This window comes from Tachypleus tridentatus, chromosome 13 (genome assembly GCF_004210375.1).
Source record: "Tachypleus tridentatus isolate NWPU-2018 chromosome 13, ASM421037v1, whole genome shotgun sequence".
NCBI lineage: Eukaryota > Metazoa > Arthropoda > Merostomata > Xiphosura > Limulidae > Tachypleus > Tachypleus tridentatus.
Genome location: NC_134837.1, coordinates 128320132 through 128581322, shown reverse-complemented (window position 1 = coordinate 128581322; position 261191 = coordinate 128320132). Strand labels below are relative to the sequence as shown.

Genomic DNA, 261191 nt, shown 5'->3' with positions numbered 1-261191 from the left:
ACTTAATACGAAAAATAATTGATATTGAGTAATTTCAGTCTCTTAATGTTAATTGGTATTGTTTATAATTCAACAAGGATGCTTGAATTTCTGGCAATATAGTGATTTAGTCAAAATCATTAATTAAAGGTAAACAGTTCACAGAACTCCAAATATCTGGTGAGTTGAACAAAACAAAAACGAACACAAGCATTATTATTTGACTTCTGTATTAAATAACGAATGTCAGTTAATCTTCACAGTTTCTAAGATTTTGGAATTTCATTTCATTTGAAAGTGCACAGTTTATTCTATCAAAGTATGAGTAATCTTTGTTTTATGCATCAGTTTTTATCTATTTCAAAGAAAAGTTACAATTTTGTTTTCTCTTCATTACAGAGTTCCCTATCGCTACAACAGCTCTGACGATCATAGGAAAATGTGGATATATTGGTGTCTATCTTGCCATGTATCAGCAGGCAGCAGAACTATATCCAACCCCTCTCAGAGCTCTTGGAATGGGAACTAGTGCCACCATTGCCTGTGTAACAACGATTTGTGCTCCTTACATCGTCTATCTGGTAATATTTTCTGGTTCAGTCTTTGTATTGTAAAATACAAGACTATAAACATAACTGAAAATTGAACACTGTTGAGAGATATTTCATAAAATCATATTTATGTCTAGTTCAAACGAGACTTAAGGCTATACATATTACATTACTCAATTGAGACTCATTTGTATTTCTTTTTTTCTCCTATAAATTTAGAATTTATTTTTTCAATAGATAGATCCTTTGTATCAAGGAAAGCATTGATAATTATGATTTATCAGATTATACTTTAAATAAAATAATTTAATTTAGACAGAAAATATTTTATAATGTTAAATACATGGAAGCTCAAAAGAATATTTCCTTTTTTTAATGCAGTAATTCATTAACTAAGGATACAACCATGTAATTTTCAACATCTTCTATCCCAGCGTAAACAGTTTTTAGTAATATCTCAGTAGACTTCAAATTATGTGCACCATTAGGGTTCTCACCACGATTTATCAATATTCTATTTCAGTCCACGTTCACTGCAAGAGTACAGTATTAATTGCATTCGTTTTCCTTGTCTTTATTCTCGTGATGTTTGCTATAGATGTGCGATATACGATATCCTTGATATAACCCCATACTTATTTCATGTACAGACGTTTTAATTACACTGCACAATATTCATTTACTTAGTCTCTGCAAGACAAACACCACTTTTTATGAATGGTTGTCATATTATTGATCAACAATGTAACAAACAAAGAGAAATAAATATGGTTGGTTTACAAGACATAGAAAAATCTATGGCTGGATTTCCTTGGTTATTAAATTTTAAAATAGGAAAGATAATTTTGTACCATCTCTCATTTTATCCATTACTAACTATCAATTACCGTAGATTTTACATCAATAATAATCACTGCATGAGAATTATCTGAATTATTCTTTTCATTGTTAGTGGTAAAACAACACTAAAACAAAAAACTGACATTTTATTCTTCCTTATACGTCACAAATTTTTGGCATTATTGAAGAACATTTGTGAACGAAATTACAATCGAGGCTTCACAGTGGTTGTTTAGAAGAATTTGTAAATATTCGAGTCATTAAATAGCTCATAATATTTTCACTAGGGAACGTATAAACGATATATTCCGTATCTTGTTCTTGGAGGAATTTGTTTGGTGGCATCATCCTTCCTTCCTGAGACACTACATTCTAAACTACCACAAACTATAGACGGAGAAGAACTTGGCAAACAACAAAAGTATTTTTCCTGCCTTGGGTATGTCTTTAAAATAATGTGTTTTCAGTTTCCATGATGTTAACAATATTCATAACTTTGTTCCACGATCGTTTCCACACCTCTTTGCTTGGATTATGACTCTTCTTTTCTCCTCTTTCTTCCCTCTACTTTACTTACTTATTCCTGATAAGAATTGACTCATACTAATGTACATGACAAGACACTGTTTATATATAATGAATAGCACGTATATTTAGAGATAGGTTTTGATTCCTAATTGGATCTTGAAGTCTCTGTACCGTTTGAACAAGAAAGATAGCCACTTCTCCAAATCATTTTCTAATAATTTAGAGTCCTGACCAAAACACGGTCTCTTTCTCATCTTTATCAACTCAAATCGATGCTTCTTAGACTTAGCCTTAGATATTTGGTTTTGTATAACAATATTCTTATGTATAATTTTAATTTTTCTTACAAATAATAAACTTTTTATCTCTTATCATTATTTTCTAAATTGAACTCTTCAAAATGAAATCACAGAAATTCTAGTTAGTTTTGTTTACTCTTATCTAATAGAATAAACATAGCTACATTATTACATTAGTGTTCTTTTATATATTAACAACTTTATTGAGAAAGTCTTTAATAAGTGTATTTTCATTAATATTGCTCAAGTAGTCACGGGTAGACTTCTCCTGAACCTCTGTATTAACGTGAAAACAACCCTATGATTAAAGCAATAAAGGTACACAAAATTAAATAAATAAACATCATATGAACAATTAAGTAAACAAGTTAAGATGTAATTAAGAGATAGAACTTTAAATATGTTTAATGATAGCTCTTAATTTGTTAGTTATTATTTCATTATTTATTTCTTTTAAAATTATCTATTTAAATGTTTAAGACTGAAACATTTATCAAAATGTGATATTCTGTAAATATTTACAATATTTTTTCATAATTGGTGGATGGTTGTATTTCACTATTACAGTTTTTAAATTTTGATGAAGTCATTAAATTTGCATTTACTAAGTTATGTTTCTCACAAGTAAAATACAAAAACTTTTGTTCATTCTAATGGTTGTCCTAAATACAAAAACATAAATTAGAGAAATTTGTAAAAAAAAGTATAATATATTAATAAATTGGAAACAGCTAACATGCAGATTAAGTTAGATTTCGTAGAATAATAACGTTCATTCTTTCTCAGGTCTTTTATAAAAGTGACTCAGTTGTTTAACACATCTATGTCAGAAAGTCTTCAGTGTAACTTTGTAAACAAATACAAAAGTCCCTGTGTTGTTCGTTTATCAGGATATTTTATACTTCGGATACGTTCTTACGATTTATTTTTATACAGACTACACAGATCTAGAAAGGAAGTTAAAAGAATTGACAAGAAGAAAGTCGGTTCTACTGTGAAAGAACAGGATCTGGAACCTTTACCAACTGTATAATCTCGACGTTGTATTTACTCAAGAGTTGATGAATGAATTTTCTCTTTAATATTAGTTTTAAGTAAACTTTTAGCTTAATTATTTTTACTTACGTAAAATAAGATATTTGAACATTTTTTCTTGGTGTGGTTATAATGATTCTCTGTAAGTGTGTTTACTAAACGTTTATTTCTAAATATTTATTCAAACGAATCTTTACTTCCGGAGCCTGAAACTCGTACCAAAAACACCTTAGTTAGTCTAATAGTGGTTGTAATGTTGATTTTGCTAAATAAATATAATTATAGAGCAACTAGCGTGTGAACAATGAAATATAATAAGGGTGACTTATTTTACATAAAATATTTTCGTAGCTCTAACACAAGGATAAAATAAGAAAATCGATATTCTGATCAAAGTGGAAGAATGAGTACCTTTGTGTGTGACTACAAAACTGATATAACTCTTGGGGAATTAAAGAAACTATGTTTTATCTTCTCTCTTCACATTCAGCGGTTGTTGTGATTATGTGTATTTTTATAGGAATTAGAGAACATTGTACAATGAAATATTATACTATAATTATATGTGTAGAAAAAACAATAAAATCTTTTATCACATTATTTTAAAATTTAAACCAGATATATAACTTCTCATCTCTCTACTTTACAAGTCCCTGTAAAGATACTGTTTGTTCACGTAATGAATAACACGTATATTAACGGCAATGTTGAAATCTCTAAATTTACATGATATAGGGGTTAGGAGAAGCTGGATTTACCAAAAATTAACAAACAATTAAACAGTAACAAGTGATTCTTAAAAGGAAACTAATAAAAATATATCGTATTTTCTTGGTCGTTTTTGTGACATCACACGACAATGAGATTTGTAATGATTTATTTTCAAATCTTTTTTCATTGGAACTATACAATGTGTTTCCAATAAAAAGAAAACAATATCATCTTGACCTCTTCACAACTGCTGTTGCGCACGTAAGGGCAGATAATATCGTTTGTATGATATCAGAATTCATCAGGTCGAATGAAAATACATTCGATAAAATAGTATGAGAGCAGTATAAAACTATTTGTGATAAGATAAAGATTCTTTGTCTGACGTAATGACACACAAATACAGCAGATCCCACTTCGACAGCATGAAACATTATTTACTATCATAGATAATAGCCTGTCTAGTGTCACCAGCTGACACCACTTGTGTCCAATTTACTCACTGTGCCTTTTGTCTTTGTAGTGCTATGTAAAACATAAATTATATCAAACAGCTAACTTATTTCTAATAATATGTTTATAGTGGATTAGAAGTAGAACATCTTTGACATTTTTATTTGATTTTTTTTGCTTTGATTCATGTGGAAATGTGGACATTCAATATGATTTTTGTAAACGTATCGTGGGTTCTTGGATAGTTTCCCTTCATCTTCTCTCTTGATTTCACTAAATTTACACTTTCAAACTATTGCATGGGTTGCACCCCTTTAAATCCGGTACTGTCTGTGGTGTGGTTTGTACAGTATTCAAGCTGAGAGGTGACTTAGAGTGTTGTATGAGTTACCATGACTTCCTTTTTTGTTCGAGTTTTTCATTCTTTTTCGTGTCTTAACTATCCTTGCAAAACGTCCCTACTGGCACGGCGGACTTACACTGCTTGAAACCGGATTTTGATACCAGAGGTGTGCAGAGCACAGATAGCCCATTGTGTAGTTTTGTGCTTAATTCCAACTAATCATTCAATCAATTAGTCCTTGCAAAATTTATCCTAAGTCTGCTATATATTGAGGATCCTTAAACTTTAATCTTCAGAGCATAAATTTGCCTTTTTTATGTGACTTACATGTAATACTGTGTCATTAATTAATATTTTAATATAATACTGTTTGTTATTAATTAATATCTTAATTTAATAATTTATGTTATTAATTAATATTTTGATTTAAAACTGTGTGTTATTAATTAATGTTTAATTTCATACTGTTTGTTATTAATTAATATTTTTATTTAATACTGTTTATTATTAATTTATGATTGAATTTAATATTGTTTGTTATTAATTATTATATAGATTTAATACTGTATGTCATTAATTAATATTTTAATTTAATACTTTATGTTATTAATTATTATTTTGATTTAATACTGTATGTTATTAATTAATGTTTTAATTTCTTACTGTTTGCTCTTAATTAATATTTTAATTTATTATGAAATAATGTTTTGTTTTAATACTGTTTGTTATTAATTAATGTTTTAATTTAATACTATTTGTTATTAATTAATATTTTAATTTGATAGTGTTTCTTATTATTTAATGTTTTAATTTAATATTATTTGTTATAAATTAACACTTTATTTAATAATATTAGTTATTATTTTATGTTTTAACTTAATATTGTTTAGATTCAGTCGTGTTTTATGTTTTTAGGCCCATGTTTCTTACTGTTACAATTCCATACTGTTATAGATATTTCTTGCCCCAATGCCAAAGTGTTAGGCAGGTGGATACAATTTTAACATAACACATTATGATGACATTCAATCTAATGATAGTTGTCTTAGAATGGAAGCATTCTATTCTATAGTTGGTGTATTTAATTTTCTTGAACATATTAAGCATTCCGTCGCTTAGGAGGCAGACATATGTAGTGAAACATGCAACGAAGTAAGGTAGATTTTAAAATTTAAAAGAAATTGTTTTGTGTTTAAATTTTTCCTTTATATTAGTCAATAATATTATTTATTTATCTCAGCTTAATTTTTGCGACAATTATCTTCAACTTATTATAACGATTAATTGGCCATTTTCAAAAATCAGTATCGGAGCGGGTCTCAAGATTTCAGGTTTATAGTGACGGCTGAGTTGTTTTGATTAGGGAACATAGTTTACGACCACATTTTAAAGAAACAAAAATGTCAAAATGTTCTAATTCTAATTCAGTTTAGCCACATATCTCTGGACAATGTTCAGATGCACAGTCTTTTCCTCAGGAAAGAACAGTTACAAGCTTTTTATATCCATTGTGAAAATCTGACTACTTAGGCATATGTTGACAAAATTTAAAGTACCTTCCTAAATGGTGTCACGTCCTTACAGGTAGAGTGTGCTAACATTGTTTGTGGAGGAATGCAAGAAACAAATGTCGTCGCTATTGCATTAACACATAAATTCAGATGAAGTTTTTATTCCAACAGCCACTTCTGTGCCTAATTAGTGCCAATTAATTAACAGTGTGAAACACAGTGGAAGGACATCAAGAACAGAATGATGAAAACAGGAAACAAACCTCCATCCTTATTTGTTATATCCTTACTCAGATCGTGGACTTACAATTATAAAATCTGAAGTTCTATTACTGATGACTTACACAGTGTTAAGAAAATGAAAATAGCCAAAGACAGAGTAACCTGAAGATGTAGACACATTTGGCATGTGTTAGCTTGTTTCTTTTGTTTTTTTGAATTTCGCACAAAGCTACTCGAGGGCTATCTGCGCTAACCATTTCTAATTTAGTAGTGTAAGACTAGAGGGAAGGCAGCTAGTCATCACCACCCACCGCCAACTCTTGGACTACTCTTTTACCAACGACTAGTGGGATTGACCGTCACATAATAACGCCCTCACGGTTGAAAGGGCGAGCATGTTTGGTGCGACTAGGATTCGAACCCGCGACTCTCGCATTACGAGTCGCATGCCTTAACCCACCTGGCCATGCCGGTCCTACAAAAAATAGTAATACACTGTTAGGTGAATTATATCTTCATCACGCTCAAGGGGAACCCTCGATAAGATATCAAGGAAGTTTCAGACGAGATAAGAGACTCAATATTCTTTGTAAGTAACTTTTGTACATGTATCATTATTTGTAATAAACGTTATTGTTTATATATTTAAATATATTTGTACTAACAAAAATGTTTGTGTCATCCTTGTTGGCAAGTATCATAAATTGTAGCACATTGTAATTTGTGCTGGTTCATTCTTCTATATCATAAATAGAAGAAATGGTTCGTTTACTTTTCTACTAGAATATTATTCAAATTATAAAAGAAACGTTTATATGAATAACTCCACATCAATACTCGAGAAAGATTATCTTATTCTTTACCTATCTTTTTGTTGATTAGATTATTATGCAAAATTCAAAATGTTAACATGCAAGCAACTGTCTGTATTACACTTTCTATTAAATTTTATTTTTTGTGGATGTCTATAATTTGAATACTCTTCTATTAATAGTTTACAAAATACTTCAAATTCTTTTCAACTATTTGATAAATCATTTGGTTTTCTTCATGGAAAACATTTTTATAAAGAATAAAAATAATTTAACAGGTTTTAGAATAGTATCATTTTGGTAATTATGATGTCTGTAGGTTTTAAAATATTAGTATCTTGATGATAAATAAATCGTTTTAAGGTTTTTAATTCTTCTGGAAAAGGGAAATTTCTGAAAACAAGGAAAGAAGGAACGACAGCTTTTCCCATATCCCTCCTCACACAGAAATATCGCCCTGAACATGTAGTGTTCACTTGCTGAACTACCTAAATATAAAGTAAGATTTATTCAATTTAAGAAGTGTTTATGCAGGATATTTTTATAGTCTGATAATCAGAAAACTAACAATAGGACTTTATTCAAGGAGCCAAATATACAGTTGCATTAGTTTTTTATCAGAAAAAATGGCTGTAAAACTGGCATCTGGTACAACTGTAATATCTACATATCCATGCCATCTATTTCCTATGTTCAGTGTTTACTGGATCGGGAAAAGAAAGAAACATGTTTTGACATGGGTTTGCGAATGGACCGTAAAACACAGGAGCTCAATAATAATTTAAAAAAAAAACGATGAAGACTAAAAGATGTGTGAGACAGAATGAATAAACCGAAAGAGGCGAAGGAAGAAAGTCACATGTTGCCATTAAGATACAAAACTAATTTTTAGATCTATCTATTGATGATTAGAGTGAAGAGAATGTAATCTAATTTTGTGGTCTTAATGAAGATTATCATGGAAAACATTTTCAGAATCAGAGTTAAAAGACAAGCATAAACAGACAGAATATGAGTTAATGAAGAGATTGTGAGGGAGAGTTATGATGTTGATAGGGTTGATATAATGAAAACAGCACTCATTTGCAATTGGTTAAATTTTGCAAAAGCGATATGGATGTATTTGTCTATTCTTTTCAAAAAGTAGTGTCAGCGGAGGAATGTCAGCTACCAGATATGATAAGAGAATCACTTATTTTGTTATCTGGAGAGGAATTAGCATCATACAGTAAGATTGGGGGCAGAGAAAAATTGAAAACATTACGAGCTACGTTTAAGAGACGGAATTAATTCTGCAGATTTATTGCAGGAAGAAAATTAGAAAAGAAAACAGTATATGAGACACATGAAGTAAAATGTATCGAGGGATAAAACTGTACTCTAGACATTGACAAGACTGTTCATTTCATGTTAAAATAGGAAAACGTGATAAAATGACCAATACAATTAGTAATACAGTTAAAATATAGCAAGTCATGAAATTCACGTAATATAGTGACGTCAACAGGTTAATAAGTATTGACGAGGAAACCAAGTGTTGAAAGTAGGTGAGAATCAAGATAACAGACATACTTACCACAAATAAATATAACTAGATCAGTTCTGTCTAAGTAAATAAAGTGATAAATTGCAAACCCTCATCACATTGTTTCATGTGCTATCTAGTTGAACATGTATTGTTCAAACAAAATACGAAAACTGTGGAGAGAAGGAAAACTATAGCGTGTTATATTGAAGACAGAGGAACAAATTTCGAATAATGGTTTAGAAAAAATTATGATAAATGGAAAAGCAAGAGCTATTGGTAGTTGACAGGTGAAAGTGTTATTAAAATACTCACAGCAACAACTGATTGCTTTGATAATGACGAAGAAGTTATCACGTCGTAAACTGCAGTATCAGTAGTGGTAAAACATAGCCAGTGTAAAAAATCAATTAGATAGAATACTGAAACATGGGCAGTAGTTAAATAATAAATACTTCATGAAGTAAATAATGACGAAATGTAAACTGTTGATAAAATATGGAGAAGAAATAGTAAAGGGTTATTATAATATGATACAATAAATACCAAGGAAGGAACGTTACTCCAAAGGAATGTAGACAGCCAGCATTAGAATTAGAACATGTTCGTTGGACATTCAGATATAAATAGAATGAAAGATGGAAACACTGAAAACTATTATATATAAAGCTGTCAAAATATACCATTTAGTTGGTAAGATACATGATAGTAGACATGTATAACAAGCAGAATGAGATTCTATACAATGATATTAGACATGTAGAACAGCTGAATAATATTCTACAGAAGCAGAAAAATAGCGTTAAAACTGACAGTGATAATCTCGTAGGTTGGAATTCCTCAAGAGCTGTTATTAGATTTACTTAGTAATGTTTACTAAATAATAATGCAAAATTTAAGGCAGGCAATAGGAGTATAAATGAATCACTTTAGTGTTTTTCCCATTTGAGCAGTCAACTCCTGAGATACGTCAGCAGGAAGCAAAGAGTAATATGAATGATGCACATTGTGGGTTTCAGTACCCACAACTTTTTCATTTATGTTTTCAATTTTCTTATTTTATTATCTAATACGTTTTCTTTGCATGTGACCGTTTGAGAACGAAAGTTAATACTGATAGATGGTGTATCCCACTGCTATGTGGGTCCCACATTTGCAACCACTTCAAAAAAACATTAATGTGTGTCGAGTAATTACAGTGTTACCTTAGTTTGAAGATGATGTATTTATAAGGTTTAATCTGTCTCCAGACATTTAAATTTAACTGTAGGGACGTTATAAAGTTACGATTTATTCCACTATTCGCTGGTAAAAGAGTAGCCCAAGAATTGGTGATGACTAGCTGCCTTCCCTTTGGTCTTACACTGCCGTATTAGAGAGGGCTAGCGCAGATAGCCCTTGTGTTACTTTGCGCAAAATTCAAACCAAACAAACTTAATAAAACTAAACTATGTCAGACATCAGCAATAAGTGAGAAGTTAATGCAGGGTCAGTCTACAGATATTATGAAAATATAACTTATTTTATGTTGGTAATTCACTAACAAACAATAATTGGTTTGTACTCTGTTAAGATTAGAGATCAAATATAAAGTAAATGTGTATATTCGATAGTTTTTCATGATAAAGTACGTTGCATGAATATAAGTTTCTTACCCGTATGTTGGAATATCTAATACAAGTTTCCATTGACATTTCTTATACAAAATTTATAACTCAATATTTATAAAGCAGTTATTACTATACATAAGTAAAGTCGTAGATTTAACACATTCTGAAACATTTGTTAACAAAAAATTCAATTAAAAATACAACTTCATTACAACTTCATTTGTTATTTGCACGTGCTAATATTTTTTTATTTACAATCATAGATAATGTCTCTCAGATCGCAGTGAAAATAACACCTTCATATAGTGGTGTGTTTAATGTTCAAATTGAAAATATCTACAGAGAGATAAAAATAATAATTGTCTATTATAATTTTGGTTAAATCCAACTATTTACAAACGGGTCATTTCAAACTAAACTTTAGGGAATCAAACCAACTAATTAAACAAAACATGAAATTATTCAACATTATTTAAAGATTTTAATAAGCATATTTTCAATAAAAATAAGAGTTATACACCATATTAAGTATATAAACGAATTAGGAATAATTGTTTTTTAAACAAAACATAAAAAAATACAAAGTTGAGTGATAGACTGTCACATGATAACGCTACCCTAGTGCAACGGCGATTTGAACGTGCGACCTTCAGTTTACACATCGAGGGCCTTAATCACCTTCCATTGCCGGTCTCACAAAGATTCATGGAATATTTTATGAAAGTGTAGTTGTATTTCAGTGCTATATTAGAAATGATAGAAGTGATGGATGAACTTGCCATAATAGACATGAGTCATATTGTGTATATACATATTGATAACTAACGGTTAATACCAAAATACCTAATTTACTGTTTTTTGAAAGTTAGATAATTTTCTGTTATTTGTTTCTTGTGTGTTTCTCTCGAAAAGAATGATAATAATTGTAATTTTATCAAAATAATCAACAAATTATAAAATCTGAGTTATGTCATAACTGACATCTCATACAGGAAATAATAATGATATAAAGTTATTTCATGTATCAGAACAATCATTATTTCATAGTTCAAACAACTGTTCTGCAGGATTATCTGTTCATTGACAAGAGGTTGTTCATTTCTTTGCCTAAAACTAAAGAAGGTTTTAATGTAAATCTGGGGTCGCTTGAAACTGTGGATCAGGTGGTCTTCCTAGGAAAGCATCTTTCTTCATAGCTTCCCTTACAGCGGGAAAATCACCAAGAATGACAACGTTTTAACTTCCCAACCTGAGGCTAAAGTAGGTAAAAACAAAAGCCTGTGATTTCATTTTGATCGAGCTAACAACACAGACTACCTTTGAAACTTGTGTTATAACTGCACAATAATCATACATCCAATACTTCACACTTATAACATTGTTTAGATTAAAGTTTAGTTCAAATACCTCAAACTGAATAACAGAATAGCGATGTTTTAATAATTAAATATCTATCCATTAGAATAAAATTGTTGATTATTAGTGACATCGCCAGAACTATTCTTGATGGTTTGTGAGTTCAAGTTAGTATTGGCCCGTTATGGCCAGGTGGGTCAAGGCGTTCGACTTGCAATCTGAAGGTCGTAAGTTCAATTCCCTATCGCACCAAACATGCTAGCCATTTCGGCAGTGGGGACGTTATAAAATTCTGGTCAATCCCACTATTCATTGGTAAACAGTAGCCCAAGAGTTGGCGGGTAGGATGATGACTAGTTGCCTTACCCTGCTAACTTACGGACGGCTAGTGCAGATAACCCTCGTGCAGCTCCACGCGAATTTCCAAAACAAACAAGTTAATAGATTTATTGTCCCTTACATTCACACCGGCCTGGCATGGCCGAGCGCGTAAAGCGTGCGACTCGTAATCCGAGGGTCGCGGGTTCGCGCCCGCATCGCGCTGAACATGCTCACCATCCAAAAGCCGTGGGGGCGTTATAATTTGACGGTTAATCCCATTATTCGTTAATTAAAGAGTAGCCCAAGAGTTGGCGGTGGGTGGTGATGACTAGCTGCCTTCCCTCTAGTCTTACACTGCTAAATTACGGACGGCTAGCACAGATAGCTCTCGAGTAGCTTTGTGCGAAATTCCAAAACAAACAAATGCTGTAAGAACATTAATATTCTTAATTAATGCATCATTATAATTATGATGTAACAATTTGCAAATTTATAAAACCTGTCGTTTTTCCATTTTCTATGTCACACAATTTCGTAATACACTTTGTTCATTTCTTAAAAAGAGAAATGTTTGTTTCCTGGAGAAATGACAGCTGTTGTGGAATTACTTATCTACTTCACATCCACAATCCAGTAATTCACTGTGGCTTCCTCTGTTGGTGATAAATCAAACTTCGACGGCGTGTTTGAAATATCTTGGGATGCCAAACATCACAATTTTCGACTTATTCAACGAAATTAATAAAACGATAGCATTCTGTTTAAAGTTTCGGTGAAGAATAAAATTACCAGAGATCCCTGTTTTTCAAATACAAATATTCTCTTCTCTGGTTAATAAATTCGCTATTATATACTCACTTTACTCAGTATCTCTGTGATCCAGTAAACACTGAACATAGAAAATACGAGGGCTCTTAAAAAAATACGTGGACTGACGTCATACAACAAAATGTACTTTATTTAGAAGTTACAGGTAGGGGACCCCTTCAAGGTACTTTCCTCCCCAACGCACACACTTATCCCAACGGTATTTCTACTTGTTGAAACAGTCCTGGTACGCTTCTTTCGTAATGTCCTCCAGCTCCTTCGTCGCATTTGCCTTAATCTCTGGAATCGTATCAAATCTTCTTCCTTTCAAGGGTCTTTTGAGTTTGGGGAACAAGAAAACATCGCAAGGAATAAGTTACAGGTAGGGGACTCCTTCAAGGTACTTTCCTCCCCAACGCACACACTTATCCCAACGGTATTTCCACTTGTTGAAACAGTCCTGGTACGCTTCTTTTGTAATGTCCTTCAGCTCCTTCGTCGTATTTGCCTTAATCTCTGGAATCGTATCAAATCTTCTTCCTTTCAAGGGTCTTTTGAGTTTGGGGAACAAGAAAACATCGCAAGGAATAAGTTACAGGTAGGGGACTCCTTCCAGGTACTTTCCTCCCCAACGCACACATTTATCCCAACGGTATTTCCACTTGTTGAAACAGTCCTGGTACGCTTCTTTTGTAATGTCCTTCAGCTCGTTCGTCGCATTTGCCTTAATCTCGGGAATCGTAACAAATCTTCTTCCTTTCAAGGGTCTTTTGAGTTTGGGGAACAAGAAAACATCGCAAGGAACAAGGTCAGGTGAGTAGGGGGGTGGGGAAGAACAGTGATCGAGTGTTTGGCCAAAAACGCACGAGTTCTAAGGCACAAATTTCGCAGCAACGCGGTGCATCTTCAATTTTTCGGTCAAAATCTCGTAACAAGATCCAACTGATATCCCAAACTCTTCAGCAAGCTCTCTGACAGTCAGACGTCGATTTGCCCGCACCAGGGTGTTGATTTTGTCGACGTGTGGGTCGTCAGTTGACGTGGAAGGACGTCCAGGACGCTCATCATCTTCAATGGACTGTCGACCATCCTTAAAACGTTCATGCCACTTGAAACATGCCGTACGCTTCATAGCAACATCACCGTAAGCCGTGTTAAGCATAGCAAAAGTTTCAGTCGCAGATTTTCCAAGTTTAACACAAAATTTCACAACAAGTCGTTGCTCCTTCAGGTCATTCGTTCTGAAATCCGCCAAACGAAAAAATCGCACTTCACTTAAAACCGCGTAGCTAATACACAAATGAAGATATCTAGAATCGGGAAATGGCGTCGTAATCAGCTGATCTGTGCAAACCTATCGACATCAAGCTGATTCCACTGGAACCAACTGGAGCTGCGCAATTCAAACAGTCCGCGTATTTTTTGAACAGACCTCGTAGATGGTATGGATATGTAGACATTACAGTTCTACCAGATGCCAGTTTTACAGCCATTTTTTCTGATAAAAAAACTAATGCAACTGTATATTTGGCTCCTTGAATAAAGTCCTATTGTTAGTTTTCTGATTATCAAGCTATAAAAATAGTCCTGCATAAACACTTCTTAAATTGAATAAATCTTACTTTATATTTAGGTAGTTCAGCAAGTGAACACTACATGTTCAGGGCGATATTTCTGTGTGAGGAGGGATATGGGAAAAGCTGTCGTTCCTTCTTTCCTTGTTTTCAAAAATTTCCCTTTTCTAGAAGAATTAAAAACATTAAAACGATTTATTCATAACCAAGATACTAGTATTTTAAAACCTACATACATCATTATTACCAAAATGATACTATTCTAAAACCTGTTAAATTATTTTCCTTCTTTATAAAAATGTTTTCCATGAATAAAACCAAATGATTTATCAAACAGTTAAAAAGAATTTGAAGTGTTTTGTAAACTATTAATAGAAGAGTATTCAAATTATAGACATATACAAAAAATAAAATGATTTTCTAATAGAAAGTGTAATACAGACAGTTGCTAGCATGTTAACATTTTGCATTTTGCATAATAATCTAATCACAATAAGAATAGGTAAAGAATAAGATAATCTTTCTCGAGTATTGATGTGGAGTTATTCATATAAACGTTTCTTTTATAATTCGAATTATATTCTAGTGGAAAAGTAAACGAACCATTTCTTCTACTTATGATATAGAAGAATGAATCAGCACAAATTACAATGTGCTACAATTTATGATACTTGCCAACAAGAATGACACAAACATTTTTGTTAGTACAAATATATTTAAATATATAAACAATAACGTTTATTACAAATAATGATATATGTACAAAAGTTACTTACAAAGAATATTGAGTCTCTTATCTCGTCTGAAACTTCCTTGATATCTTATCGAGGGTTCCCCTTGAGCGTGATGAAGATATAATTCACCTAACAGTGTATTACTATTTTTTGTAGGACCGGCATGGCCAGGTGGGTTAAGGCATGCGACTCGTAATGCGAGAGTCGCGGGTTCGAATCCTAGTCGCACCAAACATGCTCGCCCTTTCAACCGTGAGGGCGTTATTATGTGACGGTCAATCCCACTAGTCGTTGGTAAAAAGAGTAGTCCAAGAGTTGGCGGTGGGTGGTGATGACTAGCTGCCTTCCCTCTAGTCTTACACTACTAAATTAGAAATGGTTAGCGCAGATAGCCCTCGAGAAGCTTTGTGCGAAATTCAAAAAAACAAAAGAAACAAACTAACACATGCCAAATGTGTCTACATCTTCAGGTTACTCTGTCTTTGGCTATTTTCATTTTCTTAACACTGTGTAAGTCATCAGTAATAGAACTTCAGATTTTATAATTGTTAGTCCACGATCTGAGTTAGGATATAACAAATAAGGATGGAGGTTTGTTTCCTGTTTTCATCATTCTGTTGTTGATGTCCTTCCACTGTGTTTCACACTGTTAATTAATTGGCACTAATTAGGCACAGAAGTGGCTGTTGGAATAAAAACTTCATCTGAATTTATGTGTTAATGCAATAGCGGCGACATTTGTTTCTTGCATTCCTCCACAAACAATGTTAGCACACTCTACCTGTAAGGACGTGACACCATTTAGGAAGGTACTTTAAATTTTGTCAACATATGCCAAAGTAGTCAGATTTTCACAATGGATATAAAAAGCTTGTAACTGTTCTTTCCTGAGGAAAAGACTGTGCATCTGAACATTGTCCAGAGATTTGTGGCTAAACTGAATTAGAAGTAGAACATTTTGACAATTTTGTTTCTTTAAAATGTGGTCGTAAACTATGTTCCCTAATCAAAACAACTCAGCCGTCACTATAAACCTGAAATCTTGAGATCCGCTCCTATACTGATTTTTGAAAATGGCCAATTAATCGTTGTAATAAGTTGAAGATAATTGTTGCAAAAATTACACTGAGATAAATAAATAATATTATTGACTAATAGAAAGGAAAAATTTAAACACAAAACAATTTCTTTTAAATTTTAAAATCTACCTTACTTCGTTGCATGTTTCACTACATATGTCTGCCTCCTTAGCAACGGAATGCTTAATATGTTCAAGATAGATACACCAACTATAGAATAGAATGCTTCCATTCTAAGACGACTATCATTAGATTAAATGTCATCATAATGTGTTATGTTAAAATTATATTCGCTTGCCTAACACTTTGGCATTGGGCAAGAAATATCCACAACAGTATAGTATTGTAACAGTAAGAAACGTGTGCCTAAAAACATAAAACACGACTGAATCTATTATTTTTATTGTCAGTTACAGAGAGTTTGAAAACTATATTTATTTTTGATATCAATTTTGGAGAACATTGACTAAGTGCTGATTCAACATTTTAATATGTCACTTACCACCGAAATGTTACTGTGACCACAAGCTTGCTAATATAGTAACCATTATAAACCATCATGTTATTAAAACACGTAGGGTCAATAAGTCTTGACAGAGACGACTAAAAACATTTTAATCAGAGCACTTTCGAAAGGTGGATTTTTCTTCTTTAAGTCGTGCTCGGGTTATGGGTGTGCTTATTGGAACTATTTAAATTCCACTTTAATGAGAAACTAATTTTCAATTAAATGGCAGTATGCTATATTTGTAAGTCTTAAATCGTGTGAGGATCAGTGTGATAAAAATAATATCTTAATAGGATACAATATCACAAAAAGTAATCAGTGAGATGCGCTTCGTATCAAACATGAATACTCGAACGAGACAGGAATCTGTTAAAGTTATCTTTTTATTCAGGACTACGTCATTAAGAATGGAATAAAAACAACTCTGATTTCGAACTGTATTTTGTTTAGTAAACTAATATGCACGAAAGTTTCCTTCAAACATTGAAACGAATATAAACTGAATAAAACACAGTTTGTCATCACGTTGTGTAAAATTTGATGTTAAGAGAATAACTGTATTTATCACAAAACCTCGTCTATCCTTATTTGTACACCTGACAGATGACGTATTTGTATTTATTACAAAAGCAACAACTGTCATTATTTGAACTTATAGGCATATAGTTGCACACAAATGGCAGCTTGCATACATACAAGTGTTTATCTAGTATGTGTGTAGAAAAGCTATACAGACTTAGGTTTTATTTAGTTATTGTTAACTGAGTGAGTGAAATCATAAGAGTTTAATCTACTGTAAATATACGTTTAAATATACATTAAAGAGAATTATTATACTTTAAATACCAAAATACAGAGAAAACACGTTTGTTAAAGAATTCTCAGCTTTGTTTTCAATGTGACTTGTTATTACACTAGTAGATGATTCATTCCCAAGTAAATACCAAGAAACACAAAATGTGAAACAATATTACTCATTAAACGATACACAAGGACAAGAAAATACGTATATAAACCACTCTATTTTACAAAGTGTATCATTATTATAAACCGTCACAGCCAACTTGAAGTAACAATAACGACTAGCACCTATCTACTGACATGAAACAAGTCCTCGTCCTACTTTTGGTACTAGCTTTAATCTCCACTGTCACCATGCATGCTGGTCGTGGTAGAGGAAGAGGTAGAAACATGAAGGGAGGGCCATTTAGAGGCAGAGGAGGTGGTGGTGGAACAAACGGTCAAGGAACGGGAACTGGAACAGGAGGAACAATGACTACACAGACCCCTTAGGTGAGCATGGTTTAATACCCATAGCCCGAGTGTAACCTAAAGAAGAAATGTCCACCTATCGAAAACGCACGAGTAAAAGGGTTTTATCCATTTCTCTATCATTATTGTGTTGTGTTTTTTGCTACATTATCAGATATTACTGAAATGTATAATTTACTATTCCTTAACGTTTGAACAGTATTTACCTGTCGTTAAAATGTTGTAAATGTTTATTTATCAGTAAATATTACTAGAAGATATAATTTATTGCTTTTAATATTTGACAGGTATTTCAGTATCATTACAATGTTGTTTTTCTTTTCTGCAGCATCGGATATTACTAGAACACAAATACGTGGAAATACATCAGATTCCTGAACACTACAGAACTATTTATCTAAGAAATGAACAGATTGTATCTTCCATGATACTTATCAATAAAATTCCTATTTTAGTAAAGCTGTTTCAAAATAATTTGTATCTTTTGTTAATTATTCTCTAATTTATGTTTATAACCAAAAAATGATTATTGAAATTATTTTTATGATAAACACTGTTCAGTATTTTAGATTTGTTTATCGAAATTACTGTTTGATTAAAATAATAATCACTGTTTTATATTACACATACTGAAATATAAACAGAAGATTCAATAGAGTTACATGTTTCATGTGATATCTCAGCAACAAAAGGTTTTTATTATATCTACAAGGACAGTGATAAACCTATTATTATCCTTTCATAAATCATATTTTAGCTGAAGTAAACGTTGTTTAACGAAAACCCCAATCTAATTGTCCTTTACGAACAATATATATATATATCTGTGATCTTTATATATTTATTTTATAGTAAAAATGTTCTTTTTTTAACAAAGTTATAGTTAATGCGAACAATTATTTTTTATTAGAGTTCATTATTCCACAGTTAAAGATTCAATAACAAATATTTTTTTCTTACCGATGTACAGCAAACTGTTGTCTATGAGTCATTGTTAGTAAACCAGCACAATAGGAAAACAGCGAACTCTTGCCCATGGGTAGGAAATTCACTGTAGTACATTCATTGAATGGCTTAAGACACTGAACAACTATAGCTCCAAGATTCTTTTCTTTTATTGGTTCTCCCATTAGAATCATTATATCAAATTATGATATCCAAAATGGCTTACATCATCAAAAACTGTAATATTATCATTAAATTTAAGTAATCTATTGACAATTCCTTCATCTACGTCATTGATGTAAATCAAAAGAGATCAAAGTCCCTGCCTCCCAGTAACACAGCGGCATGTCTCCGGACTTACAACGCTAGAAACCCGGTTTGGTTACCCATAGTGGGCAGAGCACAAACAGCTCTTTGTGTAGCTTTTTTGTTTAACTACAAACAAATAAAGAGCATAGTGGTAAGTTTTGATATACTACTTTACTCGTAATATTAATCCAGTTTGACAGATCTTTATATGTATCAACCATCTGCTATTTATCATGTAGACATTTTATCTCTCGGACTTGTCCCTCACTGATAGAGCGGTAAGTCTACGGATTTACAATGCTAAAATCAAGGATTAGATTTCCCTTGATGGACTCAGCAGATAGCCTGATGTAGCTTAGCTATAAGAAAATACACCCATTCACCGGATTTGCAGGGATAACTTTTTAATACGCCTTTTGTTGATACCTTGTAAAATGGTTTCTAAAAATCTAGATACATGAAATCCACACCCATAATATCAGCTACATAATCAATAATCTTTTAGAAACATGTCAAAATTTATATAGAAAGACAAGATTTTGACTATCGAAGAAAATTTTAAACTTTATTAAACCAAAGCTTCCCTTTAGAGACTTTCAGAATCTTTTTTCACCATCAATATAATAACTAGAACAGCCTTTATTAACTCCCTTAAAAAAGTGACAGTAGCCAAGTTCCGATCTTTTGGCACCTGTCTACAGTTCAAAAATATACAAAATATGATATAAAATGGTTTACATATCCAGTTCTTACCTACTTTCAAAATCCTTGTATAAATGCAGAAACTTTACCTCTCATTAAACTTCTAAATTTGTTCATAACAAGACAATAATTAATGTAATCATCTTATTTGGTTCTTGTTTTCAGGAAAAATATTGATTAAATATTTATCTGTAAAAACTAAAGCAAAAGTAGTATTCAATAGTCTAGTCACTGTATTATCAAAATAAAATGCCCTGCAGTGTGACAGCGGTATGTATGTCTATGGATCTAGAGTGCTAACATTCTGGATTAAATACACCGCGGTAGACAAAGTATATAGCCAACTGTGCCTTTGTTCTTTAAGTCAAACAAACAAATCTAATGAGACATTAGCCTTCTTGTATTACCATCAAAGACCATAATAAATGAATAAGTAGTAAATAAATAATAAATACTTAACAAAATATTAATTAATATCATAAAGTATTAAATTAAAATATTATTTAATAACATACAGCATTAAATTAGAACAATAATCAATAACATAAAGTATTAAATTAACACATTAATTTATAACATGCAGTATTAAATCGAAATATTACTTAATAACATACAATATTAAGTTAAAACATAAAATAATAACTAATATTATTAAACAAAGTGTTAATTAATAACAAATAATATTAAATTAAAACATTAATTAATAACAAACAGTATTAAAACAAAACATTATTTCATAACAACAGTAATAAGTTAAAATATTAATTAATAGCAAACAGTAAGAAATTAAAACTTTAATTAATAACATACAGTAGTAAATTAAAACATTAATTAATAACATACAGTATTATATCAAAATAATAATTAATAACATAAAGTATTAAATTCAAATATTAATTAATAATAAACAGTATTAAATCAAACTATTAATTAATAACAAACAATATTAAATTAAACATTAATTAATAACAAACAATATTAAATTAAACATTAATTAATAAAATACAGTTTTAAATCAAAATATTAATTAATAACATAAATTATTAAATTAAGATATTAATTAATAACAAACAGTATTAAATTAAAATATTAATTAATGACACAGTTTTTGTGAATTTCTTTCTTCCAACTCGTAAAATTATGCCATACGTTGAACGCTCATTACTGTTTTTGCTTTGTGAAGCCAGCTGATGACAAACTCGTAGTTCACTTTAAAGGCGAGATAAATATTCCACAAATGTCTTAACTACAAACTTGGCCATCCAGTTGTAAGACAATAAACGAATTGAAGGAATACTTCGCATTGAACTTTCTAATCCTGTCCCAAAACCTCGGTTGAAACAATTGATTTGTTGGCTGTATAATTTGAGTCCATTGAAAGGCTACGCGTTTGGGGAAGATTGGATATCTGCAAGAGATGTATCTGATCTATATATGATCTTTCCACGCCCATTAACAGTCCACCGTAAAGGAGGACACCATGAAAAGTGTCTGAGTTTTGGAATGATTAGTTCATCGACATATTTCACTGACAGAAAGATCAATTTCCAACAGAACTTACATACGTACTAGCCTCGAAGGAAGTGTACGTTATTGGTACTGGACTTCAGTTTTACTGTACTCTTCAATGTTTTTATATTCTTATAAATACTTATATTCCGTACCTTTAACTACTTATTATTTCAAGACATGTAATAACAGCTGTGACTACAGTTTCTTAAACATCGTTCAAATGCTGTTAAATGCAGTCTCTCATTTCTAAATATTCTGGTTAATAAAATAAACACAGACTTCTAAATATTCTAGTTAATAAAATAAACACAGACTTCTAAACATTCTGGTTAATAAGATAAACACAGACTTCTAAATATTCTGGTTAATAAAATAAACACAGACTTCTAAATATTCTCGTTAATAAGATAAACACAGACTTCTAAATATTCTGGTTAATGAAATAAACACAGACTTCTAAATATTCTGGTTAATAAGATAAACAAAGACTTTTAAATATTCTGGTTAATAAGATAAACACAGACTTCTAAATATTCTGGTTAATAAAATAAACACAGACTTCTAAATATTCTCGTTAATAAGATAAACACAGACTTCTAAATATTCTGGTTAATGAAATAAACACAGACTTCTAAATATTCTGGTTAATAAGATAAACAAAGACTTTTAAATATTCTGGTTAATAAGATAAACACAGACTTCTAAATATTCTGGTTAATAAAATAAACACAAACTTCTAAATATTCTGGTTAATAAGATAAACACAGACTTCTAAATATTCTGGTTAATAAAATAAACACAGACTTCTAAATATTCTGGTTAATAAAATAAACACAGACTTCTAAATATTCTCGTTAATAAGATAAACACAGACTTCTAAATATTCTGGTTAATGAAATAAACACAGACTTCTAAATATTCTGGTTAATAAGATAAACAAAGACTTTTAAATATTCTGGTTAATAAGATAAACACAGACTTCTAAATATTCTGGTTAATAAAATAAACACAAACTTCTAAATATTCTGGTTAATAAGATAAACACAGACTTCTAAATATTCTGGTTAATAAAATAAACACAGACTTCTAAATATTCTGGTTAATAAGATAAACACAGACTTCTAAATATTCTGGTTAATAAAATAAACACAGACTTCTAAATATTCTCGTTAATAAGATAAACACAGACTTCTAAATATTCTGGTTAATAAAATAAACACATACTTCTAAATATTCTGGTTAATAAGATAAACACAGACTTCAAATATTCTGGTTAATAAGATAAACACAGACTTCTAAATATTCTGGTTAATAAGATAAACACAGACTTCTAAATATTCTGGTTAATAAAATAAACACAGACTTCTAAATATTCTGTTTAATAAGATAAACACAGACTTCTAAATATTCTGGTTAATAAGATAACACACACTTCTAAATATTCTGGTTAATGAGATAAACACAGACTTCTAAATATTCTGGTTAATAAGATAAACACAGACTTCTAAATATTCTGGTTAATAAGATAAACACCGACTTCTAAATATTCTGGTTAATAAAACAAACACAGACTTCTAAATATTCTGGTTAATAAGATAAACACAGACTTCTAAATATTCTGGTTAATAAAATAAACACAGACTTCTAAATATTCTGGTTAATAAGATAAACACAGACTTCTAAATATTCTGGTTAATAAAATAAACACAGACTTCTAAATATTCTGATTAATAAGATAAACACAGACTTCTAAATATTCTGGTTAATAAAATAAACACAGACTTCTAAATATTCTGGTTAATAAGATAAACACAGACTTCTAAATATTCTGGTTAATAAGATAAACACAGACTTCTAAATATTCTCGTTAATAAGATAAACACAGACTTCTAAATATTCTGGTTAATAAAATAAACACAGACTTCTAAATATTCTGGTTAATAAGATAAACACAGATCTAAATATTCTGGTTAATAAAATAAACACAGACTTCTAAATATCCTGGTTAATAAGATAAACACCGACTTCTAAATATTCTGGTTAATAAAATAAACACAGACTTCTAAATATTCTGGTTAATAAAATAAACACAGACTTCTAAAATTCTGGTTAATAAAAGAAACACAGACTTCTAAATATTCTGGTTAATAAGATAAAGACTGACTTCTAAATATTCTGGTTAATAAAATAAACACACACTTCTAAATATTCTGGTTAATAAAATAAACACAGACTTCTAAATATTCTGGTTAATAAGATAAACACCGACTTCTAAATATTCTGGTTAATAAAATAAACACAGACTTCTAAATATTCTGGTTAATAAAATAAACACAGACTTCTAAATATTCTGATTAATAAAATAAATACAGACTTCTAAATTTCTGGTTAATAAAAGAAACACAGACTTCTAAATATTCTGGTTAATAAGATAAACACAGACCTCTAAATATTCTGGTTAATAAAATAAACACAGACTTCTAAATATTCTGGTTAATAAGATAAACACAGACTTCTAAATATTCTCGTTGATAAGATAAACACAGACTTCTAAATATTCTGGTTAATAAAATAAATACAGACTTCTAAATATTCTGGTTAATAAGATAAACACCGACTTCTAAATATTCTGGTTAATAAAATAAACACAGACTTCTAAATATTCTGGTTAATAAAATAAACACAGACTTCTAAATATTCTGGTTAATAAAATGAACTTAGACTTCTAAAATTCTGGTTAATAAAAGAAACACAGACTTCCAAATATTCTGGTTAATAAGATAACACACACTTCTAAATATTCTGGTTAATGAGATAAGCACAGACTTCTAAATATTCTGGTTAATAAAATAAACACAGACTTCTAAATATTCTGGTTAATAAAATAAACACACACTTCTAAATATTCTGGTTAATAAGATAACACACACTTCTAAATATTCTGGTTAATGAGATAAGCACAGACTTCTAAATATTCTGGTTAATAAGATAAAGACAGACTTCTAAATATTCTGGTTAATAAGATAAAGACTGACTTCTAAATATTCTGGTTAATAAAATAAACACAGACTTCTAAATATTCTGGTTAATAAGATAAACACCGACTACTAAATATTCTGGTTAATAAAATAAACACAGACTTCTAAATATTCTGGTTAATAAGATAAACACAGACTTCTAAATATTCTGGTTAATAAAATAAACACAGACTTCCAAACCGACATGTTGGTCACACATGACTTTATGGTCCCTAGAATTCCATTCATGACGAATGTAAAAATTTTTACATTAAAACGGTCTGCTCGTACAAAGGAAACTATAACTTCTATCATAGATTGTTACAATAAAGCAAATGACAACTATAAGTTTCCATAAATTACCACAGAAAATAATTCTCTTGTTTTACTAATCATCCCAAACTTACGTTACACAATCAAAAGTTCTGGTCATAAAGAACTAATCAGCTACAAATTGACAAACGTAATAATTCTTCTGACTATTTCCCTTTTTACTTCTTATCTTCCTGTCAATACAAACATATCATGCCCTATCAGTAGGTCTGGATATAAACAGTCAGAGAGTATAAAACTGACATTAATCTATAAATTACATTTTTACCTGAAAAGGTAGGTCAACTACGATCAAAAACGTATATGGATAATGATAATTTGGGAAATGTGACAACTGGTCTCTGTGAACATATAAAATTTCCAACTCATGTTTTTGAAAACATGTCTATTATCAATCATTCTTTGACATTTTTAAGATAAAAATCGTAGGATGAGAAGACAACATTAATAAACGAAAATAAACGATCAATAAATGAAGCCGTGTTAATAAAAAGAACATAACCCTATTTTTCACAAATTTGTTAATTATATCAGCTTAATCTCTCCTTTCTCTATTTTGTATAAAACAATTTAGACTCAGTCATCAACGTCAAAGATTTCTGAAAAAAAATTAAATTCATGATTCATCTCACGTCTTGAAGATAAGAGTTACTTATGTTGAATAACTACAGTTTCTAGAAATGTTTAAGTACCTTTAACCGTTGCTTTAAGTCATTCAACTGTTACCCAGTTTACTAACTATGTTCCACAGTTAGTCGTCTGTGGTCCTTCGTACTCAGATTCTGTGGACATCTTTATCCTTATTTATCGTCTCTTCAAGCTGCTTACATTATCTGTCACATTTTAACTTCAGTTTAAATATTTAACAAAATGTTAGGTCACAGAGGCATCTCTGTGTAGAAGATGTAACAAAAGATTAATAGAAGTAGAGTACACAATCTGATTTACTTCGTTAATGGTCAGGATTAATGGGAAGTATCAACACAGTTACTTAACAAACGAACAAATAATGTCAAAAACACATTATAACAGAACAAGAAGTACAAATCATCTGTTCATATTGTTCTGATTATTATCTGAAATTTGTGAACAATTAATTGCATAAGATAAACAAGAAAGAGTAACACAAACAAACATATTACCAAAGTGTTGCACATTTAATTAATTTTCACCGTTTTTATCATTTACTAAGCTCAATTAAAACTCATTTTCCTTATTAGAGACTACTAATTCAACAACTATAATGTCTGATTGTTTGTAGTAAGCACAAATAAAATATTCATAAAGAAGCTGCAAACAAAATTATTACTTGTGTTTAATCTCACAGTACTGCTTTCAGATATTGCATTATTTAATTGGCTAGGTTAGTGATATAAACTGATGCATTGCTTTTCAAACTGTTATATGTAAGGTTTTTTGTTATGCAACTGTCATCACACAACCGCAAAAACCCCATACTATGCAATTTGTCTTTAAAATGGATATCTTTGAAAATTCATTTGAAAACTCGAGTTCCTTTCAGAGCAACAGAAATTAACTGTGGAATGACAAATGGATACAAAAATGACATTGAACTAATCAAGGGATTATGATGTTTTATAGATCAAAGTTGAAAATCGTTTTCAAATAAATAGCAAAATTTCATGACAGACGTTACTTCTCCTTCTCAGCACTTCTGAAGTGTCAGCGATGCACTTACTCCAGTAATTTAACGTAGCTGTGCATCTAAATATATGTGGATATGTAAGTAACGTATCTGCAGACGGCTATAATAAAACGTCGTTATCACACTTAAACATTTGTTAGTACGGAGAGAAATGAGTTAGCTCTCTAGCACAGTAGGAAAATGAATTTTCTCTCATATTTATAAATCTTATATATAGAGAAAATTACACATAGTAAACAAATAAATCTGAGGTACAAAGTACAACATGGTAATTGTTTTATTTTGTTTTGTTAAATTTCTCGCAAAGTTTCTTAATGTTTTGAAGTGATATATTAGGGTGAAAGCAGATAGTCAGCATCCTCTAACGCCAACAGTTGGGAAAATCTTTACCAACAAATACTGAAATTGGCTGTTAACCATAACTCCTACCATGTTAAAGTGACGAATACGTTCATGGAAGAAGTTAGACCTAATGACCTACAGATTGCGAGATAAGCGTTATAACCCAGACTTATGGGAAATGTACAATGTACACTAGATGTACGGATCAAATGGCATTACTAGTATGTCCACACTGGAGTATTATGGTATAGTCCAGCAAGATAATTACATAAAATTAATCACGTTATGGAATACATCTGTTAGTTAAAACAAAAATAAACACGTGGAAAAAATCCGTTTCCAATAGTACTTCTCAATATATTATGTTTAACAAGGAACTCGTGTAATACTTTGAAACTGTTGATTTTCAAAACGATGTAATAGAGAAAAACATGTGTATCATATCAATAAAATACACGTGTAATTTCTTTCCAGAACAAATCCTTAAAATTTAGTTTCTGCTACTAAACATAGGGTCTTCTAAACATACCTCAAACTTGGGATACATTACTTATTGGTAGTGAAAATATATTTCGAATGTTTAGGATGATGAATAGAGAAAGACATTTGTATTAGTTAACTCATATTTTGATTTAAATAAGTAGTTCTACTGGCTTGATTTTCAGCTACTTTTAGACCACTACGCTTCCCCTTCACTATATATATTCAACCACTAACGTCAATGCGTCACCTGCGTGTGCTGACTTCTTAACAATTAACAATACCAAAGGAGACAAAAGGAAATTAAAGTTGTGGAAAACATTTAAAAGTGCATGAAGAGAAAATCTTTAAAGTGACCCTTAAAAAGATGGACTATTACAAAATATTTATAAAAGCAATCACAGATGTGCTAAATAGTTAGAAGTTTCTGGTGATTGAAATAGGAGCATTACAGTTATATCTTTCAAACAATATCTAAATGATTGAACAGAATCAACATTACAGAAGAACATTTTACACTGTTGAAAGTAGAATAAGTATCAGTAGAATAACAAACAAGAAATATAGAGACCGAGGGAGTGTCATATGAAGAGTGAAACAAAACACCAACTCCTGTATCATTCCCTAAGAGGTGGGGATGTAATATTATGTTTCACTTTTCCTTCAGGTTGGTTAAAAATCATTGGCGTAAAACATTACACATATTAAGAAAGTGGACATATTGGATTTACATGGATAAGGGGGGTCAGAACTAACTCCTAAGTCAATCCTTTAAGGTCCTAAAAGTAAATGCATTCTTATTGATTAAGAGATGTAAGCAATAGGTGGAGACCCACAGAAGATATGAATTTTCCTTTTATTTAAGTATAATACAACATTTACGTTTAATATATCATAAAATACTGTTACTCAGTTGTATTCCTTAATTTCGAATCTATATCTTTTAATTCCTGATATTCAAGTTAGACAGTATTGTTAGTGTGAATGTTTTGTTTTTTTTTGGAATTTCGCACAAAGCTACACTAGGGCTATCTGTGCTAGCCGACCCTAATTTAGCAGTGTAAGACTAGAGGGAAGGCAGCTAGTCATCACCACCCACCGCTAACTCTTGGGCTACTCTTTTACCAACGAATAGTGGGATTGAACGTCACATTATAACGCCCCCACGGCTTGGAGGGTGAGCATGTTTAGCGCGATGCGGGCGCGAACTCGCGACCCTCGGATTACGAGTCGCACGCCTTACGCCCTCGGCCATGCCAGGCCGGTGTGAATGTAAGGGACAATAAATCTATTAACTTGTTTGTTTTGGAAATTCGCGTGGAGCTGCACGAGGTTTATCTGCACTAGCCGTCCGTAAGTTAGCAGGATAAGGCAACTAGTCATCATCCTACCCGCCAACTGTTGGGCTACTGTTTACCAACGAATAGTGGGATTGACCAGAATTTTATAACGTCCCCACTGCCGAAATGGCTAGCATGTTTGGTGCGATAGGGAATTGAACTTACGATCTTCAGATTGCAAGTCGAATGCCTTTACCCACCTGGCCATACCGGGCCAATACTAACTTGAACTCACAAACCATTAAGAATAGTTCTGGCGATGTCACTAATAATCAACAACTTTATTCTAATGGTTAGATATTTAATTATTAAAACATTGCTATTCTGTTATTCAGTTTGAGGTATTTGAACTAAACTTTAATCTAAACAATGTTATAAGTGTGAAGTATTGGATGTATGATTATTGTGCAGTTATAACACAAGTTTTAAAGGTAGTCTGTGTTGTTAGCTAGATCAAAATGAAATCATAGGCTTTTGTTTTTACCTACTTTAGCCTCAGGTTGGGAAGTTAAAACGTTGTCATTCTTGGTGATTTTCCCGCTATAAAGGAAGCTATGAAGAAAGATGCTTTCCTAGGAAGACCACCTGATCCACAGTTTCAAGCGACCCCAGATTTACATTAAAAGCTTCTTTAGTTTTAGGCAAAGAAATGAACAACCTCTTGTTAATGAACAGATAATCCTGCAGAACAGTTGTTTGAACTATGAAATAATGATTGTTCTGATACATGAAATAACTTTATATCATTATTATTTCCTGTATGAGATGTCAGTTATGACATAACTCAGATTTTATAATTTGTTGATTATTTTGATAAAATTACAATTATTATCATTCTTTTCGAGAGAAACACACAAGAAACAAATAACAGAAAATTATCTAACTTTCAAAAAACAGTAAATTAGGTATTTTGGTATTAACAGTTAGTTGTCAATATGTATATACACAATATGACTCATGTCTATTATGGCAAGTTCATCCATCACTTCTATAATTTCTAATATAGCACTGAAATACAACTACACTTTCATAAAATATTCCATGAATCTTTGTGAGACCGGCAATGGAAGGTGATTAAGGCTCTCGATGTGTAAACTGAAGGTCGCACGTTCGAATCGCCGTTGCACTAGGGTAGCGTTATAATGTGACGGTCTATCACTCAACTTTGTATTTTTTATGTTTTATTTAGAAAACAATTATTCCTAATTCATTTATATACTTAATATGGTGTATAACTCTTATTTTTATTGAAAATATGCTTATTAAAATCTTTAAATAATGTTGAATCATTTCATGTTTTGTTTCATTAGTTGGTTTGATTCCCTAAAGTTTAGTTTGAAATGACCCGTTTGTAAATAGTTGGATTTAACCACAATTATAATAGACAATTATTATTTTTATCTCTCTGTAGATATTTTCAATTTGAACATTAAACACACCACTACATGAAGGTGTTATTTTCACTGCGATCTGAGAGACATTATCTATGATTGTAAATAAAAAAATATTAACACGTGCAAATAACAAACGAAGTTGTATTTTTAATTGAATTTTTTGTTAACAAATATTTCAGAATGTGTTAAATCTACGACTTTACTGATGTATAGTAATAACTGCTTTATAAATATTGAGTTATAAATTTTATATAAGAAATGTCAATGGAAACTTGTATTGGATCTTCCAACATACGGGTAAGAAATTTATATTCATGCAACGTACTTTATCATGAAAAATTATCGAATATACACATTTACTTGATATACGTGATCTCTAATCTAAACAGAGTACAAACAAATTATTGTTTGTTAGTGAATTACCAACATAAAATAAGTTATATTTTCATAATATCTGTAGACTGACCTTGCATTAACTTCTCACTTATTGCTGATGTCGGACATAGTTTAGTTTTATTAAGTTTGTTTGGTTTGAATTTTGCGCAAAGTAACACAAGGGCTATCTGCGCTAGCCGTCTCTAATACAGCAGTGTAAGACCAAAGGGAAGGCAGCTAGTCATCACCAATTCTTGGGCTACTCTTTTACCAACGAATAGTGGAATAAATCGTAACTTTATAACGTCCCTACAGTTAAATTTAAATGTCTGGAGACAGATTAAACCTTATAAATACATCATCTTCAAACTAAGGTAACAGTGTAATTACTCAACACACATTAATGTTTTTTTGAAGTAGTTGCAAATGTAGGACCCACATAGCAGTGGGACACACCATCTATCAATATTAACTTTCGTTCTCAAACGGTCACATGCAAAGAAAACGTATTAGATAATAAAATAAGAAAATTAAAAACATAAATGAAAAAGTTGTGGGTACTGAAACCCACAATGTGCATCATTCATATTACTCTTTGCTTCCTGCTAACGTATCTCAGGAGTTGACTGCTCCAATGGGAAAAACACTAAAGTGATTCATTTATACTCCTATTGCCTGCCTTAAATTTTGTATTATTATTTAGTAAACATTACTACGTAAATCTAATAACAGCTCTTGAGGAATTCCAACCTACGAGATTATCACTGTCAGTTTTAACGCTATTTTTCTGCTTCTGTAGAATATTATTCAGCTGTTCTACATGTCTAATATCATTGTATAGAATCTCATTCTGCTTGTTATACATGTCTACTATCATGTATCTTACCAACTAAATGGTATATTTTGACAGCTTTATATATAATAGTTTTCAGTGTTTCCATTTTTCGTTCTATTTATATCTGAATGTCCAACGAAGATGTTCTAATTCTAATGCTGGCTGTCTACATTCCTTTGGAGTAACGTTCCTTCCTTGGTATTTATTGTATCATATTATACAATAGCCCTTTACTATTTCTTCTCCCTATTTTATCAACAGTTTACATTTCGTTATTATTTACTTCATGAAGTATTTATTATTTAACTACTGCCCATGTTTCAGTATTCTATCTAACTGATTTCTTACACTGGTTAGTTTTACTGCTACTACTACTGTAGTTTACGACGTGATAATTTCTAAGTCCTTATCAAAGCAATCAGTTATTGCTGTGTGTATTCTGATAACACTTTCACCTGCCAACTAACAATAGCTCTTACTTTTCCATTTATCATAATTTCTTCCAAACCACTATTCGAAATTTGTTCCTCTGTCTTCAATATAACACGCTATAGTTTTCCTTCTCTCCACAGTTTTCGTATTTTGTTTGAACAATACATGTTTAACAAGATAGCACATGAAACAATGTGATGAGGGTTTGCAATTTATCACTTTATTTACTTAGACAGAACTGATCTAGTTATATTTATTTGTGGTAAGTATGTCTGTTGGCTTGATTCTCACCTACTTTCAACACTTGGTTTCCTCGTCACTACGTATTAGTCTCTTGACGTTATTATATTACGTGAATTTGATGACTTGCAATATTTTAACTGTATTACTAATTGTGTTTGTCATTTGATCACGTTTTATTATTTTAACATGAAATGTACAGTCTTGTCAATGTCTAGAGTACAGTTTTATCCCTCGATACATTTTACTTCATATGTCTCATATACTGTTTTCTTTTCCTAACTTTCTTCCTGCAATAAATCTGCAGAATTAATTCCGTCTCTTAAACGTAGCTCGTAATATTTTCAATTTTTCTCTGCCCCCAGTCTTACTGTATGATGCTAATGCCTCCCCAGATAACAAAATAAGTGATTCTCTTATCATATCTGGTAGCTGACATTCCTCCGCTGACACTACTTTTTGAAAAGAATAGACAAATACATCCATATCGCTTTTGCAAAATTTAACCAATTGCAAATGAGTGCTTTTTTCATTATATCAACACTATCAACATCATAACTCTCCCTTATAATCTCTTCATTAACTCATATTCTGTCTGTTTATGCTTGTCTTTTAACTCTGATTCTGAAAACGTTTTCCATGATAATCTTCATCAACACCACAAAATTAGATTACATTTTCTTTACTCTAATCAATAACAGATAGATCTAAAAATTAGTTTTGTATCTTAATGGCAACATGTGACTTTCTTCCTTCGCCTCTTTCGGTTTATTCATTCTGTCTCACACATCTTCTAGTCTTCATTGTTTTTTTTTAAATTATCTTTGAGCTCCTGTGTTTTACGGTCAATTCGCAAGCCCATGTCAAAACAGGTTTCTTCCTTTTCCCGATCTTGCACATCTGCAGGTTCTGAGAAAATTATATAGTGTTAACTAATTTTGTTTTTCTTCCTTCTCGTGTAACTTAATTCTAAGAAATCATATGCTTGTAATATTTCAAGTTTTGCTGTAAGAACATTAATATCCTTAATAAATGTATCATTATAATGATGATGTAACAATTTGCAAATTTATAAAACCTGTCGTTTTTCCAATTTCTATGTCACACAATTTCGTAATACACTTTGTTCATTTCTTAAAAGAGAAATGTTTGTTTCCTGGAGAAATGACAGCTGTTGTGGAATTACTTATCTACTTCACATCCACACTCCAGTAATTCACTGTGGCTTCCTCTGTTGGTGATAAATCAAACTTCGACGGCGTGTTTGAAATATCTTGGGATACCAAACATCACAATTTTCGACTTATTCAACGAAATTAATAAAACGATAGCATTCTGTTTAAAGTTTCGGTGAAGAATAAAATTACCAGAGATTCCTGTTTTCAAATACAAATATTCTCTTCTCTGGTTAATAAATTCGCTATTATATACTCACTTTACTCAGTATCTTTGTGATCCAGTAAACACTGAACATAGGAAATACGAGGGCTGTTAAAAAATACGCGGACTGACGTCATAAAACAAAATGTACTTTATTTAGAAGTTACAGGCCTGGGACCCCTTCAAGGTACCTTTCTCCCCAACCCACACACTTATCCCAACGGTATTTCCACTTGTTGAAACAGTCCTGGTACGCTTCTTTTGTAATGTCCTCCAGCTCCTTCGTCGCATTTGCCTTAATCTCGGGAATCGTCTCAAATCTTCTTCCTTTCAAGGGTCTTTTGAGTTTGGGGAACAAGAAAACATCGCAAGGAACAAGGTCAGGTGAGTAGGGAGGTGGGGAAGAACAGTGATCGAGTGTTTGGCCAAAAACGCACGAGTTCTGAGGCACAAATTTCGCAGCAACGCGGTGCATCTTCAATTTTTCGGTCAAAATCTCGTAACAAGATCCAACTGATATCCCAAACTCTTCAGCAAGCTCCCTGACAGTCAGAGGTCGATTTGCTCGCACCAGGGTGTTGATTTTGTCGACGTGTGGGTCGTCAGTTGACGTGGAAGGACGTCCAGGACGCTCATCATCTTCAATGGACTGTCGACCATCCTTAAAACGTTCATGCCACTTGAAGCATGCCCTACGCTTCATAGCAACATCACCGTAAGCCGTGTTAAGCATAGCAAAAGTTTCAGTCGCAGATTTTTCACAAGATTTCACAGCAAGTCGTTGCTCCTTCAGGTCATTCGTTCTGGAATCCGCCAAACGAAAAAATCGCACTTCACTTAAAACCGCGTAGCTAATACACAAATGAAGATATCTGCAATCGGGAAATGGCGTCGTAATCAGCTGATCTGTGCGAACCTATCGACACCAAGCTGATTCCACTGGAACCAACTGGAGCTGCGCAATTCAAACAGTCCGCGTATTTTTTGAACAGACCTCGTAGATGGCAAGGATATGTAAATATTACAGTTGTACCAGATCCCAGTTTTACAGCCATTTTTTCTGATAAAAAAACTAATGGAACTGTATATTTGGCTCCTTGAATAAAGTCCTATTGTTAGTTTTCTGATTATCAAGCTATAAAAATAGTCCTGCATAAACACTTCTTAAATTGAATAAATCTTACTTTATATTTAGGAAGGTTCAGCAAGTGAATAAATCTTACTTTATATTTAGGAAGGTTCAGCAAGTGAACACTACATGTTTAGGGTGATATTTCTGTGTGAGGAGGAAAACGGGAAAAGCTGTCGTTCCTTCTTTCCTTGTTTTCAAAATTTTCCCTTTTCTAGAAGAATTAAAAACATTAAAACGATTTATTCATAACCAAGATACTAGTATTTTAAAACCTACATACATCATCATTACCAAAATGATACTATTCTAAAACCTGTTAAATTATTTTCCTTCTTTATAAAAATGTTTTCCATGAAGAAAACCAAATGATTTATCAAACAGTTGAAAAGAATTTGAAGTATTTTGTAAACTATTAATAGAAGAATATTCAAATTATAGACATCCACAAAAAATAAAATGATTTTCTAATAGAAAGTGTAATACAGACAGTTGCTTGCATGTTAACATTTTGCATTTTGCATAATAATCTAATCACAATAAGAATAGGTAAAGAATAAGATAATCTTTCTCGAGTATTGATGTGGAGTTATTCATATAAATGTTTCTTTTATAATTCGAATAATATTCTAGTAGAAAAGTAAACGAACCATTTCTTCTGTTTATGATATAGAAGAATGAATCAGCACAAATTACAATGTGCTACAATTTATGATACTTGCCAACAAGGATGACACAAACATTTTTGTTAGTACAAATATATTTAAATATATAAACAATAACGTTTATTACAAATAATGATACATGTACAAAAGCTACTTACAAAGAATATTGAGTCTCTTATCTCGTCTGAAACTTCCTTGATATCTTATCGAGGATTCCCCTTGAGCGTGATGAAGATATAATTCACCTAACAGTGTATTACTATTTTTTGTAGGACCGGCATGGCCAGGTGGGTTAAGGCATGCGACTCGTAATGCGAGAGTCGCGGGTTTGAATCCTAGTCGCACCAAACATGCTCGCCCTTTCAACCGTGAGGGCGTTATTATGTGACGGTCAATCCCACTAGTCGTTGGTAAAAGAGTAGTCTAAGAGTTGGCGGTGGGTGGTGATGACTAGCTGCCTTCCCTCTAGTCTTACACTACTAAATTAGAAATGGTTAGCGCAATAGCCCTCGAGTAGCTTTGTGCGAAATTCAAAAAAACAAAACGAACAAGCTAACACATGCCAAATGTGTCTACATCTTCAGGTTACTCTGTCTTTGGCTATTTTCATTTTCTTAACACTGTGTAAGTCATCAGTAATAGAACTTCAGATTTTATAATTGTAAGTCCACGATCTGAGTAAGGATATAACAAATAAGGATGTAGGTTTGTTTCCTGTTTTCATCATTCTGTTCTTGATGTCTTTCCACTGTGTTACACACTGTTAATTAATTGGCACTAATTAGGCACAGAAGTGGCTGTTGGAATAAAAACTTCATCTGAATTTATGTGTTAATGCAATAGCGGCGACATTTGTTTCTTGCATTCCTCCACAAACAATGTTAGCACACTCTACCTGTAAGAACGTGACACCATTTAGGAAGGTACTTTAAATTTTGTCAACATATGCCTAAGTAGTCAGATTTTCACAATGGATATAAAAAGCTTGTAACTGTTCTTTCCTAAGGAAAAGGCTGTGCATCTGAACATTGTACAGAGATTTGTAGCTAAACTGGATTAGAAATAGAACATTTTGACATTTTTGTTTCTTTAACATGTGATCGTAAACTATGTTCCCTAATCAAAACAACTCAGCCGTCACTATAAACCTGAAATCTTGAGATCCGCTCCTATACTGATTTTTGAAAATGGCCAATTAATCGTTGTAATAAGTTGAAGATAATTGTTGCAAAAATTACACTGAAATAAATAAATAATATTATTGACTAATAGAAAGGAAAAATTTAAACACAAAACAATTTCTTTTAAATTTTAAAATCTACTTTACTTCATTGCATGTTTCACTACATATGTCTGCCTCCTTAGCAACGGAATGCTTAATATGATCAAGAAAATTAGATACACCAACTATAGAATAGAATGCTTCCATTCTAAGACGACTATCATTAGATTAAATGTCATCATAATGTGTTATGTTAAAATTATATCCGCTTGCCTAACACTTTGGCATTGGGCAAGAAATATCCACAACAGTATAGTATTGTAACAGTAAGAAACGTGTGCCTAAAAAACATAAAACACGACTGAATCTATTATTTTCATTGTCAGTTACTGAGGGTTTGAAAACTATATTTATTTTTGATATCAATTTTGGAGAACATTGACTAAGTGCTGATTCGACATTTTAATATGTCACTTACCACCGAAATGTTACTGTGACCACAAGCTTGCTAATATAGTAACCATTATAAACCATCATGTTATTAAAACACGTAGGGTCAATAAGTCTTGACAGAAACGACTAAAAACACTTTAATCAGAGCACTTTCGAAAGGTGGACCTTTCTTCTTTAAGTTGTGCTCGGGTTATAGGCGTGTTTATTGGAACTATTTATATTCCACATTAATGAGAAACTAATTTTCAATTAAATGGCAGTATGCTATATTTGTAAGTCTTAAATCGTGTGAGGATCAGTGTGATAAAAATAATATCTTAATAGGATACAATATCACAAAAAAGTAATCAGTGAGATGCGCTTCGTATCAAACATGAATACTCGAACGAGACAGGAATCTGTTAAAGTTATCTTTTTATTCAGGACTACGTCATTAAGAATGGAATAAAAACAACTCTGATTTCGAACTGTATTTTGTTTAGTAAACTAATATGCACGAAAGTTTCATTCAAACATTGAAACGAATATAAACTGAATAAAACACAGTTTGTCATCACGTTGTGTAAAATTTGATGTTAAGAGAATAACTGTATTTATCACAAAACCTCGTCTATCCTTATTTGTACACCTGACAGATGACGTATTTGTATTTATTACAAAAGCAACAACTGTCATTATTTGAACTTATAGGCATATAGTTGCACACAAATGGCAGCTTGCATACATACAAGTGTTTATCTAGTATGTGTGTAGAAAAGCTATACAGACTTAGGTTTTATTTAGTTATTGTTAACTGAGTGAGTGAAATCATAAGAGTTTAATCTACTGTAAATATACGTTTAAATATACATTAAAGAGAATTATTATACTTTAAATACCAAAATACAGAGAAAACACGTTTGTTAAAGAATTCTCAGCTTTGTTTTCAATGTGACTTGTTATTACACTAGTAGATGATTCATTCCCAAGTAAATACCAAGAAACACAAAATGTGAAACAATATTACTCATTAAACGATACACAAGGACAAGAAAATACGTATATAAACCACTCTATTTTACAAAGTGTATCATTATTATAAACCGTCACAGCCAACTTGAAGTAACAATAACGACTAGCACCCACCTACTGACATGAAACAAGTCCTCGTCCTACTTTTGGTACTAGCTTTAATCTCCACTGTCACCATGCATGCTGGTCGTGGTAGAGGAAGAGGTAGAAACATGAAGGGAGGGCCATTTAGAGGCAGAGGAGGTGGTGGTGGAACAAACGGTCAAGGAACGGGAACTGGAACAGGAGGAACAATGACTACACAGACCCCTTAGGTGAGCATGGTTTAATACCCATAGCCCGAGTGTAACCTAAAGAAGAAATGTCCACCTATCGAAAACGCACGAGTAAAAGGGTTTTATCCATTTCTCTATCATTATTGTGTTGTGTTTTTTGCTACATTATCAGATATTACTGAAATGTATAATTTACTATTCCTTAACGTTTGAACAGTATTTACCTGTCGTTAAAATGTTGTAAATGTTTATTTATCAGTAAATATTACTAGAAGATATAATTTATTGCTTTTAATATTTGACAGGTATTTCAGTATCATTACAATGTTGTTTTTCTTTTCTGCAGCATCGGATATTACTAGAACACAAATACGTGGAAATACATCAGATTCCTGAACTATTTATCTAAGAAATGAACAGATTGTATCTTCCATGATACTTATCAATAAAATTCCTATTTTAGTAAAGCTGTTTCAAAATAATTTGTATCTTTTGTTAATTATTCTCTAATTTATGTTTATAACCAAAAAATGATTATTGAAATTATTTTTATGATAAACACTGTTCAGTATTTTAGATTTGTTTATCGAAATTACTGTTTGATTAAAATAATAATCACTGTTTTATATTACACATACTGAAATATAAACAGAAGATTCAATAGAGTTACATGTTTCATGTGATATCTCAGCAACAAAAGGTTTTTATTATATCTACAAGGACAGTGATAAACCTATTATTATCCTTTCATAAATCATATTTTAGCTGAAGTAAACGTTGTTTAACGAAAAACCCCAATCTAATTGTCCTTTACGAACAATATATATATATATCTGTGATCTTTATATATTTATTTTATGGTAGAAATATCCTTTTTTAACAAAGTTATAGTTAATGCGAACAATTATTTTTTATTAGAGTTCATTATTCCACAGTTAAAGATTCAATAACAAATATTTTTTTCTTACCGATGTACAGCAAACTGTTGTCTATGAGTCATTGTTAGTAAACCAGCACAATAGGAAAACAGCGAACTCTTGCCCATGGGTAGGAAATTCACTGTAGTACATTCATTGAATGGCTTAAGACACTGAACAACTATAGCTCCAAGATTCTTTTCTTTCATTGGTTCTCCCATTAGAATCATTATATCAAATTATGATATCCAAAATGGCTTACATCATCAAAAACTGTAATATTATCATTAAATTTAAGTAATCTATTGACAATTCCTTCATCTACGTCATTGATGTAAATCAAAAGAGATCAAAGTCCCTGCCTCCCAGTAACACAGCGGCATGTCTCCGGACTTACAACGCTAGAAACCCGGTTTGGTTACCCATAGTGGGCAGAGCACAAACAGCTCTTTGTGTAGCTTTTTTGTTTAACTACAAACAAATAAAGAGCATAGTGGTAAGTTTTGATATACTACTTTACTCGTAATATTAATCCAGTTTGACAGATCTTTATATGTATCAACCATCTGCTATTTATCATATAGACATTTTATCTCTCGGACTTGTCCCTCGCTGATAGAGCGGTAAGTCTACGGATTTACAATGCTAAAATCAAGGATTAGATTTCCCTTGATGGACTCAGCAGATAGCCTGATGTAGCTTAGCTATAAGAAAATACACCCATTCACCGGATTTGCAGGGATAACTTTTTAATACGCCTTTTGTTGATACCTTGTAAAATGGTTTCTAAAAATCTAGATACATGAAGTCCACACCCACAATATCAACTACATAATCAATAATCTTTTAGAAACATGTCAAAATTTATATAGAAAGACAAGATTTTGACTATCGAAGAAAATTTTAAACTTTATTAAACCAAAGCTTCCCTTAAGAGACTTTCAGAATCTTTTTTCACCATCAATATAATAACTAGAACAGCCTTTATTAACTCCCTTAAAAAAGTGACAGTAGCCAAGTTCCGATCTTTTGGCACCTGTCTACAGTTCAAAAACATACAAAATATGATATAAAATGGTTTACATATCCAGTTCTTACCTACTTTCAAAACCCTTGTATAAATGCAGAAATTTTACCTCTCATTAAACTTCTAAATTTGTTCATAACAAGATAATAATTAATGTAATCATCTTATTTGGTTCTTGTTTTCAGGAAAAATATTGATTAACTATTTATCTGTAAAAACTAAAGCAAAAGTAGTATTCAATAGTCTAGTCACTGTATTATCAAAATAAAATGCCCTGCAGTGTGACAGCAGTATGTCTATGGATCTAGAGTGCTAAAATTCTGGATTCAATACCCCGCGGTAGACAAAGTATATAGCCAACTGTGCCTTTGTTCTTTAAGTCAAACAAACAAATCTAATGAGACATTAGCCTTCCTGTATTACCATCAAAGACCATAATAAATGAATAAGTAGTAAATAAATAATAAATACTTAACAAAATATTAATTAATATCATAAAGTATTAAATTAAAATATTATTTAATAACATACAGCATTAAATTAGAACAATAATCAATAACATAAAGTATTAAATTAACACATTAATTTATAACATGCAGTATTAAATCAAAATATTACTTAATATCATACAATATTAAGTTAAAACATAAAATAATAACTAATATTATTAAACAAAATGTTAATTAATAACAAATAATATTAAGTTAAAACATAAAATAATAACTAATATTATTAAACAAAGTGTTAATTAATAACAAATAATATTAAATTAAAACATTAATTAATAACAAACAGTATTAAAACAAAACATTATTTCATAACAACAATAATAAGTTAAAATATTAATTAACAACAAACAGTAAGAAATTAAAACTTTAATTAATAACATACAGTAGTAAATTAAAACATTAATTAATAAAATACAGTTTTAAATCAAAATATTAATTAATAACATAAATTATTAAATTAAGATATTAATTAATAACAAACAGTATTAAATTAAAATATTAATTAATGACACAGTTTTTGTGAATTTCTTTCTTCCAACTCGTAAAATTATGTCATACGTTGAACGCTCATTACTGTTTTTGCTTTGTGAAGCCAGCTGATGACAAACTCGTAGTTCACTTTAAAGGCGAGATAAATATTCCACAAATGTCTTAACTACAAACTTGGCCATCCAGTTGTAAGACAATAAATGAATTGAAGGAATACTTCGCATTGAACTTTCTAATCCTGTCCCAAAACCTCGGTTGAAACAATTGATTTGTTGGCTGTATAATTTGAGTCCATTGAAAGGCTACGCGTTTGGGGAAGATTGGATATCTGCAAGAGATGTATCAGATCTATGTATTATCTTTCCACGCCCATTAACAGTCCACCGTGAAGGAGGACACCATGAAAAGTGTCTAAGTTTTGGAATGATTAGTTCATCGACATATTTCACTGACAGAAAGATCAATTTCCAACAGAACTTACATACGTACTAGCCTCGAAGGAAGTTTACGTTATTGGTACTGGACTTCAGTTTTACTGTACTCTTCAATGTTTTTATATTATTATAAATACTTATATTCCGTACCTTTAACTACTTATTATGTCAAGACATGTAATAACAGCTGTGACTACAGGTTCTTAAACATCGTTCAAATGCTGTTAATAAGAAAATGTTAAAATCTGGTTGAAGAAATGCTGGCAAATTGCAAAGTCTATTATCAAAAGAATTCCTTTAAAATTAAACAATGTTTTAATTATCAGATGTAGAATACTAAAAGCCATCTTCACGTGCGTACTTGACATGTGACTGATAAGTTTGAATGTCAGGTAATCTTTCATTGTGTAAATTACTCGGGTTAGACTTCTGTTCTTTCTCTAAATGTATGGAGAAGAAAGAAAAACATCTGAACAATATTTCTTTCTCGAAGTATAGAAGATGATGGTCCACCTACACTGTCTTCCAAGTCTAATGTGGGCATACAAACAGATTTGCCAATGTCACCCACAGACTACACACCTAACTGCATTTGGGTGTTTCATCCTTTCATGGTTTTACAGACACAGAGAGAAAAATCAACATACAATTCATCCTTATCACCACCACTACCAACAGAAAACATTCAGATCCAATTCGTTCAGCATCTGGATGTAAGACTGTTGTTAGTTAAAAACAAAGTAATTCATATCTTATTAATCTGATATTTACACTCACTTTCATTATAAACATTAGCTTAACTCATATTATTATTAGAAATATAAACACATTGAAGTAATTGTGAATTAAAACAACTCCATAGATAGCTTCTCTAGACAAGTGTTAATTGTTGTCTATCTATTTAGTGTGGATAGGAAGTAGAGAGAGGAAGTTGTCTTGACAAAGCTCTGGATTGACACCATTTTCCTAAGCAATAATTTTCTTTTACAAGTGTCCAAACTGTCTTTGTTTGAGTATTGTGACACTCATGTCACGTTTGCCCATGTTCTACACTTTTGCCATTTCTACGACTATCAGTTATTCATTATGTTACCCTTCATGATATAACATTAGCAATATATAATGTAATTGCGACAACGACACTTTCCAAATTTATTATATGCCTTTACAAGTATAGAGCCGTTTCAGTTCTATTTAATGTTTTAATTCGTTTCAGCAAAAATAAATGAACACATTCCCTATTCATTATATACTTGTGTAATTACTTTACCTTACTTTCTTTTATCTGTCTTTAATAAGTACAAAAGAACATTGTTTTACATAGATAGTTTTATTGCATTGTACTATAAGGAATAAAGTTTTTTTTTCAGTAAAAATACGTTTTTTGTTTATAATTAAAAACAAAGTTTCAGAACAAGCCATTTGTGTTTTACCCACCATAGGTATTGAAACGCTGATTCCAGAGTTGTAAGTCTTCAGACAAACTGAGAACCTATAGAGTAAACAAACCAACAAAAAGAAGAGCCGTTCTGTGAACATTATCATAGTTAGTTCACAATTATACATATTCCTGAGCATGAGTATCGTTTTAGTTTTTTTCATTTCATGTTACACTTTTTCTTTAGAAAATGTCATTTTTAACAATAAAATTGTTTTTATTGATCGCTATTTTACTTTGTTATTGGTTATTGATCTTTCTAACTGTACTTACAATTTTATCAGTCATTACAGAATATCACGTAACGTTTCATTGTTAATATTTTTCTCTGTATTTTACTGACTTTTACTGGTTGAGTTTCCCCAAAGCCAGCAAACATATCTAAGTAAATAAATCAACAATTCTTTGGCCCAACTTGTTTTGGTTCTATAAACTCTAATCAGTCAAACCAGCAACTCTTCCAGAGACTTGACTTAATCTAATCTTCTGTAAATAACTGAGCGAAGGCAATAATTGTATTGTACAGACAGCTGTCGTAACTATACTTAAAACCATGACATTGTCTCTATATCCTCACGTTACAGTAAACAGATGGCTGTCACGCGGCTCGGAAACAGATCTGTTATATCTGTGTGCGTGTGTTTTCTTATAGCAAAGCCCCACATCGGGCTATCTGCTGTGTCCACCGATAGGAATCGAACTCCTAATTTTAGTTTGTAAATCCGAAGAATTACAGGTGAAACCTGTTGTATCTATCACAGGTTTTCCACTCTTGTGAGACACAAATGTTTTCAGAACGTTTGTGATCGTATTTAGAACGCCAGACATTTAAGCCAGAACTAATATTAGATTTAATTTATATTTAGTATTAATTCCATCTCGAGTCCTAAGGTTATTTATAAAAATTATAAATGCGAATAGGAAATGTATTTCCCATCCTCTTCAATCTCGTGATCCGATGGCTAGAAGTTTGCTATTTATAGTGTATGACTAACGCCTTCAGGGCTTACGTTTCTCATCTTTCCAACACATTAACTTTTTCACCTGCCTTCTAAGTCATCGAGACACTGGCTGAAAACAAGCTTTATTGTGTTTTAGTTTTATCGTTTGTTTTGCTATATTGATCTTTCATTTTGATGAAAATTAAAATTACATCATTTGGTATTCCGTCTTCCTCCTACCTTTAACAAATCTTACAGAAGTAGAGAATTATATTTAGTGATGACGAGAAAACCCACTTGTAGAGAAAAATATATATGGAAAAACGGCTGGTTTCGATTGAGAACATTTTTTATGCAGAGGAGCGAACAACGTTTCGACCTTCTTCGGTCACCGTCAGGTTCATAAAGAAAGAAAGAGGTAACTGACCGATAGCTGACCACATGTTTGAAGGGGGCTGTGTAACTGAGTGTAGGTATGTAGAGGGCGTGCTTAGATGTTTGTTTATATTTATTAATATAGGTATAAAGGTGTTCCTTTGTATTGGTTTATTTTGGGCTTGAACTGCATAAATAAGGCTTCTTTAATTTTGCGTTTGTTTGTTTTCTTTCTTTATTTAGTATTTGGGTGTTTTCTATGGTTATGTTGTGGTTATATGATTTGCAGTGTTTGAAAACGTGTGAAGGTGAGTTTTTGTGTTCTTTGAATCTGGTTTCCATTTTTCTACTTGTTTCTCCAGTATAGAAGTCGTGGCAGTTATCACATTGTTTTTTATAAATAATGTTGGTGTTTGCCAATGTAGTTTTTACATAGTATAGACCTCACTTTTGTGCCTGGTTTTTGAATAAATTTGGTGTTAACTGGAATGTTATATTTTGTTAATAGTTTTTGTTGGTTCTGTATTATATATTAAAATACACAACTAATTGTGGAAGCAAATACATTTGTATGTATCATTCTAACTTGAAATGAAACTGCGGAATATTTTTGGAACATTCTGAAGTTCCAGTTTCTGGTAGGATGTATTCATAGTACATCCCTTGTTCTTGTACAGTTTCTTTGGTTTCGGTTCTTTGTTATTTATTCATTTCTCCCACTCATCTGTTTTGTAACACTTCATTTTCTATCTTTATTTTCACTTTATTATGAGTTTTTGTTATGTTCATTAACGTGTTATATCAACATGTCTCACTAATAAGCCCAGATTACAATGACATAATAATATTAATTATCTAGGTAACAAGACTACGAAACTAGAATACAAGAAAAACTTACTTGAGGTATTATTTAAAGGGATTTTCTTAGATGAATCTTTTTTAAAGTAAAACTTGAAGACACTTAATGAGATCGTATGTGTCACAGCTTCAGAGTTAGATATAAAGTAATCTGAAAGAGAACTTCCTCTTACAAATTATTCATAAGCTTTTCGAAGAAAAGTTTTATCCGGGTATTTAATAAACAGAGCAGACTTGAGTAAGTTACCTGTATTTCCATAAGCTAATTCAATTCTTTGAATTAATTGTTTATACATTCATTAAATATCTGTTACCCTACTTAGAGTTCAGTGATTCTACAAATATATCTCTACTGCTATTTCAGGGTGTTAATTCTCCAGAGCTTTACATATTTAGCCGCGTTTTTTTTGATATATTATAAACACGTCCTTTTTATGTACGTATACAAAACTGAACCTAATTTTTACGGCAGTGTTATACAATCTTGTGTCTGTTTGATATATAGAAATATGTATATTTTGAATTCAAAATCCATTATGCACAAACGAAGGTCTTTGTAACAATGCGATATTTGTAGAGTTCCATGGCAAAATTTGTAAGAAACATTCCACTGTAGCTAAATGAGTGACGTATATATATATCTTTATAAAATTTATATCATACTCATGTTATATTTACCCTGTCTTTAGTCTTTAGTGATAGTTAAACACCAGAATAAAGTTACAGCTTAAGACTAAACTCACAATTAGTCTAATACATAAGGTAGATTTGTTCGTCGTAAACACTTCTCTAAAATATTTAATAAAATTTTATATGGCATTAAATTTCTTCATGGTTTATCTTTTTTTCTTCATGTTGTTTCTGTTGGTCCGTGGGACAGCGATAAGTCTAAGAATAGACAATGCTAAAATTTGTGGTTCGATTCGTATGGATAAGAGCAAATGTCTGACTTAGAATATTCTAAAGTGTATCTTTAATCTTTTATTCACTCAAAACGAGTTTATAATGTAAAAATATTAAAACCAAACATCTCTCTACATATTCTTCACAGTTTTATTTTATATAAAATCAAATTACAGTTATTGAACTTAAAGTTACCAGTTATTGCTACACTTAAATAATGATATATATTCCTAAAGGTTTATTATCAGTCTCTAGGTTAAGCTGCCTAACATTGTAACTAACAGAGATTTATAGAAATGTTACGTAACTAAACCTAGAGACTGGTAATAAACCATTAGAAATATATATCATTATTTAATTGTAGCGATAACTGGTAACTTTTAGTTCAATTACTGTAATTTGATTTTATATAAAATGAAACTAGTAAATACCACTCAGTGTTAGTTCTTGGGGCGCCCTTTAATGAACAAATAATGCGATTCACCATCACATTATATTGACCAAATGAACTGACATTGAGTGGTATTTACTTGGTGTTTTTCCGCTCTTTTGTAACTGATACATGCAGACAGAGATCGAGTAGCTTCGCGAAAAATTCAAAACAGACCAAACTAAATTAAACTCATGTGAGGCAGCAGCACGTTTAGAGACTTATAAGGCGAAAGTCATGGGTTCTACTCACGTCGATGGTTACAAAAATAGACAAATTTGGTTTATTATAAAATACAAACGAACTTAATGAAATCTTAGTGAGGGAATAAAAACTGACGTCTGATAATGAACGTAAGATAATATTGTTTGTCACAACATATTGTAATGGTTAATAAAAAATAATATTTTAAGTGCCAGTTTTTGTTGTTTTTTATTAGATATTTGGCTAATCAGTATTTCAGCTGCAAATTGTAACTCTAATAGTAAAATGTATTAGATAGCGAATGAATTGTTAAACAAAAATAAATGCTAAAAAATAAACATGTTTATTGTAGCAATTCTTGTAACACCTTATATTAAAATGGAAACTTAAAAAATCTTAAAGAATAAAAGAAAATTAACACTTTGGCTTGCATTGTGATTAACGTCATCCATTGTATTCGTAGGAAAAGTTGAACCTAACAGACAGGTACTTAGTATTGTAGCAAAGTGTAGATTAAAAGATATTTGTGAGACACGTTTGTTTTGTTTTTTTGCTACACAATGAGGAATCTGGGCTCTCTTCACAGTCGAAAATTAAACACCGGATTTGAGCATTACAAGTCCGAAAAGTTAACCACAGATCCAGTATGGATCATTTCTCAGAGAAAAAGTATTTTATTGGTTGGTTACTAAGTACAAAGCAACACAAAGGGCTATCTGCGCTCTGCCTACCATAGGTATTGAAACCCGGTTTCTAGTAGAGTAAATACGCAGAAATTCTGTTGTGAAACAAGGTGGGGTGACCTGGGAGAATAAAAAGAACACAGTCTGCAAAGAAAGAATCAAATGCTTGTTTACCACAAATAAATATAACGCACAAGTCAAGATATTTGACCCATCATAGAGTCCATAATCAATATTAAAATCACTTCAGGGTTATTTGTGCAACTCAAAAATCTCTTTTTTACATCATTGTTTATTTTCAAAGTAAATTTAGAAATTAATAAGAAATAGAAAAATACTTAAATTTAACAAAATGTAACATTTATTATTATTATTACTATAATTCTAGGGCCCGGCATGGTCAGGTGGGTTAAGGCGTTCCACTCCTCGTTGCACCAGACATGCTCGCCCTTTCATCAGTGGGGACGTTATAATGTGACGGTCAACCTCACTATTCGTTGGTAAAAGAGTAGTCCAAGAGTTGGCGGTGGGCTGTGATGCCTAGCTGCCTTCCCTCTAGTCTTACACTGCTAAATTAAGGACGGCTATTGCAGATAGCCCTCATGTAGCTTTGTGCGAAATTCACAAAACAATTATTATAGCTCTCTCACGAGAAAGCACGTGTTAGAACCAGAATTGTCTTAATGTATGAAAGCGATAATAATACATTTTTATTGGTGTACTCAGCTTACATTTTTCAACTGTGTATTATTTTCAGTTATATCTCTCTTTTGACTTATAGATTGGAAATATATGTGTATTTATTCAAATGTTGTCTTCAGTCGCTTCAGTACTTGTAACACAAATTCAAGGCTTATTCTTTGAACATTGTGAAACACGTGTTTAAATAGACAAAGTTTAAAAATTGTTTCCATACTTTTATTAAGTGAGCTAGCATCTAAACTTTAAAATAGTCTAAAGCTAATATTAAACACATTTTAAAGTATAAATATTTTTTATTTTAAAATAAATACCAATAGTACAAAACATACATTATTTGTATTGACATTTATAACGTAAAATGGTTATAGTTTATTTATTCTCTTCCTTTTATAATTTTCCGGTTCCTTAGATATTCCTTTCATAGGAACTATGGAATAGTTTTATTTATATATCTTAATATTTAAGAATTCCACTTAACTGTTATCTACTCCTCCCAGCACATACTGCGGACTTATAACGCTAGAAACCGTGTTCCGATTTCCGTTGTGGGCAGAGCACAGATAGCCCATTATGTAGCTTTGTGTTGAATTAAACAGACAGAACTTATTATAATCAGATTTATCTCTGAGCAAAACCCACTTAAGAAAGTCCAGTAGATTCATATAAATTACCCTTAGAAATTATTACATGTATGTTTCTTAAAATGTATCATTTCTCAACAAACAAACTAAATATCAAATTCAACATTAACAACAAGATACATTAATAGCTATTAAAACGTGACGCTATCGTTATCAACAGTCGTATACTCTGAATACCACATTGATTTTGTACTTATGTACGAGAAAAAAACTACTGTTCAATGTTACAACGTTCCTAAACAAACAATTGTCATAAACAGCACATGCATTGTTCACTGTGACTTCAGATACATTTACCGAACATTTCCTCAGTCATGACGGCAGTACTTTAATAAAACCTGATAATTTCAATCCATTTTGTGTCGGAATGTTAGCCGAATAATTTGCTGCTTTCTCATGATTTATTCATTACACCATTGTATTTTTCTTTTAAGAAAGTTGATAGAATAAATGTTTTTACAGATTTCTGTGATATTAATGTTCGATATTATTTCTCACACTTTTCTTGAATATAACTAACAGTTGCGTCTGCACTGATACTTAAGTTTTCACAACATCCTCTACAGTTGTCTCGTGTAAGAACTCATGTGTTTATACAGATATCTTAAGTGAACAACACTATGATGGAATACTTGATTCATAGCATATATTAAATTGTAAATATCAATTACGTAAATGTTAATAATAACAGTAGTTTAACAAATATTTCAAAACTTATGTCCATATGTATTTTCTCTATTTCTCAACCCCTTATTTAGAGCAGGTTATTGTTAACATATTGTCATCAGAATATTATTTCGTATTCATGGTGTATTTATTTATTTATTTTTTGATTAATTGTAAGTTGTTTACTGTTATTAGTGTTATTAATCTGAAAACTTAAAAAAGAAACAACAAACGCAAAACCTTACCGAACCCCGCTGGCTTCAAATGGCAGTATATAATATGACACGGACAGAGTTACTTTAGTATTTTATAGATAAGAACTCGTCAGTATATTGTACTAACAACCTGTACAGACTCTTTCTTTGGACAATAATTATACAATAATCATGTTTTCCATCATTTATCATTTTAAGATCATTAAACACTTGTGGTATTCACGTTTCAACCAGTAAACTAAAGTTTCTTCTCAGATATGTTACACATGAGACATTCATGTTTCAACCAAAGAGACTAAAGGTACTTCTCAGACATGCTACACTTGTGGTATTCATGTTTCAACAAGATAGACTAAAGGTACTTCTCAGACATGTTACACTTGTGGTATTCATGTTTCAACAAGACAGACTAAAGGTACTTCTCAGACATGCTACACTTGTGGTATTCATGTTTCAACAAGACAGACTAAAGATACTTCTCAGACATGCTACACTTGTGGTATTCATGTTTCAACAAGATAGACTAAAGGTTCTTCTCAGATATGTTGTACTTGCGATATTTATATTTCCAACAAATAAACTAAAGGCATTTCTCAATAAACAGTAGATCCAGAAAGTTTCTTTCAAAGAATAAATCGAACACGATTTACAAAGAAAGAGAATCAAACGCACGTTAACAGAGAAAAGATAACCTGACCAATAGTAATGTCTTTTTTATAAAATCTGACCAGTTGTCTTGTGTGTGATTCAAGACATATTTGTTTATCTAATGATTTCTCTACATAGCTACACAACATGTAGAAATGAAAAGAAACGATGGTGATGATTCGAAGTGTTAAGTGAGTATTTGTTTATGTTAGAGAAAAGTCACACTTGGATATCTGCTGTGACTGTTGTTAATCTCTAGTCTTACCACTGTCCCACCGGAGTACGAGTTGAGTGAAACAGAAGTACAAGTGTAGTATTACCCAATCCTTACTTTATATCGAAGCGAGACAAATCTATAGCTCATGCAAAGTGTTTAATACTTTGGTTCTCTCCCGAAACATTAGTACGACTTTCACTCCTACGAAATAATGACACAGAAACCAGGTAAAGTAAGTATAAATATTTAAATACTGATAAAGTGTATAAAATGAAAGTAAAAATGAATTAATGTATTGTTTCTTTCTAGTTAAGCTCAAGCCATATTTGCTTTTTATATCAAGAATATCAAACACTGAATTTCAGCGTTATAAATTCTCAGATTTTCAGCTGAGCCACTGAGGCGAAGATATATAAACTTTAAAAAAATTATGTAATATATTTATATAAACATAAAATTATTTGTTTATTTGTGTTCAAAATCTCTAATTTTAAACTGACAACGTTAGAGATATAGTAGCTAGTCAATACCACCAACTGTCAACATTGGGGATACTACAAGTCAAATAGTAGGTTTTGTCTTTCAATTCAGTAATGTGCTCCCGTCCCTGTAATGGAATGTGTAATTCTGTACAACTGAATGAAAACCACAGATACTTAGATTCAGAGTCAAACAAGTGTAACAGTATGATCAAGCCCATAACAACAGACACTGAAAAAATGTGCAATTCCTGATACAATTGGACATAATACAAGGTAAACATACTTATCTGTATCTGTACATCAACATTTGACCCGGCAAGCGTGTTAAGGCGTGCGACTCGTAATCTGAGGGTCGCGGGTTTGCATCCCCTTCGCGCCAAACATGCTCGCCCTTTCAGCCGTGAGGACGTTATAATGTGACGATCAATCCCACTATTTGTTGGTAAAAGAGTAGCCCAAGAGTAGGCGGTGGGTGGTGATGACTAGCTGCCTTCCCTCTAGTCTTACACTGCTAAATTAGGGACGGCTAGCACAGATAGCCCTCGAGTAGCTTTCTGCGAAATTCAAAAACAAACAAACAAACTTCAACATTTTAGCGTGGCTCTCCTTGCCGGTGAAAAACCAAACTATAAGTGACTTAGGACGCCAAGTTTCTTTGTCTTATGTTTTTTTTCTCGTTCACTTTAAAAATAAACAAGAGTCTCTGGGAACATGATTTATAATTATCGTTAAGTGTTACTCGTAGTAGTTAGTAGTTTAAAACTAAAATATAAACTGATTTAGTATTATTATTTACGTAGGGTTAATAATTTGTACTTTTATACCATACCAGGGTGGGCAACTTATTTTTCATAATGGCCACAACTAAGGCTAATGGAAACAACGTTTGTCACCCTATTGAAAGAAAAAAAAATATGTGAGTTTAATCAAAATAAATTGCATTTCAACTAAACTTCAATGCGAAAATTGATGGGGTTTTCATCAATAAGGTTCGTGAAATTTGGCTTCATTTCTGTGTTCATTGAGCATCTTGGCTCTGCCTCTAAATTTATGCCAGTAAGCTGAGATCTGTATCTAGACGTGAGAAAATCTACCGTAGCAAATGTTGACTCACACACCCATGAGGATCTAAACATGAAAAATAATTTTGAAATTGCTATGTTTAAAGTTGGAAGACTCATTTATCAGAATAGTGAGCCACATCTCTCTGACAGAACATTTTGTTTACCTTTTATGTGTTCTACACAGTGCAGAGTAAGCATCTCATCTTTAAATCCACAGTTATCCAAAGAGAAAAAAAGATGTAACTTCCTTACTGAAACTTCCAAAGTGAAATTGAAATGGATCATGCAATAAATTCAAATATCAATTTCAATTTTTTCAATTCAGAGAAACGTGATTCAAATTTTTAAAATAGATTTTTGATCCAGTTGACATAGAGATCATCTTTAGCATCAGAGAAATCATAGTCTTTATTATTTTCTTGAAAAACTATTTAACTTTGCAAAATATGTCATTATTTTGTAACTGTTCTGCAAGAAGGTTTAGCTTCAAATAAAATTCATGAATAGATTATGATTGCTCGCTTATTATTTCATCTCTTCCCTGAAGCTTTGTATTCAAATTATTCAAGTGAACCAAAATGTCGCACATGACAAAGCTTAAATTTCAGGGAAATTTTCAATCTTACCAATTTCAATTGCAAAATCAAAAAGATCATCAAAATTACAATCAATTCTTTTCTTCAAAGACTCAACAAACTGTAGATGAATTGGAGAGCTTCCACTTCAAATATAATTCAAAATTTTTACAACAATGTCCATCAAATTCTTCAAGTTATCGCCTTTAGACATCTGAGTGCATAAATTTTCCTGATGCAAAATGCAATAGAAAGATGGCAGCATAGACTTCACATTATTTTCAATTTAATACTGCTTCAAAAGAGAAACAAATCCTAATTTGCCTCAGTCATGGCGGGAGCACCGTCCGCTGCGACAGAAACCAGTTTTTTAAAATCCAGAATGAATTTTTTGACATTTCAAGGAAACTTTCAAAGACGTTTTTCCCACATGTTCGATCTCGTAATCTACGAAGCCCAAGCATTTTTTCCCTCACTTGAAGTTCTGAAATTACATATCGAAGCCAAAATATCAACTGTGTGGTGTCTCTAACATCTGTTGACTCATCTAGTGCTAAACAAAAATATAAATACTCTTTTAGTTGTTCAAGCAACTGGTTTTCTACGTTTATCGCTAACTTTATCATTCTGCAGATAATTGTTCTTCGACTTAATTACAAATTATTAACCTTTTGAAGAATATCATATTTTATTATTGAATCATAATTCTCCAACAGAGTTTCAATGACCACAATCAATATTTCTTCACTTGTTCAGCATCAGAAAATGATTCTTTTTAGATACAATCCAAGCTACTTTATAACAAGCTAACGTTACTTGTTCTATCGATATTAAAAATCATTTTAGGCCTCTCTTTGGTTCATGAAACTACACTTTCGGACGGTTAATTTTAATAATACGATTTTTGCTATCACTGGAAATTTTATATTAAATTCGTTGTGAAGATTGTTAAAGTGTTGCTTAAGGTTGTATACTTTATCACACCTAAAACCTTTGTAACACAAAAGACACACTGGTATATTAATATCTTCAATCACTGCAAATTTCAACTCCCAACTTTCATTAAATTCTCGTTTCACGTTTCTTCAGTCGCTCGACATTATCTCTTCGACAGTAGTCACCGCCACAAACTCCGCCCATTTTATGATGTCAGTCTAGTTTAGATGTTTGTCATGGTGATGAAGCACGCGACATTAGCGATGGCGTAAGATAGTGCAGTTGCTGATTACCATATATACGATAAAAATTAAATGATGGGAAAGTTGATTCACAAACTGCAAATTTCAACTCCCAACTTTCATTAAATACTCGTTTCACGTTTTTTCAGTCACTCGACATTATCTCTTCGACAGTAATACCAGAATGAATTAAATTGTCTTTATTTTTTGAGTGTTCACCGTCTTCTCGATTCTTTTGTTTTGGAATTATCCACTTATCCATATTATAAGATGAAAAACAAATATATTTAAACACTTGGAAGTTTCACAATAAATATATGTTTGCAGGCGCATGCAAAACAACGCACACTTGATAACAAACATCTAAACTAGACTGACATCACAAAATGGGCGGAGTCTGTGGCGGTGATGAAGCGCGCGACATTAGTGATCGGTTAAAAATTACAAGTTTCAGTATAACCTTTATGACAAAAGGTTTTTTTTTGTCATAAACTTGCCACATATGGCCAGTAGCCATGGAGTTGCCCACCCCTATACTATTCATATCAAACAAATGTATACCCATTCTCTAATTTTGAATGTTTCACAATGGTATACCGCATAGTTTTCAATCGTGCTCATAATTTTTCTGTCAATAAATTAATATGTTGTGTTTCTAACCAACACTGAGCTTCAAACATTTTTATGACCAAACCAAACACCACTATATACATATGTTGTCAATTTCAATCGGTTAATTAGCAGCACATAGTGATTGTTACAATAACGAATGGAATTTTACCTCTTAGTTACTGGTGTAGTAACAGAACTTTGTGATTACATGGACTGTAGTAGTACATATTTTATGGCATAAAGCATCAGGACTACCTATGTCAAACATACTGTAAGGGTAGTAATTACAAACAACTCAGAAAGTTAAAATGTTCCAAAAATATAGAAAAAAATGAAAACGTTGCATTTAAACAATATTTGCTTGGAACTCAAGGTAAAACAAATTGATTGAATTAATATAATTCAAATAATAAGAATTCTGAAGAATGACACTTTCTAACACCAAAGATGATCATGTTGTCACTTGGAAACGTAGGTTAAATGTGGCAGAGAAACGAAAATATTCAGTTATGAAGAAATCGATGAATAAAGTAACTACAGCCGTTGACACGATTAATCAGTAAAACACACTGTTTCTGATTCCTATGGAAATCAGATTGTCCAAACAACAACTGAAAGCTTTATTTGGAGAAATCAGTGTTTCTTGTTCCACCCAACTCAACTGCCAACTAGTGTGAAGCCAGTGAAATAAAATGAAGAATAAAAAAAGATTTGTTCATGTCATATGTGAATATTCAGATTATTGGATGGGAATTCGTATTTATTAACTTTTAATTCGTAGAGCCAATTAGCAAATCATCAGAAATTTTCTTAAAATAATTTATAGTTATTTTTTAAACAAATAAACTTCCATTGGTGGTTGGTGGTTTTGACCAGTTATTTTCCTTCAAGTATATATATGTTAAACTAAAGACAACTAGCGAGTTGCTCTCTGGTTGTTTTGGAAGAAATTCAAAGAAAACCAGCCAACCAACCAAATAAACTATAAAGTGTTCAGTATTTCAACATGTTACAAGTTCTTAATATTAGAACTGTCGCTTTTGAGCGATACACTTGACTATATCAAAAATATGTTTTAAACTATAAATATTCTTTACTACAAAAATATTTCGCCCCTTATATCTTAATATAATCTTTACTTTCTGAAGTTGAAGTATTCTAGTTTCATCCATTCTCTTTTTCACTCTTTGGACGATATTAAAACAATACACTTTAAAGTTATTTGATGAATGATCCAACTTTATTCGTAATCCTCTTTTAGGCCCTGTACAACACCAAGTAGGGGCAACTCACAGAATTAGTAAATGTGATGTTATGTACAAATTCTTTCTTTTGAATGATAAATGTTATCTTTATAGTTATGTGTGTAAGTGCTTGATATTTATTTTGTAGAAATAACAAGCACATGTAAAAATACAGAAATTTCGCATTTATTACTTTGAAAAAATTCTACGATGAAAAATTTTCTCTTTTAGCACAATTGAAGACACGAATTTTCAAGGGAACAACATTTCTAAAGTAAAAATTGTCCTGCCCAACATCTGGGTTGTCCACAACAACCCTAGATAATGGAAGAACCCCAGTGAAGTATTTTCAGAACGTTTTTTAATCAAGAGGTCACTAAGTTGGAAAAACCCGAGAATTTCATTCCATATCGGTAATATTAGTCCCGAGTTTTATTTGCAATATTACGTTTTAGTACAACAATAATTAGCAATACATCTCAGATCACTCAAATGAGATATCTCACAAATAAAACGTAAATTTTCTAGATGATCTTTCTCCAACGAAAAGTTCGATCGTGATGTTTAACTTATACTGCTTGTTGAACCTCTCTCCTTATGCAGGTTGGATTGATGATTACATTTGAATCGTGAAGATTGCTGCAGAAAATAATAATTCTTGGAGACAGAACCTCTTAATCTTCTCTTATCAGAGAGCTTCATTGGTTTTATCGTTTTACCCACCAGCATGCTCTAAAATAAAGACTCGGCCTGGCTAACTATTGAATGAAAATTTGTTATAAAACACAACATCAGCTGCAAACTCTCTCTTTGTTAACCTCAAGATGACCTAGGAAGGTCGAAACGTTGTTCTCTGCTTGTCAATAAAAGTGTTAATACTCATTAAGAATGAAAATAATTTAACAGGTTTTAGAATAGTACCATTTAGGTAATGATGATGTATGTCTGTAGACTTTTCCCTGTACCACTAGAGGGCAGATCAAACCAATACAACTCAAATCAGTAAGTTAGAAGTAACATGAAGTAATAACATATTTAATAGTGCAGTCATTATTTCGAAACAAATATAAATTAACATATTTACTTTAGCATTAACAAAATATTTCATTTAATCAAATAATATAATATTCTATAATTTGATTTCTCTTCTATTAATAATTTATAAAATACTTCAAATTATTCTTAATTCTTTGATAAGCCATATTTTTTTCATGGAAAACATTTTTATTAAGAATGAAAATAATTTAACAGGTTTTAGAATAGTAGCATTTAGGTTATGATGATGTATGTCTGTAGACTTTTCCCTGTACCACTAGAGGGCAGATCAAACCAATACAACTCAAATCAGTAAGTTAGAAGTAACATGAAGTAATAACATATTTAATAGTGCAGTCATTATTTCGAAACAAATATAAATTAACATATTTACTTTAGCATTAACAAAATATTTCATTTAATCAAATAATATAATATTCGAATTTAATGAATTGACTCTTAAACATTTTGAAGAAATTATTTTATAATTCTGAAATGAAAGAAATTTTATGTACCGAAGAATTATAGTATAATTGTAAGGAGAAGTAATCATGAGTTTAGTTCCAATAAAATAACGCCTCGTTTCGAAATATCTCCTCCATGACCTTTTGAATAACTTATCATATGCTAATAACAAGCAAAACCTGTAATTTTCACAACGTACATATACCCCTGCACCACAACAAAAAATGTTTTACTAACAACTGTATTATAGAGAATATTTTGCTATAAATCATGCTTAATTTTATCAAATAAATCTTTATTAATATGAGATGTGAGAAGATGGTTAAAAAACAGGGTTCTTTGGACATTTTATTGTTCACCTAAACTTTAAAAACTACGGCTATTTTTTAATTAATTTCTTGGAATAAGTCGAAAATAATGATGTTTGACCTCCCAAGATATTTCACACACGCCATCAAAATTTGGTTTATCACCGTCAGGGAGAGCCACAGTGAAGCGCTGGAGTATGGATGTGAAGTAAAGAAATAATTCTACTACAGCTAGCGTTTCTCCAGGACAGGAACGTTTTCCTTTTAAGAAGTGAAAACAATGTATTAGTAACTTGTGTAACATAGAAAATGAGAAAAACGACATATATTTTATAAATTTGCAAGTTGCTACATAATAATTATAATGATGCATTAATTAGGGATATTAATCCTCTCACAACAAAACTTGAAATATTACAAGCATGTGATTGGTAACAATTAAACCACATGAGTAGAGAAAAACAAAATTAGTTAACACTGTATAGTTTTCCAAGAATCTGCAGAACTTTATATCCGTTACCTTCAAGGTTTGTTATAAACTGAATTGTAAGAAACACTGATTGAAGTTGAGAAAGTGGTAGCCTTTTCTCAGTCACTAAACGGTTATGGGATTACGTCACTTTACGTTTACATCACTTTAAGTGACTATAAGAAACAGCTTCTTATCTCGTTCAGTCAGTATTACCAGGTGAAAACAGATAAGCAAGATAAGAAAAAGAAAAGAACTTGGTAGACATGAGTTTGTGAAAAGACTGCAAAACACAGGAGCTCAATTATAATAAAAAACAACGCAGAAGACTAGGAGATGAGTGAGAGAGAAAGAATATACTAAGAGAGGTGATTGAAGAAAGTAACATGCTTCAATTACGGTACAAAACTAATTTGTAAATTTACATGTTAGAGATTAGAGTAAAAAGTAAGCCATTTATCATGTTCATATTAACAGAGCCGCGTAAACAAAAGTGGTGACTGAAGTGATATTTGTTAGGAATCAAAACACAACAACGAAATTGAAATCATGTCAACAAAACAAAAAACGTAAAATCAACTGATAAAGCATTGAAGTTATGAGAAGAAATAAGTTTATTTATTTTTGTTCTAGCCTTGACTGCTTTTGTTTTACAGTGGTTCGTTGTTTAACAGTGTAGAGTTAAAGAATCTGTTTTATTAAAGCGCGAAAGTACTATTCTAGACTTGGATTCAAACTGAAATACTAATGTTAGTATGTTTTAATTTCATGCTCGCTACCTAATAAATTTAAAATGCCCGACAAATACCAATAAGTGAGAAATTAATGTATGGTTAGCTCACAAATATTAAGAAAATAAAACTTATTTTATGTTGGTAATTTACTAACTAACAATAAGTTGACTGTACTGTGTTCAGCTTAGAGATCAAATATCAGGTAACTGTATGTCTTGGATAGTCTTTGATGATATAGTACACTACATGAATCAAAGTTTTACCAGTATCTTGGAATATCTGATACAGGTCTCCATTGACACTTCTTATATAAAACTCAAAACCCAGTATATTTCAAGTCGTTGATAATGTATGTAAGTAAAACTACAGACTTAACACATGCTGAAACATTTATTAGCAAAAAATTCAAGTTAGAAAAAGATATCGACTATTGTTAATTGCAGTTTCTTAATCATTTTTACATTCATACGTAATGTCTCTCAGATAGAAATGAAAAGAAAATCTACATATAATAGTTTGTCCAACATTTAAATTGGAAATTTCTATAGAAAGGTAAAAATAACAGTTCTCTACAATAATTGTATACACAGGTTGTTCCTAACCAATCTTTAGGAAATAAAATCAACTTATAAAATTAACACAAATTATTCTACAATTATCTAAACATTTAAATAAGCATATTTTCATGATAAATAAATGTTATCTAATATTAATTTTTAATATAAATGAATTATAAATAATTGTTTTTAAACAAAACATCAGAAAGTACAGAAATCATCCTGTTGAACTATCAGTTTACAGAAACATCATCTGTCCTAGCAGGACTAAACCTAGAAACATAATTTGTTAAGTAATAACATCCGTCAATAGAATCTTAGTGGTACAGTTCATCTAGTGGCACCATCAGAACAAATACACAAACAAGTATATGAGCGAAAATAATAAACATATGTTGAGACAAGTTGAAATACGTATGTATTACTATCTGCTTTTGTAAAGAGTATGTAATTCAAGTTTAATTAAAACAATTCATCACTGATTGCTGTAAAAACAATGTTATGCAAATTGTATAAAATATCACTTTTAAGATTTTATTCTACCAATCTTTTAACAACATGTCCCCTGGTGACACTTCGTTGTACAATGATGTATTTGTCTCTTTCCATCTCCTCCTCTGAAGGTGGCCAATTAGAGCGAGTGTCAAAAGTCACGTGATACAAGTTGTCTGATAGAAAAAAAATTATTTCCAATATTCACGCATTGCCATGTAAGGACTATCTGTTTTCAATTATTCATACCTTGAACACATAAACTACAAAGAATGTACCACCAACTCCTGTATTACTCTTATCTGACCAAAGAGAGAGGTTTGAATTTCACGTTTATAGCACAAATAACAACTGCGAGAAATTGAATACAAACCATCGAAACATTCTGATTCATATTTCAGTCGCATTAGCCATTAAGTCACGTAAATCACAACTTGTTAATGTAGAAAACCTAACAAAATTTGTTTTCTAAAGTATTTGATTTGACTGAACTGAAAAGTGTTGTTAATAATTTTTAAATTAAAATCTTATAAACTGTAAATAAGATTTAGGACTAATCTCACCGATAGAGAAAGGAATGAAATATTCAGGTTTCTCAAACTTAGTTCCCTCCTGGGTTAGAAAATGTTCTGGAAAGAATTCACTGGGATTCTTCCAGTATTTCGGATCGTTGTGAACAGCCCAGATGTTGTTCATTACAACTGTTCCTTTAGGAATATCGTAACCTTGAACATTTGTGTCTTCCGTTGTGCTGTGAACGAAAATCATTGAATTTCAGTAATAAACGTATTACGTATTTACATATAAACAAAATAAAGTTGATATACACACACGTAAATATAAAGAGAACACAGCTTTAACAAATTTTAAATAAATGTTTTATAACTAAATAATGATAAAATGTATCTATAGAAATTTATTATTCTTCCAGTTGTTTTCCACGACACGACTTATTTTCTGATGGTTTTTAATACTTGATAAACGAAAGTATTTTCCACCCTGACAATATAGCGGTCTTGGCTTGATAATGTTTTTTAAAATCCTCTTTGAAATTACGTTATCTAATTCCATAATATTAGATCAAAAACATATATACATTAAAGTAAGACAACTAAAAACCAGGGCACAGTTTACTTATATATTGTTTGCATTAGATGTTGTTTTTAGCCGCGGCACTTTGGCTTTTCGAATGACTCCGAGTTTGGTTGTTTTTTTTTTATGTACTAACTTTCAGCTCGTAGCTCAATTATCTCTTAGTCAATTTTTGATATAATTACAGTTTTGGAATCAGAGGATCAAACCCTTTTTACTAATGAATTTCACCACGCCCAAGGTCTCACACACTAATTTACTCTAATTCTGCTTAGAATAATTTCAACTGTCGCAGAGATTGAGAATTCCCTCTTGTTCCCATGTACGGATGTTTTACTGGCTGACTTTTATGTTATTGTTTATTGTTTTTATTTTCACCTACGTGTCTGCAGTACATGTAGATATATAATATACTAAGAATATTGGCCAGCAAATACATTGTTACATATCCTCACTGACTTCGATTTTTAGAGTATGTTAAACTACGAGAATGTCTCTGACGTTTAGTTTATTTTTTCGCAGCTGAATTATAAAATATTTTCTTAACATCTAATAAAACTTCTCACATTTTACCAGGAAAAGTTATCATCAAGTCCGGTAGCTAATTACATCATGTGAAATGTAAACCAACAGAATGCTAGTTCGATAAAGTAATTCAGATATAATTTTTGTTACAATTTATCTTAGTGTTAAAACTATATGTTCTACGCTTCACTGTGACTTGCATTCAATTTTATCTCTATCACAAACAACATTATCTGGTATCACAAGAATCGGGCAAAGTTCAAAAACGTGCTTTCAGTCTATATCACGTGTTCCTGCTGAAGTTGATTCACATGGACTTATGCTTATTTCTGCTTATCACATTCAAGGTTACACGTACTAAATATTATCCAGATAGGGAGGTGTTTTTTTAGAAATAGAAGGTTAAATAGTCGTAAAGTTTAAAACTTATAGCTTTCAAATTAAAATGAATTAAATGGTTCTGAGCAATAACTATTTTTATTCTTTTCTGTGATAAGTGAGACGGATGGAATTTAATCTAGTTTGATTTTTTTCAAAAACTCAAAATGTTTCCATATTATGTCGTTCTGTCAGTAACCATGCAGCAGTTTGATTGGGTTAATAATGATGAAAAGGTGCATTTTAACAGTATCTTATTATGTTAATTGAACCAGTAATTATCAACATGAATATTTGTTTAGTCAAGGGTAAAGTACCGAATATGAAGATAACAGTGGTATTCAATAGGAAGAGTACAAAACTGAAAGATAATTTTAATTTAAGAGAAATATTAACTTGTGCACCAGAAAACCGAAACTTTATAGTTAAATGACCTTTGTAGCTGACAATATAATATCAATTATTATTATTACTTATTTAATATAACTGGGTTAAGTTTACTTCCTATTCAGGTCTAAAATACATAAAATATCTGTCGTAGATAAAACCAATCAATGTTTTATTTTTATATTGTAAAGATAATTAATAATCGATAGCATTAATTTTATTTCTGTCACAAATCAAATGACTGAAAAGGAGTTAAAACATTAAGTGTAACTAATTAAAGTGTTCCTTTTCATTAACTGCAAGTGTTAAGAAGATGAATGGATTATTATACTAATTAATAATTCTGCTTGCTGTGTTTATTGATTTTATAGTTTTTTTCCATGATTTTTAATACCATATGTCACTGTCTATATCGACATTTTTAAAGGCTGTCATATTCAGGGACGTAGCCAATGGGGAGGGGGTTGAGGGTTAAACCCCTTCCCATGACCCAAACATTTTAGACAAGTTCAGTTGCCACCTGTGAAGTTTCATAAAATTCAGTGATTGCATAGCAGATAATTTCACACATAACAAATGGTCAAATGCAAATTTCTAATTGAACACTCTTTTAATACAGCAAGTTTTGTCAGAACTAGAGAAATACAATTGAATATCTATGAAAGGCTCAAACGCCTGTTCGTTCCTGCCAGGACATCTAAAACACAGCTTGGTTTAACTTCAATATCACGGTGAATGTATAATGAGGCCAGGCCATTGAATCGATCTTCAGTGGTGGTATTTCTCAAATAAGTTTTGAGTCTTCTGAGAGTTGAAAACGAACGCTCCACTGAGCTCGTTGACACAGGCAGCGTGGCAAATACTTTCAACAGTTTAGAAATAACTGAGAACATTTCTGCAATGCACATTGGACATGCATCTATGACATGTTTTGGTCTGTTGTTCGCAAGCGATTTTTACCAAACCCTAAGTTTACCTACTGCAGCTAGTAAGTGCTGTCAATGTCAGCCTTGTATATATTGACCAACTCTTTAATTTGGTCACATTGTTGTGCTGTAGGTTTTGACCATTCTGTGGTAGATCCTGATGGGAGTAGACATATGAAGTTTGTAAGGATAGTTTTGTGACTGGACAGACGGTCACATATTTATGAAAGAAAGTGATCAACAAGTGGTACAAATACAACAATACGAAAGTACTCCTCAGGGATAGTTCTTTGTGGGTTAGCACGATACATCTGTCTTTTACTCTGTCTTGGCATTATGATGTCAATTTAAAGCTCACTACACAGAGTTTGAGCCTCACAGAAAATGTTAAATATATTCACAGTATTATTTCTGAATGAACGGATTAAATCTTCCACTATTTCTGCGTGATGCATCGCAGCACCTGAATCAATGTTCTGTTGCTGCAGTAAGTTGCACAGAGGTAAACTAAATGAAAACAATTTAGTAATGACAAGTAGAGTGATGTTGAATTCTGGCTGTGTTATAAAACACAACAATTGATTGGCTTGTGTAGCAGAATCTCTGTCTTGCCACCCTGATATGGTCTCAAGGGCATCTGCAACTGCATGGATTAATTCTAGAAAGACAATGACTGAGTCATGCCTCTCAACCAACCAGGTGGTGCAGAAACCTTTCAAACTTTTTTTTCGATTCAGGTGCTTTATTCTCCACCGAAAGAGCCAAAACGTACTTTCATTTGGGTGTATTGAGAAAGTTTTCAATGCTAGAAATTACTCCCATGCAATTTCACACAGGAACTTCTTTACAAGCATCAGAAATTGCAAAGTTTAGGGAATGGTCACTGCAGTGTACCTAGGGTGCAAGTGGAAATTTGTCAGCTATGTGTGTCTGGACACCATTGAATTTCCTACTCAAAGAGGCAGCATTGTCGTACCCTTCTCCTGGCAGGTAAGCTATGTCAATACCATATTTTGTCAGATTGGTTATGATAACATCAGCCAACTTTTTGCCTGTCACATCATAAGCAGGTACAAAAAAATCTTCTCTCATTGCAACAGAACTGTCATTGGCATGCAAATATCTAACACACAGCAAATACTGTTCAATGTCTTGCATATCTGTTGTTTCATCAACAAACATTGAGAAACACTTTGCAGCATTAACCCTGTTAACCAGGGCATCAAGAACATGAGTATTACAGGCATTGGTGATTTCATTTTAAATTTGAGGACTCAGATACGTAGCATTTCTCTTTGTACTCCTAAGATTTGCTAAAAGCTTGACATCACCCTTTGTCCTGTAGCGCAAAATTGCCCGAAAATTCCCATCATTATTGATAGGCTCCTCATCAGTTTCACCAACAAACATTAGACCAGAATCATATTTTCCCCTCAAAGCTAAACCATGTCTCCCACACAGCAATACAGTATCAGTAATAGGCATTCCGGTTCTCTTCAGTTTCTTGCTTGTATGTTGCATCAAGCTGCAAGTGCGCAGATGAACTTGTGTTTATGACCTGTAGAAAATTGTTAGCTTTTCTTTGCTGTCTTGGTGGTACTGTTTCAATTCATGTGCCTTGATGTCTTCAACAGCCTTCTTCCAGTTTGTGTATTGAAATTTCACTAGTTGTCCCAATTTCTGGCTTCTAACACCAGCACCATCAGGAGCCAAAAGAAAGCAGTACTTGCAGAAAGCACCCTTTACATGTTGACTGTAGAGTAGCCATCTCCACTGTGAAAGCCAACAATGCTGAAAACGCAGCTTTCTTGGACCACACTGGAGGAAAACATAATCACTCCCTGGCTTTCAGGCAATTTTTTGGTTTCAGCGTCTATCTAAAAGAGACAGAAAGACATAGTTCTAATTAAGTTATTTTGCACATAGAAGAGTACAATAACCTCGAAGAAAGGCCTAGAGCTGTACTTCACAGAGCAGGCCTAACATCCTGTGGCTGTAAGCCTACAATCACAAGCAGCAATGAATATTCAGTCTAAAATTCAGAGTGTTTGCATGATTTTTAACACAAAATTAATATAATGAGGAGTCGACTTACCTGTTTACCAATGCTGACATCATCAGAAATGTAATTTCCAATGTCCCAGACTGGACCACAGGTGGTAGTGGCAGCACTGGTAGAAGACCACGGTGATGACACTGACAATTCAGTTAATAATTCTGATTCAACCTGATTGGCTGCAGCAAATTGATCAGGTTCAGCCTCATGAATGGGTGTAAAGAACCAATGCAGTGTTTTTTGCTTTCTCAGGCTTGACGTAGTGAACTTCTGTTTGTCAACGTCACATTCACAGTCCCATTGGCGCCATCTATAGTGAATCATTCACTATAGATGGCGCCAATGCTACTAGGTTAATGCCATGGTGCTGCTAGCCTGCCACGGTGCCACCCACTGTTTATTTGTGATGTTATATATATAGGCCTACATATTTATTTATAATTTAAAAAAATAAGACAAACACCTCAGTGTGCCATTCTGAAATTTGCGAAAAAGGTGGTCTCAGAATGCATAATTTAGACTTTTCTTTTATGTTTTTATTTAAAAATTTCCCGGTGGTTTATGCTCCCCTAGCATGGTTCGTGCCTGCGGCGCTTGCATGAAACACTCAAACTAACCCCCCCCCCCCAATGGCCATTTCTGGCGACGCCCCTGGTCATATGTAAACCACAACACAAACCCCTCTCTTCTTTTGCATAAAGCATTCCATTTACGGGTATTACTGTCCTTAGTTCCCGTTTCAACTGCACAAAAGTAAAGAAATCTGACAACTTGACTGTTAGATTATTATACGTTGAGTTAATTTTTGATTTTCAACTTAGGATATATCCTGGTCTTGTAGGAAGTTATAATCAATATGGAAATTTTTGAATACCCGTTTTACTCTTCATTTGCTTAGAATAAGCGATGGATTTTACATAAATGCAAACGATCACTTTGATCTAACTCATTTTATCAGTTCAGTCTAGTATATATCAGTATTGTGTATTTTACAGTGAAGTACCCGAAATACTATTCTGAAGAAACGAAAAAACTTACTATCTTAAGAGACCGAGAGGTGCTATAGTCTGCCATCTTTGGACCTCATGAAGAACAGCCTGAGTGTAAGGTAGGTGTATATGGTCGCTCTAGGATGGTAACCTTTCTCTACCAATAACACTGTCCATCTCGTTTTGCACCCGTTTCTGAACATCCGGGTATGCAGCCATAGTTAAGAGACACCATTCCATTGTTGCCTGTAGGGTGCCACTCCCAGCGATAAAAAAAGCCTGAACATTTCCGTTCAGCATATTATCTGGAAAACAGTGGCAAATATGTATTGTAGGTGTGATGGATAAACACCGTTAAACCAGCTTATAAATTGTGACATTAATTACTATAAGAAATTCTTACATTTAAGTTAAAACTGATGAAACATTTGTTAAATCACTAGATCTTGTTCATTAAAATGTTATTAAATAATTCTACAGATTAATGGTCCTCTCTTACATAGTTTTAATCAACCTAATATGTAGGACGTGTCCACATTTTTCAATAGGTTTATAGCCACGAATGAATATTTTCAAGTCTGTATTTTAAAATTTAATTTTTGATTATCTATAGCTATATTCTTTTAATCGATTAAGTTTAAGAACGACTGTATTACAATTAAGTATAGTAGATTATAATGTCATTGAGTGTTTTATGGTCTGTATCTGCCAACACTTCACAGGTAGACTCTGATGATGATCTAATCGTTAGTATCAGACATAATTATCATCCATTCTCAGTCTTCAAGCAGATATACACGAAAATAATATAATCAATAAGTTTGGTAACATTTTAATGAGATTTTTCTTTAAGAAGGATTGTTATTCAAATTGTTTATTTCAGTATAACACGCATCTAATTTGACATGTTTATTTCTTTCATGTAGAATACAACTTATTAATGTCAAATGCGAAGTTTTTGCTTATATTCTTTCAGAGGGAATATTTTGTTACAGATGTAATCATTGGATTCTATTTTCAGAACATAAAATTCCAAACATTATTTTAAATTAAATGTCCTCTTTTTAGGTACAAGTGAATCTCATACTAAGAATGTATATACTACACGTTAATCACGTGTTATTTTTCATTTGATACAAAACAATCAGATTTGTACGTCAAATATATTCTTTATATGAAACAGAACATGATTACTAAATCTTGTTTTTGTTTAACATATATTTACACTTACAGTTAAAAGATGATCTATTAGTTTTCATTTCTCGGTCCTTCATTTCCATCAAGAACGAATCAATGTAATCACGGACTGAGTTTTGGTCTAGGCTCGTCTCGTGTTCGTCAATCTTATCACTGAAAAGAGTTTCAGTGAAAAGAGGTTGATACACATACAGAAATAGATAATTTTTATTCCTATTTTGTTGCTCGCGTTATTTAAATCACATTGTATAAATGTGTCCTCAGGAGACGTTTTTCACTATTTTTTTTTCCCAAAATATAAAATTGTACCATATGTTTCGTCTGTATAGTGATGTTTTCATGATGTGTATAAAACTTGGATTAGCTCGTTACTTCATACAACCCTATAACATAACACTCCACATAGTGCTGACTGGATTTGTACTTTCTTGCTGATTTATTTGAATGTGTAGCTTCATAGTTTCTGCTACTTTTTCTGTCGTTACCAAAAAGACAGAAATATTTCGAAAATGTGACACAGTTCGATTTTTGATAGTTTTTGTCTAATAACAACTATCACCGTACGTAAACAAACAAGTAATGTACAGTGAGTCAGTTTTGATGTGTGGTTTAGCTTACAAAGCAGATCTCGTTCAGGAAATCAGAATTTGGAATAACTGCATTTTTCTAAAGATCTGCTCAATTTTTAAGTTTCAAAATATCTTAACATCGCAGAGATCTTTAATTTGATGTTTCTAAAGTGTACTTCAGCACTTGTCAGGTAAGATATCATAAATCTGTTTGCAAAATTCTACCTAAATACGTCAAACTGATGATCAGAACATTTGATAGTAATGTACTTTCTAGAAGAATCATAAACATCTCTTAACCAACGTGTCCTTATTGTGTTTAGAGTTCTTGGTTAATTAAAGTGATTTACTTCCAAAATAATGGTAACCAAGTAAAAAATAAATCTAGAGGTCGCTATCATTCATATTTTTCTATTAAATGTCGTTATCATTCAAAGATTGCGATTATTAATTTTAATATTAATATATCTCAGAACGGCTGGTATGGGTATGAACACTTTCACTAATAAGGAGAGAACAACGTTTCAACCTTCCTAGGTCGTCTTCAAGATTAATGCTATCGATTATTAATTTTATTACTGTCACAATATACAAATAATAATGTTGGTTTTGTCATGATTTGACTTTAATACTATCACTGCTTACCGTACAAACATTGTTAGTTTCTCCATTGTATCTTGGAATTTTCTAAATGTATCCGGTTTGATAAAGGTAAGAAATGGTTTCATCCAAGGAAAGAAGGTTTGCAGACTAAATTGTTGTAAAAATTTCGTAAATTCATCAAGTCGTTTGTCTAGGAATATTCTCTTCGGATCGTTGTAATCAAACCTCTGACCAAACACAAGAGCAGAGATGTTATTGGATATGCTTGAACTTAGGATTTTTCGAACTTCACAAACGGCACCATTCAACGAACTTAGATATTCCAAGACAATTCCAATTTCATCCTGCAATTTTATTAAATAATATCAATACCATATTATACAATGTATTCTTGGAAGATATTTTTAAAGACCGTTAATGGTAGATTCCAAAATTCTATATTAAAGAAGATTCGTGGTTTCTTTACCTAAGATTACCAGAGATCTTATCCTATTCAAATGGCACATGGTTTCCGAAATCAGTTTGTTTATTTTAATATTAGCTGTTATGTGAGTTGAATGTTGCAGTTTATAAGAGTAAAACTGATATTTTAGTATTAACATTTAAACACAATGTTTATCGTTCAATGTTATTATCCAAAAATGGATTATAAAATTATAATACAATAAGATTATTATATCTATTAAACAATATTTTATGTTCTTTAATGAGCAAGAAATAGTTTGGTCTATTTCTGTTATGTTAAATTGTAATATTTATAGTTGTTGTTATAAATAAATTCTCCCACCATTATATTTATCACGAACTCAGATAACATATTTGGTTATTCTCCAAAGAGAGAAACTAAACTAGAATAATAATTTTCATTCTAGCAACCTGAAGGATCAACATTACAATACATTCATAGTTTAATGTATTTTAAAAATAAATTATATTTGGTATAATGTAATATATACTATTGTAATTATGTTATTATATGTGGTATTATCATTTTTCTATTATATTTGCCATTGTTTACACACTTTCATATTTGTATTCTCATAACACCATTATAAATCGTCTTGTTATTATAACATTATATTTCTTATTGTTATTATACTATTATATTTCGTATTGTTATTGTACTATTATATTTGATATTGTTAATACACTATTATATTTCTTACTATTATTATAATACTATATTACCTGTCATTATGATACTATTATATTTCGTATTGTTATTATATTGGTGTATTTATTATTGTTATTATATTATGTTATTTTGCACTGTTAGTATGTTATTTTGGTATTGTTATTATACTATTAAAAGAAGATTTTCACTAACTTCAGTTTGAAACATCTGTCTTTTTTTTTACATAGATCAGATAACACTATGTAATAAAATTTTTACTTTTTCTTGTTCCTTGGCAAAAAGCGTTATTTCCCAGCTGCTTATGCCTAAAGTAAATGGAAAAGACCTATTTTTCTCTTCAAATTTTGCTTTTTTGACCTGGGAGTGTATAACGAAAACATGATGGGAGACTATATTTGAGGACTGATACGTGAAAGTTATTCACATTGCAGTCGCAAATCTCGAAAAACTACTTACTTCTGAACATTTGTATTCATTTTTTATAACTTTTGTATAAATACATGTAAATCTTGATTCATATGTTGTTTTATTCAGACGTTATGTAAATAAAAGTGTGCAAATTTGCCCATTTTTACATAGAAAATAGGTTAATTTCTAAATTTCATTATCCAGGTAACAAAAGCAAAATTTGAAGGGAATAATGACCATTTTGTGTAGTTTTACAACATAAGGAATTAAAAAATAACACATACTATCCAGGAACAAAATTTTTGTTACATTGTGTAATTGTATGACGTATGGTGTAAATTTGTTTTTCAGGTTATCCTCTTTCCCATGATGCTTCCAATATACTGTTATGAAAATCATTGAACCATGTTCAGCTTACCAGTTAGCGTATCAAGTATTTGATCGATTTGCTTAATGTTTACGCCCGTGTCATGTTGCTGAGCAAACTTTCCACTGTAAACTTTGAGTCCATTATAAAAAGAAAATAATGGAGCTATTTCATCACTGACATCTCATGCAGGAAATTCTTTCTTGTGTGAACAATTATTGTTTCTACAGTTCGAACGAGTGTTATCTATTAAAATTTGTTTCTTGACGAGAGGTTGTTAATTAGCTCGCTTAGAAACTATAGAACGTTTTAATAATAGAATATTGGACAGAGACTTGTGTTTCACACAGGTAAAAATAGGACGTGGCTTGAAATCAAACTAAAAACAAAAATCAACTTCCCAAGTCCATGTGTTTGTAAATAATAGCAAACATTTTTTTCAGAACAGAATGTCACATTACTGAAACATGAACGTGACATTAACAGAAGAAAAATCATAGAAACTTTATCAACAAAGCAAATCTCACGACTACCAAGTAGCCATAGCCATAAATAAATAAATACATTGTTAGATTGTTGAATGTTGTTTCAACTACTAAAACGTTGTTTACCTTGATCTAAACGTCGTAGCTCTTCTAAAAATAAACTTTACTTACAGTAAAAGCTGTAAATTGTAATAATAACAGTTATTTTGTTTTATCACTTTAATTCATCAACATTTCTCTCGTATCGCAAAATATCTTTAACACCCTTCAGGTAACATTTTTAATGTTAGTCCACATTTAATAAGGACATCAGGTTGACAATATCATGTTCGTCGGATACGTTAAAGTAACGTGTAAGAAAACTTGTCTCATAAACAGTTCGTCACATGAAGAAATAACGTTATTGAGATGGGTGACAGTTACCATATCATGTCTTTATGTGGAATAGATTTTTGTAAAATAAAACACCATTAAAATGGATATAAATTTATATGAAAATCATTATATTTTAAACATTTGATATTTCATAGAAAGAATAAGTAACAAACCTTCATGTGATCTTCCATCTTTGTCTTTCCAAAGCCAAGATTTCTTAAGACATGAAGTGAAAATCGTCGTTGTTCTTTCCACCATCTTCCGTTCACTATCCCTATACCTAAAAGGAAAAACAAATAATATAAACAATTATTTTAAACATATTCTTGTTCGTTATTTGTAACTGAGTGTTTTACTTGGAGAGGAAAACACTTGTCGAAGACCAAAACCTGAGGCACTTGTTCACACCTATTGGTTAGATCTGTATCTGGTTTTAAAACTACATTAACATATTAACATTGATTTTACAAGAATAAAAACATAACAGATCAATAACAGTTCAGAAGGAATGCTATAGTGTCTATAGTTAATGTAGTTTTAAATTTCACTTTAAATATATTCCAAAATAATTTTTACTAAAATAACTAGTAGTAAGAGAGAAAGAAAATGCCTGGCATGGACAGATGGTTAAGACACTCGACTCATAATCTGAGGGTAGCAGATTCAAATCTCCGTTAAACCAGACATTCTCGCCCTTTCAGTCGTGGGGGCGTTATTATGTTACCGTCAATCCCACAATACGTTGGTAAAAGAGTAACACAAGAGTTGGCGGTGGGTGATGATGAATAGCTGTCTTCCCTCTAGTATTACACTGCTGAATTAGGGATGGCTAGCGCATACAGCCCTCATGTAGCTTTGCGCCAAATTCAAAACAAACCAGAGAAGGAAAAAGTGTTACTGTTATTATTAAAGGAAAGAAAGAAAATTCCGTGGCAATTATTTAGTTTTAAAGGAAGGTGAATTTTCCTCCTGGAGCGTTCAGGGATATTTATATTCACCTTCGTTCCGCTCGTGATAGATTTTTATGCTGTGAGAGTTTGTATTTAATTTATCTTTGTATTGTAGCATATCGGATGTTTATGAAGTTGACATAGTAAAGGTAACTTCAGAGTAAAGCAACAAAAAAGGCTGGTCGATTGAAGGCAGCAGAGCGAAAGCAATCCAGGCTTGACTTGTAGAAGGACGAACCGAAGCAACAAATCAACAATACAATAAACGTTTCTTGTTCAGGGTCACGAGGTGGCTGGTATCTATAAATTCTAATGCCTCGGAGTTTGCTGTGGGGGAAAACGGGAGTACCCCGAGAAAACCCACTTTCACAAGACAGGCGCCGAATAATGTACCTGTCTTGTGCCCAGTGTTGGAACAAACAAAAAAACATCGAATTATGAGTAGTCAATCAATTTACATATTGTGATCAGTTTTACTTTTTTGAGGTCGTAGAAGCTAGGTATGCATTGCATGGAGATATTTTGTGTGAGGCGTTTGTCATGACATGTAATTTGGCAGTTAAGGAGTTACGTGTCTCTGCGATTTTATAGTATTTATTTGCTCGTGTCGTAAGACGATCTGTGAGAAGAGGTATATTGCAATTATCGTGCAGGTATTTGATAGGAGTGCATTTGGGTAGTCTAAGTGCCATTCCTAATACTCTCCTGTTGAAGTTGAAGTATTATTTCCTGATTTTAGATTTATTTTTTCAAGTTTTTATGATGTTTATTCAGGCTGTGCCTAAATGCAATACCAGTGGTTTTGTGTGGATTTAGCAGAACTCTCCAATCGTTACACCAGTTGATTATGGCATTAAGAGTGTCTTGTATTCTGTAACTAGCAATTATTAGGTTTCGCGATACACTCCAAATGGCTCTGTAGTCAGCGTATTGTCAGAAGTATGTGTAAGTCAGGTCTGGGAAAGATATGTTGTTCACAAAGATAATGTATATTATAAGGGAGATAGAACGGAGCCTTGTGGTACACCGGCAGTGATATTAAATGTCTTAGATATGGTATTGTTTATCTTAATCACTGCAGTGCGGTTAGTTAATAAGTTTGAGATCAATCTGGTTATTTTTTGATTAATGTTTAAAGAATGAAGTCGATATCTAATGACGTTGTGCCATACTGACTCAAAAGCTTTTTTGACATCAAGGAAAACAGCGATTGTTGTTTGGTTATTGTCAAAGGACTTGTATATTGATTCTGTGATTCTCGTTGAGTGATCGGTGGTCTGTCTACCTTTACGTGAGGAGTTTTGGATTAGTTAGGTTATTTTTCTCGAAAAACAAAAGCAGTTATTTTCTTTCTAAAGTTAGCTTTTTAAACTTATGGGCAGACGTATTAGGGAATATCCAGTTATTGGAGATAAGTTCATTATGTTAAGAAGATGATGTAGAAGGTTAGTAGATGTCTTTTGTAAGATGATGTTTCTGATACCATCGTCCCCAGGAGAGGAGTTTTTAAGTTTTGAGTTGTTAGTTTTTAGTTCTCCTATTGGGCCCGGCATGGCCTAGCGCGTAAGGCGTGCGACTCGTAATACGAGGGTCGCGGGTTCGCGCCCGCGTCGCGCTATACATGCTCGCCCTCCCAGCCGTGGGGGTGTATAATGTGACGGTCAATCCCACTATTCGTTGGTTAAAGAGTAGCCCAAGAGTTGGCGGTGGGTGGTGATGACTAGCTGCCTTCCCTCTAGTCTTACACTGCTAAATTAGGGACGGCTAGCACAGATAGCCCTCGAGTAGCTTTGTGCGAAATTTCCAAACAAACAAACAAAAGTTCTCCTATTGTTATTAGTCTGCCGCACTCTACGTGGGTAGATTCGTGTTCTTATTAGTGATATTGTCCGGAAACAGTGGAGTGTTTGTGTTTGTTTACTTGACACATGGTTATCTATACCGAGTTTCAGTGATTGGTTGAATGTTGGTGAAATGAAATCTGCAAATGAAGTTCTGAAGCAGTCGGCATGTAAGTCCGTTTTGTCGACGTCATTTTTTGTGGTTACCTTATTGTACTTGATGTGTTGGAATAGTTTATTATTATTATTTTCTCCAATTTTTTACTTTTTTTTTCAAAATTCTTTTGGGTTATTACTGCTATTGTTTAATATGTTACAGTATTGGTACAATTTTCTTTTTCCAAAATACTTATGTGGTGTTTAATTAAGGCATGAGTTTTATTTATTTTTGGTATGAGTGTTTGGTCTCTGCCCTTCATGTAAAGTCGCCTAAGTTTATGTATTTCTGGCGTTAATGTCCAATGTTGCATGGAAGTATTCTTTTGTGAAGAGGAAACGACTGTATCCGTGGCTTTTTAAATAGCATACGTGACGTCATTAACGTACTTGTCAAGTTCATGTTTATTTGTAACACTTGTAACTTCGTCTGGTAAGAGAGTGTGGCTCGGGTGTCATTGAAGGTTACCTAGACAGCTTTTGTGTTGTTATAGGCCCGTGGGAGGTCTGTTGGTACATCCTGTTTGTTGTGCTAGAATTTGAATAAAACTGAAAAGTGGTCGCTAGTTACGTCAAGATAAACCTTGAAGTTCTTTGTGTAAGGTAGAATATAGTCGGGGACGAGTACAAGGTCAAGTATATCATACGTGTCTGTGGTTAGTTGATAGTGAGTGGGAATGCTGTCGTTTATGACGTGCAAGTTATTGTTCTCCAGTAGTTCGTAAAGGTCAATGCCTCCGGCGTTTGTCCTGTAGCTGTGAAAGTCTTCAACTACTATAGGGGAGGATTTCCGGTTTAAGCAGTTTCGTAAGAAGCGAAGGTTGAGTGGTTTGATAGGAGAACAATACATGGCTAGTGTGGAAATTGTTCTGTTCTTGTTAATCTTGAATTTACATAAAATGCTTTCATTTGTATTTGAGAAAGTGTCTGTTTCAATTTCTTTATGTGGGCTGATGTAGTGCTTAAAATAAATTACAATTCCTCTGGTTTCACTCAGTCTCGAGAATCGAGGCAAGCATTACACGCTGACTTCAAGTGGACGACGGAGGAGGGAACCACGGCGGACCACCCAACGCTGGAGGTGCAAACATGGTTAGCGAGTGTGTTTGTGTACTTTACATGTGTAGGTGCAAGGACAAATGGCTCATGGACCGTAAAGATAGTGACTTTGACTACACATGTGAAGTTGTATATTGTGTTCCCCCAAAATTCTAAACAAGTAATAAACATACGACAGAAAACCAAAAAAAAAAAAAAAAAAAAAAGTAAGGTAAGTATTTTCTATAACTTACTTTGTGTTGAGTGGGGTTGCGGGATAGGCTGGAGATATGCCCTATCATCTTCCCACAATAAGGGTTTATTTAGAATAATTAGTGTGTTTTCTAAGCTGAAGGAACGGAGGCGTGGTCCAGGAGATGGAGTTGGGAGGCCTACCCCTAGAGTACGGATCACATCCAAGGGCCTGACGGGTGGCAGACTGTCCTCGGCGGCAGACAGCGCAGGGAATCCTGCGTGGTTAGCTGTAGAGTTGATGGTTGGTCATACTGGCGGGTTTTGGGTACAAGGAGGTGAACCCGGAATTCTCAGGTCAGTGAAGGGAGTCGACTCTTTGAGAAAGGAAAGACCTACAGGGTCAAGTAATGACGTGGAGTATGGCGACCACACAAACTTGATGACCCGGGGTAACAATCTGAAGTCGCTTAGCATAGGTAAGAGTTTAAATTCCCAGCAGAAATCGAATGTACACTACAGCCGAGTTCCAACGGCAAGGCCAACACGTAAAGTTAAAACGTTGATGTCATTGGCAAATGTAGTACACAAAATAAAAATACGTAATAGTTCCCCTAGCACAGGGTTCTGGGTGTCAAAGAGCTATCTTATGCACCCAAACCTCTGTAGTGCTTAGAGCAAACATCTGTGGGAAGATGACGTTAAAGAAATAGGAAACGATAGGTAAATTTTAGGTAGGGTCAAGTAAGCGTGTTGCCCACAGAAACATCGACAATCAGTTGAACCCAGGTAAGTTTACGTTATTCTTATCTTTTGCCAATGTTTCTATTTTGTTGTTTAAGTCAATTATTTCGTGTTTTTGGAGTGCAGGCCCCCATGATAATTAATGTATATAGTATGGATTTGTTTGTTTATTGTGTTGTATTACGCTTCCTGGTTTTCATGCATTTGTATTATGGTGTGGACGTAGTGTTGGAAATTTTAAATAGTGACTGGCTATCTGGCAAATGTGTGATATTAACCTGCTAGAGTATGTTGATGTTAATGTAATTTGGGAGATAAATAGGCAAGTTTCGGTGATAAATGTCAGTAAGTTAAGAGTGGAATCATTCGAATCCATTAACTTACTTGGGCTGAGTTGGGTTTTGTTTGTTTCTTGCGATACTTTTGATGCATACGTAGTACTGTTTGTTTTTGTGGTGAAAGTTGGCTTTGCAATGAAATTAAAACGGTTTTGTTGCATACGTGTGAGTTGTTCTGTGTTTCGGTTAGAAAGGAAATTTGTGAGTGGAGGAAAGGTTGGTGTTGTAATCTGTGTGGTGCTTGGTGGTATGTGTGTTGGCATTGAGGAAAGGTTGGTGTTGTAATCTGTGTGGTGCTTGGTGGTATGTGTGTTGGCATTGAGGAAAGGTTGGTGTTGTAATCTGTGTGGTGCTTGGTGGTATGTGTGTTGGCATTGAGGAAAGGTTGGTGTTGTAATCTGTGTGGTGCTTGGTGGTATGTGTGTTGGCATTGAGGAAAGGTTGGTGTTGTAATCTGTGTGGTGCTTGGTGGTATGTGTGTTGGCATTTGAGAAGTGATGGTTTGTGACTTATCAGGTATGTTGTGCAAACGGTTTCTAATCCGTTGACACTTAGGGCATACCTTGTAACTGGCAGCATGCTGACTCTGGCAGTTCACACATCTATCTTCCTCACGGGGTTTGGGACAATTTTCTACTTCGTGGGGTCCGGCTCATCTAACGCAGCGAGCATTACCAGTGCAGTTAGGTTTTGAGTGCCCGAATTTCTGGCACTTGAAACACTGCAGAACCTTCTTGGGGGGAGGGTTTGCAGGTTCAGTCCTGTATTTTGAAAAAAACAGAACACAACCATTTAAAGTAGAGAGTCATATTCCTGCTTTTTGTCCAGTGTAATTTTTACCATAGGTGTGACGTGTTTAGATTTGAATGATGTAATCCTCTCTACTTTATTAGGATGAAAGCCTGTAGCTTCTAGCTCTTCGTGGATTTCTTTATCTTGTATGTCTAATTGTATATTTTTATAATTATTGGGTAGAAGTGGAGAATGTTGTTGGGGGTATGAATGGAGGTATTACCTCCAAAAGCGCTTTTGAGCCAGTCGGCTAAGAGATGGCCATAGTCTTTGTATTGGTCACATTTTACAACCAAATCCCCTTTGGGAAGTCGTCTGATTTCTGTAAAATGTCTGCCAAGGAAAAGTTTTTTTGAATTCGGCAGAGATTTGAGGTTGTCTTAAAGTGGCGGGTACACCTTCGATGATCAAAGCGGGAATACGAGGTTTGTTACGAGTGATAGTGTTTGTTGGTCGTTTTGTGCTTTGTGGTGACTTAGTATTAGTCATATTTGAGTTATTGTCATTAATGTTTATTGTCGGTAAAACTTAGTTGTTTTTCTTGCCTCTGGTCTTCTTTTTTTCTCACTTTCGTAAATCCTTCTTCATTTTCACTGTTGTTTTCAGCGTTGGAGTTGGATATTTGCGGAGATCATGGAAATTTTCGAGGATTCGTTGTCAGAAGCAGCGTTGTTTGGAGCTTCTCCAAGAAGAACTTGAAGTTCGGCGGTACTGAGATCCGGTCAAACGGAACGGGTTGTAACGAATTACTCGGCATTTTAGTATTTTCTAGCCCTGAAAAGGACTGTATTACCACTAATACTAAGAATATTAAAAAAATTTCTCTTCTGTTAACTAACTTTTCGAGCGTATAAAATCACTCGACGTCAATACAATTATTATTGAAGGCGTGTCTGGCACATATAACCAACCATAATTAGCAGCGGAAATGAGCAGATGTAAACCAGGTGTTGAAATAGCTAGCGTTAAACGTTTACTTATGGGCGGTGTCCTTGCCGACGTCAAGGAGCTGCTCACCTAAATAAACTACTTAAAGAATGGCCCAAGGACGCATTCACACCTGGGAACATAAATATACTTACCAGGAACTAAACCACAGCCTAAGGCAACAGTAATCCGTGAGGTGCACCACTCCATAACAAAACAAGATATTGAGTAATCATTACACAACCTATATATACCATACACTAAAGTCGAAAGAATAATCTCCAAGGTCACTAACAAACCAAAAAATTTAGTAAGAGTTGACATGGAACAACAATACAATATCTTGGAACTAATAAACAATGGTATCATTTTATGGTACCAAAAATTCCAAGTTGAACAGCTAAAAACACCAGCGGTTGTAATTACACAGTGTTACAATTGCCAACGATATCGATACGTTTCAGCGGCATGTCTGGCAACACCGATGTGTTGCGGATGTGGCGGTGAACACCACATATCTGCAAGTAAAAAATAACAAGCTACTCCCAAATGTTGTAACTGTGAAGAAACACATACAGCAAATTATAAAGGATGCGACAAATGTAAAAAGATAAAACAACGCATTTACGAAATAAAAGCAATGATACCAATACAAGATAATACACCTAACACAATAATACAACAAACACATAGAACTACAGGACCAATTACATATGCACAAAAGCTGAAAGAAAACATCACATAACCAAAACCACTAACAAAGGAACAACAAAATCCAACCAAAACAGTAAGCAATTTACAAGAACTTAACAAAATCACAGATAGAACAAACATCCAATAAAACAAAATTGTTACAGTAAAAGAAAACACAAACGATGAAACAAGTCTAATAGTAAACTTAATTAAAAACATTCTTACAGAGTTCATTACAGAATTTACAAAACTGACACAATCTAAAAATAGCATAGACCTTTTCATGAACATAGCTGAAAACACATAACACCACACATACCGCAACTGATCACAACAATCACAGGATACATGTTGAAATATTAATTTCACAGTTCTAAGCATCAACATCCTAAGTGCACTTGGTTCCAAGAAACACAAGATCGAAGGCTTGATAAAAGATATTAACCCTGATATTCTTATTATAAGTGAAACACTAATTTATCCCAAGAATAGATTCAAAATATGTAACTGTACGTCAATAAGAAAAGATAGAACTAATAATCAAGACACCAACAGATGAATTACGTTACTACATAAAAACCACCTTTCCGTTACTGAAATAAAAATGAACAGTAATAATGAAAATATAATGGTTGATATCTTCTTAGAAAACCACTCAATAATAACAGTAGCAGCTATATATTGTTCACCAACTAAATACGTAGACATAAATCTCATCCACAACATCTTTTCCCACAACCAAAATACAATTGTAATAGGTGATCTTAATTCCAAACATAAGAACTTTGGATGTAACTGTACAAACTCTAATGGCAGACACTTATTACAATTCATAGATAATAATAACATATCCCTTATTAACGATAATACATCTACGCATATTACCTATGCAACAAACTCAAATTATATCTTAAACGCCTGTCTCACCTCTTTTAATGTTAGACAAAAGCTAATAAATGTTAATGTGGGAAAAGATGTTGACAGCGACCATCTTCCAATATGGTGTGTCTTCGATCTCACCCCCCATAAAGATTAAATCAGTAGACAGGACAAATTTCATTACAAAAAAAGCAAAATTGGCAAGAATTTCAAAAAGTATTAGACAACAAACTACCAGACAAAATTAAACATACAGCGAACATCGAATCTGAAGTTGATTCGTACAGTCAAATAATCATGGAGTGTCTTCTAAAAGCAGCTACGGACGCTGTACCAAAACAACAATATATAACCACAAACAATATACGGAAACCAACCAAACAACAATTAACATTGATAAAACAACGAAGGAAATTAAGAAGACTATTCATGGCAACAAGAGAAATAAAAACACAAATTAACAACATCAGAAATAAAATTATTGCAGAAATTAAACAGCTAAAACAAGAAAAATGGAACAAATTCTGCTCCCAACTAAACAAACAAACCTGCCCTAGTAAGTTCTGGCTACACTTAAAAAGATTCACAAATGAATCCACTACAAAAAAATCCCCAACACTGGAATATAACAACATCTTAGCACAAACCAACAAAGAAAAAGCAGAAGCCTTCAGACATCAGTTACAAAACACATTTAAAACACATAATGACTATTATGCCAATGACATGAACAATTATTACAACAACAAAGTAAATAATCATTTAACAAATAACATAGAACTATACAAACCACATTTTCCAGTTAACACAGTTAACAGCAATACTAATAACACATATGACTGCAATATTCCACTACTCACCAAAAAAATCACACTAACTGAACTCAAACACAAGTTTCAAAAAACAAAGCACCGGGAAATGATGGAATATAAATAATTCTTCTCAAGAAAGACACTCCAAAATTATTTGGCCATCTATTAGCTATATTTAATTTATCTCTGTACTCTGGATACATCCCAGTTTTTTGGAAGCGAGCTGATATACTAATGTTCCACAAAGGAAAACCAGCTATTAAACCAAGTTGTTATCGACCGATCAAACTGACCAGCTGTGTAGGTAAAATTCTTGAAAGAATAATAAGTAATAGACTCTCCCCATTTTTGGAGATTACTTCAAAATTACCAGAAGAAGAAAATGGATTTAGAAAATTTAGACAAACGACAGATCATTTCATTAGATTAACTGAAACAATAATAAATAGCTTTAATAAAAAGAATGCACTGTTGCCTGCTTCCTCGATATCGAGAAAGCATTCGACACTGTTTGGCACAATGGTCTAAGGTTCCTTATGTATGAAATGGGACTACCGTGTGGAATTATTCGCTGGTAATTTTACTTTTTGGAAAGTAGAAAATGTAGAATAAACGTAGAGGGAACTTTCTCGGAGTTCCTCACTCCAGAAGATGGGGTACCTCAAGAAGGAATGGTTAGTCCTATCCTCTTCATCATGTATGTGAAAAATATGTCACTTAAAGACCAAAATCATGGATATACGTCAGAGCTCATTAATGATGTAGCAATTTGGAAAAGTGCCCCTACACCAGAAATAGCAGTCATTAACTTACAACCTCAACTAAACAGATTAAGTGAATACTGCCAAAAACATAGAATTAAAATAAACACAGCGAACACACAATTAGTGATATTTTCAAACTCAACAAAACATCAAAAAGTATAACCCCAGATTTACATGAACGGAGAGCTTCTCCAGACTGCCACACCTTCAAAAGTTTTGGGGCTAACATATGATTCTAAACTTACCTGGATAAAACATGTAAATAACATAAAAACTAAAATTTGGCGAAGAATGAACTATGTTAGGAGTCTAACTGGTAAAAATTATGGAACAACACCTGAAAACATCATTAAAATATACAAAACTTACATTAGACCAGTAATAGACTATGCAGCTCCTGCATGTGTTAACGTAAGTGAAAAACAATTACAAACCAGACACCAGACATTACAGAATACATTAATTACAACAGCATATAGAGTACCTAAAACCACTTCTTCAAAATTCATGCACAGATACTCAAATACACAAACAATATCAGATATATTTCTACAAAGCACAATAAAATGTTTTGATAAAAGTTGGCGAAAAAACGAGTTGTTATGCGAACTAGACAGGTATTGCATATATGATGAAGAGAGACCTAAACACCTCTCCCCGTTATATTTATACATGAGATCATTAAGCTAAAATAAAGTTAAAAAATAATAAGTAAAATAAATAAATAATATATATATATATGTAATAAAACTGGTGTTAAAATAAAACAGGCCACCTACGTTCTAGACTTATTTACAAAAAGTAAATGCCCTCTGTATTTACTTTAAATATATTAATAAGTCCACTCAAACAATGTAAAGGAAGAAGGAAGAGTCTAGTGTACCTGATCCTCCTGGGAATACAGATTTATATACCCAAACACCTCGAGAGAGATAGAGTGTGCTAATGTTACTTGAGTCTTATAATACATTTTATTTAAGTAAACCTACAAGGTCATTGCTCTCTATGCAAAAAAAAAAAAAAAAAAATCAACAAAAAAGAACTAGAGAAAGCGATTTTCCATATTACTAATGTATTAGTTATATTAATAATATTTGCTGGACGTTTTCTTGCATTAGCTACACGAACAGTACTTCGAAGGATATCTACGAAAGAGACATCATGCTGTTTAGTTTGTACGGCGCTTTATTTTATAACATGATCGCTGTTACTGTTGTTCTGTTGAGGTTTGTTTGTTTGTTTTGGAATTTCGCACAAAGCTACTCGAGGGCTATCTGTGCTAGCCGTCCCTAATTTAGCCGTGTAAGACTAGAGGGAAGGCAGCTAGTCATCACCACCCACCACCAACTCTTACGGAACTGTATTAGCAACGTGTAGTGGGATAGACGTAACACTATAACGCACCCTCGGCTGAAAGGTCGACCATGTTTCGTGTGACAGGGATTCGAACCAGTGTCCCTCAGCTTACGAGTTAAGTGCCTTAACCACCTGCTCATGCCGGTCTCCCAAAGTTCTATAGAACATTTTCTTAAAGTGTAGTTGTATTTTAGTCATATATTAGAAATTATAGAATTGATGCATGAATTGCTGAAATCGACATAAGTCGCATACCTAATTTACTGTTTCTTAAAAGTTATATGTTTTTTTGTGTTTTATATCTTGTGCATTTCTCTCGTAAATAATAATAATGATAATTGTAATGAATAATAAATAATTGTAAATTTATCAAAATAATTAATAAACTATGAAACTCTGAGTTATGTCATTACTGACATCTCATACAGGAAATAATAATGATATAAACTTATTTCATGTATCAGAACAATCATTGTTTCCTAGTTCAAACAACTGTTCTCCAGGATTATCTGTTTATTGAAGAGATATTGTTCATTAGTTCGTCTAAAACTAAAGAACGTTTTAATGTAAGAATAATGCATATGTTTTACTTATAAAATCTGGAGTCGCTTGAAACTGTGGATCAGGTGGTCTTCCAAGGAAAGCATCTTTCTTCATAGCTTCCTTTATAGCGGGAAAATCACCGAGAATGACAACGTTTTGACTTCCCAACCTCAGACTAGAGTAGATAAAAAACAAAAGCCTGTGATTTCATTTTGATCGAGCTAACAACACAGTCTTCCTTTAAATTTGTGTTATAACTGCACAATAATCATACATCCAATACTTCACACTTATAACATTGTTTACATTGAAGTTTAGTTCAAATACCTCAAACTGAATAACAGAATAGCATTGTTTTAATAATTATCTTCAAATTAATAGTTTTATTGTAGTTAATATACACACTAACAACACTGTCTATCATGAAGTGTAGTTTCAAACTTTTTATATTAATGAAACAATGGTGATATTTTATGATTAAGTGTCGATTAAGTAAAAGTTAATTTATTATTGATCAAACTATTGAATCTATTGTATATGGTCTTCTGATTTGAGGGATTGTTCACTTGGTATGTCATTTTAATCAGAATTGTTATCTTTGTTTGGGTTTTTGTTTTTCGTTTTGGTCACTGGATATGGCGTACAGTTACATCTATTGTCTATGCTACACCTGAATAACAAATAATGTAATTCGACTTCATTGATTTTATATATGAAAAAGGAATGATATATCAGGATTTTATTTTCTGAAAATTCTTTATTTTTCACAAATAAATACAACTAACTGTGACATTAGTAAATCAATTAAACTTAGCTTGTATAACATAAATACCTGAATACGTTGCCATATTTCTTACTCAGTTCTATAAAATCCAGATGAATTTTTTTGCTAAGGAAAGGAAGATATCCAACAATGGGTAGACCCACAGGACCTGGTGGATAGTTTCGTGGTCGTCCTAATAGCCAGCGGAGGAAGAAGAAAACACAAGTAGCAAATAGGACGGTTGTACCAAAAGTTGGCTTTAACCAGGCCGAAAGTGTTCCTGTCGAAAGGTTTTTCTCCATCTCAGCTGTTTTACGTTACTACGAACAGACAACGTGACTTGAGCACTGAGCAAGATCTGTTACAACACTCATATATATGTAAGTTAGTTCATGAGTTGTCAAGGTCAGAATAGGGGCTCATCATGTTTCCTTTTTTTCTGTTTTTTTGTTTGAAGATATAGAGATAGAATATTGTGTTTGCTGGAAGAGAAGTATTATCAATTCCTGTAGCTTTATTGGTGACATTATTATTAAACCTAATCTCTTTATTGGTGACTTTATTATTAAACCTAATCTCTTTTCTTCTTTTTTCTTGTATTGACAAAGTCCAAACTTGATAACCTAAGATATATCACTAAACACACAAACTCAAAATATCGAACAATAACAGAACAACAGAGGTAAATTTAACGAACAAAATAAAAAGATTATAAATAGAAGTTTTTTTTTTTTTTTAAATCTATATGAGTAAACTAATTAGAAATAAGAAAACCAGAAATAATTACTTAGAAAATGTCACTGTATTGGCTGAGAATAGGAAGAATGTGCTTTATGACGGATGAAATGGCATTACTAGTATGTCCACACTGGAGTTTTATGGTATAAGTCCAGCAAGATAATTACATAAAAATTAATCACGTTATGAAATACATCTGTTTGTTAAAACAAAAATAAACACGCGAACAAAATTCCTGTTTCCAATAGTACTTCTCAATATACGATGTTTAACAAGGAACTCGTGTAAACTTTTAAACTGTTGATTTTCAAAACGATGTAATAGAGAAAAACATGTGTATCATATCAATAAAATACACGTGTAATTTCTTTCCAAAACAAATCCTTAAAATTTAGTTTCTGCTACTAAACATAGGGTCTTCTAAACATACCTCAAACTTGGGATACATTACTTATTGGTAGTGAAAATATATTTCGAATGTTCTGGATGATGAATAGAGAAAGACATTTATATCATTTAACTCATATTTTGATTTAAATAAGTAGTTATACTGGCTTGATTTTTAGCTACTTTTAGACCACTACGCTTCCCCTTCACTATATATATTCAACCACTAACGTCAATGTGTCACCTGCGTGTGCTGATTTCTTAACAATTAACAATACCAAAGGAGACAAAAAGAAATTAAAGTTGTGGGGGGAAATCTAAATAGTACAAGAAGAAAAAAACCCTTTAAAGTAACCCTTAAAATGATGGACTATTACAAAATATTTATAAACACTGTCACAGATGGTACTAAATAGTAAGGAGTTTATGAGTGATAATTGGAATAGGAACATCACAGTTATATCTTTTAAGTAATATCTAAATGATTGAACAGAATTAACACAAGAAAACAACATTTTACACTGTTGAAAGATCCATAAGTATCAGTAGAATAACAAACAAGAAATATAGGAAAAGAGGAAGTGTCATATGAGGAGTGAAACAAAACGCCAACTCCTGTTTCATTTCCTGGGAGTTTGGGAGGAGGATAAAATTATGTTACATGTTTCGTTCAGGTTGGTTAAAAATCATAGGCGTGAAAGATGACACACATAAAAAAAAGTGGACATAGATTATTTATATGGATAAGGGGTGTGAGAACGAACTTCTAAGTCAATCCTTTAGGGTCCTGAGGATAAATTCTTGTATGCACTTATATTGATTCAGAGATATAAGCATTAGGTGGAGACCAACAGAAGAAACTGCAGTTCAATAAATATGAATATTCTCTTTGTTTAGATATAACACAACAGTTATGTTAAGTTTAATATACGCAAATACTCCCTTTGGTGAAATGTAATACAGTTATGTTTAATACATCATATAATACTGTTACTCAGTAGCATTCCTTACTTTGGAAACTTTATATTTTATTTTCTGACAACTCGAGTACATTGTACCTTTCCCATAAACCTGAGTTACAACTCCTGCCTTGCAATCTGCAGATCATTTGGTGTCACTCCTTCTCTGAACGTATTCGTCACTTTAACATGGTGGGCGTTATAGTGTGGCAATCAATTTCACGATTTGTTTGTAAACATTTTCCAACTATTGCCGATAGAGGGTGCTGACTATCTGCCTTCCCCGTAGTCTGTCACTTCAAAACGAAGGACAAGTAACGTCTGTTATGAAATTTTGCTGTTTATTTGAAAACGATTTTCAACTTTGATTTATAAAAACGTCATAATTCCTTCATAAGATATAATTCCAATACCATTTTTAATCCGTTTGTCACTGTGCACTGAACCTCTGTCTTTTTAAAGGATCTCAAGCTTTCAAGTGTATATTCAAGGATATCCATTCTAAAGACGAACTGCATAATATAGGTTGTTTGCTGTCCTGTGATGACAGTTACGTGAGAAAAAACCTTACATATAAGAGTTTCAAAAGCATTGTATCAGTTTATTTCACCCTTGTGTCTTGGTAACAGGAGTACATGAATAAAGTACACAAACAAGTTGTTTGTGCCTTGACTGGTCGGTATCGTCTCGCTTAAAAGTTGAATAAGGCGAGCTACAAGTTACTTTAGTTGTCTGATCTTTTCAGACGTTTGTTCATTTATTAAGTAACTGTGTTGATACTTCCCATTAACCCTAACCATAGACGAAGTAATTCAGATGAAATTCTCTACTTCTTTTTATATTTTCTTACATCTTCTACACATAAGATGGTTCTGTGACCTAACTTTATGTTAAATATCTGAACTGAAGTAAAATGTCACAGATAATGTTAACAGCTTGAAGAAATGATCGATAAGGATAAAGCTGTTAAAATATTTAGGTTTCCAAAGTTAAAAAAAAAACTTTCCAGTTTGGTTAACATCGTCCGTAGTATCTGAGAGTGAAGGACCACAGACTGTGGAAAATATTTAGTAAACTGGATAACGGCTGACAGCTTAAAGCAACTGCTAAAGGAACTTAAACATTTTTATAAACTGTAGACATTCAACAGAAGTAACTCTTATCTTGAAGACGTGAGATTAAACATAGATTTAGCCTGTGATAACGAGAAAACCCACTTGTAGAAAAAAAATATATATGTAAAAACTGCTCGTTTGGGTTGATCAACGTTGATGATTGAGTCTGAATTGTTCGCCGTCCTTTACTGGCTGGATTCACATCAAAGCACCTGCTGAAATACTTGAGTTTTATTGAAGCTATCACCTAACCTTTATCAGATTATGTTCTCCTGATAAGGTATCACTAAACATAGATATGTATATATTTGGTTTTACAACTATACCTTAAGTAAGATATGAAACGAAAACTTACAATTTAGTCAAGATAACTTTATATATATTGTTAAATAATAAGAGTGACAATATTCAGTCCTCCCTCACCTAGCTACACAACGGTACATCTGGTGATATAGAAAGCTAGAAACAGGGTTTCAATATTTGCAATGTAGTACAGATATCCCATTGTATAAATATGTGCTTAACTACAAACAATTAAACACTTTCAATGGAAAACTCTTAGATAACCTAACTAGAACTGGTTATCCAGGATGGAAACTCACACGTAAAGACACTACTGAACCTTCAAGACGCATAGAACACTAGGTCAACTTTCACAGTTTAACCAATAAAATATATGCAATATCTGAGAACAGTACTGTTGGAGTAAACACCAATAATAATTTTGTTTGCAGCTTCGTTATCAATGTTTTATGTAAATATAATTGACGTTTTCATTCAAAATATAGAAAACAATTATTGTATAACATGTAGAAATGCTGACTCATCTATCAATAATGTATTATCACAGGCTTATGCTAAGCACGGCCCAAGGTGAAAGAAGTAGATAAGATGGTAGTGCAAGACCTGAAAACAGTTGTTGTTCTAAAGTATAGTTAACCTTCACTGTTGTGATTGTCCACATTCTGTAATACTTGATATCAGTACAGAAGTCCTTTACGTTTTAGAGGATAAGGCTTTGGACTTTTTATCATTATAGCTTCAAGCTTGAAGTTAAAAATAACTTACAAATCAATAAGTGATTGGCTATTCCTAGAATATTAAATCTGATCTGTACTCACAAAAATTGGTGCAGCCATGCTTCAGTAACATCAATGATATATTTTCTAATATTTAACAACAGAAGAGTTGTAGGATGCTTACAAATTTCTAAACATTTATTTTTGATAACAAATCCAATCTGTTAATTTGTAGCAAGAAAGCGACGTTATTAAATATATATATATATGTATTGTTTGTGAAATGTAGTTAACAGTAAACTTAATAAACAGAATAAAGTAAGTGATGTCACTTATTTGACACTAATAAACAGACAAGTTAACAAGCTTAACCCTTTCAGACAATGAATCGTATTGATCTAAACCTTTGGATAAGATTTTGTCGATCACTGTAGAGGTTGTTATTCTAATTTCTTGCTTTTATACTGAGAATATAATTAAATTTTTTTTAATTTGTGGATCATGGACGGTTTGTGATTACAATCATTAACTGTTATGACACCTCTTGCTAGGCTATCTTAACGTATTTAGATGTTCCTTAATTAAACCTTCTGCGTATAGTTATGCACGTATATTTCTTTTTAAAACAATCTTTGTCTGATGTTAGCCATAATGTTCTCGAATTTACAGAAAAAAATGGTTTAATAGTGTTAATTATTTGGCATTTGATGTATTAGCACTGAATAAATACACTAAAATTATATCAATAATGCAGACATAGGATATTATTTTTTATCTTCCTTTTAGTCTATACAGACTCTACACCTCAGGTATATAAATGCAAATATTACCTGATACATCTTCAAATTGAACTCACAGTCAATCTGTCAAATACCTTGGTTTTATTTAACACAATATCAGAATACAAACTCTTCCCGAAATACTTGATCAGAATTTGAATACTGACTTTTTTCAGTCCAAATGGACTTATAATTTGATTACAAACACTGTGAAAATATAATACAAAATTTCATGGAATTTATATTTTGATTATCTAACACATCCTTCATTAGCATTATTAACCTAATCGGATTTGAATATCACAGTACTTTTCTGTGATAATGAAGCCCTAGTAGTGCAATCCCTAGATTCACTTGCGTAATATTTATTTACCGATATATTCTATAATAGTTACTATATTTTAGGCAAGTATTGAAGTGAAAGACCAAGTCCTTATTAATGGTGATAATACCTGTTGTATGGCAGTAAACATTAAAATAATTACACATTAAAATCAAGTAACAAGTACATTTTTAGTGAATAGTTTCTGATACATCGTGATAAACATAAATGCCTCAGTTTTAAATATATTCAAATGAAGACCTAAGTATTAAAACTCATGTACCTCTAGTACATACCAATATCATTATAGTAGTGTATATATATATATATATACATATATATATATGTATGTATGTGTGTGTGTTTTCTTATAGCAATGTCACATCGGCGTATCTGCTGAGTTCACCGAGGGAAATCGAACCACTGATTATCGCGCTCAAAATCCGTATACTTACCGCTGTACCAGCGTTTTCGTTATGTTAATGACAAACTGTCATTTCTAAGTATTCTGGTTAGTAAAATAAACACAGACTTCCAGATATTCTGGTTAATAAGATAAACACAGACTTCTACGCCTCCGTAATACATAAGAACTCACACGGGACTTTATATCCCCTAGAATTCCATTTATGACGAAAAATTAATGAAGCCGTGTTAATTAAAAATAAGATAACCCTATTTTTAACAAAGTTGCTAAGTTATATCAGTTTAATCACTTCTTACTCTCTTGTGCCGGCCGGGCATGGCTAGGTGGTTAAGGCAATCAACTCGTAATCCGATGGTCGCGTATTCGAATCCCCGTCACACCAAACATGCTCGGCCTTTCAGCCGTGGAGGCGCTATAATATGACAGTCAATCCCACTATTCGTTGGTGTAAGAGTAGCCCAAGAGCTGGTGGTGATGACTAGCTGCCTTCCCTATTGTCTTACCCTGCTAAATTAGGGACGGCTAGCGCAGATAGTGATCTTGTAGCTTTGCACGAAATTGGAAATAAACCAATCTCTCTCGTTCATGCAACGAACTTTAGTTTTGAGACTTAGGCTAAAAAGCTTTATTTTATTAACTGAGTAATTGTTTAATCACGTGCTTGTAGAATAGTATTGTTATAGATTCTCACGGGATTTAATTTTTAAATTAATTTCTGTTAAACTGAACTCTTGTATCTAAATGCTGTCGAGTAAACCTGGAGGAACGTTATGAATAAAATATAAAAAAATGTTTGCTATTTACAACCGAAGAAAAAATATTTGTAATACAAAATAATTCCCTTTTTTTGCTTTTTGTATTTTAGACTTCGTTGTGTTGATCAGAATCAACAGCACTGTTCACTTTTGTCTTTTGCTATTAGACATAATTTTAATGTTTATAAAGGACGTTAAAATGACACTTTGAATTAACGTAAACTTAATGATAATATACAGTGGAGCGCCATTAAGCCGCGGACCAGTAAACCGCAAAATCGCTTAAGCCGCTGTAGCAAGTCTTGTGAGCGATGTGAGCGAGGATTATCGCGGCTCACCGCTAACTTAAGAACGTGTAAAAACGTGGCTTACGAATTTAATCCTGGCTTTATAACTTGAAGGGGATATTTAAAAAGGATTTGCTTTAATTTGGGAAATAAATAAAATATATTACAATAGAAATCGACCGTTAATCTATCTTATCCTCTCTCTATGTCAGCTTTATGGAGGCCGCCATTGTTACCGAATTACACCTCTCCACACATGAAAGTTAATCCACGGTAAATCCGTGAAAAAAGTGATCAATAATTAAAGTATTATTTTTAATTCGATAATCCGATATAATGATCACTCAATGGCCCGGATAAGGCTCCTCGGCGGTATTTGGGGGGTCAACCTGCTTAACCGCGGCTTAACGGCGCTCCACTGTATATTTGAAATATTTAATTTTTAACTTTAAAGAAATACTTCTTACTTTACGTTGTATGCATATGAAGTGGCCACTTTATCGGAAGTACATATAATGATGCAACAGGTTTCTGTTGATTTAGGTTGCTGATTATTATTGCAAATTCAACGGAATCAACAACATATATATATATATATATATATATATATATATATATATACATACATACATTGCTGACCAAAATCTTAAGGCCAATGAACATAAAGAAAAAATATACATTTTGCGTTATTAGACTCAACCATTCATTTGGGTAGAGCTTCGAAAGACGAAAATAAGAAAAGGAAAAATAAACATAAAAAACTTTTTTTAGGATTTAATAGGGAAAATGTGAACACTACGAAATTAGCCTAAATACTAGCTGGGCAAAAGTTTAAAACCCTGCCAGAAATAAGTCCTAAAAAGGTTAGGAAATGCCCAACAAGAAGTCTTATTGCGAATAACTTCAAACATTCGCTTTGGCATGGTCGATATAAGCGTTTGAAAAATATCGGCTGGAATGTTATTCCAAGTGTTGAAGATGACTTCACGAAGATCATGCACTGTTTGGAATTGACGTCCATTACATCCCTTGCCAATCACCCCCAAACATTTTCAATGGGGTTCAGTTCGGGCGAACAAGTTGGATGGTCCAAAAGAATCACGTTATTCGCCATGAAAAAGTCCTTTATCTTGCAGGCATTGTGGATTACAGCGTTGTCCTGCTGAAAGATCCAATCATTTCCGCACAAGCGAGGGCCTTCAGTCAATAAAAATGCTCTCTCTAACATGCCAATGTAGCCAGCTGTTGTTTGACGCCTCTGTATAATCTGAAGCTTCATTGTTACATGGAACTAGAAAGCACCCCAGATCATGATGGAACCTCCTCCACTGTGTCGTATAGAAAATGTCTTCGGTGGGATATTTATATCGTGCCAGTAACGTTGGAAACCATCTTGACCATCCAAGTTAATTTTTTTCTTATCAGAGAAGAAAACCTTTTTCCACTTTTTTACGTCCCGTGTTTGGTGCTTCTCAGCAAAGTTCAACCAAGCTGTTTCGTTGTGTGAAAGGAAGCGTGGCCTTTGAAGACGTTTACAATTTTTAAAGCCTTTCTTTCGTAGATGCCGTCTTATTGTTCTTGAGCTGCATCCTGCGTCCGTAAGGGCTTTAATCTGGTTTACGATCGGCTGGTGTCTTGCCGGACAACCCGTCGAATCCTTCTGCTCAATGACGGCGAAATGTTCTTGGGCCGACCACTTGAAATTCTCGTTCCGTATCCCTCAGAATCTTTTAATAAATTTGCAACAGCAGTTTTACTACGCCCAATCTCACCAGCGATGGCACGTTGAAAGAGACCTTGCTTTTGCAGCTAGACAATTCTGCCACGTTCAAACTCTATCAACGTTTTAGCCTTTGCCATGTTTTTATCCAATGTAACACAGAAGATAACAGTGGGAGATGTTGAAAAAGCTAATGCTTAAACAGAAGTGACTGAATTTCGTCACGTGTTTACCAATTAACGCTTCGTTTCAGTATGGTCTTAAACTTTTGATCAGCTAGTATTCAGGCTAATTTCATAGTGTTCATGTTTTCCCTATTAAATGTTTAAAAAGTTTTTTTTATTTTTATTATCTCTTTTCTTATTGTCATCTTTCGAAGCTCTACTCAAATAAGTGATTGAGTCTAACAGCGCAAAATGCATATTTTTTCCGTTTGTTCATTGGCCTTAAGATTTTGACCAGCAGTGTATATATTGTGGTGTTTCAAAAGTTAATGTGGGTGAAAACAACAATAACTACTCCATTTGAAGTTCTGAATAGAATTTGAGCATCACCAGTAATCTAACAATACTTGAAGCTACTATTAGACGTATTTGCATGTTTGATATTAAGCACAATGACTTAGCTTAGATGTCTCCACGTTGAGTCACTCAGAGATAAACATATTTAGGGTTGTATTCAATCAATTCCCAATCGATTTGTTTTTGCACTGTAGTTATTAACTGTAATTATATGGTTTCAATATTTCAAATGTTAAGCATGACAGTTTTCACTTCAGTGTCAATCATAATTAATTATCTAATTGACTTTTAAATTTTCATGTGTTTTTGAAAATAAATTTTTGAGGTATATACTTTCTTCTCCAAATCGTTAAGGATTTTACATGTTTAAAGAAAATTACTAACCTAGAGGTGTTACATAAAATATGATTCGTCATTCCAGCAGCTTGCATTGTTACATATTATATTTAATCCCAAACGAATGTCTACTTTATTATATTTCTCGTAATGGACCATCAACATGTTTCTTTTTAATCTATATTTCATTCTTGCTTGTTGACAACTCTGCTTTTCTCTACACCTGTGTTCATATATGTTGTGAAATATTTGTTCTAACGGTATGAGACGCCTTCCAACAAACTTCTTTAAATTTTTCAGGATATTTTAAAAGGGAAAAGTTGAAAATTAATCTAAATTATATAGGAAAAATAGTGTCATCCAAAATCAATCAATCCAGAAACATGATATCCCAACACAGAACTCCCACAAACTCATGCTGTTCAAAAGGCACTAAAACATTACATGCTTAACAAAAACTTGTTAAGCACAACTTAAGACTTGCTGAGATATATGTGCCAGAAAACAGTAGTAGGACATTTCTTTAAACAGCTTCATCAAGAATGTTTTATAAAATCACAGGGCCAGTATAATGTAAAATCTGACGAAATTGCTAAGAGTTAGATTTCTTAGCAGACTCCAAAGAAATACGCTATTTAAGACTAAACAGTTTTTCTAATAAATATGAAATACTATAAGAAAGCAACTGACAGTTTAGAGAATCTTTCATTCAGAAATATAACAAATGTCTTAAGACTCATAAACACACCAAATGTATATAATCTAGTGGAAACTGTGAAACCATTCCAACAGATAACTGGAATGTTTGCAGCCATAGATTGTTTTTTTTGTTTGTTTGTTTTTGAATTTCGCACAAAGCTACTCGAGGGCTATCTGTGCTAGCCGTCCCTAATTTAGCAGTGTAAGACTAGAGGGAAAACAGCTAGTCATCACCACCCACCGCCAACTCTTGGGCTACTCTTTTACCAACGAATAGTGGGATTGACCGTCACATTATAACGCCCCCACGGCTGGGAGGGCGAGCATGTTTGGCGCGACGGAGATGCGAACCTGCGACCCTCAGATTACAAGTCGCACGCCTTAACGCGCTTGGCCATGCCGGGCCGCAGCCATAGATAATGATCTCATCCACCATTTCATTACAAGTAACATCTCTTTGTATTTCTAAATACAATTTCAAACACACTTTCTGGATAGCCTGCATTTGTCATCACCATTTTACGATTTAGTATTCTTAACGAACAACAGTCTCATCATATCACATACTATTGAGGATATTTTCATGGTCAGTCTATAACATTGGATCTCAAATCCTGCCTCCATATGTTTAAAATCCTACACAAACATTGCCAGGAACTACTCAGATGAACTTGATTTTATTATTACTACAGAAGAGCTTTATCAAAGGTTAATAACTAACAATAAAACTAATGTTTTTTTTTCATCACGCTGACATCTAATACTACTGAATATCATGCATAAGCTTCCTGTACATAATGTTCTGTTGAATCAACATCTTCATTCATGTGTCTCATTCACACTAACTACTTACATGATTTAGTTATACTTTTTCACTTGGACACAATCATAGGAAAAGTTCTTTGAATGAAATTACATTAAAACACCAGTTCAGTAAGTTGATCCAGCAGTACATGAAAAGGGTAAACCATTCTGTAAAGAATTCTTATGCAAAAGACAGCAAATACAAAGGCAGGTAAAACTTTCATAAGATTAAAAATAAAATTGACGCATTTACTATTTATTTACATAAAGTAAATTCTTATATTTGATCATATACACAAAAATGTACTGTACGTTTATATTTAGTATGGAATTTCCTTCCTGTACATTAATCTACGGCTGATTAACTCTGAAAATACGTTCTTAATTTTAATATCTCGAGTAAGTTATACATCGGCAGTTTCATATAGCCGTCCTTCATGTGCTTCATGATATATTGTGAAAATGAGAAATTTTATGAAATGATAAATAATATTTTTTTATAATTTGTCAATATTAAGTTTTACCATAACCTGGTATTCAAATTATTACGGGTATGATATTTATGAGAAAACTGATTTCATAGTTATCTCATTCTCAGTGAAGTCATACTTACATTGTTTTATGTAGAGTTAATAGAATCATTTTGAAACATTTATTGTTCATTATTTGTTTTGGCTCTGTGTATATTTGGTTTCATTATCAACAAGCTAAATTTCCGGTCATACGTTTTATTTTGTTTACAGACTTAAATTGGTGTAGCATATGCTAGGCCTAAGTAGTAGAATTCAGAAAGAATTTTATTTTTAATACGTACGAAATTCGAAATATCAACCAATATTTTTGTGACCATTATATATTTCCTAAATCAGTGCAAAAGGTTGCATGTACAAATTAAGCAACATTAGGCCTACTGACAACAGTAAAAAAATAAAATATTTTTGAAATATCTATATTTTCGAGTTAATACAACTTATAATTGTGGCTGTAAAAGTGTAAAACACTTGAGCCTTGCACAATTTTAACTAACAACGCACTCTCGATAAAACCAGTCGAGTATATATCATATGATACATATTGCACTGATGCGCATGTTCAGTAGGTATCCAGTGAGAATAATTAAATGAACTAAATACGATCTACGCTTTCATATATTCACATAATATTGGTATAACTGTATAACTTAAAGTTTTGATATAAAAATATGTAAAATAACGACTTGTTTCTAACAAAATATATTCATAAATCAATTGTATAACTTAAAGTTTTAATATTAAGAATATTTTTGTACACACACACACACACATGCACATACATATATATATATATATATATAATAAACATGGTAAGTCCCAGAAACACGGAACCAGCATTGGCCCGAGTGTTGATTGTCAGCACTCTTTATTGTAGTTTATACGATATAGAGCCGACATAGGCCCTCTAGTATTGACACAAGGCCAACAACTACAGCACGCTTTTGTAATCGTACTGATAGACACATGCTATCTAAGGTCGCTCTCATGAGACGGTAAATTTCACTCTTCGATTAGAACAGCCGAACAGTAATTGGTGTAGAGCGTTTACAAACTGCTTGCCCTCAAGGCGATCACTAGTAAATTATAGTAAACAAATAGCCTTCAAATGGCCCTTGCGAAATTGAACAAACGAACATTGAGCCTCGCAGTTCGACCTCGATAAATCTGTACTCTAACACAATGTAGTTTATAAGTAACCTGCATTCAAATATCAGTTTGTCTTTCAACAAATATAGTACAAGTACTGTTATTTACATGTCCAACAAACTCCTTGACCTTGATGTGTGTACATCATGTTATTACGAATATTAGATTAACGTTAAAGACGATAAAATTCAGCTCCCACAACAAAAATCTTCGTGTCATTTCATCGACTATACTGCACTGAAGTATAGAAAGCAGATGATAAACAGTTTGTTTGGGCACTTTCTGTTTCAGACCAGAAGACTTAACAGGAACGTTGGTGAACCCTACTTTTGAACAACATTTACTTCAGCTGTTTTTGTTTTTGTGATCCTTCGTTGGTTCTATAGACGACCATGCAACTTTCCACCTGGTCCTTTCGATCTTCCCATCGTTGAATATATTCCTTTCCTCAGCAATAAACCTTTCCTGGATTTATCAAAACTCAGTAAAAAAGTATCGAAACGTGTTCAGGTATTCGAATTTTATAAACTGTGAATCTTAGAAACTGGTATTGGTATGGGCATGTAAATAATAGCGCTAGTGTTTTGATTATTAATGTTTCCTTTAGTAGCAATGTATTTATTAATCACTATAAAATTCTTTATTAGCTCAAAATGTGTTGGAATAACGGGAAATGCGATGGGAATTTTTGAAATCGAAATAGTTTCTGTAGTAAACATTTTATATTGTACACTTTTATTTATTTATTTCATGTGAATAAATATTTTATCCGTCTTTAGATTATTTGATGAAATTGTTGGGCCTACTTTTGATAAATTAGTTTTTGGCATATGTACAATGAATAAAATAAGTGTAAATTAAATAATTACTCATAATGTTATCCATAATAAATTTACATAAATATTATTGCAAATGCACAAAAATCACATCTCTTTATTTACTGTAAATGCACGTATATTTAAGGTAAAACAACATTTTATCTTTTAAATACTGAATGTAAATATACGAGAAAAAAAGATTTTATAAAAAGTAGTAAGTAATATCTCTAGCTTCATGATTTATACAAAATATATAGAAAAAATATTTTATAAAACGTAGTAAGTAATATCTCTAGCTTCATGGTTTATACAAAATATATAGAAAAAAGATTTTATAAAACGTAGTAAGTAATATCTCTAGCTTCATGGTTTATACAAAATATATAGAAAAAATATTTTATAAAACGTAGTAAGTAATATCTCTAGCTTCATGGTTTATACAAAATATATAGAAAAAAGATTTTATAAAACGTAGTAAGTAATATCTCTAGCTTCATGGTTTATACAAAATATATAGAAAAAGATTTTATAAAACGTAGTAAGTAATATCTCTAGCTTCATGGTTTATACAAAATATATAGAAAAAAGATTTTATAAAACGTAGTAAGTAATATCTCTAGCTTCATGGTTTATACAAAATATATAGAAAAAAGATTTTATAAAACGTAGTAAGTAATATCTCTAGCTCCATGGTTTATACAAAATATATAGAAAAAAGATTTTATAAAACGTAGTAAGTAATATCTCTAGCTTCATGGTTTATACAAATATATAGAAAAAAGATTTTATAAAACGTAGTAAGTAATATCTCTAGCTTCATGGTTTATACAATATTTTGAATTTTAATCTGATGATAATCTAATTGAAAACTTCAAAACATAAACGGAACGATATAAACTTCGTATCTCATAAATCTTTACGTGTGTACTCGAAACTTATTCTTCGAGGATTATTAGTGCCATTGAGGTTACAAGTTTTATTTCATAACAGTGACTGTTTGTTTTTCTTTGTTCCTGGTCAGTTTATTTTTGCCACAGAAAGACTATAGTTAATACCTTGGTAGGAATAAAAATATATCTTTTATGTTTAGTAGCGGGATTATTTGTATCAATAGGATAAAATATTGCTTAAGATATATATGTTTTATACTTAATGGTTTTGCACGTTTGGTACAAAAAGTGTCACCATGGTATCGTTAATCGTTAATAAAGAACACCTTATCTTTCTATGGAAGCATTCAGAGAATCTATCGATCGCGTGGCAGATTTTCAATAGTGAATTCATTTACATTTAGTATTTTCGTTGTTAGCTTCCGAATGGGAAATAAAAATGGCGTCGCCTTGGGCGGTTTCCTTGCCGTCAAGGAAGCTATGAAGAGTTATAGTTTTTAATCTGTCCACCAGATATTCAGTTACAAAGACCGTCAGAAAACATAAGTAAGGGATAATTGTGAAATGGTTTTCTGTACGTTCTATGGTTCTTACTTTAGAAATCTTTAGCTAAAGAGCTTAATGTGTTTTGCTTAAGACCATCTATTCCTTTCTCTTTTTTTGTAATTGAATTTGTGTGTTATTTAATAATTTTATACCCCAACAAATACAAGTGTACTTATCAAGATATATTCAATGTTTGATGTGATAGATCACTCGTAAATAAAAGAAAATCACCCGTATATCTGAAAGCAAATTTATCTAATGTGTGTGTTTTTCTTATAGCAAAGCCACATCGGGCTATCTGCTCAGCCCACCGAGGGGAATCAAACCCCTGATTTTAGCGTTGTAAATCCGGAGACATACCGCTGTACTAGCGGGGGGGCAAATTTATCTAATAAATGTTAAATAATTTATAACATTCAATTCATGATAATATTGAAAATTTAGCTTTATATTGTTTGCAAATTTATGAAATTATTGTAATTAAGAATTGTAAAATGTTAATATTATAATATTATCTATTGTTCGATGTAGTATAATGTTAATTAGCACACAGTTTTAAAAATTAGATGAGGCATTTATAGGTAATGTTGTGTAAATAAATATTAATTAAATTAAATTAATTAAATGTTGAGATTTTATATAAGTATAAACATATTGTTTTAGGTATGCTAATGAAGGATTATTTTTATGAATATTTAAAATTAATGTTATTTAGTTTTACATGTCGTTGTTAAACAAAACACATAAACTTAATATTAAATCTGTGTCGATTCGTAGCAGGGATCGACAAAATAGTGGTTTCCGCTTGAAAATGTTATTAATTTAATATAACTTTTAGTAGCTAACAGAATAATGCATACAACTATATGTTTTTAGAACGCATTCGATGAGATATGTTTAAATATTATCTCAAATCCTAATTTTAACACTGGCTTTCGTAAATACTTGAATTCTTCATGATTTTAGTTACATATTTTCATTAAAAGTCTTGTACATCTGCTGTAGTTTCTTAGATTTTCTTATTTCAATTAGTCTACAAAATGATCAGACAAGTAAGTTTCTCTGCAATAATCGAATGTAAAAATGAAACTCAAAATAACACAAACTAGTTTCACAAGTTAATGTCTAGTCGTCATTCCTTTGGATTTCAGTACTTCTCACATCAATGTGGAATGCTTTCAATGAGTTTACGCAGATATTCCTGAGTGACTGACTGCCATCCTTTATTTTTAGTATTTCAAAAAGTTTATCTTCCGTGTTTTGCTTGTGGTCTTTCGATAATCGGTTTAACTCAGCCCATAATTTTTTTATCGAACTGATATCAGGTGATTGACCTAGCCATTCCATGACATTAATTATCTTATTTCTATGATATATTTTAATGATTCTGATCTGAGAGTCGCGGGTTCGAATCCCGGTCACAACAAACATTCTTGCATTTTCAGCTGTGAGGGCGTTATAATGTTACGGTCAATTCCACTATTCGATGGTAAAAAAGTAGCCCAAGAGTTCGGTAGGTGGTGATGTCTAGATGCCTTCCCTTTACTCTTACACTGCTAAAGTAGGAACGGCTAGCGCAGATAGCCCTCGTGTAGCTTTGCGCGAAATTTAAAACAAACAAACAAACAAACAATTCTGAAAGTAAAACTGCTGATTACGTTAGGTCTTGCATTGTTTCGTCCTAACGTTGCATGATCGAGAAACTACCGTATTTGGACCTGACGCTGCTTATTGACAGAAGATCAGCTAATACCACAATAAATAATTTTGGTATAAAGATCTGGCCGTGTATGTCTTCAGTATCGCCTGATATTTTTTATATTGAATTTATATTCACATGAAAGCACTTAAACAACCACTATTTTATATTTCAATTTATTGACAGAATATTCATATATTCTATCTATATATTCCTAAATAAGCTTAAATTTAAAGTAGTTCATATGGTAGTAGACTACGTGATTTGTGGTTAAGTAAGTGGTTAAGTGTACCGAGTATGAATATTTATGATAATATAAAAACAATGAAGAGTACAGTACAACTGAAATTCAAAACCAATAACGTTAACTTTGTGCTAGGCAAGTACGTGTACAAGCTCTCTTGGAACTTAAATCTTTCGGTCAGTGAAATGTTTGGAGGAACTGATAATTCTAATGTCAAGACACTTTTCTTCAATGTCTAAAGCTTAGACAGTTTTCATGGTATCCTCCTTTATGGTGAACTGTCAAGGGGCGTGAATAGATCATACATAGTTCTGATACATCTTTTGCAGATATTCAGTTTTCCCCAAATGCGTAGCCTTTCAATAGACTCGATCCCATAGCCAACAAGTCAATTGTCTCAACCGAGGTTTTGGGACAGGATGAGAAAGTTCAATGGGAAGTATTCCTTCAATTCACGTATTGTCTTACAACTGGATGGCCAAGTTTGTAGTTAAGACATTTGTGGAATATTTATTTCACCTTTAAAACACGTCCATTTCTTTTCACTTGGTTAGTAAGAAACAGATTGAAAAACCTTGGTCATCCATTTGATTAAAAATTCACAAAACTGTTCTAGTAATATCTGTCAGTCAAACTAGATAGTATTCATTACAAGCTATCATTCTGGTGCGTTTTAATCATATCTGAAAGTAAGAACATCTTCCAGATTTAAAATATTTGATTATTATTACCTGATGTTCTAAGCTAGAGATCGGTTCCAAGATCCTTTTGTTCCTTTCGGTTTTCATTACCATTTTGTTTTTGTTTTTCCTGGATTCTTCGCCGTTGTGAAATTTTAGGAAAAGAGTTTGCTAACACTCTAAGGAGTTCAGTCTTCTCTAGTCATGACGACGTGTCTTTTCATCTCTTACGTGAACTACGAACTTGTCATCAGTTGGCTTCACAAAGCGTTCGGTGTAGAACAATTTTACGATCTGGAAGAAAGAGACTCATATTAAAGAAAAACATAGCTAAAGTGTATTTATAGTAGTCTATAAGACAAATAAATAGAATAAATAAAATAAATTTCTCGAATATAAGATTTCCAACGTATTATAATTAATAAGAAAGTAGTGTCTGGGTGAGTTCTGTCTGCCTGAGAAGGAAGTGATTACTAGTCATGTTTGTTGTTAAAGGATGTGATATTCTCGGTAAAGTTAACATCTATAGGAAAGGTAATAATATACATTTTTATAGAAATAAATAAATGAGAAAATAATACTGTCAAAATAGTGACTCATTTATTTATTTTCCACGTTCTATATATAATTTACTAGATAAAAAATAATTATTGCTTTACAGCTTAGGTGCTCCCCAATAGTACAGTGATAGGTCTCCAGATTTACAACGCTAAAATCAGAGGTTCAATTCCCCTCGGTGGGCTCAACAAATAGCACGATATGGGTTTGCTATAAGAAACACACAGAGCTTATGAACAATATTTCCTGCCTTTTGTTGATTCTCTGCTACAGAATAAAAAACACAGGATGTTGTTAGAGTAAAACTATGACGAAACTAGTAATATATATATATATATATACACACACATGCATAAGGTGTCTGAAAAGTATAGAACCATAGATGTTTCAAAGGATGTTCTACGTGTTGTCATTGTAATTCAAAACACATTTGGAGTAAAAGTAGAATTAACTCAACCTTCAGGTGTATTGACATCCCCATAACCAGTCACATAACAGAAGTTAAGAAAACCTCTAAACCATTTATGGTTTCAGAAGTTTGTTTATTATTTTTAATTGATTTTTGTTTCGGCTTGTTTTTAGGTTATAACAAATTAATATAATTAGTCAGAGGTTTGAATTTGCTATTTTTAACGCAGTCTTTCATTTTGATTTTGTTTACTTAACTTTATTAGTATTAATTTTATCTAATATACATATATATAAAGAGATAAACACTCAAAATACATATATTGTGAACACCATGAACATCTTAATATTCCTTGAGTATTTTACTAACAAAACAACTTGTGTGAAACAGTGCATTAAGATTATCAGAACTGATCATACTGTTACAGATTCACAGATGAAAGTAGCAGCAAATCAACACACGAATATTTCATAAACAATTATCACATTGTAACCTTGAATTATATTTTTAAGAATGGTTTTTTGAAATAATTTTAAAAAGCCACATGTCTGTTATTCGGGAATATGTTGAAAGTCCTTTAAAGTAGGGGTAAGAGAACATTTGAAACGCTTGTGAATAAAGTCTGTTTTACTGATTGTTTAAAATATGTCTTGGAAAATTTCAAATTGTTTGTTGACTTTCATTATTCAAATATGAAACAGGGGTCTCATGAAAGTGGTGGTTTACCAACTTGAACTAAAGCACATAATTACATTTGTCAAAGTGTACAGTTGTTTTTATGTAAAGTTTAAATTGTCCACGAAATTGTACATGTTCTAATTACAAGTGTTTATCTTTATGGATACAAGCAACTGTTTGATATTAGAGTTAGGTTTAAAGATGCATTTGTTCCAACACATTTGTCGAGTTCTTAAAATTCGCCATTACCACGTTGCCGCATATTTAGATTTTCATTCTCTTTAAATCGAGTTTAAAAGTTTTTTTAAGTCTTTGTATCAATCACTTACCACAGGATTTTGTGTGATGAAAAGTCTTTCGTTTTATGATAAAAGAAAAAAAATCGACGTTCTCTAATAAACAAAATAAATCCGAAATTGATATAAAGAATTATTAACACCAAAGAAATAACGAAAGAAAGGGTGCGAAGAATGCCGGAAGAAAATATAGAATTGAAAGATATTCTTGTGGAAATAGGAAATCAGGTAGTTTTGTGAAACAAACTGCTGTATTATTTTTCTGTTATCTATTTATATTCCTTAAAGAGAGGTCGTTTATAATAAGATTTTTATTACGTCAGTTCCAGACTACTGGTGTTACGTTTCTGAAAATCGACATGAATTACAAAAGTCTAGCCAATGTCAAATATATGCCCTAAATTACAGCTCTGATATAGAATTTAAATTAAACTAAGACTATTGAAACTTTTACTTTATCATTATATTTCTCTAGTCTAGCGTATCGGAAATGTTGGGATTATGACCGAATGTTTTATTATACAACTTCTAAAACCGTGACTAACATTGTAACTTGTGTTCAAAGTTAGATGTTTTATTCACGATACAGATTAGATAGTTTTTCATAAAATGTATAGAAATTGAATAATCAGTGTTGAATTTTAAGATTATAGATTATTAAACAGCTCTGTGTCGTTGGTTGAGCGTAAAACTACAAAATGGACTATTTGCGCTGTGCTCAGGGATCTTCATTGATTAAAATAATAAAATATTTGTTGTTCTGTAATAAATAGAATTGATATTGTGATGAAATCTAAAAAAATAAGTGGATATAAAAATATTTTCAGAAGTGGCTCTATAACTAAAAACACGAGATTATGAAAAATATTAATTCTACAGTTATTTGGTTCTTTATTTTAATTAACAAGATCATTTTAACAAGGGTGTCATTATTAGTTAATAAATGGTTTATTACACAGGTGTGTTACATCCTATGTTGAGATTGTATATTATATTTAGGTTCAAGTGAGCTTTGAAACAAACATATTTTTATTCTTTATTCAGAGCAACCTTACCCTAATCAGTCCTTCAAATAACACGCTATATAATTTTGTCACGTTCATATTAATCTGTGCTTTCAGTTTTACACTATTTAGTTTATCCGTCTTTACACTATCCGTCATCTTGCTTGTTGTTCTAAGTATTCGAGAAACTTACACCAGTATTCTTACCATGATTATGACAAACGTAACTCATGATTTTAATTCTTGTGTTCCTTTCCAGTACAGATCAGTGAGGTCACTCATTAACTTTACTTCGTAAAGCTTCGTCATCTGAACTATAATATATGTCATCGAACCAGCTGTTGAAGCAATCGATTATCTTAGTATATGTTTAGCTAAATAGAAAATGGTTTTTAAATAAGTATGTGTAAACGATGTACAGTAAACAGATTGTTAATTCACTTGTGTGATATATTATCATTATAACTACCATATGTTTCACCATTTCTGGTGATTTTAATTTTCTCAACTGGTCGACTAGTGTTGATGTTCTAATTTATTTTGTAAGAAAAATCTGACAATTTTATTTAAGTGCATGAACGTTTTTGTTTTACAGTAAATGTTATGTTTTACAAAAGTACAAACGTTACTATGTTTAGTTGTACCGAAAATGAACATATAGAATCTTTTGGATAAAAATAAACACACGACTGAAAACATGGCTATATTACTACATATGTAGATTGATAATATTAGAACATGTCTAATCTGTAAAGTTATGCATCATAATTAGTGAAACGTTATATATGTAGTTTGAATGTTTTACGTATAAAACAATTCGAAATAATCCTTTCAGGGCTAATTGATAAAGTAGTATAATTATAAGAATTACCTCATTCAAATCAAATATAATATTAATATAATTTTTTTGTTATTTATTCAGAAACAATTAAAGGCAAGGAATAGCTAAGGATAGGAAATGAGTATAGAAGTAGTTATCAGGATAAACTTAACTGTTACTGTTGTTATGCTAGAAGTACAAGAAATAAAATAGGTGATTTTTAGAATATTAGTAGGAATGGGGGTTTTGATATAATTGGACTAACTAAAACATGATCGAGAAGGTAGAAATTGGGAAACATTTGGGTGCAAGTAATCATTGCTCTATTAGGTTCGATGTTTTGATGCATATAAAGAAATGAATAATTATATTTTGGTTACAAGTATTTTTAAGAAGTAAATTTTGAAGGGATGTGACAAGAATTATTTGTTGTGAACTAGGTATTTGAATTATTTGTAGACATTGATCATGCGTAGACATTTTTCAAATATAAATGTTTAAATATTTAGAAAGAAAAGGATAGCTGCAAGTGAAAAACAAAGAGGTTTTCTCACAAAGAGTTTAAGTAAAAACTTAAAGAAAAGCATAAGAAATTTAAATTGAATCAAAAGAATTAGAAGATAATAGAAGATCAAAAAAGTTTATGAAACAGAAAATCAAGAAGAATGTATGAGAAAATATTTGCTGAAGATGTAAAACCTTAATAGTAAGAATTTCTTTAAATACATTGAGAGTAAACAAAATATAAGGATGGGGTAGGACTCTTCAGGGATAAAGAATATATCTGATGATTATGAGATAGCTTCGTTATTAAATTTTGCTTTCTCGTTGATTTTTCTAAATGATATTTAGGCGTGATTCCACAACTTGAACAATTGATAAATGGATGCGAGATCAAACAAGATTACTGCATTAATTCTGAGATGGTGATGAAGCAAAATTGTGAGATTAGAAAAAACGGTAAGTCTCCTGGACCATTAAATATTTCCCCAAGAGTTTTGAAGGAGAATAAAGATTGGACATGTAAGCCACCTGCCACTACACGTTGTCAGTCTTTGAATAGTGAGCAGATACCAAAGTATTGGAAGATAGCTAATGGAACTCTTCTTTTTAACAATTATTGACCAATTAGTCTAACATCAATTGTTAAAACTTTTATACAAGTTTGTTAAAAGATGTTTCGCAAAGTCATTAAACAGAATTTAGAATTATATTAGGTAGACAACGTGGTTTCACTAAAGAAGTACCTTTCCTTACAAATCTTTTAACGTTCTTTGTAAAATTTACTGTTCATGTAGATGAGAGTAAGGATGTAAATTAGGTGTATCTGGATCTTCAGAATGCATTTGGCAAGATGCGAAAAAAGTATTGTGAAAATATCTATAGATGTGAGGGATACGTTAGCAAATTGGATAGAAGAAAGCAGGGTGTTGTTACTAATGTAGTTCAATCAAACTGGATTAATGTCACGAGTGGGGTACCTCAGGGCTCAGTCTTAGGACCGTTGCTCTTTTTGATTTGAATCAGTTACATAGACGAAGGAGTAGCCAGTACGTTATTTAAATTTGCAGTTGATATTAAGGTCTTTGGTCTTACGAGATGTGAAGAGGGTGCTGCTTATTTACAAAAGAATTTGGATCACTTAATGAGTTGAGCAAATAAATTGCAAATGGGTTTTAATTATAAAAGATGCATGTGTGTTATCATAATTTGAATTATAATTTAAATGGGAATAACCTTAATCGTGGTATGAAGGAACAGAATCTTAATGTAATAGTTGATCAGTCTTTAAAGTCATTCAAGCAGTGTGCTGTTGCTAGTGTAGGGCAAATATGATTTTAGTTTGTATCTACAGAAATATTGAAAACAAGTGTAAAGATATTATAATTTCGTTGCACAGGTCATTGGTTAAGTCAAATTTGGTATGTTATCTTTAGTCTTGTGCTCTTTACATTAAGAAAGACGCTGGATTGTTGGAAAAGGTTTCAGTGAAGGGTTACTATACTTTTGTCTTGGATAGAGATGTTGTCACACGAGTAGAGACTGAAATCTCTCGTATTGTTTACTGTTGAAAAAAGGAGAGTTAGGGGAACTGACTGAGGTGTTTAAAATTTTAAATAGTATTAACAGAGTTGATGTGTCATCTTTTTTTCGTGTTTAACAGTGAGAATAGTAGAACTAAGGGATACAAATATAAATTTAGGTAAGGTTAGGGCTATCTTTAGCTAATACATTTTATCTCTAACAGAGTGGTTGTCCTTCGGTGTGGGTTACATTCGGATGTTTCAGAGGCAGTAAATTTGAGTGAATTTAAGAAAACATTTGATAAATGTGTCAGTGATAAGGAAAGGCTTTCAGATGTAAAATATACATATATATATTATATTTTAATTTAGTCTAAAAGCTAGAAAAGATGAGATGAACCAATAACTCCTATGTTACCCCAACAAAAAATCGCATGTTCAGATACATTAATATTGGTTGATCTATCACACCCTCTAGCGGTAAGCTCGCAAACAATCTGGACATTCATTATAAATTACCTTGTCGTATTCTTTAGTCTTCCACCTTCTGCTCCTTGTAACTCGCCCTCTATAGACTCAGATTGGAACTATAAAATTTTGCACCGTCACATAAGACAGCCAATCAGTGTGAGGAGACATCCTTTGGAATCTCAACAGATCTCGTAATCACTACCAACTTTATATTAGTTGACTATTCTGGTAATTTAGTTCATTTGCACCAATATTACATAACGCCGTTCTTCTGATATGACCAAACTTGTTCATTCTAGTTGGTTGCAACGACTTTATATTTGGATTACTTTACAGTCTTAACAGTTTTCTTCTATTATTTAAACTGTATTCTACTTGTCGGTTCTGGCATCGTGTCTTCTCGATGTATGTCATGCACTTTTATTAATACAGTGTATACTTCCAACATTGTTTACAAACAATCTTATTTACTTGGTCTGTACGGCAGTTTTAACCATTAAAAAAATAACAATACGCAGTTTTGAACATAATTCCTCAAAGTATCTGATCTTACACAATATGAACACAAACAGATTAATAATTAACTAAACAGTTGCCTCATGTTCTCAAGTATAGTTTTGTATTCAATCTTACGTTTGCTGATACTTCGGTAGGAGTTGTATTCGTCCTATTTTAGCCCTGGCTGTTGTAGGGGTAACTGTAGTAATTCCAGTTCATGGAGCAACGTAGGATAAAAACGACAGCTATTTAAACTATCCTTTTAACGCATGTTTACCCCTTAATAAAGCCCTGAAGTCAGCAAGTGGCGAGACGACATCTATTTGGTGCAATACCACACAATATTATCTGCAGTTTAAGGTGAGTATGCGATATAAGAGAAACAGTCATCGGTACGTGGTAAGATGCTCATAACTGACTGTCATCTGTATGCAAGAACAGTAATTCAAAGTAATAGACCACAGTTGATAGTTATTGCAGCTTTGCATTAATAAGAAAGCATAAAACAAACACAACCAACAGTGCTAGTGTTTATAACCATAAAATATTACAAGTACAACAATTTTTTAAACTATTTCCAAATTAACTATCACCTTCAAAAAGCATGGTTAAAATTACCGTTTCACTTAGGAACAAAATTGAGCGTTTGGTAATTTATCGGTTCTCTCGTTTTGAAATATTGAAGTCCGGAGTAAATGTTTTGTTGATATACAGTTTGGATTTATAGCAAAGTCACATCGAGCTATCTGCTGAGTCCATCCAGGGGAATTAATCCGCTGATTTTAACGTTGTAAATAGGTAAACTTACCGCTGTACCAGTGGGAGAGTATATATAAAGTCCAGGACTCGTATTTCTCATGCAGGAGCACTGTAAGTGATTATAATATCTCACAAACTTACGAAGGAAGTCATCCTGTTCACTATATCTCCAAGTAAGCTTACCTGTTTAACTTAGCGAAAAATATTAGTTATTGTTGCAGCATAGATAAGTTAAGTAACAAGGTTTAAAATCACAGACTAGACTATTTTTTACAGGATAAGAAGAAAGCTGTAGCTCCTGGTCTGGGGTGATATCTGTGGTTGTATCCAGTTTTACAGTGTATGTTTTATTTTTTATTGGTTCATAGTAAACCCAGTTAAACATAAAGCTGCACAGTGGAATATTTGTGCCCTACCAACCACTAGTAGATAGGCCACGTTTTCAGAGTTATAACTAAACATTCAGATAAACGTTATTTCTCATAAATACGACAATATAACGATTGTTTTAAACACAGGTTTTGTTCTTTTGAGTCATTCATACACTTCTTTTATTTATGACTTTCATTCATTACTTTGATTTCAACTTTTCACGTATCTGATATGCTCTTAGATCTTGGAAGGTTCACATTCAGGAAAAATTAAATTGTTCTAATCTTTTTATGGCTCGTGGAAACTGAAACAACAAAGGAATTGTCATAACTTCATAACATCTATAATCGTGAAGGGGGCTAAGATATGAACTTAAACTGATACCACTAGATGGCACTACAAACTTAAATTACAAAATTTCTAATCTTGACAAAATAATGTAACGGCTGTTTATATGAAAACTGGTATTATTATAACATCGTTAAATAATAACTGAAGCGATACAATAAAATGTATTAGTAAAACTTAGGATTGTGTATAAAATAACTGTTGTGACCATTCACTGCGATATATCAATCATTTAGACACACAAATAAATGTTAGGTAAACGAACGAATGCTGTCTGAAATAGTACTCAATACATCTCATATTTAATGACTGACAGAAGATATTAAAGTAACTGACAAAAATGCTGCTTAGAACTGAAATTAAAGAACTGTTCTTTGATGGCATTAATCGTAATGCTGAAAGGTATGACTCTTCATGAGTGTAACCCCCCACGATACCAAACCCCTACGTGGCGCTATAAATATTATTAGGATAACAATAATAATAATAAAAGAGAGAGACAAGATGCTGTCTCTTGGAATACGCTTCTAAGATTGATGTTTGGTCCATTGTGAGTTTCTGTATTTTGAAACCAAATTTCGTGAGTGGAAGTGGACTTTTGACGCATAAAACAAACACAACGACAAGCAACTATATTCTCCCAAATTTTATAAAGATAACAATTCATAACAATGAGTCTGTAACTTTAAAGAACGAGGGAACTATTCTTGGCTTGAGTAATGGATGATAATATCCTTAAGTCATGTATCTGGAATACTCTCCTTCTGTCTAATCACGTTGAAAAATCCAGAAGGAGATCAATAGAGGTAGGAGAGAGGTGACTAGTGTCTCGTAATGAATGTTATCTAGTTGAGGTACTGCAAAACCAACTAAAACCAGTCGATTTTCGTCACAGAGACTAACAACTCGAAAAGAAGGTGGTGGTCCTTTGAATCTTCTCTTCATGGTGAAGAAGGCAGAAAAACACGCAGAAATGGTGGATCGTGAAAAAACGTATTATCCAATGGTGTTTGCAATACCTCGTAATTCAGATACTTTTTAGTCATTGGATTGCAAGAACCAATATACTTTGGAGATAAATTTCACACTAACTTGAATTTAGTGGTGGAGAAGTACTGAAAGTTATGTTAATCCAAGTTTTCTCCTGATTTAGATGTATGAGTTGCCAAACATAGCCACAAGTCTGTTGATAGGCTGTGTGGTTTATAAGAGGGTGACAACTGGGAAAGAACCTTTCACGCTCCTTCTCAGTCAGATATCTACCATGGAAAGAGAAGTGTAAGAAAACATGTCAAGATTTTAGCGTTTGCTAGAATAGGTAAATACAATCAGTGACAGTCAAACCAACCAGTCTCCTGGATAGTAGTGAAGGAAGATTAGTTTGTCTCCTTTAGCTTCCACCATGTCACACGAGTGAAATAGAATTGTCAACGACCCATCTCTCTCTCACTATGATGGAAAAATTATCACTGCCTTGGAAATCATTGTCCGCTTTCGAAAGAACACCAGAAAGAAGATAAAATGATAGATCAATGTTGATACTGAAGCCTGATTGTGAACATATTCTTTAGTACTGAAAAAAGAAATGTTTTGATATGAGAACATACATTTCACAGATCAATATCAGCATCAATAGCTTCACCATCTTAGAGTCCAATAAATTCTACCAGAAGTTAGAACCAAGATGGATATTGTTCATTAAAATCGCCAATCATAATCGAAATATTCTCCTGGTGAAAACGTGAAGAGAGCAAGGTGTTATGGTGCAGGAAACATGAACATTAATAGCTTTCAGAGATGTATAGTAATAGATGATATAATCCTGATAGAAATTATCCCCTGGCGATAAGTAAAAAAAGAAAAACATAGTGTTATAGAGCCATCGATGAAAATGCGGATGGCAAAAGCCTACAGTAATGTATTGAGTTATAGAGTCATGTAGGATACATTCTAGTCATCCAGCAGTGTTTACACACAACCTGTTCTCACTGTAGAATGGAAGCTCGTTTTGGAATAGAAAATATTCCTTATTCAGGTATAACATAATGATCATATGTTTAAAAGAACATGACCCAAATAGTGAAATAACATTGTAGTTCTGAGCGAGATGTTAATAAATGATAGAAAACGAATAGAAACAGTAATTTTGAAAAGAAAAAGGTTCACAAAAATATGTGTTTGTGTAAAAGTAATGTCCTGATCAATTAGGAGACTTATAAAAATAATTATTCTGCAACTGAAAATACTAAATATTAATAAAAACTGATAGAAATTAAATCGCATTATGAAAACTATATAAATGAGAAAATAAAGATAATACGTATAGAACAATGTTATTAAAGGAATGTTCAGGAGGGTTAAAGAGTTAAACAGCAGGAAGTTTGTGCAACGTACTGATGATTGTATTTTACGTTTTGTATGAGATATAAGTAGTTTTCACCTTGATAAACGATTGATTTTGTTACGTTGTAGTGTTTTTCTTATGTTGGTCAGAATAATTTCTGGTTTTTATAAACTTACTATCGCAGAATCATACTTTATCATAATATGACTTTGGGAAGGAAACAATAGGAACTTAGATGAATTATCCGCTTTAGAAATTCACTGGACTGTAGAAGATGAAAATGCATTTTAATGATTCGTGAAATATTTTTGAGCTACGAGTAACTGGAGTTTGATCAGTTATTAGATATGGGTCGGATGACAGGTTTGGTCGTGGAGATGTCTCAGAATATCTTTTGTCTCTACTAAAATTCAGTTTAGGATGTTATCCAATAAATATTTTATTTATCTCCAATGGACGTATAAAGATACACATACTCTCGTTTTAGAACTGGAGCAACTTCATCAGTGTGGCCAATTTACTGATCTAGAAAAGGTTTGGTTATTTGGATCTTTCAAAAAGGAGGGTGTCACCAATGTTTAGAAAGTAAGGATGTATTTTGTTGTCTCTAATGATAAGAATCCTTATCTAGAGTCACTTACAATTTTAGTAAACATTGAGGAAAAGTTAAATTTTAAGGTTATGTCAGTATACAAGTTAGAGATAGATTAATAAGTAAACGTTTACAGATACGAAATACCAGTATTGAAATAAGACTTGAGTTTATATATCTTAATTAAATTTGTGTACTTTGCTCCAAACGTTTATACCTTTTCTAGTATAGATATTAATATGTTAAAAGTTATTAGACTTGAGATAGAAAAAGACGTTACTTGATCAGTAAAACACGTTATTCAACGTAGTTCTAACTAACAGTTCTTATGGTTGTATCTTATTGATCCGTGGTTTGATCGTTCAACAGATATGTCGAATAGGTCATCCTTCAAATCACAAATATGAATGTTTGGTTTGTTTTAAATTTTGTGCAAAGCTACATAAGAGCTATCTGCGCTAGCCGTCCCTAATTTAGCAATGGAAGTCATCACCACCCACCGCCAACTCTTGGGCTACTCTTTTAACCAATGAATAGTGGGATTGACTGTAACATTATAATGCCCCCACGTCTGAGAAAGCGAGCATGTTTGGTGCGACGGAAATTCAAACCCAAGTCTTTCAGATCACGAGTCGAGCGCCTTAACCACCTTGCCATATAGTACCATTATATAGTACCTTTATATAATAGGTGACAACCTGCTTGAATAAAAAGTATGGCAAAATATACTTCATTGTAGACACAATGCATACATATAAATTTAGGCATATATATAGCGAGGGAGAGCACAATACATACATGTTAATCTTCACCAACTATTATGTACTCTTCTTTAAACACCTAACAACGTTTCATATTCATACAAAAAATTGGCTCCAGCTGTATCATACAGGTACTGAAAAAGACAGATTTTTGTCGGTGAAGAATGTTTCAGTTGTTTGTGTGTCTTTTAATTTCCAGAAGAAGTATTGTTTTCTGCAACTGTTTACGTTCCTCCTAAGGAAAAGTCACTTTACGACCAAGGAACAACAAATAAAATGCAGCTAGAAACTGATATAAAAGAGATCAAAAACGGAAGAAATGACACGAAGAAAGAGAATGAAAAAATACCGGAAGAAAATATGGAATTCGAAGACATTTTCGTGAAAGTCGGAAGCTATGAAATCTTCCAGAAACGTTTAATGTTTTATTTTTTGTTACCTCTCTCCATTCCTATAAGCTGGGCTACTTATAATAAGGTTTTTATTATGTCAGTTCCAGACCACTGGTGTTACGTTCCTGAAATAGTGAAAGCTAAAGATGATGTTAATTCGGTTAAATCGACATGACTTACAAATGCCAAGTTACTGTCAAACGTACGCCCTAAATTACAGCACCGATTTGCCATGTCTGATAGAAAACTCAAATTCAAAAGAGGTTTACAAACATCATACTTTATCTTCAAACGTTTCTGCTCAAGTATATCGGAACGGTTGGGATTACGACTGAACACTGTATGACTTTACAGCTTCCACTCATGTAAGTAATGTTGTTATTCATTATTATTTATCCTTAACATAACGTATAACAACATATTAAATACTAAAGTCATATCTTGAAGTGACTTAATTGGAATAAGACATCTATATGGTCATTATCTATAGACCACCTTTGTTAAATACTTGAAGTCATCTAATAATGTTTTGGTGAAACAAATGGAGAGTTCTGTCGATACAGTAAAACCACAAGTGATCGTCTAACAAGTGGAGAGTTGTATTGAACCAATAAAACCACAGGCTATAGTCTTCTACCGAAATATTGGGGAAAAGTTACCAAAATTCCTTCTGTTTAACTCAGATTTCACAATACCCCCATAAAATGTACAAATACAATTAGATTTTAGGCTTAATTCTAAAAGAACAATAAAAATCAAACTCTCGTGGACAAATCATTTCCATAAGGTCCTCACGAGCAGCAATAATCTTGAGACTGTTTGTCTCAAGCTCATTGGAGGCATGAATAAAGAATGCCACAGCAAAACAAGCTTCAGAGTGCCTAAAGTGTATATCAGACCTCAATCTTGGGTTGTGCCGTATTCAAACTATAGAATCAACAAGACAATACAAGTAACATTCCCCTCACAATAAAGGACTATCTTGAACGACTAAATAATTTACCACCTCTGAAAAATACAATATTCAAACTAACTACTAAATAATATCTGAAATCCTTTACCAGAAGCAAACATAGCTTGGAATTTTCCAATATTGTTACCAAATCCTCCTTATGGATAAATCACCCATTGATCTACCTGTATTATAATCACGTCTATCTGTATTATAATCAAGTCTACCTGTATCATGATCAAATCTATTTGCTCCTTCAGTAGTTTTTATTATAATTACAGCAATACTCAGTTTACTTGTACAATTAACATTCCATTCTACATCTCAAGGTAGAATATTCGGCGTTTGACCGTAAAAGTGGCGTATTTCCTGGTTCTCGCCTCCCCCCCTACACCAACATTTTGTCAAGCTTTATACCGTTGCATTCGCTCCCCTTTAAAGGGCCGTTTTTTTATTTTTACCAGCTTTGACTCTTTTTATCACTTTATAGCTCTACCTGACCAATTTCTTTTGATTATTTGATTAATTAAACTACTCCAAGTTTTTCCTAAGTCCAGAACTTCATTCAAATTGATTCAAAACTTAAAACTTCTCACTTCTGCACTTGGTTCCCACTATCATCCTATGATCTCCACAGTAGCAACATTGTGGTGTAAACATACACACGTCTTCACTCGGTTTTTATCCGATCGTCACTCGACGCACGACAACGTTTTTCTCTCTGACGTGTCCTATTCTATTGTCAATATCTGTTGGTTTTTACAGTTTGTAGATTAGAGCGTCATGAAATATCTGTAACAGACATTTTAAATTGGTGAATTAGTAGAATAATGGAGAGAATTATGAATATTGGTCTTATAATTATAAGAGAAGAATAAGACGTTAAATGTAAGCTATAAACTTAAACAAACATTAAATTAAATACATTGACACACAAGTTACTATTTAATTATTTCTCTGAATAGGAAATGCAAAAAACAATAAAGAAATAAAAGTGCTATAGCACTTTTAGGAAATACTTTCGTGATAGGGAAATAATCTTAGATATTGTTAAATAAAATAACAAATACTAATTATTGTTAAAATGAAAACACTTATTAATCTCATTAGTGCTAAACAAAGTTAACGACACTTCTTTAAACTAATAACATTAGTTTAATCATATTTAATGCTAAATTCAGTAAAATAAAAAATTAATAATAATAACACGGGTGGCTCAGCGGTATGTCTTCGGACTTCCAACATTTCGGTACTTGTGGTGGGCAGAGCACAAATAGCCCATGGTGTAGTTTTGTGCTTAACTCAAAACAACAAAATTAAAATACTTTTCATATATTTATATTTTTGAAAATATTTTACTTTATGACTGAGATGTCAACTGTTTATAAGTTTAGTAACAGTTAAAGTGTTCTGCCCACGTGCTAATATAAAACTTAACTTAACATAGAGGTCGCTTTGTTACGTAATAATTACTTTTTATCCACTGTGGCTAGTAGAACCGACTGTGGTTCACTGGATAACGTGTGGAATTGTTGATCTACTTGTTCATAGTTCAGGTTTTGTAACAGAATAAATGAAAACATCAGATATAACTTATCTCAGTACTTTGTAGCCATGGATATTTTATAAGAATGAGGAACAAGTCCTATTATAGAATCAGCAAGAGACAATGATGGGTGATAATGACTAGACAGACTAGCATAAAAAATCTTTCTAAAATCTGGGCGATACCGGGTAACACTTCTAGTTTAACATAGTTTTATGAATTTGTTATCATATTTATATTGTGGCATTAATGTATGAAATATTTTACAAACAAGATGCAATTTCGTACTTCATAATCATCAAGAGAAAAAAATCCACTTTCATGTATTGAATCATCTAGAGAAAAAAGTGGAATAAGATAAAGTTGCTGGCTTGACTTTAATTTCATTTTACATGTTCAACCCTTCTTCTACCACGTGAAAGTGCTCTACCAGTTATTGTGACCGGATTCAAAGTCATTGTAATTTCATGTCAACTTAATCCTTTCTCTTTCCACATAGTTGATTTTGTGGCAGATAGCATAATTATATTTTATAATCTGGGCCAACTGTTAACTTTTTCATAAACGACATTTTAATTCTTCATACAATCCTTTAGCGTGTGAGGTTAAATAAATGATATATTAGTACATGTATAGTTAATAATCTGTATCTAAACTGTCCCAGAATACTGTATTCTAAATTAAATTTGCACTAAAAATGTATATGTTAAAGATAGAATTATCTGTTTGGCTAGCAGACGATAGACTCGTATGTCAACAAAGATTCGTCGTTTTTCACACCTTCGCGTGACCTTAACATTGAACGCGGCAGACGAATAAGCCAACAATAAACAAATAGATTTTGAGTTTTATACATATAAGTAAATTTTCACTTTCCTACACTGATAAGCTTTCGGGAGAATGAATAAAATGTATTAACTAAAGTTTAACTTTTGCTGAACTATATAAACCCAAACATAAGGCCAAAACCTAATAAGAAAAATAATTGCTACTGAGAAGCTTCAGTCTTTTATTGTTAATCGGTGTTGCTTATAACCAAAGGAGGATGCTTTAATTTTTGGCATTGTAGTAGTTTAGTCAAAATAATTAATTAATGGTAAACATTTCACAGAACTCCAAATATCTGGTGAGTTAAACAAAATAATACAAATACCAACATTATGATCTACATTTTTTCTTATAAAAAAGAAAGTTTAATTAATCTTTATTGTTTCTAAGATTTGGGAATTTTATATTATTTGAAAGTATTTACTTTATTCTATCAATATGTGAGTAATCTTTATGCATCCGGTTTGTTATTTTTCAAATAAAAGTTACAATTCTGTTTTCTCTTCATTATAGAGTTGCCTATCGCTACAACAGCTCTGGCCATCATAGGTAAATTTGTTTGTGTAGGTGCCATTGTTGCTATATTTTAGCAGGCAGCAGAACTCATGTCAGGAATCTTGGAATGGGAACTAGTGCCACCATTGCCTGTGTAATGATGGTTTGTGCTCCTTATATCGTCTATCTGGTAATCTCTTCTGGTTCTTCTGTACATATAAACACTGTTGAGAGACATATTATAGAACCATATTTAAATCTAGTTCAAATGAAACTTAAAGCTACACATGTTACATTACTCAAATTACTGAGTCTCATTTGTATTTTTTTTTCTCATATAATTTTTATAATTTATTTTTTAAAAGATAGATCCTTGATGTCAAAGAAAACATTAGTAAGTACAATATACCAAATTATGCTTTAAATAAAACAATTTAATTTTGACGGAAAATATCGTTTTATAATATAAAATACAGGGTAGCCCATAATTATCTTTTCTATATTTTTAAATGCGGTAATTAATTAACAAAGGAAATACAACCATGTCATTTCCAACATCTTGTATCACAACAGTTTTTATAAATATCGCAGTAGAGTTCAAATTATGTGCACCTTTAGTGGTTCTCATCACGATTTAGCAATATTCCATATCATTCCACGTTCACTTCAACAGTACAGTGTTGATGGCGTCCGTTTTTCTGTTCTTTATCCCCGTGATGTTTGCTAAAGGTATACGATACATGATATCCTTAACATACCCCCATACTTATTTCATGCACAATTGGAAACAATTAACAGATAGATTGAGCGTGGATTTTGTAGAATATTAAGATTAATTTTTTCTCTGGTGTTTTATAAAATTGACACAATGTTTTAGCATATTTGTCACAGAAAGTCTCGACGTAGCTTTGTAAACAAATACAAGAGACACCGAGGTACTTGTTTATTAGGATATTTTATACTTCAGATACGTTCTATTAATTTAATTTCTTACAGACTACACACATCTAGAGATGGATTTAGAAGAATTGACAAGAAGATAGTTGGTTCTACTGTGGAAGAGCAGGATCTGGAACCTTTACAACTGTATAATTTTGATGCTGTATTTACTCTAACTGTTATCTTAAATAAACTTTTAGCTTAATTCTTTTTACTTACTTAAGATTTTTGAGCATTTTATTCTTTTGGCATGGCTATAATAATTCTCTATAAGTGTGTTTACTAAACGTTTACTTCTAAATATTTTTCAGACGAATCTTTACTTCCAGAGACAAAAGTTCACACTATTTCATGATTTTAGAGTATAATCTGTTATCATATCGTTTAAATATGTGTAATTTAAAGCAGAAATATAACTTCTCATCTCTCTACTATATTTACTTATTCCTGTTAGAAATAGACTCATACTAATGCACCTGACAAGATACTGTTTATTGCTATAATGAATAACAGGTATATTTACAGTTTATTAACTGAAATGTTGAAATATAATTAGTCTAACTTATATGAGATAAGGGTTAGGTGAAGCTGTACTAACTGAAAATTTGCAAGCAATTAAATATAATTTATTTTTATTTTTTTCACCGGAAATATATAATGGATTTTAAAGAGAACAATATCATCTCGACTCCCCCCCCCCTTGCAACTCGTGCGGCGCATACGACTGCCAATGATATCGTCCGTTCGATACCAGGATTCATCAATTCGTACGGAAATACACTAGATAATGTTTTAACGGGCCAATATAGAAACATTTGTAACAAGTTCAACATCATTTTTCTGACCTAATGACACACAAATACCACCTCGCCAGCATAAACCATTATTTACTATCAGAAGAATAACTTTTATTTATATATTTAAAAATGGCTGGTATAGATGGAGGAAGCACTAGTAGAGGATCGAACAACGTTTCGGCCTTCTTCGGTCATCGTAAGGTTCACAAAATATGTTTGTTAACAAATGGTTTCATAATAAAAATGTAATACGTGATTACAATGGTTAATGAATATTTAGTTTTTTTATATTTTTAAATAAAAATTAACACCTTGTTATCTTACCTGAAAGAATACCTAATAAAATAGCAAAAACAAAGTATATATACATTGTCCCATTTAAACGTAGAAACAATACGTAGGCCTAACGCCACATTCCTAAGAAATGAGACACAAATAACACAAAGTTCACCCATGTAGATGTGAATTTTTCATATCTGTCGTAACATATCATCAGTACGAAACCTGTCACAGAATAGATCTGGAAGACATTCTTCATCTATATTAATCCAAAACTAAAGAAAAAAAAATCTGTGTAAAATTTACAGAAATAATCACAGCAAACGACTGCTCACTAAACAGTAATAATAGCCTTAGCTACGTCAGCTTCATTTGTTAATGTTTGTGTGTTTTTGGAAATTCGCACAAAGCTACTCGAGGGCTATCTGTGCTCTCCGTCCCTAATTTAGCAGTGTAAGACTAGAGGGAAGGCAGCTAGTCATCAACACTCACCGCCAACTCTTGGGCTACTCTTTTACTAACGTCACATTATAACGCCCCCACAGCTGGGAGGGCGAGCATGTTTGGCGCGACCGGGATGCGAACCCGCGACCCTCAGATTACGAGTCGCACGCCTTAACACGCTTGGCCATGCCGGGCCCCTTAATTTGTTAAAATCTATCCAGTGTTGACATATATACGAGACTTGATCTTTACCTGTATTATGTCACCAGCTGACACTTGTATCACATTTATTATCTGTGCCTTTTGTCTTTGTAACGATATGTAAACTTAAATTATTTCAAACAATAACTAATTTCTCTTGATATAGCGAAACTGGATTAAAAGTAGAACATAGAACATCTATGACATTTATATTTCTTTAAAATGTGGTCATAAATTGTATTCCGTAATCAAAAGAACTGAACCATCTCTTTGTATTTTGAATTTGGCGCAAAGCTACACGAAGGCGATTTGCGTTAACCATCCCTAATTTAAGACCAGAGGGAAGGCAGTTAGTCATCATCACCCACCGCCAACTGTTGGGCTACTCTTTTACCAACGAATAGTTGGATTGACCGTCATATTATATCGCCCCCATGGGTGAAAGTGCGAGCATGTTTGGTGTGACTTGGATTCGAACCTGCGATTCTCAAATTACCACCTGGTCATCCCGGGCCTCATCCATATCTTTAAACCTATATACTTAAATCTAGCCTTTACATTTCTTTTCGAACGTGACCAATTATTCATTATGGTAAGCTTAAAAAATTGTTACAAAAATTAAACTGAGAAAAATTCAAAACACAAAACAAATTTATTTTGAATTTTAAAACCTAATTTACTTCGTAATAAGTTTCATTACATTATGTCCGTTTTCTTGTAGATAGAATATTGGCCTAGTACGTTTTATAAAATTAGATTCAACAACAGGGGAATAGAATATTAACATTCTAACCGACTACCAATAGATTGAACGTCATCACAAGGTGATATCTATGTGACAAATCCGTTAAAATTGAATCCACCTTCTTAATGGTTTGACATTGGCGCAAGAAATATCCATGATTGGACAAAATTTTTCGTTTTGTTTTATATTACCATTTTTGTTCGAATTTTCCGTTGTTATTTCTGTCTGATCTATTCCTTGCAAAATGCCCGTCAGTGGAACAGATGTATGTCTTCGGAGTCACACTGTTAGACCCGGGTTTTGATACTCCAGATGGAATGAGTACAGCCATTCTATTGTGTAGTTTTCTGCTAAATTCCAAACAAGCAAACCTTCTGAAAACTTAAAATTATCTGTGCTACAAGCGAAGCTGTTATATCTTCATTGGTTGTTAATTAATTGGCTGTAACGTAATATGTAGACAATTGTCGAGATGCTATTTAAATTATCTAAGCGCTTGGCAACAACTGTTACTGTGTCGGCTTGATTAAGACGAAGAAGTGAAATTGTTCATCAAATCTACTAATGTAATGACACGTTAGAGTTAGAGAAGGCATTTGTAACAAAATTATTTAATTTATTTTAAAACTGCATTTTATTAATTAATATTTTAATTTAATACTGTTTGTTATCACTTAATATTTTAATTTAATAGTATATGTTGTTAATTAATATTTTAATTTGATAATGGTTGTTATTACTTAATATGTTAATTTAACACTGTATGTTATTAATTAATAGTTCAACTTAATGCTGTATGTTATTAATTAATATTTTAATACTGTTTGTTATTACTTAATATTTTAATTTAATACTGTATGTTTTTAATTAATATTTTAATTCAATACTCTTTGTTTTTAATTAATATTTTAATTAATACTGTATGTCATTAATTAATATTTAAATTAAATACCGTAGGTTATTAATTAATATTTTGTTAATTTTTATCATTTGTTTATTGTTTATTCATTTATTATGGTCTGTTTGTTTGTTTGTTTGATTGATTTTAAGAACAAAGCCTCAATAGGCTATCTGCTTTGTCCATTGAAAGGAATCGAATCCTGAGTTCTAGCATTCTAAATCCACCGACATACCACTACCACACTGGAGGACATTTCAGTTTGATAGTACATTTTAGTAAATATTTATGAGTGAAAACTGAATAAAAAGTCGAATTTAACAGCCTAGTCATTGTATTATCAAAATGAAATGTCCTCCTGGCGAGCTCCGAGTGACTCAGCGGTATGTCTGCGGAGTTACAACGCTAAAATCCGGGTTTCGATACCCGTGGTGGGCAGAGCACAGATAGCCCATTGAGTAGCTTTCTGCTTAATACAAAACAACAACAACCTCCCGCTGAACAGTTGCTAGATGGAAACAAGACAGAGTAAGACGATTACATTAATTAATATCTTGTTAAGAATAAATTGAGAAGTTTAAAGAAAGATAAAGTTTCTGTATTTGCACAAGAGTTTTGAAGGTAGTTAAGATCGTAAACTATTTTATATCATATTTTGTACATTCTTGAACTGTAGACAGTTATCTTGGAAGATACAATCTGTTCATTTCTCAGATAAATAGTTCTGTAGTGTTCAGGAATCTGATGTATTTCCACGTATTCATCTTCTAATAATATCCGATGCTATAGAAAAGAAAAACAATATCTTAATGAAACTTAAATACCTGTCAAACATTAAAAACAATGAATTATATTTTCCAGTAATATCTAACGATGAATAAAACTTTTACAACATTTTAACGACAGGTAAATACTGTTCAAACATTAAGGAAAAATAAGTTATACATTTCAGTAATATCTGATGATGTAGGCAAAAAAAATACAACACACTAATGACAGATAAATGACCCGTGCGTTTTCGATAAGTGGACATTTCTTCTTTAGGTTACACTCGGGCTATGGGTATTAAACCGTGCTCACCTAAGGGGTCTGTGTTGTCATTGTTCCTCCTGTTCCAGTTCCCGTTCCTTGACCGTTTGTTCCACCACCACCTCCTCTGCCTCTAAATGGCCCTCCCTTCATGTTTCTACCTCTTCCTCTACCACGACCAGCATGCATGGTAACAGTGGAGATCAAAGCTAGTACCAAAAGTAGGACAAGGACTTGTTTCATGTCAGTAGGTGGATGCTAGTCGTTATTGTTACTTCAAGTTGGTTGTGACGGTTTATAATAATGATACACTTTGTAAAATAGAGTGGTTTATATACGTATTTTCTTGTCCTTGTGTGTCGTTTAATGAGTAATATTGTTTCACATTTTGTGTTTCTTGGTATTTACTTGGGAATGAATCATCTACTAGTGTAATAACAAGTCACATTGAAAACAAAGCTGAGAATTCTTTAACAAACGTGTTTTCTCTGTATTTTGGTATTTAAAGTATAATAATTCTCTTTAATGTATATTTAAACGTATATTTACAGTAGATTAAACTCTTATGATTTCACTCACTCAGTTAACAATAACTAAATAAAACCTAAGTCTGTATAGCTTTTCTACACACATACTGAATAAACACTTGTATGTATGCAAGCTGCCATTTGTATACAACTATACGGCGATAAATACAAATAATGACAGTTGTTGCTTTTGTAATAAATACAAATACGTCATCTGTCAGGTGTACAAATAAGGATAGACGAGGTTTTGTGATAAATATAGTTATTCTTTTAACATCAAATTTTACACGTGATGACAAACTGTGTTTTATTCAGTTTATATTCGTTTCAATCTTTGAATGAAACTTTCGTTCATATTAGTACTAAACAAAATACTGTTCGAAATCAGAATTGCTTTATTCCATTCTTAATGACGTAGTCCTGAATGAAAAGATAACTTTAACAGATTCCTGTCTCGTTCGAGTATTCACGTTTGATACGAAGTGCATCTCACTGATTACTATTTGTGATATTGTATCCTATTAAGATATTATTTTTATCACACTGATCCTCACACGAATTACGATTTACAAATATAGCATACTGCCATTTAATTCAAAATTAGTTGCTCATTAAAAGGGAATATAAATAGTTCCAATAAGCACACCCATAACCCGAACACAACTTAAAGAAGAAGGGTCCACCTTTTGAATGTGCTCTGATTAAAGTGTTTTTAGTCATTTCTATCAAGACTTCTTGTAACTATGTGTTTTTCTAACATGATGGTTTATAAGGGTTACTATATTAGCAAATTTGTGGTCAGAGTAACATTTCGGTGGTAAGTGACATATTAAAATGTTGAATCAGCACTTAGTCAATGTTCTCCAAAATTGATATCAAGAATAAATAGAATTTTCACACCCTCAGTAACTGACAATGATAATAAAAGATTCAGTCGTGTTTTATATTTTTAGGCACACGTTTCCCTCTGATACAATACCATACTGTTATGGATATTTCTTGCCATGATGCCAAAGTGTTAGGCAGGTGGATACAATTTTAACATTTATTTCACAGATAGCATACTGTGATGACGTTCAATCTAATGGTAGTCAACTTAGAATGTCAATATTCTATTCTCCAATTAATATATCTAATTTTCTAGAACATATTAGATAAACATCCTGTCGTCAAAGTGGCAGATATATGTAATGAAAGTAGATTTTAAAATTTAAAACAAATTTATTTTATGTTTTGATTTTTCTCTCTATTACTCAATAATATTATTTATTTATCTCAGTTTAATTTTTGCAACAATTATCTTCAACTTATTATAACGAAGAATTGACTATGTTCAAAAACCAATATATGAGAGGACATTAAGTTTCTAGACTCAAAGTGATGGCTCAATTATTTTGATTATAGAACACAATTTACGACCACATTTTAAAGAAACAAAAATACCAGAGATGTTCTACTTCTAATTCAGTGCAGACGTATTATGGGAAATTAGATAGCTGTTAGATATAATTTAAGTTTAACGTATCGTTACAAAGACAAAGAGAATAAATGTGACACAAGTGGTGTCAGCTGGTGACACGATACAGGTAAAGATCAAGTCCGGTTGGATATGTAAACAGTGGACAGATTTTAACAAATAAAACTTATGTAGTTAAAGGCCATTATTACTGTTTAGTGAGCAGTCGTTTGTTTTGATTATTTCTGTAGTTTTTACACAGACTCTTTCTTCTTTAGTTTTGTGTTGGTATAGAAGAAGAATTTCTTCCCAAACTATTCTGTGACAGGTTTCATATTGATGATATGTTACGGCAGATATCAGGAATTCACCTCTACACGTGTGACCTTGGAGATTGTAAGGTGTTAATCTTTATTTAAAAAATATAAAAACTAAAAAAGTCATTAACCGTTGTAACCACGTATTACACTTTTATCATGAAACAATTTGTGAAAAAAAATTAAACTTTGATATTAAAATTAAGTTGCTGAAAGTAGTATAGTAGAAAAATATTGTAATTATATATTTCTTTTATAACAGTTTATAATTTGATTATTATAATAGATAACCGTTCTTCCTGTTCTTCTACAGTGGAACTGACGTTCTTGTTGTCAATCCTTTTAACTCCACCTCTAGATCTGTGTAGTCTGTACGAAATTAAATCGTTAGAACGTATCTGAAGAATAAAATATCAATACCGAGTCACTTTAATAAAACAACTGAAACAGAATGAACTTTATTATTCTAGACAATCCAAGATAATTTTGTCTGTTAACTGTTTTAGTAATAGTTTATTTAATAATCTTTCTTCACTTTAATTCTGAAATTTATCACATTTTGATAAATCTTTCAAACTTAAACATTTAAATAGAAACTTTTCTAAGAAATAAATAATGAAATAATAACTAACAAATTAAGAGCTATCATTAAACATATTAAAAGTTCTATCTCTTAATAACATCTTTATTTGTTTACTTAGCTGTTCATATGACGTTTATTTATTTAATCTTGTATACCTTCATTGCATTAGTCATAGGGTTGTTTTCATGTCAATTTAGAGGTTCAGGAGAAGTCTACTCTTGACAACTTGAGCGTTATTCATGAAAATACACTTATTAAAGACTTTTTCAACAAAGTTATTAATTTATAAGAGAACATTAATATAATAATATAGCTGTGTTTATTCTATTTAATAAGAGTAAATAAGACTAACTAGGTTGTGTATTTTATTTTGAATATTTAAATTTACAAAATAATAATAAGAGAAAGAAAGTTTATTATTTGTAAGAGAAATTAAAATTATACATGAGAATGTTATTATACAAAATTGAATCTCTGAAGCTAAGTCTTAGAAGCATCGATTTGAGTTGTGAAAGGTGAGAAAGAGACCGTGCTTTGGTCAGGACTCTAAATTATTAGAAAATGATTTAGAAAAGTGGCTTTTCATGTTCAAACGGTATAGAGACTTCAAAAGCCAATTAGGAAACAAAAATTCTCTAAATATACTCATTATAAATAAACAGTCTTGTCATGTACATTAGTATAATTCAAGTCCTATCAGAAATAAGTAAGTAAAGTAGAGAGATGAAAAAGGAGAAAAGAAGAGTCATAATCCAAGCAAAGAGGTGTGAAAACGATCGTGGAACAAAGTTATGAATATTGCTAACATCATGGAAACTGAAACACACATTATTTTAAAGATATACCCAAGGCAGGATAAATACTTTTGTTGTTTGCCAAGTTCTTCTCTGTCCTCTGTAGTTTGTGGTAGTTTAGATTGTAGTGTCTCAGGAAGGAAGGACGACGTATATGATGCCACCAAACAAATTTCTCCAACAATAAAATACGATATGTATCGTTTATATGTTCCCTGGTGAAAGTAATATATAATAGTTATTTAGTTACATAAATTCACTTTAACTACCACTGTATAACCTGCACTGAAATTTCGTTCACAAGTGTTCTTAAATAATACTAGAACTTAGTGACGTATTAGAAAAAATAAAATATATTTTTTTTTGTTTGAGCGCCATTTGCTCAGTAACAATGAAAAGAAGTTTCCAGATAATTCTCATTCATGCATTAATCATTATTGATGCAAAGTCTACAGTAATCGATAGTTAGTTATGGAAGAAGTGAGGGATGGTCCAAAAAGATGTTTCATAGTTTAAAATTTAATTGTTTAATTTGAAATACGCGCAAAACTACACGAGGGTTATCTGCGCTAGCCGTCCCTAATTTAGTAGTGTGAAACTAGAAGGAAGGCTGCTAGTCATCACCACCCACCGCCAACTTTTGGGCTACTCTTTTACCAACGAATAGTGGGATTAACCGTCACATTATAACGTTCCCACGGCTGAAAGGGCAAGCATGTTTGGTGCGACGGGGATTCGAATCCGCGACCCTCGGATTACGAGTCGAATGCCTTAACCCACCTGGCCATGTTGGAACCTAAATTTTAATAACTACGAAAATATAACTCCACAGTTTTCTGCAACTTATACACCAACTCAAATAGTTTTACTTCTATGTTTACTTGTTTTTGTTTTTTTCTCTGCAGTGAGTAGTGTTGCCCTGTAATATGGCGACCTTTGAAGAACAGTCTCGTTTGTCTTACAGAAGCCAAGAAGGTGACTATGATGCAATTAATTACAGACAATTGTACAGGAAATAAGTATCGGGGTATGTTAAGGATATCATGTATCGCATACCCATAGCAAACATCACGGGAATAAATACCTGGAGAACGGACGCCATGAACACTGTACTATTGTAGTGAACGTGGCTGAAATAGAATATTGGTAAGTCGGAGTGGTGCACTAATGGTGTACTAAAGGTGCACCTAATTTGAAGTCTACTGAGATGTCAATAAAAACTGTTTAACTAGGGATATAAGATGTTGAAAGAGCATGGTCGTATATCTTTAATTAGTTAATTACTGCATTCAAATAAAATGAAACATAACTGTGCTGCACTTATTTTACATTGTAAAATTATATTGTTCGTCAAAACTGAATTGTTTTATTTAAAGTATAATGTGATGAGTTATAATTATCAATATCTTTCTTGACGCCAAGTGTCTAACTGTTAAAAAATAAAATATAAAAAATAAAGGATCAAAAAGAAATACAAATGAGTAATGTAACATGTATAACTTTAAGTTTCATTTGAACTAGATTTAAATGTGGTTCTATAATATGTCTCTCAACAGTATTCATTTTTGAGTTATGGTAATAGTCTTACACTTCACAATAAAAGACTGAACCAGGAGAGATTACCAGATAGACGATATAAGGAGCACAAATCATTGTTACACAGGCAATGGTAGCACTAGTTCCCATTTCTTTTTTAAAGGTGAGTTTCTTAATGTTTTAGCCAAAACTGATAACTTGCAAGGAATGATAAATTATTTGTTATATCATCACAAGACATTATTATTACGTCTTCAATAACAGGAAAAATAATATCCAAAGTTACTACTGGTGAATTACTGCACGTAAATCTATCATTTTCTGGTCTTCGTAGGTAAATATACAATGATGCACATATCTCTGGCCAATGCCCTCGTGCACAGAAAATCCTAAAGAAAGAACAGCGACTAGCTTTTTATATCCATTGTGTAAATTTCATTACTTCGGCATCTTGTACAACCTCTCCTATGATTCTGTATTCTATTAAGTGGGTTCAGGAGTTGGGATGCTCACTTGGAAAATTGAAAGAACTAAAATAATGTTGAGCGAAATTGCAAAATCTGAAAATGGACTATATATTACTTTGAAAGTGCTCTGTCTCAAAAGATGGACTGCTTACCCCTAACCAGTTGATAAGTGTTCAGATACTACGAGCTACCGTTGACTTACTCAAATGTATCAGATAAAGCAAGTGAAGCAAATATACTTCTAGAAATATTTCGTAAAGGTTTTAGGACTAATCCTAGCGACCAAAGTGATGGAGGAATTGTATTTCCTGAACATATCTTTGCGCCCACAGTTGCACAGCAGTACGTATGCGGACTCACACCGCAAGAGTCCGGGCTTAGATATCCGTGGTGGGTAAAGCATGGAATACCCATTGTGTAGTTTTGTCCTTGATTCCATAAAAAACGAACAAACATCTCTTTGCAAGTGGTTATACAAAAAATGCTGGAATTCTTGTTACAATGATAAAACCTATCTTCAATAAAATAAAACAAATATGAGCTTTTGTGGTATAAAATAACAGGATTAATGCAGATTCTTCCAACACTGAAAGTTTTTTAAACACTGATAATGTTGTGTATCAACATCCAGAGTTGACCAGGAAGCCATTACATGTGTAGCTAGCTATGTTAATCTCAAAATACACCTTCGGTTTTGACACTAAATTGCAAAAATCATAAGCGACATGTTACTTTAACCTGTGACCTTTCTTTATCAGGTTGAGAACCTTGTAAAGTTACTGTTAGTTGTCCCTCCTTCCTCCACTGAAGCTGAGATGAGGTTTAGTGATATCAGGAGGCTGAAAGCCTGGTCTGATAGTTCTATGAAATAAAGGCGTCTTTAAAGATATCCATTTGTCACATTCCTAAAAACAACTCGATCGCTTATAAAGGAAGAACGTTCTGCCAGTATTCTATTACAATAAATGATGATCAAAGGAATATTTTAAATATGTTGTTTTGGAAAAGTAAGATAATTTTTATTTACTGGTTGGCAAAGATAATTTCAAAGTTAAGTATATAGTGAGTTAAACTGGCTAAGCTACAGCGAAAAAGAAACAGAAACCTCGTTAGAATTGTAGTGTAATGTGTTTTCTTCTAAAGTCAATTATGATTATAGTTTCAAATGTAATTTAATATTATGGTTACAGTTATTTTATTTTTATATCAAAACAGGAATTATAATAACAAGGGAAAAGTCTTGAAATTGCCATGTCACCCGTTTCAACAACCTAGATATTTATTAAAAGCGTCGTCGACAATAGATATCGTGGCCAAAGTGTGATTTAAGTGCCATTTTAACTCTTAAAAATACAGTAAATCTAATGCTATTGTCTGATGTCAAGAAATCATACATTTTGAAGAAACTACACTTTATCAAAACGTTTGTGCAGTAACGTTAGTTATATCATTTTTATTGGTGTTCTTTAGTCCGGTTTGTATATCCAATCAAGTTTTGATCATTAATATGTAACAGATTTACTAATATATATTTATTTTAATATCGATATTTGTTTTAATTAAATATCTATGTTTAGAAATTAATGTTACTCATACAGTTAAATTTTTATTGTGAAATTCCCACCTATTCACTACATTTGTAGAAGATTCTCGAGTTAAGAATCAACAATATGTAATACACAAAACTATTAATGTATTGTCAAGTATTGTTGGGCCATTCAAAATTTCTAGAATCTGGCCTACTGTTTATAAATCGACGCGTCAAGAGACAGTATATATTGTTGGTTTGTTACACTTAATGTATTTATACTATAAACCTCGGAAGTTATGATTGTAATAAACGCCTATTAATAAAGAAACTACAAATATTTGACCAGGAACGTTTACAGAGTTCAAACATACAAACCGTTGAATTTCAGCATATTAACTTCATACTTTAGTATTTCTAAGAAAACATCGCATAACTTTAGAGGACAGACTCGCGTGTGAAAAACTAGCTAGCTACCCGTTAAGTGAACTGTACCGATATTAACTTGAAGTTAATTCACTCATCGTGAACCGTCGATAATATATTGAGTTCCAGACGAGATAGAAGACTCAGTATTGTTTATAAGTTTGAAAATCTTTTGTATATAAATCATTATTTCTATATAAACATTATTATAATTCGTATTATTTTTGTATATTAAAATATATTTGTATTAAGACAGAAAAAACTGTGTATCAATCTTATTGGTAAACATCACAAATTCTATACACCTCTACATTTGATTAACTTCTAAATTTAAATTACAGTTTAGCTCAGTTTCAGGCTATTTTAAATCTCAATATGTAACATAATAAACTGGAGATAAATTATAATGTGTAATACGTATGATATGGTTAAAGTAGTTTATGACTTGATGTGTTTTTTTACCAGTTAATAAATCATATATTTTTCCTGTCCCCCAGTGGAATTATAACGTTAAAATTCAGGATTCGGTTCTCCGTGGTGGACACAACAGGTAATCTAAACAAACAAGCATTTATTCCCCAGTTATGAAAAGCACATAATTTTACATTTTTATATCTTGCCTTTTTTTTCGCTGTCGTGACTTCCATAGGTTTATTTATTTGTTATATTCTTACTCAGATGCTTTGGTCAGCAGTAATTCTTCGCGCATAATTCTAAAATAGTACTTCAGGTACTTGCGATGTACATAGTACTAAGAAAAGGAAAATAACTTCTTTCACAATAGCCATTGACAGAGTAATGGGAAAATGTAGGCACAGTCGACGTGTGTTTGTAAAATAATCCTTATATTAAATAAAATATTAGCAGCTTTAAAAGGAAAGAAATTATTGAGTTTCAAGATTAAAAGCGTTTCTACAAGTCCAACAACGTAGAGCTGGGCACCGTCATTGAAACTACTCCAGACACCAAAATCACGATGGTACAAAGGATGAAAGTCAGCTTTCTTCCTATTTTAAAAAACAGAACTAATTACAACAACAAACTAACAGTCCTGCATATTATTTGAAACTACATCCCTTTATCTATGCTTTGTGTACAGCTGATATAATAACAGACAAGACTACTGTTTACTAATAAATACATATGTGTTTTCCTTTATAATGTGGCCTTACATTTATCCAATTATGAAGAACTTTGTACTTTTTAAAATTCTGAGAAACACTTGTGCTTTAGTTTTAATTTAATTTAATTTTAATTTTTAGACTGCTATCATATGTAATAAACTTTTAATTGCTTTACAAGTAATATCACCATTTTAACAAGACAACTATTATAGCACAGTGTGTTATATACGTCATAAAAAGTTTACATCACTCATACTATCTTAATGTATCTATTATTTGAATGAGGCAACTATTATGACGTAGCCAGTGATTTATCTTATATACATATTTATTGGTTTTTGTATAATTACTTAAATAATTCATTACTCCTATAGTTTTCGCCTCTCTAATTGATGTACCATACATTTATCTGCCCTAAAAATTTTTATGACATCTGATGTATTATTTTTATGAATAATGAACCATTGCATTATTAACCCCTAGCCAACTGGGTTTTGTATAATTCAATTGTCAAATTAGTACATATTTAACAGTGTGTAGAATATGATTATAATTATCACGTTATATTTAATTTACATGTCATACATTTTTACATTTTCTGACATTACATATGTAAAATGCTTATAGTTAATTCACTTATTTACGTTTCTTTATTTGATATTTAGTATAACATACTTTTGCATCTATTCACTCTGAAAAAGGCATTTATTTAAATTTCTGAATAATACACAGTAATTGAAATTTCATGATTAGTTTATCAATTAATCTATAAAATGTTTTTGCAAGAGATTAGTTTTAAAGAGTCTACAGAAGTAGCTTTGTTTAACCCTTACTACAAAATTATACTCTTCTCCAGATGTTTTCACAAACTTCATTCACATGATAACATCTATCTCCTAAAAGTAATTGCATATAGGTGTTTTTCCATTTCAGAAGCAATCTTCAGACAGTGTGAAAACAATAACCCTACTGGATACTGAATGTCACTAAACTTAACAGTTTTTAGCATTGTTTGTTGATTCTTTCACCTTACATTGTGACACAAAACACTACACCTGTATTCGTGATATTCTGTTTTTATATGTAATGAGACACGTTCATTATGTGCCCCTCAATTGCATTAAATTATTGTTTATTTTTTGTGCAATTGCAATCCCTGAACTGATTTGTAGTTAACAAATGTGTTTAACCATCTAATACAAGTCTCCACATTGATATGTTACCATCAATGTTTGTAAGTAAAATCAGAAGCTTTAAATAACACAGTTAATATACATAAGTTATTCCCTCACTCTGGACACATGCCCTGATTGGTTACTTCAGAGAGAAGGACTTGAGGAGATTTCACTATCGATGATGACTTCATGATTTCACAAGTTGTCACCAGAGGGCAAATTGTTAGGATTGCGTTACTTGATCACCATGACAGGCGTCCATGATGTAAGAGTTCTATGTGATACAAGCCGTGTTTCTAGACTGCCACGACAGGTGGCCATGATCTCATAGTTTCATTGTATCAGCATAATATGTCTCATCATAAGTATATTTAATCAGTATAAAACACTAATATATAAGTAAATTAAATGAATCATCATAAAAAGATTTCTACTTTCACATTTTAGCAACTCTTATAATTATACATAAACAATAAACATAAAAAACGAGAAATAAAATACTGTGTGTTTGTGGGATATTCATAGCAGAGCCACATCAAGCTATCTGCTGTGTCTACATAGAGGAATCGATCTTCTGATTTTAGTATTGTAAATCCGTAGACTTACCGCTGTCCTAGCAGATTACAATAAAATACTTAAGCAGTCTTCTTTATTCTTGCTCTCGATTGTAGAGGAGAGTTAACCCTAATTTTTATAACAATTATAGTATTGCACTTCATTTTTGTTTTATTTCATAATGCATCAAATAATATAGACTAATAACGAGCAAAAAGTAGACAAATTTCCTTGACTCTCAAAAATTTTCTGGCTTTCAATCTATGCGACAAGAGTCATTACAAGTTTATCCAAGCTAGAAGTTAGATTCCCACCTAAAATTGGCATTTAATCATTCAAAATATAATAATATAAAATATGTTATTTGATAGTTGAAAAACTTGACTTTCTATTAGTTATAGATACAACTATAAAGAATAGTAAGAAAGAACTGTTAACGAATTATGAGTGAGAAGATGTGACAAGTGAATGTGGTAGAAGGGATCTGATTTTCTATTTCCATAGCTCTGTAACCAAATAAAATTGAAGACTATAATAAGAATGATTTGTATGAGCAATGACGGTTTTATAGAGTAATTTACGTTTAACTTTTTACCTTTTCGAGTGGTGGATAAAATAATATGACATGTTTAGAAAAAAAATATGTCACATGTTTCACACCAGGAAAAATTCAGGATTTCTTAAATATTGCCTTGTAGAATTAGAAACTTAAAACTTATTTAACATTAAATATGGATTATTAAGTAAGTTGTATGTTCTTCTAACTGAAACATTACAAACAAAAAGCAGTTTAATACATTTTGAATATTAGGCACTGAATCATTGTATAATGAGCAATGAAGGATAGCCGTAGTGTCATCCTTAACACGTCACATTCCATTAAATAAATAAACGAAAGGATTCGTCAATTACCATAATAATATATATTGTTCTTAAAAAAGATATATCAGGATTGTAAAAATACATTAAAACAAAACAGGCAATAATAATTTGCTGTTGTTTAGAAGGATATATCAGAATTGTAATAATAATTTAAAACAGTGGTTCCCAACCAGGGGTGCGAGATAACATTTGCGTTTTTTTTAATTTATATTAAGGGTAGGGTTTATGCAAATTTTAGATTGTTGTAATATTTTTTCTTTTCCAAATGTTTCGTTTTTGTTTATATATCATTAAAAACTAATTATAAAAATTTGTTTTGGCCACCTTCAGCTTTATTCTTAAATAAATAATTACTGTGAGGGGTAGGAGAACATATTAAAATTTTTTAGGGGTGCGGGGCATAAAAAAGGCTGGGAACTACCGATTTAAAACATAACAGGCAAAAATTCATATTCATTCCGATTATATATTTTAATTTTTATTAATTAAACACTAACGTTCTTACCTATCCGACATGGATCCATAAATAGGAGTTGCTACAGCTGCTTCTACACTGGCTAGGGTGAATATGAGATGAGGATAATGATTTCTGTCACATACTAAGTCCCACTGAAATATTAACAAGAGAGAAAGGCTTAAGACTAATAATTACATTTGACCGCATCAGATACTGATTAATTAATTATTAATTTATTTGTATTCATGTTTTACAAGATCAGAATAATTTAGATTATGTTGAAAATTGTCTGTGTTAATATTTTAATGGAAGACACTACCATACAGACTAAGTGAATAACATTGTTTGTAGAAGATGTTAAAAAATATATTTATAATCGGAAGACCCACACTTTATGCAAAGACAAAGACTAGATGAATGACTAGCAGTACGATTTTATATAATGTCAGTGTGGCCAATTGTAAAAACAGGTTAAAATGGAAGTTACATAATAGAAGTAAAAACTAGGTTATCAAAACAATAATAGCAAATAAATATATGTAGAATATGCTAATAATTAAACATACAAGCATTTATTACTAATAAGCTGGCAAACAACGATTTACAAGCATGGTGAAGTGATTTATTTATAGAGTTCAGGGAAAAGGAAACAAGTGCACGTTTCACAAATACATCATTTATTCATGAGCACGGTTTATCTGTGGTGTAAAACCACATGTTTCGACAGAACATTGTTCTGGGTAACAAAATTATAGATTAAGGTCAAGACTGGTTAGGTTGAGGATAAACATTACCAAGGAACATCATGTTTTTCACATTAATCCCTTGAATATTTACTTGAATACTTACATATAAACCTTGTATCACTTAGTTACAGATCATACCTGACAGACTGAGGTTCTACTATAAATACATCACTCAATTATGCTTATAAATCGTTGTTTGGCTACTTATTAAAAGCATTTAATACATATGTAAGAAATGTAGGCGATTGTTGTGTAGTAGAAATTTCATGTAAAACTAATAAGAGTTCTATGATGGCCGCCTATAATTTTCAACTAATAGATTAGAAGGAAAGCAGCTGGTTAGCAGTATCCACCACCAACTTTTATATATGTAACAACGGCTAGTATGGATAGAGAAAGCTCTATGTAGAGGAGCGAACAACGTTTCGACTTTCTTCGGTTATCGTCACCTATTATATAAAGGTACTATGAAGTTACAATTAAGTTTTAAAATGTTAAACAGGCTAAAAAACAGACTGAAAGAAATACGACCATAATTCTGGTATTTACGTTCATATCTCTGATTCGAATGGTGACTTATTCGACATATGAGTTGGGCGATCAGACCACAGAACAATACAATACAACCATAAAGAATCGTCAGTTAAAACTACTGACTCGCTATCTATAATCTATGTGGCTGTTCTACACCAAATGGAGAGACTGACTGATGTCTCCTCCCACACATAGTCAGTTTAATATCGCGGCTTTAACCTTAGACCTTTCCATTCGCATCCTTAGTCAGGTATTCTAGACATCAAGCCACATCAATTGAGAACGTCAACTACATAAACCTTTAATCAACTGTTCAGAGGGACATCTCTAGACTACATACAGCGTGAAACGTGATATTGTTATTTCTTATATGTATAAATTATATTAACACTCAAACATAAGTTTTAGAGATGTGGTATCTTTTTACTTAACATAGAATCATTGAAACACGTTGTACAAGTAACATTTTTATAAAGTAGAGAACAGAAGTTCAACACTATTATTATGTTGAACACAGCATTACATCCACCACTATACTGGTACAGATATGTAGATGACACGGTTGCGGGATTCAGATCTACAGAACACATACTTAATTTTTTCAATCACATTAACTCTATACATCCCAACATTAACTTCACATGTGAACAGGAAGAAAGCAATCAAATATCATTTCTTAACCTCAAAATTACAAGAACCGACACACAATTCAAAACAGACATCCACCGAAACATCACCCATACTGGACTATACATTCTTTGTGACGCAGCACATGAAACGAAACAAAAACTCAACATACTAAGAAACCAAATAAACAAATAACTATGCTAACCAGATAAAATTAACGATGAATTAGACAAAATAAAACAATACTTCATCAACATCAATAAGTTTCCTCCACAAACCGTAGAAAACATTATACGCACACACCTAGACAGAAAGCAAAATCAATTAACAAAAGTAAATATATCTCACGATTTAAAAAATCACGAAACCATATACTGCTGCATACCGTATATTCCTGACATCAGCAAACAAATAACCAACATTTGGCGAAAGCTAGCAACAAAATATGACATTCCAGTTAATACCAAATTTATTCAAAAACCAGGCACAAAACTCAGGTCTATGTTATGTTAAAACTACACTGACAAACACCAAACCAACATTATTTATAAAATACAATGTGATAACTACAACGCCTTCTATATTGGAGAAGCAAGTAGAAAAATGGAAACCAGATTCAAAGAATAAAAAAAGTCACCTTCACACGTTTTCGAACACTGCAAATCAAATCAACACAACATAACCATATAAAACACCCAAATGCTAAATAAAGAAACAAACACAAAATTAAAGAAGCCTTACTTATACAACAACTCAAGCTCAAAATAAACCAATACAAAGGAACACCTTTACACCTATAATAATAAATATAATCAAACATCTAAGCACGCCCTCTACATTCCTTCACTCAGTTACACAACCCCCTTCAAACATGTGGTCAGCTATCGGTCAGTTACCTCTTTCTTTCTTTGTGAACCTGACGATGACCGAAGAAGGTCGAAATGTTGTTCGCTCCTCTACATAAATTTTTTTTCAATCCAAACGAGCCGTTTTTACATATATATTTTCCCTACAAGTGGGTTTCCTCGTCATCACGGTTAACTTTAATTTTCGCAGTTTAAAGTAAATTTGGTAATTAACATGACATACTTATCTGATCTTTTTGTGACTATATACATCAAACATGTATATAAAAATTTAAATAAATATAACTAGTTGTTCATGTTCAAAACGTAGAAGTAAATACATCATACTGTTAAAACTAGCTATGTAGTCTCTACATTTAAAAATTGTTTTAAATGTTATAACAGTTACATGTCTAATTCGTATTGAATTATTTAACTATACAAACGATACTCATTGTTATAGCCATATGTCAACAAAAATACTAATAATAGAACTGTCTACTGTGTAACTAGTTACTGTTTTGTTTTATTCTGTTATTATATAATTCATACAGCCTCTCTTAATGTTAAGTAGTCATCGTTGTAACACGTGCTGGTTTTCAAAGTTAGTGGAATTGAGACAAGATAAAGAAAATGGTAAATTTTAATGTTTTTAAAAACCTGTGAACATTCATTTCTAATTAATCACATTAATATAAGTGCGTATTTAAACATGTAAAGACTATGATGTTCTTGACTTTTGTTAACGGTTTCTGTTTCTTTCGTAGATAAGCTCTTTCTTAGGGGATTTGACCATCATTCTTATAACGCACACACCGCCCAAAAGTACGGATAGCGTTTTTTTTTTTTTTTTTTTTTTTTTTGGGGGGGAGGTAACAGGCACAAACCTTTGACCCTAGGACGCACAATCCAGCAAGTTGAACATAGATCTTCACTTGGACACCTAAATAATGAACATAATAATGGAAACAGAAAGCGATACAGGAGTCATAAAGTAACGTAAACTACATCGTGAATTTGTTAATGTTATCACTTAAGATATAAAATAGTAATTAATATATACAACAATATAGTAATGCTTTGTACTTGAACTCCTTCCTTGACACAAAACATTTCACTCAATTTTAATGCTGTCATATAGTTTATCTATGTTCTGTTTTGGAATATTGATCCTAATTACTCCATATAGTTTATCTATGTTCTGTTTTGGAATATTGATCCTAATTACTCCATATAGTTTATCTATGTTCTGTTTTGGAATATTGATCCTAATTACTCCATATAGTTTATCTATGTTCTGTTTTGGAATATTGATCCTAATTACTCCCTTTATTTTTATATAGCCTGGTTGATTAATACTTGAAACGCTCGACAGCCAGTATATCGTACGTTTGTTTTGTTAAATTTCGCGCTAAGCTACTCTAGAGCTGTCTGAGCAAGCTGTTATAAACCAGAAATAAAGCTGCTAGTAAAAACTACCACCCGCCTACTGTTGAGTTAATTTTGCTACATCAAGTAGTTGGATTTTGAACGACACAGTTGTAACACACTGAATGATGTGGTCTTTTCTAAAGCATTATTGCCAGTGGCTGACGTACAGAACCAATCATATGATTTAATCGTGTTCGAAAAATACTTCTAAACATGCTATAATTTCAAATTCATTAATTATTGTTGCTAATTAACATTTTAGGATTGTTAATCTTTGAGACATTATCTAACAGCATTGAAATGACAACAAAATTCACTGTAATTTATCATTCTAAACTAACGTTATTTTACCTAATCTAGTAATGTTTGTCAATATTTCCCAGAAAGATTTGGTTACCTTCCTCACCTAATTTTCACTCTGTCCAGTGTAGAGGAAAAGAGTGGAGAAATCTTATATGTTATCCTATTGGACAAGAAAATTGATTAACAAATCTCACAAAAACGTTGAGTCAACACATAATTATTTCACTATAATAAACTTTTATCTTTACAAAAACTTTTAAAATAATTAATCCAATTTGTGTAAAATATTTTTTATAATATAGATAATGAGCTCAATGAAAAAATGATACTTTAAGTACCTAACATAGAGATTTAAACAAGGGAAAAATGATACTTTAAGTACCTAACATAGAGATTTAAACAAGGGAAAAATGATACTTTAAGTACCTAACATAGAGATTTAAACAAGGGAAAAATGATACTTTAAGTACCTAACATAGAGATTTAAACAAGGGAAAAATGATACTTTAAGTACCTAACATAGAGATTTAAACAAGGGAAAAATGATACTTTAAGTACCTAACATAGAGATTTAAACAAGGGAAAAATGATACTTTAAGTACCTAACATAGAGATTTAAACAAGGGAAAAATGATACTTTAAGTACCTAACATAGAGATTTAAACAAATAAATTAAAACAATAATGGACAGTCCTTGTATTGATTTGAACAATTTGTAAAGAATGTTTTATTTTCTGAAAAGTACCAAATTCAGGTTTAACTACTTTTCACTCGACTTCCAAAAATTTCTTATTTAACTTTCCTGTCTGATCACAAATCTGCCCATAATTTAGCTAACATAGAGTTTCATTATTCTTTTTACCCTACAGTTGGGTCTGTTTTTCTAAGGCATCTACAAAATTAGTCAGTTTTATCTAATGGCTTATTTACAGCTATATTGAATTCAAGCACACTGGCTAACCTCTTTTCCTCTCTTCAACTCTTAGGTATTTCAATACTTTAGTCTGCACGTTTTTGCTTGATTCTTAGGAGTAATCATGTTGAAATAGTTCAAATAGTATTTTTTTCTTAAACTTCAAAAAATATTAAATTTAATATCCCACTCCTGACACCAAATTTTTACTCTGGACTAAGTAAAGCACCTACGTTTTGTCATTATTTTAGTATATATAAGTATAATTGTAGACTTAACAGGTATCACTCACGTACGTTGGAACATTTCTTAACAAAATGTTAGAGTTTGAAAAATACTAAACCTTTTGGTGATTGAACAAGTCGGCCTTTCTATTATTTGCATTCGTTGTTAATGATCCTGAGATAGAAGTGGAAAGAACATCTATGTCCAGTAGTTCATCTAATGTTCAAACTGAAAATATTCAGAGAAACGTAAAAATAATAATTTTCTACAATAATAATGGTTGCACGTAAATATTTATGCATACCCTATAAAATTAAACTTTAGGCAATCAAATCAACTTTTAAAGCTAAACGTGAAGTGTCATACAACATATGTGTCATACAACACATATGCTAGGTTTAATAGAAACGATTATTTCCTTTGTTTAAGCATAATATGTCAGCTATGTTAAGTTTACCATGTAAGAATATTTCCTTTGTTTAAAGTAATACAACCATTTCATGAAGTTTAATATGTACGAATATCTCCTTTCTTTAGGTATAATTCAACAGTTATTTCAAGTTTAATAGATACTATATTTCCTTTATTTCAGTATTATACAACAGTTTTTTTAAATTGAATATATATTCGAATATTTCCTTTGTTTAAATAAAATACGACAGTTATTTTAAGTTTAATATATACAAATATTACCTTTGTTTAAGTATAATACAACAGTTATGCTAGGTTTAAAAGATACGAATATTTACTTTCTTTAGGTATAATACAACAGTTCTGTTAAGTTTAATATATACGAATATTTCCTTTGTTTTGATATAACACAACAGCTAAGTTTAATAGATACGTACATTTCCTTTGTTTAAGCATAAAACGTTAGCTATCTTAAGTTTAATATATACGAATATTTCTTTTGCTTAAAAGTAATACAACAGTTACGTCAAGTTTAATATGTAGGAATATCTCTTTTGTTTAGATATAATTCAACAGTTATGTTAAGTTTAGTAGATACGTATATTTTCTTTGCTTACCTATAATACAACAGTTTTGTTAAGTTTAATATATACGAATATTTTCTTCGTTTAAATAAAATACTACAGTCCTTTTAAGTTTAATATATACGAATATTTTCTTCGTTTAAATAAAATACTACAGTTCTTTTAAGTTTAATATATACGAATATTACCTTTGTTTAAGAAAAAGACAACAGTAATGTAAAATTTAATATATACGAATATTACCTTTGATTAGGTATGAAACAACAGTTATGTTACGTTTGATAGATACCTATATTTCTTTTGTTTAAGTATAATACAACAGTTGAATTTAATATATACGAATATTTCTTTTGCTTAAGTATAATACAACAGTTGAGTTTAATACATACGAATATTTCCTATGTTTAAGTATAATACGTCAGCTATGTTAAGTTTAATATATACAAATACTTCTTTCGTTGAGGTATAATACAACAATTATATTAAGGTCAAAAGATACGAGCATTTTTATTCTTTTAAGTATAATACAACAGATATGTTAAGTTTTATATATACCAAAATTCCTTTTTTAGGCATAATACACTAGTTATGTTAAGTTTCAAATATACGAATATTACCTTTGTTGAGGTATAACATAACAGTTGTGTTAAGGTCAATAGATGTGTGCATTTTAATTTTTTAAGTATAATACAACAGTTATGTTAAGTTTAATATATTCAAATGTTTCCTTTGTCTAAATATAACACAACAATTGTGTTATGTTTATTATATACGAACATTTCCTTTCTTTGAGTATAGACTATAGAACAACAATTAAGTTTAATATATACGAATATTTCCTTTCTTTAGGCATACTACACCAGTTATGTAAAGTTTGAAATATACGAATATTGTCATTGTTTCGGTATAATACAACGGTTATGTTAAGTTCAATAATTACCAATATTACCTTTGTTTAAATATAATACAACAGCTTTGTTGAGTTTGAAATATACGAATATTTCCTTAGATTATGTATAATAGAAAAGTTATGTAAGTTTAATATGTACGAATATTTCCTTTGTTTAGGTATAGTACAAGAGTTACGTTAACTTTAACAGATACGAATATTTCCTTTATTTAAATATGGTACAACCGTTGTTTTAAGTTTAACATATACGAGTATTTTATTTGGTTAGGTTTGTTCTTGAATTTCACGCAAAGCTACACGACAGCTATCTACGCATTTGTTTTGGTATAATACAACAGTTATGTTAAGTTTAATATATGTGATTATTTCCTTTGTTTTAGTATAACACAAAGGTACATTAAAATTAATATATACGAATATTTCATTTTTTTAAGTATAATACAACAATTATGTTATATTTAATAGATACGTATGTTACCTTCTTTTAAGTATAATACAACAGTTGGGTTAAGTTTAATGTGTACGAGTATTCTGTTTGTTTAGGTCTAATACATTAGTTATGTGAAGTTTAATATACACGAATACTTCCTTTGTTTAAGTATATTTCAACAGTTATGTTTAGTTTAATAGATACACAATTTGTAGATTATTAGTTCGAACGCCTTCCTTGAACATGTTTGTCCTTTTCGTTTGGTGGGCATTGTAATATGGCACCCTGTTTTTCTATTTGTTGGCAAAGATTTGTCAAAGTGTTGGCGGTAGGAGGTGCAAGATCCTAAGGCTTTGGTGACTGGTTGATTTCTCTTTTATAACACTTACTTTCGTAAAAAGCCGACTAACTAAATTTGTGACTTTTCAGTTTAATAAACAATTAACATACTTTTTTCAGTCCAAATTTTACTCAGGGATTGTTCTATGCTGCAGTTCATTATGGCGGAAGATATAAGTTATATATTCATTAAATATCTTGTCACCACAGGTAAGCAACTTTCGCGTGCATACGACTGATACAAAACTGACTTTAATAAAATTCTAAGCTATGTTAAAACAAGACTGAATAAATCTAGAATATCAGTTACAAATAATGGTGATATTGGATTATCTTACATGTTACACTGATGATACACTTATTATAATATGTTTTAACACATCTTACATGTTACACGGATAATACTGGATGCTTAACACATCTGACATGTTACATTTATTGTATGTTCTTAACGCATCTAACATGTTACATTTATTATAATATGTTATTAACACATCTTACATGTTGCTCCGATCATATTAAATCCTTTATACATCGTGCATGTTACATTGATTATATTAGGATCTTAACACATCTTACCTGCTACTCTGATGTTACTTGATCATTAACGCATCTTACATGTTACACTGATAATACTGGATCATTAACACATCTTACATGTTACATTGATAATACTGGATCATTAACACATCTTACATGTTACACTGATAATACTGGATCATTAACACATCTTACATGTTATACTGATAATACTGGATCATTAACACATCTTACATGTTACACTGATAATACTGGATCATTAACACATCTTACATGTTACACTGATAATACTGGATCATTAACACATCTTACATGTTACACTGATAATACTGGATCATTAACACATCTTACCTTACATGCTACATCTATCGCATTATACCTTTATAAAGTTTATTGTAGGAATTATCCTTAGTCATTTCTTACCCTGAAATATCTACAGTATTTATCACGTATACATGTACTGTTTGAAGTCCGTGAATGAACTTCCTTGTTTACAAATAAAATGTTACTTTTTCTAAAGTAGAATGCTATTAAGTCACTAAAACCTCCGTCCAACTCGGAAAATTTGATATGTCGTGAAGTTGTTTTTCTGTCACAAACTAACTTGGATACTTAAAACTGTAAATTTCATCCCATAAACCCAGAATTTTTTCAGTGTTTTTGATTTTAGTACAGTTCTTCAGTAGCACAGCGGAACACTTGCGAACTTTATAACGCTAGAAACTATACTTCGATACCCGTGGTGGACAGAGTACAGGCAGCGTTTTGTGTTTAGCTACAAACAAGTGTATACTTTTTCTACATTAGTAAATAATGTCCTTTGTTCTTGTTCTGTTTTTTTCATAAATGTGCCTTGAAATATAAAAATATTCGAATTGAATCACGATTTACATAAAATTATTTTGTAGTTAAAGTAATCAAAATGTATTATGTTAGCTTTTTTTTCAAATAATCTTAGTAGCTCATAAAATTTCCACCATATTATTATTAAAATTATTTTTTATTATTATTTGAATAAAGTATTGCTTGAATAACTATTTTAAAAAATGACCTTTAACCATTAACCTTGACACTTTACCTTTGTTCATAGACTGTACAAAAAAACATATTTTGTGTCACTGATATGACTTTTTTGTGCGTACTTAAGAACTCTAATAGAAACATTACAAATAAAAAATATTACTGGAACCATAGCTCTAACATTTCTCTGTGAGGAAAACTTTTCTTAATAAGTTTTGGTTTGTTTTGAATTTCGCGCAAAGCTACGCGAGGGCTATCTACGCTAGCCGTCCCTAATTTAGCAATGTAAGACTAAAGAGAAGGCCACTAGTCATCACCACCCACCGCCAACTCTTGGGCTACTCGTTTACCAACGAATAATGAGATTGACCGTCACTTATAACGCCCAAACAGCTGAAAGGGGGAGCATGTTTGATATAATGGGGATTCGAACCCCCAACCCTCAGCTTACGAGTCGAGTGCCTTAACCACCTGGCCATGCTGGGCCAAACGTATTTATAAGCAATGCTAAGCTTTAAAACGTTAGGGCCTGGCATGGCCTAGCGAGTAAGGTGTGCGACTCGTAATCCGAGGGTCGCCAAACATGCTCGCCCTCCCAGCCCTGGGGGCGTTATAATGTGACGGTCAATCCCACTATTCGTTGGTAAAAGAGTAGCCCAAGAGTTTGCGGTGGGTGGTGATGGCTAGCTGCCTTCCTCTAGTCTTACACTGCAAAATTAGGGACGGCTAGCACAGATAGCCCTCGAGTAGCTTTGTGCGAAATTCCAAAACAAACAAATTAAAACACTAATGAATATAAACTACCGATCAGAACGAACTACGAAAAATAAAATCGAACGTAGTAACGAGTATAGTTAATTAAAAAATATATTATGATATATAACGATTAGAATTCATAGTTTTGTCAATTAGGTATCTCCAGTTATTAAGACAAGAGTGAAATGTGGGTTCGCTCCAGGATTATTACGTTTATTGAAATTCAAAAGTTAATTATTCTAGAGTTTAAAAATACCGAATAAAAACTGTGGTAATATTTTATTACATTAATTTAGTTTTATGTTTTTTGTATTGAATAATATTCTTCTTCTAAACTGTTGTCGAAAATAACTGATCATCTCTGATGTTCAAGATACTGGTTTCTTCAAAATAATCTCATATATCGTGAAGATAACAACTCACTTTAACTACAGAAAATAATTTACCATGGTGAAAATAAGAGAAACGTATATTACAATAACCAAGTATAGAATATAGTTGATAACTAAAATAACAAAAACATATAGCACCAAATATATGATAAATAGCAAAACTATACTTAACACGCATGAAGAAGTTAGTTCATCTATACTATGCTGTATAATTTTCATAGAATATAGTTCATATTAACAAGAATATCACAAAGGCTACTTTCTGATGTGTCAGAATGTTATGCTATTCGATGGTGTTATTTTTACACAACTAATGTTTCTGGACATTCAGGCAAAGCTAAACAATACATTAAATATCCAGATATTTCATCTGAAATGAAGCCATTGTATCATGAGGATGGTCTCCCAGTGTCACATCCATCAGTCAATTAGGAAACAGAAACGTTATCCTAGGAAGAAGACCATTCTTCATTCAGTAGTTCTACTCTTGTGACACTTCAACATAGATTTATTTGATTTGATCCATGACTTGTCTTAATCAAAGAAGCATGGAGAACATCTTGACTCTCGTTTACAGCAATGAAGTTTATTAGACCCAGCAACAAGAGGGTAAAATTACCGAAGTCGCCATCAATCTTGCTTCTTACTGCAGCAAGCAAGATACTTTATATTTTTGTACAAATGTTGATTCGAAAATGGAGAGTTTTTATTGACTCATCTGAACTAAGCCTGAAAGATGTTCAATGATCAATGGGAACGCTAAGCCATTTATTTCTGTTCTTCGTGATGTGAACATAAGAGAAACTTATCAAAGCAAGCAAATTATACATTCTTAAATTTAATTTTCAATGAATAAATAAAGTTATTAGGCCCGAAATGGCTATGTAGTTAAGGTGATCGACTCGTGATATGAGAGTCGCGGATTCGAATCCCCGTCGCACCAAACATGCTCGCCCTCTCAGCCGTGGAAACGTTATAATGTTCGGTCAGTCCTACTATTCATTGGTAAAAGAATAACCCAAGAGTTGACAGTTGGTGGTGATGACTAACTGCCTTTCCTCTAGTCTTACACTGCTAAATTCGGGAAAACTCTCGTGTAGCTTTGCGTAAAGTTTATAACACAAACAAACCAGTATTCGAGCAGAAAGTACAGACAGACAACCAATCACATAGTAAGATTAGTCGAATCTGTAACCAAACGGTTTAACCACAATCACTCCACAGTCGCAGCCTTTCTTGATGTAAGACAAGCATTGAATACTGCCTTACACAATACCCTAAAACATAAGTTAACTAGAAACAAGTTCCCTATTCCCATCAACAGATGGCTCTCTAGCATTATCACTAATAGAAGTACTGATGTTAAAGTCAACAACAGTACGTCCAGCGCATTACCACTCAAACCGTATATTGTATTCCCAAATGGCATACTACTGTCGCACCTAATATATATCCTCATCTCTTAGCACTGATGACATTGCCGTTTGTTCATATCATGCGTTTCACTCATTGCCGCGTGCAGAGTCCACTACTTCTTAAATTAATTAATTAAATGATGTAACAAGTAGAAAGTAATTATCAATCTAATCAAGATGCAGACGACAGCATTTCACAAGAAAATAAGAAGGCAAAACAAAAACATTAGATAAATCAAACTTGCATTATACAACAACCCGTCATCTAAATTTAAAACAAGATAAATTCACGCCTGTCATGGACCCATTAACTAGAACAATATTCTAAAGAAAGCAAGCACTGAACTGCCACTTCGTTCTCGAATTGGAAATGTGTAACAGCCATACAATCATTAAAATTAGCAAAGCTTACATCAGACCTCTATGTCCCAGCATGGCCACGTAGTTCAGGCATTCCACTCGTAATATGAAACTCGCAGGTTCGAATCCTAGTCACACCTAGCATGCTCCTACTTTCACCCGTGGGGCTATGTAATGTAACAACCAATCCCACTATTCGTTGGTAAAAGAAAGGCCCAAGAGTTGGGCGTTGGTGGTGATGACTAGCTGCCTTCCCTCTAGTCTTACACTTCTAAATTAAGAACGGCTAACGCAGATAGCCCCCGTGTAGCTATTCGCGAAATTCAAAAACAAACAGACCTCCATGTGAAAATGAACATCCATTACATATGATATGTTCAGCATGTATAAAAAAGAAACAATAGTAACAGCTCAGTGCTGTCAAAATAATATTCCGTCTCTTAAAATACACCCAACAAAGATATGCCAACAACCTCACTGACCTTCTTGTCATTAAGGACCGCAGTTAACACTCTAGCCCAAAAATACTACAACGAAGACCAAAATAGAAACAGCCAAAGAAGCACTTTTCTCATTCTGCCAGCCACCCTTTCTACATGACAATATTACACATCTCCATTCAGTTATATGAACAATGTTTAGCACACATTTATTAATCATTCTCTTTAAATTTCACATCTCGGGTCAAGTAAATTATTCGACGCCTGGCCCGTGAAGGCTGTTTTTCTCCGGGCATCAAAATTTATAAAGGCAAAGTATACGTTATCCCTGCCACCTTGAAAAAGGCTATTAGTCAAATTAGTCCATAAGACACTATTTAATCACAATATATCTGTAACTTTAAAACATTATCTTCGATCAATCTCTCAGAAATCTATTTAAACAGAATCACGGTTACAAAGGCAGCATATCTCTGTTCCAATCCTCATCAACTGCTCTCTTTAACTGCTGTTATCGCAACGTGGACAAACAAATGCACGTGTTCTGCTCCGAGTACAAAATGATGGTATTTTAATGGCTCCTAAATTAAACTGAACCGAGTGACTTTATCAAAATTCCTTTGTCATTAACCTTTTAATCCTGGGGTCGTAGAAAAGCAAAAATTTATGAGCACACCGAGTTAACTTTTCAGGTGCCAAAATTATTTTTTAAACTTTTATAAACCTAAATTCCTCTCTCGAATTTGATTCGATTTTGTATCCTCACTCTGTATTGGTCTCGCTGTAAGTGAGCCAGATATAATAAAGATTCGTCATCTAAACACCAACCAATCAACGTCTACTAAAACGGATTTTTCAGACTTTCCACTTGGTGGTGACATCATTTACCTTCATTCCAAACACAATTATTGTTATGTCTTGTAACCACATAACACAAGATGCTACAACACACTTTAAACTTTATTGGTACTTATCTCCAGAAGCAAGACAGAGAGAGGCACAGTTTTCTGGTCACTCCAGGATAGGATAACTTAATATTGTTTTAAATTTACCTTAATATCTTAAATATTTACCATGAAGATAGGTATGAACGATTTTTAGTCCGTACCTGATGATATATTTACTGGTAAAACCATGGTTGTTAATAAATGAAGTATTCGTGAAACGTACATCTGTCTTGTTAGGTAATTATGTAGTTTCACCAAATACTGACGATTTCAAGTATAAGGTATAAAAAGATACAATTTTTTTTCAAGTCAGTTTCAGTTTAACAATTTGGCTTGTTTTGAATTTCGCGCAAAGCTACACAAGGGCTATCTGCCCTAGCCGTTCTTAATTTAGCGGCGTAAGACTAGATGGAAGGCAGCTAGTCATCACCACCCACAGCCAACTCTTGGATTACTCTTTTACCAACGAATAGTGGGATCGACCATTACTCTTTTACCAACGAATAATGGGATCGACCATAACATTATAACGCCCCCACGGCTGAAAGGACGAGCATGTTTGGTGTGACAGGGATTCAAACCCGCGACCCTTAGATTACAAGTCGAGTTCCTCAACATCTGGCCATGCCGTGCCGAGTCCTAGTGAAAGATGATTTTTAATTAAAAATAAATAAATATTTTTTCATCTTCTAGCTTTCATATCTTCTATAATTTTTTGAAAGTAAACTGTTTATATTTAACCTCTTATTTTCATTACTACAACACAAACTGAATGAAAACTTCTACAGTATACAATGGAATGAGCGCTACCTATAATATACATATATATATTTTCCTTTTCGTTTATCTTAACACTTTTTAAGATTTGTTTTCTTTTAATTTTGTGATTCATCGTATTATCAAAATCACAACTATTCGTTCAACCTGTTTCACCTACAAAAGAAATCACGAACTAAGGCAGTACCTGGTGTTGTTACTTTTGAAACTAAAAGGTTTTTTTGGATACGAAACGTTAGGGTAAATATAAAGTAGCCGAATCCATTACGGCTACTTACAAAAATTGCGAAATAACCGCAACTCATATGCTCGTTTTGCCAATAACGGAATGGCCTAATTATCCAGTTGATGAGGAACAGCATAGATAAGTTAGTCACCTGGCTGGATGAACTGATTGGTGCACACCAAATTGTCATTGTAACATATATGGACATTAATTTTCTGCAGAGCAATGAGAAAAAAAAGCTCCCTTCTCTTTTCAAAGGATAACTAATGCATTACTGTGTAGAATGAGGGTAAACTTTTAAGGACCTGGTTAGTTCACTCCAATACTTCAGAAAGTGTAATGTTTTTATGCTGTAATTTATTCCCATGAGAAACAGAAGTACTGACCTTACTGGCAACAAAGGTTCTGTTACTGGCAACACTTTGCAACTGCGTTGAGGGTAAAAAAGCATTTATTGTTAGATGTAACAAAAATGGAGAAATGTCATGGCCTACAGTATGCACTTCCAGGCAAGAGTGAGATTAAAGATGCCATTTGGGAATTGATAAGGCAAGAGTACAAATACTACAGAGTAGGAGTTTTGACTCGAATTTGACCAAGAGAAACTTATCTTTCCATAGCACATCTAAAAGCCTAAGGTCACCACATAATAAAAACATTCTTAAGCAGAGATACTAGCAAAGTTCAACGCAATAGTGGCAGGATATCAGAAATGAATTCTGTGTAAAAGAACAAGTGCTCACTACCTCGGAAAAATACATTAGTTTGAAATCATCAATATTCTGGGAATTTTGTTCTACAAACGATAGTTAAGGAAGTTTAACTCTGTTAGATACTTTGCGATGATAACAGATTTTCTCCCCATATTAATCATAAGTAGTAGTTATCAATAAATTTACGAATTGTTAACTCTGGTGTATAAAATTTGATCAGATGCATCACCATTGATGACTATTGTAGAAAAGGATTGTTGAAAACGTTTTGCTTCATGTACAAAGTTAAATGTTAATATTAATAATTCAATAAGCCAATATTATGATAATGGCTCTAATATGAAAGGAATCATTAAAAATTTTCAAGTAATGACTTTATTTTTCGTACACCAGTAACAAAGCCACAAGTATGTCTTGTGCAGAATATATAATAAATATTCTCATATCAGATTCTACAAAGTTAACAGTACAGACCTCGAGTTTTGGAGGGCATTTTAGAGGGACTATATTCCATTTTTAAGCAGTTCAGTGCACTGTTGGACAATTCTAAAGAAGTGGGTGGTTGGTATGACTTTTAAAAGCTTATTGAATTGTTTGAAAAGTACAGTTTAGAATGTGAAAGTTTTGTGTTACCATTTGCAAGAAAAAATGCAATGCTTTGAATAAACTATGCAGATATGTCATTGAGAGGAAAAATTTATCTGTATCTATCTGTATTTATCTTAGATACATTACGTTCTGGCAATAACATTACTTTATGGAAGATCGTCATTTTGATGTCTTACATCAAATCAATAGAGTAAGCAAATTATTTCAAGGCTCTGAAACAAGAGCTACCATCATCTCAAAAAGCTGATATTTTTCCAGTGCAACTATGCAGACAATGTTCTCTTATACATCTCTGATTTCTCACGTCTTGCATTGGGTTCGAGATCATCTTGATTTATTGGTGAAAAAAAACAAACATTGAACCTCTTAGATCAATCATACCTCATTATTGCTTCTCTCCAAATTTTGTGATGAACCTTAAAGAAACAATGTACATTCCTCCTAGCACATGCATTGACTTATATTGTTGACTTAAACCAACTTATTCAGAAATTGCTACCTCATTTACTGCTTTAAATTATCTGGAATTTATAAGGCCAATAGCCACCTACTAACAAATGGATCTATGCAATGCATGGCGAGATGTTTAATGGTTATAAGCTACTTTATATGTAGATATCTTTGCAATACTTTTGTCTTCTATTGCATTCTTAAGAGACTCACAGTTAACTAAATGTTGAAATTTTAAAACACTTTGGTTTAAATTTTATGCCACACAAGGGATATCTGCACTATTCAAACCTAATTTAGCAATGTAAGACTAAATAGAAGGCAACTGGTCATCACCACCCGCCTCCAACTCTTGGAACTACTATTTTTACCAATGAATAATGGAATTTACTATCACACTATAATACCCCTGTAGCTGAAAGTGCGATTATGTTTTCTGTGATAGGGATTCGAAAGTACGATATTCCGCTTGCAAGTTGAGTGTCCTAACCAACTTACCATACTGGGCTAAATTTTAAAATAACTGAAAGTTTCTACACTGTGTAAAATAAATCAGCATAAATACTGAGAAAAACAGCTTTTATAACAGCTTGTACATAAACAATAAGAAACAGAAACACTCCTACCAATTAATTGACCACATATTAAACTAACATTCTATATGCGTTTGTATATAAAGAAGCACACTATTTAGGAAAGCCAAAACTAAAAATGATAACGCCTCAAAAGGAAGGACAGTACCATCAAAAAATAATATAAAGCTTCAAAAAATACACCATTGAGGAAGACTGCCAAATTATCCAAGAAGTTAGCATTCCAACCCCCAGTATCATGTTTGGACATAAACACCAAAAGGTTAAAGAATTATTATACTAAGCCTAACCTAAATCATTAGTAAACTTTCCATCCTTCACCATTCAAAGCTACTACCTGAATTTTCAATGGTTCTACCACACAGTAGTTGGTCTTATATCGGGAAGGTGATAATTACCATTAAATTAATTACGTATACAGGATACGAAATCTCCAATATGCAATTCCAATTATACACCCTATAATATTTTTTTATTGTGTAACAATTTTAACTCTATTTTCAAATTTTTAAAATTATTTTATTTTATTATGATTTTAAAGATTTAAAGATTTCTCATTAAATCAACTAAAATCAGTTTTTGTGCTAATACTAATAATACTATTTAGATATTAAGAGCTGTACATTATTACAAATATTAAGTTGTCCAGAAATATCGGAATTGTCACGATGACATTTAGAAACTGAATATTGAGTAACTTATCTTTGGTTGGTTGGTTTAATCCAACGTTTGTCGCTTACAAGGTGTCTTAATTGTCAACTCTACTCAAAGTTTTGCAATCCTCAAAATTATACAAAAAAGTACTTTCGTCTGATTTTCCTCTGCAACTTCAAACTTAGACGAAAAGCTACCTAAACTACATGGAACATCAATCAGGATTTCAGCCATGGATCTGCTACTGAACATACAGTTCAGCACAGGGGCGTAACCAGAAATGGCCATTGGGGGGAGGTAGTTTTGAGTGCTTTATGCAAGCACCGCAGGCGCGAAGCCATGCTAGGGGAGTGCGGGGGCATGCCCCCCAGGATTTTTTAAATAAAAACATAAAAGAAAAGCCTGAATGATGCATTCTGAGACCACCTTTTTGGCAATTTTCAGAATGGCACACTGAGGTGTTTATTTTTTAATCATAAATAAATATGTAGGCCGATTTATATATTGGGTTGAGGAATAATTCGTGAGCGTTTTTTCAAGTTAAAAAAATATATTCATAAATGAAACGCTTTCGCAAATTATTTCATGTCATTTGGTAGATAATTTTTTGCTCTAATAGATGGTGTGTTTGATTTTCATATGTCTTTAATTTTTGCTTTCATTTTCAGCTCATTAAATGGAATGTCAAGTGGACAAAATCGAGCATTTTCGACACCATCTGCTTTTCGCATTTAATTTCTTGCAATTTCCTTTACAACAATGCATACTATATACCTAGGTATTACATGAAATAAAGTATCATAATAAATGTTTTGGGTGTAATGTGTTCATGCATTGAAGTACTGTATATTCTTGCATGTAATGCTTGAATGAAATTATTTAAAAACGCTCACGAATTATTCCTCAACCTAATATAATATATAACTTAAAGTTATCAGGCCCAGCAACGTAGGCCTACAGTCCTATCATCAACATATAAAATATAGAATCATCAGGAGAGTGCAAAATATATGTGTAGTGTCTATAATCTGTATTCAAATATCATGGACAGTGTATGTTCAGATTCCCTGAATTTCAAGAATTAACTTCACAAATAAACAGTGGGTGGCACCGTGGCACGCTGGCAGCACCATGGCACTAACCTAGTATCATTGGCGCCATTTATAGTGAATCATTCACTTTAGATGGCACCAATGATACTGTGAATGTGACGTGGACAAACAGAAGTTGCGATAAACAATCATTCACTACGTCAAGCCTGAGAAAGCAAAAAACACTGCATTGGTTCTTTACACCCATTCATGAGGCTGAACCTGATCAATCTGCTGCAGCCAATCAGGTTGAATCAGAATTGTTAACTGAATTGTCAGTGTCATCACCGTGGTCTTCTACCAGTGCTGCCACTACCACCTGAGGTCCAGCCTGGAACATTGGAAATTACATTTCTGATGATGTCAGCATTAGTAAACAGGTAAGTCGACTCCTCATTATATTAATTTTCTATTAAAAATCATACAAACACTCTGATAAGTTTTAGACTGAATATTCATTGCTGCTTGTGATTGTAGGCTTACAACCACAGGATGTTAGGCCTGCTCTGTGAAGTACAGCTCTAGGCCTTTCTTCGAGGTTATTGTACTCTCCTAAGTTCTAATTAAGTTATTTTGCACAATGTCTTTGTCTCTTTTAGATAAACGCTGAAACCAAAAAATGCCTGGAAGCCAGGGAGTGATTATGTTTTCCTCCAGTGTGGTCCAAAAAATCTGCGTTTTCTGCATCGTTGGCTTTCACAGTGGAGATGGCTACTCTACAGTCAACATGTAAAGGGTACTTTCTGCAAGTACTGCTTTCTTTTGGCTCCTGATGGTGCTGGTGTTAGAAGCCAGAAATTGGGACAACTAGTGAAATTTCAATACACAAACTGGAAGAAGGCTGTTGAAGACTTCAAGGCACATGAATTGAAACAGTACCACCAAGACAGCAAGGAAAAGCTAACAATTTTCTACAGGTCATAAACACAAGTTCATCTGCGCACTTGCAGCTTGATGCAACACACAAGCAAGAAACTGAAGAGAACCGGAATGCCTATTACTGATACTGTATTGCTGTGTGGGAGACATGGTTTAGCTTCGAGGGGAAAATATGATTCTGGTCTAATGTTTGTTGGTGAAACTGATGAGGAGCCCATCAATAATGATGGGAATTTTCGGGCAATTTTGCGCTACAGGACAAAGGGTGATGTCAAGCTTTTAGCAAGCCTTAGGAGTACAAAGAGAAATGCTACGTATCTGAGTCCTCAAATTCAAAATGAAATCATCAATGCCTGTAATACTCATGTTCTTGATGCCCTGGTTAACAGGGTTAATGCTGCAAAGTGTTTCTCAATGTTTGTTGATGAAACAACAGATATGTGAGACTGTTATTGTTATTGTTTTGGAATTTCGCACAAAGCTACTCGAGGGCTATCTGTGCTAGCCGTCCCTAATTTAGCAGTGTAAGACTAGAGGGAAGGCAGCTAGTCATCACCACCCACCGCCAACTCTTGGGCTACTCTTTTACCAACGAATAGTGGGATTGACCGTAACATTATACACCCCCACGGCTGGAAGGGCGAGCATGTTTAGCGCGACGCGGGCCCGAACCCGCGACCCTCGGATTACGAGTCGCACGCCTTACGCGCTTGGCCATGCCAGGCCCATATGCGAGACATTGAACAGTATTTGCTGTGCGTTAGATATTTGCATGCCAATGACGGCTCTGTTGCAATGAGAAAAGATTTTATACAATTTATACCTGTTTATGATGCGACAGGCAGAAACTTGGCTGATGTTATCAAAACAAATCTGACAATTTATGGTATTGACAGGGCTTACCTGCGAGGACAGGGGTTCGACGGTGCTGCCTCTATGAGTGGGAAATTCAGTGGTTCCAGAGACACAACTGATAAATTCCCACTTGCACCATATGTTCACTGCAGTGCCCATTCCCTAAACTTGGTAATTTCTGTGTAGTGAGCTTCAAATTGACATCATAATGCCAAGGCAGGCTAAAAGACAAATGTACCATGCTAACCCACAAACCACTAGCTCTGAATACTACTTTCGTATTGTTGTATTTGTACCACTTGTTGATCACTTTCTTTCACAAATATGTGACCGTCTGTCCAGTCACAAAACTCTCCTTACAAACTTCATGTGTCTACTACCATCAGGACCTACCACAGAATGGTCAGAACCTACAGCACAACAATGTGACCAAAGAGTTGATCAATATACACAAAGCTGACATTGACAGCACTTCACTAACTGCAGTAAGTGAGCTTGGGGTTTGGTACAAATCACTTGCAAACAGCAGACCAAAAAATGTCATAGATGTATATGCAATGCAGAAATGTTCCCAATCATTTCTAGACTGTTGAAAGTATTTGCCACGCTGCCTGTGTCAACGAGCTCAGTGGAGCGTTCGTTTTCAACTCTCAGAAGACTCAAAACATATGAGAAATACTACCACTGAAGATCGATTCAATGGCCTGGCCTCATTATACATTCACCGTGATATTAAAGTTGAACCAAACTGTGTTGTAGATGTTCTGGCAAAAACGAACAGGCGTTTGAGCATTTCATAAATATTCGATTGTATTTCTGACAAAACTTGCTGTATTGAAAGTGTTCAATTTGACCATTTGTTGTATGTGAAATTATCTGCCATGCAATCACGGATCTTTATGAAACTTCAAAGATGGAAACTGAACTTGTTTAAAAGGTTTGGGTCCATGGGAAGGTTAACCCCCCCCCCCTCTGGATACGCCCCTGGTTCAGCATTGGTTCCAAAAGTTTCGACATGGAGATGAAAGTCGTGATAGGAAACACTTGGGTACGTGAGTACGCAGAAAAGCTGGGCACAAGCAATTCAAGTATTGCCAACCACCTGTGTGCGGTTGGAAAGACGAAAAGTTAAATAAATAGGTTTCGCATAAGCTGACTGAAAATCAACAAAATCAATGATATAAGACCTGGCAAGGATGACGCTCCAAAAAAATTGAACTAACTGGGAATCGAGGTTCTGCCTCATCCACCTTATTCCCCATACCTTTTCCCTACAGATTTTCATTTTTAAGCACTTTAACCACTTTTTGAATAATAAACGTTTTCAAAATCAGGCTGCTGCAGAAGAAGCCTTCAAGGCCTTCATTGACCATATAAATTGATTTCTACAGCAGGTGCATAAACAATATCGTTACACGTTGACAAAAGTTTGTTGAAGCAAATGGTGCTTACTTTGACTAAAGCATTTTTTACAACACTGGTTTATACTTTTCAAAACTTTTACAGTTCAAAAACATTTCTGGACAGCATAATGCAATACCTAAGAAGCTGTGGATGTATAATATATATAGTATTTGTTGGTGCATTACTGTTTGAAGAGGGAAGTCCAAAAATATGATTGTATAATCATTCGTTATAAATATTAAGATAATTATTGTAATATGAAAATGTAAATAATATGCTTTACTATTTAATACAAGTGTTCCAAAAGTGTAGGATAAATGTTACCAATATATTAATTTCAATTATTTGTGCCCCAGTGTTGAATGTTTTATCCATTCACTTATCATTAAAAGCCTTTACTACTCACGGTGGATACAGTGAAGTACACCTTTATAAAGTGTAAGTATGGTTGCAGATTTCGCTGTCATTAAAATGTACAACATTCTTTAACATTTTAGAAAGAAAAGGCAGTTACACACAGCGTTACCACTAACTGTTTATAATTCTGAACATTAGAGTTGGCAAAGTTAACATTTTTAAAAGTACTTAAAGATGATTACCACAACTCTGTTTAAACAGAACTTGTAATCAAACATTAAACTGACAAAAATTTAGAATTTATCTCGAAACTTTAAGCATCAATTTTGAGTTACATTATCTGTTTGTAGTTTGTGCAAATTCCAAAAAACAATCTAACTTCACAACACATTTTCTGTAATAAATCAGAAAGTGGGATTTAAATTTATTATAAAAGAAAATCTATCAAATGAATATTTTAGAAACTTAGGATTTCCTTCAAAAAAATTGCTTAACGTTATTTTTCCAAATGCTATTTTAAAACTGAAACTATTTGTCTTAAATACACCGAGAAAAATATTTTGAAAATTACTGAGAAACATCAAAGCAAAAATCCCCATAATGAAACAGCTTACTGGTACCTAAATGTTTTTATAAATGTGATTTTTACTATTAATTAGATATGAAAATAAATACTGACTTTAAATTTCTAGTACTTTTTTCATACAACTCTTTACAACTGAAATATAATTCATATTGTTTTTGTATGATTTATTTTTCAATTTCTTTTACATGACTAAACATAGCATTCAATCATACTGGTTATATAGTGATCAGATATTACTGAATACACCATTGGCACATTTATAATATTAAACAAATAATACAATCACACAATATCATAAAAAGGTTTAATTCACACAAAATTACTAATGATAAAGATGTATAATATATATATATAAATATATACAAAGAGAAACTTAAACCTATATAAAGCTATGCAAAGCAACTCTCACAAACGAAAATATTTTGATCAAAATGTTGATAAAATTCTAATTGGTTTGTTTTTTTTCCTTTAGAGATAAATTATATATAATTATTCACACGAAAGAGTAAATTACAAACACTGTCAATTCAGATAATGTAAATACTTCAGGAATGATTTTAATGTGAAACATTAAAAGTGAATACTATACTATTAATGTAACCAACATCTTAACTATATGATGATCCAAGTATTCCAAGTCTAAACAGTCATTTCAGATACATTTCAGTTTTTCATACAGAGTAATGTTGTGTTTATATTAAAACAACACCTATTTTAGGACAACAACCCTCAAGATGACAATGCTGGTCTAACATTTCAATTAATTTTTTCTTGAATAACTATGAAAATGTTTATATTTATTCCTATAACTTCTAGAGATTTTTGTTGTGACATCAGAAATAAATATTCTAAAAAGTTTCCAGTATTCCCCATATCAGTTTATAATGTTTATTTTCTGTTTTTATTATAATCGTTTTTCCACTAATTAGATTTCAAATTTTTAAGTTCAGCTCACCAGATGACCTTACATCCATAAGGAGAACCTGTGAAAATAAAATATGTTGCAAATAATCCAATGTGTGCAGTTAGCAGGCAACAATCAAATGAAGTTTTGGAAACTATAAAAACATTATGGAATTAAGTACTATGCTGTATCAATCTAAATTAAAATATTTCAATTACTTTCACACTTTGGCATATCTTGTTATGCTGCAACTTCTTGATTCCTTGTTACATCAGGAGCATCACCATTTGTGTAGCAATTCTCAGATGGCTTCTTTATAAATCCATCCTCATAGCTTCCTTTAGATTTGAAAAACTGCTTAAAGTGTGGAGTACAGTAGAACTTGTGGCTGTTGATGGTGTAATTATCTAGCCTGGGGATTTAAAAACAATCCTTTAGATACATTCTTGAAATAACTCAATATATACACTGCTTAGAAATGAACCTAGATTTGTGCTCTTACCAGGATAGTAGTCACCTTTAGCTAAGACAGTTTCATTTTTCTAACACTGGTTGACTTTTTTGAATTGGCTGCCTCCAAATGTTGTGGAGGCAGTAAATTTAAGCAAGTTCAAAAAACTTTGATAAGTATATGAATAAGGGATGGATTTAAGTTTGTTTATGTTTGTTATAATTCTAATTTAGGGTAGATGGAAGAGCCAAAATGGACCAATAGGTCTCATGTTGCCCAAAAATGTTATCAATTGGCACAGTTAAAGACAAGTGTAGGTTTTCTTGAATATTTATTAGTGAAATAATTCGTTAAAAATGTACTTTCACAGTTTCTTATAGTTGCACATATCTATACTTAAAAATAGTGTAGATACATTACTCAAAATAAGTATGTAGATCTTTTAACATAATACATTCCCTTGAAAAATTGGTGTCACTGAACACCTTTGTATACTTTACATTCTGAGCAATTCAGAGAATATACTTGATTCTTTAACATCTCCAGTCTTACAATTTAGTTAATTTTTCTAAAATTCATTCTTCAAAACATAATTCAACAATGAATAATCTTTACTACCACCCAATAAAATCACTTAAATATTGCAACAATTCAAAATGTTTCATGCTTTTAATGCAGTTTTAATTACACCTTGTCAACATTGTTAGTTTTCCTCAGTATTGATGCAAGTTATATTTTTAAACTTAGTTGTGCATTAAAGTGAGCTGCTAATCATGAATACAATACAAAAATTGAAGAAATTATAATTTAAGTTTTTACAAGTACATGTAATCTGTTTGTGAAACTTATTTCAGTGAATTGTTTCAGTTCAGCATTAGACAGCATGTTTTACATCTGCCAATACATTAGTAAAGATATTCAGTAAATGTATTTATTTTCTAAGTTTCGTGGAATTTCTGTTGCAATGGCACTTGGGGAATTAGGCCTACAAAGTAGAGATGAACAGTTTGTTGGAAAAGTTTTGTATAATAAGAAAAACTGAATGCATCAAGGTGTATGCTTACCTAAGCATGCTATTACAGTGACAACAACGAAAACAATTTTTATGAAACTTAAAGCCACTGGCTTCCATCCTCTCCATTGGGTAGAGTTTCTTTGCACAGAAATCACATTCTTCATGGGACATTATTCCAAGCTCCTAGTAGATAGATTTTTTATTATTATTATTATTAATCCTCTGGATACATTAGTTTACACAGTAACTTCCAATTAGTTACTTGATATTTACTTGATTAAATATACTTTAAGAAATACTATGGCTTACAACTACTCTGAAGAAGTCACCAAAATATATTTTTGGACTATTGGCTTGCAACACATGGGAAATGATTTTTCATTTATTGCAAGACCTTTAACATTTTCTAAGCTGTTTCTCTCAACCAGTTATGAAAGTTAAATTGAAACAAATATTTCTTTGTCTCATGAAAAAGTGAGCCAAGTTACATTATTCATGAACCATTAACTTAGTTTTGATTACTTCAAAATATGCAATCACAAAGACTGAAGTGTACAACTGAAGGGCAAATCAACTAGGATATCTGCACCAAACAAGTAAAAAAAAAAATTAAAAAAGGAAAATTAATATTTGTAAAAAAAGAAATGTTAAAACAAAACAAAGTCCCATTTTTGAATTAAAAATTTAAATAGCATTAAAAAGGCCAATGGCCCTTAAACTAAAAACATTTATATGGTGGGCATAGTCACCATCGATAACACTGTCCAGCATCAAGGGTAAACCTGTGGACAAAACATGTCTAAAATGGTGCCATCATTACAACTCTGAATGACAGTAAAACATGGACTATTATAGCCTGTGTCACAGACCACACATTGATGCATCAGTCCCAGATAAAAGAAAACAATAAATTAAACCAACCAATGCAGGAAAACAACCCCAGCTGGATAACTGTGGTAAGGATCGAAGTTTTGAAGCATATAGTAAAGACAGTTGCAAGCAACACAGGTGTAAAGGAGATTAATGACTGTACAAACACTGGACTGGACAAATGCAAAAAGCCCCAGTGTAGGGCTGATACCCCTGATTATGAACAGGGTCCAGCATCTTCAAGGCCGAGGTCCTGGCAGAGCCATAGATCAGAGGCTCTTAATCCAGTTTGGATCAAATGAGAACAGTATCTTTAGCAGAGAACATTGATCCACTCCCCAAAAGGTGGAAGAGAAGACATGCATGATGTTCAGTGCACATTTTGCTCATAGCTGTTTGATGTGTGGTATAAAGGTCAGCTTCAAGAACTTTGCCTCAGGGACAACATCAAGCACAACTTCACTGACATGGAGTTCAGGATCATAGTGAATACCTGGTGGGCAGCAAAAGTGCATGCAAACAGTTTTAGGAAAAGAAGTTAAGACCATTTGCTGTGGTCCACTTCAATAAATGATTGAGAGCAGTCTGTAGCTGCTGCTCAATTAACCTCACATTCAATGACTGACATGAGCCCATTTGCAACAGTAAAAGAGAGTTGTCTAGTGACAGCATTATAATCTTTATACTGAAAAGCGTGACACTCAAGACAACCCTGAGGGACTCCAAGTTCCTGTAGGAAAGAACAAAAGTGTCAAACCCATACAAACTTTAGATAACCAGCCAATTAAAAAATAAAAATGGGCAAATGGCCATGTAAACCCATACAAGTGGAAGTTTCACAAAACGTCATACTTCCATATAGTACCATAACCATTCTCAAGGTCAAAAAATACTGACACAACATATTGTCACTTGAGAAATGCTTCTCTGACATTTCAGGTTGAATCAGGTGGGCCATGGTGGAGTGTTGTTGGAATCCACACTAAGTAGGTAAGAGGAGGCTGTTTGATTCAAGGAACCAAACAAGACAAACATTAACCATCCCCTCTAAGGTTGAGATAGCTTGTCAAAGCAATTGGACAGTAGTTTGAATGTTGGTTAGATGGTTGATTTAGTGTTTTATGGCACAAAGTAGCTAAGCTATCTGTGCCAAACATCTGGTAAAAAGTTATTAAATTTAGTAAAATTCAAAAGGAAATTAAGGTAAAACAAATAGCATAAAACCAATGTTTACATCTAGTCTACAAACGTTAAGAGAAAAACTACAGTAATTCAACTTGTAAAGGACTTTCTGTAGCATAATTGTAATTATCATAACTCGCCAGGAAGACTAACAGGTAAGTACAAAAGCCACCATCAGTCATCTGAAGTTGGCCTTTCCAGTCCTGGTTCCGAGTTATTTGACGTCAGGGTCATTTTCAAAAAGTAAAGTAATAAAAGTTTTAAAAGACTTGTAGCAAAATTTTAATAATAACTTGCCAGGATAACTAACAGCTAGTTCAAACAGCAGCATTAGTCACCTTAATTTGACATTTCCAGTCTTGGTTTCAATGTTAAGGCCATTTTCCAATTTCAAATCGAACCAGATAGACTGATTCTTAAAAAGGAATCACATTACAAAAGGTCTAATGTACAAATTAAAAAACTTAAATAGCATTGAAAAGGTTAATGGCCTTTAAAAAACTAAAAACATTCCCAAGGTGGACAATGTCACTATGACCAATAACACTAACGTTATGGACAAACCTCGTGCCGTCGTTGAGTCATAATAATGGCAGTAAAGTAAAATGTGGCTTATTGTGACCAGAGTGTTACACAGACTATACACTGGTGCATCAGTTCCATGTAAAAGAAAATGAATTAAAAAACTACCAACGCAGTCTAGTTAAAACAACTTCCTCTTTCCAATCCTTACAGAAGCTAGATGGCCAAAGTCCAATAAAGCATTTTATTTGGAAAAGCTTGTTTTTGCATTGCTCATTCCAAGTCAACTGCCAGCTGGCATAGAGCCGAGCCTTAAATACAGAACCATAGTCCATGTATGGAACAGGCACGGTAGTGACAGTGCCAAAGCAGATAGATTTAGCTGCAGTGTCAGTGAGCTCATTCCTGTGAATACCAACGTGGCCCAGTATCCAGAAAAACTGGATAGAAGTAGATGTTAAAGAGAAATGGGCTAGTCAGTTTTGAATATCAGCAAGAACAGGGTATGAACTTACGTGAAGCAATTCCAGGGCCAGTAGAGAACTAAGTAAGTTAGTATAAATAGTGCATTTCGAGTACTGCTTAGCTTCTATGTGATCCAGGACAAGAGAAATGGCATACAGATCAGCAGTGAACACAGAAACTGTAGAGGGGATTCTGTGCACAACCACCAAACCACAACAAACCATGACAGAGCCCACACAGTCACCCGATTTCAAACCATCTGTATAAATAGGAATGGAAGGATAGTTCGAAAGATGTTCAGCAAATAGCAGACAGTATTTCCAATCAGGAGTGTCTACTTTTGTCAGATGACTTAAAAAAAGGTCACAATTGGGGGCTGTAAGAAGCCATGGTGGGATGGGCTGACCAGTGGATAGAGAAATGTTACCTAAGGACAGACCCAATTCATCTAACTGTGCCTGGATACATAGGTCAAAAGGAGCAATGGCAGACCATCTGGTCTGAAAAAGCATTGCCCACCAAGGAAGAAAAACACAACCCCAGGTGGGATGCTTTGAAAAGGAACAAAGTTTCAAAGCATATAGTAAAGACAGTTACAAACAGAGGTGTAAAGAAGGTTCATGAGACTATGTATAAGCTCTGAACTGGAGAAGTGTGGAAAGCTCCAGTGCAGAGCCAAAGTCCTTGATGATGAATAGGGTCTAGCATATTTAAGGCCGATGGTCTGGCAGAGCCATAGGACAGTGATCTATAGTCGAATTTCGATAGAATAAGAGCACAATATATCTTTAGCACAGAACGTCGATCCGCTCCCCAAGTGGTGGTGGAGAAAACACAGATGATGTTCAGTGCTTTTGTACATTTGACCCAGAGCTTACTGTCAAAAATAAGCCCCAAGAATGTAGTCTCAGAAACCACAGGCAGCACAACTTCAACAATACGGAGTTCAGGATCAGGGTGAACACCCTGTCGATAGCAAAAGTGCATGCAAATGATTTCAGAGAGAGAGAAGGTAAAGCTGTTTGCTGTGGTCCACTTCAGCAAACAACTGAGGGCATTCTGTAGCTGCCACTCAATATACCTCATGTTCGACGACTTACATGAGAGGTGAAAGTCGTTGACATAGCGCCCATTTGCAACAGTGATAGGGAGTTGTTCAGTGATGACTAATTTTGATACTAAAAAGTGTGACACTCAAAACACAGCCCTGAGCAACTCCAAGTTCCTGTAGAAAAGAACGGGAAAGTGTTGAACCCACACAAACTCAATCTCCTGTATTACAAAATTTTTAATAAAAATGGGCAAATGGTCACGTAACCCATATATATGGAAAAGTCTCACAAAATGCCATACCTCTATGTTGTACCATAAGCCTTCTCAATGTCAAAGAATATTGATACAAGATATTGTCGTTTGAGAAAGGCTTCTCTGACTAAGTTGATTCAGGTGGTCCATGGTGGAACACTGTCATCAGAACCCACACTGAGTGGGAAAGAGGAGGTTGTTTGATTTAAGGAACCAAACAAGACTAGCATTTACCAACCCCTCTAAGGTCTTACAGAGACAGCTCGTAAAAGCAATTGGACAGTAGTTTGAAGGAATCTTGGAGAGAGGCAGGACAATTGCCTGGCACCATGCATCAGGAAAAATATTCTCCTGTCAGATCTGGTTAAAAACAACCAGAAGGATAGCAAAAAAAAGCAGAAGATATATGGTGCAGTATCTCAGTGTATATCAGGTCCAACTGATGTACTGCCAGACCAATGAAGGGCCAGTTTGAGTTCCAACAGTGTAAAGGGACAATTATAATCAAAGATAATCAGCTCAAAAGGAAGAGATGATTGCTCTGCTCAAGTCTTGTTGGCTAAATAGGGGGATGAGGTAGAAGTGCTAGATACCCAGCAAAAGTCTTCACCTAGAGTATTGGCAATGCTCTGGGTATCAGTTACTTCCTGGCCATCAAAGAGCAAGATCGAGAAGAGGACAATTATATTGCCCACTGATCTTTCGAATCTTGTCCCAAATGACTTTGGAACTAGTGGTAGAGGATATGCTGGTTGTGAACTTAATCCAAGATTCCTACTGGCTTTGACGTCTTACTCACCAAGCATGTGCATAGGCCTGCTGGAAACCGATGCAGTTCGAGAGTGTGAGATATCTATGGAAAGTATCCCAGGCTCGTTTTTGAGCCTTCCATGCCATGTGGCAGGCAGGATTCCACCATGAAAAAGAATATAGTGGAAAACATGTCAAGATTTTAGGAATACATTGAGCAGCTGCTTGTATAATACTATCAGTTACTGCTGCCACACAGTGGTCTATTAATGGCTTACAGACAATGGCAGGGTAAAGTTCTGCAAAAGCTGTGAAAGAGGGCCAGGTTGCCTGATCCAGCTTCTACCAGAGCACACGAGTCAGATGGCATCGACCATGGCCAGTCTCTCTAAAGATTATAGAAAAATGATCACTGCCTCATTGATTATTGTCAACCCTCCATGAAAAATGGGAAAATAATAAAGGGGACAAATTGAGAGATCAATAGCAGTAAAGGACTGACTAAGTGCATGGAAATAAGTAGAAGAACCAGTATTGAAAAGAGAAAGGTTGTGATCAGAGAGCATATGCTCTGCAGAGCAACCCTTCCTATCAATATCAACACCTCCCCAGAGGGGATGATGTCCATTAAAGTACCCCAGGATGAAAAAGGGAGACAGCAACTGTTCAATGAGAGCATTAAGGTCTGAGTGATTACACGTCTCACCAGATGACAGGTAAAGAGAACAAACAGTGATCATATGACCCAAGGAAACACTGATGGCTATGGCCTCCAAGGGTGTGTTAAGTGAAAAAGATAGGATGGGCACATGCTGATCAACCAGTAATGCCACCCCTCCATCACACAACTTATTTCCATATAAAGAAAACTGCCAAAAGGTGACTGTATCGGCAAATTTCAGAAATGTTTCTTGTAAGAAAAGACATTGGATAGTAAAAATCAGTAATGTCAGCCAGATTAGGACAATCCTCAACAGTTCCATTGTATCAAAGTGGTCATTTTTCTTATCTATAAGTAAGTTGGGTAGAAAGCCCTTCTGTTTTCAACCACAACATTTTTTTTTTTCTTTATTTGAAGGAGATCTATTGAACTCCATGGATTTCACCCTGGGTCGATTGGGCGGGTCTACTGTTGGAAGTGGATCTGCTGGAAAAAATGGTAGGGACAGAGATGAATGTTGACATTGATTCATCAGCTTTCTTAACCTTGGAGGGCAAAAGACTTTTCACATGGTTTGAGAACAATTCTTTTAGTAACAGAAATTCATCTGCACTCACTGTAGCAGTGGAATGAAGTGCAGCAGCATACATCTTGGGGTAAGAAATGTTGTAGACTACTTTAAAATGCTTTACCCTCTTTCTTCCACCAACCTAGGGCATAAACAAAAGTAAGATGGGTGAAAGCCATTACAATTATCATAATGAGGGTCTATTTCACACTCAGGCATCTTGTTCCTTGCCATCACAATGAGAACACAAAAAACCAAGACATGATGTCGAGTAACCAAACAGCTGAAAGGGTTTGAAATATATAACCATACCTTGCAATTTAGATAATGTGCTTTAACAGTAGCAGATGGGCATGGTTATTTAAAGGTCAAAATTAGGACACTGGTCAGTATCATAATTCTGTCTTTGCAAGTGGAGACAGGCCTAACTGCAGAAACTCCTTGGATGGAGAAACCAGCAAGGATCTCCAACATGCAGATGTTCTTAAAACCCCTCTCAACAATAATACCTGGTGAAGAACTCAAAGTAGCATAGGAAGTAACATCAATGGGTATATATCACCAATGGTCTTTGAATGCAAGAGGAATTCACTGTGTTTAGGAGTGAATGTTTACATCAATATCTCACCAGAACAAAGCCTTTTGACTGACTTCGGAGAGTCAGAAAACCCCTCTAGTATTTTCTGAATAAAAAAAGGGAGACATTACTCTTAAAGATTTGTCTGAAAGAGAATGTAGTATCAGAAAATGAGGTCTAGGTGTTGAGGTTGAAGATTCCTCTTCAAAATCTTCAAGACCTGGTTGTTTACCTGTAGTCTGTTTTTCCACTGTTTTATTTTTAATTTTATTTGGTGGATCCATAATAAAAAGAATATTTCAGTGCCCACTAACCCCACCTACCATGGATCCCTATGAAGGGATGCACAACAAAGCCAAATAAGAACATTGCAGCAATGCCAGGATTACATGAGCACTGTGCCAAAACACCAACATGAAGACACAATGTCCAACAATGGTACTTGGTTGATCACAGCCAAAGTGGTCCAGCCAATTAGCCCTGGAGTGGGGGGCAGCTCAAGAACAAAGTGATGTTAGGGTTAGATCCCTCAACCACCAGGATCCACTCCTCCCCTTCATGGGTCACCACACATGGCAAACCTGGGAGATGTTTAGATCCCACAGAAAGTAAAATGAAAAAAATCTTCTCTGGGAGGTCCCCACACCACATAGGAATCCACAACGAGTATAACTACAAAACAACCTAAATAAAATGCAGTTAACAATTAATTTCATATATAATAAAACTTGTATGCAAGACTTTTATACAAAAGTTCAAAGTTAAAAAACATTTAAATGAATAACATACTACAAATTTCCTTCCTCTAAGCTGTGGTTTCTCAACAGTCTCAGTGCTTTTTGCACGAATAGCTTCAAACTTAGCTCTAAGGTTCTTGGTTATGTCCATTTCTGGTAAGCCCTCATCATCTGGTATTTTATTCTCTCTTTCGACTTCAACATCCCAGTGTTCAAACTTTGCTTTCAGATTCCTAGCCTGGTCAGCTTTCCATGTCATGTCATCTTCTACTTTGTATGTGCAGCGAATGACATCAGGGTCATGTTGTGGCTCTGGTGAGGGTTCATGTTTTTCTATTACATGGATGTAGTCTCTTGGAGGAGTGATTTTCTTCATAGGATTAGGAGCATTTTGAACAGGTGTTCCAGCACCCTGATTCTCCAGTTGTTTAAATTTGTCCAGCATCCGTTTCGTTGTGTCTGTTATCATAACTTCTTCTTGAACATCAGAAGCACGAACTACCTTTGGGTCTCTAGGAACTTCATCATCACACTTCAACTGAGGTTTTGATTCCTTGTAGTTTTCAAAATAATTAAACCTTTCCTGGAGTTCAACTGGTACTACATCAGCTTGTTCCTTGACACCTGGCTCACTGCCCTTAACTACTTCTCCAGAGGTTGGAGTGGTGCTAGTGCCATACATCAGCTTATGAGAATGTTCATGAGAAGGCCTACCAGGAAGGAGAGAGGTTGTTGTTGCAACAGAATCAAACTGCTTGAAAAGTGTTCGAGCTCCAGCAACACTGTCTCCTGTAATTCAGGTGTGGATTAATAAAAAAATTGAACATTGTGTGGAAACACTAACATCTGTTTACAACAAATTATCATATTGTAAAATGTTTTTTATTATAACGAGTTTCTGAAGTACCCTGCAAAGTTTCCTTTGCAGTAATTGATCCTAATTAAACTTTTATTTCCTAATCAGTGAGTGGATCCTGGAAGTTTATTCAAGAAAGTTATAAAAAGACAAGTGATGCCACAACTTCCTTTATCATAGAGAGAAAATGAATCGAGAGAAATTAATACTAAATTAATAGTTGGAGGGTTTCATTTTAAATTTTTCTTAAAAATAAGTTTTTGAGGACTTATGAATTAAAAGATAGCCCACTGATTCCTGTTGAGGCTAAATAACAAGTCTGGCATACACAAGTCAAAATCCATAACTTTTACTGAAGTTAGTTTTTTTCATTTGTTTGAATATTTAAAAAGATAAGAAATTTCAGAGTAACTATATATATTAACTATCTCACAAAATTTCAGGTTTGTGAAGGATTTATTGAAGAAAACAGTACCAAAGATTAAAGCTAACTTGCACATGGTTCAAAAAAATTCATTACGTTCCTAAAAACTTACAACATCAAGAAAGTTTCTAGAAAATGTATTTCAATATTTCAGTGTAATAACTTGAGAACTACATTTTTCAAACTTTACTCTATGCAAAAAAGTTGATATATTTTTCTATTGTCATAACATAATTCAAGGTATTGTTTCATTATGTTCTTATTACATCTAATGAAATTTGTCTAATGAAATCAAACCAAGAATTAATAAAATGTGGTAAAACATGGCAAAACTAGAAAATACATGAATGCACCATTTCAAGTTTCTTATTACCAATAACAAAAACACCACAAGGAACTATATTATTTATTGTACTGATGACCTAGATTATTTATTGCACTGATGACCAAGAGGGAAAGCCTCTACTACTCACTTGTTTCATTGACAATGCTCAAGTCTTCCTCCTTCTCCCTGCGAGCTCTCTCCATCTTTTCATTATTCTCCTGATCCAGATCTCCATTCTCAAATTTTTGTTTGATGTTAACAGCTTTAACCTCTTTGCCAAAACTAATAGATTGACCACGAGTTGGTGATGCAGTGTTAGCTTCTTTGCATGCTCGTTCATAGGCTGCTCTCATAGTCTCTGAACTCCTTGCTCCAATTGTTTCTCGTAAATCTGACAGTTCCTTATTCTATACAAGAATAAAGAATATATTATTTTATTATATAAAATCAGGATCAAAACTATCATACAATGAAATTGCTTGCACATTTAAGTATGATAGAAATTCAGTTTCAACAAGTCCATTATTCAAGTTAGAAATAAGGCTCACAGGCATAGTAACTCACTTGTCAGTAAACTTGTAAGACATTCCAAAAAAATTCATTTAGTTACACAAGATGATTAATACTGGATTTAACTGATAATTAAAAACTTTTATTTTATTTTCAGATACTTTTTCATCTAGTTCTTCAATCTATAACTTAAATTACTTAAAACTGCTTAGTCTCTTGTCTCTATAAACATAGCATAATATTCTAGGACAACATGGGACCTACTGTCTTCTCTACCACACTCTAAATTAAACTTAAATCCAGCCCTTAGCATTCATAAACTCAATATTTTTTTCTTAAATTCAATTTTAAGTTTACTATATACAAAGGTTAAAGACAACCCACTCCAAATGTCGACAACCCTGTTAGAGAAAACAATTTTAAGAAATTAATCTTGCCTCGTATGACAACCCCTCCATTCTAGGTATCATTTTAGTAACTCTCTTCCAAAGCATTTCCAACAATTCAATGTCTTTGCTAATGTAAGAAGCCCAAGATTGAACATAATACTCCAAACCTGTAGCCTGTATAATGAAGTTATAATCTCTTTAGGCTTGTATTCAAATGTTGCTGTAGATACAACCTAAAATCCTATTTGCCCTACCTCTAAAAAAACACTGCTTAGATGGCTTAAGAGACTGATCAACAATTACACTGTCCTCTTCTTTAATGACACTCTTAAGATGATTACCTTCCAAATTATGCTTACTATTCAAATTATGATAATCCACATACAATACCTAGCATTTATCATAATTAAAACCCATCTGCCATTTATTTGCCCAACTCACTAAATTATCTAAATCTTTGTAACTCAGCAGCATCCTCTTCAAAGTAGTAACAACCAAGACAAATATCTACAAATTTAAGGAATTTATTGACTATTCCTTCATCTATGGCATTGATGTAAATCAAAAAAGAGCAGAGATCCCTAAGACTAAGCCTTGAGGTATCCCACTTGATATTAATCCAGTTTGACTGAACTCCATTTATAATAACTTTCTGCTTTTTTTCCCCCCCCATCCAGCCACTTCTATCCAATTAGTTAACTTATCTCCCACATATACATAGATACATTTATTTACAAACTTTGTATGAGACACTGTCAGATGGTTTCCGAAATTCCAGATACACCAAATCCACACCCTTACTCTCATCTACATATGCAGTATCATTTTCAAAGCATATCCAAACGTTTGTAAGGCAAAATTTTCCCTTAGGGAAAACATGTTGGCTGTCCAATAAAATCTTAAACTTTGTTAAATGAATTTGCAAAGTATATTTTATCATACATTCCAAAACTTATCCAACAACTGATGTAGTACTAATAGACATAATTACTGGGACTTCTATTCCTCACTTCTAGAAAGGAGTGAGACTGGCTAATTTCCAATCTGTTTGGTACTTGTTCACTATTCAAGGACTTACAACAAAAAAAAAATCCATGGCAGAGAGTTCACATATCCAATCCTTGACCTCATTTAAATCCCTCAGGGAAATACTGTCTGGCCCAGGAGCCTTATTCTTTAAATTTTCCATCTTTACTACACTTAAAATTTATGTAATTATCCTGTTCAATTTTGTCTTCATCTATCTATTACTTAATATGAGAAATACTGTTCATGTTAGGTGAATGTACCAATAGTAAATAAAAACTATTTCAATGCATGGCATGTTCCACTAAACAAAAACTGAACTCTAATACAAAAACATTTTAAAAACTGAATTAAGTCAAGACACAACCATATCTTGTTTTTATGCAGATTATATTTAAGAAATCTGCTCAGCTTATATCACAAATGTTTTCAAATTTATCGTTATCTAATGGCAAATAAGTATTTGTTTAATTTGTTTTTTTATGTATTATGTGCATACTATTGTTTGAGGTGTCCTGAGGATGTGATAAAAGCATACCAAAAAGTCCCTTTAACATTAAAATATCAAAATTTGTGTTACATATAAAATAGTAAGCTTACCTCTCTGACACTCATGGTGTTAGTGGAAGACAGATATGATCTTTTGTTTTCAACAGCTAATAAGGTAGAATTAAAATTAGGGCCAAATAGTGGATTAAGTTTTCTCATATTTTGTACAAACAAAAAAATCAAAATTTGGTATGTATAAGCATGAAGGGAAGTTGTTTGATTTTGATAAGTGCAAAGCTGTACAATGGGATATACATGATGTGTCTACTGTAGTATCTACCCCAAATTTTAATAACACAAGCTTACCCTTCAGCCACAGGTCAGGGAGAGTAAGGATAACAATTATGCAAGAAAAACATTTGCAGAAATTTACCTCATCATTCTTCAACTTTGTCAAATTGTCATCATCTTCAGAGGATATGAAATGCTCACCATTTTGATGAACTTTGCTAACTGCTGACTGGTATCTAAAAATATTTACAGAAATTAATAGAAATATGTGGATTAAACCAACAGATAGGAAGTACAGTGTAGCATATTAAACATCTAATTTTCCTAATTATAATCACTACTGTAACAGGCAGTGGCAAAACCAAAATTAAACAACACCAAACCTCTCATTCAGCTGTCTCCAATATTTAAACACCTGTACCAAAACGTGAGCACTCAGTCAACTCATACTACGAAGACAGAAAAGATTAGATACATTATAAATTTAAAGTTTAGTTGGACAGCACACATTGACATATTCCCCATGATTTTGTGCAGCAACTTATTTACAGATTACCAGCTACCAAATATAGACCAAAGATAAGATGCCATGAAAGGTGATTGAATATCATGGTTGTGACCATGAACAAGTGTAAACAGGTTCATCTTGGGTTATTTAGAGGGTCTGTTTGTGGTATGGTGTAGAAGTGGAAGACAAGGTGTTTAAATGTTACAGATCTATTAGATCAAACAAAATTATTCAATATAACTTGGACATCAGCTGTCAAGAAAGATGTTTTAAACAATCACTCAGAAAGTAAATGAGTGAACATGGAATGCACATCAGTTCTTCCACAACACAATCTACCAGATTCTGTGGAAAGTATCAAACCACTGGTAATAAAGAATACAAGTTGATAACTATTGTGTACCCTATAATTGGGACTTAACAGTAGTGAATGTCTACACTGTGGAACAAAGGAACTGTGCATTTCTTGGTTGCCTCTGGTAGTAGAATACAGGTTTGATATCATCCCAATGAATAAATTAAGCCTAACTCCATTATTGTAATAGTGGAAGGGTGATTGTGGTAGCAAGTATTACAGCTGGTAGAAACAACCACTGGCGATATACAAAGGAAGTATGCTTATCTCAACATATTACATTCTAAACAATGCTTTACTACCAGTTTCAAAGGAAAGGTTTATAGCCCTACCAATATGGATGTCTACTAAACCCTCCTATGCTACAGATTAGTTGCAAGTGTTATTAAGAGGGTTCAGGTGGGACTACAACCACAGTGTTGTCAAATGATATTTGGTCACAATGTATTTCTTAGCTGTAAGTGCATGTAGTAAAAAGTATACTGTAATTTTAGTCTTTCTTACAGCTATGACATTTAAAATAAACCACAAAAAAGACAAGAAATATTACTTCCATCACACCACAGATACAAATATGCAAAATATTTCGTAACTAACTACAGTTACTTTCCGTGCAAAACAAGAAGCGTACTTTGCCATTCTGGCTTGGATACTCTCTGTTCTTGTAAGAGAAATTGTATTTTCTTTGGTAAGGGGATAACACTCTTCCAAAGGGGACTCAAACCGCAATCTGATGTTATCAAGATCTTCAACAGCTGTTATTTCTTCTGTCTTGTTGTCATCTAGAGAGAGAGAGATCACAAGATAAGGTAAGACTTTTTTGTAGCTATTACAGTTAGGTTTAATAAAGTATTTTAGTTGTTTGGCCAAGGAAAATATAAATTCATCTTGAACTATACTGATGTGTTACAGGTTCATCTTCAGTTACAATATATGTTGCAAATCCTGAGTAAGCAAGCAATTTTGAACTGTTTGCAATAGCCTAAACTAGAATAGTAATGTTTGATTTTATCTTAAAAATACTAACCTTTTTATCGTATGTGTTATTATGACATATCAAAATAACATTAATTTATAGCAAGTTTTCAAGCTGGACAAAATACTGCATTACATCATTCACTATTGTTAGTTCAATATACTCCACTATAATGATAAATTGTTTTTTTTTACACTTAGTGTAAAAAACTACCTAAACATTAAATTAGGCTTAGTAAGTGTAATAGTACTTTAGGCATACCTATAATTCAACTTATCAGTAAATCATAAAACTGGTTAATACACTTTTAATAAATAAATACAATGTCCAATGCAAGTTAGGGGAAATGGGTCATTTATAAGTAAAATACATGGAATATGAAGCAGTAATTAATTAGACTATATCCATTACTGATGGTATTCTGGTCTCTCTCTCTCTCTCTCTCTCTAAGTGTGTGTGTGTGTGTGTGTGTGTGTGTGTGTGTGTGTGTGTGTGTGTGTGTGTGTGTGTGTGTGTGTGTGCGTGACTCCTTCAGGGACCCTGTAACTAACACAGACATGAACTGATTAAAAAAAGTATGTTTAAAAAGTTAAGATGTATAAGCCTAACTTTGTCCAGTTTTACTAAAGTGTAAACATTGGTCACTTTTGATTGAATTTTATAAAATAACTCGTTCTCTAGCAGAGTTATCTTCAAGGTATTCTTTAAACTTACCTCTAATGTATAGTTTATAAACTGGATTATTCTATAGTAATCACTCATGTCATTTCAGTGCAAGCTGATTAATTACATAGTTAGAGATTCCAAATACAATAACACCCAAGATGTGCCAATACTTCACCTGAAGTACAGGCTATAGGCACAATAAAAAGGATAATATTCAAGATAAAATTATTCATAACACAAATGGACACAAACATTTTAGAATTTAACAGTTTCTATCATCTGAATTTAAAGCAAAATAAAAGTACAGCATTCCTAACTAACTAAATTGTACTGCTATTATAACAATAACTTAACCTATAACCAAGTGAGTAATATACAAAATCCTACATATTAAAAAAATGTACACTTTAAAGAATAAGTGCATGCTGTTCTGTGCTGGTAAAAGTTAATGTAGTTTCTTTAACCAGTAACTCTATAGGATATTGACATTTGATAGGTTAAATATGTCTTGTTTCTTCAGTATGTTGGCATATAGAGGAAGCACAAGGGTTAAACTTTTGTTTTCATGAAAAGTCCCATATGTTTATTTGCTCTATGGCTAGTAGATGTTTGGTTTTTGTCATAATAGAAGACTACAGTCTCCAGGTGTGTAAATGGATACAAAACAAATCGGAAGATCTTTAGTATGTAAAACATCCTGGGATGTGGGTTTAAAAACTAATCTAAAGTCAACCTGAGGATAACTGATTTATGCACTTAATTTGACTTAAGGTTAACCTTTGTTTACCAGTGTATGAAAGACAAGATTTTACAAGTTTGAGAGCATTCAAGAGTTTTTAATTTAGAAAAATAGAAATAAAACTTTTTGTAACAGATGTTGTAGGTAGCCATTACATTTTAAAGTATCTGGAAAAACAAAATTTCAGGGTGAAAATTGAAGTACATGGAACAAATATTATAAACTTTGTTTCATAAGTGTCCCAGATTTTTTTTTTTTTTATTTTTTTTTATAGTTTTAAACAGCATAAAGCAGTTCAGTAACCATAATTTTTCTGTATATTGATGTCCAAAAATCCACTAATGTTTTGGTTAATGAGGATATCTAAAGGTAAAGTCAGTGGGACCAGATGTTGAGTTATTTCTGTTCATGATACATAATACATACACCAGCTACAGCTGGACCCAGCGTTACATTATGTATTTGCTCAAATAGGGTGTTGTTCAATAACAAACAAGTATGGTTGTTAAGTCCAAGACAGTCTTAATTTGCATTACTGAAAAGACATTCAGTGAGATATTATTGCATGAAGTTCAGATATACAAATATCAATGGTTTCATTTAGAGGCATATGTTAGCAATATAATATCAAAGGTGACCATAAAGTGGCTTTTGGAGAGTGGTTAATTCACGTGCAAACTGGACACAATCTGGAACATTGAATGCATCTGTAGTTAGTGACTAAAAAAGTTAACACGTATTTCACCAAATTTGTAAGTATGTATGTATAAGGCTAAAAGAATTGTTCAGGGGGAGAGGGGTGCCTACACTGAATTTTGGGAAGACATCAGAGTGAGAGCCTATCAAATACGAGTCAGCAATGTTTTGAGATACAATATTTCTGTTCTCAGGTTCTTTCATTTATCTTTGGAGTTTTTCTTCACAATGGATGGTAAACAGTAAATGGTCATTGTTAAGGATTTGAAATGTGGTAGAGTACTCAAGAATCACCCAAATTTTACTCAAGTTATCAATTTTGTTTAGAATAGCAATACCATTCCCTCTGTTTGGCTGGATAATGTGAATATTTTATTTACTGATAGTTCTTTCAAGGCTGGTATTCAACTATGTACAAAATTTTGTTAATTCATATGTCATTACAGGTTCAATAAAATTACTGTTATTACAGAAATGCATTTCAGTTAATCATGAATGGTGTAATTATTTTGTTTTAGATATTGAAGATGGCATCTGAAATTCCAAAACATTTATCTGTTATGAACAATGGTGTTCAGATTTTGTTTGTGAAACTTGATTTTCCTTCAACACAAAGACTAGGTTCAGTGACTTTTGAATGTGCGTGCATGAATAAACATCAAAAAACATCCCCAAACACAATTTTCTTCAGCACATGAACAACAGGTATATTTCAAAACTTGCTATTTTCAGTTTGTGGTTTATATATAATTAATGATGAAATTCTGAGGTTTAAAATAAAGACACTGAATATATGAGCATATTTCTGTTTAAAGAATCAATGATTATTGTAATCTGCAAAGTAACTACACACATCTAATTATGGAAAATTTATTTTCTTTAAAATCCTAAATGTTTTAAATATTTTTACTTCGAATTTTGTGACAGTTTTATGGAAAGATCTAACATTTTTCTTACAGCAAAAGGTAACTATCACAATTCTCACAGAACTCAAATTATACATTTAATTAACAAACCAGAAACTAGATATAATAAATGATTCACTCTGAAGTGTCTTAAATAATCTGATAAATCAGAATCATCTCTTCTAAAGCCATCCTTAAAATTCCTTTATACTTTTATCTGGCATACTTTAGCATTAGCAGTTGTGACTGTATACAAGTGGTTGTTAACAGTTTAAAATCTCACCTTTCAGTCTCTCTCCATTATAGATCTTAGGCTGAAGAAGATGTTTGTGATGGAGTTTACAGTAAATTTCCCCCATATGGGAGAAGTAAGTGTCCATACTGGCAAAACAATAAAACAAATGCAGTAGTGTTAGGAACTATCTATACACAGAACAGAGGTCGAAATATGTTCATACATATGTAATAAGTAATTAAATATTTAATTTCTCTACTTGAAAGTCACAAAAGTTATACCTAACCACACAGTTAAAGTACTTCAGGTTTGATGGGCATATTATACAAATGATAATGTTACTTACAACATCAAGATACAATATATTAATATCTTGTATTATTTTATATGTACTTAAGCATAATAAATTATGTTATACTTCGAGTAAACAATACCAATAAATACATCATAATATTACATACTTCAGTGATTTTCCACATTCCTTGCAACGAAAACAGGACTTATGGAAAGCACTTTTCACAGCCATGATTTTATCCATCAAGTACACATGCTTCCCACAAACTTTACATGACACTTCCTGCTCCTCTGATTGGCTCTACAGAATGAGGAATTATCATCACAAACTACCTCTGTGAACTAGCTACAAACATTTGAAATATCCACTATCCTACAGAGGACAATTTGTCAAGATTTCCTTCCCAGTATGGTTTAAGAATGTGGATATTTGAACACCTATTGAGAATTCTCAGGCCTACATTTCAATGTTTGCAATGATAATAAATTTGAAAAGAATTTCATTCAGTACAAGCACACTACAACAAAGTATTCTTCACAACTGTATAATACCATAATAAAAAGCACATTATGAACATTCTTTTATGGGTTAAATAAGTCATTAAACTGATTTCACTTCACTGTATTAGTTGATAAACTGAATTATACAGTGCATGCACCAAATTTATTAAATGTACTACAGTATATTAGTTAGTAAACTGACTTGTATAGCAATATAATATTTTGCACTTCAAAGATGCTGATAGCCAAGTAAATAAAACGATTTCTCACATTTACCCACAATTTGCATATTCAAAGTGAACACATTTCAACATCAATGTATCAAACTATAAGTTCAATAATACAGAGTTCTTTAACTCCTAGAATTAAGAAACCCAAGTGTTTGTAAGAACAGTAGTTAAAACCGTGCTTTTGAAAATGAGTTTACTTCGAAATGCAAATTCAGTTTTAAAAGAAACATTCACTGCATAAGCAAACATGTTACTTTAACTTATGACAGTTTATTAAGAGTAAAGAATATTATTGGTTTTGAAAGCCCTGTTAGTTTTAGTCATTTGATTAGTACAAGAAAAAGCAATTTAAAAGGTAGAACCAAAACTAAACAAGCAAGACTTACATCACCCTCTTCCTGGTTAAGTGGGACAAACTGAGATGCAGAAAGAAAAAGGATTCATGTTAAAGAAATCTAAAAATATAACAGAACTAGTTAACAATGTTAGTTATGGATACCTTAGCAAAATATTAATGATTTTTAGAGCTTTGTTTTCCTGCAATGCTTCTAAAGACAGCAGCAAGCACACGTACATAGTCAAACATTATACAAGTTTGTGCAAAATGGCCTCCAACATACAAGAAAGCAAGTTGTGCTGATATCTTTGTATATTATTAGACCTATGGCTCCAAAGACCATCCATACATGGCAGTTAGAAAAGGGCTGACTTGAAATGGCTGTTTGTGATATGATCATGACAAAAGTGATGCAATATTAGTGCTTGCTGTTAAGCTTTCAATTATACATCCTACACTACATGACGATGCTTAATACATTTGGCTACACAACATTAACCTGCATTATCTAATTAACCAAATATACCACTGCATGTATGCATAGCAAGAATGTAAACTGACCAATTGTTCTAGTAGACGAATCACTGCATCTGCATATAGCTTAGACAAACACTACCCAAATGATCTATCACCTAGTCACTATTTACACTCAGCAAGAACTTCAACCTACCTAAAGTTCTACCAGACCAATCACTGCATTACAAGAACCTGAACTGGCCAATTATTCTACCAGACCAGTCACTACATTTACATACAGCATGAATCTGAACTGGCCAATTGAACTACCACATTAGTCATTGAACTATACAAATAGTAACCTGCACAAACTGACTGTAATTAGATATAACTTGTTATTTATAAATATGACGTGTCTAATCTGCTTGGGAGATTTTGAAGTGAAATAATAGAAATAATAGCAACTATTACTGGAGCAGAAAGAGAAGTTTTACATTCATTAATGTCATCATTATACCTGACTAAATGTCAGTGTGGCTTTAGCCCTATCAATAGATGGTTTGATATCTTCCAGTGGTTCTTTCTCACCACATCCTTCTGGTTGTTCAGCCAAACTGGATTTCTAAAAGTACACAATAATTCACTTCTTTTAACCAAGGTGTAGCTTGAAATAAGCCTTAATTGGTAATTTGTCTTCTGCATATCCAGAAAAGTAATTGAGACTAAATGCTACTTGTTACTTAAATATGGTAATAAAATTATTAAAATGTACATGTAACAAACAATGTTACATATAGAAGTCAGACATACTTACAAATAAACTCTGAATTTATGATTACTGCAATATATTACAGATAAAGTAAAAAAAATTGTACTAAGCTTCAGTTTTTTTTTTTTTTAGTCAGCTTTAAATAGAGCAGAATTTTTATAGTTCAATAGCTATGAAAGTATGATTATGAAGTACTTTTCTAGATATTTACATTGTTTAATTCAATACAGTTATGTTTGATTGTTGGTTGACCATCAGTTTTATATTATCATGGATATAAAAAGTATGACCACAATTCATAGTGTAAGCTATCAGAACATGATTGCATTCATGCACACTTCAATTTCACACAATAGGGAAGCAAATAGTAACTGCTTTTGATACCTATTTTATCCATGTGTTTCGAATAATTATTTCTAACCCTGACCATGCACAGTCACACGCAACATAAGTGACAAAATTACAGTTTAGTTTGATTGCAGGAGTCACAATGTGCACTTTGTACAACACTATACCAAACAGATAAGTCACAAGTTCCATTCTGTATATCACTAAACTAAGTAGACAAGTTGCATTTTGTACACCACTGTACCAGTAAATTAAAATATAAAATAGTTATACAAACAAATATTTTTCATCACGAATATTTATTAGATATAGCTGGTTAACATATTTACTAAACTACCAGCTGTGGTTTATTTTATAATGTAGCTGGAACACCTACAGAGATCGGATTTATTTACTTAGACACGAGTAACATCTTACCAACTGGCTTACAGATATTCCTGTGTCGATAACTTCCAGGTCTCTGGTTGTATCATCTTGTTCACTGGTAAAACTTGTGGACTGAAATATTCAATTTCCATATAAAATGTATACAAACATGCAGTGCAACAACAAACTTATATTTGTAATTTTGAGCTCATACTAAATACCTAGAAATCTAGAACTAAGAATATGCACTTAAAACCAAAAATAACTTTTACAAGATGTTTATTTCAACTGGCATTACTGGTCATGTTTAGTCTCATAGTAGCCAAAAGAAACATTTAAGGTTCATTGAACATAAATAAACAATATATAGGTTTTACATCACAACTACAATATCATAATGAGCTTTATTCCTATTAAAAGTAAGAATACAAGATATTAAGAGTTACAAACTTATATAAAGTAAAAATGTATCTATGACAAGGGCAAACTGTACAGCCATAAGCAGTTGTGAAATAAAAATTGCTTATACTATACACTGTTCAAGTAATTTAACATTGCTTAGATGGTTCACATATGTGTAAATGACTTAAAACAATCCATTAACTTATGGACACAATTTTGACAAACTAATTTCATGAAATTAGTTCATTACTGTACAAAAAACTTAAGTAAAGATTTCAAAAAATTTCATAATACATGACTTAAGTTTTGAAGTTGACATACAGATTGAATAACAAGTTTACTGCCTCAGAAGCCAATATTTAAACTGTAAAATGTTTAGTAAAACTAGACGCTAACACAACGAGTCAAAGGGTTCCACAAAATCTCATTTAACATTATCAACAATTGCAATAACTAAATGTTGACAGTTTTACTGAAAAAGGGTTCTAATGGCACTGTAAATGGCTAAAAAAGGCTAAACCTTTTTGGCTTGAGCAACTAACAAATATCTGAAGTAAAAGCATTACCTGACTGTTTAAACAAACCTTATAGCATGTCAACAGATCATCTGTTAATCTGAATGTTGATTTTTTATCATAAGCAGTTTGAAATAGTGTTTCAGTAACAAATTAATAAATTATTAACTTTTAATACTATATATTCCTTAGAGTAAGGTAAGAAGCATAGTTGAGAAGGCAAATATAAAAGATGACTAACTGCTTTATTCATGGTTAACTGGGCCAGGATGAGTTTCTTGCTAATACAAAGGAAGGAACAGATATTCAAGATACAAGTTAATAAAAATATTCACATCTTAATAGAGATGCAATAATCTGTAAAATTAAAAAAATTGGGAATTTTTGTGCCAGATGCTTCTCTAATTTTGGAGAGGTAAAAAAAACATTTCTATCCTTCAAACTAATTATCAGCACACTGCTCAGAAACTAAATCTTTACAGACCATTTAAACTGTAAATATGGAGAAAACTGAACAAGAGAAGGGTGAACCAAAAACATTTGACAAAACATTGTGTTAAGATGAATAAAATGGTGTTGTATAAAAAAGATCAAAGTTTGTAAAAAACAAATAGTAAAGATAAACAACTAAAACAAAGGTACCTGGTGCAAAATATGAAAGTATCTTAAAATTGAACAGCATGTTGTAAACAGGAAACTTACTAAAGTCTTGACGCTGATGCCTGTGGTTACTAGGTCCCGGGTTGGAGAAACAGAATTTTCTTGGGCTTGTTGGATGTAACTGGACTTCTGCACAAGAATATGAATATTATAATTCAGTACATTAGAAGACAATAAATTCAACTTGAACTTAAGGCATATAAACAACTTTTAATATACTAAGTAAAAACATTATGTACAACTGTTTCAAAAAAAAAAAAAAGCTTACACACTGATAGACTATAGTACATGTTGTGTGACCTGTTACAAGAACCCCATATTTAATCATTCTTGCTATATCCTGTTTATCAACAAAATACAAGTAACTAAAACTTAATAGTACACCTGTCATTGTGACTTATTTAATAGTTAGTTAATTATATGAAACTTAATCTCTCTAAAAGATCAAAACTTTCCTCATAAGTTTAACTTCTGAAAATATTAAAATAAAAAGATGACTCCTTACTGAATATAAAGGATGGCTCATTTTATTAATCGTACTGATAATGAAAACAAACAAATTTATAACTAACATCTTCTACAACTTGTCATAAAAACATTTTTCTCTGCTGGTAACAAGTCAGGCAATATCCAGCAGGTAAAATAAATTCAACACTAAATGTGAATCTCTTTACCACAAAACAAAGTATCTTTTGTCTATATTGCTGGCCCATTTCTTCTATGTATTTCCCTTTTCCAGGTCTTTATTTAGATTGTCAGTCTTCAGTTATAGCATTGTGTTCCAAGTACTTGCATTATTTTCAGATATTAGGTATTATTACACATGTATGGGAGTCTTCAGTTATAGCATTGTGTTCCAAGTACTTGCATTATTTTCAGATATTAGGTATTATTACACATGTATGGGAGAATTCAGTTATAGCATTGTGTTCCAAGTACTTGCATTATTTTCAGATATTAGGTATTATTACACATGTATGGGAGAATTCTGCTCATTATTTTATAGCCTGACTTAGTGTAGTTACTTTTATACAAAAAAACAGCTGTACCAAAACAAATGATTAGCTTGTCAGTGATGTTGAGAAAACAAACTTATAGAGAAATATATATGTAAAAATGGCTCGTTTGGGTTGAGAAAATATTTTACGTAGACGAGCGAACAACATTTCAACCTTCTTCAGTCATCATCAAATTCACAACCTAACGATGTCCGAAGGTCAAAACGTTCACTCCTCTACATAAAATATTTTCTCAATCCAAATGAGCCATTTTACATATATAAATGATTAGCTTGTAGTTAAATCCTAAAGAAAAGTTGGATTCAAGTCTTGAATTATACTGTCAAACAAACTGATTTCTCTGAAAGTAGTGTCGAGTTTTAGTTTAGATTACAACCCTACTCTAACAAATATTTTACCTTTTTACTTATAGAATATATAGCTTGCTCTTTCAGTGTCCTATAAACCAACTACTTAGAACAAAAAATTAAAATTAAATCCCTTAACCCAGTTTAATGTTTCCCTAAATTTTGGAAGAAATTTAAACTATTTGAACATAAAATGAAAAATAATGTCTAACAAAATTAAATGTATTCTTCACTCTTTGCCCATGTACTGTATACTATTATGTGCAACAACATCAAAAAGATTCATAGATTGGTTGCCCATTTGAAAACTTTTCCCCACTGTTAAATAACTTACACTTCTCTCAATGTGTTCTCATGCATTTTAATTTCTCATGAATTTGTTAGATATCTAATTTGAAAGCTGTCTTTCAGTTATTGCTTACTCAGCTTACTTTGATCAACACAGTTACTTCATAAATTTAAAAAACTAAGACACTAACATTATTTTTTTTATAACACGAGTGAAAATGTTTCTCATAATAGTGTTACAATTCTCATTTCTTAAAAATCACAGAAGTAATTGTCACAAGACCTCATACTGCTCTCAACAAGAGCAAAATTCATCTGTCTCTTACAACGTAAGTTCTCACATGCAATGTTAGTAGCATTCATGGTTTTCTACACTTTGTGCATCAGTCAATCACAGTAATAATAGAGAACTGTATTAAATGATACATTATCATTCAGTGTACTAAAATAATAAGACCCTATGCATTTATTTATGTTCCATGTAACAAACTAAGAAACTAGCCACATACACGAGGTTGACCATATAAGTAATGTCACACGAGTTTGTGAACAATAGATAAATTATTTCAACTGTACATACTTAAGAAAAACAGAAACACCTTATACTTACATAGTCATTCAGTCAGAAAACAAGACAATGAACTAAAACAACTTACTAGTTTAGAAACGGACATAAGAGTCTCTTCCTCTTCTGTCATTGGCTCCGACTTCTCCTGATCATCTTCTGCAAATTTCTGAAAAAACACAATAGCTACATATCTGGATTTCTTAACACCTTTACAATGTGATCTTTTATGAATAGCACAAGTTTTAATAGGGAAGAACATTAGTTAACTATTTTGTAAAATGTCAATTACCTCAGTTCTGGCTACTTCTGCACCTCTTCTATGTAGCAATTCCGTTATATTTCCTCTGTACTGATCTTCCATGTTGGCCTCTCCCATTTCCAAGCTTTTTTCCGACGAGACCGAGCGCTTTTCAACATCGTGGTCGCTGTTTTCCGACGAGACCGAACGCTTTTCAACATCGTGGTCGCTATTTTCCGACGAGACCGAACGCTTTTCAACATCGTGGTCGCTATTTTCCGACGAGACCGAACGCTTTTCAACATCGTGGTCGCTATTTTCCGACGAGACCGAACGCTTTTCAACATCGTGGTCGCTATTTTCCGACGAGACCGAACGCTTTTCAACATCGTGGTCGCTATTTTCCGACGAGACCGAACGCTTTTCAACATCGTGGTCGCTATTTTCCGACGAGACCGAACGCTTTTCAACATCGTGGTCGCTATTTTCCAACGAGACCGAACGCTTTTCAACATCGTGGTCGCTATTTTCCGACGAGACCGAACGCTTTTCAACATCGTGGTCGCTATTTTCCGACGAGACCGAACGCTTTTCAACATCGTGGTCGCTATTTTCCGACGAGACCGAACGCTTTTCAACATCGTGGTCGCTATTTTCTGACGAGTCCGAACGTCTTTTAACATCTTGATCGTTGTGACTTCCTAAGTGATCTGGTTCTGCCTACAGAATGAATATATTCTTAGTACTCAAAACTTTGCTACAATAAAGTTGAATGAGTGATTAGGAATTACAAAAACATGCAACCTAGAAATCGAAAAACTTAGAAATCTGAAAAACTGAGTGCAAAATAAAACAAAAATACAAATATTGATGAAGTTAATGTTAAATAACCTGGTAATTAGTTTCATTTTCTATTAGAACTTTCCTCATTATAAAAAAATTAAAGACCTTACTAATATATGTTTATGAAATCAGTACTATTCAAGTATGCACTAAAACTAACGCTTCAACTACCGTGTCAAACTTTCAGTCACTGTCAACTTTTTCATCAGCTTTAGTTTCATTAAAGTTGCTTCTTCATAATACGTAATTAAACAACTTTAAAATGTTCTTAAAGATCCTAAAATTAAAAACTTGTCATAAAAGAGCATTAACAATGTGAACACAATCTACCCCTGTTAGTAATAAAAGGGTTAGTTGATTTGGTTCTATTGAGGAATGTCGGCAACGATACAACAGAATTTTGTATAACTGGACTGGTATAAAACTCTTATCGAACAGTAAACACAACAATACAAGAGAACTGATACAATATCAATGTATATGATGAATAACTGAGCAACCAATGCTTAACGTCATGAAAATGGGCAATTTCATAAGTGACCATCTCGAAGTCAAAAGTAATATGAAAAAAGTCCAAACCATATACTACATGCATTCTCGATGAACGTGAAGCAGTTGTTCGATATATCATATGGTTAATACAGAAAATTATGTCACTTTCTGAGAGATATATTAATAAATGTTCTAAAGTTACTGACTAGTATGTAATACCCATATCTTCATTGATAGTGTTTAGAAATATTGAACTCTTAACACAAAGGACACTTCACAATTGTTTAAAAACTGCATTGTAACCTATAACCCACCTGTAGCACTAGAAGAAAAATTGTACAATTCAAAGCAACTTGCAATGCACATAGTTGCTTGAGGAAGATTAGTACTTCTAACAAGTAAATAAACATGAGCACCTGAAACATTATCAAAACTGACAGCTTCATGGAAAGTACCAAGATATATGTATTCACAACAAGAAATATTCATTCGACTGGTGCGCTCTCAGACTAAATTTATTGTAAATACTATTATATTTAGCTTTATTTGTGTGTTTCTCAAACCTATATTTTATGCTACAAATTCACCGTCTACCAGCAGATGGCAGCACCGACTAACTTTTTGGTACGTTTATTCCACATCTTGAAAACACATGCAACCCATAAAACTAATATTTAATTAAAAATTTAAACAATATAACAAATGATACTATTTACATAAATTTGGCAGAACAAAGCGAACCAAACTTTATGTAAATCTTTACTCACGTTAAAATTTCATCTTAGTTTAACTAAATGTTGTATAGTGTGCTAAAATACTGCACAACACTATCATTAACGCTTTTAACAATCTCTCAATTACGCTACACCAATCCAAACGTAATACACATCTTCATAGAGAAACACACAAGAGGTACAGCCAAGCTTTCACTGCTTCTGTAAGCCTCGACAAAAAAATCTATTTGCATAGCACAGATGGAGTATGATACTGACTTCATAATCTCTACAACTTACCTGTACCAAGTCATATGTTTCTCTCTCAAAGCCTAAACCTTCTTCCTGTTCGTTTTCAAGAGATGATTCTAGAAAATTCTCATCTACTGAAGTGGTGTCCATAATGATAACTGAACAGTTTGGCTCGGTATAAAAACTGGTCTCTTTCTTCGCCGATAAATACTGGGCTGAACTGTCTTCGAGCTCTTGACAACTAGAAACTTCTAAGGAGTCTAGTGGTATGGAACTGTCAACATCTCCAAGGTTCTGATCGTAATCCAGTCCATCTTCATAAAAGTATTCAACTTTCTTCTCGTGCATGTTGAAAATTTCCGAATCTTTCCTGGTTTCCTCAGCTGAAAATTGCTCAGGCTCCAACGACGCTGAAAGAAGAGGATCAAACGAGCCTAGCTCAACCAATTTGGATGATGCATCCTGGGATACTTCCACACACGACTGTATTCGACTTTTGTGATGGTCGAATTTGATGTTGGTTCATTAAATTCGAAGCTTAAAGGGTCAAAATCCAACGCCATATCGAGAGCATTGTTATCCCTTGGTGAAAACAAAACTGCACCATCATCAACATCCTCTAAGAACTGCACCCCCGACATTGTAACTATATGTAGAATACGGAATCACTTAGATTTCTTTCCACAGAAGCCTCAACATAGTTAAATTTCTTTAGAAAATATCTTATTAAAAAAACTAAGGTAAAGTTACACGAATGATAGTTACTATACACATCCACGCAAAAAAATAAACATTAAATTGCACAATTGTTTTCAATGTCCCTAAACACTTGTTTAACAGTCAATGCCATAATCTCAGCTTATTTTATTAAATAAAAATTTCCAAAAAACAAAGCCTAGATACAGTTCTACTAAATACTCAAATATACACATTAACTGAAAACTTGTGTTATTCTTTGTCGATATCAGGTTACGTCTGGTACCACCACTCGTGGGTATAGGTCCTTCCTGACTTAGGGAAATTCAGAGGGAAAACGTGTGCGAGTGTTCGCTATGGAACTACGCGTGCACTTTTTAAATTCCACGCGTGCCATGATGCTGCAATAACTACCTAATCTCTTCCTCCTCAATGCCATAATTTACTTTTTGAAATCTTATTGAATTTTTGTTTTCGCTTTTTATTTCCTCACGAAAAAACAGCAAGAAAACTTAAGATATATTTATTTTCAGATATGTATTTTCTTGTCGGTCTACTTCATGACTAGAAGCATTACATGATACATACTTTAGTTGCCAAGGGTATTCCCTTCCATCCTCCCCTTTATTCTCCTGACGAAGAATAATGAACTATTCGAAAGCGCTCGCATTTCGGGTCTATTTTAAAAACCCTTCCTTTCAGGGTTTAGTACGATTCGTACAGATAAGCCACCAGGGGTTTTAAACTTTTTTTTACTCTCCTTTCGAACTTTTTTTTAGATTGTGATGCCCCCCATCCCCGAAACACAAATTATATTAATTTTGCTACTCTAACTATTCGTTATCGCAATATTTTATCAAGATCTCGTAACACTAACACCCGTACAATAGCCTTGCGGGCATTTTTTTGGGGGGTACAACTTCTCAGTTTGAAAAAACGTTCGTCTTAACATATCTTTCCAGTGCATAAAAACAGGGGGGTATACATTAAAACAAAACTCAAATCTTGCATCTTTCCTTCAAGCATGACCGAAACAGGAATTCAAAATAGCTTTCCATTTAATAAACACTTAAATTACAGTGTAATTTTTTTTATAATCAAATTAATAATTTCATACTTTGTTTCTGAAATTCAATTAAAGTTTTTAAGTAAAAGCATTTTCCAAAACAATACTTTTTACTCCCTAACCGGAGTAACTTCACATATCTATTTTGTTTCAAACTTTAATTATATTAATATTTTACGAGTTGTGGTGAGCATTCAAATTATGCTTTTCTTCTTGAAGTAAAACGAAACCCTACAAAATTAATAATGACATCCCAAGCAGTGGTACATAGTGAATTTTTCATTAATCCCAACTTTTAAGTACCGAGCTAAAATTTCAAGTTCATTAAATAATTTATTCATGACGTTCTGATAACATTCCTGAATGTTTCAAAAATGCAAAAGTTTAACGACAGGTTAATGTTCTTCAAATGTATTAACATACCGCTTAATTTAATTTCACGACGTTTAATCATACTGTTCTAAGCCTAACCTTGAACTTCAATTATGACTGTCAAATTTTTGCTTTTAGTCTGGGTAAAATGCTGTGGACTACAATATTAAAAGCCTCCCATTATTCTGTTTTTTACAAACTAATTAAATAATGAATAAAAAACCAATGAAGTTTTAAAAAACTGTTCATTTGCTCTTAATTTAAATTGAAAGTGCACGGGACGTTAAGTAACTTATTCGGTAAGCTGGAAAGAAATGATATAATGCAAAAAAGCATGACGTCAAGTATTCTAATTCTTAAACTAGCATCAAGTTCGAATTAACATAAATTCACAACAGAACTTAACAAAAATTATACTGCTACAGCTATATTCGACACCTACAACGAAACGAAGTAAACTAATTAACTTTCTCTCTCTATCATATTATTTAAAAATAAACTTACATTTGACTGAGTATTGAGGAACAAACACAACAGACCTCCACTCACATCAAGCTCACACCGGTCAATGACTGGTTTGAAGAAGAAAAGAGTACGCCTACACCACAAGGCCGGTTTGACAACTAACGCACGTGCTGCTATTTTAGCTCCCTCTGCTGGTTTCGTATATCTGAAAGTTTACAACGAAACGTTAAACGAGTACAATAAGAGTTTAAATAATAATACTAACTTTAATCCACGATTGTAATAAATTTAACAATTAAATAAAAACAACTGCAGGATTATTTTGCTTCGAGGAATAACCGATTTAAATATTTAATAAATAACATAACAGACGAATACCACTACCTCTTAAAAGCTCAACAGTTTTTGTTATGTTTTTTTATTCTTACAGCAAAGTCACATCGGACTATCTGCTGTGTCCACCAATGGGAATTGAACCCTTTATTTCAGCATTTTAACTACGAAGATTTACCGTTGTTCCACCAGGAAACAGGCTTAGCAATAAGCTTGTGACACTAAAAATGGGGTTCAATACCTGCAGTGGGAATAGCGTAAATAAATCATTGTGTATCTTTACGATTAAAAACAAACAAACATCAAATCAGCATTGACCATTACGTCCTTCGAAGATATTCCTCATGCTCATCCCCCCAAAAAAAAAAAACAATAATTAAACTCTCATATTTTTCAGGAAATTACATTCCATCAGAGGAGGGCCATTTGAATTTTTTATTGCAAAGAAAACATATAAAATATATTAATTTAAAGAACTGTCTAGTTCGAACTTTCACCACTTTGAATAACATCGTGCATTTTTAAAATAGCAAATTATTGAAACGTTAATTGGCAAAATGTTAAAGAATATTTGCGACGGTTTTTTCTTTATACATATATACATTCAGCAAAGTCTTTGTGTGAAATTGTTCGTATTAATACTGGTTTGTAAAGTTAACATTTCTATAATACACTTTGAAAAAATATACCTTTTAATGTAATTAAAATGATTTGTTTATTGAATTTCGCGCAAGCCTACATGAGTGCTATCTGTACTAGCCTTTCCTAATTTAGCAGTGTAAATTTAGAGGGAAGGCAGCTAGTTATCACCACCCACAGCCAACTTTTAGGCTACTCTCTTACCAACGAATAGTAGAATTGATCGTCACATTATAACGTCCCCACGGCTGAAAGGGCAAGCATGTTTGGTGTGACGGGAATTTGAACCCACGACACTCAAATTACGAGTCGAGTGCCTTAACCACCTAGCCATGCTGGGCCCCAGCAGTGTAAAGAACGTATATTACTATGTAGTTCAAGCTAATGCCTTACCATTTTCTTGTCTAAATAGGAAACGACTTATCTTTACTTACCAAACAATGTGTATATATATGTTGTATAGTTTAAAGTGTTATTACGCGGATGTGTAGTTTCCTTCCCCTTCCCCCGCAAAAACAAATAGTTTATACTTACAGGCATGCCAATAAACAATAAATGCAGTAAATTCAAACTTAATTATGAAGGATACAAAAGTTATGAGTATCGCTGTTATTGTAGCCAAATGCTACATCAGACATACCAGATGTCGATATCTGTTCAGAGTCCGTATGATAAAATGGGGCCCTGCATGGCCAAGCGTGTTAAGGCGTGCGACTCGTAATCTGAGGGTCGTGGGTTTGCATCCCCGTCGCGCCAAACATGGTTGCCCTATCAGCCGTGGGGGCGTTATAATGTGACGATCAATTCTACTATTCGTTGGTAAGAGAGTAGCCTAAGAGTTGGCTGTGGGTGGTGATAACTAGCTGCCTTCTCTCTAGTCTTACACTGCTAAATTAGGGATGGCTAGCACAGATAGTCCTCGAGTAGCTTTGTGCGAAATTCAAAAACAAACAAACAATGATAAACTGTATAGAGGTCCGAATTCTTAGGCTCGGCATGGCCAGGTGGTCAAGGCTCGACTCGTAATCTGAGGGTCGCGGGATCAAATCCCCATTGCATCAAACATGTTCACCCCTTCAACCGTGGGGACGTTATGATATGACAGTCAATCCCACTATTCATTGGTAATAGAGTAGCCAAAGAGTCGGCAGTGGATGGTGATGACTAGCTACCTTCTCTCTAGTCTTACACTGCTAAATTAGAGAAGGCTAGCGCTGATAGCTCTCGAGTAGCTTTGTGCAAAATTCCAAAAAACAAAACAAACAAACGACAAGACTATTGGACAGCAATAAAAATTTGCAAAAACGTTTCGCAATTGTGAGGTTACAAGATTTAACTTGAATTTTGTCTCATGTTCAAGCGTGTATCTCCTGTAAATGTTCTGATCGTTTTACACTGACACATCACTCAGTTTCATTTGAAATAACAGAGTTAATAAAATCTTCCCCGAAACATTGGGGGAGGAGAAGAAGTAAAATCGCAAAAACAATGCACTATATTCCAGCGAAAAAAAATGATAAATGTTATCACAGTTAGTTGAAGGATATCTATATGTATCTAAATTTCCTTTCTAAAAGATTAAATCGACATATTCTGTACAGCTTCCTCTGCCCCCGAAAAGGCAACAACACTTGCGTTTCCAGGAAACACTTCGGAAATCTCAAGGAAGACGCTAGCAGAGAGGGAAGATGGTTAGCCCCTCTGATTCTTTGGTTTGTTTTGAATTTCGCGCAACGATACACGAGGGTTATCTGCGCTGGCCGTCCCTCATTTAGCAGTGTAAGACTAGAGCAGTGGTTCTTAACCTGGGTTCAATCGAACCCCAGGGGTTCGGTGAGTCAGTCTCAGGAGTTCGGCGGAGGTCAAGACACACACACTGTGTGCTAAAATTCCCAGTTTGTCGCGAAGATCAAGACATTGCAGAAGAGAAAATGTAATTCCAAACAAGCATGTTAACAATACTAAAATCAAATCAACAGTTACAAATGTTCTGACTTTTCAGGCTTAACTGTCTGCTTACTGAAGGTTGGGTTCGTTTTGAATTTCGCTCAAAGCTGCACGAAAGCTACATGCGTCAGCTGTCCGTAATTTATCAATGTTAGACTGAAGGGAAAGCAGCTAGTCATCATCATCCCCCGCCAACTCTTGGACTGATATTTTTACTGATGAATAGTGGGATTGATCGTTACATTAAAACGAAATTTAACAAACTATTTTCAATATCCCATACAGCCCGGCTTGCCCATGTTGTTATCGTCGTTTGACTCGTAGTCTGAGGATCGCGGGTTCAAATTCCTGTCATACTAAACATGCTCGCTCCTTCAGCCATGGGGGCGTTATAGTGTGTCAGTCAATCATACTATTCGTTAGTTGAGAGTGGGTGGTGATGACTTGCGCATTTCCTCTAGTCTTACACTGCTAAATTAGGGACGACTAGCGCAGATAGCTCTCGTGTAGCTTTGCGAGATATTCAAAAACAAAAACAAACACTATCCCATAAGCTGACCCCCAGTAGTACAACAGTATGTCAGCGGACACACCATTGGGAAGTTTCGATACTCGTTGCGAGCAGAGTACAGATAGTATATTATGTAGCTTTGTGCTTAATCCCAATTTATCAATCCACTCATATGCTGAACATTTGCACCTATAATTCAGGAACCAAACAATAAAACATATGTTAGTGTGAACGTGTCTTAATGGTCACTACTAGAACCACCTGTACTCTGGATAGACGAAGTGACGAAAAAATATCATTGGCCACTATTCATTTCTCCACATTAAATATAGACACACCATATCAGATATGATAAATACACTAAGAATTCCGAAGATTGTTTAATCTCGAAGCCGAAGTTCAAATGAAGTCTAATTCAATGTGTACTTTGATCAACTTGTGGTACACTAGTTTCGTGGAATTTTACTCTTCATCAGGAACCCTAAACACAAGTTAAATAAGAAACTGAATGGTGTATAGGTTTTTCATCAGCGACTACAAAGCATGTTCACACCAACAGTATGTTTGGTATTTTTCGTAGTGATATATAATCATTAAATACAACATATAATCTCTTTCTTTCCTTCTCTAGGCACAGAGAATAAAATTTACATAAATTTGCCTGCATTAGCACTATCTCATATGCTAAGAAATGTAGAATATGTCTAGTTTAATCACGGTTTACTATAATATAAAATATCACAAACATGCGGTCAGAAAAAAGTGCCTAAGATTTACTTAAACATTCAAACAGCACACAGTTTTAACAAACGAAAGTAGATCCCGGAAAACCGAAAAAACTAACAATTCCCATGTTCTGACACAAAACTTTAAAAAAGCACTGATAAAGTGTAAAGTATACAATACCATCCACACTGTGTACTGTAACCACTTCCAATGAGACTTATTACTGCTATGGTGTGAACCCAACAAGGCAGCAAATGCTAATTGTTATAAGTTTCATTCAAAATACGTACAATCAAATTTTATAGTAAAAATTAAAACATAATATTATTTATTTTTAATAGTGATTACTTACTAATTATTGTTATTTTTAATTTTATTAGAATTATCCTCACTGTAATTCTCTATAACTGGCGTATCAGTGTGCTCGTCTTTTAGTTCAAGCAACCGGAGCGTCGACTGGAGGAGAAAAACTACATTAATAATATAATACGAATCTACGAGTTAATGCAAAGAAGACTGTATTTGATATCTCAGTCCCACTACATTGGCGTAAGAGCAGTAGTAAAAGGCCTGCAGAACACGCAAATAGAAAGGCAGTATACTAAAGATCACGCCAAATGTTTTTATTTTGTTTGTTTGCTGTTGTTTTTTAACGAGTTGTGAATAAGGAGCCTAGAAGATTGTCTCTTACTGACGAATGAATAATGTTGATTAAAAAATTATTTTATTTCGTTAACCCTTAAAAAGCGGGAACGCTGTAGGTACCAGCATCAGTTGATGATGGCCGCCGTTTTAGAATTAAAGAGAGCTGAATAAATCGTAATCGTATTTACAAAAGTCCATTTGTCTTTGTCCATTTTTGTACAAAGACATTTTTGGTAGTGAGCAAGAATGTCAATGGTTAGGTAAACATTAGTTGTAAAAAATCTAAATAAAGGACAGTCGGGTTTATGTAAAACCCTTCCACATGACCTTCCTGTACAAAAAAAAAAAAAAATCATTCTAAAATTGCCCCACTACGAGCATAGCGCGGTATTTTTTCGTGACATCATGATGAGAAATAACGACATCTGGAAGAAGCCTGAACTACGTTATTTATATTTAACTTTTTAGAAAGAAATTGGAGGGATAACAAAGACAAACTCCTAAACTTACACAATCTTGAGTAATCGCCATTGGTAAACCAGATTTGATGAGGAATCCAATTTAGGTGAATAAAGTTACGAATAAAGCTTTATTATTTAAACACAACAACAAATGCGCAACGTTTCAACAAGGTTTCGTTATCAGTATTGTTGTTTGTTAAAGGATTTTGTCTTGTGACATTTTATATTTTAACTTTCACTCACAGGTTAAAAAACATCACACGTTCCAGTAACAATTAACCCTCGTTTTTCATAGACGTGGACATGCTATTTAGTTGTAAGGTATATTTTGGAAAGATACTCAGAATACAGTTATAATAATTATGTGTATGATGTATTATTATAAATATATTTTGTGTCGGATTATTGATGCTTTAAAAAATAGGTGTGACACAAAAAGAATTTCCTGCCCAGCGAATGAAACGTGAATAAAATGTTATCATTGTGGGTTCGTTTAAATCCTTACTATAATAACCCCCTCCAGTGATTTAAATATCCGTAATGAGCACACCACAGATACCCCTTTAAACAACAACAAAATATTATATACGAAGGCTACACTGTCTTCGTAAGCAATCATACTGATACTTATTACTGAGCTGCTTATAGATTTGATTGTGGTCGGGTAGTTACCCGACATGGTCAGGTGGTTAAGGCATTCCACTCGAAATCTAAGGTCGCGGGTTTGAATCCCCGTCACACCTAACACACTCGCCATTCAGCCGTTGAGTCATTATAATGTGACGGCCAAACCCACTATTCGTTGGTAAAACAGTAGTCCAAAAGTTAGCAGTAGGTTGTGATGACTAGCTAGCTACCTTCCCTTTAGTTTTACACTGCTCAATCAAGGACGGGTAGCGCAGAGAACATTTGTGTAGCTTTAGGCGAAATCAAAAAGCAAACAATATTAGTAATTACAAAGATGATTGTGAATTCTGTAATTCTGGTTGACTTTGAAGAAGAAAACCAAACATAGTATAAAAGCAAAGTTCTATAACACCATTCCATCAGTGATGGTCATTCCATTAGTTAAATAAGGAAGGATATATATATATATATACTCAAAGTATCACGTTGCCTGCCAGCTGAACGATCAGTGTCCTCTTTTATATGGCGTGTTCTTATATTTCTCACGCAAAAGCACACGTCATACCATAAGGAAATAAATAATCTAGAAAAATAAGCAGCTAGCCCAAAAGCAATATAGCCACATTCTTTGATCGACATTCTTCTGTCAAAATTACGCACACAAGTAGAATAGATAAATATTAACGTTTGCTTCATTCAACAAATAAAAAAAGGGAAACACGAAATATGCTTTGCATAACATACTTCTAGATTCTGTGACCTTTCTTGATTAGTGAAATATATCTGCAAAAAAACAAAAAACAGTTCCCTTACTATACGTTTTTACTAAAGAACAATCCATGCTATAAGGTGGATTACGTCAATACTAACTCTGTTATCCCTCGTTGAAATAGGAATATATTTGCGATATTGCAAGATATATATAAATTTCCAAAATGAATAAATAATTCTGCTGAAGTTGATAAGAGACTGATTTATTTCTGGACCAAGAATGAATGGCCAACTGCACTCGCCTGAGAGAACTGGTAATGGTTAGCTTCATATTTTAATAGCATATTCGTTGAGTACTAAAAATGTGAATCTGCAGGTCTCAAGTCAAGATAGCATGTCCCAAGACTGAGCACCATTGATGACGTAATCGTTGAGTATTAAAAAGGTGGATCTGCAGGCCTCGAGTCAAGACTGAAATTAACCAGTTCAATCGAACACCGTTTTGTGAGTTTCTCTCCTATTACTCTGTATGAAAATGAAAGTTAATAAGTAATCACGGTAAAATAACACTATAAAATCATGAGTGTATTATCTGGCGTTAACAGATACCAGTTAAGGTAACTGGTCAGTGATATCATCCAAAGTCACCAACTTGAACATAATTACAGCACAAATAATATATTAATACAGGTAAATGAGTAAGACTGGGGAAAAGTAAGATATAATAGGAATATTTGAAGTAAGGATAACTGTATAGGTACGTCTCCTCCATTCCGAATTACTGTCATTTAAATTATATTTAAATAAACTGGTTTTCTCACACATATCTGTCACAAAATCCACAATCGTCATCTCCTGTAACGTTTCTCCTTTAAATACTTCCTTGTAAGATTTTTTATTTCTCATGTGATGCATCTTATTACAAACGAGCTTATGATGTATGCGTCCAAACTCGGATCTCGGAAACTACAGTACCGATCATCACCAATCATAACTAGATAGCATTTTTACAAACAGGCAGCATTTATATAACTAAACAATAAATAAGCACCCCCTCCCTTCGTGGGACAGCGGTATGTCTGCGAACTTACAATGCTAGACAGGGTTTTGATACTCGTAGTGAGCAAAGTACAGATAGCCGATTGTGTAGCTTTGTGATTAATTCAAGAACAAAAAAGAAAATAAAAAATTAAAAAACTTGAAAATCTCACGAGTGTTGCAACAGAAAAAACTTTTATTGGTAACCGTGTCTGTAAAGAAATACTTCAATCAAACGTAGTCTGTGATATAATGCTGTGACGACAGCTCATTTTTAAACTAAAATTTCAATAAAATCATTTTTCTCTTGAGTTATTGAATGTCAAGTGTGACTAAAACTGACATACAATTCCCGAAAAACCCACAAGTCCAACAGCCTTCCGTAGAAATTAGTAATTACATCTGACAGGAGGGCAGGTATTTCTACTGGTTGAATTAAGTATATGTAAATGACCATGACTGAAACAAAGTATTTTGTCTCGCTCAACTCCACCAATCAGTACTGATTTGTAACAGAATGTAGACCTGTAAAGTCTGGTCAATCAGATTATAAAGACCCTAACACGTCGTGTAGGAAACAAATATTCCTGTTTTTCGTTTTACGCTAATAGTCTTTCCTTTTCTATTCAAGTAATATTTATACTGTTGGAAGCAAGTCCTTTCTGCACTTTTGTATTGTAGACTTAATACAAGCCTATGGACTCTGTATTTACGTAGGAATACCTCAGAATCATATCCTTTAATGTTGCACATCTAAAATACGAATTGACATTACAGTAACGATTCATTTATCATTCTTGATTGGTCCAATAACAGGAGTTTCCAGTGCAGATAACATATTCGATTAACTTCAGCATTTGAACTATGTTACAGGTCGCCAAAACCTCTTACTTTGTTACTGAACCAGTTCAGAAAAATGTGATTAAATTATTAAAATTATTATTGTTGTCTCAGCCGTGACTATCATGTCTGCTCTTCTACTATTTTATTTCAATAATTAATTTCATATTGTGCATTTCGTGTGTATAATACGTGTTAATATTAGAAATTAACAACTTTATAACATCTTAATGTTGTTTTTGTTTAATTAAGCACTCAACGTTTCGCCTTACAGCTTCCTCCGGAGCATTGACTAAAACACAAACCGAAATTGATTGAGTGCTTAATTAAATAAAACCAGCATTTCAGAGTTACAAGCTCGTTTATCTCTACTATTAATTTTATTTCAATAATTTTTAAACTCATGAAATATTTCTAGCCTTTTTTTGCTAAATGTAACAATTCTGTCTGGATCACTGTAAACCTATACCTTAAAGTTTAAACATTTCTTCAGCAATAAACGGCTAGCACAGCTAGCCTTCGCGTAGCTTTTCACGAAATTCAAAAACAAACCAACAATAGTGGATTTTTATTACAGTGTTTTATTAGAAGTTCGTGGAAGTTTACCTTCGCATATTGCTAGTCCAACTTTCTCATAACATCAAAGTGATCATGTTTTGATCTTATGTGTTTTTATTAAAATCAGAGAAACATCGGTTCTTTATTCATTGATTTTATGTATGTCCTTGAATCTATGCATTATTTCCAGTCTTGTTCTGGTTGTGACACAACGCAACTTTGGTAGAAAGAAGCTGTGCCTACGTCTTTGATCAGCAAAGGTAACTCATACAAAAAGTAACTCCAAGACGCCTCGATTCCTACATCTAGACCGTTCGGCCTTCAGTCTTCTAACTTTGTAGTGACTCAGGTCTCAGCATTCCTCTCGTTACTGCGATGATAATGCCTCTCCACAACTTGCAAGTCCAAGCTTCGCCAATAAGCTTTTACACCGTAAGGTTTGTAAAACAAATAACAATACAGAAGTTCCAAAACCTGGCGTATTAATTAATTTTTAAACAAACTACTCTGAAACCCTAAAGGTAAAATTACGCTTTCTTTTATTTAGTCATTCCAAACGCTAATAATTATTTCGGAACCTTCTAGTTTTCTCTCCACTACATATTATCTAATATTCGTCTACGAGAGGAGCATAAAATTATCAATTTTAATGAACACTTGGTTTGTTCTTGAAACCTTTTGAATATACCATAATATTCTTAAACTTAACTAGATAACGGCTAGAGAATAGTTAGGCCTAGCATTGGTTAGAGCATTGCTAGGCCTAACACGTATATCTACTTACTACACTATGAAGTTTTATAAATACTACTTAACAGTCATGCTGAATTAGCACTTCTTTTAACACCCACTTATTTTTATGACTGTGATGTTTTGTTATATTCTTTAGTCACCGTAAATAACCTACATTAATAAAAGTTGTTGATAAGAAAAACTACGAATTTGTTACCAAGTATTTTTACTTTATCTCTTAACGCATTCAAAGACCTCATGAAAGGAGACGTCGTCCTAATTCTAGTAATTTTATTTCTGAACAAAAGAAAAATGGGATATTTGGAAAATTACGTAAAACTGGAATCACGTTCTTCATAAACTAAATATTAGCACACGTTACTCAACAGAATTGCTCATTAAAATGTTTTATTCGCCATTTAAACAAGTTTTTCATAAAATACTTTGGAAGCTGCATTCTAAAAGTAGTATCAAAAAATGAGCTCATAGTTCTAAAATCATCTTGCCTGAATAACAACTGGAATGGAAACGGTACCGGAGTAAAAATAAAATAAATATGATAAAATGAGAGAAAGAGAGAGATCGCGTGTTTAATTTTGCAACAACGCATTTATTTTGCAATTCAAATATAATCGTTTTTTCTTTTAAATACCAAGTACCGCTTTGTTCTTGATACAAGAAAGAGTGGTAAACATTTTTTTGTTTTCCAGAAATAAATTATTCTACATTCTTGTGAAATCATCGTCCATAAAATTCCTCAATAATGAACAGAGGGCCATGTACTTTTGAACACGTAACACAAATTTTATGCTATTCATTTGGACCAAACCAGTCTCGCGCAACGTATTTGTATTATTACCTCTCTGTTAGGTTTGGTTTGTTTTGAATTTCGCGCAAAGTTGTACGAGGACTATCTGCACTAGCCGTCCTTAATTTAGCATTGTAAGACTAGAGGGAAGGTAGCTAGTCATCACAACCCACCGCCAACTCTTGGGCTACTTTTTTACCAACGAATAGTGGGATTGGCCGTAACATTGTAACGCCCCTACGGCTGAATGGGCGAGCATGTTTGGTGTGACGGGGATTCGAACTCGCGACCCTTAGATTACGAGTCGAGTGCCTTAACCAATTGGCCATGCTGGGCCCTTCTGTTAGGCAACGAGAAGCTGTTCTTATGGTAAACTTCTGAATAAAACTTATAATACATATAATTCTGGTGTATGTCATGGACACTATGTAGGGCTTGAATATCGCTAGTAAAGGAGCTTCATAAACTAACAACTAATTTAATTGGTGTGAGATGAGTTTTGTAACTATGGCCGTGGCTGGTCATGAGGTTGATGGGATCGTGGTCTTAGATTGTTATTTTTGTTTGTTTATGCTTTTCTTTTATAAGGGGGAGGTATTCATTCATTCATTCACATTCACACCCATATGTGCATCGTTGAAAATTATAGTTTGAACCTCAAATCTGACCTCGGTAAAATATTGACTCTGGTGTTCGTAACGCAAAGTGTAAGATTAAAATATTTTAGGATCGTGATAGTCTATACATACAAAGAAAACAAATATATTACAATGAGCTGAGAGTGGGTTAGTGACCAGCGTTTTGGGCTGCTTATCGAATGTTCATGTCTTAGTCGAATAGTTGGATTGTTCATCCAAATTTTGCAGGAAGCAAATGTTGGTCAGCAATTCAAATCTAAACGTAATTAAGCCTGAACCTTTCAGGTCATCGCGTCAGTCACAACCTTACAATACAAGTTACAAAACATATTTATAAATTTACTTGAGTGGAGAAAAATCTCAATATAAGATAAATACATAAACCTGTTTTAATTATTATTAACTACTGAGCAGCGCGAAATACATAATCAGAACGAAACTAAAAATCAACATGGCAATTATCATAGGTAATTAAATACATTCTTCTTACGTTCTTACGTACGAAAATTAGAATATATTATTTCATTAGTTTGGTAACAACGCTACAAACAGTGTTTTCGGTCGTAATCCCAGTAATATCCCACAAGGCTCGGCCAGCTTAGGAGATTTGGTCATATAAGCTACCTCAAACATAAAATGAAGCTTCAGTTAATTGTAATTTCAAATTATTTCACACAGAGTAGAGTCTAATGAAAGCATATTATCGACTAATCAGCTTTGTTGGAAACATGTTCAGTACAAAAGAGACTAAAACTGTGTTCATAGTCTAGTAAAATACGCTTCAACGGTTTGTGATTAGTATTCTTTCAAACGTTTAGGCACTGGTCCGGTCAGTGTGCTTTTCAGACAGAAATTACGAAACAAACCAAACAGAAATTACATATACTGAATATTATCGCGCAAGAAGCTCTTCAAACAGAAAACAAAAATAAATTGGAGAGCAAACACACAACACATTAAATTATAGAAATTGACAACAGTTCCAGTTTTGCTTTAAATTTAATTAAACGTATAGAATGTGGTATGCCATTTGAAAAAAGGAACTAATTTTTATCTCGGCGAGATAAACTACATTATATTTACATTTCTGATATTTTAAATTTATGTCTCATTTATATACAGTTACGTAACTATAAATCCAATGGTTTGTTTTTATGGTATATATATCTTAAATACGCATGCCGGAAAATGACACGTAGAATGGAACCTGGTGAATAAGATGACCTGACGAACTAATAAAGACGTAGAAACAGTATTTGTATATAACTAATGGCTGCAGGCGTAACATTCTACACAGTATAGCTCCATTTAAAGGGTTACGAACTAATAATAATTAAATAAGATAGCTTTTCAAGAGTTGGAGTCAAGTGAAAGAATAGACTGAGTTTTACAAAAGTTACCACAGTACCAAGAACCTTTTGCATTATTCCTTACACTCCGACACACATTGACGTCTATCTTGTATGATTCGTTTATTTGGTGCTAAACACAAAACTACACAATGGGCTATCTGTACAGTACCACCCACAAGTATCGAAATCCGGTTTTCAGTGTTATAAGCCGTCAGACTTACAGTTGAGCCAGTTGGGGCGTCCTGTATGAATGTAAAGAAATATGGAATAGAGATTTACATATTCTGGTAGGATACCTTATTAGAATCCGTATTCGCAATAATACACATTTGTATAAAACGAAATGTGGCATTTCGGATAATTGCTCGAGCTCTTTGAAAACACAGATGTAATATGTTAACGTACTTAAAGTTTTATCTGGCGGTACACTAGTAGACGAGTTCATTTTGAAACAAACTTTCGTATAATGTAATATACTCCCAAGATATCCCACATCAAATACACAATCAGTTTCACCTGATGTAGGCCTGGGAGCAAAACTAATCTTGATTTGAAATTAAATGTAGGATGTTATGAGGTTTTATTGTGTCAAATTAAGCCTAAATATGAAAACAAAAGTACGCATATATGTTGTAGTTTGTCTGAAAAACAATAGGAAGAGAAATGATATCTCTTATGCTTTTAAAGGTATATGATGTGGAGTTAGGAGTCTAGTTATCAAATACATTTTACTTGACCGTCTCTTCAAATTGTCGTCAAAGTTTATCAACAACGTTTTTGAAACTAGAAAACAGAAAGACGTAACTATTAACCGTTAGTAACTGAGTCGGTTAAAATACAATTGTGTGGTTATTTATAAAGTTAAACGGTTGTTACACTATGTCTCAATCGGCCAGTTCCTTTAAAATGTGTTAAGATTCTATTTTATACAAATATTCCATGTAAAGGACATTACAAAGTCTGTCATGTTGCAGTAGTACCAGGGACGAAGTAATAAGACAGGGATAAACACTGAACCAAAACTATTACACGTGCAATAACGTTATCCATTCTTCAATAACATTGGTACGAGAACTTCAACAATGTGTTAACACCATAGAGACAAAAAGTTACAACTCTGTGAACCTTAAAAAATGTTGCCAGTTCTGTGTGAATGTCTTAGGAAAAAACAACAAACCAAAACTGTCACTTCTGTAGAAGTCACAAACATAAGTCCCTCGCTGGTACGGTGGTAAGTCTACGGATTTACAATACTAACATAATGGGTTTGATTCCCCTCGATGAACTCAGCAGATATATTTATGTGGTTTTGCTATCAGGGGAAAAACACACCCGCAAAGCTTTTCAACCGTACGAACACAACAAGCAGCAATATTGCGAATATAAAAGAGACAAAAACTGTGTAAAAATCACTGAAGCAGAATTTTCTCAAACGTGTGCAGATCATACAGGTAGAAACGTTACTCATTTTAGGTGAATATCACACCGTACGAACACAACAAGCAGCAATATTGCGAATATAAAAGAGACAAAAACTGTGTAAAAATCACTGAAGCAGAATTTTCTCAAACGTGTGCAGATCATACAGGTAGAAACGTTACTCATTTTAGGTGAATACCACACTGTGTATGTGTGTTTTTCTTGTAGCAAAACCAAATTAGGCTCTCTGCTGAGTCCACTGGGGAAATCGAACCCTTGATTTTAGCGTTGCAAATCCGAAGACTTGGTTCTGTACCAGCGGGAGACGTCAGAGAGAAAAACAAAACAAAAACTACAAATTCTCTAAATATTATATAAACATTACAAATCACAGAAAATAGGCTTTATCGACTGTGTACATTTTTCAACGACGATAACATTAACAAGTAGGCCCAGCATGGCCTAGCGCGTAAGGCGTGCGACTCGTAATCCGAGGGTCGCGGGCTCGCGCCCGCGTCGCGCTAAACATGCTCTCCCTCCCAGCCGTGGGGGTGTATAATGTGACGGTCAATCCCACTATTCGTTGGTAAAGAGTAGCCCAAGAGTTGGCGGTGGGTGGTGATGACTAGCTGCCTTCCCTCTAGTCTTACACTGCTAAATTAGGGACGGCTAGCACAGATAGCCCTCGAGTAGCTTTGTGCGAAATTTCCAAACAAAAAAAACAAGCTATGTGAACAGTACAAGATACAAAAACGATATCAACTACATGAATATATTTTATTTTTTCATTTTAAATAAGGAGCTAATCGGTTCCCCAGTTTAATGACCTAGAAAAGTATAACCACAATGTAACTTGACATGGAAGACTTGACATGGTTGTATTTTTGACCCTCAAAATATCGTATCTCTAAGGTTACGAATAAACCAACAGACGAAATTAAACACGGCCTTCGAAGCCTAACTAATGTTTCCCAGGTGTACATAATTATGACGTAACTTTCCAGTGCGGGCTCGCTTTACATTACTGACATTCGTGTGTTCATTAAGCAGCTTTAATTATTTATGTTTTTCCATCGCGGTTTTTAAAAATACAAAATACTTTTTAAGTATGTAAGTAAATTATTAAATAAAGAAATAAAAAATTGTATATAGTACTTTGTATACAAAAAACGAATAGAAAAACTTAAATACAATTTTGAACGCAGTACTTTTGTATTCAAAAATACTCTAATCACAATCAAGTGCTAAAATTTATTGTTAAGCTGGATACGTAGTTCCATCTCTAAACTGAATAAAATTCCTAATCCTTGTTTCCATACACATATATATTATACACTAGCAACAACTATTTTTATTATTGGTTAGGTTTGTTTTGAATTTTACACAAAGCTACTCGAGGGCTATATATGCTAGCTGTCCCTACTTTTACAGTGAAAGAATTAGAGTGAAAGCAACAAGTCATCACCACCAACTCTTGGGCTACTCTTTTACCAAAGAAAAGTGGGATTAACCGAACATAATAGCGCCCTCACAGCCGAAAGGATGGATGGTGATGACTAGCTGTCTTCCCTCTAATCTTACACAGCTAAATTAGGGATGGCTAGCGCATACAGCCCTCATGTAGCTTTACACGAAATTCAAAAAATCAAACAAACTTTAACGCTTTCTAACATTTTGTCTCAAAAAACAAACACAAAAAACTGCTAGCTTCTTGCACTCTTTATAGCAACAGAAATATTTAGCACTCCGGCAGTGGCCTGACTCAATCTAATCGCTTTGGTTACTCACTATTTGTAAACAAACGAAGTTTGCAGTTTAACAATTGTTCGCACGCGAGGTGGAGGACGAGGGGTCGTCTACAGATAAATATTATAAACAAAGTCCTTTTTTCATAACAAATCTGGCATTCCATGCATTGTATTGTATTTTACTCTTTACGCTACAGGAAAATTCCCAGAACCACTTCTTTCTTAAATATCTGGTTCCACCCCAATTGCATCTGGGGCAATCAATGTAATGCATTACTAGGCTTTACAATTTTGAACTGGACACTATGTATTAAGTTGTTAGTCTAACGTATAACGACAACAACCATTAAAGGATGTGTCACTCCTAACTCGGAATCATCTTCTTCGTTAGAGCGTTGTTATAGTGTTAGTAATAAACATTCTATGAATATAGTTTTGGCGCGTCAACATTTGGGCGTTTCTTAACGTTGTAAAGTCTTTTCGTTCCATATAAGGTACTGCACGTTTCGTGTTATGCCCTCTACGGTGCGAAGTTAAGCTTGAGATGAGTAATCCTCTCACGGCGCCATCTGGTGTGCTAAAACAGTGACGAGCGGAAATAGCGTAGCGCCAGTCTGACTGTCACAGCACGTGATTACTAACACACAATACAAGGTAGGTGACTCGGGTACACGAAAATTTGGCCACACCGTTGCTACTTGTTTGTAAACTCGTTTATAGCTAGAAAAGTGAGCACAAACATAAAGAGATACTATTTGTTTAGCAATTAATAAGAATCCCTAAACAACTGGTTTGAAAGTTTGATATTAAATGTCTTTACAACGCTTACTGTGTATTGTTTATGAATTTCGCGCAAAGCTACGTGAGGGTTATCTACACTAGCTGTCCATAATTTAGTAGCGTAAGACTAGAGGGAAGGCAACTAGTCATCACCACTCATCGCCAACTCTTGGGCTACTCTTTTACCAACGAATAGTGGGGTTGACCGTGACATAATAACGCCCACACGGGTGAAAGGGCGAGCATGTTTGGTGTGACGGGGATTCGAACTCGCGACCATCAGATTACGAGTCCAACGCCTTAACCACCTGGCCATGCTGAGCCCAAACAGTTTGTATTTCTAATTTTAAATCGTATAATTAAGTATCCTACTGGCAACCTGAAACAGATTGTTAACACTAACAGCACTTAACAAATATCAACTGATAAGTATTCGCTTCAGGAAAGTGCGACACATAGTTTATCCTTAAATTTTTTGTTCAAGATACACAATCCCGTTGTTGGATATTAGAGTATTCAATAACAACACAACCTAATAATAGTGATGTAAATGGCTGCATATAAATCTCAGAAAATGACCACGGAATCAACTTGAAGACACTTTTTTTTTTTTTACGCCAGACTTAGATTGATCTATAAAGATTATGGATTAGCTTTGAAGCTTGACTCTCGTATTTCATTAAGGCTTAAAAAGATCTACACGACGTGCTAGACATTAATAACATTTAATTTTTTAACAAATCGGAAATAGTGTTGATCTCATGGATGTCCGCAAGGGGTAAGAGGGTCACTTGCCCTCTGAAAATCAATCATTCAGCATATGTATATGTTGTTTTTTTAATTCAATTCACAATTTCACACTACTCCCCCCCTCTCACGGACAACGTCACCTTTTCTGGAAAAATATCTTCGGATGCCCATAGTTGATGTGTCCAGTACCACCTCCTACCGTCCCGCATGGCCAGGTGATTAGAGTGCTCGACTCGTAATCTGACGGTCGCGGGTTCAAATCCCTGTCGCACCAAACACGCTCTCTCGTTTACCCGTGGGGGCGTTATAATATGAAAGTCAATCCCACTATTCGTTGGTAAAAGAGTAGCCCAAGAGCTGGCGGTGAGTGGTGACAACCTCTAGTCTTACTCTGCTAAATTAGGGACGGCTAGCGTAGATAGCCCTCGTATAACTGCGCGAAATTAAAAAAACAAACTACCTTCTATAGTAAGCGTATGCTTCACACAATTCTGGAACCCTGGACTGTTTTTTGAAACGTATACAAAAGGAATGTATCGAACCACCTCACAAATAATACGAATGGCCTTATGGTTACGTCGCTCGGCTCGCCACTCTGCGGGTTACTGGTTGGAATCCCATCATGCTCTCCTTTTCAGCAGTGGGGGGCTATGTAATGTGACGGTCAATCCTATCATTCGTTGGTAAAGAGTAACTCATAAACTGACAGTGGGTGATGTTGGATAATTGCCTTTCTTCTCGTCTTTGACTTCTGATTTAGAGACAGCTAACGTGAGTGGTCCTCGTGTGGTCTTGCGCGAAATTCAACAAGCAAACAACTAAATATAATTTCATGCCTGTTTTGACGACTGCTAAAGCTTAACGTCTCCTATTTACCAGCTACTAGAATTTGTATTAATAAGTGGATATCGACCCTTTAAATTACTTATGGTAAAATGTATGGCAAAGCACTTGACTGTGACAGTTGGTGGAAAAGGATAGTATATGGACAATGTCTCACCAGGTTTTGGAAAAAAAAAAGGACAATGTCTAACCCAAATAATTTTTATATACAGTCTACCTTTTGATTTATTTTTTATTACTTTTTGAAGACATTTCGAAAGTTTGTTTGCAATTCTAAATTGGTTTGTTTCAAAGTGAGACATCGTCCTGGTTCTGGAACGGATATGTGCACGTGGCAGGAGGAGCAGGAGAAGAAACTGGCAGAATTATCCCTAGCTGTAATATGTGGAAACGTTAGACATTGTTACCGATTTGTGTTAACCCTTAAACTTGTTTGCATCATGTAAACTATGTCGCAGGTTTATCAAAAACGCCGCTTTGCCACTTATGTTGTCTTCCTTTGAGGGCCCGGCATGGTGAGGTGGTTAAGGCGCTCTGAGGTTCGCAGGATCGAATCCCCGTCACACCAAACATGCTCGCCCTTTCAGCCGTAGAGGCATTATAACGTAACGATCAATCACACCATTTGTTGATAAAAGAGTAGCCCAAGAGTTGATGGTGGGTGGTGATGACTAGCTGCCTTCCCTCTAGTCTTATACAGCTAAATTAGGGATGGCTAGCGCAGATAGCCCTCATGTAGTTTTGCGCGAAATCCAAAAACAAACAAATAAATTTTCTTTGAGTATCAACTCAGAGCTAAACTAACAATGAACCTGGCCGACAATGAAGCTAATTAAACATACGTTACTTGCGTTATATTAGAAGATGGTTCGTTGGTAAGTGGCTAAAACCTACGACGAGTTTTCGTATTTGGATTTTGTTGCTCATGTTGTTGTTTGCATATGTGGGCCAGGAGAGCAGAGAGGTTTAAACTTTCCGAAGTCACCCCTATCTTTCTGTTATCATGTGCTCTACCCAGTCGGTGACTAATCACATCGCTATGGCCGAGGGCACACAAAGGCTGCTGACGCTTCATGCTAAAGTACACTGACGTTGTCAGAAAAACTTCTGAATTGGAGAAGGAAAACGTCTGTGTGTTGTGACACGAATATTTTGCATTTAAAAAGGAGTGTATTTCAATACGAATATCCTACCTTAAGAAAGCAGTGTGTTTCAACATCAATATCTTACATTAAAAAACATTGTAAAACGAATATCTTATATTAAAAGGGGGGTTTTTTACAAGAATATTTTACTTTAAAGTTAACAATCATAATGATAATTGATATTCACTTTTCAGTTTTCACCTTCTAACGTAACGAGTCAGAACCAATAACAAAAGTCGACAGGGAATCTCACAGAAACTGCACTGAGTCTTCGCAGGCACATACAGTTCGAACATAAACTACAGGTTTATTATCCATCAATATGTGTACAACTTGAAAACTTCTATATCTGTTTTGATTCTCACATCCCAAATATGTCATCCGTAAACAGAACAATGTTGGTAAGCAGGTGTTAATTACCCACAAAACAACCTACTGAAGCAGGGGTACATTTTACAAACAACAGGAACAGAGACTGAACGTCGTAAAAAAAACAACATATAATTCTAAAAACAATAATCGTCTGCACTAAAAAAAACACGACAGAAAAAAGTGTCCATTAATTTCAGAAATTATTTTCAACTATGAAAAAATAGAGCGTAAAAAGGTATATTGTGTTTCCGTCGTCAAATAGCATAGATTACGGTTTTTACGGTCTTTAATGAAATATATAGTATCCATTTTTAAATCATCGTCGCTGTGTAAAGAGGAACAGCCGTGTACGGGCGAACTGCGATAAAAGTTTTCTTGTAAATCAGTTTCGGATAAACAGTTTTATATAAACAAACAATCCCTTTGTTTAGCTGTTAATAGACGTTTGTACCTGTGTAGGTTGATTACTTTAACACTTTAACATAAGTGCGACATCATCCAACGACCAAACCATTAAATAGTATTCGATATCCATCCGAACCTGAAAATTTATCGGCATGTTACAGAAACACGAGAATTAAGCCAACAATCATATATGATACAGTACATAAAATAACGGCTAATGTTAAGCTTTGCGTCTGCGATTGAAACCTATTAAACGTTTTATCTGCATTGCTGTCTGCTTATCACACATAGTAAGTGTTAGGCCTACTTTCCTACTGAACTGCAAAACCATTAAAAAATATTACTGAGCTCTTAAACGACTACATCAGTCCAAAGATCAGGTAAAACTTGACAACCACAGAAAAAAACAACACGTTATTTGTACGATTTCTGGCGCTAACGAACTGTTTAAGCATCGTGTGTGATGGCGGACAGCGTATTGGACAATTAAACTACGCCACACATCCGTAGCTCTCTTCTAAGTCTCCGCCACAGGAAAAGTAGCAGTTTGACTTACAACTGTGGACCGCTGTGGTCCAGTGATAGAAACTTCTCTAACATCTATCTGCTATAGATCTGAAACTGTTGCAGAAATAACATCAGTAAAACAGCATACCTGGTGGTCGCGACGTTTCCCTGGGCCGTAAACGAATCATATTTTCGGTACTCTTGTTACCTAATGAAGTATGGTCGCAGAAAGACTTGAGTAAATACCGACAAGTGTGAGCAGTCAGTAGGTGGAACGAGACATGCTTAATTTAAAAACGGAACAACCTTATTGTTTACAATAAGCAAAAGATATTCAAGTACTGATCTTTCTAATGTGGTCAACAAATTTGATGAATTTTCGAGTGTCGCTAAAATCGGATTCGTAACCGTAGCAACTTACCTCGACTGGTTTCCAAACTGACTGATAACGATAAACACAGACCGGGATGCCCACCGTCAATCCGACTGCAAATACGTCCTCACAATACGTGTACTTCACTTTCGACTAGCCAGCACTGTCGAATCGGTTCAACTGCATGGCCGCAAGGGTTCATTGATATCTGCGTACTACGCCAATTTATGCCTCAATCGCGGATCAATCAGGTTGCTAGGGGCAACCGCGGAGGTTGTTGGACCAGCACCGCCTCTGTTTGTATTCACTAACGCCGTGTGTTTGTTTTCAGTGACCTACTGACTGAAATACAAGCAGTAACAATAGTTAGAGTTTTAGGTTAATTTTCAGGAAGAGTTTATAGTTTCGATGCTTCCTTTCTCTCTGAGCATGATGGTTCATCTGAGCTGTGCCTACTGCAAGGATCGACACCCTAATTTTAACGCTATGGCCTCTTAGGTTTATATAGTTGTGCGACCATAGATGTTGAGGGGACGCCCATTTTACAAACAATCTGTTTACATAGTATTGCGGAAACGTTAATAAGTAGTGCTCCTACGCAAACAAAGGTAATTTATATCCGATAATGGCTGTCTTGTTTTCTGCTTGAGGAAATGAAATGCCTTGTCTTAGAATTATCACAACCCAGGGAATTTAGGGCTAGAGGACACTCAAATAAAACATTCGATATTTATTGCTTAAATTTTATTTATTTATCTAAGGACATTGTATTATTGCAAGAAAAACACCTTACTTCTCTAGAGAATGAGCAATCTCGTGTGTTCTCGGAAATTTCGATTCATATTTTCCCCAAGCTTTTTAGTTTTTAATAAATAACCGCTAACCTTCTGGGAGTAGTCAGTAGCAGTTAACACAGAGTAATAAGCCCGGTATGGCCAGGTGGTTAAGGCCCTCGACTCGTAATCCGAGGGTCGCGGGTTCAAATCCCTATTACACCAAACATGCTCGCCCTTTCAGCCGTGGGGGCGTTGTAGTGTTACGGTCAATCCTACTGTTCGTTGGTAGAGTAGCCCAAGAGTTGGCGGTGGGTGGCGATGACTAGTTCCGTTCCCTCTAGTCTTACACTTCAAAATTAGGGACGACTAACGCAGGTAGGCCTCGAATAACTTTGCGCGAAATTCAAAACAAACAAAACCACAACACTTACCGTCGTATTTCCTAATCATGACAACTAAACTTGTCAGTAGCGGTTAACACAGAGGGTCGTATTTTCTCACTATGATGAATAAATATGACAATTACAGTTGACACACGACACCTAGCACTGAATTTTCTAACTATGAAATGTGAACTTGTTAATAGCAAATAAACACACAACAGATAAACCTGTCAATAGCAGTTAATACGCGACACCAAGCGTTGGCATCCCTAACTGTGGAATGTAAACTTGCCAATAGCGATTGACACACGGCGCCAATCATCGAAGTTCCGAAATATGACGTCTGAACATGTCAACAGTAAATCTACTTCCAAAGGACTAAACCTAATACATTATTTCATACAAAGCGCACTGACTAATTTATTTCACAAATAAGAACCGTAGTGAAATTGTAAATAGAGAATACACTATTTAAATTTGAAACATATTTTCTTCATCTCCTTCGACTCAGAAAGTGGAACTACGGAGATGTATATTTTATAGTTTATAAACACAGGCAAACTTCATACCTCTATTAAAAAAAGGATGTCTATTGATCAGAATTCATTAGGTAATTACCATCACTTGTTTGTTGATCTGAGTTCATGAGGTTGTTACCATCACTTGTTTGTTGATCTGAGTTCATGAGGTTGTTACCATCACAGGTCTGTTGTTCTGAATTTATTAAGTTGTTACTATCACAGGTCTGTTGATCTGAATTCATTAGGTTGTTACCATCACAGGTCTGTTTATCTGAATTTATTAGGTTATGACCATCACAAGTCTGTTAATCTGAATTCATTAGGTTACGTCCATTACAGGTCTTTTGATCTGAACTTATTAGGTTATGACCATCAGAAGTCTGTTGATCTGAGTTCGTTATGTTGTTACCATCACAAGTCTGTTGATCTGAATTCATTTGGTTGTTACCATCACAGGTCTGTTGATCTGAATTCATTAGGTTGTTATTATCACAGGTCTGTTGATCTGAATTCATTAGGTTATTCTCATCACAGGTCTGTTGATATAAATTCATTAGGTTATTACAAGTGTTAGATGCAACAGTAACATATTTAAAGTTATTGCAGTTTCATTCTGGATCATTCTATTTTACAAGTATTAGGCACAATTGTATAAAACATTTGTCAGACTTGTTACCTAGGAAGAACTATTCTTCTTTAAAGAGTAAATTTCTCAGAATAAAGTAATTTATTTTTAACACAAAAATAAATAGTGTACGGTCAAATGAAAAGACCGGGATACACATTTGTGTATGATTTTTTTTTTTTTACTTGTATACAACTTTCTTGGACTTTTAAAACATGAGTTCAATCTGCACACATCTTGTAATCACGTACGATGAAATTATGAATGCGACATTTTTTGGGTTTCTCTGGTCTAACAGAATAGTGGAATTTTAACCGTCGATCATGTAGAGTGACCATGGTCCTAGAGTTCGGAGCGTGTTTTTGCGGCAAACAGACGCGAACCATAAACCTTTGAATACACTGTCTTGGCTCCTTAGTCATAGGTCACTCCAAGACATGAATAAGCTATTAAAATGTAGCTGAAAGTTTTTTAAAATGTTTAAAAATATGTAAAGAATACAGACAATTGTTAAACGATCGATCACTCTGACGTCAACAGCAAAAGAAGAAAAAATAACATTTTCTGAATGGATAGTTTAAAGCTTGATAAATACAGGACAAAGTAAGTTCAGTTTCTAACATTATGTACGGCAAACCATAAACGAATGACCGAATCTATAAACCGATGACAGAAAATCACAGTACGTTCGTACGGACTGAACTCACTCAATAACTAGAGATGTTAACAGAATGACAGTCTAAGTCTCACCAAATTCGTTTGTTTACAAGTTAGCGATTTCGTACGTTCTGAAATATTGTCCCTTGAAACTCAAAGGGAAAGTATTCGCCACGAATTTAAAAATCCTCTCTGCGAACAATGCGATGGTAAACTGAATCGTTTGTTGTTGTTTTTTTTAAAGCAGATCTTGCAGCTTGAATACCAGGCACCCATCTGACCCTGACCTTGCTTAAAGTTTCATGCAGTAATTACACGCCCTTTAATGCATGCTGTTTACGGTTCGTGCACGCGATAAAGGCCATCAAAATGTTTTACAGATAGCTAAGACGTGGCTAAAGTCTTGCTCCTGCTTATGGCTTTCTGTTACTGTTCATACAGCCTGAAAACTATTCAATCAATTGTACTTCTTTCCGACAGTACACTTTGAAAAAGAAGATAAACCTTTACTCTCCAGGTAATAAAAATAATAAACTTTTTTATTATTTAAACAAACGTTTTGCGATTACGTTTTCATCAATACTTGTAGTACCAGAACATAGCTCTGTTTCTACGATGTCATAGCATCTTTAAGAGGCGTGGACGTTTCCTGTACGATATTTTCAGGTAAAAACCTCAACTATGACGTAAGTGTTAAGCCTGAAAGGATGGGGATTCCAACAGCTTGTTCAAAGAGCATGAACAAACCAAGGTCGGCCAAAATAAATGAGACACATAGTTACTTCACTGTGAAATAATGAAAAAATTATTGAATAATAAAGAAAATATGAATGTGAAGTGATTATTTTGCCCCTTTACTCGACAAGTTGGCTTCTCTGTGCAAAATGCAACAATATAAATGTGGAATTTGAACTAGAAAAATCAGACCTTAACGAAGGCAGAGTCAATTTTCTTCGAACACTGACCTCAATTTGATCTCTGTTCAAGTCCAAGTTATACTACTAAACCTTCCGAGACCAATATATTCTAATAAGGGAGGCCGAGAGTGGCCCAGTTGTTTGTGTGCCAAACAATGGATCTGTGGATTCAACGTTGGCATCCCATTACTGGAAAAAAGAAATTCCACTCGGAGGAAGGGATAGAAAATTTAAGGTGGGCCAATAAATTGAAAAGCTGAAATTGATCTAAGTTGTTAATAAAATGGTGATTAAAACAAATCATATGTAATGGTGTTTATATGAATTTTGTTTCAAATAACACAAAACGAGTTTATTATATATAAATATATGTATTAGGATGAAATATAATATGTTATAAACATGAATAGATTTTAAGGGGGTCTGGCCCCCTTGCCTACGCCTCTGACGTACATGATCCAAACTGTATACTAGGCCTATTTTTCGAGTCGACTGTTTAGTTTTTAGTGTCATCAAAGTGTCTATTTTGAATACAAACAATATATTTTAAAACCATACAACTACCAACACTCTTTGATCAGCATAGAATCGTCCTAGGAGAGAAGAGGGCATTGTATTCACTGTTTACTGAAATTAGAAAAATAACATATTTTTATCTTTTTTTTTTTTTTTCTAGGGCAAAACTCCACAATGGACTATTAGTGCTCTGTCCACCACGTGCAATAGAACTCTGGATTTTAGCTTACCATTTTTCCAGCAAAATACCAAAATTGTCTAATAATATTTATATTTCCAGTTGTATAACGTTTGTTAGTTTCGTTATACATTTATTTTAAAATATATGTTAAAGGTTATATGAATTTTCTTTTTCCAAATTACTTTCAATTCTCGTATCTAAACGCCAACTTTGCTACAAATTTGTTTTCACGTTGCCAAGGGAGGTGGGAAATCATAAAACACAGCATTATATTTAACTATGAAACCAAGAAACAGACAAAATCATTAAAATGTTTATGTAAAAGCTTTAACATTTATATTTTTATATTATATATTTCACATTTAAGACTGCTTTCAAACCACTAAACTTTCAAAATATTTTGTGACTGATATCATGCATACAGGTTTTACATTTCAGTACCAAGACCATTCATCTTCAGTTTGAACTACGACAAACAGGGGCACAGATCCTGGGAGGATGGAGGGTATACATCCCCCCTTCATTTTAGGTGGAGGGTATGATGCATATAATAATCTGCATTATTATATTATATTAAAATATAATACATGGTCTGTTGAATTGTTTTATTGCATCACAGGCCCACAAATTGTGTGTTTGTTCTTGTGATTCTCGTGTTCTTACCAATCGAATTATATAATTAGGCCTAGATGTTGGCTTTTTCAGTAGCCGAAATGTACATCTTTAACATAGGCGTGCTTCTAAGCTTTTCGATCTAGGCGATAATTCGTAAGTATCAGTCAGCAGGCCTAAATATACATGCAAGTATCGTGGCAACAAGATTACTCTGTGACTGTATGTTTACAGCTTTCAGGTTCATGTAATCAGAGATTACCAATTTGCAAATTGAACAGTCCACGTAAGTGGTTGCAAAAATCATCCCCTATCGGGTGTAAAAAATCTACGACAAACAAAACAAAAAAACAAAAGCTTGAAAAGATACTGGCCATCTTTAAACAGATTTATATGTCTACCGTTGTGGTGACCTAAACTCAAACATAAGTATGTTTCAATGACTAACTAACCTAGTTCACGTTTCTCTGCACAGTGATGATCTCTCGGTAACGAATGCAGTTTTTCGGTTTTTAGCACGAGGACGACTTAACTGCGCATGCGTCCTATGACAGGAAGAAATGACTATTTTAAACATACTTCCTACGTTTATCAGTGTCTCTCCCACTAACAAGTGCGACGTACCTTTATTTATCAATATTAGTGCACATCCTGTTCGAAATATTTTTTCTGACTTATTCAAAATTAACGATAGTCTATGTGAATGGTTACTGTAGGCCAACTTTACACAAGGCCTAACCTCAACTATCAAACACTTGTAACATTCCGGCAATAATGGTATAAACAAAATAAAAAATGCTTTGCTATTATATCGTTAGTTTGACGGTGGTACATGTTAGTGCCATGTAAAACCAAAAGTTAACAGCAAGTAAATTGCTCAAAAAAAGAAGAAAATCTTGTTAGGAATGAACGTCCTGTTCATCGTAAGACATGAAAGCCATATTAATTTTGGTCTTCATTGATTAAGAATTACATGAACACTTAGCGTCATTTGGAGCTTTATAGTTTGGAAAATTTTAAACTAGAATAATAAAAATAATCTTCAATCAGTCCCATAAACCCAAAAGGTGTATAAAACTTTGGGGATAAATAAAATAACTGTAAACGACCTTCAACATTCTCTATTCCTTAAGTATGCGTAAAAATAATGAAGTAATATAACTATTCATAATAAAACACTAAGAATCTAAAAATGAAACTGTTGGATATAGAAAGGCCTCACGTGCAACAAAATATATGTTGTATATCTTACATAAAAAATACTTATCATTTTATCCACGTATATAAAATCATTAAATCACAAATAGCAATAGCACCAAAGTTGTTTTTAATATTAGTTTAAACACAGAATTCAAGCTACTAGTGTTCATATTTAACATCCAACAACCTTAGTACTGTCTAAATAAGTACTAAATCTTCGAGTAATTGTTGATTTTAGCTAGTTATCACTACATGTGTAAAGATGGAATATGTTTGATTTTAGCTAGTTATCACTACATGTGTAAAGATGGAATATGTTTGATTTTAGTTAGTTATCACTACATGTGTAAAGATGGAATATGTTTTATTTTAGTTACTTATCACTGCATGTGTAAAGATGGAATATGTTTGATTTTAGCTAGTTATCACTACATGTGTAAAGATGGAATATGTTTGATTTTAGTTAGTTATCACTACATGTGTAAAGATGGAATATGTTTGATTTTAGCTAATTATCACTACATGTGTAAAGATGGAATATGTTTGATTTTAGTTAGTTAACCACTACATGTGTAAAGATGGAATATGTTTGATTTTAGTTAGTTAACCACTACATGTGAAAAGATGGAATATGTTTGATTTTTGTTAATCACTACATGTGTAAAGATGGAATATGTTTGATTTTAGCTAGTTATCACTACATGTGTAAAGATGGAATATGTTTGATTTTAGTTAGTTATCACTACATGTGTAAAGATGGAATATGTTTTATTTTAGTTACTTATCACTGCATGTGTAAAGATGGAATGTGTTTGATTTTAGTTAGTTAACCACTACATGTGAAAAGATGGAATATGTTTGATTTTTGTTAATCACTACATGTGTAAAAATGGAATATGTTTGATTTTTGTTAATCACTACATGTGTAAAGATGGAATATGTTTGATTTTAGCTAGTTATCACTACATGTGTAAAGATGGAATATGTTTGATTTTAGTTAGTTATCACTACATGTGTAAAGATGGAATATGTTTTATTTTAGTTACTTATAACTGCATGTGTAAAGATGGAATATGTTTGATTTTAGTTAGTTAACCACTACATGTGAAAAGATGGAATATGTTTGATTTTTGTTAATCACTACATGTGTAAAGATGGAATATGTTTGATTTTAGCTAATTATCACTACATGTGTAAAGATGGAATATGTTTGATTTTAGTTAGTTAATCACTACATGTGTAAAGATGGAATATGTTTGATTTTAGTTAGTTATCACTACATGTGTAAAGATGGAATATGTTTTATTTTAGTTACTTATAACTGCATGTGTAAAGATGGAATATGTTTGATTTTAGTTAGTTAACCACTACATGTGAAAAGATGGAATATGTTTGATTTTTGTTAATCACTACATGTGTAAAGATGGAATATATTTTATTTTAGTTACTTATAACTGCATGTGTAAAGATGGAATATGCTTGATTTTAGCTAATTATCACTACATGTGTAAAGATGGAATATGTTTGATTTTAGTTAGTTAATCACTACATGTGTAAAGATGGAATATTTTTATTTAATTCGTCATTGCTATTTCATAACCACGACTTTAACACGAGTATCTAGTGGTCATACTACTGTATAAATTTTTACAGATATTTCTCAACTCACACAAGTGTGATACAGCCAGATATGATACCTATACATGATTTGGTTTGGTTTGTTTTTAATTTCCCTCAAAACTTCATGAGGACTATCTGCGCTAGCCGTCCATAATTTAGCAGTGTTAGACTAAAGAGAAGGCAGCTATTCATCACTACCCACGGCCAATGTTTTTGCCAATAAATAAGCGGATTGACTGCACATTATAATGCCCCCACGGCTGATAGGGCGAGCATGTTTGGTGTGACGGGAATTCGAACTTGTGCTCCTCAGATTGCGAGTGAAGTGCTTTATTCACCGGCCCATGCTGGGCCACCGATATATGAAGCATCTTTTTTATATTATTAATAACACAGACCTATGAATTTAAACTTAAGAAAAAATATTTTGGTTTTAACAATGAATATTTTATAATTGAGCTATGCAGGTTTCAAAAATGATTATCTTTTTTTCATGTCATGAAAATATGTTTTACAAATCATTAAGGAAAACAACTTAGACCAAATTATTATTTCTTACACAACAGTGAACATTTTTTATTATTATCGATAAGACTCGCATCGCGGTTGGTCTGGAGAAATCTATAACAAGTGGTTGTCAACATATTAAAGCATATAAAAATGTGACCCCATCTCAATGAAACGATTCACTTATGTAAAAGTACATATGACGTTTTCCAAAAAAAAAACAAAAAAAACTTGTACGCAATAGAGAAAAATGGATATTATTTTCGGATTCAGAGTACAAGAATTACTATAGACTATGCAAACACTTCAAGAAAATCAAACCATCGCAGGCCTGTGTAATAAACCAAAATCACTGTACTGAATATTGTTGAGATAGTTTCATTATTACGGTGAACTCCAAAAACCTTAAATTAAAGAGCACTCGTAAAACAATCAATATTCTGTTAAGATATAAGGTCATATAAGGTACGTTATTTTTATTTTATCATGTGATAAAAAGAAACGTCCGTTTTAAATTGCTCTCAAAACAAAAACTATTAAATACAACTTATTACTTATCTTCTTCCAACTACAGTGATGAAGAAAGAATAAAAAATGCACAAGGATATGTTCATAAGAAATAATATGTTATTTACTCGAACATGACTCTAAAAGAAAGTCATAGACACGGAAATGTAGAGAAAAAAACATCTTAAATCACTCGATTTTCGTACATAGGAAAATGGTCCATCTCTGTGTTTGTCTATCTGTTTATCGATAGCAACTAGATATCAATGATTATTGTTACTCTAAAAGAGGCTCGGCATGGCCAGGTGATTCAAGCACTCGACTCGTAATCTGAGTGTCGCGGGTTCGAACCCCCGTCGCGTCAAACATGTTCGTTCTTTCAGTCATGGGGGCGTTATAATGTGATGACCAATCCCACTATTCGTTGGCAAAAGAGTAGCCCAAGAGTTGGCGGTGGGTGGTGATGACTAGCTGCTTTCCCTCTAGTCTTACACTGCTAAATTAGGGACGGCTAACGCAGATAGCCCTCGAGTAGCTTTGTGTGAAATTCAAAACAAACAAGCTCTAAAAAAAGAGGGGAAAAAGTGCACAAATAACAGTCACTGCCATATGTTCATTGCAGCCTGTCTGGTGTTCGATCATCTCATGAAGGTAGAAGTAATGTTATCAGGAAGCATATGCCATATAAGTTACTTACGAAAGTGCTCGGTTGACATATTTTAGCAAGTGAAAGAAGTTTTCATGAAAGTAAAAATATCGATCCCATTTTAAACTTAAATCATTTCTCAATTAAGATATTTTCTGTTATATCACCAACGTTTTCAATTTAAAAAAAACAAACCACTTTCGCCAAAAAGACTCCAAAATTAAGAAAATAAATATCACTTCAGTTTTGTTGTTCAGTTTATACTTTCAGTAAACACACTAAGGACATAACATAAAAACCATTATTGGAACGCATTTTTGCCACAATGCACTGGCTTTTCTATATATTAGAAGTTGTTAACCCTAACTAATATACTACAGTGTATACAATGGGGCTCGTATGCACGCGCACACGGGGATAAATAATAGTACCCCGGTGTATACTCTCAGGGTACAAAATATCAAATTTCTTTCCTATTCGAGATATTACAGTCACAAACACATACACGACCTTTTATTATTATAGACTTTTAGAAAAGATATAAGGTATTCTTGATGAAATAAAGTCATACAAAATACAGAAACATTTATACTAACACATAATATAGTTCCTCTAACCTTTTTAGTTTTAGTTTTTGAACAAAGCTGCACAAAGACAGTATTCTCCAGTAAATTTGAACGATAAACAACAAAAGGAAAATTAGCGAGTCAATAGTATCCACCGCTGACTCTTAAACAACTCTTATTTGTCTAAAATGTGGGATTTTATTGTTACTTTAATAACGTGTCCACGGCCCAAAAATGCCAATTTCCTTCTTGTACACGTGTGCGAGTGAGACAGTGGCCTGCGAATCAGGAACCGTCGGGTTGACAGTACGAGCACATTAACCACTGGATGTCACTTGACCGTTAACTATATAGTTTATTCCTATTGAACTGATTCTCTGAATTATTACGTTCGAAAGTTCACAATTTTCTGAGCCTTCAAACAATTTCCGCTATCGCAAAAACATTCAGACTACATCTACGGATATTCCTTCATCAAATCCGTTTGACAATCAACTTCATTTTTTCAACCGCATTCTTTTATGCACATTTTCTACTGAAGCAGGTAACAGTTTTCTCGACTTATGAAACAAAAGAGGTATTATAATCCAACTTCTACGTGGCCCAGCGTCTCTTGGTTTTATAAAATAGAAGCTATGAGCTCCAATACGGAAACAGACAATCGAGTACTGTTTGTGTAGTTTATATAACTTGTTTATCATTTTTGTTCTTTTATATTCTCTTGAAACGTTATACCATCAATTGCAAACACAAAAGTTTATACCCGAAAATGCTAACGCTGCTGCAGAGTTCAGTAAGCATTATGTACTTTTCACATACGAAATTAAAGGCCCTGGAATGGCCAGGTGGTTCAGGCACCCGACTCGTAATCTGCAGATCGCGGGTTCGGATTCCCGTCACACCAATCATATTCGCCTTTTCAATCATGGGGATGTTATATGTGACGGTCATTCCCACTAGTCGTTAGTAAAAGTGTAGCCCAAGAGATGGCGGTGGGTGATGATGACTAACTGCTTTCCCTCTAGTTTTACACTACTAAATTAGGGACGGCTAGCGCAGATAGCCCTCGTGAAGCTTTACGCGAAATTCAAAAACAAAAGAAGCAAATATTAAACACAAAGTATGTCGTTTTTTACGATCGTGGGTATTTACGAACGATGGTGTTACACATTAAATTATTCTCTACTAACCAACGCGTATGTTCGAGCAATGGTGTTACGCGCTAAATTGTATGTAATTTAACTGAAAAAAAACCCATACCAATTCCAGATAAAGATTAGCCATGTAACTTTTGTGATGTAATTTTCAAAACATTTTATTACAAGTTTGTTTGTTTTTCCACTAATTTCCATTATTTACAGAAATCACAAATACTGGTACGTCCTCTAGGAGCGAATTTATTTCACATTACAATAAAAAATTCTTATGTGTAGCGTAGAATAAAATCCTGATCATTTTGTTTTATTTTGAATTTCGCGCAAAGCTACTCAAGGACTAACTACGCTAGCCGTCCCTAATTTAGCAGTGTAGGATTAGAGGGAAGGCAGCTCTTGGGCTACTCTTTTACCAAAGAATAGTGGGATTGACCGTCACATATATAACGCCCCCACGGTTGAAAGGGCGAGCATGTTTGGTACGACGAGGATTCGAGCCCGTGACTCTCAGATAACGAGTCGAACGCCTTAACCCACCTGAACGTGCCGGGCCAAACGTGAACACAATGTCGACCGTCTACGTGTTCTAAAAAAATCATGGAATTAAAAATTAAATACAATAAGCCAGTAAAGAAAATACAAACATTTCACAAACAAAGTATTACACTTTTCATGTAGAAAGTCATGTTTTTGAGCTGAAATATGCCGTCATTATTTCCTTTCATTCGTAGGTTCTTGTTGTATAAACATGAATAATCGAACATAGTTTTCTCTCACCTACATAAATAATAAGGTACTTGTTTTTAAAAACGTCAGTAATTAATTACAGTTTTTTATTACTGACTGTACTTTTTATTAATAGTCATGCAAATAAACGTTTCATTAAAATGGTGTTCGAGGTTCAGAAACAAGAACACGTTCTGATTACACACGTTTATTCTCAAACGCACCCCAAATTAATCACTAAAATTGAGAACTCTCATATTCCAAAGTTTGATTATCTTTATAGTGAAAGAACATTCTATTGAAATAAGTACATTATTCCAAGACATTGTGACTCTCGTTCTAACCCCACCATGACCCTAAATTCTTTAAAACAATCAAAAATACTAGAAGAATATAGAATATTTTATTTATTCACCGAGACATGACTTGAACTTTGAAGCCACAAAAAGAAGAAACCAAACGTTATGCAAGGTTGAAGAAATGAAATTAAGCTTATTTTCCTGTAAAGTGTTTTTATCATGACAGTAAATGACCAGTACAGTGATTACACGCTCATATTGTTTTGTTTTTTTTAAATTCTATCAGCCTATCCTAACGCTGACGCATCTGACAAACATTCCGTTTACTCGTAGGCAATCTTAACTCCAGGCGTTCGAAACCTCTTCACACTTCAAATAGCTCAGTCGAGTAACCTTTTTTCTTTACACGAACTTCTGAAAGTGCGTGGTTTTATATACCAGTAAACTTATGAAAACCTGGAAAAGTATGGACTGTGTACTTACTGAATTATTGTTTCGTGTTACCACCCATTTTCCGATAGCTAGTGAGTTATGTTTTTACTCCGTTTGTTTTTTCACAATATCACCAATTACCTGATATCTATTGAGTTGTTTTTTACTACGTTTGTTTTCCCATACTAGTGAGTTATGTTTTTATTACGCTGTTTTTTTCACAATATCACCAATTACCCTGATACTTAGCGAGTTATATTTTTACTATACTGTTTTATTACTAGAAATTAACGAAATTATCACACAAAAAGTTGTTTTTTATATTGTTAGATATTCAACGTTTCGTTTCACGGCTTTTTCTGGAGTATTCATTAAAACACAAACCGAAACTGTCAGTACACAGGTACCTCAAAGAGGATATTCGACAGGAAAACGTTGACCTCCTACTTGATAGTTTGCAAGTTAACTTTCGTTGGTTTAGTTACAGTAGTCAATTAAAAAGAAAATCAATAAGTAATAACACATAGCCTTTAATAGCCACAGAAACTGACAGTATCAATCGTTTGTCAGGTTAAAATAACCAAGGGTTCACATCTAGGGTCAGTTCTAAAGATGCACATGACAATTGGAGGGTTGCATTGTACACATTTATACTGTAATTACCCTCACTATAAGACAACAGCTGTTTATTGTGAGTCCAGTTGTCTAGAGTATCACGTAACTTTATATTCTGTTGTTTGGTCTCTAGGTGTTTAAATTCATATATTTCATGTTTCAAGCATTATTCTAAACAGGTGCATTAGCTTTCGTTATTCCTGATGAGTTTGATAGCGAAGTGTGGATGTCTTTATTTGAACCGTATGTACACGTTATTATGTCCGTATTTCTTCTTTTCTTTGTGTGTAATATTCATCCGAAACATTCGGAAAATGTGTAACCTTAAGGCACAGCTAAAACTGACAAAATGTGCCTGGTTTAGTTTAAAGTATTTCAAAAAATGTCCCCGACAAACTCCGCTTTAAGTAAAAAAGAAAGCCATAGTTTTAAGTATTTGAACTCGTGTTTAAATATTTATTGTTTTACCTTCTAAAGTTGGTAAAAATTCGTTACTAGTTAAGTCCATAAACTTTGGTTTATTGCCTAATTCTAAAAAACTGTTTATAAAATCAGCAGACAACACAGTTAAGATGTTTTATTCGTAGCTTTTAATCACCTATCAGAAAGGGGAAAATTAATCACGTGACCTGCATTTGAGGCTATATATTTTACATCAATTAATGTTATTTATTTTACCTGTAAAAACATAACATGCATCCACAGAAGTAAAAACTGAGACATTTAAAGAAATTATTTACTTTACTATGTACTTTATTATATCCATTATTTTATTTAACACACGAAGCTAACACGTTACACAACTTTATTTTTGCTTTATGAAGCCGGATTTACAAAAATAAGGGGTTCGATTCCCCTCCGTTGGCTCAGCAGATAGCCTGATGTGGCTTTGCTATAAAAAAAAACAACACACACACGCTTTAAGAAGAATTAAGCTGTGTTGCTCATTTTTTCCGTACGATGGCGTGTTACCGGCATTCTCCTAACATACTCTTTAAGAACTTGCATGAGAAAACAAATCAGAACATGTTATTAAATATCAACTTCATATACTCCCCATTTAAAGTATGTTTATACACATTCACCCTATGGTTTATAGTACGACTGAATTCTTCGAGTAATAATTTTTCGAATAATTTCATACCGCTTATCAACTGCTTATTATTTCGAGACTTGGATGATTTTTCAAACTCACCAAAAACAGTCTTTCAAAGTTACCGGTCACCTGTTGATTTGGCACAGCTGAAATCCGTCCCAGGAATGATATACTTGTGTTCCACAGCTAACCTATCGAATGACACAGAACAGTAGGTTGTATAACTTTATGAACGAAGCTGTTATATTCCTACCAATTTGCGCATGCCCTTCAAACTTCCTTATAAGGACAACAAACACGAAATGTTGACTTGAAGATTCGTATATAGACTACTGGACCGGTTTGTTTTATTTTGATGACGTAACTGGCAATGCATATCATAAGTCACAAGTGTGGGATGCAGCAGAACGCTTGTACGTGATTATAATACAGTAGTATATTAATTTACTTTGAAAACTAGTTCACTTAAATCTAATTTCTCATTGGTCGTCCAATGATAACTGCATCCAGTTATATAACTACTTACACATGTTCATTAACCACAAGTTCATTCAATAATAAAATTTATTACACATGTTCATTACACACGAATTCATTCAATATTATAATTTTTTACACATATTCATTATCCATAAGCTTATTCAATAATATCCATAAATCCATTCAACAATATAACACCTTACATTTGTTCATTATGCATAAGTTCATCCAATAAGATAATTAATTATAACTGTTTTTATCCATAAGTCCAGCCAATAATACAACAACTTACGCATGTTCATTATCCATAAGTTCATGCAATAAAAAATAATTACATGTAGTCTTTATCCCTAAAGTCATTCAATAGTATAACTAATTACATATGTTATTTATTCATTCACTAATATAATTAATTACATATATTCCTTGTCGGTTGGCTCATCCAATAGCGTAGCTACTGATGAATGTTTCTTTGCGATAGTTTTGATGTGAAAATCTACTTTATAAACAATGTAAACAGATAGTTTCCAATCAATTTCAAATGGCAAAATCGAAAAGGGATTTCCGAGTGTTCAGGTGTATTGAATCCATATATACTTGATGTGTTTCTACATCTAACCTCTGTTAGTATTTTATTTACCTCAGAATCGATTTTACACATACCCAATGTATTTCCGTGTAAATATTCATCATGATAGTTACCTTAGTGATGACAACACGCATTTCACATATTTTCACAATATCTTAAATGTTTGTTTGATTTATTGTTCAAAAGAAATACTACACAATTGGTTTCTAACGTCATAACTCTTCAGACTTGCCGCTGAACCACTGGAAAAGGGTCATAAAAGTAAATTAGAAGTATTAGTTCAATATTGACATTTCAAATGTCATATATTTTACAATGTAAAAAAATGAATCGAGGTGTTGAATTACAGCTGCGAAGCCTAACATTCGTACGCGAAAGTGACTGTAGGTCTCCACACATTAACTGCTTCTATATGTGCTCAAAAAGCGTGGTGTGCAGCTGACACGATAGTTTAATAACAAATTCACTCACAAGGGGCGTAATAGCAGTAGCGTTGTAGCGTCGGTAAGAGATGATCAAATGTTGTGCATAGAGTAATTGAATACCGTGCATCTGCATGCTTCCTGTCTGCTCCTGTGTGTTACCAAAATATCTCAAAAATTATTTTCACTCACACATGTGAAGCCATAAATCCTTAGCTCAAACTTAGGGATTCATGAGGGATCCCAGTTTGTCAGACGACGCAATGACAACACATGTTTGTTTGTTTTGTTTTTCGTAAATTGGATTCTATGCAGAAAACCTTGAATAAGAGTAAGAGTGTGGGGAGGGTGAAAATAAATGGAATTAATTAAATTTACGTTTGAAGAAATTCAGTTGCGAAATAACTGTGTATTTTACCTTTGTGGTGGTTAATATGTGATTCCAAGGTTCGCTATTCCTACCCTATATCTTGAACTTAAAGATATGTAACTTCGGTTTGCCTCATGAAAACAGTATACTGTTCAATACGTGTCTCGCAGCGAACTGATTTAAAATAATTAACATTCTTGAGGTTTGAGTAGTATGTAAGAATTATTCTCACATTAATATACAATGATTCAACCTGCTCAGTGACTGACGTTTAGAACACGTTAGGTGGAGGGCAATCCAAACGAAACTTGTACTAAGTGATATTAGAAGCATCTGTTTGTTGTATATTAGGAAATTCTGTACTAGAGTAAAATATTTTATGAAAGCTTACGAAACTTGAAAAAATGGGCATTGGAAACGAACATAATATAAAGTTGCTATTGACAACAGATCAACTATCACTGGGCATAACAGATCAGGGCAACTATCACTGGGCATAACAGATCAGATCAACTATCACTGGGCATAACAGATCAGGGAAACTATCACTGGGCATAACAGATCAGGGAAACTATCACTGGGCATAACAGATCAGAGCAACTATCACTGGGCATTTAGACAAAAGACATGTAAACTCCGCACAACTAGACAGCTAAAAGTGACGAAATATGAGATAATTACAACACATATGTTTCGTACACAAAACTATATATGCATAAGCATATAAAAGACCTATATATATATATATATATATATGGGCCTAATACATTACCAGTTTTGTTTACTACATTATACGATAGTATATAAAACTATTGGCTCGGCTATAGCTAGATCCAGGGAATCTCCATTTATCTGTTTATAAATGACGTCATTAAAGATGAAAGGTTTATTTTTTATACTATCAAGAACGGAAATGCTTAGAAAACTGACACGTGAATTTAAACCTGTCCTTTATTCTATTATATGAAGTGGATAGACATATACTTACTGTATTACCTGTTTACATTTTCTCCATTACATGATCTTTATATATTTAGGCCAACTACATTACCAGTTTAATTTACTATATTACATACAACTCAAGTACGTTAAGAAGTTATAAGTGTTTAGCACCACTAAAATTATAATATGTATAAATGTTCTACTTCCTTATTTTGCTTGGGTGTCTAATTGTCCGGTGTCTAGTTGTGCGGTTTGGTTTGGTTCGTTTCGAATATCGCGCAAAGCTACACGAGGGCTATCTGCACTAGCCGTCCCTAATTTAGTAACTCTTGAACTACTCTTTTACCAACGAATAGTGGAATTAACTGTCATATTATAACGCCCCCACGGCTAAAAGAGCGAACATGTTTGGTGTGACAGGGATCGAACCCGCGACCCTCAGCTAGTTTGTGGTTGCCATTGTCAAACGACCACAACTTTTCAAGACCAAGTTATCGGTAACAATTTTTATAGCTGTAAACATAAGAGAATCTTCAATATCCGTAGTACATGAAATTCATTTAGGTAGGTTGAGGTTAAATTAATCTATGAGACCTTTTTTTATTAGCTATATTTTTGTGCGCCGCATTATCAAGTGTGGGGTGTTCGTATACCCGATTCGATTTTACTGCTCACCAGGATCTCTACCTGAATTTAAGTAAATTAATCTACGAGATCTTAGGCATGGTCAAATACATCAGTCTAAAATGTTTCACCTCCTGAGTCTAAAATTGTAACCGGTCAGGAGATGACGGGATTATGAAACGAGAGTGTGTACTTGAAAACAACTCATAGTCATTTTATGAGCCATTAGGCCGCGACTAAAAATTATAAAATAAAAATGTAACTTCGTCCCTTTGAAATTAAAAACATGAACTGGATTGATATCATTAAAATATCTTGATCATATTATAGATAGTGAGTTTTCTGGTTATATGGTACCTTGAGAAATTTAAAAAAATCGCCGCATTCTTCTAAAAAATCGCACTGACTCACCATAACTGCACGTGCTGTTAGAAACGTTTATCCGCCCCGGTAGAGGAAGCGACAGATGTTTTAGTAAAGACGACTTCTCGAGGAACCAATGTTTACGTCATTTCCGGATTAACAGCGTGACTTAAATACATAAAAATAATATCTCCATTATAATTTCCTTCTACAGATAACCGAAGAAGCAAACAGATGACTCTAGTTAGGAAACCATTTACTTGGTAGTTTCACTCGTTTACATAGTGTAATCTACCTAAACTAAACAAAAATATTTAGATATGAATAACACACAAAACAAGAGCTTAATAAGTATCGCAAAAAAAGAGAATTGGGAAAAACCTTTTTTGAAAAAAATTATCCCCTAAAGTGATTTAAAAAACACAGATTTTCCTTTAAAATTAAAAAATAAAATGTTGATGAAAAATTAAAATTAAAATTTTCGTTCTGTTTTTGCTTGAAACATTGGGTAAGTGGTAAGAGTGCAAGCTAAAAACCAGGTTCCGGTTCCTGTGGTGGGCAGAGCAGAGATAGCCCATCATGAATCTTTATGCTTGCCCAAACCTACCCTACGGATCTGATTTGCAATAAATGAAATAAAATTTACAATAATTGCAATTCACTTGGTTAATCTGACCCACTTCGTAACTATCTTTGTTAAATAGTTCTGATCATATATATTCACACACACACGCACACACACCATCAGGACAAATAGAGCATCTGCGATCGTCACGAAGAAGCACTGGTGTTGAACGAAAGGTGTCGCCTGCTCTGGATTTAACATACGTAGTTTGGAAGACGCACGTTAGTTTAGTTTATTTTTTCTTTCAATCATGGGTTATTAGATTGACAGAATGACATGTCAAGGTGTTGGAGGCTTTGATATAAATATCATATAGACAATATTGACACCTTAATGTATCTAATCTTGGATACACATGCAAATATAAAACTCGAGGGATATTGAACAATGGTTTACAAAATTATCTGTGGCATAAATATTTAAAGATAAAAATATATAGCACGAAAAGTACCAACACTACGTCCTTCAGGCAAATATTGTTTATTGATCTGATAGCAGTTCGAAAATATATAAAAAAAGGTAACATGTATTTAACATCAAGCACAGTTATGGAATACAAAAAGAAATCACAAAGATAAAATCACATAGAATTAAAGCCACGTTCTTTAAATACACACTGCACATTTATCTTATCAGGTGACAGTCTGAAAACATATCGGGAAGCTGAGGTCTATTTTCTATTTCAGAAATTTATGGAATACAAAATTTAATACATATACATATATATATATATTGAATAGTGAAGTGCTTAACAGTGAAGTATTCTATTTATTAAAAATACACTCTTTACAGAAGATAAATGCAAAATGTGAAAATATATATTGTTACAGTGACGTTAGGAAACAATGTAAGAAAAACGAAAACAAAAACACAATTCTCAAAATATATTGTTGCAGTGACATTAAAAATAATGTAAAAAACGAAAACAAAGATCCAATTTCGAAAATATATATTATTACAGTGACCTTAGGAAACATTGTTTTGTTTGTTTGGTAATTTCGCACAAAGCTACTCGAGGGCTATCTGTGCTAGCCGTCCCTAATTTAGCAGTGTAAGACTAGAGGGAAGGCAGCTAGTCATCACCACCCACCGCCAACTCTTGGGCTACTCTTTTACCAACGAATAGTGGGATTGACCGTCACATTATACACCCCCACGGCTGGGAGGGCGAGCATGTTTAGCGCGACGCGGACGCGAACCCGCGACCCTCGGATTACGAATCGCACGCCTTACGCGCTAGGCCATGCCGGGCCAGGAAACATTGTAAAAAACAAAATTCTAAAAAAACATTATTCCTTACAATGATGTTAGAAAACTGTGCAAAAAAAACAACTAAAAGAGGGATTCAGTTATGAAAATATATTTCTTTAAGAGCTCATTAAAACTAATACGAATTTTTATTTCGATATAAACTTCATAACACAGAATAAAAACACTCAAGAAAATTATGATAGGGAGCTCACCTTCAAGCACAGCTACAACACAAAACTGTACAACTAACAACAAAATTTCAAAAACATTAAATGCGAACTCCAACCCATGACTCGACTCACCACTTGTCACTTTGTTTATACCAGTTTCGAGAAATTTCATTTTTATTTGCAGGATTTTAAACAGCTCTTCTGCTCACTACTTCAGAAAAATGTATTAGTAGCATTCATGCTATATATTCTTCGAAATCTATTAATATGTATATACGTGTAACTCTTACTTAATAATGGTTCGATATTGTGGGTCGAGACGTTGTAATTAGTAAAATCAGAGATCGCTACTGTGAAATTTGATGTTATTGTATTTTTTAATTAATTATTCTGTTCAGTACGTTTCACGCTAAATTATCGTTCATAGAAAGTCCTAACATGTACTCACACTGCTAGAAACTGGGTTTCGTTACCCGTGGTGGGCAGAGTACAGATAGCCCATTGTAGAACTCTGTGCTTAATTCTAAACAAACAAATCAACTGTGTTAAGCTGTTACATTATGATACGCACGTGCATAGAAACAGGGGAGGAATGTCGTTCACCATAGAGCTAAGTTTGTTTATTGCAACATAACAAAATAAGCCGATAGTGACAAACAAAGTAACACAAAACACACCTAATTGATACACACAAGAATATATTATATACTGAATTAGTCATCGTATCATCTATCGTCAGGATCAACTTAATATTCACTAAATTAATTGGTGATGCTCTTATTAAGGTTCCTATGTATCAGATCATGTCGTTCTTTTGGGATAGGATAAGTTTAAATGCATATTTCTTGGCTAAGTAAAGTTATTCTCAAAATCATATAAGTTATATCGGATGCCTTGATAGCATTAAGTGTAAGCCAGTTCGTCTCTTTACTACTTTTCGTTGTATTTATTTTAGAATCTCCAGTTATCATGGAGGTGTCTTAGGAGCATGTAAGGCATATAACGTTTTACGACTTTAGAAAAAGGAAAAGTGTTACCGAAGCTACGCAAAACATTCAAGAAGTGTAGACATTCTGAATGTGGGGAAGTGTCAAAGATGGTTCAGTAAGAGTAGAACTGGTAACTGCAGTTTGACAGATGCAGCTGGGTACCCTGTTGTATTTGATGATGACCTGCTTTCAGCAACACTTGAGGAGGATTGTGCTGTAACTGTTGAAGAATTAGCCCAGAAACTCAATTCATCTCCTTCCACTGTCCACTGACATTTGCAGCAGTATCAGAGTTGAAAAAATGGGTACCACATGTTGTCAGCTGATAACCTGAGAGAGCTTCAAGCTCCGTTTTTGAACTGCCAAGTTACAGAAGGTAACAAATGCAAACTGTTAAGCACCACCAACAGCGGTTTAGTGCAGGAGAACCAGTTACACCACAGCCAAAAGCGAACCTATACCATAGTAAGGTTTGTTTAGCGTTTGGTAGGATAAATGAGATGTAATACACTTTGAGTTGTTACAACCACACAACCACTGCTGAGAGATACTGTCAGCAACTGGATCGACTGAACAATGAACTTAAAAAAGACAAAAAAAACCTGCTTTGGTCAATCTGAAAGGGGTTGTTTTCTACCGTGACAAAGGACGTCCTCACACCGCTAGGCTTACTTCCAGAAATACTTAAGAGCTTGGCTGGGAGAAACTTCCCCTTCCCCCTTACCCTCCTGATCTTACTCCCCCAGATTACCATCTTTTCAAAAGCTTACAACATCATCTGAATGAAAAACAGTTTACTTCTATGGATGAGTTAAAAATAGTCTTTGTACCTTTTTTTGTCTCAAAACCACCTGATTTTTATAAGCATGGTATTAAAAATCTTTTGAGACGTTGACAGACTGTTATTGAAGTGATGGAAAATACATAATTAATTAAAGTATATAATTAATTAAAGTTGTTATATGAGCTCTTTCTTCTCTTTTTAAATTTTTGGGATAACCCGATATATAATTTGTTTTTGTCGTTTTGTTTTAATTTCGCGCAAGGCTACACAAGATCTGTTTGCGCTACCCGTCCCTAATTTAGCAGTGCAAGACTAGAGAGAAGGCAACTAGTCAACACCACCCACCACTAACTCTTGCGCTACTCTTTTACCAACAAATAGTGGGACTCACCATCACATTATAACGCCTCCACGGCTGAAAGGGCTAACATGTTTGGTGTGATAAGGATTCAAACCGTGAGTATCATATTGCGAGTAGAGCCCCCTAACCACCTATCCATGCCGTGCCTATGTATATAATGTTCAACATGAAATTCAAACGATTATCACAAAGTTTATATAACTTATAACACTTGTAAAATTATATTATTATGAAGACTTTAATTATATAATAAACCTATATGTAGTGATGGAAAATGAAGAATTGTTTGCAATCAAGCACAAAGCTATACAATGACCAATCTGTTCTCTGCCCATTACGTGTATTGAAACCCAGTTTCTTGCGTTATATGTTCGCAGAAATACCGCTGTACCAGTAGTGAGATGATAAAAGCAAGCCTTTATAACTTTCAGTGTTACACTTTAATATATAAGAATATATTTAACTTTTTCTTTCCCAAAAAACATTTTTCTTACATTCGCAGCGAAAAAAAATCCTTAAAAGATCCTAAACCCCCAAAAAAAACAAATTTAAATAAAGTTTAAATAAAGCATGTCAAATAAATTATCATCATTATATACTTTAATATGTTTACATAAAATAAAGTTATACGTAGTTATCTGATATTAACAACTCTCTTGTGAACGACTATATTGGAGAAGTTAATTGATCGGTTGTTCTAGGGCAAATCTACATGGGACTATGTCCACTGCGGAGAATCTAACCCTGAATTTTTAGAGTTGTACGTCGGTAAAAATTTACAACTGTCCCACCAGAGTTACATGAAAGGCAGCAAACAAAAAAGAAATAATTTATCTTGTCTACTTGAATAGAAGCAAATCAGAATATAATATTATAATATAATATCTGAAAACTAACTCATAATTGTTAAAAACAATCAAGTTTATTTTGAAGTTTGTAAACATGTTTAAACAACACAGGAGAAAAATAAAACGTTTTTTCCGTTGCTGTTGTTTTTTTAAACTTCAGGCCAATGAGTAAGTTTCTGTTTCTGAATTTTGTGCAAAGCTACATGAAGGATATCCGCACTAGCCGTCCCTAATTTAGCAGTATAAGACTAGAGGGAAGACAGCTAATCATCACCACCCACCGTCAACTCTTGGACTGACCGCACATTAAAACGCTCCCATGACTGAAAGGGCTGACATGCTGGTATGATGGAGATTCGAACTCTCGACCCTCAGATTAATAGTCGAGCGACTTAATCTCCTGGCCATGTCGGGAAAACAAAATGTAATAACAAATGTGTTTTCATACAAGTACCCCTGGTCGATTAGGGATAATTAAGCGGACTGATAACGCGAAAATTCGGAATTTCATACCAGCGTTGGGCAGAGCGCAGCCATACCATTCTGTAGCTTTGTGCTAGAAATTCATTGAAGGAAACAACTTTAAAAAGTTATTTCAAACAATGAATAGAAACAAATAATCGAAGTATATACGCTGCTAGTTCCTCTAACGAAGATGTGAATTGAAAACAAAACAAGGATCCCAATGGTACAACGGTATGTCCGTGGACTTACAACCCAGGAAATCGGGTTTCGATGCCCGTGGTGAGCAGAACATCGATAGCCCATCGTACAGCTTTGTGCTTAACTTCAAACAAACAAAACGTGTAAATAAAAAGAAAGAAAAATATAGAAACCCTAAAGCTCCAAACAATCATAATTGGGTGGGAACAGAGTGACGAGGAGGAATGTGGGGTGGGGACGAGGTGTGTAGGAATATCACTTTAACATTAAGAGTTTTATTCAAAAAATTAACTTTATATATTTTGAAAAATTTAAAGTCCAAAAACGGCTAAACGGAAACGTTAGAGAATCAGAAAAATTGATGTATTGTTGATACCTTCGTGCGCTGTATGTTGCGAAACTTCGAAGTGTTGCTGTCGTCGTATAAATTATCACTATTGAATGGACTTATTCGATAGCATATAAAAACTTTAAAACAAGTATACGGGATTGGAGTTACTTAAATGTAACTGTGAATAACAACGTTCGTGAACCGTGGTACACAATGGACTATCTTTGCTCTGTCTACCACGGGTTTCGAAACCAGGTTCTTAACACTGTAAGTCTGCCGAAATACCCCTTTGCCACTGGTGGGCTATCAGAAAAGAGCAGGCTAAAAGTTAGCAATGGCTGCTGTTTAAAAACGAACTGCCCTTTCTCTTGTGTATCGGTTCAAAGTTACATGGGACGACTACATGCATATACCTCTATTTATAACCTTGCGTGAAAATATTTAAAAACAAACAAATAAATAAAATCGTTTCAAGGGAAGCAGCAACCATCTTGACATGTCGAAACATTCAGTAATTTTATACTGTATAAATCTGTATTCCAATTTTTTTCTCCGAATTGTACCTTAAAAGAGCATGAATAATGAATGGGTTACTTAGTTTTAAATTTGGCTAAATTTCTGTTTTTACTATCCCGAGGATGGCGTGATTAGATGCTGTAACACGTTGATTTTCTGTTTTTAAATCGTTTCTTTCTGATTAAATACAAAGCTACAAGATGGGCTATCTGTGCTCTGCCCAGCACGGGTATCGATATCCGTTTTTTAGAGTTCACTGGGTGGCGTCGTTTTAAGTACTTAAAAATGTTGATCGTTTCAGTGTATTAATTATTTGTATTTATGTAAGTGAACGTTCATCGTTTGAGTGTTTTAATTATTTATATCTATATAGGTAAACGTCGATCGTTTGAGTGTTTTAATTGTTTATATTTACGTAACAAATTTTAATTATTTATATTTACCTAACTAAACGTTGATCGTTTGAGTGTGTTAATTATTTATATTTACCTAACTAAACGTTGATCGTTTGAGTGTGCTAATTATTTATATTTACCTAACTAAACGTTGATCGTTTGAATGTGTTAATTATTTATAATTACCTAACTAAACGTTGATCGTTTGAGTGTGTTAATTATTTATATTTACCTAACTAAACGTTGATCGTTTGAATGTGTTAATTATTTATATTTACCTAACTAAACGTTGATAGTTTGAATGTGTTAATTATTTATATTTACCTAACTAAACGTTGATCGTTTGAATGTGTTAATTATTTATATTTACCTAACTAAACGTTGATCGTTTGAGTGTGTAAATTATTTATATTTACCTAACTAAACGTTGATCGTTTGAGTGTGTTAATTATTTATATCTGCACAAGTATTTTGAATTGTAAACTTTTAATATCTTGTATTTATTTAATTTGGTGAAGAATCGATTACTGTTCTCTGCATTCAGTTTATAATAAATTTATTTGAAACATATTTGTTTAATTTTTTTATTTGTCATTATTTTATTTCGAAACCTTTGCCATAATTTTTCAATTTCTGCATCATTTAGTACAAACCAGAAAAGGCGCTAGTGATTAACTACAGTAAACAATACATTGTATGGCGCTAGTGATTAACTACATAAAAAACATATATTTTATGGCGCTAGAGTGATTAGCCGCAGTAAACAATACATTGTATGGCGGTAGTGATTAACTACAGTAAACAATACATTGTATGGCGCTAGACTGGCTGGAGTGATTAGGCGCAGTAAACAATACATTGTATGGCGCTAGTGATTAACTACATAAAAAATATATTTTATGGCGCTAGAGTGATTAGCCGCAGTAAACAATACATTGTATGGCGGTAGTGATTAACTACAGTAAACAATACATTGTATGGCGCCAGACTGGCTAGAGTGATTAGGCGCAGTAAACAATACATTGTATGGCGCTAGTGATTAACTACATAAAAAATATATTTTATGGCGCTAGAGTGATTAGCCGCAGTAAACAATACATTGTATGGCGGTAGTGATTAACTACAGTAAACAATACATTGTATGGCGCTAGAGTGATTAGGCGCAGTAAACAATACATTGTATGGCGCTAGTGATTAACTACAGTAAACAATACATTGTATGGCAGTCGTAATTATCTACAGTAAACAATACATTGTATGGCAGTCGTAATTATCTACAGTAAACAATACATTGTATAGCGCTAGTGATTAACTACACTAAGCAATACATTTTATGGCGGTAGTGGTTAACTACAGTAAACAATACGTTGTTTGACGGTAATGATTAACTACGGTAAACAATACATTATATGAGGTAGTGATTAGCTACAGTAAACAATACATTGTATGACGGTAGTGATTAGCTTAGTGCTACCAGTTTCATCAAAGGATTAGTAACACTGAATAACCTAGAGATGGTACAGCATTTTGTAATGGACACCATATTGTTACACAGATGTGTTACGAGACTGGTGCGATACTGTTTATAGTCAAACAACACGAACCATTTGTTCTCCTCACATTATTATCAAAATTGGAAAAGAAAGATTTCAACTATACCCTTAACAACACAATAATAAATAATGCTAGTTTTTATAATTAATTTTTTAAAAGCAAAACAAAACTTTCAATTGTCAAGAAAATAACTCAATTTTATATGTTGTTTTTATCTTAACGATAGGTGCTTCTGGTACAAAAATCGCCCCTCTCAGTTGCACAATGGAATGTCTGAGGACTCACACCACTAGAAATCTGGTTTCGATACCCGTGGTGGGCAGAGCACAGATAGTTCATTGTGTAGCTTTGTGCTTAATTTTAAACAAACAAACATTACAAAACTCGTATTTCTATTACCTCTGTTGGCAAAACATGGACAGCTTATTGTGTAACTTTGTTTTGCAAACAAATAAATAAACAGGTTAACGACGTATAAGCCCACGAGAAATGAAACCGAATCATAAGTATTCCCTCAAGAGTGTTTATAATTTTGTCATTCTGAAAAGATTGTTGTTATTGTTGCTTTGAATTAAGCACAAAGCTACACAATGGGCTGTCTGTGTCTGCCCACCACGGGTATCGAAACCCGGTGTTTAGCGTTGTAAGTCCGCAGACATACCGCTGAGCCACTGGGGCTGCTAAAAAAGAAGTTGCCTACATTGATTCGATCTTATTAGGCGATAACACAACGTCAATCTAACTTTCCTTTCCATCCACTTTGGCCTATTGCAATGATATACTGTGGTACACGAGTTGTTGTCTTAATACAGTTTTCCTGAAGTAAACTGAATTCCTACAAAATAATGAATGAGAACAAGAGTAAAAACAACTAAATTATCCTCCACAATGATTCTTTTATATTCAAGTTATAGACTGAAGTGCCCTAGTCATATCAGTTCTCACCATATATGTTGGTTTGGTACAATAATACTATAGAAGCGGATCTTATAACACCTACGATTTCTGAAATTTAGTTTGAATATCACTGGCGTGTTATATATTCTAATAATTATTTCCAATTTGTTTCAGTTAAAAATATATTTTAAAATGCATATAACTTTTTCTGTTAAATCTGTATTGTGAAATTCTCGCCTATTTATTAAATTTGTAGAAGATTCTCGAGTGTAAGAATCAACACTGTACTATGTGTGTATGTAAATACTAGTGGATGCTAGTATTGTTTCTTTAGTTAAAATTCCTAAACACTGTCTTCCCAAGCTTAGAAAATGTAACTAACGCAACGCGAATATACAGTTTATGTTGTTGATTTGCTGCAGTTGGTGTTAATATTATAAGTATAAACCTCGGAAGCTATAAGTGTGATTAATGTTTATTAATCAGAAAACTACAGATATTTGACCAAGAACGTTTATATATTTCGAATATTGCAAATTGTTTAACTTCGCACGTTATTATTTCTACGAAGACATTATATAACATAATCTGTGAAAACGTCATGTGTGATCACCGAAGAAGTGGCTACCACCCCATTAAGTGCAGTGTAACAATATCAACTCGGAATTATTTCGCTCATCTTGAACGGTCGATAAAATATTCATTTCCAAAACATATGGAAGGCTCAATATTGTTTGTAAGTTTGTAAAACGTTTGTATATAAATCATTATTTGTAATAACTATTATTATCAATTGTATTACTGTTTGTACATTAAAATATATTTTTTACTGTGTGTATCGATCCTGTTAGCAAATATTATAAATTTGATACATATATACATCTAATGAACTTTTAAGTTAAAATTAAACTCAATTTCAAAGCTATTTAAAATCGTAATACGTAACACAATAAATTAGACTTGTCCTAGATAAATTATAATACGTAACAATACTTTAAAAATTCACCCTATTTGGACGTCATTCACTACATTTCTATAATTATATACAAGTATAAAGCCAGTATACTGTCGAACCTGAAATATCGATAGTTCCATAAAGTAATATCGTTGTATGCAAATACCACATATCTTGTTGGCCTAGAGTATTGTTGTAATGTTGTTCTTTCGTTGACGAGGTTTTCTAAGACATCCAGTGAAATTAAATCAAGTCCAGTACAGTAACATATAAGCTTATTTCCTCCAATAATGTGTCTACAGTTCCCCGCTAGAACAACGGTAAGTCTTTGAGTTTACGATGCTAAAATAGGGGGTTCGATTCCCCTTAGTGGATGCAGTAGATAGCCCACTGTGGCTTTGCTATAAGAAAACGTTTCCATGAGTTTGAATACTTTCACACCGTCGTAAATTATTACAGACCTATATTAGGAAGTACCTTAACTAACGTAACATAAATCAACTCATTCCTTCAACAATTTAGAGTCACGGATTCGAATTATATCCCCAAACATGCTCGCCTTTTCAGCCGTGGTGCATTATACTTCAACTATTCATGAATTAGAAAGAAGTGTGTTTTTAAGTTTTCTACAGAAAAACCTTTGTTTATTTTATTCACAACGTTTCACCAAGTTTACCTGGAATCGTCAGGTGAAATACTGCTATGCCACTGGGGCATCTGATTGACATAACTCTATAGTTTAAAATTACTCTTAACTATACCTTTGGTTTATCATTCAACTCACTTTCTAACTAACCTAACGACTTTGCAGGATGTCGAAGTTATAATCTACACTGTTTTGCAGACTATACTAGAACGTCATATGATCTCTAGATAAATATATATTATAATAATAATAGTCAATTTTTCTCTGTCCTAAAAAAACGCACACGCATCTTATTATCAAAAACCGCATGTGTGTATGCACTTCATTTCAAGGGATATAAATAAAAGATGTACACAGATATACTTTACTATACTTTTTGTACAACATATTAAAAAAATTTTCAAAGTTTTTAAAGGTCTAATTGTTAGGTCATAGAATAACATTATAAGTTTTCTATTGAGAGTGTTAAGTACGGTGAACTTTAGCTCTAATGAAACTTAAGGAAAAACGTGTACAACTTACGGTTGTAATTTATCTCTACATCCAATATAGGCCCTACTTAATAAAAGGCTTAACTACTATTAGGCCTAAGATAAGAGGGCGTACCGATTTCAGTATCTGCGATTAAAATTCATTTGTATTATTATATTATATTATATTATATTATATTATATTATATTATATTATATTATATTATATTATATTATATTATATTATATTATATTATATTATATTATATTATATTATATTATATTATATTATATTATATTATATTATATTATATTATATTATATTATACTTAATTTTTGTACGATATTTGTATTATAAATCCTGTATACAGAAGTACTGTTTTAATAAAGATACTAATTTGATCACGGATATGCGAGATTCTGCAATTCTAAATTAAGTAACTTACAGCCTTATAAATGTAGCTTATAACCGTTTATATTTTTGAAAAAAAATACATATTTACATTTTTAGTGTGTTAGAAATCAATTTTGTTTTCGATTAATTGTGCTAGATTTATTGCGCACAAAATCACCTTGAGTGTGAAGCTACTTTACCTCACTGTCATTTAGAGCATATATTTTTAACTAGCAGTTCTTTCTGTGTTATTCAACTGCGCAGAGAACGTGAATTATGAAAGTAATTCTGTTGCATTTAGTTTGTTTCGAATCTTTCTCAAAGCTACACGAGGCCTATCTGCACTAGTTGTCTCTAATTTAGCAGTGTAAGACTAGAGAGAAGGCAGTTAGTCCTCACCACCCACCGCCAACTCTTGGGTTACTCTTTTACCAAAGAACAGCGGGATTGACTGTACCTTTATAATGCCTCCAAGGTTGAAAGTGCTCCATAAAAAATATGCTCCATATTTGGTGGAAACGCGAATTTGAACCCTCGATCCTAAGACTTCGAGTCAAGCTCGATAACCATATGGTCACGCCGGGTCGTTTGCTATCAGATAATTGTTTCTGACCTGGTGAGATCAAGATTGAGTTAACTTATTTCAATAATTTTCATTTCTCACTCACAGTATACTTTAAACAGGAACATTAAAATAACTAAGTTTATTTTGTTTTTTTTACACAGTTCAAATTTCCACTATCACTGTTTGAAGTGGTTTCATTAACTTAATTGTTTAAATCAAAATAATATTGTAAGTAATCCAGTTTTATAAACCAAACAGTCTCCATTGATATTTGTTTGTTTCTTTTTTAAATTTCAAGCAAAGCCACGCGAGGGCTATCTACGCTAGCCGTCCCTAATTTAGCAGTGTAAAACTAAAGGAAAAGCAGATACTCATCACCACCCACCGCCGACTCTTGGGCTACTTTTTTTATCAACGAATAGTTTGATTGATAGTCACATTATAATGCCCCCACGGCTGAAAGGGCGAACATGTTTGGTGCAACAGGGCTTTGAACGCGCGACCCTGAGAGTATGAGTCGAGCGCCCTAACCACCTGACCATGCCGGGCCCGTGGAGGGGAGAAACATGAAAAAAAACCAACATGGTTGAAACTATTCAATAACAGCGTGTACTAAGAATGCGTGAGAGCAGCTAAAAATTATTTATTAATAAAGCTGTGACACTCGTCATTCTCTGTTGTATTGTTAGGAAGAACTGGATGAACCATTCTCGATGAAATTCTACAGTATTGCTGCCACGAAAGCAGGCTTAACTGGGCGAGGAATTCGTTAGAAAATTTCGTACATGGCACATGTACCTTTTCGTCGGACAAACGATATATTTCCTTCGGTGCAAAATAGTGGAAGGGGTTTAAGTTCCAATTATAGCGTTGGAACTGTCGAGTAGTTCTGTATTTTTTTTTAAATGTAGATTTCACTATACATAATGTAATATCGTTTTAGCATGCGTCTTTTGTTTGTCTTTTAAGTATTATAAATCTCAGTTTTCGTGAAAAATAAAAAAACTAAATTTGAGAACTGCATGCTCCGTTATCAGTACCCAGGTTTTTAAATCACTTCACAAATTATTCACGGAAAATCTCACTACTTCGCTGCTATGTGTTTAAAAATAATATAATTTGTGGTTTGTTTGTTTGTATTTAAGCACAAAACTACACAATAGGCTATCTGTGCTCTGCCCACCACTGGTATCGATAAGCTTCATGGAACTAAAAACTTCAAGGTGTAATATCTTTATAATTTAGAAGAACATAAGTCTACTCGAATGTTACATTTTATTTCATACATGAGTTTAAAATGTTAAAGACTTTGGACGCCGGATGTATGCGGTTATGAACCTCATATGATCATTGCATCAGGTGTAGGCTTAATGGTACAGTTGTCATTCAAGAAATATTGTATTCGCACAATCGGTTTTCAATGTCACCTTTCTTAGATGAAGCGTTGTTACAACGATTTATCTTTATTTGTGTCTTTATTTTTTATTTCAGATGTCTACACAAAAACTACATAGGATTATGTGCTCAGCCCCCACCCTGAATTACAGTGTTTATTTGTTTTGAATTTTGCGCAAAGCTACACGAGGGCTATTTGCGCTAGCTGTCCCTACTTTAGCAGCTTAAGACCACTGCCAACTCTTGGGCTACTCTTTTGCCAACGAATAGTAGGATTGACTGTAACTTTATAATGCCCGCCAAGGCTGAAAAGGGGAAATATCTGGCGGGACGTGGAGTCGAACCTGCAGCCTTCAGATTGTGAGTCAAGTGCCCCTAACCACGTTGCCAAACCGGACTGAATCTAGAAGTAACATGCTCAGAAATTATTAAAAATGTATCGTTGATTGTAATAATAAGAAGTAGGTATACAAAACAAGAGAACCCCATATTACTCGGTAATTGAAAAATTTAAGTAAATTTAACTAAATTAATGAGCAACTTTATAGAAATTGTGCAAGATTATTAGAGTAAAGCCTCTTTTATGACTTATAACTACGTTGTAATTATTTACAACTTGCAATCGTGAAGATGGAACAGGCCAGCGTCGCGTGGTTCATGGTTCGTGTCCCGATGATGTACAACAAAATAAGAATAATCCTAAAATTATCAAGTCTATCTACAGCTACAACTGTCAAAATTCACACACACTAAATTTGCACTGTTCTTTCATGTGAAAGGAAATCTGCGGACTTACAACGTTGTGATCCGGATTTCGAAACCCGTCGTGGCGTAGGGCACAGATAGCCCATTGTGTAGCTTTGTGCTTAATTGCAAAAAGCTGCTCACGAAAATTTGTTCTAAATAATTATTTTATTGACATATTTTCTGAAATTGAAACACATTACGGTAGGATTATTTGCAAAAGAATATTTATCCTTTTTTTTTAGTATTTCACGAAACGCAACATTGTTTTGTGTATATTCTGTTATCACTCGTGTATTTCTGTGACATTTCATGTGTGCATTACTTGCATAAGACTATGTATAATTAGAAACGTAACATGTGAAACAACAACAGATGGAAATGTTAACCTCAAATGGAAATAAACTTCTTGACAATTGTCATATTCTAATAGCGAGTGCGCGCATTCTAATCGTGTATAAACTTACCGAGGAAAAAAACAGAATATATTTTTTTTTAAATTTCGCGCAAAGCCACTCGAGAGCTATCTGCGCTAGCCGATCCTAATTTAGTAGAGTAAGACTAAAGAGAAGGCAACTTGTCATCACCACCCACTGCCAACTCTTGTGCTACTCTTTTACCAACAAACAGTGAGATTGATCGTAACATTATAACGCCTCCACGACTAAAAGGGCGAGCATGTTTGGTGCGACGGGGATTCGAACCCGCGGATTACGAGTCGAGTGCCTTAACCACCTACCTAGCCAACGAAAAGAGATCTTAAATGTTAATACGAACGTTGAATAAGAAATGAAGCTTTCTAGACGTAGAAAAAGCTGTCAGACGAAAACGAGCTGAGGCTTAATTAGCAACGTGTTATATCTTAAAATTCATTGAAAACGCGATATAACTGAACCAGCGTTTTATACATCAATAAATTCATCTTTGCCGACTTGATTGGTTCGATTTTATTATTTCTATTAAAAATTTATAAGTTCTATCCTCCTATAATGTTATACATTCGTTAGTTTATTTGAAAAATAGATTCTAGTATTTCACGAAAAAACATTCTATCTATATTTTGTGAATTAACTAGATTTTGGACTTTTGTATATTATGATATTCTAAGCCTACTTCTGGAAGAAACATTCATTCATACCTGCTCAAATATCTGACCCTGTGACTTTTTAATTCTGATAATAAAGGCAAAGAACTGTGAGGTTAAGGACAAATTCATAAACTTATAATGTACATAAAAAAACGTTTATTGAATTTTTACGCAGTTTTTACAAACTCTTACAAGAGGTAATCCCCCACCCAAAAATAACCTGTTATGGCGCCACCTATTTGTTTATAAAGATATTTAAGTTGTATTAAACACAAGTATATCATTTCACTGAACTTTCAGATAGAATAATAGTTGTACTTGCTAAGAAAAGTATATTAACTATAAAACACTATTAGTGTTAAGGCTATTGTTATATATATACATAAATCTAAGTAGATTCAAACTTATTCACAATACGTATGTTAAAATATGTGTATATATATATATAAGTGCATATAGTGACAAGTGGTTCGTTATGGTAACTATGTGAAAATTTCGGTGTTTTTATTACCTGCTCCCCATGAAACAAGCAAGATCGGTGTCGTGATTTTGGTTTCAAGCACACTACAGGAAGAAGAATTCTCTGAAATTTTTATTATAGGTTACAGCCGAAAATTGCTCAAAACCTATATCATCCTAGTTGGTGTGCCTGTTCATCGCACGGTGAAGATGTGAAAACATAACTCCAGAGAGGTAACACGAGGTACGATTTCGGAAGGTGTCGGAGTGGGGGGCTAATGCATTTCAAGTTTCGTAACTGTCCATTCGGTTCTATTTACCAAACTTAGGTAAATGACTGTACATTATTAAAACTGTACGATAAACGCTACACGTGATTTAATATAATCGACCATTTTAAATTCTAATTATCTTTAAGTGCAACATGTTCTCTAAAATGTTTCGTTTTCTTGTCAGTAAAACAACAGTAACATCAACATAATGTGTATAACATAACAGTAACAATAACATCCACATAATGTGTATAACATAACAGTAACAATAACATCCACATAGTGTGTATAACATAACAGTAACAATAACATCCACATCATGTATATAACATAACATAAAAGTAACATCCACATCATGTGTAAAACATAACAGTAACAATAACATCTACATTATGTGTGAAACATAACAGTAACATGTACATCATGTGTATAACATAACAGTAACAATAACATTCACATCATGTGTAAAATATAACAGTAACATTAACATCACATCATGTGTAAAACACAATAGTAACATCTACATCATGTGTAAAACATAACAGTAACATCCACATCATGTGTAAAACATAATAGTAACATCTACATCATGTGTAAAACATAACAGTAACATCCACATCATGTGTAAAACATAATAGTAACATCCACATCATGTGTAAAACATAATAGTAACATCTACATCATGTGTAAAACATAACAGTAACATCCACATCATGTGTAAAACATAATAGTAACATCTACATCATGTGTAAAACATAACAGTAACATCCACATCATGTGTAAAACATAATAGTAACATCTACATCATGTGTAAAACATAACAGTAACATCCACATCATGTGTAAAACATAATAGTAACATCTACATCATGTGTAAAAACATAACAGTAACAATAACATCTACATTATGTGTGAAACATAACAGTAACATGTACATCATGTGTATAACATAACAGTAACAATAACGTTCACATCATGTGTAAAATATAACAGTAACACTAACATCACATCGTGTGTAAAACACAATAGTAACATCTACATCATGTGTAAAACATAACGGTAACATCCACATCATGTGTAAAACATAATAGTAACATCTACATCATGTGTAAAACATAACAGTAACATCCACATCATGTGTAAAAACATAATAGTAACATCCACATCATGTGTAAAACATAATAGTAACATCTACATCATGTGTAAAACATAACAGTAACATCCACATCGTATGTAAAACATAATAGTAACATCTGCATCATGTGTAAAACATAACAGTAACATCCACATCGTGTAAAACATAATGGTAACATCTACATCGTGTGTAAAACATAACAGTAACATCCACATCATGTAAAACATAATAGTAACATCTACATCATGTGTAAAACATAACAGTAACATCCACATCATGTGTAAAACATAATAGTAACATCTACATCATATGTAAAACATAACAGTAACATCCACATCATGTGTAAAACACAATAGTAACATCTACATCATGTGTAAAACATAACAGTAACAATAACATTCACATCATGTGTATAACACTAACATTCTCATCACCATACTATAATAAAACTTTTGCTGAAATAACCCGGGAAAACTTTTTCTACGCTCTGTGCAACCTCCAATTTCACGAAATTTTTATCCTGTGTACACGAAGATTTGTGGTAAGGATCACAATTTTTCCGTTTCGCTTCCGTTTCCCGTCACGGAGAACTTTATTTTTTCCATTCTCAGGTTTCACATACGACGTCTTGAAACGTCAAACGCAGATATAATGCACTAGCGCCATCTATATAAAATAATAGTACTGACTGTTGTATGTCCATATAAATACCTCTCAAGATATGGATGGATCTTCACCAAAATTGGTATAGAGGTTCATTATGCCTTTAGATAAATACACACAAATTTTCAATTTTGCATTTTGCTGTTTTTATGAGTGCTTTTGCGTATGTATATTTCTTACCCTTATTTCAACCCTGTTGACTAATCTTCACCAGAGGTTTATCGGGTCCATGAGGAGATACATGTAAACTTAAGATTTCACATTATGTGTTTTGCTGCTTTTATGGGCGTTTTTTTTAAATATATATAAACAAAACAACTTTTAATGTCCTAAGATAACCTTTCATTAATCACTAATTTACATAACTTCTGTACACGGTACAGGTACCCCGGCTAGTGTGTATAATATAACAGTAATACAACCGCCAACTTTATGTGTATAGCGAAACAGTAACACTATATTGCATCTTGTGTGTATAACATAATAGTAACAAAAGAATCCACATCACTAGTGTATCACTTAACAGTAAGAAGAAAAGATCTACCACGTATCCCAGATTTCTCCGTAGCACGTTTACAATACATTATTTATACACGATTCTTTGCAGTTTACAAACGTGTATATATTTAAATGTTTATATTCTTTGTAATCCACGAACCTTCACCTTGCTTCTATTGCACCTTGGTATTGCCGAGGTTTACCATTAACGTTTCAGTGTTGTTGTTTTTAACTTACAAACGTATAGAAATTTATTACACCAAAATTAATATTTTCATAAGCTCAGTAGCCTTTTAAATTATCAATAACAAATTATTTGCCGATTTCCTTTAAAAATATTATCTCAGTAACGTTTTCCTATGTTAAGTCTTTTCACAGTGAAGTCGTTAGTGTGTCACCTGTTTTTCCTCACACTTAGCTGAGTGTCCAGTGAAAAGTCTTTTTTTCTTTACTGGCCCTGCATGGCCAAGTGGTTAAAGCGCTCGCCTCGTAATCTGAGGGTCGCGGATTCGAATCCCCGTTATACCAAACATGCTCGCCCTTTCGGCCGTGGTAAAATAGTACCACAAGAGTTGTCAGTGGGTGTTGATGAGTAGCTGCCATCCCTCTAGTCTTTCACTGCTAAATTAGGGACAGCTAGCGCAGATAGCCCTTGTTCAGATTTGCGCGATAATTAAAAAACAAACAACCCTTTCTTACTAAAAACATTTTTACTTAAGGAATGATTTGGGATAAAAATATAACAATAGTACTAGCCTTACATTAACGATTTTTGTATCTTCCTTGTGGCATTTTTCTAAACGTGATGTTGTTAGTAAACTGTGAGTTATAAAATAAAACGTCTGAGAATTTTTGTTTGTTTTTTTGAATATCTTGTGACATTTGCTTTTTGTTGAAGTTATGAATGCTTGTTTCTCTATACGGCGATAACTACCGCAATAATTTGTCTTCTAAATGAATCATTACAAAACTTATGTTGCATTCTTGGAAATGAATAGATTGTTTGTTTCTTTTTAGTTTCAAGCAAAGCTACACGAGAACCATCTGCGCTAGCTGTCCCTAATTTAGCAGTGTAAAACGGTAAGGGTTATCTCTAAAAGCAGATTTGTATGCAAACAAATGTTTTTGCTTGGCATTGAAGCAGATTTTTGTTTGATAATGCTTGTTACTAGTTATTACCATAGTCAAGACTAGAGAGAAGGCAGCTAGTCATCACTACCCACCGCCTACTCTTGGGCTACTCTTTTACCAACAGATAGTGGGATTGACCGTCACATTATAACGACCCCACGGCTGAAAGGGCGAGCATGTTTGGTGCGACAGGGGTATCGAACCGGCGATCCTCAGAATACCAGTCGAGCGCAGTAACCACCTGGCCATGCTGGACCTAGAAATGAATAAAAAACAACTAGAAAAATGTATGTATTAAGATAAAGGACATAGTTTTATTATTACAAGAACAGTCGCACGGAAAGCTTATTGAGTGTTTATTTAGCTTACACGAAGTTTTCCAGTTTATGAATTAAGAAATAAGTTACATTGTGATACAAGCTTCTGTTATCTACACGTAAAAAAAAAAACACTATTATGTTAAAATCTGCTCGATATGCAAGCAAAGTTACACTGTACAAAACATAAATAAACTTACTAAAACTGGGATACCAGTAAAATGTACAAGTGTACATATATGTTTGTATAACACTATTAAATAGTCTTAGAGAATTCCAATCAAACTTTTATACAAACATTAATTGAAGACAAAAACAATAGATAATCCGTATTTTCTGTACAGATACGGAAATGTAGGGACTATTAAAATTGTCCAGGATTGGTTACAATAGATGGCATACTGGTATGTATTGGATTTGGAGAAGAAACGACACGTTTTGACCACCAGGAGTTCAAAATGTTCTAATTCTACAATCTCTTAACAACAGGGTTGATTGTTTAGCGTACATACAAATATCTATCTAACACAGAGATAAAACAAGTATTATACTCAGTCATATACTAAAAGAGATAAAGCAAAAATGAGTTAATGAAAACCCTTAAAGCAGAAAAAAAAACTTTATTCACCAAACAAGTTAAGACCAAACCATATTTTAAGTAAAATTCTTGAACGAAATGAAATTAGACAGGACACTTTAGACAAGTTCCTCAAAATACGTAAAACAAAACCCACCTTAGATAAGATTTTCCAGACAAGATAAAACAAATACCACAGTTTACATGATATCCTTGGTGCAACCTCATTTGTTTTATAGACATTATTGCAAAACTAATACTTGATTACCAGTAACGAACCGTAAAACATTTGCGATTGTTTTCTTATCTTTTGCTTCAATTTTCGTTATTCTGTTATTTTCTCGAGCGCTATTTAAGTTTTGCCTTCTTGCAGGTATTGTGGGTTAGGTCGATAAATCCTAGTATATTTGAAAAACATTTACGCAGTGAGACAAAAAACAAACAAACTCAGGTAGACGTAATTTTATTCAATAAAACTTCACGTTCCTACCTTTATTTACGCGTAAATTAAACGATTATCAAAAAAACGGTACAGACTATGCAACAGTTATAAATATTCAATATATGACACGATTTTACGAGTTAAAACAAAGAAACTCATAAAATCCCAAATAAAGAAAAAAACGTAAGAAAAGTTGTTTATAGCAGTTTTTGAAACGAGCCAAAGCTAAATTATTGCAAAGTACAGTAAATGTAAAGTTGTAATGAAGGCAAACTTAGCAGATTATACAGAAACAACTGAATGCATGTTCACAAAGTTATAAACATATGATTTTGAACGAATTGCGCATGCGTATTTTAGACCTAAATAAGTCGAAAACCCTATAGAATTGTATTTTATGTTCTTTTTTTCTTACGTTTTATTCATGTGTTTTGGAAAAGGTAAACCAGAAAGGAAGTATCATAAAAAATCACTGTCATATTATAGCGCGAACCTATATATATATTCATTCATAGCAAAGCTGGAAATGTGAAAATGTACTATATATGAAGATATCTAGTAGACACAATGCGTTATAGGAGCTATTCAAAATATTTACACTATTAAAGATTGGAATCAAGAACTTGTGTCATCATAAAAGGTCTAAATGTCATGACGTGAAAAGTTTATTTGTGAAAGAAAAACTATTAAATATATATTTATTGAAAAGCTAATTGGCAGATAACATAGTGGTAGAAACTCACAATGGTAAGACACTTACCTGTTGGAGAATTTACTGAAATAAAATTAGTTTACGGAAAGCATAATGAAAACTAATTCAACGATAGAAAATTTACTGTAAAATAACTCTGCCCTCCAGTGGCACAGCGGTATGTGTGTGGACTTACAACGCTAGAAACAAGATTTTGATACCAGTGGTGAAGAGAGCACCATTGTGTAGTTTTGTGCTTCATTACACATAAAAAAAAAACACTGACAGGAAACTTGGTGATAAAGGCTAACTGACAGGAAACTTCCTGATAGAAATCTCGTTTTCAGGATAGTTACTAAGTGAAAAACTAACAAACTGACACGAAACTTCACTTGCAGGAATATTATTAATAGCAAACCATTTAACCGAAAGGAAAATTTATAATAAGAAAACTCAAATACAGTTACTGACAGGATACTCACTGACAGTAATTCCACTGGGAAGAAATTTACTAACAAAAAATAACTGACAGTAATTTCATTTGAAGGAAACTTACTAACGTAAAACTAATTAATAGGAAACCAACTCACTGGCAAAAAAAAAAAAAATTGATAGGAATCCTGTTACAAAAACTGAGTGGCTGTAGCTAACTGACAGAAAGCTAAGAAACTTACTGGTAAAAAATGCACCAACAGAAATCTCATTGTTAGGAAACTTACTGACAGAAAATTCATTGACATAAAACTTAAAGGAATCACATAATCTCATTTTAAGGAAAACTCAATTACGGGAAATCTCACTCGCAGGACATGTGCTAAAAACCTTCTGGCAGGAAAATTCATTGAAAAGAAGTCCAGTGAGAGTAAAGTCATTGACAAAAAAAAACTAACAAAACTTACTAATTGAAAACCGTTGTCAAAAATCTACTGACGGAAAAATTATATTATGAAGAAGGATAAGTTTATAAACGAAAGAAAGGTGAATGCCAACAAAAAATGTATTCATTGAAGACATCGATCTAAATATAAGAAACAAATAATGAAAATACGTGAGAACAAACAAAACCATAATTTAATGAAAAGACAAGTGACGAAAGAAAGAATATCCGTCGAAGAAATGATTTTAGACCCATAATCAACCAGATTTTATCCAGAAAATCCATCCAAACGTTATTTTAATGGAATCATTTTGAGAAATAAGGTAATATCATTCAGTAAAAGTTACACAAAAAAACTATAACTTTCAATGATTACTTCTGTATTCAAGTGTTCGACTGCATAACCAACAAGAAGCAATACTCAACTGTTTTTTATTTTGTTTGTTTTTCTCAAATCTGAGCTTTAAATATATTCCTTATATTAGCGCTTATATAGATTTGAGCACTAATTATTGCAAATATTTAATTTATCAAACATTATTAGTCTAGAAAGTTCTTACGATAATTTTTTAATTTTTATTTTCATAAAGTTTTAATGTTATTGCCATGACAATCTAAAATTATCGACATTTATTCAAACTCGTTCTTATTTATTATTTTTTTATGTCTCTTGATGTGGTGGACAATCCCGTTTCCCCCATTTACTGGGTGTCAATACACACCACATCTGTCGGATTTTGAGCTGCTTCTAAGCCTAAGTTGTCTTCACTTTCGAGATCGCGAGTGCATCCACTGTTATTGTTTTGATAGATGGCGCCACTTGCTGAATAAATTATAGTGGTATAATGGTGATCAAGATTGTACACATGGTCACTGAACTGTATTCCCGAACTGCACTGTCCGAAATAACCAGATCTAGAAGAGAAAAAAATGTGATTGGTCACAATGGCAAATAAAAAATCCTCACTGATTTGGAAACTCTTCTAGTAGAACTCATAAACATTAAGCCAGACAAAAATAAAATATTTTTTGTTTGAATGTCAGTTTATTTAACGAAAAAAAAAAAACCCCAAAAATATTTCGCCAGAGCATGTAAGATTCTGAAACGTTTTTCACACAAAATAACATTCATAACTATCGTAGAATTTCGTCGAGACTTACCCTGGTTCCTGTAAGTTTACTTGGCACGTGTTCGAAGACTCGTGTGGCCGACGTATTTGTTCATCTGGTACAAACTTTATAAAGAAGGAGTCAAACATTTACTTAAACTTAACTAAATTCATATTGAAACCAAATACATCATTATAATAGTTTAAAACAAATCTAAGTTTTACTAAAAAGAAAAGAAAAAATAGCAAGACATGTATAAGATGGGAACTTCGTCTACAACTGATGGCCGAAAATAGATATTTTTTTCTAGGAAACTTGTTATACTTTTAATGGAACTATCATACGTATATTTGAAGAAATGAATTTGTTTATTGTCACAGTATTATTTTTACTGTACGTATTGAATTCATGGATTCACTTATGCATTTTTTCTGAGGTAAGTTTTCTTTCTCTTTCCCTTTTAACGTAGTCGCCATTTTTGAATTATTTTATGATTCATTATATTTATCATCATAAGATTTAATTACGCATTAAAAGATGTTATTGTTCTAAGACGTTGCCGCTTATTTTCTCATAAATGTACGACATACGAAACGTAACCAATGAAAAGTTCTTATCTCGTATGCATCCGATGTATCAGCCAATAAAATTGAAACTTGCTCATTGGAGACAGTTGCATGGCTACATCTTAGAAATTCAACAAATTGATGAAACAGAAACTAGTTCGTAGTTACAGAACCCATACATCCTTATACTTCCTGCGGAGTGGTTTATAAAGTTTACGTATATTAACGAGATACCATCAGTAATATGAACTGTGCCTCTAAATGTAAAATGCACAAACAAAGTCCGGGTAATGGAGGAATATGACGACAGCTTCCAAGAAAGAGAGTAGAACTAGCACAGAAGATATTGTTATTTGTATCAAGAGCCACCAATATTATTATGTGAGTGTGATAACCACCCCTTCCACTGAAACTGATTTGATTCAACCTACACTCCTCTTCCACATTCCAGTCCTGATGCATTCTCAAACAAGCCATATTCTATAAGCTTTAAATACTTAAGACAATATCCAATAAGGCAATAGTTACCCCAACAAAAGCCAATAGGATGGTGATCATCTCAACAATATTACATAGAACAACAATTATCTTAATAGTATCCAACAGAACAAGAATTATTCCAACAAAAACCCACAGGACTACAGTCATTTCAATAACATTCAATAGAACGATGGTCAACAATTTCCGACAGGACGAATATAATCGCAATAACATCCAATAGAACAAGCGTTATCCCAACAATATCCAATAATTACACAAAGTGTTTCTGTGCCTAAAACGTGCCGAGATTATTACTCGGACTTGAACATAATAGTTACCATACATAATGATCTCGTCTCTCGTACAGACCGATGTTCCAAAGTCCCCTGGACAGAAGGACTGTTCCAAATAGTAGGTTCAAAAATGAATAATCGAGTGAGTTGTACCAGAGTTGACTGCTTTTAAATGGGTAACTTATGGACACGAATCATTCTTGTGTTTTTTTAACATTTATGTGGTATAAATAATAGATATATCTAAGTATTGAGATTCTACAAGGAATAAAAAAATATTACAGACCCTCTCTGTCATCTAAAACTTCTCAAAACCAAGTAAAGCATTCACATATTGTGATATATAGTAAACAGACAAATCCTGATACAGAAAAACTAAAACAACTTCCAAAATTCATTGGAACAAAACAGGTATTTTAAACTATTCTTCGTCTATTGCAATATAATGTTTTTCTTGAAATTCAAAATTTTTTGTTAATATTCGTTGAAGCTAAATAAGATACACTTATAGCTACTTCTCAACTTAAAGCCACCTTAATGTATTTTTAACATTAAATATTCATCAAGGATTAAGGTTGACATACAGCTAATCCTTAAAACTATGAACAGTCATTGATTTAACCTTACTTCACCTCATTAATCCAGACATTAATCCTATTACAAGTTCGTTGTTGCTTCGACATGAACTTGTTATGACCATCAAACTATGTTAAACGATGCACTTTAACGTACGTTTTCAGTTAAATGATAATATTGTGTGTGGTTAAATGTTTTCTTTTTGTTCTAGTTTGCCTATTTACAATTTCAGCCTGAAAGAATTTTTTTTTGAAAAAAACAACAGATTTCCACAATAGTTTAAATATTAACTTTTGTTAATTGCTGATACTGTCAAAGAGAAATCTCTCTTACATGGTCTGGTGGTGACTGTTGATAAATTCTACCGTCAGCTCTGGTTATAACTGCTGGGTGTGTCCAACCTCGCCGGTAGTCATAGTTACCAGTTTGCTGCAGGCTACTGAAATATAACGATGTGTAGTCACAACAAATGATAACCATTGTATATTACTGACTCAACAGATGATAACCATTGTATATTACTGACTCAACAGATGATAACCATTGTATACTATCGACTTAACAGATGATAACCAATGTTTACTACACACTCAACAGATGATAACCACTGTATACTACTGATTCAACAGATGATAACCACACTACACTACTGACTCAACAGATGATAACACACTATACTACTGATTCAACACATAATAACCAATGTTTACTACTGACTTAACAGATAACCACTGTATACTACTAACTCAACAGATCATAACCACTGTGTACTATGGACTCAACAGATAACCACACTATACTACAGACTCAACAGATGATAACCACACTATAGTATTGACTCAACAGATGATAACCACACTATTCTACTGAAACAACAGATGATAACCACTGCATACTACTGACTCAACAGATCATAACCACTGTGTACTATTGACTCAACAGATAATAACCAATGTTTCCTACTGACTCAACAGATAACCACTGTATACTACTGACTCAACAGATCATAACCACTGTGTACTACTAACTCAACAGATAACCACTGTATACGACTTACTCAACAGATCATAACCACTGTGTACTACTGACTCAACAGATAACCACACTATACTACTGACTCAACAGATGATAACCACACTATACTACAGAAACAACAGATGATAACCACTGCATATTACAGAATCAACAGATCATAACCACTGTGTACTACTGACTCAATAGATCATAACCACTGTGTACTACTAACTCAACAGATAACCACTGTATACTACTTACTCAACAAATGGTAACCACAGTATACTATTGACTCAACAGATAATAACCACTGTGTACTACTGACTCAACAGATCATAACCACTATGTACTACTAACTCAACAGATAACCACTGTATACTACTTACTCAACAGATCATAACCACTGTGTACTACTGACTCAACAGATAACCACTGTATACAACTTACTCAACAGATCATAACCACTGTGTACTACTGACTCAACAGATAACCACACTATACTACTGACTCAACAGATGATAACCACACTATACTACTGACTCAACAGATGATAACCACACTATTCTACTGAAACAACAGATGATAACCACTGCATACTACTGACTCAACAGATCATAACCACTGTGTACTACTGACTCAACAGATAACCACACTATACTACTTACTCAACAAATGGTAACCACAGTATATTATTGATTCAAGAGATGATAACCACACTACACTACTGACTCAACAGATGATAACCATACTATACTATTGACTCAACAGATAATAACCAATGTTTACTACTGACTCAACAGATAACCACTGTATACTACTGACTCAATAGATTATAACCACTGTATACTACTTACTCAACAAATGGTAACCACAGTATACTATTGACTCAACAGATCATAACCACTGTGTACTGCTAACTCAACACATAACCATTGTATACTACTTACTCAACAGATCATAACCACTGTGTACTACTGACTCAACAGATAACCACACTATAATCCTGACTCAACAGATAACCACACTATACTACTGACTCAACAGATGATAACCACACTATTCTACTAAACCAACAGATGATAACCACTGCATACTACTGACTCAACAGATCATAACCACTGTGTACTACTGATTCAATAGATCATAACCACTGGGTACTACTGACTCAACAGATAACCACACTATAATCCTGACTCAACAGATAACCACACTATACTACTGACTCAACAGATGATAACCACACTATTCTACTGAACCAACAGATGATAACCACTGCATACTACTGACTCAACAGATCATAACCACTGTGTACTACTGATTCAATAGATCATAACCACTGGGTACTACTGACTCAACAGATAACCACACTATACTACTTACTCAACAAATGGTAACCACAGTATATTATTGATTCAAGAGATGATAACCACACTACACTACTGACTCAACAGATGATAACCATACTATATTATTGACTTAACAGATAATAACCAATGTTTACTACTGACTCAACAGATAACCACTGTATACTACTGACTCAATAGATTATAACCACTGTATACTACTTACTCAACAGATAACCACTGTATACTACTTACTCAACAAATGGTAACCACAGTATACTATTGACTCAACAGATAATAACCACTGTGTACTACTGACTCAACAGATCATAACCACTATGTACTACTAACTCAACAGATAACCACTGTATACTACTTACTCAACAGATCATAACCACTGTGTACTACTGACTCAACAAATAACCACACTATACTACTGACTCAACAGATGATAACCACACTATACTACTGACTCAACAGATGATAACCACACTATTCTACTGAAACAACAGATGATAACCACTGCATACTACTGAATCAACAGATCATAACCACTGTGTACTACTGACTCAACAGATAACCACACTATACAACTGACTCAACAGATAACCACACTATACTACTGACTCAACAGATGATAACCACACTATACTACTGACTCAACATATGATAACCACACTATTCTACTGAAACAACAGATGATAACCACTGCATACTACTAACTCAACAGATAACCACTGTATACTTCTTACTCAACAAATGGTAACCACAGTATATTATTGACTCAAGAGATAATAACCATACTATACTACTGACTCAACAGATGATAACCACACTATACTATTGACTCAACAGATAATAACCAATGTTTACTACTGACTCAACAGATAACCACTGTATACTACTGACTCAGTAGATTATAACCACTGTATACTACTTACTCAACAAATGGTAACCACAGTATACTATTGACTCAACAGATCATAACCACAGTATACTATTGACTCAACAGATAATAACCACTGTGTACTACTGACTCAACAGATCATAACCACTGTGTACTACTAACTCAACAGATAACCACTGTATACTACTTACTCAACAAATGGTAACCACAGTATATTATTGATTCAAGAGATGATAACCACACTACACTACTGACTCAACAGATGATAACCACACTATTCTACTGAAACAACAGATAATAACCACTGCATACTACTGAATCAACAGATCATAACCACTGCGTAGTACTGACTCAATAGATCATAACCACTATGTACTACTAACTCAACAGATAACCACTGTATACTACTTACTCAACAAATGGTAACCACAGTATACTATTGACTCAACAGATAATAACCACTGTGTACTACTGACTCAACAGATCATAACCACTGTGTACTACTAACTCAACAGATAACCACTGTATACTACTTACTCAACAGATCATAACCACTGTGTACAACTGACTCAACAGATAACACACTATACTACTGACTCAACAGATAACCACACTATACTACTGACTCAACAGATGATAACCACACTATACTACTAACTCAACAGATGATAACCAAACTATTTTACTGAAACAACAGATGATAACCACTGCATACTACTGAATCAACAGATCATAACCACTGTGTACTACTGACTCAATAGATCATAACCACTGTGTACTACTAACTCAACAGATAACCACTGTATACTACTTACTCATTAAATGGTAACCACAGTATACTATTGACTCAACAGATAATAACCATTGTGTACTACTGACTCAAAAGATCATAACCACTATGTACTACTAACTCAACAGATAACCACTGTATACTACTTACTCAACAGATCATAACCACTGTGTACTACTGACTCCACAGATAACCACTGTATACAACTTACTCAACAGATCATAACCACTGTGTACTACTGACTCAACAGATAACCACACTATACTATTGACTCAACAAATAACCACACTATACTACTGACTCAACAGATGATAACCACACTATTCTACTGAAACAACAAATGATAACCACTGCATACTACTGAATCACAGATCATAACCACTGGGTACTACTGACTGAATAGATCATAACCACTGTGTACTACTAACGCAACAGATAACCACTGTATACTACTGACTCAGTAGATTATAACCACTGTATACTACTTACTCAACAAATGGTAACCACAGTATACTATTGACTCAACAGATCATAACCACAGTATACTATTGACTCAACAGATAATAACCACTGTGTACTACTGACTCAACAGATCATAACCACTGTGTACTACTAACTCAACAGATAACCACTGTATACTACTTACTCAACAAATGGTAACCACAGTATATTATTGATTCAAGAGATGATAACCACACTACACTACTGACTCAACAGATGATAACCACACTATTCTACTGAAACAACAGATAATAACCACTGCATACTACTGAATCAACAGATCATAACCACTGTGTAGTACTGACTCAATAGATCATAACCACTATGTACTACTAACTCAACAGATAACCACTGTATACTACTTACTCAACAAATGGTAACCACAGTATACTATTGACTCAACAGATAATAACCACTGTGTACTACTGACTCAACAGATCATAACCACTGTGTACTACTAACTCAACAGATAACCACTGTATACTACTTACTCAACAGATCATAACCACTGTGTACAACTGACTCAACAGATAACACACTATACTACTGACTCAACAGATAACCACACTATACTACTGACTCAACAGATGATAACCACACTATACTACTAACTCAACAGATGATAACCAAACTATTTTACTGAAACAACAGATGATAACCACTGCATACTACTGAATCAACAGATCATAACCACTGTGTACTACTGACTCAATAGATCATAACCACTGTGTACTACTAACTCAACAGATAACCACTGTATACTACTTACTCATTAAATGGTAACCACGGTATACTATTGACTCAACAGATAATAACCACTGTGTACTACTGACTCAAAAGATCATAACCACTATGTACTACTAACTCAACAGATAACCACTGTATACTACTTACTCAACAGATCATAACCACTGTGTACTACTGACTCAACAGATAACCACTGTATACAACTTACTCAACAGATCATAACCACTGTGTACTACTGACTCAACAGATAACCACACTATACTATTGACTCAACAAATAACCACACTATACTACTGACTCAACAGATGATAACCACACTATTCTACTGAAACAACAAATGATAACCACTGCATACTACTGAATCACAGATCATAACCACTGGGTACTACTGACTGAATAGATCATAACCACTGTGTACTACTAACGCAACAGATAACCACTGTATACTACTTACTCAACAGATCATAACCTCTGTGTACTACTGACTCAACAGATAACCACACTATACTACTGACTCAACAGATAACCACACTATACTACTGACTCAACAGATGATAACCACACTATACTACTGACTCAACAGATGATAACCACACTATTCTACTGAAACAACAGATGATAACCACTGCATACTACTCAATCAACAGATCATAACCACTGTGTACTACTGACTCAACAGATAACCACACTATACTACTTACTCAACAGATAACCACACTATGCTACTGACTCAACAGATGATAACCACACTATACTACTGACTCAACAGATGATAACCACACTATTCTACTGAAACAACAGATGATAACCACTGCATACTACTGGATCAACGGATCATAACCACTGTGTACTACTGACTCAACAGATAACCACACTATACTACTGACTCAACAGATAACCACACTATACTACTGACACAACAGATGATAACCACTGCATACTACTGAATCAACAGATCATAACCACTGTGTACTACTGACTCAACAGATAACCACACTATACTACTGACTCAACAGATCATAACCACTGTGTACTACTGACTCAACAGATAACCACACTATACTACTGACTCAACAGATGATAACCACACTATACTACTGACTCAACAGATGATAACCACACTATTCTACTGAAACAACAGATGATAACCACAGCATACTACTAACTCAACAGATAACCACTGTATACTACTTACTCAAGAAATGGTAACCACAGTATATTATTGACTCAAGAGACGATAACCACACTATACTACTGACTCAAC

At 33.1% G+C, this 261191-nt stretch overlaps 2 protein-coding genes, 4 long non-coding RNA genes and 1 pseudogene across 17 annotated transcripts; 4 read left to right on the top strand and 3 right to left on the bottom strand.

Annotated features, from left to right (window-relative positions):
* The first annotated feature begins 17602 nt into the window (after positions 1-17602).
* LOC143237972 (uncharacterized) lies at positions 17603-18544 on the top strand. Its single transcript, XR_013020358.1, has 2 exons — positions 17603-18091; positions 18399-18544. It is a non-coding gene; the product is annotated as an uncharacterized LOC143237972 (long non-coding RNA).
* A 19142-nt stretch (positions 18545-37686) lies between these two features.
* On the top strand, positions 37687-38594 carry LOC143238392 (uncharacterized). Its single transcript, XR_013020561.1, has 2 exons — positions 37687-38166; positions 38474-38594. It is a non-coding gene; the product is annotated as an uncharacterized LOC143238392 (long non-coding RNA).
* An 18759-nt stretch (positions 38595-57353) lies between these two features.
* LOC143236775 (cytochrome P450 2J6-like) lies at positions 57354-84337 on the bottom strand (annotated as a pseudogene). The gene is made up of 8 exons (XR_013019749.1): positions 83989-84337; positions 83204-83331; positions 71305-71411; positions 68404-68705; positions 67224-67342; positions 66042-66297; positions 60203-60390; positions 57354-57648 (listed from the first exon to the last, which is right to left on the bottom strand). The product of XR_013019749.1 is annotated as a cytochrome P450 2J6-like (transcript).
* LOC143236776 (uncharacterized) lies at positions 74777-84125 on the top strand. Its single transcript, XM_076475320.1, has 2 exons — positions 74777-75787; positions 77789-84125. Exons 1-2 carry the CDS (start codon positions 75022-75024, stop codon positions 78034-78036), a joined length of 1014 nt encoding a protein of 337 aa, XP_076331435.1. The 5' UTR covers positions 74777-75021; the 3' UTR covers positions 78037-84125.
* Positions 84338-96181: 11844 nt separating the features above from the next.
* LOC143238788 (uncharacterized) lies at positions 96182-130643 on the top strand. 4 transcript variants are annotated; one of them, XR_013020761.1, is made up of 6 exons: positions 96182-96976; positions 112412-112509; positions 117509-117680; positions 127464-127645; positions 128056-128198; positions 129718-130643. It is a non-coding gene; the product is annotated as an uncharacterized LOC143238788 (long non-coding RNA). The 4 variants fall into 4 exon arrangements; XR_013020760.1 differs by having other exon boundaries at positions 96184-96976; positions 117509-117653; positions 128056-130643; XR_013020759.1 differs by having other exon boundaries at positions 96184-96976; positions 128056-130643.
* Positions 122377-123795, bottom strand: LOC143239504 (uncharacterized). Its single transcript, XR_013021217.1, has 2 exons — positions 122874-123795; positions 122377-122576 (listed from the first exon to the last, which is right to left on the bottom strand). It is a non-coding gene; the product is annotated as an uncharacterized LOC143239504 (long non-coding RNA).
* Positions 130644-131010: 367 nt separating the features above from the next.
* LOC143240829 (uncharacterized) lies at positions 131011-225337 on the bottom strand. Of its 8 annotated transcripts, XR_013021990.1 has the most exons (21): positions 225209-225337; positions 189685-189850; positions 187095-187692; positions 184798-185466; positions 184597-184674; positions 182329-182415; positions 180761-180841; positions 179744-179848; positions 178820-178849; positions 177870-178003; positions 177457-177554; positions 173823-173973; positions 172471-172564; positions 169772-170030; positions 168071-168807; positions 160431-160564; positions 159134-159327; positions 140392-140501; positions 139184-139295; positions 134698-134801; positions 131011-131463 (listed from the first exon to the last, which is right to left on the bottom strand). XR_013021990.1 is itself a non-coding variant. In XM_076483980.1 (18 exons), exons 3-17 carry the CDS (start codon positions 187392-187394, stop codon positions 159156-159158), a joined length of 3129 nt encoding a protein of 1042 aa, XP_076340095.1. In that variant the 5' UTR covers positions 187395-187692; positions 189685-189850; positions 225209-225337; the 3' UTR covers positions 158856-158994; positions 159134-159155. The 8 variants fall into 8 exon arrangements, 7 of the variants coding, with proteins under 7 accessions (XP_076340093.1, XP_076340096.1, XP_076340094.1 ...); XM_076483980.1 differs by lacking the exons at positions 131011-131463; positions 134698-134801; positions 139184-139295; positions 140392-140501 and adding an exon at positions 158856-158994; XM_076483978.1 differs by lacking the exons at positions 131011-131463; positions 134698-134801; positions 139184-139295; positions 140392-140501 and having other exon boundaries at positions 158161-159327.
* Between the last annotated feature and the right edge of the window lie 35854 nt (positions 225338-261191).

Bases quoted from the DNA above. Each gene is read 5' to 3' on its own strand.
- LOC143236776 (XM_076475320.1), top strand. From the start codon at position 75,022: ATGTGGGCTGATGTAGTGCTTAAAATAAATTACAATTCCTCTGGTTTC. The intron at 75,788-77,788 runs GTAAGAGTTTAA...TGTTGTTTTCAG, and splicing joins TCTGAAGTCGCTTAGCATAG to CGTTGGAGTTGGATATTTGC.
- LOC143240829 (XM_076483978.1), bottom strand. From the start codon at position 187,394: ATGCACGAGAAGAAAGTTGAATACTTTTATGAAGATGGACTGGATTAC. The intron at 185,467-187,094 runs GTAAGTTGTAGA...TTCATTCTGTAG, and splicing joins AAACATATGACTTGGTACAG to GCAGAACCAGATCACTTAGG. The intron at 170,031-172,470 runs GTAAATTTCTGC...ATTCTTGTATAG, and splicing joins CAAAGTTGAAGAATGATGAG to AATAAGGAACTGTCAGATTT.